The sequence below is a fragment of the Elephas maximus genome, chromosome 16 (assembly GCF_024166365.1).
Source record: "Elephas maximus indicus isolate mEleMax1 chromosome 16, mEleMax1 primary haplotype, whole genome shotgun sequence".
Lineage (NCBI taxonomy): Eukaryota > Metazoa > Chordata > Mammalia > Proboscidea > Elephantidae > Elephas > Elephas maximus.
This window is the reverse complement of record NC_064834.1, coordinates 70,310,671-70,599,028: the sequence shown is the minus strand read 5'-3', so window position 1 is coordinate 70,599,028 and position 288,358 is coordinate 70,310,671. Positions and strand designations below refer to the sequence as shown.

At 41.7% G+C, this 288,358-nt stretch overlaps 3 protein-coding genes and 1 pseudogene across 10 annotated transcripts; 2 read left to right on the top strand and 2 right to left on the bottom strand.

The window, feature by feature from the left end:
* Positions 1 to 20,828: 20,828 nt before the first annotated feature.
* Positions 20,829 to 23,833, top strand: LOC126059399 (ankyrin repeat and SOCS box protein 6-like; annotated as a pseudogene).
* An 87,117-nt stretch (positions 23,834 to 110,950) lies between these two features.
* SEC23IP (SEC23 interacting protein) lies at positions 110,951 to 157,720 on the bottom strand. Of its 5 annotated transcripts, none has more exons than XR_007513440.1 (20): positions 157,482 to 157,720; positions 151,064 to 151,596; positions 149,189 to 149,411; positions 148,191 to 148,384; positions 144,804 to 144,893; positions 143,168 to 143,288; positions 141,730 to 141,819; positions 140,653 to 140,794; positions 139,242 to 139,450; positions 138,732 to 138,850; positions 138,152 to 138,304; positions 136,825 to 136,920; positions 131,736 to 131,933; positions 130,171 to 130,326; positions 129,694 to 129,796; positions 124,194 to 124,379; positions 123,333 to 123,495; positions 122,518 to 122,619; positions 113,825 to 114,530; positions 110,951 to 113,040 (listed from the first exon to the last, which is right to left on the bottom strand). XR_007513440.1 is itself a non-coding variant. In XM_049855230.1 (19 exons), exons 1-18 carry the CDS (start codon positions 157,642 to 157,644, stop codon positions 122,538 to 122,540), a joined length of 3,021 nt encoding a protein of 1,006 aa, XP_049711187.1. In that variant the 5' UTR covers positions 157,645 to 157,720; the 3' UTR covers positions 113,086 to 114,530; positions 122,518 to 122,537. The 5 variants fall into 5 exon arrangements, 3 of the variants coding, with proteins under 3 accessions (XP_049711187.1, XP_049711188.1, XP_049711189.1); XR_007513441.1 differs by lacking the exon at positions 110,951 to 113,040 and adding an exon at positions 113,087 to 113,249; XM_049855230.1 differs by lacking the exon at positions 110,951 to 113,040 and having other exon boundaries at positions 113,086 to 114,530.
* A 10,477-nt stretch (positions 157,721 to 168,197) lies between these two features.
* MCMBP (minichromosome maintenance complex binding protein) lies at positions 168,198 to 201,364 on the top strand. Of its 2 annotated transcripts, none has more exons than XM_049854752.1 (16): positions 168,198 to 168,539; positions 182,833 to 182,918; positions 183,481 to 183,621; positions 183,740 to 183,781; positions 186,065 to 186,166; positions 188,184 to 188,328; positions 190,235 to 190,386; positions 191,851 to 191,951; positions 192,844 to 193,016; positions 193,595 to 193,718; positions 194,855 to 194,972; positions 195,517 to 195,682; positions 196,555 to 196,688; positions 197,700 to 197,864; positions 198,636 to 198,724; positions 199,097 to 201,361. In XM_049854752.1, exons 1-16 carry the CDS (start codon positions 168,482 to 168,484, stop codon positions 199,221 to 199,223), a joined length of 1,923 nt encoding a protein of 640 aa, XP_049710709.1. In that variant the 5' UTR covers positions 168,198 to 168,481; the 3' UTR covers positions 199,224 to 201,361. The 2 variants fall into 2 exon arrangements, with proteins under 2 accessions (XP_049710709.1, XP_049710710.1); XM_049854753.1 differs by lacking the exon at positions 168,198 to 168,539 and adding an exon at positions 183,090 to 183,299 and having other exon boundaries at positions 199,097 to 201,364.
* An 844-nt stretch (positions 201,365 to 202,208) lies between these two features.
* Positions 202,209 to 285,138, bottom strand: INPP5F (inositol polyphosphate-5-phosphatase F). 3 transcript variants are annotated; one of them, XM_049854749.1, is made up of 20 exons: positions 284,791 to 285,138; positions 255,722 to 255,802; positions 237,307 to 237,443; positions 229,514 to 229,642; positions 229,122 to 229,289; positions 228,949 to 229,005; positions 226,405 to 226,603; positions 224,995 to 225,174; positions 224,017 to 224,084; positions 220,613 to 220,737; positions 219,732 to 219,809; positions 218,453 to 218,573; positions 216,854 to 216,982; positions 214,736 to 214,853; positions 212,791 to 212,989; positions 207,593 to 207,664; positions 206,437 to 206,510; positions 205,845 to 205,973; positions 204,824 to 204,911; positions 202,209 to 203,667 (listed from the first exon to the last, which is right to left on the bottom strand). In XM_049854749.1, the coding sequence occupies exons 1-20, from the start codon at positions 284,885 to 284,887 to the stop codon at positions 202,512 to 202,514; spliced, it is 3,405 nt and encodes a 1,134-aa protein (XP_049710706.1). In that variant the 5' UTR covers positions 284,888 to 285,138; the 3' UTR covers positions 202,209 to 202,511. The 3 variants fall into 3 exon arrangements, with proteins under 3 accessions (XP_049710706.1, XP_049710707.1, XP_049710708.1); XM_049854750.1 differs by lacking the exon at positions 284,791 to 285,138 and adding an exon at positions 255,023 to 255,154 and having other exon boundaries at positions 255,722 to 255,803; XM_049854751.1 differs by lacking the exons at positions 212,791 to 212,989; positions 214,736 to 214,853; positions 216,854 to 216,982; ... (10 more) ...; positions 255,722 to 255,802; positions 284,791 to 285,138 and adding an exon at positions 208,975 to 209,230.
* Between the last annotated feature and the right edge of the window lie 3,220 nt (positions 285,139 to 288,358).

Below are 288,358 nucleotides of genomic sequence, written 5' to 3'. Positions count from 1 at the left end.
AAGTTTTCAAAAATGTTAAAATAAAACCACCAAATCTATTATTAAAAAAACATACACATATCCTGGCTAGACATTGCTATGCTCTGCACTCTTCAGCCCTTCCATAACTTTTTAAAATAACTAAATTTGGAACAATCTAGAAAGACAGCCTTATATCATCTCTTTTTTCTTACTCCTTTAGTATAGCCTACACACTTGGGCTGCTCTTGTCTCTCCCTGAGAGGACAATGCCCTGCAGAGTCTCAAGCACTCTGTACTTTCAAAGGGTATCTTTGGATCAAAACCCAAAGAGAAATATACTTTCCATCTTATTTAACTACAGCTTCTGGCACTCTTAGAACTGCAAAGAAAGAAAGAAGTTCCCCAATGGAAATGTAGATTTCTAAAAGATCATTCAGCTTTATTGACTTGCAGAAAGTCATAGTCTTTAGTACTAAGAGAAAACTTGTTTGTTTTTCCCAACTTTTAAAAGAAAAAAAAAACTTATTTTCTTTTTCTATAAATACTGGAAGTAATTAACAATGAAAAAGTTGGGAAAATCATCAGCTCCAAATGGTTCCCATTGCTCACTTGGTAGGATCAAAAACAGATGAAGTCACAGCTGTGTCTGGGATTCCAGAAGGTGGTGATCACATGTAGCATCACTGAGGGTCCACTATGTGCTCAATTATACACTGGGCCCTGGGACATCACATGATTAGGTCTCTGCTCCTGTTCTATAAATGCTCATGTAAATACTACACCATGGTTCACAGTGTATTGATAATACTGCATTAGAGCAGGGTTCTCAGCCTCGGCACTACTGACACTTTGGGCTGGATAATTGTTCATTGTAGAGGGGGCTGTCCTGTGCATTTTGAGATGTTCAGCAGCATCCCTGGCCACTACCCACTAGATGTCAGTAGCATCTCCCCAGTTGTGACAACCAAAAATGTCTCCAGACGTCGCCAAATGCCCCCTGTGGGGCAAAATTGCACTGCATTTGAGCTGTGATGGGGTAAATGTAAACTTCTAGAGGGTTGAGAAAAAACAAACAGTTGCCATCAAGTCGATCCTGACTCATGGTGACCCCATGGGTGTCAGAGTAGAACTGTGCTCCACAGTGTCGTCAATGGCTGATTTTTCAGAAGTAGATCTCAAGGCCTTTCTTACGAGGTGCCTCTGTGTAGCTTCAAATCGCCATCCTTTCATTAGCAGCTACACATGTTAACCGTTTGCACCACCCAGACTGAGAGCAGTTAAATCCAAGGGGAGGTGAGCAATATGCTTCCTGGGACCTTACTCGAAGGCCCACAGAGGACACAGAATGGGGGTCAGTGAAAGTTGTTTGTGACTGATTCTAAGACAGAAACATCAAAGGAAAGACAAGTATTGTACTGAAGACCCACAGGAACATAAAGGAATTTTAACAAGCTAGTAAGGGAGGCGGAGCTCTGGTGGCACAGTGATTAAGAGCTCAGCTACTAACCAAAAGATCAGCAGTTCGAATCCACTGGCCACTCCTTGGAAACCCTATGGTGCAGTTCTACCCTGTCCTATAGGATCGCTATGAGTTGGAATCGACTCAACAGCAACAGGTTTGAGTTTTTTGTTTTAAGGGAGGCTAGGGCAGGAAAAGGAGCCCTGGTAGAGTAGGGGTTAAGTGCTTGTCTGCTAACCGAAAGGTCAGCGGTTCAAACCCACCATCTGCTCTGTGGGGAAAAAAAATGTGGTAGTCTGCTTCTTTAAAGATTTACAGCCTTGGAAACCCTATGGGGCAAGTTCTATATATCACCGTGAGTCAGAACTGACTCGATGGCAACAGATTTGCTTTTAATACCCTCCTAAGGTCCCCAGGTGGCACAAGTGGTTAAGTGCTTGACTACTAGCAGAAAGATTGGTGGCTCAAACCCCCTCAGAGGCACACTGGAAGAAAGGCCTGGCAATCTGCTTCTGAAAGGTCACAGCCTTGAAAACCCTATGGAGCAATTATACTCTGTCCTATAGAGTCACCATGAATCAGAATTGACTCAAGGGCAACAAGTTTGGTTTTCTTGTTTATTTATTTATTTTCTTTTAGGACAGGAAAACTCATATCGTTAAAAGAGCATTTAAGTCCTGCTAAGTCCTGAGCTGATGCTCTGCAGTTGTATTGATTAGCATCAGCCTCGCTAACACTTGATGAGAGTCAGGAATGCAGGATTCCCTGCTAGGTGGGAGACTGGGCTAGGAAACTTAACCAAACCCAAAAATCAAATCCATTGTTATCAAGTCAATTCTGATCATGTTGACCCCATGTGTTACAGAGTAGGACTGCTCCACAGGGTTTTCATGGCTATAATTTATGGAAGCAGATCACCAGGCCTCTCTGCTGCAGTGTCACTGAGTGGGCTCAAACCTCCAACCTTTAGTTTAGTAATTGAGCACAAGCCATTTGTGCCACCCAACTGTTAAGCCTTCTTCAAGAGTCAAGTTTGTATAGCCTGACGCTCTACATCCCACCCGGGCCAAGCCCTCATGCTCCTCTTGGCTGGGAGTGGTCAAGTGCATGATATACTAACATCTCAACCTCTGTGGAGAAAGAGATGGCTTCAGAGGTGGGCATGGAGGGGGTGGAGTGGACAAGGGAGAGATAGAGGACCCTTGGGTCCAGGAGCCACCCAGTATCTAAGAGCAGCCCAGCTCTCAGAGGCAAGGATCTCAAAATAGGAGGTAGATTCTATTCTTGGGTGTTCAGTCTTTTCTTTACAACTTAAATGAAAGGAACTAAAGGAGGTGAGTCCGTGCGTTCATCTTCAGCTCACAGAGGGAATATATGAGAAGAGCAAGAAAATGCCTGCTCTCCGTCTCCCAGAATAGCCACCCAAGGCCAGACTAGAGTGGCTGAACTAATGTTCCAAGCACAAGGTTTGCATTGTATTAGAAGGGCAGTTTAATTCATTCATATGAACACACAAGAGATCTATGTCTCTGATCTCCAGGGTAATAAAATGGGGTAGTGAATGATAAGGGCATCATTTAGCCAGCTCATCGGATGAATAATCATTGCAAATGAAGCAACAACAGCAGGTAACTAAATTAATTTGTCTCACAGACATGATTCACCAACTCTCCACTGACAAAGTTGCCTTCCTGGGTCTGACTTTAACTCTTGGATCTTCCTCTTTTGGTGCTGAAATTACTTCTTAGCTTCATATTTGCAGGTAGCCAAACTGAACATTTCTCCAACAGCCAATCAAAATGTCAGAGCTCTTGTTATGGGTTGTAATGTGTCTCCCCCCAAAATATTATATTGAAGTCCTGGTCCCTGTACCTGTAGACTTGATTCTATTTGAAAATAGGGTTTTCTTTGTATGTTAATTTGTGCATACCTGAGTAGGGTGGGTTCTAAACCTAATCACTTCTGAGTTATAAAATGAGCAGAATAGATGTGGAGACACACAAAAGGGGAAGACAGATGCCAACGAATGACAAGGAATACCAAAGAACGCCAAGGAACCCCAGCAGCTACTGACAAAGAAGTGCCTCCCCCTAGAGTCATATCCTGAATTTGGACTTCTAGCCTCTTGAGCCGTGAAAGAAGCCCTGGTGGTGAAGTGGTTAAGAGCCATGGCTGTTAACCGAAAGGTTGACAGTTTGAATCTACCAACCGCTTCTTGGAAACCCTATGGGGCAGTTCTACTCTGTCCTATAGGATTGCTATGAGTCAGAATCGACTTGACGGCAACAGATGGTGATGTGCTATGAACTCTGAAAAATAAATTCCTGTCCTTTAAAGTCACCCACTTGTGGTATTTTGGTTGTTGTTGTTGTTTCCACAGTACTAGACAACTGACACAGCTCCTAAGATGTGTTAGGCTTGGAAAGACGATTAAAAAGGCAGACACAGTCCTTGCTCTTGTGCAGGAAAGCCTAGAGGGAAAGACCAATGTTAAAAGTCAAAAGCTGGCTTCCCTGAGTACATGAGACCTAAGGATAAGCAGAGGTTAGCTGAGCAAAGGCACCTTCTGATGGACTATCTGAATTCTCTTCCCTTCATTTCTGAGTTAAACTTCTAACTGGTTTAAAGTTGGGGAAGAGGACGAAGGTGAGAGGGACCAGGAATGAAAATTACTTTCATAAATTAGAGTTTAAATATTAATATACAGAACAGGTTCAGAAAACCTGAAAGATCTAACTTAGGTGGCGATCAGGACAAAAACAGAAAATAAAAAAGGACTTCTTTGAATCATTATCCCTTTTATTTCTTTAAGCTCAGAGGCTAAAGAAGGCCATAATTAGATTTTACCATGACCCAGAAAGGAAGGTCGCCACTCATCTATCAGTTTACCACACTGTGGTGGCTTACATGTTGCTGTGGTTCTGGAATTTATGCCACCAGTATTTCAAGTACAAGCAGAGTCACCCACGGTAGACGGGTTTCCGCTAAGTTTCCAGATTAAGACAGACTAAGAAGAAGGACCTGGTGGCATACTTCTGAAAAAATTAGCCAGTAAAAACCTTATGAATAACAGCAGAACATTGTCTGATACAGTGCCAGAAGAGGAGCCCCTCACATTGGAAGGCACTCAAAAGATGACTGGGGAAGAGCTGCCTCCTCAAAGTACAGTTGACCTTAACAATGTGCATGGAGGAAAGCTTTCAGGAATGTCATTTGCTGATGTGGCACAACTCAAAATGAGAAGAAACAGCTGCAAACATCCATTAATAATTGCAACATGGAATGTATGAAATATGAATCTAGGAAAATTAGAAGTCATCAAAAATGAAATGGAACGCATTGGCCATTTTTAATCAGACAATCATATGGTCTACTATGCCAGAAATGACAAATTGAAGAGGAATGGCATTACATTCATCGCCAAAAAGAACATTACAGGGTCTATCCTGAAGTACAATGCTGGTAGTAATAGGATAACTTCCATATGTCTAAAAGGAAGACCAGTTTATACTACTATTATTCAAATTTACATACCAACCACTAACCACAAAAATGAAGAAACTGAAGATTTTTACCAACTTCTGCAGTCTGAAATTGATCGAACATGAAATCAAGATTTATTGATAATTACTAGTGATTGGAATGTGAAAGCTGGAAACAAAGCAAAAGGATCAGTAGTTGGAAAATACGGCCGTGGGGATAGAAACAACACCAGAGATCGCCTGATATAATTTTGCAAGACCAATGACTTATGTGTCACAAATACCTTTTTTCGACAACATAAATGGTAACTATACACGGGGACCTGGCTAGATGGAACACACAGGAATCAAACTGACTACATCTGTGGAAAGAGACAATGAAGAAGCTGTATATCATCAATCAGAATAAAGCCAGGGGCCAACTGTGGAACACACTATCAATTGCTCACATGCAAGTTCAAGTTGAAGCTGAAGAAAATTAAAACAAGTCCATGAGAGCCAAAATACGACTCTGAGTATATCCCACCTGGATTTAGAGGCCATCTCAAGAGTAGATTTGAGGCACTAAACATTGATGACCAAAGACCAGACAAGTTGTGGAGTGACATCAAGGACATCATACATGAAGAAAGCAAATGGTCATTAAAAAGACAGGAAAGAAAGAAAAGACCAAAATGGGTGTCAGAAGAGACTCTGAAGCTTCCTCTTAAACGCAGAGTAGCTAAAGCAAATGGAAGAAATGTTGAAGGAACAGAGCTGAACAAGAAGATCTCAAAGTGCAGCTAGGGAAGACAAAGTAAAATATTACAATGAAATGTGCAAAGACCTGGAGATAGAAAACCAAAAGGGAAGAACATGCTCAGCATTTCTCAAGCTGAAAGAACTGAAGAAAAAAATACAAGCCTCAAGTTGCGATATTGAAGGATCCTGTGGGCAAAATCTCTGTCTATAGGGTTGCTATGAGTCAGAATCAACTTGACGGCACTGGGTTTGGTTTTTTGGATGGGCAAAATATTGAATGATGCAGGAAGCATCAAAAGAAGATGGAATACACACAGTCACTCTACCAAAAAGAGCTGGCAAAGTTCAACTATTTCAGGAGGTAGCATATGATCAAAAACTGATGATATTGAAGGAAAAAGTCCAAGCAGCACTGAAGGCAATGGCAAAAAATAAGGCTCCAGGAAATGACAGAATACCAATGGGGATGTTTCTACAAACAGATGCAACACTGGAAGCTCTCACTCATCTATGCCGAGAAATCTGGAAGACAAGTTCCTGGCCAACCAACTGGAAGAGATCAATATTTGTGCCCACTCCAAAGAAAGGCAATCCAATGGAATGCGGAAATTATCAAACAATATCATTGATATCACACACATGCAAAATTTTGCTGAAGATCGTTCAAAAACAATTGCAGCAGTACATCAACAGGGAACTCCCAGAAATTCAAGCTGGATTCTGAAGAGGACGTGGAACAAGGGATATCGTTGCTGATGCCAGATGGACCTTGGCTGAAAGCAAAGAATACCAGAAAGATGTTTACCTGTGTTTTATTGACTATGCAAAGGCATTCGACTGTGTGGATCATAACAAATTATGGATAACATTGCAAAGAATAGGAATTCCAGAACACTTAATTGTGTTCATGAGAAACCTGTACATAGATCAAAATGCAGTTGTTCAAACAGAATGAGAGAATACTGTGTGGTTTAAAACGAGGAAAAGCTTGCATTAGGGCTGTATCTATTCACCATATTTATTCAGTATGTATTTTGAGCAAACAATCTGAGAAGCTGGGCCGTATGGAGAATAATGGGGCATCAGGATTGGAGGAAGACTCATTAACAACTTGCAATATGCTGATGACACACCTTGCTTGCCAAAAGTGAAGAGGACTTGAAGCACTTACTTATGAAAATCAAAGACTATGGCCTTCAGTATGGCTTATACCTCAATATAAAGAACACATTCTCACAACTGGACTAATAAGCAATATCATAATAAATGGAGAAAAGATTGAAGTTGTCAAGGACTTCATTGTACCTGAATCCACAATCAACACCATGGAAGCAGCTGTCAAGAAATCGAATGATGAACTGCATTGAGCAAATCTGCTGCAAAAGACCTCTCTGAAGTGTTAAAAAGCAACGAAGTCATTTTCAGGACTAAGGTATGCCTGACCCAAGTCATGGTATTTTCAATTGCCTCCTACGCATGCAAAAGCTAAACAAAGAATAAGGAAGACAGAAAAAGAACTAATACCTCTGAATTATAGTGTTGGCGAAGAACACTGAATATACATGGACTGCTAGAAGTATGAAAAATCTATCTTAGAAGAAGTACAGCCAGAATGCTCCTTACAAGCAAGGATGGCGAGACTTCATCTCACATACTTTGGGCAGATAATCAGGAAGAACCAGTCCCTGGAGGAGGACAGCATGCTTGGTAAAGTAAAAAAAAAAAAAAAAATTTTTTTTTTTTTTAAAGTAGGGGGTCAGCAAAAAAGAGGAAGACCCTCAACGAGATGGATTGACTCAGTGGCTGCAACAATGGGTTCAAACATAGCAACGATGTGAGGATAGCGCAGAACTGTGCAGTGTTTTTTTCTGTTGTACACAAAGTCACTATGAATTGGAACCAACTCAGTGGCACCCAACAACAACAAAGTTTGTTTTTACTTGTCTTTCATATCCTACTAGACAATAACCTCCTTGAGGAGTGGAAGCAGGTCTCAGTCCACCTGATTCCCTGCAGTGCTTTGCACAGGTTAGGTATTCAGTCAACATTGTTCCATTGAAAGAGGGATCATCCAGAGGGACTCTCCAGAATAATTCCAGTTGTGTTTATTCTTGGGCCAAATTTCATAGAAAAAGTATTCAAAACGGAGACTACCCTGTTGAGGGTTTCCTAAATCATGGAGTTGAAGAACTGGAGAAGCCCTCTGAGGATAACATCTAGTTTGTACTCTTGTTTTATCTGTCCCCTACTAGGGATTCAGATGTACTCTACTCTCTCAATCCCTTATCTGGAATGGTAACTCCATCTCTTAATTCTAAGAGTTGGGTTCTCTTCTTAACAATTTTTTTAAAAAAAGAAAAGAAAAGCTTGCTTTTGCTTGGCCATGTCAGTTAGGCATTTATTTTCTTCTATAGAGAGCAGAGTTAATCATTTATAAGCCACTTTCCCTTTCCTATTTTTTATGAATGACTTTTATTAATTTATAAGTATATAATGTGTTTGTGAGAGTAATAAAGAGAAAAATCTGAAAAAGCAAAACAGAGGAACTCTTCCAAAACTTATAGAGTTTTGAAAGTTGTAACATAAGCTTCCTTCTCAGTAAGAAACACCTAGTTTTGACAAGTAAACCCAAAAAAAAAAAAAAAAAAAAAAAACCCCACTGCCGTCTATAGTTGTCCCTATAGGTCAGAGTAGAACTGCCCCAGAGGGTTTCCAAAGCTGTAAATCTTTACATAAACAGACTGCCACATCTTTTTTCCATGGAGCAGCTGGTGGGTTTAAACTGCTGAACTTTTGGCTAGCAGTCAAGCGCTTAACCACTGCACCACTAGGCCTCTTTCCTTGACAAGTAAAGGAGAAATGGACACTTGGACAACAAATTCTATTATAAGAATAAAGAACGAATGACAAAGACTTCCTCTGAACTTTACTCAGGGTTACAACTCTATTCATATCTTCTACTCACGTTCATACGTTCAAAAGAAGGGTTGGGTTGCAGAGGACAGTTGAATATATGCTGAGTCCCTTCAGCGAGAGTCTGTTATGTCAGCCCTGGGTAGTTATGCACGGTTTGTGCAGCAAGGGTACAGCATGTGACCTGAGCAGCAAAAGGCCTAGGTGACAAAACCAAGAGGGGAAACCCAGAAGAAAGCAGTGTAAGGGAGAGGAGAGTGCTGAGCTTCAGGCAGCACCTGGGGAACTCAGGCAGATGCACAGCCTCCATCCAGCACATTCCTGCTGGAGTCTACCAGCCACCATCATCGCTAGCACGCCATGTGCGCATGTGGCCCCACAAGCTCTGCTGGGACTCAGCTGTTCAAGTGCCCAGAACCCAAAAAGTCTGTTGGACGAAATACATCTGAAGCACCTGTTACCGTATTCCCTGCTTTCTCCTCAGGGCAGGGATTATCATGCTAGGACACAATCTAAAATATTCTGTCACACAGGAGAATTGCCTTCTTCCAAAATGAGCCTATGAAATAATCACTTAGCTATCTAAATCCTGGCTCCCCAACTTCATCTCCTTGTCTTCCCACCTACCCACTGGCCAGGTGGCTGCATCCCCAACAAGGTGGCCTCTGAGGCCATCCAAGCTTTGGGAAAGTGGTTGAGTTGGCCATGCTCCAAAGCCAAGAACATTTCAAGGTCAATTCAGATCCCAGAAACTGTAGGGTCCCAAACTTGTCTCCCAAAAAAATAAAGAGAGAGGGAGAAGAAAGCAAAAAAAAAAAAAAAGAAGGAAGGAAGAAAGAGGAGGAAGGAAGTGGCTTCCCTGGTTCTCCCTGACTGAACCCCAGCACGCACCCTAGACCCACAAATCTGAGAACATTAATAAGTGGCTGGTAAAGAGGATAACTGTTTTCCTGTCTCCACGGAGACTCAACTGATTTCCTGAATGCAGCTCTAGACTTCATTAATCAGTTCCATGGGTGGCAGGGAAGGTTTATTGTGCCAGAATTCTCTGAGAATGGGTCTTATGTTTGTATTTCCTCGCTGCTACTAGCAACGAGAGCTCCATGTTTCTCTTCCACTTGTTATTCACATATTCTTTCCTGTGATACTTTAAGAGCCCCATAGCATTGGGAGGGCAGGTGATGGCTCCATTCAACGATGAGGAGAGTGAGGCTCAGGGGGGTTAAGAAACTGCCCAAGGTCCCACAGACAAGTCTCCTAACACCTAGCCCAATACACATCCTGCCGCTATATATCACCTCTCTCTTTCCTAAGAGCCCGTGGCGGGTACAAATGCAAAGAAAATGTGCCTGTTTTCCAGAAAAAAAAAAATCCACATTAGGCAGCACTGAGCTTCCCTAGAAGCTCTCCAAAAAAACAGTGAGCAAGAGGCATCTACAGAAGCAATAAGTAGAGAAGGCGCTGCCAATGGTACAAATGTAGAGACTTTTCAAAAGCTCCCAGGTGATTCACCGTAAATACACCCAGTCTAGGTAAACTAATGGATTTAAAAGTCGTCTGATTTCAGTTCTCCAAGGAAACCTCCAAAGTTCAAGAGCATCAACCCTAAAGCAAAATGTTTACATACAGGTCATGTACATAGTGTGAAATACACCCATTGCTGTCAAGTCAGTTTTGACCCATGGTGACCCGCGTGTTACAGAGTAGAACTGCTCAATAGGGTTTTCTTGGCTATTATCTTTACGGAAGCAGACCGCCAGGCCTTTCTTCCATGGAGACAATGCATGGGTTCGAACTGCCAACCTTTATGTCATCAGTCAAGCACAAGCTATGTGGACCACCCAGGGACCTTTTATAGTGTTAAGTAGTGTTTCCTAGATACCTATCTCTATCATGAATCCAGCACTGTGCCAAAGGCTGAGCAGTATGCATTAAAGATATTCACCCCCACAGGTTCTGTGATGATACCCGTTAAAAGAATAAAACGCAGCCTCCACTCTTAAGAAGGTTAAAACCTAATTTGGGCGGAAATAGCAAATACTATGACAATTCTCAAATAAAAGTGTCTCAAAGGTAAAATGAAAAAAAGAGAAATAAAAATACACATTCTTGGGGGGAAACTCCAATTATCACAAAGACCAATAAATAAAATTCTCCTCTGCAATTCAGTAATTCCACTCCTGGGTTTGTGATGCTCTAAACCCCACCCCACTCCACTGCCGTTGAGTTGATTCTAGCATGTCTTAAATCAAATAAAAGGGTGTCATGGCCATAGACTAGCAACGCAAATGTAATTTCAATTAATTGGGAGGTTTAAAATGAGTAGATCACCTAGGGCACTTCTGAGGTGGGCTCAGGAGATGCAGAATGACATGTTGCCCCATGGCCACACTAACCAGGTGATGTCAGCTCCAGAAACACTGAAAACCTACTTCCCCCTGTTGATGAATGGCCTCCTCTGCAATGAGCCCTGTGTGGTGGGCCGCTTCCCTGGGGCCCCCAAAAGCCGACCACTTAAGAGAGAAAACCTTCACCAATGGTAGCTAACCCAGTAAACCCAGTGCCGTCAAGTCGATTGTAGCTATGGGGTCAAAAAACCAGCTTCACTATGTCTTCCAAGGAAAGAGCTGAGCACTAATAAAGTATGTTGGGATTAAAGCATCCATTGTATTCAGGAAAGCAGTCATTCATAACCAGCCACTTCTTGCATATATCTGGAAATCCAAGCATCTCGGGCACATTCACTTTTTTAGATTTACAGTTTTACACCTAAAAGACTCTTAATTAAAGTATTAATCACAGACTTGGAACTGACGTTCATATTTCTGCCATGTGCGCATTGGTTTTCTTCCAAATGCTTCACTGCTTGTGGTCCTTGGGGTCTCAGGAATCCTGGGCATGTTGGTTTGAGTTGGGATGTTAAGAGTGAGTGCTTCCCCCAAGGCCTTCCCCTGTGCTGGTTATATAGTTCATTCCTGAGGCTGCTCAACTTCTAAGTTGCATTCCCTTCCCCCCAGGATCACATTCCAATTCCAAAAGGCAGATTAATCGAGCTCAGACTTGCAAAATGCTTTGGCACTGGGTTTTGTTTTTTTGTTGTTGTTGGTTTTTCTACTTTGAATTCATCTTCTGTGATCTTGTATATGGAATATGGAAACCAAGGATGATAATGGCTTGTGATAATCACAACTGCCACTTGCACGCATTTAGAAACCGGAATCTGGGACCAGTTCAGGAGATTCAAGGCCTTCCTGTCTTAATATAGCAAGTCTTTGCTTGAAAATTCACAAACACACAGCATGCGCATGTGTGCCACAGGCAAGTGTACGCACACGCGCGCCCGCGCACACACACACTTACTTTAATGTCTTGGGTGCAGGCAGAAAGGTAGAATAGAAACTGGGCAGTGTGAAAATTGGCCAGTTTTCATTTCAAGTGACTCTATGCACACTCTCCCGCTAAGTTAAAAGGGACAAAACTTGGCTCAGTAGTTCATACCTGTCTAGATGCTTCTGTCTTGGAATTTAAAAGCAATTTATTCATGTTTCTTAGGCTCGTTAAGTAGCAATGCTGAAAAAAAAAAAATCTTTTAAATTTCCTAAAATCAGTACAAAAGAAAGTTGTACCCCAAGGACCATTCTTGGGGTCCCCTAAGCAAATTGATATCTAAAATTGAGGCCAAATTAGAAGAATATTTCAAAAAGACCACATACCTCAAAACAACCAAAAAGACAGAAAAGGGAGGAGAAAAGAAACAAAGTAAAAGAATGAAATTTACTCTTAGAAGTCCAATCTCCAAATATGAGGCATTTGCACTTGGTCATATTCCTGACTTTTTTGGAATATACTTAAAAATCGTGGTCTGAGTTTCTCGGTGAGAACAGATCCTTTTGAGGCCAACAGTAGGAATTCTGCCTGTGAATCCAATACCCCAACAGGGCCACATCTGCTTTTTATGTCTGAAGTATGGAAGTATTTTCATATCTACTCTGAATGCATTATCACTTGGCAACGGAGAGGAATACTTCTAGATTCAAAGACTTCCAAAGTGAAAACAACCCCGTCATACTGTCTTAAAAATCGCAATCACGTTGTTTCATCATTTCGGCTCTTTGAGTTTTATTCCCCGAGCTCCAAGGCATGGGGCAACGCCCATAGCAACAACAAATGTTCAGAAAATTAATTTGCAAAGTTTCTTTCTCTTCTATGAAAAAGATTTTTTTACCCCCCCCCCATAATAACCAGACGCTCAAACTTTTGGTTTCAAGCAAAAATAGTTTCAACGTCTTTAATCAAGTGGCATATAACCTGGCGGCCCAAAATGCAATTGTAAACCTGAAAGGGGGCCCCCAAGCGCACACTGGTAGACATTAAGTTGAGAATCATTTCTAAGCCTTCAGCATCGGGGTCTGTTTCTGCCTTCCCAGCAGATTCTTGCTCATTCATCTGCTGGTCCTTGCTTAGACCCAAGCCCATCCTTTCGTCTATGCGTATCCCAAGTGGTACTTGCCTGGGGAAAAGCAGGAGAAAAACTTTCCTGCTATCATCTTCCCTTTCTGGAACTTGGCACGCATAGAATATTGCTTCCTGAGCCTTGCAATAAGCTAAAACCCCAGAGGAACTTAACAATTAAAAGAAGGGACCAGAAGCATCCAGCTGGAACACGTACATCGTGTATAAAATCTAACTGTTCTTTTTTCATGGTCTCCATGTTGCTAACATTGCCCAACTAGAAATGGAAACTGCCACATCATTTAATCTGTGCATGATTCTTAACCTTTATGCAACCAGAACAGAATAAATTGAGAAGTTTTTATTCTTCTTTTCCCCCGAGGAAGTGAAAAATTTAAAGCCACTAAGAGATTTCAAGCTCCCATTGAATTCCTCTGGGCTAGGAGATGAATGAGATCATGAGCAAACACTCACTTATCCTTTATGGAAACAGTTGGGCAAGAAAAACCAGGTTAGCTGGTTTTCCTGGTTCTTGCAGGGTGTCAGTCTGCTTAGTGTCATCAAGCCGGGAACTTATGACTCCATAAATTCAGTCTAATTCCAAAATATCGTTTCCTCTAAGGTATAAATGGGAGGGCAGTGGTGGTTCAGTGGTAGAATTCTTCCCTTTGACACGAAAGACCCAGGTTCAATTCCCAGCCTTTGCATCCCGAGCGTAGCCACCAACTGTCTGTCAGTGGAGGCTTGTGTGTTGCTATGATGCTGGGCAGGTTTCAGCAGAGCTTCCAGACTAAGGCACACTAGGAAGAAAACCCTAGAGATCTACTTCTGAAAATCAGCCAGTGAAAACCCTATGGATCCCAACAGTCCAATCCCATTGTGCATGGGGGTCACCAAGAGTCGGGAGGTGACTCAACAGCAGCTAACAACCACAGCGAGCTAGAAACACTGGCCAAGCAGACTCACCATCACATTAGCCAAGCAACAGGTTAGCTGATCCTCTCCCCTCCCCAGCATGCCTCTTTGAAGAAACCTTAGCTATGTGCGAAGTACTGAGCTGATACCTCCCAAATTGGGCATGCCAGCACATGCCCTATATTTATAGGTGAACGGCACTAATAAAGTTAGAATCCACTCAGTAATTTACTTACCACACATACTTTACAGGGTGCTCTTATTTTCTCTTCACAACAGCCCTACAAGGTTGATGCTATTGTTCTACAAGGTTGATATTACTGTTATCCCTATTTCACAGATGAGGAAACTAAGGCACAGAGAGGTTTAATAAGATGTCTGCAGTCACAGAGTATGTAAGGGCAGACCAGAATTCAAACTCCGGCCTCTTCGGCTCCGAGGCCCTGAACTTGGCCTCTACTCTGTGCTGTGCCCCATGATTCCTGATGTGCCCACCTGTGTCCCCTGACTCTCCTTATTCCCCCTTCACTGGCCTCCTTGTCTTCACAATCTCTCAGAATTCTCACACTCCTTTTTAGCCTTCTCTGGAAGTAACTTAGGTTCTCCCCCACTTCAACCCACATTCCATGGCCCAACTCGGCTATTGTGTGTCCCAGCCTGACTCAGGCTCAAGAATGTTCCACCCTGTTTGCCCTACAGATAACAGTCCCCGCCAGCTCATCCAAGACCGTGGTCACTTCATCGTAATTTTACTTCACTGAATTTCTCATAACATCCTACAAAGGTCACACGCTTATCCCTATTTTACTCAGAATTGAAGATTAAGGGAACAAAATATTTTCCACAGGTCATACAGCTAATTAAGTAGCAATTCCAAGATTTGGCCTCAGGCCTTAGCTTTGTAAGACCTGTTCTCCCCGCTACCCCTTGGTGCACAGTAGGTCTCTAATAAGTGGTTATTGATTAGCTCACAGCAACACCATTCTCTCCAGCACGACTTTTTCCATGTGTAGTCATTTCTAGCTCAGAAAAAGAAAATGCTGAAAAAGTGATTTGCTCAGCTGTTGTAACTAGCATCCCCAAAATTTCAGTGGCTTCATACAACAAAAGCCTAGTTCTCGCTCATATAAAGTCAGCTATGGGTCCAGGTGACTCCCCAGGGCAACTGTCCATGACATGCGGCTCAGCATTGTACCTCCACATCACCCCACTTACATTCTCCCACAGTTGCCACTTCAGGGGAAGAGTGAGGTGAAGAGTTGAGCATCAGCAATTGGATGCGTCCACCCAGAAGTGACACACGTTAGTTTTGTCCACAGCCTGCTGGCCATAGCAAGCCACACAGCCATGCCCATCTTCAAGGAGGCTGAGAAATACAATCTTCCCGTTTGTCCAGAAAGGGAGGAAAACCAGATGTCAGGAGAGGAATAATATCTACCACAACCAGTAATAAAAGAGAGATTTAAGAGGCAACGTGATTTTCCCAAGATCATACAACTAAAAGTCAGGACCCAAACGTGGGTTCGTTTATCTCTGAGTCCTTAATCTCTACATAATTCCCAAGTGAGTTGGTATATCCACTATATACCAAACCAACCAAATCCATTGCCGTTGAGTCCATTCCAAAGCATAGCAACCCTATAGGACAGAGTAGAACTGCTCCATAGGGTTTCTAAGGAACACTGGTGGATTCTAACTGCCAAACTTTTGGTTAGCAACCTGAGCTCTTAACCACTATGCCACCAGGGCTCCCACCCACTATATATGCCATGATAATTCTGTATAAACAACAGGCATTTATCACTTAACGGTCTGGGGTGGTTGGCTAGAAGTTCTGCTGATCTTGACTGGCCTTTCTGTCTTGTCTGGGGAGTTGGCTGGCTGACAGCTGATCTAGGCTGGCCTTGGTTGGCGCCACTGGGACCATGAGACCTCGCTTCACATGCCTCTCACCCTCCAGTAGACTAGCCCAATCATTTTTCATGGCAACCGCAGAGGCACACAGGCCCAAAGCGACTCACAGAGTGGGAGGCACTGCAATGTTTCCTAGCAAAGGAAGTTAAGAATTCGTCCAAGTTTTTGCAAACTTTCAATGAAAGGCCAGGCAGTAAACACTTTCAGCTCCGTGGGCCGTAAGATTTCCGCTGCAACTACTCTATTCTGCTTTTTTTTATCTATTCTGCTATTGCAGCACAAAAGCAGCCATAGGCAATATGAACCAATGGGAGTGGCTGTGTTTCAATAAAACTTTATTTAGAAAAACAAGCAGTGGGCCAGATTTGCCAAGGGCCATGGTTTGCCAGCCCCTGAATTAGAGCTATCTTTGCCATCTTCCAGAGGGCTGTAGTCCCAGTTCTGGCACTATATGGTTGTATGGCCTTGACAAAGTCATATTTTTCTCACCTGTCCTTAAATTTTTCATTTAGAAAGTGAGGAGGTTGAACTAGTTCTTTAGAACTATAAAATTATTAGACTCGCATTATAATTATATTATGTAAACCAAAAGGTATGTTCTTGGGGTTGGTTATTCTCAACGTGTTAGTAGAGGGCTGTGTTTGTCCTTAGTATTATGGTTCACCTGCACAGGCTGAAATTCTAAGGTGTCATTTGAACAAAACTTGCCATGCAAAAGACACTGATCAATAGCAATGTAATCTGAGCTCCGTCAAAGCCGAACAGATTTCTCCATTCATCCAAGCAGGAAGCCAGCCAGATATGTAGAATGAAAAGCCAACTGACATTTTTAATAACAAATGGATAGCAGAGCCTGATTGATTATGAGAATAAAAAACTAAATACTAAGATATAAATACTGGGTGATATCCATGAAGGTTAAAAAGAAACGTACAATTAGCTGATCCAGAAAGATAAGCTACAGCAGAGGGACACTATAAAACAGGAAGCAGGCTTTCTCAAGGAACACAGCACTTAACTGAAGGTTATTCTGTTTATCATCATCATCCCCTTTATTGGCACCTTAATAAAATGTAATTCAGTGCCTCACGATATCACAGGGGGCTTTCTGCTTTTTTCTCTCCATTAATTTCCCCTGCCAGGTTGTTGTGAGAATTACAAATAAGAATATTTAAGTTAATAGCAGCTGCAAGGGGAAAAAAGCTCATGTGAAATACTCTGCAAAAACCACGTTGCCATCGAGTCGATTCCAACTCACAGCAACCCTATAGAACAGAGTAGAACTGCCCCATAGGGTTTCTGAGGAGCAGCTGCTGGATTTGAACTGCCAACCTTTTGGTTAGCAGCCAAGCTTTTAACCACTGTGGTGCAACTATCCCTAAAATCAGGGCAACAGGCAGAAATTGGCAAACATCTGAATTTCTGAAGTTTTGCCTCAGTGGTTCTCAACCAGAGGCAATTTTGCCTCCCAGGGAACATTTGGCAATGTTTGAAGACATTTCTGATTGTCTAGATGCTACTGGCATCTAGTGGATAGAGGCCAGGGATGCTGCTAAACATTCTACAATGCACAGAACAAGCCCCCACAACCAGAGACAGATTATCCAATAGACAAGGTAAACACAGTGCTCACCTTACCTACCAGACCATCTGTAGTGAACAGTTTCACGTGTTTTCAGCACATCAAAGATTCTGCTTCTATGTATGGCTGGCATCTGTCTCTCTCCCACCCCGACAGCACCCGCCTACAGAATCAAGGCCTCTTCAAATTTACAATCCCCAACCCAGTAAGTAAGGCAAGCATGGGCTTACTTGTGCTTACTTACTAATTTGTAGTGAAGAATTTCACCTGGGTTTCACCGCAGCTTTGATGTGGTGAAACCCGTGTGAAATTGTTCAGTACAGATGATCTGGTAATTAAATTTATATACTGGTAATCCACCCTTGCCCACAACAAAGAATTATGAGGTCTCAGGTGTCAGCAGTGTCGAGGTTGAGAAACTCTGCTGTACCTAAATGAAAAAAGCATCAGCTGAGATGGATAACAGCTTTTCAATCACCGGAAACCCCAAATCATAGCCATACATCACACAAACTTGTATTTTAGACCCCCCGAGGTGACTTTATTCTGTAGTCTAGCAACATTTCAAGCCAAGTTCATGATGTCAAAAGATCCTGCAGGGCAGAGGCTAGAGAAAGGCACATTCCAAGTGGCAGGACACACATTCCAAACCCTGAGCCAGAATGATTTAAAGAAAACATTTGCTGTCGAGTTGATTCTGACTCCTGGCAACCCCAAGTGTGCAGAGCAGAACTGCACTCCACAGGGATTTCACAGCCATGGCCTTTCAGAAGCAGACTACCAGGATTTTCTTCTGAGGTGGTGGGTTCGAGCCCCTGTGTTTAACAGTTTGCGCCACCCAAGGACTGCCAGAAATGACAAATGGCTCAAAATATTGGCTTACCTTTTTGGATTAATACATGAATTTTAAGTGTAATAACTGCTTTTATTATTACCATGTTATATAGAATTTGAGGAGCCCTGGCAGTGCAGTGGTTAAAGCCATCGACTGCTAGCCAAAAGGTCGTCGATTCAAAACCACCAGCGGCTCCGTGGGAGAAAGATGTGGCAGTCTGCTTCCGTAGAGATTTACAGCCTGTTGGGTCGCTATGAGTCGGAATCGAATGGACAGCAGTGGGTGGTGGGATATGGAATATAGTGGGGGAAACCCACAGTATCAAAAGCATTGTGAGTATTTTCTAAACCAAAGGACCACATATGTGGCAGGAAAGTCTGCCTCTCGTTTGAATTACATCTTGACAATGACATGCAACATCAGCTTTTACTGTAACTCGTCATGATGTATCTCCAACAGGATATCATTTATCAGCGGGTCAAAGAGCTGGAAAATTAATATTTGTTTAGCTAAAGGGAACACATCTGTTAGTAAAGTCATACAGATAATTTGGCACCGTTGCTTATGATATATATATAGACAAAGACCATTTGTCACTTGGATTATTTCTAGAACCTAAGGGTTTGTTTTCTATGCATCACGTGGAAATGGTGTATGTGCAGGGCACGCACACATGCGCTTCCTGTGAATTCTTTGGAATGCTTTTATACAATTTGTTTAAAAAAAAAAAGTGAAGCAAGCAGAGAATTACTTCTCTGACTTTCTTTCAGTTCCATTTCCACATTGCACTGTCCTTTCCACTTTGCCTGAGATTGGTGTCATTTCCACTTCAATTCATCCCTAAACTGCCCCAAAACCCACTGCTATCAAGTCAATTCCGACTGATAGCGACCCTATAGGACAGAGTAGAACTGTCCCATAGAGTTTCCAAGGAGTGGATTTGAACTGCCAACCTTTTGGTTAGCAGCCATAGTTCTTAACCACTATGTAGCCAGGATTTCCTAAACTGCCCCAGGCAATAGGTTTTTAGCAAAAGCACAGGAGGATATTCAGGATTAAGTTTCAGGGCCTGATAAAACATCCCCACAACTATACTCAGCCCTTTATGGACTGCAAAAGAAGAGCTCTCTGTCCCTTCTTCCAGCAACATCCCCTCCCCCAAGCAAGAGTGGGTGCCCCGGGGGTGCAGACCATAAGCTGAGAAGTAAGGTCAACCCAGGTTCAAAACCCACCTTGACCACTTTCTGGCTATGACCTTGGGCAAGTGGCATAACCTCCCTGATCCTCAGCCCCCTACAAGGTAAGTAGAGAAAAAACTCCCTACATCCGAGGACTGTCATAAGGATGAAATGAGGTTATGCTTGTAAAGCACTGAGCACAGCACCCAGCATACAGCCCTCCATAAACGTCAGGTGTCATTACTGGCTAAAAAGAGTCTGCAAACTTCCACAAGTCCATTTTGAGCACGCTTTTTGGGCCTGACCCCAGACTGGGTTTCAAAGGACTGTAGATACAAGGAAGATACATTCTCTCCCCCCAGGTTGTTTACAGTCTCGCCTAGGAAACACCTGGCACAGGTGAAACAGCAGGAGAACAAGGCAGAAATGCTGAGGTGCATGGCCCAGACTAATGATGCTGGAGATCAGAGACCACAGAGCTTAATTAGGAATTTCAGGGAAGTACACACATATCAGGACACCCTGGTGCCATAGTGGTTAAGTGCTAAGGCTGCTAAACCAAACTGACAGCAGTTCGAATCTACCAGGTGCTCCTTGGAAACTCTATGGGGCAGTCCTACTCTGTCCTATAGGGTTGCTATGAGTCAAAATCAACTCGACGGCACTGGGTTTGGTTTGGTTTGGTTTTGGACACACATCTAAAACTCTTAGCCCAGGGCCTGGCCCAGAACAAGTGTGCAAGGAATGTTGACTTATAATTCTCATCCACTGCAAAGGGTAATGGGATAAGTGTCTCCACCATCACCAGAATTAGCAGGTGCTGCCACCTGGCCCCACTGCCACTTCTACCACTTACTTAAGGGCACAGGCCCCTGCTCCTCCTTGTATCACAGGAAACTGTTCCCTCCACCATTGTCTGCTTGCCGGGAGCCTTTTTCATTACCCCCTTGCCCTCTTTGTCTCTGTTGCTTGCTCTCTTTCTCAGCTGCTAATTCATTTTGGGAGTTATTTGATTAATTGTCTCCTAAACAGACAAACCTATTCTTTTCCTTGCTGAATTTTATAATTTTACAAGCGTTGGAGACCAAACCCGTTGCCATTGAGTGAATTCCGACTCATAGCGACCCTATAGGACAGAGTAGAACTGCCCCATAGGGTTTCCAAGGAGCAGCTCCTAAAGACTACGCCAAGGGGGCTCCATATTGGAGACAGTAACCACAAATACCATAAACCATCTCCGTGAAATCTTTTAAATCCATTCAAATTCTGGACTATGCATCAACTAGCACCACCCATTGGCTTTTTCGGTGCTTTAGCCATTTATTTAAACTTTACTTGGTTTTTTTTGTTTGTTGCTTTTTAACAAGAACACGACTAAAGAAATGAAGCTGCTAGCATGCAGGTTAAGCAAAGGCTGGAGCACCAACTGTCTGAGGAGCAATGGAAGAAGGGAGGGAACCCTGATGGCGTGCCCACCATGGTCCAGACATTACTTCACAGGTTAGTAAGAATAAGCACAACCAACATGTACGCGCCCTACCATATGTGCCAGATACTGTCCAATACACTTTACAATCTAATCCAAGGCCACACAACTAGAAAACAAAACAAGAACCAAACCCCATTCCAATGTACCCTAAAGTCCATGAGTCACCCAACTGAAAAAATCCTTTCTCCTAGAAGGAGGTTGGGTCACACCATGAAGTCCTTCCATGTCTTGATGGGACCATGTTGTCTGGCCACTGGAAAGTGACATTAGTGATCACAATTTTTGTTCATTAAATTGATGTCCATTATGACGTTTCTGATCCTGAGAAACAACATTTCAGAGAATCAAATGACTCTTCAACTTTCAAATAGAAAAAAGGTGATTTGTAGAAATAGGAGAGCATCACAAGTGTTATGGCGCATGGTCTCACCCCAGGCACATGATCTTTCCCCGGGTAACTGGGAATAGCTCACAACAAACTGCATCGCGGCACACCGCTAATTAAGAATGCTTAAATGGCAGCTTGCACCTCAGGGGGGTCGCTACAGGCAAGAACCATGGCATTCCATTGCACTTGAAAACAAGTACTTTGTCATTAACCTGATGTATAATTTATGTGGGCGAAAATGTCTCCTCTCTTTCAAAATCAGAGAAATGCCAGCACAGAGCCCCGCTGGGCACTGCAGCCCTTCCGCAGAGAAATTCTCTTCCCGTAAAGGTTTAACTTCTGTTTTGACCCACAGCCCATTTGGAAACAAAGCCCCTAAGCTGGATGAGCTCACCAGACCTCCTGCCAACAGCGAGCTGATGTGCTTCTCTGGGGAGCCTGGGAAAAGGGCTATTATTTCTGCCGTCACTCAACCTGATGTATTTTAACCAGTATATGGGTCCCTGGTGGCACAGTGGTTAAGAACTCAGGCTGCTAATCAAAGATCAGCAGTTCAAATCCACCAGCTGCTCCTTGGAAACCCTGTGGGGCAGTTCTACTCCGTCCTGTATGGTCGTGAGGAGTTGGAATTGACTCAGTAGCAACAGGTTTAGTTTTATTAGCCTGACAGGCATGACCAAGGCTTTCAACCCTCTAGTCAGCCAATATGGAGAAGCAGCCAATTCCAAGAGCCCAGAAACAGGCCAAGCCTACACCCTAGCGTGTTTGACTTCCTAAGCCCCCAGGACCCTTCCTCCACCTCACAGGCTCATTGTCTTCTCACCACCTGAGCATCACTTGTGTTGCTCTTTGTCTTGGCATAACCTGGGGTACATAACGTGGCAGCTTCTCTGTACTAGCTCAAGTCACTGCAGTGACCCAAGAAGACCTCTGGCAACCCATCCATCTTGTCACCTCTGCAGAATCAGGCATCTGCTCTCCTTCCCCGGGGCTCTGCAATGTTCAGGGCTCATCCCACTGTTGCCTCCACGGAGTGCCATAATTTTTGTGCCAGATCACTTGGAAGGCTACCACTTAAAAAAAAAAAATTTGTTCTAAATGTCTAATATAGGCAAATCCTTCAATAAATTATTGTAGCCACCTAATCAAATGTTGGTGCCATTTAAAATAGTCATAAACTGAGCATGTAGTGGCTCAAATACAATACCAAGACCCCAGAACAGTGGTCCCTGGCTTTCGCTCCTTCCTGCCAGACTGACTTCAACCTGCACTTTACAGAGCTCTTGATCTAGGACCTTAGGCCCAGTTATGACACCAGCCAAGACAGCCAAATCCCTGTTCTCACTGAGCTGCTGGAGAGGAAGGTCCACTCCCCCAGTTTATCAGGGAGGCTTGAGCAACGCCCTGCTGAAGATGGCTGAGCTGGAACTGACGTGGGCAGCGATGTTCTCCTATGGAACGGGGCCATTCGCAACTTTGAAGACCCAGTCTACTATACCGCCCTGCTCATTGCCACCACGGGAAACAAACCCAACATGGTTGAGCTGCTGGTGCACCACGGGGCCCACACTAATTGGAGGGACCAGTTTTGCCAAAGCAGTCCCTCGGCCTGGCCAGCAAGAAGCCAGAGCGCCTGCCCTGCCTGCAGCACCTCCTAGACCTCGGAGCAGATGTCAAAGCCGATGACAAGCACAGAAAGACTTCTTTGCTGCATGCTTCGGCCGCCAATGACAGGGTGCCAATCCACAATACTGAGAACATCCGGCTCTTGCTGGATGGAGTGGCAGATGTCAAGGCTACCGCCCACAACACTGAGAACATCCGGCTCTTGCTGGATGGAGTGGCAGATGTCAAGGCTACCGCCAGAGACGGGGACACCGTGCTCACCTGCATCATCTTTCTGTTCAGTGAAACTGTGGGAGGGGGGACAAAGAGGAAGCCCAGGTGATCACCCCTTCTGCTTCCAAGTAACGCAGCTGCTGCTGGCTCAGGGGGCAGGCCACAGTGAGTGCCCAGGCCACGAATCCCTCACTCATATCTGCCTCAAATGCTTTAAACTGCATCTCCCTCTCCTGCACTTCCTGCTGGAGTCTAGAACCGCCTACAAGGACTTCCTCCATGGGGTGTCCTCCTGGTCGGGGTTTCACACCATCTTTGAGAGGCTCTGTTCCCATCCAGGCTGCACCGAAGATGAGAGCCACATGTACCTTCCGTGCAAAGCTAAGGCCATCCCGGATCTCATGAAGACTAACTCCCAGAAACTCCAGCTGCCTGAAAACTTTGACATCCACCCTGTGGGCAGCCTGGCAGGAAAGATCCAGGCCCTGTACTTCTCCTTGAGACAGCCAGAGAGTTACACCGCCCGCTCCCCGCCCCCCACCCTAAGCATCTGTGTCTCATTTACAACCCGCTCTACCTTCAGCCTTGGCCCGAGGATGTAAAGGTCACAGCCCTACCTCTGCCTGACAGGCTCAAGTGGTACCTTCTCAGCAAGCACAGTGGCATCCTTCGAGATGACATCTGACAGGTCCCAGGTGACCCTCTAGCTTTCAAGCCCCAGACTAAAGGGAACAGTGGTCTAGGCAGCTGAAGGCAACCTGTTGATGGATTTAAGTACCTATGACAACCTTAAGGAGCCCTGGTGGCACGGTGGTTAAAGCACTCAGCTGCTAACTCAAAGGTCAGAGGTTTGAATCCACCAGCTACTCCACGAGAGAAAGATGTGGCAGTCTGCTCCCTTAAAGATTACAGCCTTGGAAACCCTACGGGGCAGTTCTACTCTGTCCTATAGGGTCGTTATGAGTCAGAATCCACTCAATGGCGGTGGATTTATGACAACCTTAGTGGAGAGGTCTTTGATCCAGGGAATCTTCGGTCCCATCTATCAAATGGTACAGGTTGGAGATGAGACCTGGTCTTTAATGAGCACAAAGCAAGCCAGGTACAGCCCAGCATCTGTGGTCATTCCAGGAGTAAAAAGTGTGGTTGTCTTCCGGGGAGATTGCCTTCCTTCAACAGCACCCCTAAGTCTCAATCCACATTGGAAAACGGGAAGAGGGCTTAGCTTGGGGAAAAGCTTATTCCCTATTAATCAAAGGGGAAGCCAGGGCATTTCAGTAAGTAGGGGTGCACTAAGCCTAGGCACTCCTGAGCCGCAGGGAATGGCTTCTTCCTGCAGAGACATGTCTGAAGCTGGGAGGAAGCCTGGGAAGGTCATATGGGGTGAAGCCAAGCCAAGGCCCTTGCCCCCTGCCTCTTCATTCCATATCCTGCCACACATGCAAGCATTCTTGGAGAGCTGGGGAAGAAGGCACACAAAGACCACCAAAGGCTCTTCCTCCAGGTGTTGTAAGCTGAGGTTACCTGCAGCCTCACCCATCAAAGCACCAAGGCTGTGCTCTGGTGGCAGCTCTGATTATGCCAAACCCAGGGTTGGGGGCCACGCCATCTGCTAAAAAAACAATCATGTGAGGATAACCAGAGACAGCCCTTCCCCAAGTGTCTCATATTGTGATGGGCTCACCTGAGGGAGAAAGCCACCAAGACTGAAAGCTGAACCCTCCACAAAGTCATTTCAAAATCACACTGGTCATCGTGAATTGTGCAGAACTACATGCCTTTGGGTATTAAAAAAAAAAAAAAAACCCAAACCCAGTGCCGTCGAGTCAATTCTCACTCATAGTGACCCTATAGGACAGGGTGGAACTGCACCATAGAGTTTCCAAAGAGCGCCTGGTGGATTCAAACTGCCGACCCTTTGGTTAACAGCCATAGCACTTAACCACTACGCCACCAGGGTTTCCTTTGGGTATAAGCTAAGGCACCTATATGTTTATAAACTGATTTAGAAACTAAAAAAAAATAAAATAAAATAGTCATTAAAATGACATAATAATGCTTGAAAATTATAATTAGAAGATTCATATATTATATGTTGTCATTGTTAGGTGCTGTCGAGTCAGTTCCGACACATAGCGACCCTATGTACAACAGAACAAAGCAGTGCCTGGTCCTGTACCATGCCCACAGTTGTTGTTATGCTTGAGCCCATTGTTGCAGCCACTGTGTCAATCCATCTCCTTGAGGGTCTTCCTCTTTTTCGTTGACCCCGTACTTTACCAAGAATGATGTCCTTCTGCAGGGACTGATCTCTCCTGACATGTCCAAAGTATGTAAGATGTAGTCTTCCCATCCTTGCTTCTAAGGAGCATTATATAATTGCTGTTATATAACCATAATAAGGAGTGCGTGTATAAGGTTATATACATAGTATGCCTAGAACTTTAAGTGTTTTTAATCCCATGCACAAAGAAATAAAAAGACTAGACGGCGATGCACCAAAATGCTAAAAGAGATGGTGCTGGGTTTCTGTAAAGTTTCCTTATCTCATATCAATTTTATAATGAAAATAAGGCTGCCTGATGATCCTGCCTACTCCCTGACCCAGTTCATGGTTTGCCTGCATTAGCAAAACAGCTGGCTCCTTAGGGGCAACATGGTAGAGATGTACAATGTACCATGACGATTTTCTTTCCAAAGTGTTTTTAGCATAAACATCTGTTTACGCATAGCAATATTCTAGGGGGAAAAAATGAATCCAATGAAATATTTTCACTTCGGGAACATGCTGCACTTTCTGTCTAGTTTTGCTCCCACGATTGGGACGCTGGAGTCTCCTTTCAGCGGCTCCCGAACACATAAGTATAAAGCCAGCGTTCTTCCGCACCACTGCTGCAAACTCTCCCAAAGTGGGAAATCCGAACAACTCAATGCTAGAAATATGGAGCTGCCGCAAATTGCCAGGGGTGCATATTATTGTAATAACAATCTGGTGGCAGCAGAGCCAAGAAAACGGAAGCTTGTTCCTATAGTTGGGGTGTAGCAACTGCTGGACTGGAACTGATGAGGGTGTTATGGATTGAATTGTGTCCCCCAAAAATACACGTTGTAAATCCTGACCCCTATACCTGTGGTTATAATTCCATTTGGGAATGATACACGCCACATAATTGCCAACGAACCCAGGAATAGAAGCTGAAAAGAGAAAAGGACCTTCCGCCAGAGTGGACAGAGAGGGAGAAACAGCCTTCTCCTAGGGCTAGCACCCTGAATTCAGATTTCTAGCCTCCTAAACCATGAGAAAAATTTCTGTCTGTTAAAGCCACTCACTTGTATTTCTATTACAGGAGCGCTAGATAACTAAGAGATGGGGAGAGAAGAAAGGAAAGGATAAAAATCCGAAAAGACTCATGATAGTCAGAAATTTGTCTCTATTTGCCTGGAGCAACAGAGGAAGAAGGAGAGTCAGGAATAGAAGGAGGATATGGAATGTGTGGCTAATTGCCTCCATGAACAACTGCCTCGTGTGCAATGAGACCAGAAGAACTGAATGGTGCCCACCTACCATTACTGAACATTTTGATCAAAAACTCTATGGAGGAATTCTGATCAAGAGGGGGTAAATAGAGAGCAGAGTTTTAAATTCTCACAGACTCCAGACTTTCTGGAACCATGGAGGCTAGATGAACCCCTAAAACTATTGCCCTGAGATAATCTTTAAAACTTAAACCAAAAATATCCCCTGAAGTCTTCTTAAAACCAAACAATAGTTTAGCTTAGCTGATTTAATAAAAAAAAATGCCTTGAGCATTACGCTCTCTTAAGAACTATCTATATGGGATCAAATTGACAACAACATCTCAAAAGATTAGATGGGACCCTTAGGGGGGCAGTGAGTTTATGTAAATGAGAGGGGAACAACTCAGAAAAGGAAGATGAGAATGGTTGCACAACTCAAAGAATGTAATCAATGTCACTGGATTATAAATATAGGAAAAATTGAATTGGTGTATTTTTGCTGTTTTTTTTATACTCTCAACAACAAAATAAAATTTAGAAAAAGTCACGATAGGCAACTTGTAACTTGGGTATTAGTAAGAAAATATTTACATTTAAGGTAGTGGACCAATCATGTTTTAAACATCTAAACAGGAAAGAAAATTGCTTTTAAGTCTAGTTCATGTTGGACCTTACTCCATGGGCTTCTTAGGGAAACAGCATTGTGAGTTGAGGGAGGTGAGAGCTACATGTAGGAATCTGATTCCACAAGCTCATGGTAGCCTTCCTACAACAACATGTGCAAGACCAGAAACAGAGCTAAACCTTGGCTACTAAGCACAAGAGAAAGAAGCCCAGCTTCGGAATTAGAAAGACCTGGGTTCAGTTCAGACTCAGCAACTTACTAGCTATGTCTTATTGGAACAATGCTTAGCCTCTGCCAGCCTCAGAGTTCTTATGAGCAAAACGAGAATAACAATCCCTGATTTGTGGGGTTCTTAGGAGAATCAGTAATAATATGCATAAAGCACCTAGCATAGTTTCAAGTGATCAATAAGTCGTGGTTATTATTATGGTTGCTGGATCTACCATCTACTTACATCCTGAGCTTGCTTCTCTCCCTTCTAAAAAGTGACAACAATTCCTTTTGTATGCTGTTTCCTGCTCAAAATACAATATCAGAAGCAACATTTTAGCCCTTAAAGAGACTTTTGAGCTTACCATTCCTTTTTATAGATGAGAAAATTAAGGCCCGGGAGACTGATAATTCTTACTCAAGGAACTACAAACAAGTAACAGTGAGAAGAGAACACAAAGGAGGAAGATGGACTAACCAGTCCATTCCCAGAAAAACAGGATGCTTAGTTATCTAGTGCAGCTATAATAGAAATGCCACAAGTAGATGGCTTCAACAAACAGTTTATTCTCTCACAATCTAGTACATTACAAGTCCACATTCAGGGCATTAGCTCCAGGGGAAGGCTTTCTCCCTCTGTTGACTCTGGAGGAAGGTCCTTGTCATCAGTCTTCCCCTGGTCAAGCAGCTTCTCAGCACAGGGACCCTGGGCCCAAAGGACATGCTATTCTCCTGGCTCTTGTTTCTTGGTAGTATGAGGTCCCCATGTCTCTCTACTTGCTTCTCTCTTCTGTATCTCAAAAGAGATTGGCTCAATACAAAATCCAATCTTGTAGACTGAGTCCTGCCTTATTAACATAACTGCTGCTAACCCCATCTCATCAACATCATAGAGATAGGGTTTATAACACATAGGAAAATCACATCAGATGACAAAATGGTGGACAATCACACAATACTGGGAATCATGGCCTAGCCAAACTGGTACACATATTCTTGGGGGACACAATTCAATCCATGACACAAGGCAAGTGTAAAAGCAACAAGCTTGAGAGACGTGGTCCCCTTCAGGTTCCAGGGTGTGCCTAGAGGCCAGGTTGCAGGGAAGACAAGATGAATAATAGGCCAGAAAGTTAAATAGGGTCAGTTCATGTAGGGTCCCAGGGCATCATTCCTTGTGCAGAAGCTCTGTTTAGAGGCATTTCATCCTAGGCATAAACCTGGAATAGAGGCCATGTTGGCACTTCCTGGCAGTCTGTATAAAGCTAAGTGTTTATCTTTCGTACAGTATCACGTAAAGATGACTACTCAGACTTCCAAATTTGGAGAGTTTTGGGGGAATTACCTGTTGTCAAATATGAGTGATGCAGCATCCCAGAAATTCCCTTTACAGGGCTCAAGGAGCAGCCACCCTCCAGAGTCACAAAAACCAAGGTGGGCATATGTCGGCCAGTCTGAGGGAGCTGCCACACGCAGTAAGACCCCATGGACAGAGAAACCACATGGTGGTTCCAAATAAAAGCTCCAAATTGAAAGTCACAACCACTAGACTGCAGATGTGGGCTTACAATTTGGCCATCCCTCCAATGGGCAGCCCTGAGTCCAGAATAATAAGCAGCAACATAGATGCATTTGTTTAAACACAGTGATGGTTTCTCATCAGTCGCAAGCAGCACTGAGGAGCCACCCAGCACTTAACACAGAGAGGCAGCAGCGATAGATCAGGCCCGAGGTCCAAAAGAATTTGGTAACATCTGAAAACTTGTCTCAGAGCCAGCTAGCTGCCTACTCAATATCCATTTTTCCTTCTTCCTTATTTAGCAAAACTGACTTTTGGTGGTGTATGTTGCTAACAAGCTAAAAGGTTGTATTTCCCAGCCTCTCTTGAAGCTAGCTGTGATCATGTGACTGTGTTCTAACTGAATAGTGTCATGTGAGACTTCCCAGGAAGTGCCTTAAAGAGAGGTATACGCCCTTCTTTTTCCACCCTGTTCCTTAGAACTCAGATGTGAAGGCCAGGGCTCTAGCAGCTGTAATAAACATGACGGTAAGGACAATACCCTCTGATCTGGAAGAGCCTGGGTCCCCAGCAACTTCATGAAAGTACCATACCAACCCTGAACTTCCTACCTCCAGACTTTTTTATGTGAGAGAGGAATAAACTTTAATCATGCTTAATCCTATACTTCTATATCCTAATTGTTATTAGTTTTGCTTTTAAACTGTTCATTTCTTTAAGAATTTTGTTTTTGTTTCTCAGACAAAAAGGCCAGAAAGTTTATCTTCCAAGAAAACCTCCATCATGGAACCTACAATCAACCACGAGGATGAAGAAAAGGGATCTTAGGGAGCTAACCTGGGTCTGAAGAATTAAGTCCAAGAACTCCACAAAGACTCACTGCTTTGGTTTACCCTTTCCTTAACCGCAGGAAATAGAATTTTTTTAAATCTCTAACATTTGCTTTACCCATCCAGCAATGGTATGTACTAACGCACTAGTGTATTTTAGGGCATTTATATTAGCACAATAAACCACAAACAAAGGACGCAAAAGCCCCTACCTCAAATTGTTGCACAGGCCTGGAACTACATAAAATTCGTCATCGGTTTCAGAGAGTCACGTCTAAGGCTGATCCCTTTGTCTTACACAATGAGTCAGGCAAAGGGGACTCCCGAGGAATGTAGAACTCTCATTAAGGGCCAGCGAAGGCGGTGGCGGGAGGCAAAGGACCAGAAAGTATTAAACATCACCCTGTTCCAATCCCAGAAGCTTTCCGGAGTCTGTGCTCACACCACCTGGCCCCTGTTCACGGTCAGAACATGCAGGCACAAGAAGGGAGACAGCTTGGATGGGGAAAGCAAGTTATTCTCCCTGAGCTGTCTTTTAGCCTCCTCAGCCTAATCAGAGCTGAGACTTCTCCTTTCTATGGCTTCCTAAATAGTACACTTAACTTTTGTTCACCATCTAAGTGACATCCTCTTTCAGCATCTCTGGAAAGTAGAAACGTGCGCACGAGCTTTAGCATCCACTACTGTCAGATAGGATTTCAACCATCCTCAACAGACCTGTGGCAGTTGCATTATGGGGTAGAATGGGTGAATGTTAGCAGTGGACACTATAGGTGCCCACCCAGATCCCCTGGATTCCCTTTCTGGGGCCATGCACCCACGTTCCCACTTCCATGCACTTTGCTGCTGACAGTTCACAACCACAGTCTCCTCAGAGAATCACCTTGGGCTACTGGAGCCACTTCACCCATGTGGAGAGAGGAAATATCTAGGCATTTGTGTCCCTCAGAGTGGCCTGTAGCCTCTAGCTGACTGGTATGGCAACCCAGCCGCCTGGCCTCCAAAAAAAAAAAAAAAATTTTTTTTTTTTTAGAGACAAACTCTGAGGTACAATTTTCACTCCAAAGCTCCTCTCAGGGTCAGGTGGAAGCTTGGACTTCACCTGAAATCAACCCTTTGCTTGGCCCCTGTCTCTTCCCTGTTCTGCTTGCCCATCCCTTCTCCCAGGGGCAGGTCCTTCGTAAACCACTTGCCCCTGAGTACTTGTCTGAGGGTGTGCCTCTGGGAGCCATCCTAAGGCAGAGCGCTCTGAGAGAAAGGCACGCCCATAGGTTCAGACCAGAATTATCATTGAGCTTGATTCTAGGGTCTACTGAAGAAGCTGTACCCTCCTGGGCATTTTGTTAGTTGAAATTTACTTCCACAGTAAGAATTTGGGAAATAGAATCAGACACTGACTTAATTAAATGAGACCCAGAGCTTTTATCCTACAGTAAATATTGACACCTGGATTACACACACACATCTCAGCTCGGTACACTCAGGACCTTTGCTGGATAAAAGGGCAAATCCCCATGCAAACGGCAGCTGAGGTGGCTGCTGATAAGGCAAAATTTGAAAGGCTATTCTTCAAAAAAAAAAACTCCCTCAATCCTGAGTCTGAAAATCTATCATTAGGGGTTCATTCCTCTGGTTCAAAAGTATTACATTTCCAAAACTCCTCTTTTGAGATTAAAAATTAAAATAAAATAACAAGATGGAAAAACTAATCACCAGCTTTATGTGGAAAGAGGACCCAGATAAGTGAATCATTACTGAAGAAAAAGAACAAAGTAGGAGGCCTCATACTACCTGATCTCAGAACCTATATATACAGGCACAGTAGTCAAAATAGCCTGGTATCGGTACAGTTACAGACACATAGAGCAATGGAACAGAATAGAGAACCCAAATGTAAATCAATCCACTTATGGTCAATTGATCTTTGACAAAGGACCAAGGTCGTTTAAAAGGGGAAAAGACAGTCTTTTTAACAAATTATGCTGGCAAAATTGGATGTCCTTCTTTAAAAAAAAAAAAAAAAAACAGGACCCATACCATACACCATACATAAAAACTAACTCAAAATGAATCAGAGACCTAAATATAAAACCTAAAACGAGGGGCGGAGCCAAGATGGCGGACTAGGCAGACGCTACCTCGGATCCCTCTTACAACAAAGACACGGAAAAACAAGTGAATCGATCACATACATAACAATCTACGAACCCTGAACAACAAACACAGATTTAGAGACGGAGAACGAACTAATACGGGGAAGCAGCGATTGTTTCCAGAGCCTGGAGCCAGTGTACCAGTCACGTACAGCACAAGCACAGAGAGCGGCTCCACCCCCCTAAACTAACCCCGGGAGGGGGACCAGCCGGTTCCACGGGCGGCGTGGGACGCAGCCGGTAGGAGAAGTCCCCGGGAGGCAGTGACTGGTCTTGGAATGGGGAGAGCAGCGTCCGAGCCAGGGAACCGTCCCGCAGGGATTTGGACTGGACGCAGGCGGCTTCGTTAACATCTGAATAGCCTGAGCCAGAGGGAGAACTCTGATAGGGATCTGACTGCATTTTTTTTTTAGCGGATTTTCTGGAAAAACTAGTTTCCCAGTGATGGCTCGGAGACAACAATCCATATCAAACCACTTAAAGAAGCAGACCGTGACAGCTTCTCCAACCCCCCAAACAAAAGAATCAAAATCTTTCCCAAATGAAGATACAATCTTGGAATTATCAGATACAGAATATAAAAAACTAATTTACAGAATGCTTAATGATATCACAAATGAAATTAGGATAACTGCAGAAAAAGCCAAGGAACACACTGATAAAACTGTTGAAGAACTCAAAAACATTATTCAAGAACATAGTGGAAAAATTAATTAAGTTGCAAGAATCCATAGAGAGACAACATGTAGAAATCCAAAAGATTAACAATAAAATAACAGAATTAGACAACGCACTAGGAAGTCAGAGGAGCAGACTTGAGCAATTAGAATGCAGACTGGGACATCTGGAGGACCAGGGAATCGACACCAACATAGCTGAAAAAAAATCAGATAAAAGAATTTAAAAAAATGAAGAAACCCTAAGAATTATGTGGGACTCTATCAAGAAGGATAACCTGCGGGTGATTGGAGTCCCAGAACAGGGAGGGGGGACAGAAAACACAGAGAAAATAGTTGAAGAACTCCTGACACAAAACTTCCCTGACATCATGAAAGACGAAAGGATATCTATCCAAGATGCTCATCGAACCCCATTTAAGATTGATACAAAAAGAAAAACACCAAGACATATTATCATCAAACTCACCAAAACCAAAGATAAACAGAAAATTTTAAAAGCAGCCAGGGAGAAAAGAAAGGTTTCCTTCAAGGGAGAATCAGTAAGAATATATTCTGACTACTCAGCAGAAACCATGCAGGCAAGAAGGGAATGGGACGACATATACAGAACACTGAAGGAGAAAAACTGCCAACCAAGGATCATATATCCAGCAAAACTCTCTCTGAAATATGAAGGCGAAATTAAGATATTTACAGACAAACACAAGTTTAGAGAATTTGCAAAAACCAAACCAAAGCTACAAGAAATACTAAAGGATATTGTTTGGTCAGAGAATCAATAATATCAGATATCAGCACAACACAAGGTCACAAAACAGAACGTCCTGATATCAACTCAAATAGGGAAATCACAAAAACAAATTAAGATTAATTAAAAAAAAAATACACATAACAGGGAATCATGGAAGTCAACAGGTAAAAGATCACAATAATCAAAAAGAGGGACTAAATACAGGAGGCATTGAACGGCCATATGAAGAGTGATACAAGGCGATATAGAACAATACAAGTTAGGTTTTTACTTAGAAAAATAGGGGTAAATAATAAGGTAACCACAAAAAGGTATAACAACTCTATAACTCAAGATAAAAACCAAGAAAAACGTAACGACTCAACTAACATAAAGTCAAGCACTATGAAAATGAGGATCTCACAATTTACTAAGAAAAATGCCTCAGCACAAAAAAGTATGTGGAAAAATGAAATTGTCAACAACACACATAAAAAGGCATCAAAATGACAGCACTAAAAACTTATTTATCTATAATTACCCTGAACATAAATGGACTAAATGCACCAATAAAGAGACAGAGAGTCACAGACTGGATAAAGAAACACGATCCATCTATATGCTGCCTACAAGAGACACATCTTAGACTTAGAGACACAAACAAACTAAAACTCAAAGGATGGAAAAAAGTATATCAAGCAAACAATAAGCAAAAAAGAAGAGGAGTAGCAATATTAATTTCTGACAAAATAGACTTTAGACTTAAATCCACCACAAAGGATAAAGAAGGACACTATATAATGATAAAAGGGACAATTGATCAGGAAGACATAACCATATTAAATATTTATGCACCCAATGACAGGGCTGCAAGATACATAAATCAAATTTTAACAGAATTGAAAAGCGAGATAGATACCTCCACAATTATAGTAGGAGACTTCAACACACCACTTTCGGAGAAGGACAGGACATCCAGTAAGAAGCTCAACAGAGACACGGTAGATCTAATTACAACAATCAACCAACTTGACCTCATTGACTTATACAGAACTCTCCACCCAACTGCTGCAAAATATACTTTTTTTTCTAGCGCACATGGAACATTCTCTAGAATAGACCACATATTAGGTCATAAAACAAACCTTTGCAGAGTCCAAAACATCGAAATATTACAAAGCATCTTCTCAGACCACAAGGCAATAAAACTAGAGATCAATAACAGAAAAACTAGGGAAAAGAAATCAAATACTTGGAAAATGAACAACACCCTTCTGAAAAAAGACTGGGTTATAGAAGACATTAAGGAGGGAATAAGGAAATTCATAGAAAGCAACGAGAATGAAAATACTTCCTATCAAAACTTCTGGGACACAGCAAAAGCAGTGCTCAGAGGCCAATTTATATCAATAAATGCACACATACAAAAAGAAGAAAGAGCCAAAAGCAGAGAACTGTCCCTACAACTTGAACAAATAGAAACTGAGCAACAAAAGAATCCATCAGGCACCAGAAGAAAACAAATAATAAAAATTAGAGCTGAACTAAATGAATTAGAGAACAGAAAAACAATTGAAAGAATTAACAAAGCCAAAAGCTGGTTCTTTGAAAAAATTAACAAAATTGATAAACCATTGGCTAGACTGACTAAAGAAATACAGGAAAGGAAACAAATAACCCAAATAAGAAACGAGAAGGACCACATCACAACAGAACCAAATGAAATTAAAAGAATCATTTCAGATTATTATGAAAAATTGTACTCTAACAAATTTGAAAACCTAGAAGAAATGGATGAATTCCTGGAAAAACACTACCTACCTAAACTAACACATTCAGAAGTAGAACAACTAAATAGACCCATAACAAAAAAAGAGATTGAAACGGTAATCAAAAAACTCCCAACAAAAAAAAGCCCTGGCCCGGACGGCTTCACTGCAGAGTTCTACCAAACTTTCAGAGAAGAGTTAACACCACTACTACTAAAGGTATTCCAAAGCATAGAAAATGACGGAATACTACCCAACTCATTCTATGAAGCCACCATCTCCCTGATACCAAAACCAGGTAAAGACATTACAAAAAAAGAAAATTATAGACCTATATCCCTCATGAACATTGATGCAAAAATCCTCAACAAAATTCTAGCCAGTAGAATCCAACAACACATCAAAAAAATAATTCACCATGATCAAGTGGGATTTATACCAGGTATGCAAGGCTGGTTTAATATCAGAAAAACCATTAACGTAATCGATCACATAAATAAAACAAAAGACAAAAACCACATGATCTTATCAATTGATGCAGAAAAGGCATTTGACAAAGTCCAACACCCATTCATGATAAAAACTCTTACCAAAATAGGAATTGAAGGAAAATTCCTCAACATAATAAAGGGCATCTATGCAAAGCCAACAGCCAATATCACTCTAAATGGAGAGAACCTGAAAGCATTTCCCTTGAGAACGGGAACCAGACAAGGATGCCCTTTATCACCGCTCTTATTCAACATCGTGTTGGAAGTCTTAGCCAGGGCAATTAGGCTAGACAAAGAAATAAAAGGTATCCGGATTGGCAAGGAAGAAGTAAAGTTATCACTATTTGCAGATGACATGATTATATACACAGAAAACCCTAAGGAATCCTGCAGAAAACTACTGAAACTAATAGAAGAGTTTGGCAGAGTCTCAGGTTATAAAATAAACATACAAAAATCACTTGGATTCCTCTACATCAACAAAAAGAACATCGAAGAGGAAATAACCAAATCAATACCATTCACAGTAGCCCCCAAGAAGATAAGATACTTAGGAATAAATCTTACCAAGGATGTAAAAGACCTATACAAAGAAAACTACAAAGCTCTACTACAAGAAATTCAAAAGGACATACTTAAGTGGAAAAACATACCCTGCTCATGGATAGGAAGACTTAACATAGTAAAAATGTCTATTCTACCAAAAGCCATCTATACATTTAACGCACTTCCGATCCAAATTCCAATGTCATATTTTAAGGGGATAGAGAAACAAATCACCAATTTCATATGGAAGGGAAAGAAGCCCCGTCTAAGCAAAGCACTACTGAAAAAGAAGAAGAAAGTGGGAGGCCTCACCTTACCTGACTTCAGAACCTATTATACAGCCACAGTAGTCAAAACAGCCTGGTATTGGTACAACAACAGACACATAGACCAATGGAACAGAATTGAGAACCCAGACATAGATCCATCCACGTATGAGCAGCTGATATTTGACAAAGGACCAGTGTCAATTAACTGGGGAAAAGATAGCCTTTTTAACAAATGGTGCTGGCATAACTGGATATCCCTTTGCAAAAAAATGAAACAGGACCCATACCTCACACCATGCACAAAAACTAACTCCAAGTGGATCAAAGACCTAAACATAAAGACTAAAACGATAAAGATCATGGAAGAAAAAATTGGGACAACCCTAGGAGCCCTAATACAAGGTATAAACAGAATACAAAACATTACCAAAAATGATGAAGAGAAACCCGATAACTGGGAGCTCCTAAAAATCAAACACCTATGCTCATCTAAAGACTTCTCCAAAAGAGTAAAAAGACCACCTACAGACTGGGAAAGAATTTTCAGCTATGACATCTCCGACCAGCGCCTGATCTCTAAAATCTACATGATTCTGTCAAAACTCAACCACAAAAAGACAAACAACCCAATCAAGAAGTGGGCAAAGGATATGAACACACATTTCACTAAAGAAGATATTCAGGCAGCCAACAGATACATGAGAAAATGCTCTCGATCATTAGCCATTAGAGAAATGCAAATTTAAAACTACGATGAGATTCCATCTCACACCAGCAAGGCTGGCATTAATCCAAAAAACACAAAATAATAAATGTTGGAGAGGCTGCGGAGAGATTGGAACTCTTACACACTGTTGGTGGGAATGTAAAATGGTACAACCACTTTGGAAATCTATCTGGCGTTATCTTAAACAGTTAGAAATAGAACTACCATACAACCCAGAAATCCCACTCCTAGGAATATACCCTAGAGATACAAGAGCCTTCATACAAACAGATACATGCACACCCATGTTTATTGCAGCTCTGTTTACAATAGCAAAAAGTTGGAAGCAACCAAGGTGTCCATCAACGGATGAATGGGTAAATAAATTGTGGTATATTCACACAATGGAATACTACGCATCGATAAAGAACAGTGACGAATCTCTGAAACATTTCATAACATGGAGGAACCTGGAAGGCATTATGCTGAGCGAAATGAGTCAGAGGCAAAAGGACAAATATTGTATAAGACCACTATTATAAGATCTTGAGAAATAGTAAACCTGAGAAGAACACATACTTTTGTGGTTACGAGGGGGGGAGGGAGAAAGGGTGGGAGAGGGTTTTTTATTGATTAATCAGTAGATAAGAACTGCTTTAGGTGAAGGGAAAGACAACACTCAATACATGGGAGGTCAGCTCAATTGGACTGGACCAAAAGCAAAGAAGTTTCCGGGATAAAATGAATGTTTCCAAGGTCAGCGGAGCAAGTGCGGGGGTCTGGGGAACATGGTTTGCGGGGACTTCTAAGTCAATTGGCAAAATAATTCTATTATGAAATCATTCTGCATTCCACTTTGAAATGTGGCGTCTGGGGTCTTAAATGCTAACAAGCGGCCATCTAAGATGCAGCAATTGGTCTCAACCCACCTGGAGCAAAGGAAAATGAAGAACACCAAGGCCACACGACAACTAAGAGCCCAAGAGACAGAAGGGCCACATGAACCAGAGACCTACATCTTCCTGAGACCAGAAGAACTAGTTGGTGCCCGGCCACAATCGATGACTGCCCTGACAGGGAGCACAGCAGAGGACCCCTGAGGGAGCAGGAGATCAGTGGGATACAGACCCCAAATTCTCATAAAAAGACCAAACTTAATGGTCTGACTGAGACTGGAGAAATCCCGGCGGCCATGCTCCCCAGACCTTCAGTTGACACAGGACAGGAACCATTCCCGAAGACAACTCATCAGAAATGAAAGGGACTGGTCAGCGGGTGGGAGAGAGACGCTGATGAAGAGTGAGCTAATTATATCAGGTGGACACTTGAGATTGTGTTGGCAACTCCTGTCTGGAGGGGGGATGGGAGGATAGAGAGAGGGAAGCCGGCAAAATTGTCAAGAAAGGAGAGACTGAAAGGGCTGACTCAAGAGGGGGAGAGCAAGTGGGAGTAGGGAGTGAGATGTATGTAAACTTATATGTGACAGACTGATTGGATTTGTAAACGTTCACTTGAAGCTTAATAAAAGTTATTTAAAAAAAAAAAAAAACCTAAAACGATAAAGATCATGGAAGAAAAAACAGGGACAACGCTAGGGGCCCTAATACATGGCATAAATTCAATACAAACCATAGAGAACAATTCACAACACAAGAAGATAAACTAGATAAGAGGGAGCTCCTAAAAATTAAACACTTATGCTCATCAAAAGACTTCACCAAAAGAGTAAAAAGAGAACTTACAGACAGAGAAAAAAAATTTGACTACGATGTATCTGACAAAAGTCTAATCTCTAAAATCTACAGAATACTTCAAAACCTCAGTAACAAAAAGACAAATAATCCAGTTTAAAAAATGGGCCAATTATGTGGACAGACACTTCACCATAGAAGACATTCAGGCAGCTAACAGACACATGAGGAAATGCTCACGTTCAGTTTGCCATTGGGAAATGCAAATCAAAACTAAAATGAGATACCATCTCACCCTGACATTTCTGACACTAATTAAAAAAAAAAAAAAACAGAAAATAACAATGTTGGAGAAGTTGCAGGGAGATTGGAACTCTTATACACTGCTGATGGGAATGTAAAATGGTACAACCACTGTGAAAAATGATACGGCGTCTCCTTAAAAAACTAGAAATATCATACAATCCAGCAATCCCACTCCTCGGAATATATACTTGAGAAATAAGAGCCATCACACAAATAGACACATGCACACCCACGTTCGTGGCAGCATTATTCACAATAGCAAAAAATGAAAACAACCTAAGTCCCCATCAACAGATGAATGGATAAACGAACTATGGTACATACACACAATGGAATACTACACAATGATAAAGAACAACGATGAATCAGCAAAACATCTCAGAATGTGGATGAATCTGGGTACAAGGGAGGGGATGATGGGAAGGGGAAATCACTAACTAGACAATAGACAAGTGTTAACTTTAGTGAAAAGAAAGACAACACACAATACAGGGGAAGTCAGCATAACTTGAACAAGGAAAAGCCAGAGAAATTTCCTAGACACATCCAAACACCTTGAGGGACTGAATTACTGAGGCTGGGGGCTGGGAACCATGGTTTCAGGGGACATCTAGGTCAACACAGTTCATAAAGTAAACATTCTACATCCTATTTTGGTGAGTAGTGTCTGGGGTCTTAAAAGCTTTCTAGTGGTCATCTAAAATAAATTTATCAATCCAATCACATTTGGAGCAAAGAAGAATGAAGAAAACCAAAGACACAAGGAAATATCAGTCCAAAGGACTAACAGACCACATGAACCACAGCCTCCACCAGCCTGAGCCCAGAAGAAATAGATGGTACCCAGCTATCACCACTGACCAATCTGACAGGGATCACAATAGAGGGTCCCAGACAGAGCAGGAGAAAAATGTAGAACAAAATTCAAATTCACAAAAAAAGACCAGACTTAATGGTCTGCCAGAGACTGAAGGAACCCCCAAGACTATGGTCCCTGGACACCCTGCTAACTTAAAACTGAAGCTACTCGCAAAGTCCAACTTTCAGCCAAAGATTAGACAGGCCTATAAAACAAACAAGAACACGTGTGAGGAATGTGCTTCTTAGTTCCAACAAGTATACGAGACCAATGGGCAAAGGCGAGAAGCCAAGAAGGGACAGGAAACCTGGACAAATGGACACGGGAAGCCTGGGGTGTAAAGGGAAAGGGGGAGAGTGTTGACACGTTGTGGGGATTGCAGCCAATGTCACCAAACAATTTGTGTATAAATTTTTGAATAAGAAACTAATTTTCACTGTAAACTTTCACCTAAAACAGAATAAAAAAAAAATTTTAATTAAAATAAAAAACTAGCTGTGTGCAAAACAAAAAACCAAATTCACAAAAGATGAGACTTATTGGTCTGACAGAGACCAGAGGAACCTCTGAGACTATGGCCCTAAGACACCCTTCTGACCTAGAACTGAAGCCATTCCCAGAGACCACCTCCTAGCCAAATAGACAAGCCCACAAAATAAACAATAACACCCAAGAGGAACGTGATCCTTAGAACAATCAATTATGCAAGATCTACCCAAAAGCAAAGACAAGAAGGCAGAAAAGGGTAGAAAATCAGGACGAAAGGAAAAGAGGAACCCAGGACAGAAATGTGGAAAGTCCTGACACATTGTGGGGAATGAAACTAACGTCGAAACACTTTTTAAACAAACTATCAAATGGGAATCTAATTTGCTCTATAAGCTTTCACCTAATGCATAATAAAAAATTTTTTTAAAAACACCCTAGCTGTTATCAGATACGAACATCTTAGCAGAAATTGTTTCTATCAAGAGGCTGACATGAATATTTTGTACCTATAAAACCAAAAAACCAAACCAGTGGCCATCAAGTCGATTCCGACTCATAGCGACCCTACAGGACAGGGTAGAACCGCCCCGTAGAGGTTCCAAGGAGCACCTAGTGGATTCGAACTGCCAATCTTTTCGTTAGCTGCCGTAGCACTTAACCACTACCCACCAGGGTTTCCTTTGTAGCTGTGGGGTAAAGAAATGTTTTAGAAGGGGAATGATCCTGAGAAACAGGGCAGTGAAAGTCAGGACAGGGAATGGGGAGGGGAGCAAAAGTGGAGGGATTCATAAACAGGATCTGAGATGCCAAGGGCGACACGCCCTCTTTATGCTTTTAAGTCATAGAGTCATAGGGTTTTAAAACTAGAAGAAAGCCTATATATCATCTAGTACAATCATTTTCTAATTTATGCTGGCCAATTTATGCTGATGGGGTGAAACTTTATTGGAAGCTAATAGGTAAAGCAAATGGAAAAGGAGTTGCTCCAGCAACGTGCAGAGAGAGGCTTCCCTTCACACCCCCTCCCTGGGCAGCCCCTTGGGGTAACCACAGAACCCCGACACTTCTCTCCATCTGGACACTGCTGCCGAACAACTTGTGTGGGCCTAAAATGGTGCCTATTAATTTTAACCACTTAGTAAAATAATAACAGTTAACATGCATTGGAGTCCCTAGGTGGTATGAATGGTTAAGCCCTCAACTACTAGCTTAAAAGTTGGCAGTTTGAACCCACTCAGAGGCGTTTTGGAAGACAGGCCTGGCAATCTACTTCTGAAAGGTCACATCCTTTAACACCCTATGGAGGGGTTCTGCTCTGCACACATGGGGTCGCTGTAAGTCAGAATCAACTTAACAGCAACCAACAACAGCAAACCACGCACTGAGCGATGATAAGTGCTCAACATCATGCTAAGCAAGCACCTTACAAGGATTCTCTCATTTAAGCCCCATGATAGTCCTATGGGGTTAGACCATTACTATTCAGTTAAGAGGCACACAGGTTAAATTTGGAGTCAGGATTTGAACCCAGGTCATCTGCCTCCACACCAGCCATTGTGCTTCTAATGCATTCTCCCTGTTTTGCAGATGAGAAGCTCAGGTTGAGCACAAGAAAATGCATCTGCCTCCAAACCAGCTGAGACAGGGAAGAGATCAGGCTGGCTGAATTAAATAAAGCCTACATTTCAAGGCCCCATGTGCTCGACCAGCTATAATTAGTGTCTGAATCTAAACCTAAGTGCAAACCACCTAAGTGCAACTTTTGCTGCTGGCACCCGAAAACTAATAATTGACAAGCTAGGTGCTTAGACAAGATAAGGGGCTCCATTTCAAGGCCCTGTGTGCTTGACCAGCTATAAATTACTGATAATCCTCCTGTGTTGTTTTTCAAGGCCTCACCACGTGCAGAGCATACACAGTAAAGATCAACGTGACCTATGAACGACCTTCCACATGAGACAAATATGAACAAGGACCCCTTGCCGGGGCTCGAATCAAGATCCAGAGGCATCACGCATGCACAGCATCCCAGAATAAGTCCTGTTCGACATCCCGGCAGCCTTTGTGACAGACCCCATCTTGGTTCCAGCAACCTCTGCGAGGAAATCCATCTTGAATTCTAACTGCACACATATTTGATTTTCATAATCCCTCCCTTTCTCCTGGAAATCTCCACCCATCTAATGAATAAAGATAATGCCTTTTTCCCACCTAAAAATTTTTATAAGCCCTAGGAAATCCTTTGTTCAGTGAGAGACTGGAGGCTAGTGTAGGTGGACACCCCTCTCCCTCTCTCCCTCGCGAGCCTTTTACTCTCTGTTTAATAAACCTTTGTTCTTGTGGAATCTCTGAGCCTCTCCTGGTCATTCTTGGTTGGAAGAAGGTAAGAACCTAAGCAGGGCTTAGTCTCGAACTGGGAAGCCCTGTCCTGTAACACAGCCATTGTGCTCCTAATGCATTCTCCCTGTTCTACAGATGGGAAACTCAGGTTGAGCAGAGGAAAGTACACTGTGTAAAATCAGATGGTTAATGGTTGCAGGGCAGGACCTGAATGGAGGGGGCTGTCTCCCCGCCCAGGGCCCTACAGCAATTCCTTTGCCCAAGGGATCAAGTCGGAGGCCTTCAGGAAGGAGCACCAGCTCTTAAGCATGGTTCACCTGGCTTTCAGGTCCAGACCCCTGCCAGCCCCTCTAGTCTCACCAGTGCATATCCTCTGCTCCAATCATGTTCCAGTTCTACCACGTCCCCAACAAATGACACGTTCAGATCTTGCTCCTCTCCTCAAGTTGCCCCAGAGAAGGGACTCCCTTCCCTTGACCATCCAACTCACTTCTATTCAGCATTCAAGGTTTTGTTAGGGAATCTCCTCTGCTATGATCCCATGAAGCTTTTTCTGACCCCTCCCTAGATATGCCCACACGCACCCCTGCCCACCTTCTTCATCCTTCCCTTTACTCCCCTAACTCTGTGCATACATGGCCCTCCACATCAAAGCCTACTTATTGCTGCACATTTCTGACTCGCCCTCAGAATACGAGCTTCGGGTAGAGCTGGATATTTAGCAGCTATTAGACCTTTAGCATTCACCCCCAAGAGGCACATACCAGCTGTGGAACCAGGCAACTCAAGTGTGTGGACCATGTTGTCTGATGTCCATGGAGAGTCCTTGGGTGGACACTGCCCTCTCTTTCTGCCACTCATTTTTGTGTGTTGCTGGCTGTCCAGCTTCTTACTTTTTAGTATAGAGCCAAGGATCCCTTACCATCGCACGGGACCTGGGGTCCGGCTTTTTGATGGAATCACAACAACTTTTCTACCAGACTATAAGCGCCATGAAGCCAAAGACTATATCTCTCTTATTTGCCACATCTTGGCTTGGTGGCTGACACAGCCCAACTATGGGCTTGATATATGTTTGTTGAATGAATGAGTGAATGACCTTTCTCTTCTGATCCCTTCACTCTACAGCAGGTATTTTTCTGATAGACCTAGACCTCACTTGCTCTCCCTCTTCCTGGCCCTGGAAGGCAGTCTCTCTGACAACATTCAAATATTTCATGGTTCAACTCTGAATGTTTGGGAACGTTGATATTCCTCGCCCTTATGTACTGTTCCTGAAATAATTTTCTGCACCATTCACTATTGAACTTAACCTCTTCTAGTTTGCTGCTGATTCTCCATGTATCAGAAGGTAGAACTTTGCTGTTGAAGAAGCTGGATCCAACAACACAATGCCCCTGCGTTTTTGACATGTCAGACTTTTATTGCAGCCGCTGAATAGGTTAGCAGCAACCATAGGTCTCCAGGATTTGGGAACTCAAGCTTTTTTTCATATTACATTTGTAGGTGTAACCTGTAAAGGCGTTGGATTTTCTTCCTCAAAGGGATGTTTGCAGAGGATGCTCTTCTTGGTAAGTGAGCAACTTTGCAAAATTATTGGGTAAGCCCAGAGCTTGTTCGCAATGATAGCTTTATGAGATTGTCAGGAAAAGATTGTGATTTGGGGCTCATGGGAGCAATGCCTGCAGCAAGCTCTCAAGGCCACGTCCTGATGTGGGAGAGGGTGAAACTAATTACCCAAAATTTACATACGTTAGCATTCCCTCTACCCGGATAGAGTTCCCATTCCAGTGTTTTTCTAGATTATTCTTGTTAAAAAATGATTCTGTATTTTCTATAACTGTGATCTTCCAGAGGAGATGGAAACAAATGAAAGGGGGAGAAGAGGAAAGACAGGGAGAAGTAAAGCGGGGGGGGGGCTAGACTATTGGGCATGTACCAGTTGCCATCAAGTCAAGTCGACTCGTGGCAACATGTGTTTCAGAGGAGAACATACTTCACAGCATTTTTCAGTGGCTGATTTTTCAGACGTAGATTGCCAAGCCTTTCCTCTGAGGCTCCTCTGACAGGACTCCATCCTTCAACCTTTTGGTTAGCGGCTGAGTGCATTAACTGTGCGCACCACCCAGGGACTCTGACTCTTGGGCAAGAGTTGGAGAATTTAGCTTTCATGAATAAAAATGAGGAATTGATTTCCCTGGTACCTGGGTGACAGGAAACATCACTTTTTCATTTATACTCCTAGCCATTGAGTGTTTATTGTGTACAAGGTGAAAATGAAATTTTGATTAAAAAGTTGCAAGTCCCCACTTCCCAGGAGCTTACAAGATAGTTAGAAAGACTGCAAATAACAAATGACAGACCCAGAAGATTTATTTTCTAAGAGCTCATTTATATATGTGGTTTTCTCTTAAAGTTCAATCTGCTTGCTTCAGATCTTGGTTACTTTTTGTTCAGAGCTGGGTTTAGTAGAATGCAGGAAATAATAAAGTCCATCACATTATTTGTAGTAAATATAAGACTGTTTGAAGTGGGCCAATCCAGTGAAGTCGGGCTTCCTTTCTCCTCTAAGCCAATGAGTAGTCTTCACACAGTCCTCAATCTGCAATAATTGTTACCTTCATGAAGCTCTTTTTACATGCCATGCACTGTGTTAAGTGCTTACATGGTTTATATCATTTAATCCCCATGACAGCTTTTGGTAGTAAGTACCATTTGTAGACACATTTTACAGATGGGGAAACTGAGGGCCAGGCAGGTTAAGCAAAATGATATAGCTAAGAAGAGGCTGAGTTAGAGTTTAAACCTCAAACCAGCAGAGTCTGCTTTCAGAGATGATACACTCAAACACCTTGCAGACTGTTGTTTCAGGTAAATAAGTGGATTTCGTCCACGGTCTTATTATTTGTCTGCTGAATTATCTCATTCTACAAGCTCATGAGTGAATAACGGCATTCATTCTGAAATGTTAGAAAACATGGCAAGAAAGGGAAGCTACCTCCTTATTTAAAGGAAAGGGGCCTGTTATGAGTTAGTTAAGCTGGAGGTACTGCTAACAATAAATAAAATATAACCCTTCTTAGGAATCTGCAGGGCTGGTGGGGAAAGCCACTTAGGACCATGCAAGTGATGATAAAAGAACTGATGAGTCAAAGCAATTTCAAAGCAGAACTCTGCTGGGCCAGATGGAGCAAATGGACACAAATTCCCCAGATGGCCCAGAGGTACATTGGGCATGACTCTGGGCTTAGCCACATGCCTACTTGTTAGGGGCACTCAGAAAGAGGCAGAATGTCTGACAGGGCTCTCACTTGTCTAGCTGGAGTTTGTCCTCCTAGAGGGCAGAGAAAGCAACACATTGAACTGTTTCCACATCTCAGTTCTGAGGAGAAATTGAACGAGGCTGGTACAAGCCTGTTGTTGGGGGTGCATGTTAAAGCCTCTAAACCAAAAACCAAATCCATTGCCATGAAGTTGGTTCCAAGTAGAACTGCCCCATAGGGTTTCCAAGGAGTGCCTGGTGGATTCGAATTGCCAACCTTTTGGTTAGCAGCCAAGCTCTTAACCACTACACAACCAGGGCTCCCTAAAGGCTCTAGGAGCAATTAAACATCCCACTCTCACCCCTTTGTCAATTCTGTACTCATTGAACAACACCTTTGTCACAACTTGGCTTTCCAAAAGTAGCAATGACCACAAGTTACCCCCTAATACCTACTTTCCTCTTCTTTCTTAATAATAACAACTAGCTGGACATAAAAGAAGGGCCACCTAAAATAAAGACTACATTTCCCAGGAGCCCTTGCATCCAGGAGTGACCGCTTCACTTAATTTTGGCCAATGGGATGTGAGAAGTGATATGTGCAGCGTCTGGGTGAGCTCCTAGATGGAATGGGACCTGCCCTTCTTTTCTCCTTTCTCCCCTTCCCATTGGCTGGAACATAAACAGGGTAGTGAGCATTCCTGGACCACATGGGTAAAGCCACACCCTAGGAATGAAGAGAAAATAAATAAAAGGAACCCTGGCCCTTGAGGACTTCTCTAGGCTTGGACTTTCACACTAGAGAAACTTCTACCTCATTTGAGCTACTACGAAATTTAGATCTCTCTCTGTCTTTCAGCTGAAGGGGAGCTTCCTGAGAGGGAATGGATAATGTTCCTTGTGCTGTTCTCTGCTATAATAGTAAGAAAGTAGTGTCTCTAGAATGGGCCCTGGTGGCACAGTGGGTTAAAGCGCTAGGCTGCTAACAGAAAGGTCAGTAGTTCGAACCTACCAGCTGCTTCATGGGAGAAAGATGTGACAGTCTGCTTCCATAAAGATTATAGCCTTGGACACAGCCTCCACCAGACTGCGTCCAGCACAACTAGATGGTGCCCAGCTGCCATTTTATCTCTCCTAAAGAAAAAAAAAAAAAATTTTTTTTCTTTAAGACTATAAAAAACCATTCCACAACATTTGGTTTGCAAAGCAACTCTTCCCTGCACCTGTTTCTGTTCCCCTTCAGTCCCATAAGATGCCATCACTCTCCCTTGGGGCCAATGCAACAAGGATGACAGTTTACATTTATATTGCCCGCTCTGCCAGAAAGGGTTGTGAAGAGCTAAACTGCACATATGATCACAGCCACCCCAGGCAGGGAACTTTAAGAAACTCAGAAAACAAGGGCACCGAATGATCACATCTCTAGGGAACGTTCGGGTGGCTGAAGAAGTTAAACTGAGGACAAGCATAGAAGGTGTATGTCATTTGAGAAGTTAGAATATTTGTCCATTCTTGTTCTCTCTTCCTCTGCCTCTCCTCCCCTCTAAAGGAGCCAAGTTAGGGACTGCCAGAAGAACAGTAAAATCAGTCTTAGAGAAGAACTACAAACAGAATGCTCCTGAGAAGCAAGGACGGTAAGACTTCGTCTTGCTTACTTTGGACACGTCATCAGGAATCACTAGAAAAAGACATTATGGTTGGACATTATGGATGGAGGGTCAGTGAAAATGGGAGAAACCTTCAGTGAGATAGATCGATACAGCAGCCAAAACAGTGGACTCAAACATATCAACAATCATGAAGATGGCACAGGACTGGGCAATGTTTCCTTCTGTTATATGTAAGGTCGCCATGAGTCAGAGCTAACTCAACAGCAACTAACAACGACAACAGGGACTGTGTGAAAAAAGTGCTAAGAACTTTCAGGTGCAAGACCTCCTACCTGCGATTTGGTCCATGTAGAGGAGACAGGTGTGTGGGAGAATGCAGCGCTAGGCTTAGTGGTAGAAAATGGTTCTGCTTCAGTTCTGCTGGGTGACCTTTGGGCCTCAGCTTCTTCATTTATGAAATGGTGGTAATAATTCTACCAGCTCTGTTGACCTCATATGATTTATCTAAGACACCAGTGAGACAAGGTTTATATTGGGTTTTATAAATTGCACAGAACCATATGAGCTGCTATAGCCCTAGAACTCATCCCTCTAATAGCCATGGCCCTAACCCATTAAAAATCAAACCTGTTGCCAGCAAGTTGATTCCAACTCATAGCAACCCTATAGGACAGAGTAGAGCTGCCCCACGGGTTTCTAAGGAGTGGCTGATGAATTCGAACTGCCGACATTTTGGTTAGCAGCCAAGCTCTTAACCACTGTGCCATCAGGGCTCTACGGGTCTAATAATCCCCAAGAAATAAATCTAAGAAGGGGGGCAAGGAGGTAGGGGTTAGGCCAAGAAAATTTGGCAGGCTCCTTTATGTTATTAGAATCCAAATTTCTTATGAGAGATGGTTCCTATGAGAACATTCCCCCAGTTCTGAGCTATGTGGTTTAGGGGGAATTGATCTCCTTTAGGTACACAGCTAAAGTTCCTGGGTGGCACAAACAGTTAATACACTCAGCTGCAAGCTGAAAGGTTAGAGTTCACCCAGAAGCACCTTGGAAAGAAGGCCTGGTGATCTACTTCTGAAACACCAGCCACCGAAAACACCACTGGGCACAGCTCTACTCTGACGCACATGAAAACCAAAAAAACCACACCCAATGCCTTCAAGTCGATTCCAAGTCATACATAAATCAGAACCGACTAGATGACAACTGGCTGATGAGACAGCTAGATCACCCGAAAGGGCTAAAGGGAGACACAGTTGCCATGTCTCCAGGCAATCACTGCCCCTTGAGCAAACTACGTACTCTCTGCAGAAAGACCTCATCAGACAGAACCTCCCTCATTAGACGGAACCTTTCCAAGCCAGAGCCAGAGCTTCCAACGGGTTCAAAGTTAGTAAGTTCCCTGAGAATTTGCATTTCTAACAAGCTCCCGGTGAGTTATACATAAGACTCACTTGAGAATCTTGTTAAAATGTAGGTTCTGACTCAGTATGTCTTTGTTGGAAACACAAATTTTCAGCTGAGAACTTGTTAGAAATGCAGATTCTCAACTGAGGTTTAAATCAGAATGACCCAGTTGAAAGTTCTGGCCAGAACAAAGTCAGAATGTCTTCCTCCACTCACAAGCGATAGGCTGCATCAGATCTGTTTCCACAGCCCCTGCTCCCAGTTCTGGAAAAACCAGACTCAAAACGGTACAACCACCTTGGAAATCTATTTGGCGCTTCCTTAAAAAGCTAGAAATAGAACTACCGTATGATCCAGCAATCCCACTCCTCGGAATATATCCTAGAGAAATAAGAGCCTTTATATGAACAGATATATGCACACCCATGTTTATTGCAGCACTGTTTACAATAGCAAAAAGATGGAAGCAACCAAGGTGTCCATCAATGGATGAATGGATAAATAAATTATGGTATATTCACACAATGGAATACTACGCATCGACAAAGAACAGTGAGGAATCTGTGAAACATTTCATAACATGGAGGAACCTGGAAGGCATTATGCTGAGTGAAATTAGTCAGTTGCAAAAGGACAAATATTGTATAAGACCACTATTATAAGAACTTGAGAAATAGTTTAAACCGAGAAGAAAATATTCTTTTGTGGTTATGAGAAGGGAGAGGGTGGGAAGGTGGGAAAGGGGTATTCACTAATTAGTTGGTAGATAAGAACTACTTCAGGTGAAGGGAAAGATGACACACAATACAGGGGAGGTCAGCACAACTGGATTAAACGTTCTGCATCCCACTTTGAAGAGTGGCATCTGGGGTCTTAAACACTAGCAAGCAGCCATCTAAGATGCATCGATTGGTCTCAACCCACCTGGATCAAAGGAGAATGAAGAACACCAAGGACACAAGGTAATTACGAGCCCAAGAGACAGAAAGGGCCACATGAACCAGAGACTACATCATCCTGAGACCAGAAGAACTGGATGGTGCCCGGCTACAACCAATGACTGCCCTGACAGGGAACACAACAGAGAACCCCTGAGGGAGGAGGAGAGCAATGGGATGCAGACCCCTAATTCTCATAAAAAGACCAGACTTAATGGTCTGACTGAGACTAGAAGGACCCTGGTGGTCATGGCCCCCAGACCTTCTGCTGGCCCAGGACATGAACCATTCCCAAAGCCAACTCTTCAGACATGGATTGGACTGGACAATGGGTTGGAGAGGGATGCTGGTGAGGAGTGAGCTTCTTGGATCAGGTGGACACTTGGGACTATGTTGGCATCTCCTGGCTAGAGGGGAGATAAGAGGGTGGAGGGGGTTAGAAGCTGGCGAAATGGACACAAAAAGAGAGAGTAGAGGGTGAGAGCGGGCTGTCTCATTAGGGGGAGAGTAACTGGGAGTATGTTTTAGCAAGGTGTATATAAGTTTTTATGTGAGAGAGTGACTTGATTTGTAAACTTTCACTTGAAGCACAATAAAAATGTTTTTTAAAGTAAATAAATAAAGTAACAAAAAAAAAAAAAAAAAACAGACTCAAGAAAGCCTAAGACCCCTCCTCACTACACCACAGGCCCCTGGAGCCACAAGTTGGAGAAGACAGAAGAGTTTAAATCAGCTATAGATTAAAGTTCTCGCCTGGAGAGGACTAAGTTGAGAGCAACTAAAAAGTTAAGGGATTTGCCCAAGATTTTATTAAGGGTCAGGAAAGAAGAAATTGAAAAAGAATGGCTAAAGGCACTGACTGAAAGAAATGGGAGCTTTTTCTTGTTTAGCTCCACACTGAGTTGTACAGATTGAAGACTTTTTTTTTTCTTAACAACAAAAGCATGATAGCAGTGGAAAACAAGAAAGGTCATCAAAAGACTATCAAAAAACTTTTTTTTAACTCCCAGGAAGGCAGAAAGTAGATGGAGTTAGATTAGTAGAAAACCCAGAACTGAGAACATCCCTCGCCGAGAGAGCGCTGAGCTGAGTGAAGCCCAACCCAGAGAGCTAAGCAGCAGAAAGAGCGGAGCCCTGGAGTTGGCGCAGAGAGAGCGGGGTCCTGGAGTTGTTGGCGCAGAGAGAGCGGGACCCCGGAGTTGGCCCAGAGGCCATGCTCAGGGAGACAATAAAAAAGAAATACACTCAGAATCACCGTGACAGCGAGGTAATCAGTGGCTGCCTGGAGTTGAGGGAGGGTAGGGAGTGACTGCAAATGGCACAAGGGAACTTTTGGGGTGATGGAAATTCTATTTTGTCCCGACTCCAAAGGCTCAGCTTCACTCAGATAGTCAGAGCCCCCGGAGTTAACAAAGCTGCTAACGAGGAATGGTATTTCCCCCAGGAAAACTCAGGATGTAAATAGACTTTTTCACAAGAATAGAATATATCGAGGTGTTTGCTTCCAGAATAAACCATATTGCCCAGCAGCTCCAGCAGCCCTCCTGCTATCTCTCAGTCCCTCCCAAAAAAAAAACAAACCCATTGCCATCCATTAGATTCTGACTCATAGCTATCTCTCATAGAACCCAAAATGGGTTCCTACCAGACATAAGACTCTGATCTCTCAAACTAGCAACAGGACGCAAATCAAGGATCTAAGCAGTAAGTCAGCTTAATACTATTTATGAAAAATTAAGATGCAACGTTTTATAAATGCTAAACCACTATTTTGCCTGAATTTATGACTTCGTTTAACAGCTCACTTTTCTCCCCCCCTTAAGCTCAGGTTCTCATTTACACCTGGTTTATTAAGAAGAATAGACAAGGAAATTTCCATAACAGTGATCTTCTGACACGCTGAAGACACTGTTAATCAATGAGCTGACAACATAATGGATTGCTCATTAGATCCTTCAAGAAGAGTAAGTCCCAGCCAAGTGAGGGGTTCTACCTGCACTGGAAATCAGGGAAACCACAGAGAGATACAAAGAAAGCCCAGAGGCTGCAGCAGGTTCTTACAAAAGAGCTGTCTGGGCGACGTACTCGGCATTTGGCAGATTATTGCCGGGTCTGTGAGCGTGACAAATTTCACTTAGGATTCTTTTATACAAAGAATAATGAATTAGGTGTTTTGATTTATACAGCCTAAAAAACATCTATTCAACTCATATACGTGTTCTAAAGAAGAGGTATCAGTAAATTATTACTGAGTAAACAAACCACCCCAAAACTCAGTGGCTTAAAACAGCAATCATTTATTACATCTCACGCATCTGGGGATGGGGAGAGGGCTAATGTGGGCTGGGCTCAGCGGAGACAGCTCTGCTCTACATGGCTCTCACCCTCCTTGGGCCGGTGGGCTAGCCCAGGCATGTTCTTCTCATGGCGACGGCCAAGGCTTAAGAGGATAAGTGGGGACCCACAAGGTCACTTGGCCTAGGCTAGCACATTCACTTTCACCTCATTCGATAGGCCAAAGCAAAGCACACAGCAAAACCCAAAGTCAAGGGACAGGGAAACATGGCCTGCCTTTATGGAAGAAACCCAAAGTCATGGCAGAGGACATGGATACAGGGAGGGATAAGACTTGGAATCACTCTACCACAAGAGAAATGCATTTTTCCCCTAGAGCGTATAAACTGAAATTGCCCCCCTCCCCATTGGACAGTGTCTTGGGTTTTGTTTTGTTTTTCAATAATGAAATAATTATTTAAAAGTGACAGTCGTGCTCTAAACTTCCTTTCCACTCTCACGTCCATGAATACTCTGGCCTGCACAAACCCTCCCCTAACACCCAACCAGCCAACTTACCAATTTGTAAATATAACGTATAATTCTGTACCTACTTGCCTTTGCTTAGAGAAGTGATTTTCAAAGTGTGGTCCCTGGACCAGCAGCATCAGCACCACCTGGGAACTTGCTAGAAATACACATCCTAGTAGGTCTGTACCCAAAACTCACCTGATCAGAAACTCTGGAGGTGGCAGTAATTCCTCCGGAGCAGCCTGAGTTTTAAGAAGCCCTCCAAGCAGAGCTTCCAACCAGTTCATTTCAGTTCAAATTCCTGCTGAGAATTTGCATTTCTAACAAGTCCCCTGCTGAGAATTTGCATTTCTAACAAGTTCCCATTCTTTGAAATGTTATCCATAATTTGTTAAGATCCACACAGTCAAATGCCTTTGCATAGTCAATAAAACACAGGTAAACATCTTTCTGGTATTCTCTGCTTTTCAGTCAGGATCCATCAGACATTAAGAGTGATATTCCTGGTTCCACGTCCTCTTCTGAATCCAGCTTGAATTTCTGGCAGTTCTCTATGTACTGCTGCAGCCACTTTTGAATGATCTTCAGCAAAATTTTGCTTGCTTGTGATATTAATGATAAACCAAAACCAAAACCAAACCCACTGCCGTCGAGTCGATTCCGACTCATAGCAACTCTATAGGACAGGGTAGAACTGCCCTGTAGAGTTTCCAAGGAGCGCCTGGTGGATTTGAACTGCCGGCCTTTTGGTTATCAGCCGTAGCACTTAACCATTACACCACGAGGGTTTCCGATATTAATGACAGTGTTCAATAATTTCTGCATTCTGTTGGATCACCTTTCTTGGGAAAAGGCATAACAGTTGGTTGGCCAGGTAGCTATCTTTCAAATATCTTGGCATGGACAAGTGAGCGCTTCCAGCGCTGCATCCATTTGTTGAAACATCTCAGTTGGTACTCTATCAATTACCGGAGCTTTGCTTTTCGCCAAAGCCTTCAGGACAGCTTGGACTTCTTCCTTCAGTATCATTAGTTCCTGATCATATGCTACCTCTGGAAATGGTTGAACACCAATTAATTCTTTTTGGTACAGTGACTCTGTATATTCCTTCCCTCTTCTTTTGATGCTTCTTGTGAAGTTTAATGTTTTCACCATAGAATCCTTCAATTATTGTAGCTCAAGGCTTGAATTTTTTCTTCAGTTCTTTCAACTTGAGAAATGCCCAGCATGTTCTTCCCTTTTGGTTTTCTATCTCCAGGTCTTTGCACATGTCATTACAATACTTTGTGTTTTCGAGCTGCCCTTTGAAATCTTCTGTTCAGCTCTTTTACTTCATCATCTCTTCCTTTTGCCTTAGCTACTCAACCTTCAGGAGGAAGTTTCAAAGTCTCTTCTGACATCCATTTTGGTCTTTTCTTTCCTGTCTTTTTAATGATCTCTTGCTTTCTTCCTGTATGATATTCTCGATGTCATTCCACAACTCATCTAGTCTTTAGTCCTTAGTGTTCAACACGTCAAATCTATTCTTGAGATGGTCTCTAAATTCAAGTAGTATATACTCAAGGTTGTACTTAGCTCTCGTGGACTTGTTCTAATTTTCTTCTGCTTCAGCTTGAACTTGCATATGAGCAATTGATGGTCTGTTCCTCAGTCGGCCACTGGCCTTGTTCTGACTGATGATATTGAGCTTTTCCATCATCTCTTCCCATAGATGTAGTCGATTTGATCTCTGTGTATTCCTTCCTGCAAGATCCACATGTGTAGTCGCTGTTTATATTGGTGAAAAAAGGTATTTGCAATGAAGAAGTCCTTGGTCTTGTAAAATTCTATCATGCAATCTCCAGCATCATTTCTATCACCAAGGCTGTATTTTCCAACTACTGATCCTTCTTTGTTTCCAGCTTTCACATTCCAATCACCAGTAATTATCAATGCATGCTTGTTGCATGTTTGATCAATTTCAGACTGCAGAAGTTGGCAAGAATCTTCAATATCTTTGTCTTTGGCCTAGTGGTTGGTGTGTAAATTTCAGTAATAGTCGTATTAACTGGTCTTCCTTATAGGTGTATGGATATTATCCTATCACTGACAGCGTTGTACTTCAGCATAAATCTTGAAATATTCTTTTTGATGATAAATGCAACACCATTCCTCTTCAAGTTATCATTCCCAGCATAGTAGACTATATGACTGTCAGATTCAAAATGGCCAATACCAGTCCATTTCAGTTCATTAAAGCCTAGGATATCCATATTTATGTGTTCCATTTCATTTTGGACAATTTCCAACTTTCCTAGATTCATACTTCATACACTCCATGTTCCAATTATTAATGGATGTTTGCAGCTGTTTCTTCTCATTTTGAGTCATGCCACATCAGCAAATGAAGGTCCCGAAAGCTTGACTTCATTCACGTCATTAAGGTCAACTCTATTTTGAGGAGGTAGCTAGCTCTTCCCCAGTCGTCTTTTGAGTGCCTTCCAACCTGAGGGGCTCATCTTCTGGTACTATATTAGTCAATGTTCTGCTGCTATTCATAAGGTTTTCACTGGCTAATTCTTTTCTGAAGTAGACCACTGGGTCCTTCTTTCTACTCATGAGGAACCTGTGTATAGATCAAGAGGCAGCCGTTTGAACAGAACAAGGGGATACTACATGGTTTAAGTCAGGAAATATGTGTGTCAGGGATGTAGCCTTTTGCCATACCTATTCAATCTGTATGCTAAGCAATAATCCAAGAAGCTGGACTATATGAAGACAAATGTGGTATCAGGACTAGAGGAAGACTCAACAACCTGTATTATGTTGATGACAAAACTTTGCTTGCTGAAAGTGAAGAGGACTTGAAGCACTTACTAATGAAGATCAAAGACCACAGCCTTCAGTATGGATTATACCTCAACATAAAGAAAACAAAAATCCTCATTACAGGACCAATAAGTAACATCACGATAAATGGAGGAAAGATTGAAGTTGTCAAGCATTTCATTTTACTTAGATCCACAATCAGCACCCATGGAAGCAGCAGTCAAGAAATCAAATGATGCACTGCACTGGGCAAATCTGCTGCAAAAGACCTCTTCTAAAGTATTAAAAAGCAAAGATGTCACCTTAAAGACTAAGGTGCACCTGTCTCAAGCCATAGTATTTTCAATCGCCTCATATGCATACGAAAGCTGGATGATGAATAAGGAAGGCTGAAGAAGAATTGATGCCTTTGAATTATGGTGTTGGCAAAGAATATTGAATATGCCATGGAGTGCAAAAAAAAACAAAGAAATCTGTCTTGGAAGAAGTACAACGAGAATGCTCCTTAGGAGGGAGGATGGTGAGACTACGTCTTACATACTTTGAACATGTTATCTGGAGGGATCAGTCCCTGGAGGAGAGTATGCTTGGTAAAGTAGGGGGTCAGTGAAAAAGCGGAAGATGGTCAACAAGGTGGATTGACACAGTGGCTTCAACAATGCACTCAAGCATAACAACAATTGTGAGAATGGCACAGGACCAGGCAATATTTCATTCTGTCGTGCACAGGGTCGCTATGAGTCGGCACCAACCTGATGGCACCTAACAGCAACAAGTTTCCATAAAGTTATGCATAAGACTCACCTGAGGATTTTGTTAAAATGTAGATTCTGATTCAGTACATCTGGGGTGGAAATGCAAATTCTCAGCAGGGGTTTGAACCAGAACTAACTTGTTTGAAGTCCTGCCTCCAAGTGATTCTGATCCACAATTAAGTTTAAAAAACTACTGACTTAGAGTGTCCCTCCCCCACCTCCTGCCCTGAGGAAGACACCTGACTGTGCGTCTCTTGTTAAATTAAGCGGAGTGCCAGTACCCACAGTGGGATGCTCTCTGCCACCGCCACCCCAGCCAAAACTCTTTCTCCACTCCCAAAATCTCAGAGTATTTATCTATGAATATTTTGTGAATTATTACCTACTTTTTCATATTACTATATCTTTACTCCCTAGCCAAACTGTAAATACTGCTCAGGAGGCCACTTACCGTGGGATTTCAAGTCAGAGGGACCTAGGTTCCAGTCCCAGCTGTGCCTCTTATTAAGTGTGCAACCTTGGACTGGTGACTTAACCTCCCTGAGTCTCAATTTCCTCATATAGACACGGGATTAATAATATCCACCTTCGAAAATACTTCTTATCCCCCAATTTAAAAGGGGAAACTGAGGCTCAGAGAGGCCAGGAGTTCCCCTGAGGTCACAGAGTTAGAAGGTAGCTGGGCTGGGGTTTGAACCGAGATCGTCTGACTGCGAAGGTTCATACATAACTTTCACACTAAGCCCCAGAGTGCCAGCTCTGGAGTGAGAACATGCAGGCACCAAGCAGGCTGAGCTTAGCATCCTTGGAACTTTGAGGAAAGGGGAGGAGAGAAGGGACCAGGCCAGAATGCTGGGGTCAGTATTCCCTCTCACAGTGTTGATGCAAAAATGGGAATAAGCTAATGTATGTAAAGTGCGTGGCACAGTGCCTGGCCCACGGTCGGCCTGGCCTTGACACTGCTGGGGCAGCTCCTGGGCTCCCTCTCTCTCACCACATCCCTCATAGCCCAGTGCTGCCGAACATATGAAAGGCTCGTTAAATATTTGCTATTTTAAATGTAAACCTGATTTCACTGCTCTGGGCTCCCTCTCTCTCCTGAGGAGTTCAAACTTTTCATACGCCACGCATTATTAATTTTCACTACCCTCTTTGGTTATGTATAAAAGAAAAATATCACATCAGGGGAAAAACACACTACTGTCGCAGTTACAAGAGTAGAGCCCTGAAGGAGAGCGGCCTGGGGACATTAGGGTCAGCACGCCCACATAAATCCCTACGTGCCTGTCTGAGGAAAGTGAAGCAGGCGCACTTACTAGATCCAGGTCTTTGCAGACATTCACAAATAATGGCCCTGCGCCTCCTCCCAGCTGGGTTTGTAGGATGCAGCCAGCGAGCCTATGCCTCCAACTCAGGGAGGGTAGAGTTGTGGACTTGCACCTGTTTTGTTGGTACCATACAAGGACACAGTGATGCCCAACATGGACACGAACTAAAGGTTAAGTTGCTGTCATTAGCTGCTTTCAAATCGGCCCCGACTCACAGCGACCCATACACAAACATCCCCAGGATCAGTAGCAGATCATGCCGTTGTGATCCATAGGGCTTTCATTAGCTGATTTTCAGGACATTGCCAGGCCCTTCTTCCTAGTCTCTTAGTCTGGAAGCTCTGCTGAAACTGCTTCAGCATCAAAGCAACATGCAAGCCTCCAGTGACACACAGGTGGTGGCTGTGCAGGAGGTGCACTGAACGGGACTCAAACCCGCAACTTCTGCCAGGAAGGCGAAGGCTACATTATTCCAGCTAAAGTAATCCCCATCCAGGAGAGGTGGACTTGAGCTTTCTGAGCTGACTCCCAGGTAACTGGGGCGTTAGTCATTGTCATTCGGTACCTTTGGCTAATTTGACTTTTTTGTAAATACCTCAGAGATTCAGGCTGAATAGATGGTAACTCACCTAAGAAAACAGGGAGAATAAAAATGCCCTTAATTACAAAGGAATCTGAATTTGTTGCACCTAAGAATTTAGAGATGTAAACTCCTGTTAAAACCATTATAGAGAACAGATTTGTGAAAAATTTAGCCATAATTACTTTCATTTCATTCTAAAGAAATGCTAATTATGAGGGTAGTTTTGTAAAGGAATCATTATATGTCGGGGAGAAGGTTTAATCACAACTCATTTAGAGACAAAGGATTGATTTGCTTGCATATAATGCAGGTGTCAGAACTGAGTTTCTAGGGGACAACATAATTCTACTTGTTAAAAATTACATGACAGCACGAGGCCTTGTGGAAATATTTACACTTTTCTGAAGAATGTCCAGACATTTGAAAAAGAAAGTACCAGAAAAGGAGCTGGTAACCTGTTCTTCATTTCAAAGGATGTAGGTTGGCAGTAAGGAGCTTTGGTGGCACAAACAGTTAAGTGCTTGGCTGTTAACAGAGAGCTTGGCAGTTCAAACCTACCCAGCAGCTCCAAAAGGAGCAAGACCTGGCGATCTGCTCCCATAAAGATTACCAACTGCGATCAAGTTAATTCCAACTCAGTAGCAACCCTGTAGGATTTCCAAAGCTATGAATCTTACGGAAGCAGACTACCACATCTTTCTCCTGGATCCGCTGGTGTTTCTAACTGCTGACCATTCGGTTAGCAGTAGAACACTTTAACCATTGTGCTTCCAGGGCCCCTCCACATAAAGATTGTTGTTGTTGTTAGGTGCCGTCGAGTTGGTTCCGACTCATAGCAACACTATGCACGACTGAACGAAACACTGCCCTGTCCTGCGCCATCCTTACAATCATTGTTATGCTTGAGCTCATTGTTGCAGCCACTGTCAATCCACCTCATTGAGGGTCTTCCTCTTTTCCACTGACCCTGTACTCTGCCAAGCATGATGTCCTTCTCCAGGGACTCATCCCTCCTGACAACATGTCCAAAGTATGTAAGATGCAGTCTCGCCATCCTTGCTTCTAAGGAACATTCTGGTTGTACTTCTTCTAAGACAGATTTGTTCGTTCTTTTGGCAGTGCATGGTGTATTCAATGTTCTTCGCCAACACCACAATTCAAAGGCATCAATATTTCTTCAGTCTTCCTTATTCATTGTCCAGCTTTCACATGCATATGATGTGATTGAAAATGCCATGGCTTGGGTCAGGCGCACCTTAGTCTTCAGGGTGACATCTTTGCTCTTCAACACTTTAAAGAGGTCCTTTGGCAGCAGATTTGCCCAATGCAATGAGTCTTTTGATTTCTTGACTGCTGCTTCCGTGGCAGTTGATTGTGGATCCAAGCAAAATGAAATCCTTGGCAACTTCAAACTTTTCTCCGTTTATCATGATGTTGCTCATTGGTCCAGTTGTGAGGATTTTTGTTTTCTTTATGTTGAGGTGTAATCCATACTGAAGGCTGTGGTCTTTGATCCTCATTAGTAAGTGCTTCAAGTCCTCTTCACTTTCAGCAAGCAAGGTTGTGTCATCTGCATAACACAGGTTGTTAATGAGCCTTCCTCCAATCCTGATGCCCCGTTCTTCTTCATATGGTCCAGCTTCTCGGATTATTTGTTCAGCAGAGATATGGTGAAAGAATACAACCCTGACACACACCTTTCCTGACTTTAAACCAATCAGTATCCCCTTGTTCTGTCCGAACAACTGCCTCTTGGTCTATGTAAAGGTTCCTCATGAGCACAATTAAGTGTTCTGGAATTCCCATTCTTCGCAGTGTTATCCATAGTTTGTTATGACCCACACAGTCGAATGCCTTTGCATAGTCAATAAAACACAGGTAAACATCCTTCTGGTATTCTCTGCTTTCAGTCAGGATCCATCTGACATCAGCAATGATATTCCTGGCTCCACGTCCTCTTCTGAAAATGGCCTGAATTTCTGGCAGTTCCCTGTCAATATACTGCTGCAGCCGTTTTTGAATGATCTTCAGCAAAATTTTGCTTGCGTGTGATATTAATGATATTGTTCTATAATTTCCACATTCGGTTGGATCACCTTTCTTGGGAATAGGCATAAATATGGATCTCTTCAGTCAGTTGGCCAGGGAGCTGTCTTCCATATTTCTTGGTATGGACGGGTGAGTACCTCCAGCGCTGCATCTGTTTGTTGAAACATCTCAGTTGATATTACATCAATTCCTGGAGCCTTGTTTTTCACCAATGCCTTCAGAGCAGCTTGGACTTCTTCCTTCAGTACCATCGGTTCCTGATCATATGCCACCTCTTGAAATTGTTGAATATCGACTAATTCTTTTTGGTATAATGACTCTGTGTATTCCTTCCATCTTCTTTTGATGCTTCCTGCATCATTTAATATTTTCCCAATGGAATCCTTCACTATCGCAACTCGAGGCTTGAATTTTTTCTTCAGTTCTTTCAGCTTGAGAAACGCCAAGCATGTTCTTCCCTTTTGGTTTTCCATCTCCAGCTCTTTGCACATGTCATTATAATACTTTATTTTGTCTTCTCGAGAGGCCCTTTGAAATCTTCTGTTCAGTTCTTTTACTTCATGAATTCTTCCTTTTGCTTTAGCTGCTCGACATTCGAGAGCAAGTTTCAGAGTCTCCTCTGACACCCATCTTGGTCTTTTCTTTCTTTCCTGTCTTTTCAGTGACCTCTTGCTTTCTTCATGGATGATGTCCTTGATGTCATTCCACAACTTGTCTGGTCTTCGGTCACTAGTGTTCAATGCATCAAATCTATTCTTGAGATGGTCTCTAAATTCAGGTGGGATATACTCAAGGTCATATTTTGGCTCTCGTGGACTTGCTCTGATTTTCTTCAGTTTCAGCTTGAACTTGCATATGAGCAATTGATGGTCTGTTCCACAGTCAGCCCCTGGCCTTGTTCTGACTGATGATATTGAGCTTTTCTATCATGTCTTTCCACAGATGTAGTTGATTTGATTCCTGTGTGTTCCATCTGGTGAGGTCAATGTGTATAGTCACCGTTTATGTTGGTGAAAGAAGGTATTTGCAATGAAGAAGTCGTTGGTCTTGCAAAATTCTATCATTCAATCTCCGGCATTGTTTCTATCACCAAGGCCATATTTTCCAACTACTGATCCTTCTTCTTTGTTTCCAACTTTTGCATTAAAATCACCAGTAATTATCAATGCATCTTGATTGCATGTTCAATCAATTTCAGACTGTAGCAGCTGATAAAAATCTTCTATTTCTTCATCTTTGGTCCTAGTAGTTGGTGCATAAATTTGAATAGTAGTCGTATTAACTGGTCTTCCTTGCAGGCGTATGGATATTATCCTATCACTGACAGCATTGTACTTCAGGATAGATCTTGAAAAGTTCTTTTTGATGATGAATGCAACACCATTCCTCTTCAAATTGTCATTCCCAGCATAGTAGACTATATGATTGTCCGATTCAAAATGGCCAATACCAGTCCATTCAGCTCACTAATGCCTAGGATATCGATGTTTATGCGTTCCATTTCATTTTTGATGATTTCCAATTTTCCTAGATTCATACTTCGTACATTCTAGGTTCCGATTATTAATGGATGTTTGCAGCTGTTTCTTCTCATTTTGAGTCGTGCCACATCAGCAAATGAAGGTCCCGAAAGCTTTACTCCATCCACGTCATTAGGGTCAACTCTACTTTGAGGAGGCAGCTCTTCCCCCAGTCATCTTTTCAGTGCCTTCCAACCTGGGGGGCTCATCTTCCAGCACTGTATCAGACAATGTTCCACTGCTATTCATAAGGTTTTCACTGGCTAATGCTTTTCAGAAGTAGACTGCCGGGTCCTTCTTCCTAGTCTGTCTTAGTCTGGAAGCTCAGCTGAAACCTGTCCTCCATGGGTGACCCTGCTGGTATCTGAATACCAGTGGCATAGCTTCCAGCATCACAGCAACACACAAGCCCCCACAGTACAGCAAACTAACAGACACGTGGGGGCCACATAAAGAATACCGCCAAGAAAATCCTATGTGGTGGTTCCACTCTGTCACATGGAGTTATTATGAGTCAGAATCGACTCAATAGCACCCAACAAGTCGGAAGTGACATGGATGAACTTTACCTGAGCCCTGTGCTCCTGGAACGCAGCCTCAGCTGAGAAATCTGTCCCATCCTTTTGTGTTCTGAGAAAGGACTAACTGCAAAGATCACTCTGCTCTGGAATATTCTGAGGTAAGACCCACTTCCACCCTTCCTCTATGACTCCCTTATTTTACAAAACCCTAAGTTTTATTTCTCTTCTTTAAGACATTCGTTATTATTGAATGTTCTCCCTCTTACAATTAACCAGTTAACCAGTTGCCATCAAGTTGATTCCAACTCATGGTGATCCCGTGTTTGTCAGATCAGAACTGTGTTCCATAGAATTTTCAATAGCTAATTTTTCAGGAGTATGTCACCAATCTTTTCTTCCAAGGCAACTCTTGGTCGATGTGAACCTCCAACCTTTCAGTTAACAGCCGAGTGTGTTAACCATTTGTATCACCCAGTTGCCAATGTTGTTAGCTGCCACTGAGTCGAATCTGACTCATGGCGCCCCCATGTGCAAAGAGTAGAACTGCACCGTAGGGCTTTCAAGGCTGTGACCTCTCAGAAGCAGATAGCCAGTCCTCTCTTTTGAGGTGCCTCTTGGTGAGTTTGAACTGCCAACCTTTTGCTTAGTAATCTAGTGCTTAACCTTTCGCACCACCCAGGGACTCCCCTATTGCACCAGCCTAAGTAAAAACATCTTAATTGTCTTGGGAACCTGCCACCACCTCCCTAAGATCAAAAAAAAAAAAAATGTCTCCCATCTAAAAATGCAATTAAGTAAGTTGTTAAGTCCAAATCTACCTGGCACTGAGTATAAAGCTAGAAACTCTGATTCAATGAGGCATTGCAATGCCGTATCTACACCTAACATCAACATATTTGGGGTCACTTTCTAACCAGAAGAGCCCTAGTGGCACAGCGGTTAAGAGCTCGGCTGCTAACAAAAATGTCAGCAGTTCAAACCCAGCAGCCACTCCTTGGAAACCCTATGGGACAGTTCTACTCTGTCCTACAGGGTTGCTATGAGTCAGAATCGACTCTACAACAAGGAGTTTTTTGTAGCCAGATGATTGGGTTAAGCACATCTGTGGGCACTGCCGTTTAGAAAGCTGCACTCAGTTTTTGTATCGCTGGTACGCTGCCTGGTCTTGTTAGATTAACTGAGGACTGAAGTCACTTCAGTGAGAGCCCACCACCTGCTGGCGACTTCACCCCTGCCCCTCTGACTGCCCCTGCCAGGACCTGCTGGTATCTGCCAAGGGAAAGACAGAGCACCTGGACAACCAAGGAGATGACCTTATCCAGGCTGTTCCAGCAAAGAGGAGCAGATCACCAAAAGGAAGGGGGCTGGGGTTTCTTAGAGAAAGGGAGGCAAGGGAGTAGTCCATGATTCTACTGGCAGTCATGAGGAAGGGTAGCAGTGGCTCTCGTATGGTAGTTCTCGACTATTCAAGAACTGAGTGGTTCTTTGCAGTTAGCCCTTTTTTGGAACACAAAGGGGTGGGGAATTTCTCAATCAGCACTGCTTTTCAGGAGCACAGGGCTCAGGTCAAACTCAACATTGCCACTAATGGCCAAGCCCCACCAACTCACCAAAAACTAACCCCCGAGTCTGATAAGGGCCTTGCAGGCCTCCACGTGCCAAAACAAAAATGTTTGCTTTTAAAACAATAACTGCGGAACCTTCATACACCAATTCTTCACTGCCTTGAGCAATTAGACTTTGGCTAACTGGCCACACCAAAAATGGATTTTCAGGAGGTGGAGCCAAGACGGCGGACTAGGCAGACGCTACCTCGGATCCCTCTTACAACAAAGACACGGAAAAACAAGTGAATCGATCACATACATAACAATCTACGAACCCTGAACAACAAACACAGATTTAGAGACGGAGAACGAACTAATACGGGGAAACAGCGATTGTTTCCAGAGCCTGGAGCCAGCGTACCAGTCAGGTACGGCACAAGCACAGAGAGCTGCTCCACCCCCCTGAACTAACCCCGGGAGGGGGACCAGCCGGTTCCACGGGCGGCGTGGGACGCAGCCAGTAGGAGAAGTCCCCGGGAGAGAGTGACTGGTCTTGGAGCAGAAAGAGCAGCGTCCGAGCCGGGGAACCGTCCCGCAGGGATTTGGACTGGACGCAGGTACGGCATAAACACGGAGAGTTGCTCCACCCCCCTGAACTAACCCCGGGAAGGGGACTAGCCGGGTCGCGCAGGCGGAATGGGACGGAGCCGGTAGGAGAAGTCCCCGGGAGGCAGCGACTGATTTTGGAGTCAAGAGTGCACCGTCCCAGTAGGGGAACCTTGACGCTGGGCGTGGGGCTGGAAGCGGAGGATCTGACCGTGACTCCAGCTGGCCAGACCCCCCGGGGGCAATCTCCACACAGACAGCACACATAGGCGACGCACCCCGCGGGAATCTCAGATATAATAGCCATTCCAAGCAAGACAAGCAACTCTGGCTATATTCTGAGGTGCTACTCTCCTATCTCTCTGTTCCCTCCCCCACCCTCCCCAGGCGGCTTCATTAACATCTGAATAGCCTGAGCCAGAGGGAGAACTCTGATAGGGATCTGACTGCATTTTTTTTTTAGCGGATTTTCTGGAAAAACTAGTTTCCCAGTGATGGCTCGGAGACAACAATCCATATCAAACCACTTAAAGAAACAGACCATGACAGCTTCTCCAACCCCCCCAAACAAAAGAATCAAAATCTTTCCCAAATGAAGATACAATCTTGGAATTATCAGATACAGAATATAAAAAACTAATTTACAGAATGCTTAACGATATCACAAAAGAAATTAGGATAACTGCAGAAAAAGCCAAGGAACACACTGATAAAACTGTTGAAGAACTCAAAAAGATTATTCAAGAACATACTGGAAAAATTAATAAGTTGCAAGAATCCATAGAGAGACAACATGTAGAAATCCAAAAGATTAACAATAAAATAACAGAATTAGACAATGCACTAGGAAGTCAGAGGAGCAGACTCGAGCAATTAGAATGTAGACTGGGACATCTGGAGGACCAGGGAATCGACACCAACATAGCTGAAAAAAAATCAGATAAAAGAATTTAAAAAAATGAAGAAACCCTAAGAATTATGTGGGACTCTATCAAGAAGGATAACCTGCGGGTGATTGGAGTCCCAGAACAGGGAGGGGGGACAGAAAACACAGAGAAAATAGTTGAAGAACTCCTGACACAAAACTTCCCTGACATCATGAAAGACGAAAGGATATCTATCCAAGATGCTCATCGAACCCCATTTAAGATTGATCCAAAAAGAAAAACACCAAGACATATTATCATCAAACTCACCAAAACCAAAGATAAACAGAAAATTTTAAAAGCAGCCAGGGAGAAAAGAAAGGTTTCCTTCAAGGGAGAATCAGTAAGAATATGTTCTGACTACTCAGCAGAAACCATGCAGGCAAGAAGGGAATGGGACGACATACGCAGAACACTGAAGGAGAAAAACTGCCAGCCAAGGATCATATATCCAGCAAAACTCTCTCTGAAATATGAAGGCGAAATTAAGATATTTACAGACAAACACAAGTTTAGAGAATTTGCAAAAACCAAACCAAAGCTACAAGAAATACTAAAGGATATTGTTTGGTCAGAGAACCAATAATATCAGATATCAGCACAACACAAGGTCACAAAACAGAACGTCCTGATATCAACTCAAATAGGGAAATCACAAAAACAAACAAATTAAGATTAATTAAAAAAAAAAATACACATAACAGGGAATCATGGAAGTCAATAGGTAAAAGATCACAATAATCAAAAAGAGGGACTAAATACAGGAGGCATTGAACTGCCATATGGAGAGTGATACAAGGCGATATAGAACAATACAAGTTAGGTTTTTACTTAGAAAAATAGGGGTAAATAATAAGGTAACCACAAAAAGGTATAACAACTCTATAACACGAGATAAAAACCAAGAAAAACGTAACGACTCAACTAACATAAAGTCAAGCACTATGAAAATGAGGATCTCACAATTTACTAAGAAAAACGCCTCAGCACAAAAAAGTATGTGGAAAAATGAAATTGTCAACAACACACATAAAAAGGCATCAAAATGACAGCCCTAAAAACTTATTTATCTATAATTACCCTAAACGTAAATGGACTAAATGCACCAATAAAGAGACAGAGAGTCACAGACTGGATAAAGAAACACGATCCATCTATATGCTGCCTACAAGAGACACACCTTAGACTTAGAGACACAAACAAACTAAAACTCAAAGGATGGAAAAAAGTATATCAAGCAAACAATAAGCAAAAAAGAAGAGGAGTAGCAATATTAATTTCTGTCAAAATAGACTTTAGACTTAAATCCAACACAAAGGATAAAGAAGGACACTATATAATGATAAAAGGGACAATTGATCAGGAAGACATAACCATATTAAACATTTATGCACCCAATGACAGGGCTGCAAGATACATAAATCAAATTTTAACAGAATTGAAAAGCGAGATAGATACCTCCACAATTATAGTAGGAGACTTCAACACACCACTTTCGGAGAAGGACGGGACATCCAGTAAGAAGCTCAACAGAGACACGGAAGATCTAATTACAACAATCAACCAACTTGACCTCATTGACTTATACAGAACTCTCCACCCAACTGCTGCAAAATATACTTTTTTTTCTAGCGCACATGGAACATCCTCTAGAATAGACCACATATTGGGTCATAAAACAAACCTTTGCAGAGTCCAAAACATCGAAATATTACAAAGCATCTTCTCAGACCACAAGGCAATAAAACTAGAGATCAATAACAGAAAAACTAGGGAAAAGAAATCAAATACTTGGAAAATGAACAATACCCTCCTGAAAAAAGACTGGGTTATAGAAGACATTAAGGAGGGAATAAGGAAATTCATAGAAAGCAACGAGAATGAAAATACTTCCTATCAAAACCTCTGGGACACAGCAAAAGCAGAGCTCAGAGGCCAATTTATATCAATAAATGCACACATACAAAAAGAAGAAAGAGCCAAAATCAGAGAACTGTCCCTACAACTTGAACAAATAGAAAGTGAGCAACAAAAGAATCCATCAGGCACCGGAAGAAAACAAATAATAAAAATTAGAGCTGAACTAAATGAATTAGAGAACAGAAAAACAATTGAAAGAATTAACAAAGCCAAAAGCTGGTTCTTTGAAAAAATTAACAAAATTGATAAACCATTGGCTAGACTGACTAAAGAAATACACGAAAGGAAACAAATAACCCGAATAAGAAACGAGAAGGACCACATCACAACAGAACCAAATGAAATTAAAAGAATCATTTCAGATTATTATGAAAAATTGTACTCTAACAAATTTGAAAACCTAGAAGAAATGGATGAATTCCTGGAAAAACACTACCTACCTAAACTAACACATTCAGAAGTAGAACAACTAAATAGACCCATAACAAAAAAAGAGATTGAAACGGTAATCAAAAAACTCCCAACAAAAAAAAGCCCTGGCCCGGACGGCTTCACTGCAGAGTTCTACCAAATTTTCAGAGAAGAGTTAACACCACTACTACTAAAGGTATTCCAAACCATAGAAAATGACGGAATACTACCCAACTCATTCTATGAAGCCACCATCTCCCTGATACCAAAACCAGGTAAAGACATTACAAAAAAAGAAAATTATAGACCTATATCCCTCATGAACATTGATGCAAAAATCCTCAACAAAATTCTAGCCAATAGAATCCAACAACACATCAAAAAAATAATTCACCATGATCAAGTGGGATTTATACCAGGTATGCAAGGCTGGTTTAATATCAGAAAAACCATTAATGTAATCCATCACATAAATAAAACAAAAGACAAAAACCACATGATCTTATCAATTGATGCAGAAAAGGCATTTGACAAAGTCCAACACCCATTCATGATAAAAACTCTTACCAAAATAGGAATTGAAGGAAAATTCCTCAACATAATAAAGGGCATCTATGCAAAGCCAACAGCCAATATCACTCTAAATGGAGAGAACCTGAAAGCATTTCCCTTGAGAACGGGAACCAGACAAGGATGCCCTTTATCACCGCTCTTATTCAACATCGTGTTGGAAGTCTTAGCCAGGGCAATTAGGCTAGACAAAGAAATAAAAGGTATCCGGATTGGCAAGGAAGAAGTAAAGTTATCACTATTTGCAGATGACATGATTATATACACAGAAAACCCTAAGGAATCCTGCAGAAAACTACTGAAACTAATAGAAGAGTTTGGCAGAGTCTCAGGTTATAAAATAAACATACAAAAATCACTTGGATTCCTCTACATCAACAAAAAGAACACCGAAGAGGAAATAACCAAATCAATACCATTTACAGTAGCCCCCAAGAAGATAAGATACTTAGGAATAAATCTTACCAAGGATGTAAAAGACCTATACAAAGAAAACTACAAAGCTCTACTACAAGAAATTCAAAAGGACATACTTAAGTGGAAAAACATACCCTGCTCATGGATAGGAAGACTTAACATAGTAAAAATGTCTATTCTACCAAAAGCCATCTATACATTTAACGCACTTCCGATCCAAATTCCAATGTCATATTTTAAGGGGATAGAGAAACAAATCACCAATTTCATATGGAAGGGAAAGAAGCCCCGGATAAGCAAAGCACTACTGAAAAAGAAGAAGAAAGTGGGAGGCCTCACCTTACCTGACTCAGAACCTATTATACAGCCACAGTAGTCAAAACAGCCTGGTATTGGTACAACAACAGACACATAGACCAATGGAACAGAATTGAGAACCCAGACATAGATCCATCCACGTATGAGCAGCTGATATTTGACAAAGGACCAGTGTCAATTAACTGGGGAAAAGATAGCCTTTTTAACAAATGGTGCTGGCATAACTGGATATCCCTTTGCAAAAAAATGAAACAGGACCCATACCTCACACCATGCACAAAAACTAACTCCAAGTGGATCAAAGACCTAAACATAAAGACTAAAATGATAAAGATCATGGAAGAAAAAATTGGGACAACCCTAGGAGCCCTAATACAAGGTATAAACAGAATACAAAACATTACCAAAAATGATGAAGAGAAACCCGATAACTGGGAGCTCCTAAAAATCAAACACCTATGCTCATCTAAAGACTTCTCCAAAAGAGTAAAAAGACCACCTACAGACTGGGAAAGAATTTTCAGCTATGACATCTCCGACCAGCGCCTGATCTCTAAAATCTACATGATTCTGTCAAAACTCAACCACAAAAAGACAAACAACCCAATCAAGAAGTGGGCAAAGGATATGAACACACATTTCACTAAAGAAGATATTCAGGCAGCCAACAGATACATGAGAAAATGCTCTCGATCATTAGCCATTAGAGAAATGCAAATTAAAACTACGATGAGATTCCATCTCACACCAGCAAGGCTGGCATTAATCCAAAAAACACAAAATAATAAATGATGGAGAGGCTGTGGAGAGATTGGAACTCTCATACACTGCTGGTGGGAATGTAAAATGGTACAACCACTTTGGAAATCTATCTGGCGTTATCTTAAACAGTTAGAAATAGAACTACCATACAACCCAGAAATCCCACTCCTAGGAATATACCCTAGAGATACAAGAGCCTTCATACAAACAGATATATGCACACCCATGTTTATTGCAGCTCTGTTTACAATAGCAAAAAGTTGGAAACAACCAAGGTGTCCATCAACGGATGAATGGGTAAATAAATTGTGGTATATTCACACAATGGAATACTACGCATCGATAAAGAACAGTGACGAATCTTTGAAACATTTCATAACATGGAGGAACCTGGAAGGCATTATGCTGAGCGAAATTAGTCAGAGGCAAAAGGACAAATATTGTATAAGACCACTATTGTAAGATCTTGAGAAATAGTAAACCTGAGAAGAACACATACTTTTGTGGTTACGAGGGGGGGAGGGAGGGAGGGTGGGAGAGGGTTTTTTATTGATTAATCAGTAGATAAGAACTGCTTTAGGTGAAGGGAAAGACAACACTCAATACATGGAAGGTCAGCTCAATTGGACTGGACCAAAAGCAAAGAAGTTTCCGGGATAAAATGAATGCTTCAAAGGTCAGCGGAGCAAGTGCGGGGGTCTGGGGAACATGGTTTGCGGGAACTTCTAAGTCAATTGGCAGAATAATTCTATTATGAAATCATTCTGCATCCCACTTTGAAATGTGGCGTCTGGGGTCTTAAATGCTGACAAGCGGCCATCTTAGATGCAGCAGTTGGTCTCAACCCACCTGGAGCAAGGGAAAATGAAGAACACCAAGGCCACACGACAACTAAGAGCCCAAGAGACAGAAGGGGCCACATGAACCAGAGACCTGCATCATCCTGAGACCAGAAGAACTAGTTGGTGCCCGGCCACAACCGATGACTGCCCTGACAGGGAGCACAGCAGAGGACCCCTGAGGGAGCGGGAGATCAGTGGGATGCAGACCCCAAATTCTCATGGAGAGACCAAACTTGATGGTCTGACTGAGACGGGAGGAATCCCGGCGGCCATGCTCCCCAGACCTTCAGTTGACACAGGACAGGAACCATCCCCGAAGACAACTCATCAGAAATGAAAGGGACTGGTCAGCGGGTGGGAGAGAGACGCTGATGAAGAGTGAGCTAATTATATCGGGTGGACACTTGAGATTGTGTTGGTGACTCTTGTCTGGAGGGGGGATGGGAGGATAGAGAGAGAGGGAAGCCGGCAAAATTGTCAAGAAAGGAGAGACTGAAAGGGCTGACTCAAGAGGGGGAGAGCAAGTGGGAGTAGGGAGTGAGATGTATGTAAACTTATATGTGACAGACTGTTTGGATTTGTAAACGTTCACTTGAAGCTTAATAAAAGTTATTAAAAAAAAAATGGATTTTCAGGGAACTGGCTTTCAGCACATTGGTTTTCAGAGAATGGGCGCTCTTCCACATGACTTTCCCTAAGGTGGGACAAACGCAGGCCTTCTTGTCTGTTGTCTCCTGAAGCAAGTGCAGGGGCCCCAAGGGCTCTGGCCTACCTTACAGCTCCATATCCCCGGCCCCAGAGCCAAGGAGCCCTCCATAAATGCTGGGTAAACTAAAGCACTCTTTGGCCTGAAGCTACCATGTATTCATCAAGCAAAATAGTTTCCAGCTCTGAAAATCTCAAATCCATGAGCTGAATTCAGACTTTACATCTGGAGAGGAGACAACAGCCAGGGGCTTGTTTCTGTTCCTAGGTTTTGTACTCCCCTCACCAGCTCCTGACACACTGAGTGTTAGAGCTAAGGAAAACGTTGCCTTGTTGTTGTTGTTGTTGTTGTTGTTAGGTGCCATTGAGTCGACTCCAGCTTATAGTGACCCCATGTGACAGAGTAGAACTGCCCCATAAGGTTTTCTAGGCTGTGATCTTTACAGGCAGATTACCAGGTCCTTCTCCCACAGAGCCACTGGGTGGGTTCAAACCGCCAACCTTTCAGTTAGCAGACGAGGGCTTAGCCAACGTGCCACCAGGGCTCCTTAGGAAAATGTTAACCCTGCTGATAAGTACTTCTGTGAGCCACCTCCATGGTCAGGTGGGCCAGCCCTCAGTTCAGGCATAAGTCCTGGTCAGACTCCCGTCTTGGACCTGTCTCTCAAGGGTGTCTTAGTTGATATCACATAAAAAGTCATCAGAGGACAGAACATCGAGCTCACTGCCAGCCTATACTTAGCAAATCTCCCTTAGTTGCCAGAAATAATATTGATGAAGGACCGCCTGGAGAACACGCCATCCATTCTTTCCTTTCATGGTCAATGCAATCTTCTGAGTCAGCCAGATCCTTAGAACAATTGAACCACATTGGTTGCTTCTCATATAAAGGCTTTTGCTAACTTGTACTTTTTCACTGTACCATTGACCTACATTGAAAGATACTATGAGAAAAAACACCAGGAAATTCATCATTATATATTCTATGTGAAGGTTTTAAGGATATTATTTGCTGCATCAGATGGGGCCCCCTATTGAAGACCCACAGGAGAAATTTCTCAGATCTCGGTGACAAAAAGAGCTATGTATCTCTGAACCACTGGTTTGTTTTTAATCTTTCACCTACCATGAATCTTGCTTATCCCCGTGCTTTGGAAGCTAAGAAGCTCACAGCCATATATCTGGGATAATTCCACGGCACATTAAGACCTTACCTTAACCAGGGCTTCATCAGATTTTTCATACTCTTATTTTCCTTCTACTTCAATTTTTTTACCCATTTTTTTATCTTGTTAAACTGAATTTACTATTATATGGAGCCCTGGTAGTGCAGTAGTTAAGAGCTCGGCTGCTAACCAAAAGGTCAGCAGTTCAAATACACCAGCTGCTTCTCAGAAATTCCATGGGGCAGTTCTATTCAGTCCTATAGGGCTGCTAATCCTTTCTGGAACAAGGTAGAGAATCTATATTTAAAAATTAAGATATTAATAGTTTGATACCATGTTACACAAAAACAGCCACATGAGGTACATTTGGGCAGCCTAACTTAAAATACAGACTGTGTAGCATTCTTAAGGTTCAGTTCTAAGGTTCTTAGGGTCACACCCGAGACTACTGAGGCTGGACCCCAGCGAGAAGTCCATGTGGCAGTCTGTTGAGAGGGCTACTCCGTGATGCCGTAGGGTTTTCATGCTGTGACCTTTCACAGGCAGATCACCGTGCCTTCCTTCCAAGGTGCCTCTGGGTGGGTTCAAACTTCCAACCCTTCAGGTAGTTGTTGTTGTGTGCCACTGAGTCAATTCCAACTCATAGCAACCCTGTAGGACAGAGTAGAACTGCCCCATAGGGTTTCCTAGGCTGTCATCTTTACAGGACCAGATCACCAGGTGTTTTCTCCCATGGAACAGTTCCAAACCAAAAAAAAAACTAAACCCACTGCTATCTAGTCAATTCCGACCCAAAGCAACCCCATAGGGTTTCCAAGGCTGTAAATCTTCACAGAAGCACACTGCCACATCTTTCTCCTAGGGAGCAGCTGGTAGTTTAGAATTGCTGACCTTCTGTTAGCAGTCCAATGCTTAATCATTTGTGCCTTTTAAAAAAAAAAACCCATTGCCGTTGAGTCAATTCTGACTCATAGCGACCCTATAGGACAGGGTAGAACTGCCCCATAGGGTTTCCAAGGAGCACCTGGTAGAGTCGAACTGTCAACCTTTTGGTTAGCAGCCGTAGCACTTAACCACTACACCACCAGGGTTTCCATTTGCGCCCTCAGAGACTCTTAATTACAACCCAGAGAAGCCTAACGCAAGAGTTTCAGCTTCCAGCACCATGATCTCCAAAGGCCCCTGCAGAGGTGGCTGAGTTTCTCCAGGGGCTTTGTAGTCCCCCAAGAGGATGTCAGCAATGGCCCGGATGTCAGCAATGCCCTGGACGTCAGCAGTGGCCCAATGTCAGCAATGGCCCAGACATCACCAATGGTCCCGACGTCAGCAATGGCCCGGACGTCAGCAATGGCCCGGACGTCAGCAATGGCCCGGACGTCAGCAATGGCCCGGACGTCAGCAATGGCCCGGATGTCAGCAATGGCCAGGATTAGAGTGATGTGTCAAATTCAGTGCACCTTCAGAGGCCTCCTTATGATTCAGAGCAGCAAAACCAATTTCACTATGGGAGAGGCTAACAGTACAGCGAAGGAGCCAGCAGCCCCTTGGTGACCACCCAGGCTCCCAAGCAGAAAGGTGAGTGCATCCCCAACCACCTCCAATTAGAAACTCCCCTGGGAGTCTCTCTGCTTGGCCCAGTTTGGGTAACACGATTATCCTTGGACTAATCACTATGGGAAGGAGAGGTGGGGCATCAGGTTCATCTGGTGCCCACTGCAGCGGCCAGTGAGATGGGGTACTATGAATGGGGGGCCCCCAACACATTGTTGGAATAGAGGAAAGAGCTATATCCCAAAGAAAGAGGAGGGCTTTATTACCAGAGGAAGGGGGCAAAGGGTGCTGGGCCAGCAGGGACAGCAGCCATCATGTTAATATACATTGTCATTGCCTTTGGTTAGATCCTTATAACCCGTTGCCGTCGAGTCGATTCCGACTCATAGCAACCCTATAGGACAGAGTAGAACTGCCCCATAGAGTTTCCAAGGAGCACCTGGTAGATTTGATCTGCTGACCCTTTGGTGAGCACAGGGTTTCCCAGATCCTTATAGGCAGTGTTATAGATTAAATTGTGTCCCACCAAAATATATGTTGGAATCCTGACCCCTATACCAGTGGCTGTCATCTCAATTAGGGATAGGGTTTTCTCCGCTGCGTTAATGAGGCCATATCAGTGTAGGGTGTATCCTAATCTTAATTACTACCGAGTGATATAAAAAGCAGCAAGGACGCAGAGACAAGCAAGCACAAACTGGGTAAAGATAGGTGCCATTTGGAGATCACCAAGGAACCAAGTAACACTGGGACTAGAGAAGCTGACACAAGAATTTTCCCCCAGAGACAAAACAGAGAAAGCCTTCCTCTAGAGCCCATGCCTTGAATTTGGACTTCTAGCCTCCTAGACTATGAGAAAATAAACGTCTGTTTGTTAAAGCCACCCCCTTGTGGTGTGTCTCTTATAGCAGCACTAGATGACTAAGGCAGGTGGAAAGAAAGGAGTGTGGTTTTGCTTGGCAGAAAATGTTTTGTCTTTCTTCCAAAGACTACACGTTCCTTCATCCAAAGTCAGGAATTGACAAGCCACTACAATTTGAGTAGTTTTATCCCTTACATAAGGGCTGGAATTATGTGATTGGCTTTGGCAGTCAGGGAGCAGGTGGATTCATCCGGTGACACAGCTCTGCTGTAAGAAATGTTTTATTAATCACACCAAGCTATATGAAAAATTAGAAGTAAAGTCTTGGTGAAGCATACATTCTATTTCAGTTACCTATCAGACTTTATCCTTTTATTTCAGCAATAAAATCCAAATCATGCATCAAATATAATAAAGATTTATTCCAATGAACTGAAATTAGTTGTCATTTTAATACATTTTTAAACAACTTTTAATTGATAACATGCTTATATTAAGTGGTCAGTTCAAACATGGAAAAGAGTTACTTCTAAAGAATAATCTTCAAGAGGACATTCTGTCAGATGGCCCTGTGCTTAAAGATTCTACTTCAAAGCAAGCCCCACTGCAGTTAGAATTCCAACGAACCACACAGACAGAATCCTTTAACGGCCTGTGCGGAGAAGAACCTTCTCCACAACCATATTCACTGTTAACGTGCAGACCTTGCAAGAGAAAAGTAAAGGTAAGGTAAGGGAGTTAGCCACAGGAATATGCATTCAAATCGGTCCACCAACAAATAATCTACTGAGCCCTTATTCATGATAGCTAAGACACCATGTGTCAGGTGCTGCTTTATATACACCGCGTATGTTCGCCATTTAACCTTCTCAACATCCCCGTAGGGTAGGTACTTTGGTATCCCCCTTTTTACAGACAAGTAAACTGAGAAATGGGAGTCCTCTGGGAGATAGAAATATTTAATGCCTTTGGCTGCTAACTGAAAGACTGATGGTTTGAGTCCACCCTTGGAAGAAAGGCCTGGCAATCTGTTCCCAACAAATCAACTATTGGAAACCCTATGGATTTGAATGAAACAAAACTATCCCCCTGGACCATCTTTTAGCAAAATAATGAGAGGCACACAAAATGAGGATATTACCCGTGAATACAGTACTCTATAGTTAAAAAAAAAAAAACTATATAAGGCCAAATGGTTAACAGTTGCTCTAAAGCAAAGATGAGAAGACAAAGGGGCAGGAAAACTAGAGTGCAGGAAACAGAACAAACAGAAAGCAATAAAAGAGAATGTTGACTCATTGTGAAAAAAGTAATTAATGTCACTGAACAAAGTGTATACAAATTTGCACATGGGAACCTAACTTACTGTTTAAACTTTCACCAAAAACACAATTAAATACGATTTTTTAAGAAACCCTATGGAGCACAGTTCTACTCTGACACATATGAGGTTGCCATGGGTTGGAATTGACGGCAACGGATAACTGAGGAATAGAGAGGTTACAAGACTTGCCCAGATCACCCAGCTAAGGAAGTGGCAGAGGACCAAGACTCTAACTAACCTAGGCCACCGGGTTCCTAGTCCATGATCGTAACTGCCCGGCGCACAAAGACCTGACTCCTTGCCCTCAAAGGTCTTGCAATATCTTTGATGAGATAAAACCTTTCCACTTGAAATGACAGTCAAAAGTGTTTGATAGACTATGGTGAATTGAGTAGTATAGAAATCAATTCTATCCATCAGTGATGTGTCGGACTACTGGAGTGGTTAGGGAAGGTCGCAAAGGAGGTGGGCGGGAGTCAAGCCTGGAAAGACAGCCAGGATTGGGTTAGGGTGAACAGAATTTGTACACTCACAATCCACAGGGAGTTACAGTTAGTCTTTTCTTCACCATACAACAGAGTCGCCTATTCCATTGGGTGTCATTTGGGCCAGAACCCACAGGTCACCAGGAAACAAATTACAAAGCCATCCAGGTGAATAGCTCCAAACCCTTGTAACCAGGGTGACCAACTCATCCTTGTTTGTATGGACTTTCCTGAGTTTAGCACTGAAGTCCTGCATCCCAGGGACCCTGTCAGTTCCGGGAAAAGCAGGATGGGTTGGCCACCCTAACTGTAAAATTCTAATGAAGAAAGAAAGCTTTCAGAAAGAAAAGTTTAAAACAAAGCATATGCCATGACCATTTTTTGTTAGATATGGTAACCTTTGAAAAGACTAGAAACTGTGAACCTGAGCTTCTCTAAGCACTGCTGCTTAGATGCTGTGGGACCTTGGGACCGTCACCTGATCACTCTGGGCTCTAGTTTCCCTAGCTGTAAAATTATAGGTGAGCTTTATGGTCAATTTCAGTCCTAATAACCAACCTACCATTTTTGTGTTAACACCAGAGAGCTCCCCCTAGACTATAAAACACACACACGTATATATACCCCTATACAAACATCCGTTCTTCATTGATCGAATCAATTTTTACTCATAGCAACCCTACAGGACAGAGTAGAAAAGCCCCACAGCGTTTCCAAGGCTGTAATCTTTATGGAAGCACGTCTTTCTGCCACATCTTTCTCCCGAGGAGCGGCTGGTGGGTTCGAACCACTGACCTATCGGTTAGCAGCTGAGCACTTAACCACTGCATCACCAGGGCTCCTTATGCAACCATACACATATACATAACCACAAAGCTTTCTTACTTATGGGAAAATCGCATACTATACATTATTCATCACTTGAGACAAAAATTAACTTGAGGTATACTTTAAGATAAATTTAGTATTTGGGGATTTTTCTTTTTACCATGATTGTTTTAGATTGTCAGTAAGTTTCCTGGTTCTACAATAGCCAGTTTTAATTGATTTCACAAGCAATGGGGAAAATGCCCTCAGAAAAAATTAAATGATAAAAATCACAAGGTAATTTTCATGAATCACAGCCCTCATCTCCTGCCCATGCACCTTGGGAAGGCTATATGAGCTAGGTCGGGAGAGCAGCGACAAGCCACAGGCTCTCTGACTCCAAATAACAAAGCCCTCTGTTACTTCTGGAGCCCTGGTGGCGTAATGGTTAAGCGTTCAGCTGCTAACCAAAAGATCATTGGTTCCAATCCACCAGCCACTCCTTGGAAACTCTATGGGGCAGTTCTACTCTGTCCTACAGGGTCGCTATGACTTGAAATCAACTCGATGGCAGTGAGTTTGGCTTGGTTGGTTTCTGTTACTTGCGTTACCATGTTGCCATCTGAAGACAAGGATAGAATTTGTGTAATGGATTCCTTGGTAAAGAACAATTCGAGTCAACAAAAATCTATCGAGCATGCATGCCAAAGGGGGCTGAACTTTGGTAAATGTAACTGAAGTATTAACAACTCAACTTGAATAGGTATGACAAAATGGCTGTGAACTCTCCATTTTCCATGGCGATGTTGGGGAAGGGAACAGACAGGGCTCAGATAACTGGCCAAATAGTCTACCGTGTGTTATGGATTCAATTGTGTCCTCCAAAAATATGTGTTGTAAATCCTAATCCTAACTGACTCTATGGCAATGGGTTTTTGTTTTTTTTTAATGCCTGTGGGTATAATCCCATTTGGAAATGATTGTCTTTGTCATGTTAATGAGGCAGGATTAGTGTAGGGTGTATCTTGTATCAATCTCTTTGAGATATAAAAGAGATTAAACAAGCAGGCAGGGCAGAACAGAGATGGGGGAAGAGAGATGCCAAGGCAACATGAAGATCGCCCTGGAGCAGAAATTCAGAACAGACAAGGACCCTCCTCTAGAGTCTACAGAAAGAGAAAGCATTCCCCTAGAGCTGGCACCCTGGATTCAGACTTTTAGTCTCCTAAACTGTGAGAAAATTGATCTGTTTGTCAAAACCACCCTTTTGTGGTATTCATTATATAGCAGCACTAGATAACTAAGACACCATGTGACCTATTCACCCTTCCTCTGTGCCCTACTATGACCAGACTCTTGCTCTGTGCTTTCCTCAAGGGCCAACTTTGTTAATGATGTCTTTGTTTCCTAAAATAGATCATATTCTCTGGAGGATGGATTCAGACTATGAACACAGATGCCCTCTTGACCCAATTCAGCTTTGTACTTGGCTCTTGGGTTCAACCTACTTATATAGAAGGCAGGTGGCAAATAAAAGTACAATTACATTGTCCTACCCACTGAGTCTGGGACGCATGACAGGTAAGGGGTTCATATTTAAGGTCACATGAGAGACAATGTCAATGAGAGACAGCAGAATTGGATCCTAGGCTTCTGGTAAACAGAGTAATATTTTGACTTTTTATATCAGCAAGAGGGCTACTTTTTTTTTCCTTACTTGATAAGAATTTATTCTGCAGAGAGATTGGAATTTAACCTTTAACATGCCATCTCTGATTGCCAGCAAAGAGTAACTTCCTGCCATTTTCTATCTCCAAGTTCAGTGTTAACCTTCCAAGTCCGGGGTTTGGTCTATTTTACCAAAACCAAAAACCCAGTGCCATCGAGTCGATTCTGACTCATAGCGACCCCATAGGACAGAGCAGAACTGCCCAATAGAGTTTCCAAGGAGCACCTGGTGGTTTTGAACTGCTGACCCTTTCGTTAGCAGCCGTAGCACTTAACCACTACGCCACCAGTGTTTCCTTGGTCTATTTTAAGGCACCCCTAAATACTGAGGTACCCCTGGACTTTGATGTCACAGATCATCCTAGAAGCAACCTTATAGAAAAACTTAATTGAAGGCTCAATCCCAGAATAGAAATTCTCTTTACTGAAGTTAGAATTTCAGTGTGATTTGAGAAGCCCCAAAGTATGTACCCTGTTCCTGGTCATTCTTTCATTATGGTTTTATTTCTGAGGCACCTGAGGCTTTTTAATCTCCTGTTATAATTATCTTCCCAAACCCCAGTCATTTAAATTCTTCTTATACCATTTTTGCCATATGTAGTATTCCAGTAATAAATCACCCCAAAACTTAGTGGCTTAAAACAGCAGTCATATTTTGCTCACAAATGTGCCATTAGGGCAGGCCTTAGCAGGTATCTTAGTTATCTAGTGTTGCTATAACAGAAATTCCACAAGTGGGTGGCTTTAACAAACAGAAATTTATTTTTTCACACTTTAGGAAGCTAGAAGTTCAAATTCAGGGCACCAGCTCTAGAGGAAGGCTTTGTCTCTTTGTGGGTTCTGGGGAAAGGTCCTTGTCTCTTTTCAGCTTCTGTTTCTTTGTTCCTTGGAAATCTCATGTGGTGTGGAATCTATCTTCCCCCATCTGTGATTGCTTTCTCTGTTGCTTGCTCAATTTGCTCTTTTATCTCTCAGAAGAGACTGACTTAAGACACACACTACACTAACACCGCTCATTAACATAACAAAGAAAAGCCATTCCCAAATGGGATTATAACCACCGCCAAACCAAAAGACCAAACCCATTGCCAGCAAGTGATTCAGACTCATAGCTACCCTATGGGACAGAGTAGACCCGCCCCACAGGGTTTCCAAGCAGCACCTGGTGGATTCGAACTGCCAACCTTTTGGTTAGCAGCCGAACTCAACCACTACACCACCATGGTTTCTATAACCACTATAGGGGTTAGAATTTACAACACATATTTTGGGGGGCATGATTCAATCCATATCAGCAAGGACAGCTCATTTCTGCTCCCCATGGTGTCCGCTGAGGCTGCTTGACCTTGGGCACCCAGGAAAGATGGCAGGCTCACAGGGCTGGCAAGTTGGTGCTGGCTGTTGGCTAGGAGATCAATCTACCTATGAGCCAGGGGCCTTAGTTTCTCTCCACGTTGGACTCTTCATGGGCTACTTGATCTTCAGGATGGTGACTGGATTCCAAGAGCAAGTTTCCTAAGTGAACAAGGCAGATGTACATGGCATTTATTCTCAGGAATCACACAGCATCACTTCCACCAAACTCTCTTGGTTGAGGCAGACTCAAAGACCCATCCAGTTTCAAGGGAGGAGGTCAGAGACTCCAGATTTTGATGAGGGAGTGGCAAGCTTCTAGAAGAGCATATGAGATAGGATATGTCATTGAGGCCGTCATTGGATGATATAATCTGGCCACAATTTACATCCCTCCCACATGAAAAATATACTGAGCCCCTCACGCAAGACCCCCCACCCCAAATATCATCCCATTATAGCATCAGGCTCAGGCTCAAGGTCCAGGATCTCACTATCTAAGGCAGATCCAGGTGATGGTAAGGCTTCTCAGATGCAGCTCCTTATGTACCATCCACTGAGTACAATTCTCAGTCTGAAGACCTACGAGCTGAAGAGCCAAGCTACCTACCCCCAAAGTGTGAGGAGCTACAGCCAAATTTCCTAGCAAGGCCCATGGTCAAAGTTCAAATGGAGGCCCACGTTCTTCATACCTAATTCAGTTATAAATCAAGCTATCAAACTGCTCAGTGGAAGGTGTTCCATCCTCCTACCTTGACAAGTACACCTTCAAAATGACAAAATCTAAAATATGTGTAACGTTTGGTTTTTAATGTAACTGAAAGTTGGCAAAATAAGATAACTGAATTTATTATTGTACATGTCTAGGTATTCTATTGATAGACTAGTGATGTTTGGATAAATAATGAACATGTACATCATTCAAAAATTATATACATTTCATATATTTTATTTTTACTTCATTTCAGTAAAATTATAATTGCATTTTTACAATTCAGACTTTCATATAAGTTGCTTATTGGTAACAATGACCTAAAGGATTAAATAATCAAAATTAAATTATATTTAGTGTAAAAATTGAGATAAATTTTTATTAAAAATGTGAAGTAAAAGAAAACAGATTTTTAAAATTAAAATTATTTTTATGCTCTCAAAATAGGTTATTTTACTTCTAAAATAATGCAAAGTTTATATATAATACGTTTTAATTAATGAATATAAAATTTTTAAATCGAGTACTTAAAGCTGCAATATATTTTTAATATTTGAAAACGTACCTCCACCTCACTGCCATCAAGTCGATTACGACTCGTAGCAGCCCTAGAGGACGGAGAATAACTGCCTCACGCGGTTTCCTAGGCTATAGTCTTTATAGAAGCAGAACGCCACATCTTTCTCCTTCAGAGCGGCTTCTGGGTTTGAACCACTGACCTTTCAGTTAGTAACAAAGTGTTTACACTGACGCCTCTGAAAGTGTGATGAAATTATATTAAATATATTTCATAGCAGTAAAACTATTCCTAATTTGAGTATCCAATTTTTCCTCTAGTTGCATATGTAAATTGGTATCACACTTCAAGTATGCCATATCAAGACCTATGTGTATATAAATGTATGAATATCCATTATTTTAATATTGCAAGATATTCCTCATCTACCATGTGTAACTGTTACCAGAAAAAGGTTTTTGCCTCTCACTGGTCAAGAATGAGCAGGTAAGGCGTGCAGAATTTTCCACACTAGCAAAGCCTTATTAAAGAGGCTTGCAAGCCGAGAAGAGGAGGGCCTAAGCAATGCATACCCTTGTCTCACAGAACAAAAGACCCGCCTAAGTTTTTAAAAGTTCTTGGGCGGGAAAAGATGTATGTGTATTCACAGACATAGGTAGGGTTATGTTAACTATGGTGCGTGTGCAGCAGCTTTCCAAGATGCCTCCTGTCCCGGGGGCTTCTGGGATTCGTAGAAGGACTTATTATGGGGTGCCATGCCTGCGCAGTCTCCCGGCTGCTGCTGCAGCCCCTCATTGCCCCTGGTGGAAGGTCACACAGTGGTCACAGGTGTATGTTCTGTACACGTCCCCGGGGCTAGTTTTCTCCAGCTGCTTCTGAAAGACAACTTAAAAAAAGTTTGCAGGCTATTTTCCTGATACCCTGCCCCATTGTTCTGGGAAATGGCTTTATTTCTGCACCCTGGCCCATTTCCTGTTACTTTGTTTGCAGATTTGGGGGGGGCCCTCTGTTCCCTGTCTTATAACTGCTGCAAATAATGTGCTAATTTATGAGTATCTCTGGAACCAAGAATTGAACACAAAACAAGAAAATGAACGCTTGGTGCTACTGGGAAATAATAGCTCTTTATGCAAGAATCTTTTGCAAGTTAATTAAAGATAAATTAATTAAATTGTCTTTTCTTTGCCTCAGTGCTCTGCTACTCAAATCACTCTTAAACACTCAAACACAGACCTAAGGCCACAACCCTCAACGTTCTCTGCATTCAGATCCTGTTGCCTTTTGTTTCAAGGACTTGGGTAACAGGTAGGGAGATGCGTTCCCCTGGGACCTAAATGGTGGTAGTCATAAAAGCAGGTGTTTATGGTTGTGGATTATACTGTGCCAGTGTTGAGGACAAGGAGCCCTGGTGGAACGATGGTTAAAGGACCTCAGCTGCTAACCAAATGTTTGGCAGTTGGAACCGAACAGCCATGCCTCAGGAGAAAAATGTGGCAGTCTGCTTCCTATGGAAATCCTCTGGGACAGTTGTTCTACTCTATCCTGTAATGTCACTATGAGTCAGAATCGACTCAATGGTAATGGGTTGTTTTGGGGTTTTTGTTGTTGTTGTCAAGCACCAATTCCTGTGCTGTAGAGCCACCCATTTGTTCTTTGGTAAATGTGTGTGTGTGCGCGTGCGCATGCGTGTGTGCATGTGTGCGTGCGTGTTAAGTTTTCTCTAGGGAAAGAAAGAACAGGAGAGAGAAAAAAGCTCAACAATATCTCAGGTATCTTCTAACTCTAAAAATTCTGTGATTCCATTTGGAGGAATCAGTAAAATAAGTGCCTCTCAACCCTTGTGGGACTTAAATATTTCTAAAAACAGACTCACCTTATGCCTCTCATATTAAAAAGTACAGATTTTTTAAAAGCAATATATTTCACAGTAATTATTTGCTTCACAACCAGACTCACCAAGTATTTCTTTCAAATTACAAACTCCTTCATGGCATCATAGATGCAATTTTATGCATCCACATTTATCTTTACAAAACTTTTCAGAAACAAAAAATAATAGCTCATATTTATTCGGTGCTTCATGAGGTGCTAGGCATTGTTTTAAATCTTGACATGTTTTAACTTATTAATCTTCAAATGAACCTCATAAGCTAAATGCTATTTTTCTGCATTTTATAGATGAGAAAAGTAAGGCTCAGAGATGTTAAATAACTTGTCTGGGTTCAAACAACAATAAAGTGGTGGAGTCAAGACTCAAACACAGGCTGTCTGACCCTGGAGTCTACACTATTACATAAAATGAGACACCCTGCAAGAAAGGAACCTTGGGTACAGAAGAGGGGGAAAAGGATCAACAGCTAAGTTCAAAAGTTGGTTTAGCATTCTCTTAAGTCTCCTTAAGATGTTAAATCATTAGGATTATCCATGTTGAACTTCGATGCAATTTTTGAAGTTAAAAAATAGAATCATCCTGACAGACCTAAGCAGATTCCATTTAGGAGATATCATTTACTTAATACTTTCATTTAAATCATCTACTTTATTTCAAAAAGGATTATGTAATATCTTTGAATTCACTGATTTGGTGGGCTAGTTATATTTTTTTCAACTAACTTTCCAATAAATATATAACTATTTAAATTTAAAAAGCCATCCCTATATCCCCTAAATGATTTTTTATTACACTACTAGTAAAATATACCACAGTTGGGACACAATGAAATAGAACACCTATAGCTTCTAGAACTATGATGAAGTTAACAGACATTGACGGCCGGGTCTCTTTTGGAAGCCAGTAAGAATCTTGTATTTATAAGAAAGTCTTTACCAATAGAGACAAATGCAAGAAAAAGTTCAATCTAACCATCTGTGACTTTTAAACCCCAATCAATTATGGGTGATGTAGGGATAATTCATGAAGAACTTTAAAGAAATAAATATAGTCCCAAGGAATACATTAAATACAAATGTAAATACATACATTAAAAGCTTTTATGACCCTGGTGGCACAATGGTTAAGAGCTCAGCTGCTAACCAAAAGGTCAGCAGTTTGAATCCACCAGCAGCTCCTTGGAAATCCTATGGGGCAGTTCTACTCTGTCCTATAAAGGTCACTGTGAGTAGGAATCAACTCCATGACAACAGCGTTTTTGGCTTTTTAATGTACTAAAGGAACCCTGGCGGCACAGTGGTTAAGAGCTCAGCTGCTAACCAAAAGGCTGGCAGTTCAAATTCCCCAGCTGTTCCTTGGAAACCCCATAAGGTGGCTCTACCCTTTCCTACAGGGTCACTATCAGTCAGGATCAACTTGAGGGCAATTGGTTTGTTTTGTTTTGTTTGGGGAGGACTTAATGTACTAAAAAAAGCCCTGGTGGAGCAGTGGTTAAGAGCTCAGCTAACAGTTCAAATCTACTGGCCGCTCCTTGGAAACCCTATGGAGCAGTTCTACTCTGTCCTATAGGGTCGCTATGAGGTGGAATTGATTTGACAGCAACAGATTTGGTTTGGTTTTAATGTACTAAAATGTTTTGTTCCTACTTTAAGTGTAATACAGCACATCATCGAGATTTAGACCTTGTTAAACTCTACTTCCCCCACCCCTAATCATCAGCCAGGTGAATTGACTTGGGAAGAGAATCTTTCCAAAGTTCAGTAGAGGTGGGGTTTTAAGGGTCCCACTGGTTTGACACTTGGAGCTTCCAAATTCCTATGAAAAGAAATTCCCATGAACCAAATTGCTTTCATCACAGCATGTCACTGCAGTGAAAAGAACATAAAGGCGTGAAGGCAACTTTTACAGCCAAATCCCATTTTTTTCTTATTTTTCTTATTTTCTTATTTCTCTTGTAGAGTCAGGCTCGTAGCAGTTAATCCCTTGAAAGAAAAGGTGATGAGCCAGAAAATGGATGAATTGTCCATCGGTGCTGATAGCCAATGAGGCCACGATACATTTACTATTCACCTTCTGGGTGGTTTTAGAATATACTGAGGAAGCAGGAGAAAGATATTTATTTTTTTGTAGGGGAGGTGGGGTAACATCTGATACTTTTGTAATTGTCATCTTTCATTTCACATGGAAAAAGGAGGAGCATTAGAGTCTAATAACCAAAGAATGACTCTGTAACCTTTTAGCTTTGTAATTTATGCCACCATCTTATTCTGTTCACGAGATGAATGGCATCACAGCACTCCTAGATTAATTTAGGCTTGAAGTCATGTTAGGAAGGTAAATGTAACCACTGGTATTTCCGTAATAAATTCATTGTCATTCAGTCTTCCTTTACAAGACCACAGAATTCTTTCCTCAAACCAAAATCCCACTAGTTTAAGTTAAAAATATTTCCAGACGAACAGTCAGTCACCTTTGTGTTTTAAAGTCAGTCAGTCAGGGCTATTGAGGGTAAGTTAAAAGGAGTTTATTATAAGGAACTCATCTGCCTGGCCCATAAATCCATCATACAAGCAAAATAAGGACTTTGGGATTTCAGAGATAGACAGCCTACGATAAGATGATGTAACTTGATGGGCATTTGGAATTTTGCCCTGACCTAAGGTGCTGTAGATGCCAACTGCAGCCCCTAGGTTTGATTTTTCCACCTACGCTGGGTTTTTAAATTTTGAGTAAATTGCCTGCATTTAAAAATAGAAGATTCCACATAAAAACATGGGTTTCCAACTACACTTTAAAAACACAAATTCTGGCAACATGGGCCCACCTTCTACCACATCAGCAATAGGTGGAGCTGCCCCCATGAGAGCACCATTTAACCCACTCCACTAATTACACCACCTTCCCAGCCCTACAAGTATTTGAATTTGACCTCCCTGCTTGAGATCCAGAGGCCCTGGGTGGTACCAACAGTCAGTGGCCTCGCTAGGGGGGTGTGGATTGCACCAAGTGACACTGTCAGAGGGGGTGACACCAAAATGACTGTCTACAAAACTTTTGTGCAGAGTTTCAGCATAAATTTATTATTTTTTTTTGATAAAAACATTCCCGTAGTTAGTTATAACAACAAAAACATTTTTCGTAAGCCCAGCTTACACATATCAATATATCTACAAGGCTAAAATCCTACGCTAATTTACCTTTTGAACCTCCTAATGCACTCCGGTCAAGAGCTGTCATTACTACCCAGTTACAACGATGCTTTGAATCCTGTGGTTTTGTCTGCACGCACTACAAGCATGTGCTGTTGTTTTCGTTGCAGTTGGTGTTTTTTATAGTCACTGATTTTGTCAAATTTTCTGATGTTTTGGCTAAAAATTGTGGTAGTATTTGAGAACCTATAGCAATAATTTTTTGATAATGAGGTAGTAATTAAAGGGAAAGAAGGAGTGCTCTATGGCAATTACAATTTATGAGTAATATTAGTACAAAAAAACATTACTAAGGATTTTGTATGGTCTCATACTGGAGGAGGTCCATGGGGGAGGTGACACTATGAGTTAGCACGCTGGGTGACAACAACCGTAGTAACTCCACTGCAGTTAACTTGCTCAGCAGCTAAGCTAAAGATTGGTGGTTTTAGTCCACCCAGAGATGCCTCGGAAAAAAGGCCTGGTGACTTACTTCCAAAAAATCAGCCACCGACAACCCTATGGAGCAGAGTTCTACTCTAACACATACGGGGTCACCATGAGTCAGAATCGACTAGACGACAACTGGTAGTGGTGGTGGTCGTGGTAGTGGCTGAGGATCCAGGGTTTAATAGAGAGAGAGAGATAGAATATGAATGAGTGAGAAGAATGGATGAGAGAATACAAGCCCAGCTGGCAACAGTTAGTTAAGCCTCTGGGAAGTCACACATTTTTCTGTCAGTGGCCAAGGTAGTCAATACTTGCCACCATCCATCTTAGGAGGTGAGTAATACTTGCAACCCATGTGTTGCTGGAAGAAATTAGACTGTCTGACTCCCCTGTGCTTCCAGACGCCACCAAAGTATTTCAGACAAGTTAGAAGCCAACTCAGAAGCTATCTTTCCAGAGTTTCTGGGTTGCTGCACAAGCTTGGAACATGTATGAATGTGTAACTACAAATGCCGAGACCAGAGGCCTATCACATCTTTAATTTCTTTAAATCGACTTAAACTCAGGTCATCCCTGCCACACAAACCCTGGTCATCACACCACACACACAGCTGATCGGGGGGAAATCGTTCAGCATGGTACCAGCACACAAGGAGGGCAGGAAGGACCCGTCATCCTACTGTGGCCCCTCTTACAGACACCACTGTGAGAAGCCCTCTCTCCAGACAGGAAAATGGATTTCTGCTCTCCTCTGGTGTCCTGGTAACCATCCCACACCTGCTCGGGGGCCAGTATGGTGGGAGTGCAGTCAGCAACTGGGGCTCAAAAGGGCACTGCCTGGGTATGGAACCAACAACCTCTGTTTAGCATTATAAGTTCATTAATTGAAGCACAGGGAACAAAAAGAAGATACTGGAAATCTATGACCAAACGGCTGTGGGAAAGAAGAGCTAAGTGGAAAAAGCAATTCACAGGAGATACATGAGTGTGTATAAAATATATGAAGGATGCCCATCAAATGTCAACACTGGCCCTCCAAGAGGCAGGGGCGAGGAGCCCAGGGAAGGAGAGACATTAGAGTACACTCAGCTTCACTAGAGTTTTCTAGTGCAAGCATATATTGCTTTCCTAATTATAAATGTGTTTTTAATAAAATATTTATAAAATATTATGAAATATAACATATCCTATATACAGAAATGTATGCATAGAAAAAAAGTTTATCTCTGGGTGGTAGGATTATGGATAATTCTTTTCTTCTTTATAATTTTCTGTATTCTCTAAGTTTTCTACTTTGATAATCTAGGGAAAAAATACATCATTAACAGTATATTTTAAGCTGAATTTTGTATCTTGAGTCCTCTCTCAGCCTGATGTTATCACTTCTAATAGTTGTCATTGAAGCCAAAGGCTCCTATTAGCCTCCCGCTCTCTGATTTTCAATATCTTATGCCCTCCCTATGTTTTATTTGACTGTGTGGATCATAATAAATTATGGATAATATTGCAAAGAATGGGAATTCCAGCACACTTAATTGTGCTCATGAGGAACCTGTACATAGAACAAGAGGCAGTCATTCAAAAAGAACAAGGGATACTGCGTGGTTTAAAATCAGGAAAGATGTATATCGGGGTTGTATCCTTTCACCGTAGTTACTCAATCTGTATGCTGAGAAAACAATCTGAGATACTGGACTATATGAAGAAGAATACAGCATCGGGATTGGAGGAAGACTCATTAACAACCCGTGATACGCAGATGACACAAACTTGCTTGCTGAAAGCAAAGAGGTCTTGAAGCACTTACCGAGGAAGATCAAAGACTACATACTTCAGTATAGATTGCAACTCAGCGTAAACAAAAATCCTCACAACTGGACCAATGAGCAACATCATGATACACGGAGAAAAGATTGAAGTTGTCAAGAATTTCGTTTTAATTGGATCCACAATCAACACCCATGGAAGCAGCAGTCAAGAAATTAAACAATGCATTGCATTGGTCAAATCTGCTGCAAAGATCTCTTTAAAGTGTTAAAAAGCAAAGATGTCACCTTGAGGACTAAGGTGTGCCTGACTCAAGCCACAGCATTTTCAATCGCCTCATATGCATGCGAAAGCTGGACAACGAATAAGGAAGACCAAAGAAAAACTGATGCCTTTGAATTATGGTGTTGGCAAAGAATATTGCATATACGATGGACTGCCAGAAGAGCGAACAAATCTGTATTGGAAAAAGTACAGTCAGAATGCACCTTAGAAGCAAGGATGGCAAGATTTCATCTCACATACTTTGGACATGTTATCAGGAGGGACCACTCCCTGGAGAAGGACATTGTGCTTGACAAAGTACAGCGTTAGCGAAAAAGAGGAAGACCCTGGATGAGATGGATTGGCACAGTGGCTACAATCATGGGCTCAAACATAGCAACTATTGTGAGGCTGGCGCAGGACCAGGCAGTGTTTCATTCTGTTGTATATAGGGTCACTATGAGTCAGAACTGACTCAATGGCACCTAACAACAACAACATACTCACATTTGTTGACATGGTCATTAATCGACAACATATCAAATGGAACCCCAGCATTAAGCCTCGCTCAGAAGTAACACTGTAGAAGCAGCTGGTTCCTAAATTGTATGTTTATCAAGTTCCTTCAGTGTTTTAAGAGTTCACACCTACCACATTCAGAAGACCTGCAAGTCAAAAACACATGTCCTGAAGATGGCTGCAGCCCATTGAGAAAAATGCAAATCCCCAACACAAGTGCTGTTCCGTGGGCTGGGGCTGTTGGAGCTCCAAAAGGCTTTGTCTAGAGTAGATTCTGGGTGAAGTATGTATGGCAAGTATGCTAAGCTCAAGCTAATATAGCTGAACGATGACTACCCTTACTCAGGAAACCTATTAATGGGACTTACCCTATACCCTAGAAACCTCTGATGAATGTTGCTAATATGAAAGGTGGCCTATGGATGCTTGGAATAATTCTTCAAAATCCTTCAAACCCAGGGAAATCCACACATCTTAAATCCCAACGGTTACCAAACAACCAAAACAAATACCCATACTGTTGTAGTTTCTGTACAAGGTTGTGCAACTTTGTGGAATTCATCTCATCACCGTAAGGATACATGAGACAAAGGGTACAAACACACATGCACACACACACAGGCTCCAAGAAAAGCAATGTAACAGGATGACCTTGTGAGATATGAGTCCGCGCACTTTGGCCCCGACTCCCTCTCTGCCCAAGGTCTCTCTAGATCATGAAAAGTGAACCATGTTCATGTCCCAGGGGACTGTGACCAGGTCAAGTCCAAAGAACAGAGTCAAGAAATTATTTGCTTCTAAGCTCAAAAGGCACAATCCGAGCAAAAGAGAAAATCCGAAAAGAGGAGCCATCTGGAGAAGCGGTTCCCCACCTTCCAATCCCATCCTCCACCTCCTGCTCCCTGACACCCCAGCTAGATAACAAAGCAGGGGGGGGGGGTGGAGCAGGGGAGCTGGAGCAGTCTGCCTTAGGGCCTGGCTCCGAAAAAGGAAGGTGTTGAGACTCACATGGATTAGACACCTCAGAGACCTGAGCTCGCCTGTCCCACCTGGAACCCAGGGCGAGGGCAGCCTCAAACTTGTTCCTGTGCCACAAAGGCCAGGAAATAAGAGCACAGAGGGGGCAGCAAGGGTTGTTTGGAACTGAGTAGATGTTCACAGGCAGTCACAAGCCTCCAAAGACTCAGCTAGGCAAGCAAAAGGAATCAAAGCTCCCCATCCATGCCCATGCTGCCTCTGCACTTGGCGTGTGGGAGGAGGGTGTGGAAGAGTCTGGCATGAAGTGGGCTGGAGGATCACGGACACCGTAGAAGGTACCAGCAAGGACCAGGGACACGCCCAGGGACTCTCAGAATGAGTGGCACCTGGAGCAAGAGGCCAAGTAGGCCCAAGAAGGATGGAGATCCAGGGGTGCGCAGCCATTTCCTCAGGTACGCTTGTCAGCCCATGTCTCCTCCCCAGGAAGGGAGCAGCCCAGCTCTCCCCTGCTCCTTCAGGCCCCTTCCCCGGCAGAACTCACCTGGTGCTGCTGCCAGCCGAGGCCTGACTCCTGCCTAGCCCCAAGTCCCTGCCTAACCCGTGTGCTCTCTGTTAATTAGCCCATTTCCCAGCGGCCTCGGAGCCAGCCCAAGTGTTCCTCCTGCGGATTCTTCCCTCTTTATTACCTTTCCAGACAGCCCAGAGAATCACGGGTGGTCCAGTGGAGAAGCAGCCTGAAGAGGATCAAATACTTTCAAACACCCAGCCAACAACACAACTTGTACTCATGGCAACCCCACGTGTGTCTGAGTAGGGTTTTCAATGACTGATTTTTCAGAAGCAGATTGACAGGCCCTTCTTCTGAGGCCCATCTGGGTGGACTTGAACCTCCAGCCTTTCAATGAGCAGCTGTGTATGCTAGCCATTTGCAACACCCAGGGACTCCAAACAACAATAATAGGCAATATTTATTAAGTATTTACTACATAAACCCATTGCTGTCAAGTCGATTCTGACTCAGCGATCCTATAGGACAGAGTAGAACTGCCCCATAGGCTTTCCAAGGGACGGTTGGTTGATTTGAACTGCTGACTTTTTTGTTGTCAGCCAAGCTCTTAATCACTGCACCACCAGGGCTTCATTGATTACATGCCGGATAATATTCTGTTTATAACTTAGATATATATGTGTATGCCTGACACATACTACACATTAACTGTGGATTAATGACAGTATTATAAGGAATTTTCACTTAATCTTTCCAAAGAACACTGTGAAGTAGGTACTTTTCTATGTTCATTTTACACATGAGTAGATTGGGTCACAGGGAGGTTAAACCAATTGCCGTAGGTCACGTATTTCCTAAGTGGTAGAACAGAGATTTGAACCTAGGAAGCCTGGTTTCAAATTCTGCTCAGCCTCACAGCTGGAAATGGAGGTAGAGTTCAAACCCTGTGTCTGTCTTGACCTTGATGATCTGCAAAGTCCTGAATTCATCTACTTAGAGACAGCTCAGTCAGCCTTTGCTAGGGTGGGGGCTGAGTACACCCAGATCTCTGCGCCCCCTCCCCCAGGCCCTCTGGAATATATGTCTGCCTTATTCTCAAGCCTGCAGGGAGCAACACTGTTCGGGAGAGACAGACAGGTAAGCCAAGCAGGTAGGATCCCATGAATAATAATACCCATCATGCCCTAGAGTAGATCCTAGTTTCGGAGCACACCTATGGTAATTTGCTTTGCGAATGGATGTAAATTCTTCCTCCTCTAAACCTTCAGAGCATTTATTAGACTCTCTTATGCGATTTCTCAAGAGTCCCTGGATGGTGAAAATAGTTACTCAAGTACTGGCCAAAAGTTTGGTGATTCAAACCCACTCAGAGGTGCTTCGGGACACAGGCGTGGTGATCTGCTTCCGAAAGGTCACAGGCTTGAAAGCCCTATGACCCAGTGCCATCGAGTCGATTCCAACTCATAGCGACCCTATAGGACAGCGTAGGAATGCCCCATAGAGCTTCCAAGGAGCGCCTGGTGGATTCGAACTGCTAACCCTTTGGTTAGCAGTCATAGCACTTAACCACTATGCCACCAGAAGCCCTATAGGGTAGTTCTACTCTGCACACATGGGGTCGCCATGAGTCGGAATCAACTCAACTGGAACTAACAACAAGATGGAGTTTCTCATATTCTGACTTACACTGTGGTTATTTGGCAACTAATGTTCTCATCCCTTCTCACGTTAAGTTCCTTCAGAATTGCAAGGTTACAAGAAGGATTTGACTGCTGTGTAAGAGACACCTCCAAATAACAACGGTTTAGACAGAACGGGCGTTTGTTTCTCTCTCACAGAACTCTGCAGTTGCAAAGTGTAGGGCTGGCCAGCGCTCTGCTCCACAGTGTTATGCAGGGACCTAGGCACCTTCCGTCTGTGGCTTTCCCATCCCCAGAGGATTGCCTTCATCATTCTATAATAGTTCAAAACCTTGTCTGCATTCCAGCCAGTAAGAACAGGGAAAGGCAGCAAGGGGAAAGCAAACCTTGCTTCTTAAAGGCAGAACCAAGTTGAAAGTTCTTTTACTGTGAGAAAAAGGGAAAACAGAGAGTGTAAGAATATTAGCCACCTCAAGTGATCATGTCTTGTTAGGTGCCACTGAGTTGTTTTCGACTCATAGCAACTCCATGTACAACAGAACGAAACACTGCCCAGTCCTGCTCCATCCTCATTATCATTGCTATGTTTGAGCCCATTGTTGTAGCCACTGTGTCAATTTATCTCATCCTCGTTTTGGCTGACCCTCTACTTTACCAAGCATGATGTCCTTCTCCAGGGACTGGTCCCTCCTGATAACATGTCTTAGTAAAAATATTTAAAATGATGTCACGTGTGTGTGTGCAGACAACATTTCTTCATTCAACAAAAATTATAAAATGAAAGCATGGGTCAGGCACTGGGCTAATTGTTAGTAATCCAATGCAAGGTGTTTACAAACAATGGGTGAAAAAATGAATGAGCCTTTTTTCTGGAACAGTAATCTGGAGGTAAGGCCATGAAAATTTCATGAAGGCAAATAATTTAAAACATGGACACAAGTAATTTCTTCCCATGGAAGGTCGTAGATAAAATAGTCATATTTAAGCTGAATTTTCTGTAGCTTGCTAAAAAATATGGAAAATCGGTTATAAAGAAAGTAAACAAAAAGCCCTGATTTATTGGACTGTACTTTTACTGCCACTAGCAAAATATATTATGGAGTCCCAGCCCTGAATTTTTACTTTAATGACTTTTTCAGTGTTTTACTTTGAAACACATTTTTACTTTTGCCCTATACAAAACAAAACAAAACAAACTGTCACTTGCTGCATTTAGATAAATATACAAGGCTAAAATTAAATTCTTTCTGAGTCTTCTGTAAAATAAGCGTTCAAGGGATTTAGTCTGGGAGAGGAGCCAAAAGGCCAAGTCCAATTTATTATTATTTCTAAATTATATATAAACCACCACATAAAACCTTTAATAACAATGTCAGTTGAGCTGCCACTGGAATGCATCTTGTTTTCAGCTATAGACATGGCCATCTCAGCTTGTCTCACTCCCCAAACACCTTTAAGACTTATTTCCACCATCTTCTCAGATCAGGCTGTCCACCCCTCCACACACACAGGATCCCCACCATAAAAAAGTCCAGCAAATGATATGCACTTAGCATTTGAACTAAAATGCCAATAGTAACATGAATCGGAATACCAAAGCAGGCAGATTTTAAACTCAAATGTTAAGAGATGGATAAAAGGTTTACACTGAATTAAAATGAAACTGTACTTAATTAGAATAAAAATTTTCAGAACCCGCGCATTAGATTTCAAAGAGGCATAGGCGATTCCTAGGAATTTGTGTGTTCTTCCTTTGTATCGCTAGCCTGTGGCATTTCTCTCTGTGTATGTTACTCCTGAGAAACCTGACTTAATAGTCCTTGGCACACAGACAGACTGGGTTTATACTGTGTACTGTTTCTGGAAGAAGAGCTAGCGTGCCCACCCTGACAGTGTTCTCTGCATTCACTTAACGAAAAGCAGTAATCCCTAGGCACCAGGTAACACTGTCTCTGTCTTTGGAAGGCAGAATGTTGTCCCTCAGAAAGAATTTTGCTATTCTCATTTTATGTGACTGAACTGAATACATATTTATTTAGCTAGTGTGGGTAAGGTACTTGGCAGTGTGTCTGGCACATAGTAAATAGTTGCTATAGTGAAACCTGTGAGAGCCAGAGCTCGATGGGACTGCCTTGTTTTCCAGGGTCTTGCAAGTTTTCCACCTTTGACAGCGTGCCATCTTACCACTTTTCTATCATTCATTTTAGTGGAAAATATTTGAATTTTCCTTCTCTGACAGGTGTCTGCCTTACAGTTTCTGGCTTTCATAGGTTTTGCTGTATTTGCTTACGACTTGCTATAATTAAAGTAAGGAGCCCTGGTGGCACAGTAGCTAAGCGCTTGGCTGCTAACCAAAAGGCCGATGGTTCAAACCCACCAGCCACTCCATGGTTAAACGATGTGGCACCCTCTTCCATAAAGATTACAACCTTTGGACACCCTATGGGGCAGTTCTACTTTGTCCTATAGGGTCACTATGAGTCGGAATTGACAGCAACAGGTATATAATTAAGGTACGATTCAAATTCCTCTGAGAAACACTGAGACTCATTCTTTCATTAAAGATATGTATGGATCATTAACTATATATATTCATTCATTCCACATACATTTATGGAATAACTACCTTGTGCCAGACACCATGCTAAGTTTTCAAGCACAAACGTGGCCCCTATCTTCATGGATGTCACAGACTAGTGGGAAAGGCAGACAACCAAATACTTGCCCAAATGAATGCAGAACTAATTATGAAATGCGATAAATGTTATAGCTCCTGTAAAGCTGCGTGCATGTGGTTGATTTCCTAGCAGTGTCACAGTCAAGAAACCTGATCCAACAAACAAAATTAATTTCAGTGTAGCTCAGATCTCTGTAAGGTCATGAAAAACAAGGGAAGACTGAGAAAATGCCACAGACCAGAGGGAACTAGGGAGAGATGACAATTAATGCAATGTGGTACCCCAGCTGGGATCCTGGAACAGAAATAGGATTTAATAATGGAAGAATGGTGAAATCCAAATAAAGTCTGAAGTTTGGTTAATGGCAATTACCAATGTCAGTTTCTTAGTTTTGACAAATGTATCACGGTAATGTAAAATGTTAACAGTGGGGTACCCAGGGTGAGGGGTATATGTACCATACACTTTGAAAGGAAGTCACTATACACAGCCCCTGCCTAAGAAACAGAGTTAGGCTAACTGCTTCTTAAACAGATTTGTTATATGGCCTCGCGGTATATGTACTATCTTAGTAACTTTTCTGTCAGTCTAAAATTATTCCAAAATGAAGTTTATTTTCAAAAATCACATCTTTTACATCAATGTCTAAGAAAAAAATGGCATCTAAATACAGTCTATAGTAACACTTACAAAAGCTTCTATTTGTGATTTACCTCTTGTATTAGTCGATGGCACTGGGTATTAGTTATCTGTGCTGCATAACAAATTAACCCAAAATTTAGCAGCTTGAAACAACGAACATTTATTTCTTACAGTTTCCAAGGGTCAGGAATCTGGTAGTGGCTTAGCTGGACCATTCTGTCTCAGGGGCTCTGAAAAGCTTGCAGTCAAGCTGCAGACAGGCTACAATCATCTCAAGGCTCAACTGGGACTGAAGAATCCAATTTCAAGCTCTCTCATGTAGTTGTACTAAGCTTTGGTTTCTTGCTGGCTGGAGGCTTCAGTTCTTCACCACATGGGCCTCTCCACAGGACTACTCGTAAACATGGCACTGGCTTTTCCCAAAGCGAGTGATCCAACGGAGCAAGAATACATATCAAAGAGAGAAGCCACAGTCTATTTATAGGCCTAATCTCAGAAATGACATACCATCACTTCTACCACATTATATGCACTGGAGGCAAGATACCAAGTCCACACACAAAGGGAGAGGAACTAAGCTCCACCTCTTGAAGAGAGCATTACCCAAGAACTTATACACATTTTTAAAAACTGCCACACTTCTACTCCCTTCAAATACCCCCACCAAAATGACATAAAAGGGACCCCAAAAGATATCGTAAATCCACAAGGACAAGGAAAATAGAGGAGACAATAGCAACAAAAATTCAGAACTGGGAATCAGAAAATCAAATCAAATAGCAGATCCAAGGAAGAGGAATCATGAGTCAACAGTGGGGAAAGCCACAAGGCCATATAACAAATATGTTTAAGAAGCAGTTAGCATAACTCCCCGTTGTCTAGGTAGAGGCTGTGCATAATGACTTCCTTTCAAAGTGTATGGTATGAAAGGGGTGGGGAGGATAGTAGCTTTATAGTGAGAAACCTGAGAAACACTACCTCAGCCAGGAAATAAGGCAAACATCAATGGTGGTAATGCTGATATTATGTATACTTGATATGTGATAAAATGCACTCTACCTCTGTAGTCTTGCTCCCAGTAACCCCAGTCTTATGAGAAAAACATCAGGAAAATTCCAATAGTGGGGCATCCTATAGAATACCTTAACAGTATCCCTCAAAAGAGTCAATGTCATCAAAAACAAGGAAAGTCTGAGAAACTGCCACAGCCAAGAGGAGCCTAAAGAGATACCACAACTAAATGCAATGTGCTGTCCTTGGTGGGGCCCTGGAATAGAATAAGGACATTAGGTAAAAACTAAGGGGACCAACTATGGACTTTAGTTAATAATAAAGCATAAATACTGGCTCATTAATTATAACAAATGTACCAGGCTAACGTAAGATATAGATAACTGGGGAAACTGGGCATGGGGCATATGAGAACACTCTGGACTGTCTTCTCAAGTTCTTCTGTAAACCTAAAATTTCTAAAAAAAAAAAAGTCTATTAGAAAAAATAAATTAAAAAGTAGTTAGATCCCCTAGATGTTCTTTCCAGCTTGGTGCCCTCTAGTAACTGCCTCTCCTACCCTGGCAGAAAATAGGTTTATTCACTGGAGTGAGTAAAACAGAACAACGTACCAACTACAGTTGAGGGACAAAGTAAGATACTGAAAATAAGAAGATTAAATAACAGCTTGCATACTAATATTGAAATACACAGTCCTCCTCCCTGACTTGGAACCCAGGGTTAAAACCAGGCTTCCACACTCCAAGAAGGAGATTTAAAAATTCTTCTTTGGCAAGCCTAAGAGAAAAGACATAAAGATACGGATTTAGGAGTTGTTGTTGGGTGCCATCAAGTTGGTTCTGACTCATAACGACCCTGTGTGTAACAGAACAAAATGTTGGCCGGTCCTGCACCATGCTCACAATAATAGGTATGTTTGAGCCCGTTGTTGCAGCCACTGTGTCAGTCATTTCATTGACAGTCTTCCTCTTATCAAGCATGATGTCATTCTCCAGGGACTGGTCCCTCCTGATAATGTCTGAAGTGCACGAGACAAACTCTTGCCATCCTCACTTCTAAGGGGCATTCTGGCTGACTTAGGAGAAGAGAGAGGAATTCCCCAGTGAAATAGCCCAGCTGATGGTATGGCTCACACTCAGTAAGCTCCTGTGCACAAGGGTTTTCAGCACTTACACCTTAAAAAATAAGTACCAGATGTTTTAGAAAAACCCTTAACACAAAAGAGACCAAAAAACAAAAAATATTTAGAAGACACAGACACTGCAAAGAAAAAAAAAAAGGTACTAACTTATATTTAATATCCTCAGGGCAATAAGAAAATATATTCCCTCTATGAAGTAGGAATAGAATGCTATAAAAATGAACATTAAGAGATTTTTAAAAGGCTCTTGAAATTTAATTTTTAACAGCTGAAATGAAAAATTTATAAGAAGACAAAAGAATGAAAAATATTAGAGGAATAATAATAAGTCCAGGAGGTCCAACACCCAAATAATAGGGGTGCCAAAAGAAGCGTGAAGAAAAACAAGAGGAAAAAAAAACTTACTTATAATTCAAGAACAATTTCCATAATTTAAAGAATGAATCTGCATATTGAAAGGGCAAATTGGTAGTGAATAAAAATAACCTATACTTAGACTCATAATCATGAAATTTTGAAACGTGGCCTAATCATAGTAATTCCATTCCCTTTGCCAGAGACTAGTTTAGAATTAGGCATGCCACATAATTCTAGCCAATGAAACATGAAAGGCCATATACTTTGGCTTTCTGGGAAAGGTTTCTTAATAACCCAATGCAGGAAGAAAATTTCCCTTTTTCTGCTTCTGGATGTTTGAAACTGCCTCAGCCGTCTTTGAAATACAAAAGCAGGCACCTAAGAGGACAAACCAACACTAAAAATGGCAGAGCAGAAAGATCATGAGTCATTGGGAGGGACCACTGGAGTAATCAGTTGTGGATATTTCCTGCCTCATAACTTCTTATATTTTGTGCATTAATAAATATCCTTAATGTTTAAGGCACATCTGGTTGTATTTTTTATTTTTCTCAACATATAGTATTTGAATTGATATCCCAGGCATAAAAAGGAATTACCATATTTTACACAAATAATGTCCACCTTCCATGTTTGTTTGCCAACCGCACCCTCCCCAGCAAGGTATTTTCATAAGTGTGCTATGCTAATTTTTTTACAGCAACATGTAAAATAAAATTGACACAGTGGCACTTACGAAAATACCTCACGGGGGTGGGGAGGGTGCGGTTGGCAAACAAACTTGGAAGGTGCACGTTATTTGTATAAAAATATGGTAGCTCTCCCTTCAGGATGAGAGAGTCTTTCGAAGCCCAGCCCCACCCTCAGGAAAAGATCAAATGGCTTAATTATAAACACGTGTCATGTTTGTATTCCTTAATACTCAGCTAGGAGTCTCTGGGTGGTGCAAATGTTTAACACAATCAGCTGCTAACCAAAAGATTGGGATTTCGAGTCCACCCAGAGGCACCTAGGAAGAAAGGCCTGTTGATCTATTTCTGGAAAATGGGCCATTAAAAACCCTGTGGAGCAGAGTTCTACTCTGACACCAATGGGGTTGTCCTGAGTCAAAGCTGTCTCAACAGCAACTGGTAGGTTGTGAGATTTCAAGCCACCCAAGTTCTGGGTTCAGTCAAGTAAGCCCAGCTTTGCTATTGCACTGGGAAGCCCTCCCAGCTACCACCTGGTCCGCCCAGGGCAATGCAAGGAGGAGAGAAAGGTCCCGGTAAAACTCATTTCTAGCCCATCCTGTCCTCAGCTTCCTCCTCGCCCAGCCCCAGACTACCACTTCCACCCACACTGACCCAACACGCCCTTTTCTCCCTGGAGTTTAGGGTCGGTTGCAGAGTAAGCCTCTGAATTCCATCAACTTCTCTTTCTTCAGGCATCTCCAGGTTGGGATGAGAAGAAGTTACTGGCCTTGGTGACCAGAAGATAAATTCTTAATAGCCTGAAACAGAGATTTGCTTTTCTCAAAAGAAACTCCAATTGTTTATTGCCTATAAATCAACTCAATGTAGATTTTGGAAACCCTGGCGGCATAGTGGTTAAGAGCTACAGCTGCTAGCCAGAGGTAGGCAGTTCAAATCCACCAGCCGCTCCTTGGAAACCCTAAGGGGCAGTCCTACTCCGTCCTACAGAGTCGCTGTGAGTCAGTATTGGTTCGATGGCAACGGGTTTGGTTTTTGGTGGTTTCCCAGGGTCAGGCTGGTGGGAAAAATATAAGCCCTTTCTACCTTTATTTTCAATCAGTGGTATATTCACATGGCTCAAAAATAAAAAAATACATTAAAAGTTATATGTGAAAATTTCCCTCCCACCCCTCCCCATATGATATTTGTTTCTTATGCATCTTTATAGAGTTTGTTATACATATACAAGGAAGTATATGAATGTATTATACATGCACACACATTTTTATTTGCTTCCTTTTTTCATGAAGGATATCATACTATACAATCTATTCGGCACTTTGCTTTTGTTATCTCACTAAAAATGTCTGAGAGCTCTTTCTCTACAAAGAGATTGACCTTTTTTTATAGCTGTACAGAATTCCCGGTGGGAAGTACTGTAATTGATCCAACCATCTCCCATCAGCAGACACTAAGGTGGTTGAGAACCATATGCTATTACAAACAATGCTGCATTGAAAAATATACAGAGTTTAAACCATGGAGCGATATGAGGAGAAACATAAAAAAAAATAGAGGCGGTATTGCATGATGCTGGTGTTCCCCAGCAATTTCTTTCGCCTGCCACTATTTCTTCCTGCTGCATTTTTATTTTCCTGGAAGCCAAATGGCGATCGCATTATTGCAGTTTGCACATGGTTCAGGATCATTTTAGCAGTTGGAATTACACAATAAAATAGAGAAATAAGCGTCTGTGGAAGCCCTGAAAGTTAACAACAACAGCAGCAAAAAACCAGCACCTTCAGCAGCCCTGAGCGCTGAGGCAGCAGCTGGCACAGGGCGGGCGGGGGGCGGGGGGGAATCCTGCAAGTGCCACACACTGCGGTAGAACCCTACAATCCGATACAGACACCTCATTTCTATCACAGCAGCCTAAGGATGAAGTAGAGAAAATATATTTTCCTTAGTGTTTTAGTATTACAGGGAATATATTTCCTAGTTTTTTAGTATAGTTGTATAAGCTGTGATTAGTCTTTGAAACATATTTACTTGCTCTAAAATCTATCTCATGATTGTTCCTTTAAAGGAAAATGAGGTAATCAATTTTTTTATTGTTGATTCCTCTCCCAGGAGGAAAACACACAAGACCGAGATAGCTGAACAAAGCTTAGGTCTACCTCAAAGAGAAGTCAACATTTCTGGAAATCTCTAAACCCTGACAGAGATCAGGATGGCGTGAAGAGACTGGCAAGGCTCCACAATGACAGGAAGAGACTTACAATGCTTCAATGATAGATTACTTTATCATCACATCCACTTCAAAGAAAAGTTAACATTCCTGGAAATCTCTAAACCCTGACCTTCCCCCTATAAAACTCTCCAGTTAGCCCTTTAGGGTTAGACAGAATCTGGGAGAAATTTAACCCCCTCTGTCTCTTGGACACCGGTGTTCCATAAAGTCCCTGTCTCAGTATTGGTTTTATGGCAGACGGCTCGAACCTGCGATTTGTGGTAACAAGGACACATGGAGGGTGCTCGGCAGGCCATTCTTTCCAGAGCTACAATAGAGCTGAATGCATATAGCAATCTGTCCCCAGTGCTCCAGAGCTTTCCAAAACCCACTAGCAGCCCCTTGGTTGATGCCAGTCTTTGGGTGTAAGCAGCTGTAAGCAGAGTCTGTTCTGATCCCATCATCTCCCCCCATGATCCATGTCTCCACAATCAGTGAAGGGGTTGTAAAGAAAACATTTCATCATGAGGATGAGAGTGGTAAGAATTTGTTGGTATTGAGCCCCACTGAGCTAGGCATTAAGCTAGGCTTCTGGCTTCATCTCATTTAATCCTTATTAAAGCTCCACAAAGACAACATTATCTACATTTTACAGATGAGAAAATTGATGGTCAGGAAGTCCAAGCCAAACCATGACTCGATGCAGAGCTATTCCTGTCAACTGGAATTCTGTCCAATTTCCCCAGCAGCTAGCTCCATCTTTCCCTCCTGCCCAGACCCCAGACCTCTGGCCAGGTCAGGGCCTGGGGCTCCGCTTTCTTGAGAGGGGATTCCAGGGAGTTTCCTGAGGATAAGCCAGAGAAAAAAATCCCTTGCCTCGCTGGACAAGCACATTTCCCTGTGAGAATTGCTCTTATTTTACTCTGAGTATCATCCATGTCCTTAGCTCTTCACAGGACACACAGAGATCCATGGCCCAGAATGCCAGAAAACCACACTCAATTGCTCTCTCCCTCTCTCTTTCTCTCTCCCTCTCTCTAGCTGTCCTTTCTAGTCCCTCTCCTTGCTCCCACACTCCACACATACATCTTTTGTATATAATATTTCTTTTATGTACAGCAAATTCCTCCCACACATGAGTTTCTCAAATAATAGAATAGCAAACATTTGCAAAGCACTCCTTCATGCCTTGTTTCCTTTGATGCTCATTGAAACTCTGGTAAGTAGGCATGGTATCTGTTTGGATGGGCCACCTACACAATAAAACAATAATGAGATCTAGAATTTATTGAGTGCTGACTGCGTACTAGGCAATGTGCTAAGCACTTCAGATAATCTTATTTAATCCCCAAAACAACCTTCTATTATCCCCCATTTTACAAATGAGAACACTCATTTTTTAGAACTTGCCTGTTTGTTCAAGTCTTGGTTCCACCACTTATTCACCATGCAATCTTGGGCTAAACTCATTGCCATTGAGTCGATTCCGACTCATAGAGACGCTACAAGACAAAATAAAACTACCCTATAGAGTTTCCAAGGGGTGGCTGGTGGCTTCAAAGTGCAGACCTTTTGGTTAGCAGCCGTAACCCATAACCACTGCACCACTGAAGCAGGCAGCCATGAAAGGGTTATTATGGGTATCCCATATAATAGTTGTTTTTCAGAAAAGTCTACTCTTGCTACATTTTTATTACAACCTTTACAGCACTTCACCACGATCGGTTGATTTCCAAGGTTTCTGCTCTTCTCCTAGCAGGAGGCCAAGGAGCAGGCCCACTAACTCCAAATCTACCCGATATAGGACCTTCCTGGGGTGGCAGTAGCGAGACAGCAGCCATTTTTTTAGGGTTGTATGCAACGTCAGCCATTTTTTTAGGGTTGTGTGCAATATTTTTAGAGCCATGTGCAAAAACTCATTCACGAAAATTATGCGGACTGTGCCCATCTCACAAGATTGAAGATCCTCCCTCTCTGCTCATGCATATGTATGTCACTCCCTATAAAAGAAGCAAATCTGCCTTGGCTGAGCTGAGCTGGCAGCCTTAGTTCACAAGACCCTGCCTATCTTCCAGTTTGCAAACTGTGAACAAACCTTTCTGTTCTTCCGAACCTGCGTCTGGCTGACTTCAATTTACTAGTCTGCTTGACAAGAACCTATTAGTTGACGATTTCACCATCAGGGCTCCAATCTTGGGCTCGCCACCTCAAATATAAAAATAGGGATTATAATGGCTACTTCTTAGGGTTGTTAGGAGATTTTATATGGGTTAATGGATTGTAAAGTGATCGTCCTATAGAAAACACTCAAGCTTATAAAATTAAAGGCTCTGCATTTTACACCAGATACTGTCCTTATCAGGCACGTGCAAGCATTTGCTCCCTCAGATATGAGCGGAGAATACTGTAGGAAGCACTGAAGCAGGAATGTTGGACTGGTAGGTACCAGCAACCAGCAGAGACAAAAAATCAAGATTTTTTTTAAAAGAAAAAACCGCTAGTGAAGAAAGAGCTGCCCCAGGCCCCTGGTGGCATGAGGCAGAAAAGGCAAGGTAAGGATGTTGTGGAAGACGCGTCGGCATATGAAGGTTGGGATCATCTCTTACAGATGATAACATGTTCCTCTCTCTTCCGGGTCCACTAGAAACAGGATCTTGATTGATACGCGAGACTTTGTCCAAACTTTGGGGGAACATAGAAAACCCAAAATAACTAAAAACTTGAATTGCCTTCTCTCATTTTGAAATTTTTGCTTTCTCTACTCTAACCACAATTCCACCACTTAATTATTATGTGATCTCGGACATGCAACTTTTCTGATCTCAGTTTCCTCATCTATAAAATGGGCCTGTGCCATCCCTGTGCCACAAATCTCAAAGTGACTATATGAAGCTGTTATTCAGTTTTGATTTCAGGGCGGACACGAATAGGCTTGGACTCAAGACACCAGGACTTTAGTCCTGGTTCTGTCATTATTTACAGCCATGGCCAAACCCCTTCCCCTCTCTAATCCTCAGAATGCTCAGGACTGACTAGGAGGATTCCTGAGCCCCCACTCAAGCCAGGGTTCGAGCAGTGCCTATCATTGTTCCACCAGGCAAGTCTGTTTATAAACCAGTGACTACCCTATTACTTCAAACATGCCAGCAATCGTGAAGATGGTGCAGGACTGAGCAACATTTCATTCTGCTACATGGAAGGTCACCATGAGTCAGAGCCGACTCCGTAGCAACTAATTAAGAACAAACCTATTATTTCACATAGCACTGTGCCCTACAACACAGCCTCTGTTGTTGACATGCTGACTTTTTATGAAGACAGTGCTGCAAACCTGCCATTGACGGAGATGCATTTGGGTTGTTTTTCTAGCTACAGAAATGAAGATTTGCTCTGGCCTATCCCCGGGTTCTTATGGTCTGATAAGGTACCTTGTAAAGTTTCCAGTCACACAGTATGGTTTTCACTCTGCACTCTCCCTCCGTCGTCGTCTGCTCCTTCCTGAAATGACCATCTGATTGCGTTGAAACACAATGAACGTTGAAGTCACCCCCAGCTTTCTATAACTCCCTGATGGTAAATAGCCCGGTGTATATAAGTCTTCGTCAGCTTTATCTTTTCAGACTCTATTTCTGAAAGTGGAATTACTAGATTAAAAAGGTACAGATCCTTTTACGGCTCTTGACACATATTGCACCAAATAGTATTCTGAAAAGGAAGTATGAATTGATATTCCTACTAGCAACGTATAAGCTTGCGTGGCTCATCTTTGTTTTTAACCTTCCAATATGAGCGGTAAGAAAAAAAAGACACTGCTTTTTAAATTTTAATACAATTATATGAAGATGAATATTTTTCTTCAAGATTACCATATATTCTCCTTTTTAATGAATTTTCTGTGCATGTTCTTTTCATAATTTTAAGTTCACAAAATTTCATAGTTAAGAAAACCCATGAAGTAATTACTTCCACAACAAAAGGGGTGGTAGACTTAATTTTAGACATAAAAAGGAGAAGTGACCACTATTAAGATGGTTGGGATTTACGCTATGCAAATCTAAACAACATCTATAAGATAAAAAGTTCTTTAAATACTCATTGCCCTTTGGGGCCTGGCAAATAGGAATTTCATTCCAGTTTACTGCACACGATCATTCTTGCAATTCAGGAAAGCTTTCCAGAACTGTAAGATACGCCAAGGAGTAGAATGTTGACGTTCTTCCCTCAGCCCAAAGAAAGCAGCAGCAGATATGGCTATGAAATCCAGCCAGCTGACTGGATGTAATTCTTAGCCTCATCAGTAACACACGCTTGACTACAGAGATGCTCAAGGATTCAGAAACCTTAATCCTAGCATGTTTCTTCTGGTGGAGACTTAGATTTTTCTAAAGACTCAAAATCACCAATTCAAAACTCATTATATTTGACAACAGTTGGAGATGACAGACTATCATTTTCAGTTAACAAAATATTGGCATTATATACAGAATAAAACTCCACAGGGCCCAGGCAATAAAAAAAATGATGAGAGAGATAAAACCATCCAAACCCTAACGCCCTTCCAGGTTTTGAGGTTGGCAATATTGATTTGGAAAAGGAGGGAGAGGGGGAAGGTAGGGTCATCTAAGGCTTGATTCTGAAATTTGTTGGAAAATGAAAAGTGGCATCAGAAAATGAATTTTGAGAGAAGTTGGATGAAAGATGATGTTTTGAACTGAAAGAAATGAGACAATTATTGTTGTTGTTAGGTGCTATTGAGTCAGTTCCGGCCCATAGAGACCCTATGTACAACAGAACAAAACACTGCTGGGCCTGCGCCATCCTCACAGTCGTTGCTATGTGTGAGCCCATTATTGCTATATGGTTGCTATGAGTCAGAATCGGCTCGACGCCAACGGGAGTGAGACATGGCACCAAGGAAAAAACAACAGTGATATTTCAGATCTAAGACTCTGAAAAGAGTTGCCTCCCCCAATGACGGAAATAACAACATCTCCCCCTCTCACACACACACTCGCTGTGATGGCTAAGGTTGTGTGTCAACTTGGCTAGGCCATGATTCTCAGTGGTTTGGCAGTTATGATATAGTCTGATGGTCATATGATGATGTAACTACTTCTATGATGAGATCAGTTACAATGTGATCACCTCCGTGATGGGATCTGCTATGTGTTGAAAGGGAGATTCCTTCGTCATGTGGCCTACATGGAACTTAAGTGGATTTTCTGGCAAGTCTCATGGGCTTTTGCTCGATCTGGATCCTGCAGCTGGCTCCTGTTCATCAGACCTCCGGTTCTTGGGACTTGAGCTAGCAGGTTACCTGCTATCTTGCCTGCCAGTCTTGGATTCATCGATCTTCAGAGCCTGTGAGCAAGAGCCACAACCTGCCGATTTTGAATTCACCAGCCTCTGCGGCTCTGTGAATCCGGAAAGGCCTCTATCCTGACCCACGGACTAGGGATGTTCCGGCCTCTACAGTCTCATGAGCCATTTCCTTGATATAAATCTCTATATATATTTATACACTTTACTGGTTTTGCTTCTCTAGAGAACCCAGCCTAAGACACTCATAAACACAGAATAAAACAAGCTGGAAGGAAACTCCACAGAGTAGCCAAAACATGATACATAGGACGTTCTAATGAGAATGCCAGAAAAGGAACACTTCAAAAACAAATGAAGGATTTCTGGATGGTATCCAGAAAAATACCTCTAGTAAAAGCTATCATGGGTCTTATTTAAAGAAATTAAAATAAGAGTTTTGACATGAGGTAATTTAGGGGAAATTTTAAATCTTTCCAGCAAAGAAAATAGCTTTTACATGTTTTGTTTCATTTTTTAATTCAGATGAATAAAACACTAAACCCAAAACCCTTAAAGGACATTTCCTCAGATGATGTCACATTTCAGCAAACGCCATCTCCCGTTTGTCACCTTGCTGAAATCTGCTCTCAGGTAGTGGTGCCTCCAGAGCCTGGAAAGCCAGAGAATGCAGAAGTCATTTACACACTTTCCTTTAGCTCATGGATATTCACTTGGGCCAAGATGAAGTTGTGACAAACTTTAAAAGAATTCTAACATTCTCATTCTGTTTGGGGAAGGGGTGCTAGCATGGCAGAAGCTGCAGGGGCCAGGGGAGAAGAGGAAAGGGAATTTTAATGAGCGTTTCTGCAAACTCTGCGTCTGACTCCCCTTTAATGCCCTTTTGAGGGCAAAGAATGGAATCCCCTTTCTCATTTCTGCCTGTTGAACTTTGCTTGCTGAAAAACACACCTGAGACCAAACTAGGGTACAATCGATTAGCCCATTACCAAAAAAAAAAAAAACAACCTGTTACCGTTCAATCGATTCTGACTCATAGTGACCCTATAGGACAGAGCAGAACTGCCCCATAGAGTTTCTAAAGAGGGGCTGGTGGATTCAAACTGCCAACCTTTTGCTTACAGCCGAGCTCTTAACCACTGCACCACCAGGGCTCCAATTAGCCCATTAGAGATACCAAATTAACAGTACTGGTTCAGAGAAAGGAGCTCTCATTGAGGGTTTTGGTGGTGCGGAGCTTCCCAAAGAACGTGGGAATTGTTAGGCCTGGAAGGAAGGGCAGCACTGTGATACAGTGGCCGAATGGGACACGTCACTGGGACAACATGGCAAAGAAAACTCCAATAGCTGGAGGAAAAGCCAACTGGGAGAGTGACTACCGTGGCTTGGCTTCTCCAGAAGGCACAGATGCCCGGCCAGGGGAGAGGCTGGGCAGGAAGCCAGGGAGGACGTGACATTCTGATGGAAGGAAACCACATCTCCTCCTCCAGAGTCCAGAAGAGCAGGCAAGGCTTTGCAGGCAAGTCACCTGAGGGGCAGAGGTCTTGGGATGGCTGCAGAGGCCGAACAGTGTCCCCGCTGCTGGGTTTCCGGTAAACCAGAATAATGGAAATGAGAACGCAGAGGTCACTCCAGGAGAACAGTAAAACCTGGCAGTGCCCACCAAGAGCCTCAGGGCCTGGTACGCAGACTAGGGACACAGTTTACACTCTGAGGACAAACAGGCCAGCATGGAATTATTCCTCTTTTTCTATTCAAACGGTAGTTATGCAAACATCTGGGTCTTGTTTTGACCAATGTTTGGGAATCTTCATTAACACGACGTTTTTGCCAACACATTTAAAAAAAAAAAGGAACTACTTCAGGGAAAAATAACAAAGCAAATTATTCAGCTCTCCTACAATTTATCCTTTCCTTTCAAAGATGTCCCTTGAAAACGTTTTTGCTTGTGCAAAAAAAAAATGAGCTGTGTGACTGCCTAAGCGTTTCAACAAAAAAGACAGGAAGTCAATTTCCAAGTATTTGAAAAGTTATCTTTCTATAATACACGTTTCCCTTTATTTTCTTATTGTGATAGGATACCCATAATACAAAATTTACCATTTTAATGAGTACAATTCTGGGACATTTGGTACATTCACAATGGTATGTAACCATCACCACTAATTACAGAATTTTTCATCACCCCAAAAAGAGACCTGTACCCACTATGGAGTCATTCTCTATTCCCCTCAGTCCCTGGCAACCAGTAATCTGCTGTCTCTATGGATTTGTCTATTCTGGATATTTCATATAAAGGAATCATACCATATGTGACCTTGTGTAAAATGGCAAGAATACCTACCTTCCGTAACAATTACATCAAAGAGCTAGAGACTTGCACCATGCCTGAAACACAGCAGACACCCAAAACCCCCAAATTCCCCTCCTTAGCTCTATTCCAGGCAGGAGCATTCAGAGGGCTACAGCTGCCCTGTTCACCCATTTCTCTAGGACCCGGGAGTGCTCTTCAAAACAGCCTTGCTTCAGAGGTTTGAGGTTTGAGGCATAGGTTTAAGGCACAGAAAAGTGATACATCCCCGCCAGCAGAACGTTCTTTGCCTTGTTCCAAACCCTGTTCCTTTCAACGTGAATGAATGCTACCAGGTGGCCACAGAAAGAAAAAACACCACTAGAAATGTTTTCTTCAAAAAAATTTTAATGAAAATCATACTCAAAACATCCATATAGCTCCTTTTGCATTTCACGCATAACCACTTCTTTCAGTTGCCTGCCTGTGTGGTGCTCTTTCCCGCCTCTCGTCCTTCCCCACGCTTTTCCCCCTTCTCATGGGGCTACACACACTCCTGGTCACTTCCTCAGGGAGACCCTCCCTGACACCACCACTGGCGCTGGGACAAGACCAGAATGATACCATTCTCCACCCTTTTGAGTATGTGTGAAAATTTCCATGGCAAGTCTTTTAAAAGTCATTCTTTAATACGAGAAATGGAAGAAAAAATGGCAGGTCATCCCCAAGTCCATCAGTTCCACGGCCCCCAAGCCTGACCTGCAGCTCGCTCGCTCGCTCGCTCACTCGCCAATGGGCAGATTCGTCCACTGTCTCCTGAATGTGTTCTTGGCAATCGCTGGTCTATCACACACATTGTCATACAATCTAACACACATTGTGATCGTTTAATGTTTACTGTGTATACTGCCCAAACTCATCCCACCTGATCTGAGATCATAAGTCAAAGCAAATGACTAGTAAACTAGTATTAACATCATGCAGTCATTTTGAGTGTTCCGTGTGCTGACACGTTTAAGAAGATCTGCAACATAGTTGCCGTTTTAAAGCAGGAAAATAAAATATCAGGGAAGGCAGAGCTGAAGAATGAAGAAATGTTCTCTCGATCCCTACCCCGTGATGAGCTTACAGTAGAGCATCAGGGCCTTCAGAAGACAGCCACAGGTACTTTCTCAAGCCCGGTGACTTGCACAAAACCAATAAAACCAAACCTGTTGCCGTTGAGTTGATTCCAACTCATACCAACCCTATGGGACAGAGCAGAACTGCCCCATAGAGTTTCCAAGGAGTGCCTGGTGGATTCAAACTGCCGGCCTTTTGGTCAGCAGCCTCAGCACTTAACCACTAAGCCACCAGGGTTTCCAACTTGCACAAAGGCAGGCAAATAGCAGGAGCACCCCTCACCCCTATCCCCAGTTGGTTCCTCAGCTCCAATGACCTGCACAATCCCCAGGCTTCCACACCCCACACCCAGGCGAAAATCTAGGCCCAGCAATCTTCAGTCTTCTACACGCAGACCTCAGCCTCCCTCTCTGGTAACTCTCAACTGCGAGAAACCTGGCCACAGTGACCCCGCAGTAAACGCCTGGGTGTACCCAGAGTCTGAGTGCTCACGACCAGAGAGCAATAACAGTAATGAGCTAACACCCTGAGTGCCTACTATGTGCCCCAGTACTTCACTCAGCCTTTCATTTAATCCTCACAACAACCCTATGATGTTTAGGAATTTCATGATTGAGGAAACTTGACCAAAACCCAGGACAAATACAAAAAAACACTTTGCTCAGAGGTTAAGAGTGGGCAGAGGGACTTGCTATGGACTCCCAGGTAAGAGGCAAAGGTTGCCACAGATAGAGGCACATGGGCACCAGAGCTCTTTCTTATGATACCAAGTTTCTGGTAAACTCAATCTGTAGGTGAAACACCAGAACTAGACTGCTAACTGGTGGAGAATATAATGAAAAGAACAAGAAAGTATGTCAGCAGACAGCTCATCTGCCTTGCAGGGAGACGGCAAGGGCAGGAAAACAATGTCAGCACCTCGGCTCTTACAGGAACTGTATCCTATCAACCCGCCTTAGAGGACTCAGCCCTGAGGAACAGTTGCATGGTAAACCAGGTGCCATTTTATTGAGCTCCAACGAGAACTATAGCCTGGAGAAAAAACAAACACAGGGGGCAATACCTCCCTGGGAAACCAAGTTCCTACCAGAAAGCTGCTTGGTAAACCCAGGCACAGCACTGTGGCAGACAGACGCCTCAAGTCTCAAACATCTAAAACAATGGTAATATAAGCACCAAGGCCAAGTCACCTCGATTTTCTGGGACAGTCCTGATCTCCAGCCCTCAAGTTACAGTAAGACCTTATGAGTTACTATTCCAAATATATGATCACCCCTGCCAGAACAGTGGTAGCTACCTGCTAACTTCTTCATTTTCAAGGCTCTATACAGATCACACAGCCCTGGTGGTGCAGTGGTTAAGAGCTCAGCTGTCAACCAAAAGGTTGGCAGTTTGAATCCACCAGCCATTCCTTGGAAATCCTACGGGGCAGTTCTACTCTGTCCTATAGGGTAGCTATGAGTCAGAATCAACCTGATAACAAAGGGTTTTTTGTTTTGTTTTGTTTAATACAGATCACACCTTTTCAATAACATATTTCCTCAAATATCAACATTATCTGTGTAGTTTCCTTTCATGAGAATCATACTTAGGTTTTGAGAAAACACCCTTCTTATCTGGACTAACTTCAATCCCATAGATGAATTCAAGACACACAGGTCCCTCAGGCTTGAAAAGTCCTTTCTTCCTGCTGGAGTCCTGGTGGCGCAGTGGTTAAGCTTTCCGCTGCTAACCAAAATGTCAGCAGTTCGAATCTACCAACCGCTCCTTGGGAACCCTAGCGGGCAGTTCTACTCTGTTGCCTCGTCAGGAGAAAGTGAGGGTGTTGATCCAGGTTAGAGGCCGGGGGCAGGAGGTTCCTGGAGGGGGTGAGTCGCTCCCGGTGAGAGAGGGGGGCCAAGTTTACTCAGTGATTATACACGTATCAATTTCACATACTGGAATTTGGTGAAAGGTTTCACTTCAAAAAAGGGTTCTTTTTAAAAATTTGCAAACTATTGATTTGGATGGCACTCCAAGATCTCTTCCAAGTATAAAAATACAGTTTTCATTTTTCAAATTCATTCATCCAACAAATATTTGGAAAGTGCCTTAGTCTGGGCCAGACTGTTACAAGACTGTGTGGTACGCATGGTAGTTACCATGGTTAACAACATGCTGACAAATACAGTCTGCCTGCAGGGGGCCTGATGTTTATTTTTTAAAGAAACAGAATCGTGATATAAATGTCCACAGGCAAAGTCACCAGAAAAGTCTATTTTATGTCTCTGCAAGTATTGTAATAACATCACAAGATTCCTGAAACTCAGCCGGTACACGTTTCTTCTATGGAAACTGGTTCAAGTGTTCCTTCTCCTCTGCCCACCACTCAGAAGAACTAGGCTGAATAATACAAACAAAACCAGTTATGAGTAGAAAAATCAAACTGGATTTTATTAAAATATACATAAATAATCCTCATTTTTCTTTATTTCTTCAGTACTGGGAAGGCAATTGAAAATTTTGAGAGAAGCAGCAGGACTCATGGAGTGAAATGAAGGCCACGCAAGGGTCCAGGCAGTTGGCAATGGCATTTAGTGTTGTGTCCTCAGCTGTAGGATGAGGTGGTTGGAATATATGTTGTCTGGGGTCAGTTGCAGCTCTAAAATTCTACTGTTCTAATTCCACTACTATGAGCAAGTGCTAGAGTTACATGTTAACGCTATACTGGGTACTCACAATGAAAAGGGAATGGACACTGGCCTCATAGGAATACTTTAAGGAAGACAAGAGAAATACAGAGGTTTGCTGCTTAAAAAACGCATCAATGCTACTGCTTTATTTACGCTAATTAGAATATATACACGAAAAATGTGTATCATATGTTGCTTTCAAAAAATTCCATGTCCCATGAGAACTATGTAAACAATGTAAAATGGTTCTACTACATAACAAAAGAAGAAAATCAGCATTCCCGTTTAGGATTAGGAAAATATTTTGAGAATTCGGATTTATAGTAAAACAAAATGAAATATCATTACAGAACAGTCTTTTCATGAAGGAGCTTTATATCTAGAAGCAATACATTTCATACTTTCACTTTGGTATAAGTAAAATTAATACAAAGCAAAAAAAAAAAAAAAACCCAAAGTTATCCACTTTGGTTCTCACATTAGTCTGAACTTACACAATGTGGCGGCTGCATAGCTACTCGGAGGATGCTCTCCCAGTGGAGAGAGACGCGCTGCAGAGCCCTTCCTGGGATTGCTGTGGGGTAAGAGAGCACTTCACGTCCTTCCACAACTATGCTCTCAGCGACAGCCTGAAAGACGTTATGAAAACCTCTGACGCAGCGTGGGATGTAAGAGATCTTGGTTACTTCTTCTTAACAAAGACAAATGATCCTCATGAAAACAGCTCAGCACTACAATTCACATTTAAGGTAGGACACCAGTTGTTTGTTTTTAAAAAATCATTATTACTATAGTCTCTACTGGAATAAAAAGAGCAGATTGCATTAATTAAAAAAATGCATGTTGAATGGCCCACTGACAAGTGTTCAATAGAAATAACCGTCTGCATGCTACACACATTTCTTCATTAATCCACATGACTTTGACAACTGTACAACTAAAACGATCTGAGAAATTTTTAATTGCATCATGTTTATAATTACATTTTCTCATCTACACTGTTCAAATGTGGTACTGATGTTTTTCGCTGTCTTTGTTCTGTGTTATTTTCTTCCAAATGAAGCCCTACGCCTGAGAATCTATACTGAGAAGCTGTCAATGAAGCACTTTTCCATCATCCATCACAGAAGCAAACTGGGCACGTCCTCTGGGGATTTTCTCAGCAATGTAATTTATACTGGGGCTTTCTGTGAAGACAAACTTTAAAAAAGAAAAAGAAAAAAAGAACCCTCAGTGAACTTCACAAGCTTACAGTAACAGTATAACAGTGCACTGCTGTTCCTTTCTGAAAAGAACATATAGGCACAGGCTCAACTCTACTGAGCAAACACTGTCAACTGCCCCCAGCGTAAGCTGACACACCCTGTGAGCACAAGCCCCCAGACAAGCACTCAGGGGACCAGAGTGCACCAAGGCGCTCTCAGTGACATTAACTAGCCTGATAATCTTCATCATAAAGAGCTTGGAAAGTAAAAGACAAAAACTTAAAGTTAATTATCTGTCAGGCTAATGCTAGGCTTTTTAAAGAACAGCTCTAAAAGGACTAAAAGGACATACAAAAGGACTGCTCGGCAAAATACATACTGACCTATGCTTGAATGAACCATGTAGAGTAGGACTGTTGGTATTTTAAATTAACTATTTTATACTACTAGAAACTTAAGTTTGTGCCTAAATTTTATAGACTCAAAACTGACAGGGTCAGGTATAAGGAGATATAAAATAATTACAGAGAATAAACTATGCGTGAATGAAAGGGGCTTATACTGAGTTTTTCAAATTATGTGAAATCAAAACCTTATGATTACCGTTGTTTGGGCTTTGTATCACTTCGTTTGGGGAGGGCGGGGGTCAGAGGAATGTTACAAAATCATCTCAAAATTCATTTGGAGTAATAGCCAAAACTACAGTATACTGAGAACTTGTATTGCCAGACATTAAAACCTATAAAGTCGCAATTATTTTAATAACCATACTTCACTGAATCTAAGACACCGTCAATTTTAAGATGCACCAGTGCTCTAAGTACCATGACCAGAAAAGATGCTCAGGATAAGAAGTTTAAAAGGAGGCAGAGACCCTCACAAAAAGCAGACACTGAAGGGCTACACCCTCCCTGTGGGGCAGAAGGTAACCCTCCATGCAAAAGGGACAGCAAAGAAGACACATGCTGCTTTCTTGACAATGGAAAGAGGAAAAAATAATCCCTGAAAATCTGAACTGGTAGTGGTCTAAATTCATACTACCAGTGTAGTCCAAGAAAATCCCAAGCAGAGAAGTCAACTTAAGCTGATCTGGGTTGGCAGCACCCCCCCGTGACTGGAAGAAGAAAATACAAAGAAAGCACTCACATTCCATCCAGGTAACAGCAAACTATAAGCAGTCAACAATTTTATGATGCATCCCACATTTAAAGATGCCAAAATGTGAAAAATATGACTTGAAACCAATGAAATATCATATACAGCTATGTAAGTCAAGAGAAGAAATGAGAAAGCCTGGAAAGCAAACACACGGCATTATCGACGACCACCAAAAAAAAACCATTGCCACCGAGTCAATTTCGACTCATAGCGACCCTACCGGACAGAATAGAGCTGCTCCACAAGGTTTCTAAGGCTACAGTCTTTAAGGAAGCAGACGGCCACATCTTCCTCCCACAGAGAGGCTGGGGGATTTAAACCGCCAATCTTTCCGTTAGCAGCTGAGCACTTAGCCACTGCACCATCAGGACTCCTTATATCAATGAACAAAAACAAAAAAACCCAAACCCCTCGCCACTGAGTCAACTTCAACTCATAGCGACCCTATAGGACAGAGTAGAACTGCCCCATAGGGTTTCCAAGGAGTGGCCAGTAGATTCGAACTGTTGATCTTTTGGTTAGCAGCTGTAGCACTTAACCACTATGCCACCAGGGCTCCATATCAATGACCAAGGGTAGACAATTCAATATATGGCCCAGGAAAAAAGGATAACTATTTAAGAAAAAAAAAAAAATCCATTCTTTATACAATAATCTTATCTCTAAAGTCAATTGGGAAAATAAAATGTAAGGACCAATGAAAATTGAAAAGTATCTAAATAAGAATCTTAAAAAACTGATTACTATTTTTTAAATGTCCCCCCACCTCAAAAAATCCTAAGCATAAGCAAAAATAAAAGGCAAATGTCAAACTAGAGAAAAATATCTCCAATGACATAAGGTTAATACCCTTAAATATCATAGCTATAAATCAAGAAGAAAACAAAAATACCCTACAGTTCTAAAAAGTGCACAAAGGTCAGGAGCAGACAACTGACAAAAGAAATATAAATGGTCAATTAAATACACCAAAAATACTCAACTTCACTAGCAATGGAAATGCAGATAAATGCACTGATATAGCTCATTTCTGGCTACCAAATTGCCAAAATTTGTTAAATAATACCCAGTGTTGGCAAGGATGCAGAAAAGCAGACACTCACAAATATTGATGAGCATTTCTGGAATGTGTTTTATCAATCAGTGTGGATCAAAAGTCTTTCAGAATATGCGATATTCTTGGATCCACCGATGCTACTTCTAAAAATTTATCCCAAGCAAATAATCAGAGCTGTGTGAAATGTACCACTACATGTCAGAATTCTCTCTAATAGTGAAAAACTGGAAAATCACCTAAAAACTCAACAATGGGGGATAAATTATTTTAACAAATCATAATAGAACCATAAAATGGCTAACAACACAACTACTAAATAGCATACATCACTGAAGTGTTGTTTACACTAGTAAAACACTAGAATAACTGAAACGCCCATCAGCAGGGTACCAGTTAGACAAACACATGGCGTCGCAGTCAGTGGAATACTACACGATGGTTAAAAAGGAGGCAGTTCTCATGTTCTGACAGATATCCTTCTCTGTGCCTGAAATTACCTTCTTCCCCGAGAATCCACTTGGCTCACTTGCTCAAATGTCACTTTATCAGTGAGGGCAATACACCATACACACGATGGCCATCTCACACACAAGAGCAACGTGCCCCCGCCCCAGGTGCACCCCCTCTGCCTTACCCTGCTGCTCTCTTTCTCCTCTGTGCATTTATTACCACCTGGCAGAACTGGTCAACTGTTTATGTGCTGTCAGTCTTCCCACAGGGGAAGTAAGATCCTGGAGGGTAGAGACTTCATTTGGTCCACTGCTGAGGACTTCAGTGCCCAGAATACTACTTGGCACTAGGTAGAGCATTCAAGAAATGATGGATAGACGGATTGACAGATGGACAGACAGATGGGTGAGAAGATGGATAGGTGGATGGTTGGATGGATGGGTGCGTGGGTGCATGGGAAGGTGGATGCATGGATATAGAGCAATCTCCAAGATACAAAAGGACAGTGCATCTATTGTGTTATCCTTTTAAAAAGGAAAAACTGACACGTGTATGCATACATTAGACATGTCTGGAAGGATACACAAGACTTGGAAGGCTGTCTGCATCTGAGCACAGAAACTGGGGGAAGAAGACAGGTGGGACATCCTTCACTTCCGTCACTTTTAAAAGCTGAACCAAGTGTCTGTATAACCCATTCTGAACAACAAATAAAAACCGTAAATATACACATGCGCACACACCACACACGTTACAGGCTGATAGGGGAAAATTACACAATGTACTCAAGTAGAAAAGAACTGGGCTACAAAACAACAAATACTATGAAACACAGAGAGACTCAGATAAAAGTTTGGAAAGCTATAGCCACCGTAACGTTTCTGAGCGGTAAAATTATAGGTGATTACTGCTGCAGCCTATTCTTTTCTGTATTTTCTAAGGTTTCTGTATGAGGCCTTGCCAATTTTTTTTTTTTAACTGCTTTTTAAGTACACAGAGAGAGAAGTGCCTAAGGGGCGCAAATGGTGAAGCCAAAAGGTGGGGGTGGGGGTGAACCCAGCCGGAGGCGCCTCGGAAGACAGGCCTCGCAATCTGTTTCTGAAAGGTCACGGCCTATGGAGCAGTCCTGCTCTGTGCACACAGGGTCACCATGAGTTGGAATCAACTCCACAGCAACTAACATCAACAACAGATTGTGAGGTCACTAGTCAAGAACGGAGAGAGCATCTAGTTAGCAAGGACTCTACTGACCCCAGGAAAGGACACCCACACTGGGTCCTGTCACACGGTTACACCGCGTGGCCTCGGCCATCTGACCCCGTGAAAGGACACCCACACTGGGTCCTGTCACACGGTTACACCGCGTGGCCTCGGCCATCTGACCCCGTGAAAGGACACCCACACTGGGTCCTGTCACACGGTTACACCGCGTGGCCTCGGCCATCTGACCCCGTGAAAGGACACCCACACTGGGTCCTGTCACACGGTTACACCGCGTGGCCTCGGCCATCTGACCCCGTGAAAGGACACCCACACTGGATCCTGTCACACGGTTACACCGCGTGGCCTCGGCCATCTGACCCCGTGAAAGGACACCCACACTGGGTCCTGTCACACGGTTACACCGCGTGGCCTCGGCCATCTGACCCCGTGAAAGGACACCCACACTGGGTCCTGTCACACAGTTACACCGCGTGGCCTCGGCCATCTCCACAGCAGACGCTCGTTCTCTGACCCAAACCTCCTTTCCTTACTCTACCGGCACATCCAGCTCCTCGACTCTCCATCCTCAGCCCACCACTGAGCGTCTCACTTTCCCCACCACCTCTCTTAACTCTTGTCTTTCTCTTCCTGTCTTGCTTGCCCGGCAAAACCCTAACCCTGGTTCAACCCAAACGTCTGCTTGCTCCGAACCTCACCCAAGCAGTGGAACATGGCCAGAAAAAACCCATGCCTTGTGCTAACTGTACTCACTCCAAATTTATGAGCAAAACTATGAAATGGGGCATTCAAGTCTGCAATACAATCCCACTGCACTTTGCTAGAAATTCCCTCTTCCCACACTCTGAAGTGAGTGTCATTCTGCTTCTCTCTCCATGAACCCTCCACCGGTGACCTTGCTTTCAACTAATGACTGTTCTACACACTTCAGAGAGGAAGTCAAAGTAACCAGAGAGCCCCCTCAGCCCCCCACCAATTTCCCCCACCTTCCCGTGTCTGCCTTCTCACACCACCTTCCTCCCAGTACTATGAAAGATGAATTCCTGCTCCTTTTCTAAGGCTAAACTCTCCACCTTGCCTGGTCACATCCCCCATTGCCTTTTCAAGTATTTCTTTTACAATTATCCCCTTTCTCTTTGCATTATCAATTTTCTCCCTCAATACTGGTTCATTCTCACTGTCAAATAAACACACCTTAACATCATAAACTGTTCCCCTCTAGTTACTGTCTTATTTGTCACCCTTCACAGTGAAGCCCTTTTCTCTCCGATTCCTTACCTCTCCCTCTCCTCAGCCCACTTTTACCCTACCACGACATTCAAACAGCCTTGGTCAAAGTCAGCAGTGATGGCCTACATCTTCCTGAAGCCACCAGCCAAAGCTTGGTCCTCCTCTTACCTGACCTCTCGGTCACATGTGACGTGGCTGACTACTCCTTCCTTTTGAAGCAACCTTCTCTCGGCCTCTGTGAGACCACAAGTCCCTGGATTCTTTCAGTTCACTGGCTTCCCCTTCTCCACATGCCCTCCTCTCTTCTCCACCTGTATCATCTTTTCTAGATGATCCACCCACTTTGTGGCTTCAAATACCAAGTACATGCTGATGAATCTAAAGTCGCTGTTTCTCGCTCTGAGCTTTCTCCTGAGGTTCAGACCAACATCAACAGCTGACTTCACAAAACAGATCTGATTCCCCAACTCATCTGCTCCCTCCACAAACCTTTCCAGGAAAAGGCACCACCATCCAGCCTGTCGATGAGTCATCCTTAATGCTTCTCAGTAAGTCCTCAACAAAACAGATCTGAATTCAACCATCTCTCACCACCCCTGCTACTACAACCCTAGCCAAAGTCACCCCTAGTCTATTCTCCCTGCTTCCATCCTTGCCCCTCTAATAATCTACCTCCACCCTGTACCCAGAGCAATCTCTCTAAAGGGTAAATCAAACCATGTCACTGTTCTTCTTAAAAGCCTCCAATGTCACATGCAGAATAAAACACAAATGTTGTACCAGATCCTTCACAGACAGGCCCACCTACCTCTCTAACTCATCCTCCCCCATCCCCCATTCTCGCCTTCATTTACTCCCCTCCAGCTATACTGGTCTGCTGTCTGTCCCTAAAACATGGCATATCTGTTCCCCTCTCAAGATCTTTGCTTGCAGCCACTCTTGTTTCCACTTGGAACGTTCTTCTCCCAAACCCTCATATGTCCATCACGTTCTTGTCATTCAAATTTCAACTCAAACGTCATCAACTCAACGAGGCCTTCCCCACAGGCAACCCAAGGCACTCGCTACCATATCTTCCTGTTTTATCTTCTCCAAAGAACTTAGCAACATTTGAAATGTGCTTATGTCTTATGAGTACAGGTTTACCACCTACCCCCTCCCAGCAGAATGTAAATTCGCTGAAGGTGAGAACGGAATCTTGTTTACCACTTATCCCCAACATGAACACTGGTGCCCGGCACATAGCAGGTATACTGAATAAATATTTGTCGACCAACTAAATGGCTATTTCATAATTAACAATCTAGACTGTGATAGTTTTTGACATTATACTTAATTTATTTTAATATTATAGTATCAGAAATGGGTGAGAACTGATAAAATGGTATTGAGAGTTTGGTAACAAAATGACTTTTTAGACCTCTTACCTACTCCATTGACTAAGACTCCCTAATAAAAAAATATATATATACAGGATAAAAAACACTGAAAATCATCTAAATGTCCATGAGCAGAAACTGACTAAATAACATGGGACACAGCCATAAAATGGATTGTGACATAGCCATTAAAGAGAATGAAAAAGACCTACACATGCTAACACGGACAGCTGTGCAGGCCGTGTCACCGACTGAAAACATCAAGTTACAGAAAAATACATTCAATGAGAGCCCGTTTGTTTCAGAATACATACATACGTGCTCGGATATACACGGAGGAATTTCTAGGGAAATTCCATCGCAAGTGGCTATCTCTCCAAAAAGGGCATGGAGGTTGAAGGGACCTTCATATATTTATCATTAGAAAACCAAAAAGTGCTAGGAATTACTTTTGATTTCAGCAATTCAGAGATCAGCATTCTGTATTTCACTCTTTTGAAGGCTTTAAAATTTCTTTGTTAAAAAGCACGTTACCTAAATTTTAAAGTGATGCATAACCTAGAGAGGAAAAACCAGTAGCAGGCATTTTTGGAGGTCAGTTACGGATACAGAGTGTGGCAGACATGGCAGGTTGGCTCACCCATCAGAGATTTAACCTCCTTCTCTCTACCTTTCCTCCACAAAGACTGGGAATGCTTAATACATCACTTTTCCAATCTGTCCTGTAGCTTAGAAGGAGGGAGACGTAGGACTTGTGACACAGGCCTAGTCAATAAGGCGGAGCAAATTTTTGAATATGTTTTTGCTTTCCTGATGAAAAGGGATAGCTGCCCCTCTTATCATGCCTGATGAAGATATGATGTCTGGAACTCCGGGAGCCATCTTGTTACTACAAGGCAGCAAGAGCCAACATGTAGGTGAAAAGATGTGAGCACTCTGGGTATCTGGTGCATCACTCAACAGGTGAACTCTTCCTGTTATGTAAGAAAATTAAACCCCTTCGTTTAAGGTACGGTGCATTAGTTCTGTTACCTAAAGCCAAAGGAACTCCTCAGTAATATTCCTGGGATTCTATTTTAAAGAGACATTAAAAATGAAAGAACTCAAATTCTACACAGAATTAGAAAGAAGAACGTAATAAATCAGAAATGTATACAGCAATCCAGTTCTCGTCCTTAATGTCTCTATTAAAAAAAAAAACCCAAAGCCAGTGCCGTCTTGTCGATTCCAACTCATAGCAACCCTATAGGACAGAGTTGAACTGCCCCATAGAGTTTCCAAGGAGCGCCTGGCAGATCTGAACTGCTGACCCTTTGGTTAGCAGCCGTAGCACTTAACCATTATGCCAGCAGGGTTTCCAAATGTCTCTATACTGAATTAATAAATAAATATACTAAGAGGAAGAGAAAATTAGTCAACATCAACTCCAAAAAAAAAAGACTTCAGAACATAAACAGTCAGAATTTACTCAACAAAAGTAAACTCACACAGTGAAACTGAGGTCCACTCAATGCTGGGGCTGTTCTGGACTAATGTTCATTGTTCGATAAATTTCTTTAAGTAATAACAGGGCAGTGTCTTCAGATTCCCTATCAAAAAGAAAAGCACATTTCCTTGAGATAATGAGCAGAAATTAATCTCTATGCACAAAGGTGGAAAATGCAGCTTTTGTGCTATTCAACTCTACCTAAGAAGGGCAGATAAAAACAGTGTAACCTCAAAGCTGTCCCTAAAACCTGGACAGATACAGATCAGCTCCAAAGCACACGTGCTGCAATTCTCCTTAGTGTCGGGGAAACGGATGAGAGGATGGCTTTTCAAAGTCCCTACCACTCACATTCTGTGAAAGGCCACTCGGACAATGTGCTACAAGAACCAAAGGCGTCTGGTCAAAAACAGATGACATACTGCCATCTTGTGGATAATAAAAGGGAAAATTACTAATTTTGAGCCTATACCTGTGTATACGTACACCTGCTGCCGTCAGGTCAATTCTGACTCACGATGCCCCTAACAGGACAGAAGAGAATTGCCCCACAGGGTTTCCAAGGAACAGCTGGTGGATTCAAACTGCCAATCTTTTGGTTAACCACTACACCACCAGGGCTCTTTGAATATATAGGAACTCATTATAATAAACGATAAATCAGTAAAAGAAAGCTATATTTGGCAGCACCTAAAGGCCCTATCAATGTTATCCAAATGACAATTTCTAATAAAAAATCTTAAATAAAAAAGTAGCTTTATATAAAGAAACTAAAATTTGACAAATTTCATTCAAACCGAAGTTGAAAATACTTACCAATAGCATAAGTGACTTTGAAGAGCAAAAAGATATTCATTAAAACTCTCTATTGGCTTTTCCTGAAGAACGTAGTCAATTCGGCGGCCTCCATTTAACATTCCAACCTTTCCTAAGTAGTCCTCATCCTTGGAAAAATCTGGACTTTCAACAATCTTTTCTGCTAGAATTTAAACCATTTCAACATCAAAGTCAATCACTTAGTCATTATCCTCTGACTTTAGCTGACTTTCTGGGCTCAATGAGAATACTGCTTGACACACGTAGCAACCTGGGGAGCTACCAGGCTCATGCCTCCTTCCTTCAAAGAGCCAGGGGAAGAGGGGCTCATTACCACAGAGAGAGGAGAAAGAGCCAACGAGCTGACAGAAGTTGGGAAGAAAAGGGGTGAGAGAGCATTGCAGAAAAAAAGGAAATAGAATCAGAATTTGAAAAAGTCAAAAACACCATGGCAAAATGACCTGACATTGCACATAAAGTCTGTAACGACAGTTAAACAACAGCATCAGGGAGATCATTGTTCAGAGTTCTCTGAAACACCTGAATACAGACCTAGTTCTCAACTTTGATATCCTACTCCGGTCTTGAATTTCAGCAAAATAAAATAAAATAAAATAAAAAACTTGCAGAGCAAAAAACTCAGTAACTATTAGGTAAAATTAGCCTAGTAAAAAAGGATGACAAGCATCTTGAAAGAACACATTTGACAGTACAGTCTATCTAAGAGACTTTCCTTTACAGGAAGAGCCTTCGCGTTTTAACAAAAATGACTAAAACAGGGAAAGCATCATTAAGTAACTTATAAGTGTTACGTTCATAAATACAATTGTTTTGGAAAAAGGCTTCAAATGTCAAACTTACCTTCAACTACTTGCTTTTCTTCTTCTTCTTTAATCTGATTGGCTACCTTCTCCAATTCTTCTTGCAACTGAGTTGAAGAGGTATGAGCACGGGCAAACTCATTTAACGTCTGCCAAGCACTTTTCAGAGAGCTAATAAAACCCTGCTTCAAATCAGATCCCATACGAGAGAGGCTTTCTTTCAACTCTAAAGAGATTAAGGTGACACACCAAATTAATCGATCACTAGCCAAAACTCTGCACACAAAAACTTAAAACAATAGTTAACACTCTTCTCAGACAGGAACATTAAGACTTTACTTAAATTTCAAATATATGGAGTTTCTCACCCAAGACCCCTCAACACGTTAAAATTGTGTTTTGCATGTCTTACTATATCATTTAAAAAAAACTATAAATTTCTTCTCTCAAAAAAAAAGGATTCAAATACCATAAAAATGTAAGCACATTCATGTGCTTTTTCTATTGTATGTATGTTAAAAAATGGGTCTACAAGATTTTAAAAATCACCGTTTTTCTAATCTTTAATAGTGAGAGAAATGGTTATAAGAATTTAAGATTCTGATATAACCACAATTTAAACTTCTAACTTAGAAATGAAGGAGCCCCTCCCCCTTGGCTTTTTCTACTTTTATCCAATAAATCACATTTGAATTCAAGGTCTTTAAGCTATCAAATTTCTCATTTTATCTTCACAAGAGTTAAACATTTAAAAAAAAAAAAAAAAAAACCATGATGGTAGCAAAAAAAATAAATAATACTTTTAAAAAAGAGGGCATGAGACAGAGCTGGTCAATATAGTGCCTTACATATGTGTACCATAAAGACCCCTGACAACAAAGACTCAAGAAACTTGGTAAAACAGACGCAGAAAGTGACTTCGGATTCCAGAGCATCAAACAGAGTTGAAGACACAGACTGAGCACCCCCTGGTGGAAGAGGCAGAGCAAGGCCAACAGGAAAACAGAGAGATGCAGATGAACTGTGGCCCACCTGCCAGCACAGGGCAGTATGATCATTTTGGGACAGCATCAAATAGCAACTCAGAGTGAGGAACCCAAAAAAGACAGCACAGCTGGTGGCAGAGATTCTGTGCAGACACCCCTGGAAAGAAATGACAAGTTGGGCAGGATGCTGCCAGGGTCAGAGCACCCTTTGGGGGGAGGCACAGGAGCAGCATAGCTTTGAAACCAGGGAAACACAAGGAAGTGCCCCTAGAATAAGCAAAACAGACTGAGTCATCAGAGCCTTAGAGAAGAAGAGCGTGTAGACAGGAGTGCACAACTGCAATGAGAACACTCCCTGCACCCATGCCCCAGTGACCGGCCAGACAAACACATCATCTCATCAGCAACACCAGTCACATCCTAACAGACACCATCCACACCTCTGCCAAATGACGAGCTGGAGATCCTAGTGCCCACACCCAACACTGCCCAGCTGTACCATCACACATCCCACACCCAAACAGTTCCTACAGGCCATCCGCACTTGCACTGAAACCCCTTGATACCCTACCACCTACTGAGATGCCAAATCGTGCATGGGCAACAGGCATACCCTATCCAACTGGATAGCACTCCCTCACACCACATATGGAGATGTCCTGCCCTAACCTCCAGAGAATGCACTATCTGTTGGCACAAACGTGGAAGGGCCCCACAGTCCCACAAGGGTTGTGGAGGGACCCTGACCACCCAACACTTGTCACCCAATATCAGGGAAAGAACCTGCTCTCCCAACTCCACTCAATCCAATCAAGGAAGACGTACAAGCCTAACCACAGAGTACTCGCACATGGGTGAGACACACAATACCCACCAGTTGAGAGAAAATCACGCCCGACCAAAAGACACCACCAAAATCACACACAATTAAAATAATACAAAGGAAGAAAGATACTCCAAAGAGAAGAAACAAAGCTCCAAATACATCAAATTTAAAAGATCAGAACAAAACGAACATACAATCGATAAAGAAATAAATAAATAAATCCACACCTTAATGCCTCAGAGACAGCTGACAACAACAGATCATATGAGAAAACAAGAGAGGATGGCTCAAACAAGTGGGCAAAACAAAGGGGCAGAAAACCTTCCTGAGAAAGAAACGGTAATGGAACTACTAATTAGGAATTCAAAAGACTTCTCTATACAGGCTCCTCTAAGAGATTAGGGAAAAAAAAAAATTTTTTTTTTTTTTTAAGAGATCAAGGAGAACACAGACAAAATTCAGGAAAACAATACAAGGACAAAATGACAAAATAATAGACAATCAGAAACCATACAAAAACAACTGCGTATCCAGAAGATCAACAACAAAATTTCAGAAATAGACAACACAATGGAAGGGCACAGAAGTAGAACTGAAGCAATGAACAAAGAACCAGTGAAACAGAGGACAAATCTCTTGACACTAATCTGTTTGAGGAATAATCGAAAAAAAGAATGAAGAAAAACGAAGAAAGCCTAAGAGCTATGTAGGACAACTATCAAGAGGAAGAATTTACACATAACTGGGATTCCAGAAAAGGAGAGAAAAAAAAAAGCACAGAGAATTTTTTAAGATTTACTGCCAGAAAACTTCCCTAATATCATGAAAGATGATAAGCTTTCCATTCAAGAAGCTCAATGAACCCCATATACGACAGACCCCAAAATAAGATCACTAAAACATATCATAATCAAACTTTACAAAACCAGAGGCGAAGAAAGAATTCTGACAGCAGCTCATGAAAAACAAAATATCACCTACAAAGGGGCACCAGTGAACTAGGCACTGATTTCTCAGCAGAAACCACGCAGGCAAGAAAGCAACAGGGTAACATATGTAAAACCCTGAAAGAAAAGAACTCCCAACCAAGAATCATGTAGCCAGCAAAACTATCTTCCAAATACTAGGTCATTCCCAAATAAACAGAAATTAAGGGAATTTGTAAAAACCAGACCAAATTTACAAAAATATTAAACAGAGTCCTCCAGACAGGGAACCAACATCATCAGACAACAACCTGAGATCAAGATGCACGACAACATCACCCAAATACCAACCCAAAGAATTCTCAAATGTAAAATAAAGCTTCAAAACTGAAAACAGGGAACCAGAGATATCCATGCGTAAACAACAACAACTTCAAAACAAAAAGGGGGAATAAATGGTGTAGTTACAGAATTTCCATACAGAGAGGAAGTCAAGACAATACCAAGATATAACAGACTGTTTTAAACTTTGGAAAAGAAAAGAAAATTTCAGAGTAACCACAAAGAAAATCCATAAATCTACTTACCAAGGTAAAGAAGAAAATCACCTATGTTCACTGCAGCATTATTCATAATAGCAAAAAGATGGAAACAACCTAAGTGCACATCGACAAATGAATGGATGAGCAAATCGTGGCACACACACACAGCAGAATGCTATGCTACAAAAAAGAACAATGAGGAGTCCTGGAAACGTAACACTGATGAATCTGGAGGACATCAAGCTGAGTGAATTAAGAGAATCAAAAAAGGACAAATACCGTATGGTCACACTTTTATAAAAAGTCAAGAATAGGTTTACACACAGAAAACAACATTCTATGACGGTTACCAGGGATGAGAGGGCAAGGGAGAGGGAATCACTTTCTAGATAGGAGACAGTTGTTATTTTTGGTGAGGGAAAGGCAATATCCAATATGGGGGAAGTCTGCGCAACATGTCCGAGGTAAAGGAAGACACTAAGAACGTAAGAATAAGGGACAATTTTGGTAAATGCTATACAGTTTTACAACAATAATAACCACCAAAAATACATGTGTGTTGTTACATAGGTAGAGATGTATGCATATATGTGTATAGGAAGGTACATGGGTGTGAAAGTATAAGTGTATCTGTAGACATATGTGTATGCATGTTTAAGTGTGCTGCATATATATTCACATGGATAATAAACCACGTAGGAGGCACAGATATGGATACTTCCTAGACATAACCAAACACCTCATGGGGTTGGATTTCTGGATCTGAAGGCTCGGGACCATAGTCTTATGGCACAACTTGGGCAACTGACATAGTTCATGGAGATAATGTTCTTCGTCCTAGTTTAGTGAGTAGTGTCTGGGGTCTTAAAAGCTTGCCATCTTGCAATGATGGGTCTCTACCCACATGGAACGGAAGAGAATGAAGGAAACCAAAGACTCAAAGAAAAAACTAGTCCACAGGGTTAGCAGCCCACATGAACCATGGCCTCATCCAACCTGAGCCCAAAACTAGATGCGCCTGGTAACCACTACTGACTGTTCTGACAATGGTCACAATGGAAAGTCCCATAGAGAAAGGGAGAAAAATGTAGAACAAAACTCAAATTCCTAAAAATAGGGCAGATTTACTGGACTGTTCGAGGCTAGAGGAACCCCAGAGACTGCCGCCCTAAATTATCCTTTGAACTTGGAATTGAAGCCATTCCCAGTGGTCACCTTTCATCCAAATAATAGACTGGCTTATAAAATAACATCATCCGTGAATACTGTGCTCCCTTAAATAATCAACAATACAAGACCAAATGGTCAACATTTATCCTTAAACAAAGATGAGAAGCTAAGGAGGGACAGGGACACCTGATTAATGGAAGCAGGACAAAAAGAATGGAAATAATGAGAATGCTGACACAAGGTGAAAAATGTAACCAATGTCACAGAACAAGGTATACAAAAATTGTTAAATGGGAACCTAATTTGCCACGTAAATTTTCACCTAAAACTCAATAAACCAAAAACCCGTTGCCATCGAGTCAATTCTAGCTCATAGTGACCCTACAAGACAGACCATAGCTGCCCCATACAGTTTCCAAGGAGCAGCTGGTGGGTTCGAATTGCCGACCTTTTTTTTTTTTTGTTGTTAACAGCCAAGCTCTTACCCACTGCACCACCTGGACTCCTAAAATTTGATAAAATATTTTAAAAAGGGAGGAGGGGAGGATCACTTTTCCTTCTCTTCTCCTCCCCACTCCCATCCCTTGTACCCAACAACCTTTTAAACCTGTGGATACATAATACAGACCGTTACTGGCATAGAAGAAATCTAAATCCCGCTTGGAATAATTAACAATACATTACATTTAGTGAATTTTTTCATAGAAAATGTTTGTCTCGTTAGCAAGGAATTAAAGGCTCACTTAGACAGTACCAAATCTATCTCCTGATGGCTTGGTTATTAGTTCAAATGCTTCTCCTCCTCCCAATTCCAAATCTTGTATCACAACCTAATTAAGCACCTTATTACCACCTTTCCCTCATCCCCAATTATCTTTACAATTAGAATGCAAATTCACCAAGGAGAAGAAACTCATTCACAACTTTCCTCTACAGCTTTTCCAAATACTTAGTTTAAAAAGTGCCACAAATAGTAAGCACTTAAATAACAGTAATTCTTTCAGAAAGGACTTAGTGTTAAAATTTTCATAATTCATTTTAGACTATGAAATGACAAGAAGGAAACAAGTTTTTATTGTATTGCTTTTACCTAAATGAAGTCTTTTTCTGCCTTTGTGATGTGGAATGAGAACTGCTTTTAAGTCCAAATCTGGGATAATCATGGGTTCTAATCTATATGCCACTGGATCAAGCTGTAAAAGGAAGAATTGAAAATTTATGAAAAGCTGTTTTGAGTTACACACCTTACTTGGGTGAGAAAATGGATAACTGACAAACCAGAGACTTCTCACACCTTATTCAAATACTAGTGATTGTAAGTAGACTTTCAAGTTTGTAAGTCAAATTACTTGCACAAGCAAAGCAATAGAATTCTTTCCTTGCAAAAAGGCTTTTATAGAAAAGTTTATTGGGAAGTATCTCACTGAAGCCTTAAGGCAAAGATCTAAGTCATACAAAATCAAGATCAGTATTAATTTCTAAGAAATAAGATTCTGAGAATCTATTAGAATAAAAAGAACAGGTTCTTTGCCTTCTTCAAAATAGAAAATAAATTCAGTTCACTCACTGGATGATAAATATTGAAGAATCCTTTGCAGGTAGGAAGCCTGTAGTTCTCATCTATCCTATCCACTCCTCGAATAGTGAGAAACATACCAATTGGCGATCCCAAGGCAAAGAAAATCTCTGGGGCAAAGTCTAATGAGTTGTAAACAACAGAAACCTAGAAAAAAACAAATAACAATAAAAGATGATCATTCCAACATCGCCTAATACAAAATTCAAAAGCTTCAAAAGTTCCTGGAACCACGCGCATATTAAAAGCACACAAATACAGACAATGCACCGCATACGCACTTTTGGGATGCTTACAATCACTGCCGTGGACAGCTAGCTGTTGCTAGCTTAAAAGGACTAAAAACTTCTCTTTAAAGCAAGATAATTTATAAATTATATCCTCTGGCTATAACTTAACTTCCTGTATAACATAATACGTACATTGTACTATTTTTGTTGTTGTGTGCCATCGAGTTGATTCCGACTCATAGCAACCCCACTGGACGGAAGAGAACTGCCCCACAGAGTTTCCTAGGCCTTGCAGGAGCAGATGGACAGGTCCTTTCTCCCACAGAGCAGATGGGTGGGTTCCAACCACAGACATTTTGGTTAGCAGCCAAGTGCTCAACCATTACACCACCAAGGCTCCTTATACAGTACATAATAAGTACTACATTTATTATAGTCGTAAGCGTGCTTAAAACTGCAAGTTCTAGAACCAAACTGCCTGGCTTTGAATCCTGACTCTACTCCTCACTTACTGTGTGACGTTGGGCAAGTTTCTTATCCTCCTGCCTCAGCCTCAGTTTCCTCATCTATAAATTGGGAATCATAATGCCAAATACTGTGGCTGAAGAATAAATACCCTAATCCACATAAAGTGCTTAACACAAGTATTACCTATATTACAACCAGCAACCTCACTTTTTAGGTCAAGTTTCCTTCCATTAAAAGTTATTTGTCCCTAATGAACCCCTGTAGCTCACATGTAGCCAGCTGCGTTTTCTGTCTTCTTTAAGTCAATTCTGTACTCACTTGTGTTGACAGATCCTTACCTACACAACTATAAATAAACTGAATGCAACACTCTAAAAGAAGTTTACTGCTTTCAAACCATCAAGGCAAAAGTACATTAAGCTATATTATTAAATGCAGCTATAATCAACTACTTGGTCAATTTTCATAAGAATTTTTCCCCCAAGGGAAGAATTGTGAGTACTAAAAAATATAATTTCAATGAATGCAGAAAATTTCTCTCACAGAAATTTAAATACACTCTGGAAGTAATTTTCTAACGATAGCTACCTTTGTTGTTAGTGGCTATGACAGACTAATGCTACAAAATTACAAGTGATCAGAAAAACTGAAATACAGAATTTTGAAAGCTAAATAATATGTTCACCACATGTTCAGTCCCTTATTATGAAAGGAGCATACAATTTTAATGATGAGAAAACCAGATTTCCCCCACCCCACTAAATAAATGTTCAGTAAATACTGAACGAATAACCTCAATCATAAGGACAGGTGACACCTACACATAGCGTGTAGCCCTAAGTCAACACGGAGGCTCACCTGTCCAGTGCCAACTCCAAAAGACTCGTAATCAACGTGCACAGAAGAAACGTAAGCACCAACTGGAAGTTTCCTCTTTGACTCGTTAGATTCTGAGGGGAGAGAAGCCATTTCTTTAGCTTTCTGAGCACTTTCCTCTTGCCCTTTTGTCGAGGTGGCCATCGCTGCTTTCTTTTCTGAAGTTGTTTTTTTCTGTTCCTATGAAACACCAAAATTCGTAATATAACCTTGAGGAAAAGTTTGGTTCTCTGTGATCACTATGAAGCACGCTATCTTGATATTAAGGAATGATTAGTTTGTTAGGCATGATAATGGCAGTGTATTAAGAGAGAAATGACCTTTTTTAGAAATGTATACTAAATATTTAGAGACAAAGAGCCACCGTGCCTATAGTTTAAGATCCTTCAGGAAAAAAGATTAAGAAGAACCTAATATGGCAAAACAGCTACGGTGAAATCTAAGTATCAGCTACCACTACATAATTACACCATCTCTCTACTTCTGTACATAATTTAAAATTTTCTCAAGGAAAAGTTCTAAAAAGTCAACTTCTCCTTTTATGATCTCTACCTCAGACACTTTAGAATACTATGTAACTGTAAAATCCATATGCTTCCTATAAAGATTTGTTAGAGATTTCTTCATTCAACATGTCTATACCCCTTGTGTCTAGATGGAGCCGCTGACAAGTTTTCATCAAAAGCTTTTTATGTGTGGGGTACATTCATACAACAGAATACTGCTCAGAGATTAAAAAAAAAATAAAAAGGAATGAGCTACAAATGAAGCAACAATTGGATGAATCTCAGAAACATTATTTTGAGTAAAAGAAGCCAGATATGTTGATGGCATCTATACGAATCTCCAGAACAGGCAAAACTATTCTATAGTGATAGAAATCAGAACAGTAGTTGTATGGGGGGAGTAGTTGGCTAGAAAAAGGTCAAGGGAAATAGCTGAGAGACAGAAGTGTTCTATTCTTATCTTAGTACAATAAAAAAAAAAAAAACCAAACCCACTGCCATCGAGCCGATTCCGAATCACAGCAGCCCTACAGGACAGAATAGAACTGCCCCCATAGAGTTTCCAGGGAGCGCCTGGTGGATATGAACCGCCGCCCTCTTGGTTAGCAGCTGTAGCACTTAACCACTATCCCACCACGGTTTCCATACAGTGTATACAACTATCAAATTTATTACACTGAACACTCATGATCTATGCATTTCCATAAATGAGTAAATAAACAAAAGCTCTAGGGCAGTTTACATAAAATGTATGTCTCTGTAACAATGAGGTAAAATCTGTTCGCACTGGTCTATGATCACACCCTCAATACAGTAGCAACAGTAACACCAGAGGAGTGTGAACAGCACATATTTCAATGGTCCCCCTTCGCTGGGCTGTGAATGGCCACGTGCAAGTCTCTGCTGAAAAAACCACAGACAGCCTAAACAAAACAGCTGCCCAAATCTAGCTAATCTATTACCTGATTTCAAATACTAGGAAATCAGGAAAGAATTTCAATTGCTTAATTCAAAAGGCAATACAGAAAAAGAAAACTCCCTGCTAGCCAGCTTTTAACTGCTCCCACCATTAAGGCTTTTAAGGCTTGGTTATCTCTGCCCTTTGGAAGGAACACAAGATCAAACCTAAAATCCAAAGAACACTTTCTATGTTCTTCAGTTTAAATTTGCTTTCTCATTCAAAAGTGCTTCCTGTTACATTCACAGAACTGAGCGTTCTAAATTGCTAAAGGAGCTGTCTAAAGAGATCACAAACTCTCCTACTGGCCACAGCTGTTTTGTTTCCCCTAGTCACACGCAATAATTTAAAACTAAGTCAACTAGCACACATACGTTCTTGACTATCAATAATTCCTAACAATGAAAACTATTTCCCTTTCAAATGAAAATCACTAAGATGGTTTACAAAGAAAAAAAAAGCAAGGCCACTAATATTTGATCTCCTTGTTATAACTGGCTAATTTTAGATCGATTACTCCAGTTACAGTATGCCAACAGGACACGCCACATGATCTTACTATTGACCTGGAAGCACCTTGTTGTCGGTGGAAAACGTATAGCGGTCAATGGCTGCGCGGCTGAGAACGAGTCATGCTTCATCCACAGACAGTTACTTCTGAATTCAAAAACTAAGATCACTCTGTAGATTTTTACTCCTTTCAAAACATTCTTACAATACCATAACTTACATGTTCAAGCAACTGCAGTCTATAAACTGGGCTCCTTCCAGAAATTTTTCAAGAACTATAGAATACTTTCTGCTTTTTTTCCCTTTTATTACAGAATTAAATCAAGGACATATATAGAGACTGAAAACATCCTGTATTTTGCTTTCTGGGAGTTTTTGCAGGCTTGTGCTTCAATGATGCACACACGGGACTAACGTTCTCACACACGGAGTGTCATCCTGATGTAAAGCATCAACACTCACACACTGGTTGGGGTCTAGTCTTGGTCTGACCACTGTGCCCCTGAGACTGCTACCTCGGACTGACCTCACAGAGCTGCCAAGAGGCTCACCTGTTAGGACGAGTCATTATACAGTAAAAACGAGACTGAAGACATCTCTATCTGCTTAACTGCCAAAGTTAATAACCTCCTCCTTAACTCCTAATCTTCCCGTCATCAAATACTATTCGTTGTAAGTCTAAAATGTCTCTTGAGTTGCACCCTTGCTTTCCATTTCCTGTATGATACCCTGGGCTGCTCTAAGAGATTCCTAATAGCCTCCAGCTTCACTCCCTTCAACTGTGTCTCCACACTCCCGCCAGAGTGGACACTCTGGAATGTGAGTCCACTCATAATGTTGCCCTCACTGCCTCCCCGCCCTTCAGCAGTGATACAAACTGACAACAGAATTTTCTCAACTTCATCAGAATTTATCAAACAGGCTGGCCTTCTATGGTGTCTGGTTAAAAGCATCATAACTTTCAGTGACTGGCCATAAGAACATGCTGAGAACCACTACCCCCTTACAAGAAAAAATCCAAACGTGCACACCTGCCATTCAGGCCTTCAGAACCCCCCACCCACCCTATTCCCAGCTCACCTAATGTTACTTCCACAAGAAAACACACGCCTATTCCTGTAAGGCCATTCCCCCAACCCTACACTCCTTCAACCTCGAGTCCCCACCCCTCAGGGAAGTCTCTTCTCACTGGCACCAGCTCCCTTCTCCTCGGGTCAGAACTGCAGCCTTCCTCTGTCCCACAGCTCAGAAAGCCCGTTACAGGACTGACGTGTCGTCATCTGTGGTCAAATCTCCCCCCTAATTAGATCGTATACCCTTGTTCATCTCCAAATCCCAAGAACTGAGGACAGAGCCTGATTCAAAAAAGCTACCCAATAAACATGCTGAATGACTCAGAATTCCTTAAGCTAAACAAAAAGACGACTCATTAACAACCTGCGATATGCAGATAGCACAACCTTGATTGCTGAAAGTGAAGAGGACTTGAAGCACTTACTAATGAAGATCAAAGACCACAGCCTTTAGTTTGGATTGCACCTCAACATAAAGAAAACAAACATCCTCACAACTGGACTAGTGAGCCACATCATGATAAACGGAGAAAAGACTGAAGTCAAGGATTTCATCTTACTTGGATCCACAGTCAACACCCATGGAAGCAGCACTCAAGACATCAAAAGACGCACTGCATTGGGCAAATCGGCTGCAAAAGACCTCTTTAAAGTGTGGAAAAGCAAAATGTCAGTTTGAGGACAAGGTGCGGCCTGACTCAAGCCATGGTATTTTCAATCACCTCATATGCATGTGAAAGCTGGACAATGAATAAGGAAAACGGAAGGAGAATTGACACCTTGGAATTGTGGTGCTGGTGAAGAATACGGAATATACCATAGACTGCCAAAAGGACAAACAGATCTGTCTTGGAAGAAGCACAACCAGAATGCTCCTTAGAAGCAAGGATGGCGAGTATGTCTCACATACTTCGGACATGTTTTCAAGGAGGGATCAGTCCTGGAGAGGGACATGATGCTTGGTAAAGAAGAGGGTCAGCAAAGAAGACCCTCAATGAGATGGATTGGCACAATGGCTGCAACAATGGGCTCAAGCATAGCAACAATTGTGAGGCTGGCACAGACCAGGCTGTGTTTCATTCTGTTGTGCACAGGGTCCCTACGAGTCAGAAACCGACTCAAAAGCACAGAACAACAACAAACATAAAAAATCGGTCTTAGGCTTTATTTACAAATTACAAATAACAAAGTGGCATGTATTAAGTTCCAAATAAACAGCACAAATAAAAGAGCCACAGAAGTTCAAAACATGGGTCACCAAAGACTGGGTTAGTAACAATAAAGTAGCTACCCTAAAAGACTTCTCTAATTTTTCTAATTAAGCAATTAGAAAACGTCTGTGAAATTAATTTGAACAAGAAATTAAAATAAAATAAAACTGGGTTTTTTCCCAGTTGTACTTCTTTTTAATTTTTTTTGGTGGTGGTGGTGTTGCTACTCGTTTTGTTTTGTATTGTTTAGGATTTTTGCTTTTTGGTTATTATTTAATGAGGTATCATGTATGTGTGTGTTGCTGTGAGTCGGAATCAACTCGACGGCAGTGGGTTTGTTTTTTTTTTTTGTTTCAGATGGTGGAAGGGCTAAGGCAGGTGACAGAAGGTGAGTTAACACTGATTTGGTGCTGAGCTTCACCTGCCCTATTTCATTCTTTCACCTATTTATGAGGGCAGCACTGTCAACTCCTTTTAGAAATGAAGAAAATCAAAGATGAAAGAAATTAAGCAAATTGCTCAAGAATATACAGCTAGTAAGTGGCTGAACTGGGCATTGTGGAGACCAAAGCGTGCCACTTTGCCCAGAACTTTGCTGGGTTTTGCACCAGGAAACCCCCAAATACCAGTTTTAAAATTGAAAAGTCTTGGATTCTGGGAACTCTCTCAGTCCCACAGAAAACAGGACAGTCAGTCACCCTAACTGGGACTTGAACCAGCCCTGACTGACTCCAAAGTGTGTGCTTCCAATACTGTATGCTAGCAAGCCAGCCTGCCTGACCACTACGGGATTAAGGCAGAGAAGAACTTTACCAGTATGGCTGCTTTATGTTTTACAAAGTTAGCTATCTTCTTTCTGGGTCCAAGGGGTATCTCCATCTCCTTCAGGTCATCAATTGTACACATAAGCTTTAAAGGGAAACAAACAAGCATATTAATTAATAAAAGGAGTGATAGAGAAAATGAAGTGGAATAAGAAAATTATAAGAAACCGAATCATCTAAAGCAATCTAAGATCTAGTCAATTTATAAGGTGTTTGTTGTTTTTAAGTCATGCATTAGTTTGGGCTGTGGAGTCTTAGATCTCTGTATCTAAATCATTCTATCTTTTAATTTTTAGCAGAAAATACATGTGTGTCGTACAAAATTCAAACTATAATCGAGCATGCAATGAAGTCTCTCTCCTCCCCTCCTGTCCCAACCAGTCACTTCTCCTGTCCACAGCAACTGCTGACAACATGGTCTCCTTCCAGAAACACCTTATGGTTCCACGGTGTTTGACGTGTATTTGTACGTTGCTACTAAGCACACAGTACTGAGCTTTGCTCTCTTCGCATAGCACACCTTAGAGATCATCTCACACCAGTCTAACACCACCTCATTCATTCAACAATGTGGGCACAAGACGTCTGATTCAGCTAGTGCCTCCTGGTGGACACTGAAGTGCTTCCCAGGTTTTGCTATTACAAACAACGCTACAGTGAGTGTCCTTGTGTACATCCTCATGTGACTATTTCTACAGGAAATACCCTGCCAGTGGAATCACTGGGTCAAAAGATACAGTCCTTTTCGTATTTTAAAAAGGTATTGCCAAACTGCCCTCCATAGAGGATGGACCAACTTACACTCCCACCAACAATCTATAACAGTGCTTACTTCTACTCAGCCCAGCCACATGGTATATTATCAGATTTTTTAATTCTTGCCAAACTGATAGGTTAAAACAATTTCACTGAACTTTTCTCTTTTTACGAGTTTTCACATTATTTCCTTTTCTGTGAACTATCTGTTCATATTCTTTGCCTGTTTTCCCACTGGGTGGATGGTCTTTTGTAAATGACGTGTAGAAGCTTTGAATATTAAGCCCTTTGTCTATAATGTGTGTTCTAAGTATTCTTCTACCATCACTCTTTTAACATTGTTTACGGTGTCTTCTGCTGTGCAGTTTCTGTCTTTTACGCCTTCTGGGTTTGTATCATCCTTAGAAATGCAGCCCCAGGTTATTAATCTTTTTAACATTTAAACCTTTGACTTATTTAGAATGTATTTTGATGTCAGAGTGTCTAAGTCAGTCTTCATTTTTAATCATATGCACAGGAAAAACAATTTTAACAAAAATGAATGAAACTGCTGTCAATACCAGAGACTCCATATCAATCTTTTCCTTTTCAAAAGTGCTAACGTATTCAGAGAGGCTAAGTGCCTCCAGTGTTTCTTGCAAACTTAGGACTTCTTCATTTTCAACATCAAGGTCACAAGACTCATCCAAAGTCAGCTTTGGCTCTTCGGTCATCTTAAAAATAAACAGGCAACATTACAAAGCTCAGAAAAACTCCCACAAAATGTCTTTCCTAATCCACAGAAAGTTCTTAAACAATATTGCTCTACACGCAAACCATCATCTTAAGTACTCTGCCATCCAAAGTTTAAATATTCTAAAAAGTATTTAAATTTGATAAATCACTCATACACCCATTTCCTACAATAATTTACTCTTTTCTTTTTTTAAATTATAAACTTGCTCTCGCATTTAAATTTATAAACCATAAGGAAGGAAAGTTAAGTGAGAGGCTCAAACAACTAGTTATATGATGCCATTACGCTTCTAAACCTTAATGTATTTTAACATATAAAGACATTTCTGGAAACAGTTCAGATTCTGGAGAACTGTTCAGCTCTGACTATAAATCCCAATGTTAATTAAGTCACGTGCAGCATACCTGCTTTTCCAGAAAATGTGACTGCTTCACAACTCCATTAGCAACAGCAAGAGGCGCAGAAGACTTTGAAAAACTCAAGTCTTTTTGATTAGACAGTATGTCAAACAGTATTAAAGAGCCTAAGAAAAGGAAGCATTTTGCTTAATGATGTACTAAATGCTTTGATAACACTAATAAATAATAACACTAAATAAATTTTCCTACTTTTTTTTCAAAGTCCATAGGCAGAAGTATACAAAACTTAGATGCTAATCAAAATTTGATCATCAGTACTTCATAATCAAATAAAGATTTGATAATCACGAGGCAGAATAAATTGAAGTATAAAAGCATTCCCAGGTGGTATTAGAAGTGAAGAGTAAAGGCCGAATCTGAACTCAAAGCATCAACTTCTACCCTTTACAAAATTCACCATCTACAACCCTAAATCTTACCCTAACATCACCTGAACTGAGAGCAGTGATGCTCAACAAAAATGATGTTTAAAATGTGCACATCTGACAGTTTTACCTAAGCTATGCCCAGCCACGGAGACGCCGCCTGTGAAGTCTGGGTTCCGGCTCCTGAAGAGTGCGTACAGACGGTTTATCTCCATTCCCACTTTTTCCACGATCCTCTGACAGTAGGTGGGGCTATTGTAAAACAAAATATCTAGCAAGGTTTCATTGGTAAAGTGACGAAACCGACCAATACTTGGTAAAGTGATTTTCTTAATATTCCTGTTTACAAAGGGGAAAAAAAAAGAGTATTTTCAGTCAGTATCGACCTTAAACCCATGGATTTTAAAAAAGCTGCTTAGACTTTGATTCCCAAAAACACACTGAGTCGAAAAACCCCACAGACTAATTATGAATTGAGTCTGTAGACAAAATTATTATAAACAAATCAAGATAAAGCAAAAATGATACTGAGGCCTATAACTGTGCTATGAATTTGGGATTCTCAGGAAAAGTTCTATTATACAAAATGAGGCATTATGCAAGTATTTTACTTTTATAGAGGAAAGCCTACTCGTCCATTTTTCTCCCAACTGGAGATCAGGATACCTGACAAAAACGGTGGGTGAGAAGAACAGAGAACACAGCAAGGAGTAAGAGAGGAGCTACGTGTGATGAAACACTTCCTGATTTGAGCATGGCTACAGAGAAGTTCATAAACATCCATGCAGAAAGAAAACACCTCATGGTAGGGCCCAACCTGGAGACAATGCTGTTTGTAGGATCAGTTGTATTAAACCACGTGCCCTAAAACATGACAACATTCCCTAAAATCCAGACATTATTAGTCCTGTGTCCCTGCATAAATATTACCTAAACCCGCGGTTCTCAAAGGAGAGCATTTTCAGTTCTCCCCGTGCCTGGCAAGTGCGGCTGGCATTTAGTGGGCACAGACTAAGGATGCTGAGTGGTCTGCAATGCACAGAGTAGTTACACAAGAAGGAACTGCCCTGCCGAGAGCACTTCTCTGAGAAAAACAAGATTCTAAACCATCCCTCGACCAGGCGATTCTGTTCCCCAGGTGACACGTGGCAACATCTGGAGACGCTTTTGGTTGTTACCCGGTGGAGGAATGAGGGGTGCGCTACTGGTATCTAGTGGGTCTAGGGGGCCAGAGATGCTGCTAAACACCCTACAACACACAGGACCACCTCCTCTCTACACCACTATAAATTGGAACTGCACTTAAAACTGGCTGAAGTTTCTTAGGTTTTCTTTACAATAGAAACAAGTTATAGATACACACACATATACACATTAAAAATTAGCACATAAACTTAACAGCCAGTATTTAGTCATGAGTCAGAGCAAGTATTTAATTAAATAAAGAAACGTCAAGTCAGAATGAACTATTGCTAATTACGTATTTAAATTCTAAATCTAAACTTGACTGATGTGAAAATAAGTTATAGAAATCTACAAACCTGTCAACACCTGTGGCATCCCCGCCCAAGGAACTATGCCAATGAACTGGGAGGAACTCCACTCTGCTTACTTTCTGATCATCTAAAGATTTCTTAAAATGTGTCTGCAGCAATTTGAGAGAAACCACCCTGAAATCATCCACTTAAAAAGAAAAAAAAATTCTGGTAAGACAAATTAAATTGATTAAATCATCCACTTCAAAAACCAAAACACAAAATCAAATAAGATTAATTAAATTGTCCTCACTTTATAGCTAGTTAGCAATTACCTCAAATATGCCCAAACTTTTTTAATTTTCAAGAAAAAAATGGGGCTGACAAATTTTGTTAGAAAAGATAACAAACCTTTAGGAAGCTTTTTTAACTCTTCGTTATTTTAGAGGAAGGCATAAACAACTGTAAAACATTAGTTTAACTAACACTACTGGTGAGCGCTACGGCCCTGTCATTACAGCTCTGGAGTCAAACCACCTGCCTGCAGCTCCTGCTCCGAGTCTTACTGACTGGGACGCCCAAGAGGTGCTGGAACCCCTCTGGGCATCAATTCCTCACCTAAACATGGGGGTAACAGGGATGATCATAACAGTACCTACACCCCAAGGGTTTACTTTGATGGATCACTGTATAAGACAGGCAAGGTACCTGGCATATACCAAGTATCCAGTAAGCATGAACTATTATTACATAAACATAAAAAGTGAAGTAAACCAGGCAGAGTCATATTTTCATTAAACGTCTCACAGCTAACTCACTGTAAGTAAGCTCAGTGCACAGGCGCTCCTAGTCACTGGAAGTGCTCAGGCAGAGGCTGTCCGTCAGAAAGACTTGACTAAATTATTTCCAAGATCCCTTCTAATTCTTCAGAGTCTAGGATTTTTTGAGTTAGGTATGTCACAAGAGCAAATGAAGTACAAATTAATTTTTCCCACTGATCATTTAAATCTGCATCTTACAACCTAGCCTGCATTGCAGCAAGTAGCATACAGTTGAGAACCACCCTAAGAAATAAACATTTAAAAGCTCTTCTATTCATTCTCAAATCATTCCACAAAATAAAATATGACAGCTAACACTTACCACACTCAATAATGCTTCTGAAGCGCAGGTCACACACGGGTCCAATGCCATGCACCATGAACACTAAGTGGTCAACCTGAGGCATTTCCCCTGAATAAACAAATCAATCACTGATGAATGTTGGAAACCTGTTGGGGTTTCCTTAACTGAAAAGCAATATTCTGGATATCCCTTTTGTTATCCACACACTCGACAAAAAAATTCATGATCCTTCCTAACTAATTAAATAAGTATCATCACTCTCTACCACATCAGAAGAATAACGCTCAAAGAACATCTGGGCAAGTAACAGCGATGTGGACCAGTAGGTGGAGGAAGCAGGTGGGCTCTCAGCCTACGGTGACCAGAAGTTCCACACCTGTGGACACTCCATAAGCTCGTGATTTCTTCAGAGCTTCCCAGGGCACTAAGGCCCACGTGGAGAAGCAACTCATCGATATGAAACCTGACAATCTTCTCCCCAGATCCTTCCCCTGGCTTTGGGGGATTCACACATACCAAATGAGCATCACCAAGTTAAATCTACTGTTTTTTCTACTGTGGTTATTTCTTCCAGATTTTACAATATGAGCACCTATTTACCTATCAAAAGCCCTGGTGGCACAGTGATTAAAGTGCTTAGCTGCTAACCAAAAGGTCAGCAGTTCGAACCCATCAGTCACTCCACATGAGAAAGACGTTCCAGCCTGCTTCCGTAAAAATTCACTGCCTTGGAAACCCCATGGGGCAGGTCACTATATGTTGGAATCAACTCGACAGCAGTGGGTTTGGTTTATTTTATAATTTTATTAGGCAATAAAACAAACATGAATATTTATGATTGTCAAAACGTAATCCACACTTTAAATGGCACAACAGAGAAACCAAAACATGTTCACTACAGCAGGGGTTGGCAAACTATGGCTCATGATTCAAATCCAGCCCAATGACTGCTTTGGTAAATAAAGCTGAACTGGGACACAGCTATGGCCATTTACTTACATAATGTTTACTGCTGCTTTCACACTACAACGGCAGAGGTGGATAGATAGCTGGAACAGAGTCCATACAGCCCACAAGGGCCTAAAGTACTTACTGTCTGGCCCTTTAGAAAAGAAGCCTGCAGACCCCAGCGCTAGAGCAGTACAAACTAGCTGAGGCGTAAAACCTCAGCCCAAAAGTAGTCCCACAGGTCTAGTTTTAACGAACAAAGTGCTTCTTCAAAGCAACACATATTTTAGAATCTATATTATGTGGTTTGTATATCTTCAACCAAATTCTAAATTAATAAACAGATGTAAAAGTAATAAAATTTAAAAGAAAATGGACGAAACTGCTTAATTTCTGCACGTTGTGCCAAGTAATTCTAATAACTGTGTTTCTTTTCATCATGCTAAAGAACGGTGCTAAAACAACAGAAAGCTCAAAGGCATCTTGGTCCTAAACAAGCTATACACACCGTCAGGAATTTCGTCAAGGCTATCGTCAACCCCACGTTTGACAACCCTGGGCCTTGTCTGTCCATCTTGTGTGGTCCCCCATTCATCCGGCACTGAGGAAGGCTGGAACTGGACAATAACCTTCAGGATACAACAGGAGAATTACAACGACTCATTACCAAATTCTTCTTCAATGCAGGCTAAACTGTTTATTCCAATTCATAATAAACTACTTAACAGCGTAAGTACTTTATAAATCAAGTCAGTACTGTTCTCCCAAAACTAAAACTAATTTTTTAAGAGTTCTACCACGGTTTATTAACTATTAAAATCAAGAAAACAATACCAATATTTCCAATGCTTATGCCAGAAAATAACTAAATCAGAAACAGTATAGCTTGATTTTAAAATCTAACATAAAAATCTAGGTTTACACATAACAAATTAAGGAAAACTTACCTGCAAAGGAGGAGTCTCAGTAATATAAAAACATGTAATGCAAAATCCCATGGATAGTAAGATTACTAATGAACTTAGAAATTCAACTTCCATGAAAACTGATTTACCCACCATTTTTTTGGGAAGAAATCTATTCTGTTAAATCAACTATACTAAATTTAGCCCTGTGCTATACAGAAATTTTTCTCGCAAAAAAAAATATATATATATACTCATATATATATGATTGTATACATGATGGTATACAAAATTTTACATTTGTATAAAAGACAAAAAAATGGTTACCATCAAGAAGAGAAAATGGGGTGGAGAATGTTGGGGGAGGAGGCTTTTCTATTTCATTTACTATCTTTCTATACTATTCAAACTTCACTTAACTTTTTATTTTAGTACCAATAAAGGTGACGGTAAGTAGATCAGGGTTATTCTTGTTTTCTCTTTACACTTTCCTGTAACACAAAAACCAACCATGTTCTCAGAAACTACTGTGTGCCAAGCACTACTAGATGCTTTCACATAAATCACTTCATCTAAAACTTGACCCTGGGAGATAAACATTATCGCAGACAAGCAACCTGGTGCTCAGAGAGAGTGAGGATGGTAAATAAAAAAATCAGAATATCAGTAATCAATATTTTTAAAAACCAAAAGAAAAGTTCGTGAAGACGATACAAATAAAAAGAGGAAGGATGCACTGTTTTCTTCAAAAGTTAAAACAAGCCATCGTCAAGGGCAGGGGTGGGCAAATTACGGCCCACCGGCCAAAGCCAGACCTTCACCTGTTTTTATAAAGTTTTATTGGAAACAGTCGTGCTCACTCGTTTGCATACTGTGTATGGCTGCTTTTGCTTTCAAACCACCACAGAGACCAGATGGCCTACAAAGCCCTAAGTATTTACTGTGACCCTTTACAGAAAAAGCTTGCTGATCCCTGATCAAACAGAAAAATGTGTCCGGCAACTTCATGCATACTAAGCCTCCACTAATATGTTGCCATAAACGGAAACTTCATGAGAAAAAATTTAAATTGCCTTTGTCTTTTCGTGATGACTGTGAACCACAGTAAACTATTTTAAAAGCAACGCTCTCGTACCTATATCCTCACTGCAGCAGTGACTAAAAATGAACATTTGTCGGATGCATCCAGCAGAGTAACTACTAAAGTTAACACTCTAACATCAGAAGCAGAGCCACTACCTTTGGATTGTGCATGACAATGGTCTCTCCACTGGGAAATTCCAATCTGCGGTGCCACTGATTCGTGGTTACAGCTTTCTTATATTCAGCCTACAAAGACAGAAACGACACACATCCCACATGACAAGGCTGTGCCACACTGAGAAGGAAAAATAACAACAGCAAATAAAATAATAGTAACAGCAGCTCTCGTTTACTGACTGGTTACCATTTTATGCATATTGCCTCATTTAATGAATTACTCTGAATTATTCCTAAATAGTATTACTCCCATTTTATAGAGGAGAAAACCAAGCAAGGTTCAGACCGTTTAAGTACAGAGTACCACAAGATTACACAAGTACTGAGTAGCAATGGCAGAAATGACATTCACTCCCACCCAGGACTTCCTGACTCCAAAGGCTTGACTGCTCAACCATTTTCTTCCTCTTCCTCTAGATATACTACTTTCGTTTTGCATTAGGCAAAAATCTAAGGATCTCCTGGGGAGGGGTTCACCACAGAGTGCTGAACACTCTGTCAACACTGGCATACCTACTGTCCAAGTAATTTGTGTGTGTGTATGGTAACAGTGATTATTTGACAACCATGTCACCAAAAGAAGTGTTTCTTTTTGTCTCCTGGGCAATCATTCAGGAACGATTCCTCTTCATCGGCCTCTGTCCATTTGACCCTCCTCCTGATTTGGATTTTTTTATTTTTAAACATATTTATATTTAAAAACAAGACCACGTGATACCCAGGTATCATTACTGAATATTTGGATCCAAGATTCTATAGCAGAATCCTGATCAAAAGGGGGAAAATGTGGGAAAGAATTTCAGATTTTCATGGAATCCAGACTTCTGGAGCTATCGAGGCTGGAAAATCTTTACATGTTAAACCATCTGGTTCTCACTTCCTAACCAGCTCAGCCTCTCCCATGCTCTGCTCTGGGTTTCATGAAAAAGGCTGAACAGGAGTTAAGGCCTCTCTAGGTTAAGAACAGCCATGTCCTCTTGAGATGGTCAGTATATGGACAGCTATCCCACCCCCAAAGCCTATGTTGCCCATCTATGATCAAATACCTTGAAGTTACAGCATATACTTTTAGATACTGCTTAGCCTCGAAAGTATATAGTTCATCTTCAAGATAAGACTAAACATTCGGCCTTGGGACATTATAGCTTCAGCACACTCCTACCAAAGGCACCAAAAATTACAGTATTCGATCATCCACTCATCCATTCAGGTCTAATATTAAGCTTTAAAAAAAAAAAAAAAAGCCAAAGCTATTGCCATCGAGTTGATTCCCACTCACAGTGGCCCTATAAGACAGAGTAGAACTGCCCTATGGGATTTCCAAGGAGCAGCTGGTGGATTCAAACTGCCAACCTTTTGGTTAGCAGCCTGAGCTCTTAACCACTGTGCCACCAGGGCTCCAAAATTAAGCTACAGATTATTCCTTTATTCTTTTTTACTTTAAATAACTAATCTTTTCAAAGACTGGTGCCTCCTAACATTTTGTATTTGTAAGAACAAAACTAATTATGCCTTCTTTTGACTGGGTTCTGTGTGTGCTCTAAATTAGTGCTTCTCAAACTGTGGGTCCTGACCATGACATATTGTGAAATAAATGTTTTAAATGAAACAGAAACTACCAACATAAATAACACACTGTCAGGTGAGGGCTGTCCCACGGACCTGTCTGCAGTGGTGTGTTAGAGCAGGCTCCTACCGGCTCACAAGAGCCCATCACACATCTCTTCCCAACTCCATGTTCTGTGACGTCACGTTGGTAGCTTAAAATTGGTCATGGTGGGAATACTTACACCACAGAAATACACAAATGCTATAGGTCAGGGACTTTTTTTTTCCTAGATAGCTGGTTTACCAGAACACCGCCGTCTCTGACAAATATCAAGTATGTGTACACTAAATCTCAACGTAACTATAGGGTGAAATTAAAAACAATGAAGTCCCTGTTTTCAACAGCCTCTTTTTCAATTAACTCAGTCTCAACTAACCTGTCTTTACTTCAGACCAACACTCATCTTTCAGTATTGGTTTGGTTACAGAATAATATTTTATAGTTACTACTATAAAGCTTATATTCCAGAGCAGGAACAATTGATAACTCCTAAAAAATTGCATTTATAGAATTTTTTTTAAAAGGCGAAATACCTCACAAAAAGGTCTGCTGTTATAATTGCTGAAAAAATATGTTAAAACAATATAAAAAAAAAAAGCAGTTTGATTTAAAAAACTGATTGAATTTATTTCTAATAATTATTCTTTAAAGAAAAAAAAAACTAGTAATTAATGATACTTGAACTGTTAGTTCCTAAACAGAACACAAGGCCTAGGCCTTGCTTGAGGCTACTGAAAATGTGTATCTAGAGATGATTAACGTTTCAAAGGCCCCTTTTAATGCTAACGTAAGTGCTGTTTTAATGTTTAATGTTAGTGTTGGTTACACAAGTTTTAATAACTACATTAAGTAACAGTTAGCTAAAATGCTATATCTTATTTTCCATGTATACGGCTGAAGTGATTTAACTTATTTCAAATAATTAATACACAGCTACTAAATACAGTAAAACCTATGACAGCCAGAACTCAATGGGATTGTCTTGTGTTTCCAGGTCTCACAAGACTTGCCAATTTTCTAAGGCTCTTTTTGGTGGATAATATTCGAGATTTCCTTCACTGACAGGCTTCTGCCTTACACAGGTTCCGGCCGTCACAGGTTTTACTGTATAATTATCACAAGAAATTAAAACAGTTATATAAAACACCAGTCTTAAGATGGCTATTAAGTCTCATGACATTAGCACCTATTCTGTTTTATACTTATTTTTCGAACCACAGAGGCTAATTTCAGGCCTTTTACTGAATTATTAATTTGAAAAAGGGCCATATGCTTGGCATTTGTTGCCAACAAATGCCAGCAGCATAAGTTCTTTTGAAGTTTTGATACAAGAACCTTATTAGGTCTGTGTTGCACTCCAGCAAAATACAGTCTATCTTTAAACACTGAGGCCTCAAGACAGAAAAGTCCCTGCTACACTCATGAGTGACCAAATCCCAAAACCCACTGCCATCGAGTCAATTCTGACTCATAGCAACCCCACAGGACACAGAAGAACCTCTGTATAGGGTTTCCAAGGAACTGCTGGTGGATTGGAACCGCCGACCTTTTGGTTAGCAGCCAAGCTCTTCGACAGTGCACCCCAGGGCCCCTCATGAATGACAGCACCACTTAAAAAATCATCTTCTTTGTGAGGAGCAAGACAGTCCCTCTTATAAAAAAGTCAACTCCATAATGAGTGGTGTTACATGAGGCTCCTGTGTACACTGGGCTTAGGATCTTTTAAACAAACGCACAAAGGAGTAAAGCACACGTACCTCTAGTTTCTCACTAAACTCCTCGGTGTAGGGAATAAATCTGCTATCCGTGTCCCCCTTGTAGAACCAAGTGCAGCGCCTCACTTCGGCCGGCTCCTCTTCCCAGTATACGGGCTTCCTCACCCGATCATAGAGGTAAACATCGTAACGCCCTCCATCTGTCCCTAGAACCACACTCTCGGGGTCTGGCTGGACTAGAGCACAAAGTCTCCATCTTAGCCCAACAGTCACAAAGCACATTCAGAAATAATAAATGACTACGGTGACCAGCCCATCCTTAAAGACAAAGAACTAAGCTCATTTTAGTCTTAAAATATAAATTTCAAATTAATCTGCTCAAAACTGTGACTCTTAAGTAGAAAAGAAATAGCCAGGGCCAAAATTTAAAAACATGATTATAAAATAATTCAATTAACTGGTAGATTTTTTTTTTCCACTCAATAGAGTAATATCTACCTATAGCAGTACTCCATGAAATATGTTTCTAAGGGATATTAATAGGTAATTTGTTTTGAAGTCCAGTGATCACTGACAAGAAGCGTATTTCTGTACTGCAAGACTTCTCCGAGCCTTAACATGCCCTGTGGAGGTAGTAAGCAGCACTACCAAAACTCATCTGAACATGGGACAATTTCTTCACACAGCCTCTCCAGAAACAAGAGTTCCACAGAAAATGCTCTTATAAATGGCCCATAACTACAAATAAGGGAAATAGAAAAACTGAAAACAAAACAAAACCTGGGATATGAGTTACTCTATTTTCTGATTTAAAACACATTTAAATAAAGAAAGAAATTACTAAACCATTTCTTCCAATAGCTTGCTCAGATATATCAGGACTTACATTAATATAATAGCACCACTTTAAGGTACAGAATCTGCTGGGGTCTACAAGGATTAACCAATCTGACATTCACAAAAACTAGGCCATGGATAAACTGTCTTCGTCTCTTCTCGTCCTAAAATCAGACACAAGACAATGCACCATCAGTATTTACCTGAATTATAGATTTCCTCAAGATTCAAAGAGTCATACACGCTGAAAGGCATCCACAATTGTCTGTATTCTACTTCCTTGCAGTAAAACCAGTGGGGTTGAACAGGTTCATACTGGTTTTGAAGTAGAAAAGGAGGTGGTGCTTGGACCGAGGGGCCTGCAGGTCTAGCCAGTAGCTGCTGCTGCGATGGTGGGGGCAAGGCTGATTGCACCGAAGGAGGACTCTGGGCGGGGACAAAAAGTGAAGACCGTCATGATCGTCCAAATGAACAACTTTGTGTATGCTTCTGACCCAAACTGACAAAAGTAATAATTACCCCAGATACATCTCTGAACAACTATTTAATTTAATGGGCCCCTGGTCGCTCAGTGGTTAAGAGCTCAGCTACTAACTAAAAGCTGGCAGTTCAAATCCACCAACCACTCCTTGGAATCCCTATGGGGCAGTTCTACTCTGTCCTATAGGGTCACTATGAGTCAGAATCAAATCAATGGCAATGAGTTTTTTTGTTATTTAGTTTAATAACTAGGCCCCAAAACAATTAAAATTAAAAAAAAAAAAACTCAAAAGCAGTGGCAAAGAGAACAGGACTTCCTCACGCTGATGGCAGTGTAAACTAACAACTTGATAGATACCCATCTAGCAATATATTGCCCACGATTTATTTAACCTTTAAAATGTATACACACCTAAACCCAGTCATTCCATCTCTAAGAATTTATCCTAAGGAATAATTATTATAATAAGCAAAAATTTACCTACAAGGATGTACATCAAAGGGTTATTTATACTAGAAAAACACTGGGTTGGGTTCTTAACTCTTCCTTTTAACCTTTTCCCTTCTTCAACTCAGTTGATTCCTGTTTTGAATTCAGCTGAGTTATCAGTTCAGAAAAAAGCATATGGGCACTTCCAAAAACATGCCCAACGCAAACACTGTCCCATCGCCCCCGAGACAGAGTCTGGCTGTCTAGGTTCAAGCCCCATAGATATAAATAAGAGAAAGTACTGAAGTAATCAATTTTAGCCTGTGTAATTGAGTGTTTTGATTAAATTGTGCGATTATAAGATGAGAAACTGGCAGTCTGTTAAGACAGTGATTATTTCTACTCTCACGTGCACCTAGACAACATTTATTATCATTATCCGGAAGTATTGGCAGGTAGCTTACTCATTAAAATCAATTACTACTTCAATAAATAAACCAAGCTCATTGCCGTCAAGTCAATTCTGACTCACAGCAACTCTACAGGACACAGTAGAACAGCCCCATAGGGTTTCTAAGGCTGTAATCTTTACCAAAGCAGACTGCCACAGGCTGGTAGATTTGAACTGCCAACATTTTGGTTAGCAGCTGAGTGCTTAACCACTGCCCCACCAGGGCTCCTTTTACTTCAATAAATAGGTGATATAAATTAAGATAAAATGTGAACCATCTTTATCAATTGTAACAAATATACCACATCAATGTGAGATGTTAGTAATAGGGAAACTGTTGGGGTAGGGCTAATACAGGAATTCTCTGTACTTTGGCTCAATTTTTCTGTAACCCTAAAACAGCTCTAAAAATTAAAGTCTATTTACTTAAAAAAAAAAAAAGAGAGAGAGAGAGAAACTGAACCACCCAATGAGTTCTGTTGCTATTAGGGGCCGTCAAGTCGGTTCGGACTCACAGTCACCCTAAGTACAATACAACAAAACAATGAGCTACCTTTAAGAAAATGGCTACTTCAAGGCATGCAGCTTGCACAGAATATCCTCTGAAAATAATGTCACCACACAAATTATAAAATACAGGGCATTTTTAAAAACAGGCTACAGTGAGAGAGAAAAACTAAGAGTGAATGATTAGCATATAAAAACCTGTCTCCATACCGGTGGCAAAGATCCAGGAGGAATCTGGTACGTCTGAACAGGGGGTCCAGCGGGTGGCGGGGGGGTGGGATGGCCAGGTGTCTGGCACTGCTGCAGCTGTGGTGGTGTAAGATAAGGATTAGCCCTGCTGCTGACAGGAGTATGGCGATATGGATTGTATCCTTGCTGGGGTGCTCCTGGGGGTGGGCTCCCAAAATGTGAAGGAGGGAGACCACTCTGCTGAGAAGGCGGGTAAGCATTTACTCCCATCTGCGGCGCAGGTGGAGCACCATACTGAGCCTTCGAAACGGACGGTGAAAATACATTCGACACATCTTGGGATCCAGTTGTAAAAGGGAGAGCAGTTGTGGGTTTAGAGAACGGTGACTGTCCAACCGGTGCTGCTGCAGTTGTTAATGGTGGCTGCCCAATATTTCCAAAAGGGTCACCGCTGCTTGATACCTGAGAGAAGTAACTAAATGTCTGTGGGGTAGACGTATGAGCAGAAGTCTGACCAAGGAAGCTGTCCTCCTCACCGACATCCGTGGAATCCTCTAGAAAAGGAGAGCAAATGGTTCAAAGTATACTCCCTGCATCATTCTGTGGATATGAGTTCACAAGGCGGATCTAGCAATTTTACCTCCTAGTTTTACCAACTTGTATTTCTGTACTACAGAAAAAACAAATGACAGTTAAAAAGAAAAACTACAAAATATGGATAATAAAAAAACAAAAGGAGGGAAAATTACAATTCACTCATAAGCCCACCTCCCAGACTATTAACATTTTGCACTAACCCTCTCATACTTTTTTAATTAGTATTTCTATATAACCATAAAAAAAAGATGAGGCTTATTACAATAGAAACAAAATCTACCCCTACTATATTTATAAATTATTTTTGAATGCTTTTTTTTTTTCCTGGTAAGAAATAATACAAATGTTATTCCACTACCTGAATAGACATAAATTTCTTTCTAGAGTACGGACAAGAAACTGGAGTACGGATGTTAACTCTACAGACAAGAAGGGGTGTTGTCAGGGCTCTCACCTACAAAGCACTTATTGTGCAAGTGAATACGTGGTATTTGCATTCCCAAGGCAAAGTGGGTCAACCACTAATTGCCAACCCTAAAATCACACAATACCACAGGTGGACATTAGTCGTTACAGAATGTCAAATACCTAGAAATGTCACCTGGGGGTTCTCTTCATTTCTCTTTCCCCGACTTAATCGTCACCATGGGTATCATCAATACTGAAGTATTTATTGTCTGTTCCAATCCCAAGTTATAAAACATGTATTTTTCCTTCTTGGCAGCCTGAAAAGTCCACCTCACTTTTAGGAGCGCTTAGTTTGTTTTAACTTTCACCCTCCTCCTCCTCCTCATCTTGTCCTTCTCATGACTCATTCCCTCTTATCTGCTGGTGGCATGCGGTCCACCAGCAGGCTGGACTCAAGCCCAGCACACAGGTACTCTATGGTTCCTGCCCTTGAAGACCAGCCAGGGGATGTCTGCTTTCAAGCTCCCAGCTCCTGCTTGACTCTGCTGAAGGAGGCCACTAGGAAGGAAGATTCTGGCTTGTGCTGCTAGGTTGCTCCCATTATATCTCACACACATCAAGTGAACTAAGATCCGCCACTATTCAAAATGTTCCTCTCTGTTGTTCCTTTGGAACGGAAATATCTCTTCCTGCACAAGCTTGTATCAGTCAGTCTTCCACTTCCAGTGCATACCCTCTCTGTTCAGTCACTAGAACCTCGTTTGGGCTCATCTGTGGTTCTTAGTTCGTCCCCCAACCATTACAAGCGTAGGAAAAAAACCTCTGTGACATCTTTCATCCTATACAGAAAGATCAACCTGATCCAAGACACTTTTTTTTCTGACTGGCATCAATTACAAATGAAATACTGGTCTCAACATACCATTAGCCTCACATCAGGGGCACTTTCTAATTATACACCAACACATACCACATCTAACCACAACTTTAATCAGCACCTGTATGCTCTGAGACACTCCCAACTCTATCCCCGACCTAAACTGTTCTCATGTGCTCCAAATCCTACTTTCCACCTACTTCCTCAGCATTCCTGACAGACTCAGCCACATATGCCTCAAACTTAGCAAGCCTAAAACTGAATTTAGCATCCTAACTGCCCCCACCCCATCTGCTCCTTTTACCACATCTCCCTACCTCAATGGACGTTTGCCGATATGCACCCAGACACTCAAAGCAGGAATCTCCAGTCTCTCAGATCTCCTCCCTCACTCTCACACCCTTCATTTAGTCACTCAGATACTCATTCAGGAAACACTTATATGTGCCAAGCATGGCGCTAGGTACTGAGGCTTAGACGGAGCAAGGCAGAAGGGGCTGCTGTGCTTAGAGAGCTGACAGTCTGGCCTCTACTGACTCATTAAGCCCCAACAATTTTATAGTCTAAAATCTCTCACACCTGCTCCCTGTTCCTCAGACCCAATGAGGCTGACTTGGGGCCAAGTGCTGTCTGCTCCTGCCTGACTCCACAACAGCCTCCAGACTCCAGACCAATCTTGCCACAATCAGCCTTACTCCAGTTGACCTTATTCTCGTGCAACCCATTCTCCAGTCTCTCTGAAACAAACCGTGAGTATCACTGCGTTGTTTCAAATCCTTCGAAGGCTCCTCCACACGTACAAGATGAACTACAGACTCCTCAGTATTACCATACTACCAGTGAGGCCTTAGTGATTCAGTCCCCATCTGCCACATGAGCTTCCCCTTGCAAGAGCCACGCCCCTAAACAAACTCCAGTCACATGGATGTACTTGGAGAGGGAGAGGAAAAGGAAAGAGGAGGGGGAACGTATCTGTGTGTCACCCATCCCTGTCCATACCATCCACCACCAACTCCCAAATCCGCAGACTTTTACAAACACTGTCTCCTAGGCTCCCTAATTTCTATGCATCCTTCAGCACTCAGCTCAAGCATCAGTTCCTCAGCAGGTTCTGAAGGCCTAAGGAAGTCCTCACCCCGCTGGCCAGCCTGAGACCACAGCTTTCACAGCAGTCTTTCAACTCCCGTGTAGCTGCTATCAACTGCCCCGTGACTGCCGACACAGCGGGGTATGTCTGTACACCCGTACACCGCGCGGCCCCTGAGGGCAGGGCTGTCTGCTCTGCTTTGTCTCCCTAGCATCTATCACAGGGCCCAGCAGATGGAAGCTGCTCGATCCATGTGTGCTGAACGAAGGAAATTGCTTCCTATGCGTCTCTTTCAATGATAGGATTAACTGTTGCTTCCAGTGAGACAGGGTCTTCTTTTGTCTCTGGAAGTTTCCTGAATGGCTTTCTAACTATGAAACCCCTTTTTTTAGAGATGGAAAAATACCTGTTGCAGAATTTTCATTCTAAAATCTTGTAATTTCCTCACAAAAATACAAGCTCTGTTTCTAAGAAACAAGAGTTTTAAAGCCAGTTATGGCAGTTATCCACATAGCTGACAATGAAAATGTTTAGCATTAGTAGAAAGCAACACACACGAATATGATATAGCAAGGAAAAGGGGTATGAAACAAGACAACGTTTGTGAAGCAGAAGGATGATGTGAAACCCCAGGTATGATCTTCCTTCTTCCTGCAACCTCCCATGGCATTCTGCTCCAGCCAGACTGGTCCTTCGCCGGAAAGGCAGTGCCTGAAGGCAGACACGATGCCAAAGCACAACATACGTATTTCTGACTCCTGTCTTTCCATTTGTTCAACAAATATCTATTGACTAACTGGTCCACGGTTAGCACGCCAGGTACTATTCTAGGCACTGGGGAAGGAAGAGTGAATAAAACGAAGTCCCTGCTCTCATGAAGCTTACATTCTAGTGGGATAAAACAAACAAATCAATGCAAATGTCAGGTGACAATAGGCACCAAGAAGAAACAACACAAGAGAAGTGGACCTTTCATGTATGAAGGGGAACCCTGATGCCCCAGTCTGCTTCTCCTCACTTCTCTAGGAAACTTTCCCTAGTCCTTCAAGCAAAAATAAATTATTTACTGGTACATTCAGCATTTACTGAGGATCTATGTGCTGGGCACTAAACAAAATACTAGAAATAAAAAGGTAATTAAGTCAAAGCTGCAAGCTTTAAGAAGTCCACAGTTGAAATGGGAAGGTAGACAAGTTTATCTTACAAACACTATGTAACACTATGAGCCAGGTAAGACATTGCTTTACAGAAATAATTTCTCATTACAGCCCTGTGAGTCTGCACATATATGGAAACTGAAAGCACAGAGAGGTAAAATAACATGCCTGGGGTCACATAGCAAGTTACTGGCAAGGCCAGGACTAGAATCCAGAAATTCTGTGCTCCTACACACTATGCACTGGTTATGCCAAATAATCGTTAAAAAAAGCCATCACCTTAAACTCATTGCTCTCGAGTCCATCCTGACTCATAGTGACCCTCTAGGACAGGGTATGCATGCGAAAGCTGGACAATGAATAAGAAGACTGAAGAACTGATGCCTTTGAATTATGATGTTGACGAGGAATACTGAACATACCACGGACTGTCAGAAGAACAAACAAGCCTGTCTTGGAAGAAATACATCCAGAGTGCTCCCCGGAAGTGAGGATGGGGAGACTTCATCTCACGTACTTTGGACATGTTACCAGGAGGGACCAGTCCTTGGAGAAGGACATCATGTTTGGTAAAACAGAAGGTCAGCAAAAGAGAGGAAGACCCTCAATGAAATGGACACAGTGGCTGCAACAATGGGCTCAAACATAACAATGATTATGAGGATGGCACAGGACCGAGCAGTGTTTCATTGTTGTACACAGAGTTGCTGTGAGTCAGAACCAACTTGATGGCACCTAGCAACAACTGGACAGAGCACAACTGTCCCAAAGGGTTTCCAAGGCTGTAAATCTTTACAAAAGCAGACTGCAACCTCTTTCTCCTACGGAGTGGCTGGTGGGTTCGAACCACCAACCTTTCAGTTAACAGTTGAGCGCTTAACCACTGTACCACCAAAGCTCCTTGCAATCTCTATAGACGATAATAAAGATATGAACAAAGAGGAACAGGAACACATAGGAGTGAGGGCCTAAGCGAACAACAAAAAGTTTCTTAGCAGAATATATTGTCTTGGAAGATGAAGAATGCATTCTGTATTTCTACTTTGCAGATATTACATGTCTGTGCCTCTCTTCTAGGAGCCCCGATGGCACGGTAATTAAGCGTTCAAATGTTAAACCAAAAAGGTGGGAGTTAAAATCCACCAGCTGCTCTGTGGGAGAAAGATATTGCAGTCTACTTCTTGAAACCTCGTGGGACAGTTCTACTCTGCCCTGTAGGGTCACTATGAGTTGGAATTGACAGCAATGGGTTTGGTTTTGGGTTTGGTCTGTCTCTCTTCTAGATCGTGGGCTCCCGGGGGAGGGGCACTGTTTATCTGCATCCCCTGGCAGCATCTCGCACACTGTAGGTATTTGCAGTGCGATGGATGGCTTTTATATGGTCTTCCTCACCACGGTCTCATAACTTTCACCAAAAGACTGGGTGGGACTATGAAAATTAGTGCTTGCGGCCCACCAACGGGATTGGACAGCTTGCTAATAATGTAAATAAGATGCATGGCATCCTTGTGGGGGTGGGACCATGCAAATAAGGTGTATGGAATCCTAACTAGGGTATTGGTCCGTTTTGCCATCCCACTAGGCTTAAAAGAGAGCCTTTCCCAGAGCAGAGAGGGTACCTTACTACCACGAAGAGGCCGGAGCAGAGCGCGCCCTTTGAACCTAGGATCCCTGCACTGAGATGTTCTCAGACCCAGGAGACAGAGACAGAGAGCTGTAGCACCGAATGGCAAGACTGTGAGAACCAGCAGCACAGAAACAGTGGCAGCAGGAGCAGCAGAACCAGGAGACTGGCAGGAGGTTTGCGGGCTCATCCCACTGAGCAAGGGAGCTGACTGCCTCAGGGCAGGAGGCTTCGTGGCAGAGTAGGGTGCTTCCGGGCACTTATCAACAGAGCTAAAAGAGCTTTGTAAGACTTGCCTGAGCACAGCAGAGGCCAAGGGGCCGAGAGGGGCATGCCTGTGGGTACGGCTGAGCAGAGGCTGTCCTGATAGAATTGTACCCTGAGCATTCCTGAACCTAAATTGCAACCTGTTAACCAAAACCCCTTGATTTCGACTTATTGCGACCCGGTAAGACAGAGTAGAACTGTCCCATAGGGTTTCTAAGTAGAGGCTGGTGGATTTGAACTACCAAGCTCTTGACCACTGCGCCATGCCATTTTTACCGTATTCAAAAAAGATCTGTGGAATGCGAACTCTGGACAAGTCGGAAACGAGAGAGGGTTCCTTCCTCGTCACTCCACGCCCTCCTTCCTTCCCCTCCACCACACACACACACTCGTCCCAGGGGATCCTCCCCTCCCTTTACTACCTCCTGGCAAGAGCAAGGAAGCCGGGGAAGCTGCAGCTTGGGTGACTGGGATGAAGGGCACGTTGAAGCTGAACTCCGTAGCTGAGGAGGAGAAGAGTAAGTTGGTGCCCGACGAGGAGGTGGAGGAGCCACCACCGCCACCGTTAGGTTTCCTTTCTGCCATGGTTGCGGCCCACCGTCCGTTACACGTCGCCGTGTAGCCGGTGCCCACCGCCAACCGGAAACCAGTCACACTCGGGGCCGACTCACTTCCGCACTTGCGCACGGGCGCCGGAAATCCCGGCGGCTGGTCAGCGGCCCTCCTCCTTCACCTAGCGGGCGCCGCCAGAGATCAACATGGCGGCGTGGCCTTCACGCCCGAATCTTGCACGTGACACGCTGCACGACTGCCGAAGCAGGGTGGAGCTGTAGGGCCAGGGCCGGGGCCAGGGCCGGGGCCAGTGCAGGAGCGTGGGAGAGTGAGCCTTGCCCGTACTGAATCAGTGCACGAACTGGAAGTCACGGATTGCCAGGGACGCGCTGGGCTTCCTGTACTAACGGGAGTGTTCAACTGGCAAAGGTTTTGAAGAAAGGGCGGAATGCCGCGGGTGGCAGATTGCTGCCAGCCCTCTGATGGCAGAGGAAGAGGGAGGATTGTTGGCAATTCGCAACAAACTACGAGCCAAACTCACCCACTCTTGCACCCACATGTACCTCGCCCAGGAATAGAAACTGTAAAGCTTTAGAAGTTTTTAAGCCGTAAAACCAAACCCACTGCCGTGGAGTCGATTCCAACTCAGCGACCCTGTAGGACAGAGTAAAACTGCCCCATAGAGTTTCCAAGGAGCGCCTGTCGGATTCAAACTGCCGACCTTTTAGTTAGCAGCCATAGCCCTTAACCACTACACCAGCACGGTTTCCTTTTAAGCCATAGGGAGAGAAAAATTGTTTAAAAGAGAAACCAGGTGGTTGAAATTTAGGGGGAGGGTGTGACTTTTTAAATAGCTTTGTGTATAAATTTTTTTGTATATAAATCTACACAGTAGTTTGGATAATTCAATCCAAAGTGGATTGTGAATAACTTGGATCTAATTGTTATCTTTCATATATTTAGAGATTAACCCATTGCCGTTGAGTCGGCTGCGACTCACAGCGACCCTATAGGACAGAGTAGATAGAACTATTAATAACAGATAAGCAGTCTTTCAGCTTCTTGGAATATGGGGGGAAGAAGCTCAAAAGAGACCCCCAAGAGAAACCTTGAAATAATGAGACTTTCCTGGCTCTGGCCCCAACCCCCCCCCCAAGCTGTTTGCATCTATATAGAACCTAACTTTATTCATTAATTCTGTAACTAGCATGCTTTTTTGGGGGGTGGGGAGCAATGTGCTAAACACACAGGATACAATGATGTGTAAGAGCGAGACACTTCCTTCCTGGAGCTTACAGTCTAGTTGGGAAGACAGACAACTAAGCATGTATAAACAAATGTGTGGTGAGTGTTATACTGTAGAATTTCCCAAAGTGTGTTACATGAAATACATCATGAGGGGAGGGAGGTATAACCCTTCCATAGGGTGAAGTAGCAAATATTCTGAACAATCAGACCATCAACAAAGAACCTACCTAGTCTGGGATGACATGAAAGCCTTTCCTGAAGAGGAAAAATTGAAATTGAGACCTCAAAGATAAAGAGTTGAAGTTAACTGGAAAAACTTAGCGGGGTGGGGTTATAGGAAGAGGTAAGAGACCATTTCAGATAAAGGAACAGTATGCAGGGTTGTTCTGAGACACCATATTTGGATTTCAAGAGAAACAGAGGTATAGTAACGGCTGGAGACAAATAAGCTTTTGAGAAAAAGTTGGGAGATATGGATGAAAAGTAGACAAGGGCCGGATGGTGCAGGGTCTTATAGGTTAAGAGCAATAGGGAACCAATAAAGGATTTAAGGGAGGGTAGAGAAATAATCGCAGGAGGAAGGTATGGCAGTCTGCATCTGCAAAGATTACAGCCTTGGAAACCTTATGGGGCAGGCAGTTCTACTCTATTGTATAGGGTCTCTATGAGTCAGAATCAACTCGATGGCAATGGGTTTGGGTTTCTTTTTTAAAGAGGAAATAATATTTGTTCTGTAGAAAGTTCATGCTGACTTCAGTGTGATAAAATGGTTAAGAAAAGAGCAAGCCTATACGTAGGAAGAGCAGTTGGCCAGCTGTTGCAGTGGACCAAGTGAGCAATGATGATAGTTCAAATTGGAGTGCTTGCAGTAGGAATAAAAAAACAGGAGTAACTTCTGGGGAAAGATGTCAGATTGAACAGATGAATCTTCATTGCTTCCTCTTGACACCATGCTGAAAGCACAAATATGGATTTCTTTTTTAAAAGCATAAACCCATAAGGATGAGGAGAATGGGAGAGGATTAGATAGCAACAAGATTTTGGAAGCCACAAAAAAGATAGACACGTTGTAGATAATTTAGCAAACCAGAAGTGGGGTAAGTCCAAAGGCAACTTGATCTGCACCATACCGAAAAAAAAAAAAACAAAACATTGCTGTTGAGTCAATTTCCACTCATAGCCATCTACACCATAGGCTTATGACCTGATGGCATCAGGCCCTTCTAGAAGTAGCAATGAATCTGCAGAGAGATTTTCAATACTTAGGAGAATTGGTTGAAAGTCTGTTTAAGAAGGAATCGGGTCCTCTCCTCAACTCTGTGTAACTGGACTACTGACTATCCACCTCCTTGGAATAATACTAGGCTTTTTTTTTCTTCCTTCTGGAGAGGGTAAAACAGATGTAAGATTAACTAAGTATGTACTTACTGAATAATGGAACAATTTCTTCCCCAATCCTCAGCCTGATTTCCCCATTTGGCTCCAAGAACACTAGCAGCTAGGTCTTCAAACTCTGGGCAGGAGATTGGAAGACACTTCCCTGTAGAATGGGAACAAAAGACCTAGAGATATTGAAATCAGGTTTTCCCAATAAGAATGGCTCAGCCAAATGACTCCATAATTAAGTTCATAATAAACAAGCCCTGCTTATACGCTCTGAGTTCCCGTCATTTTAGTCTTCATAGACTTCAAATATGAGCAACCAAGGATTACCACATAGCTGAGAAAGGCCTTTAAGATGAAAGACCAAAGCAAGACAAAAGGAACAGGAAATGGCAAGTTAGAAGAGATAGAACCCACGCAGGAAGAACAAAAATTAATTTTTTTTAAAAAAACTATCGATAGTATCCTCAGAGGAATAAAAATTTACAACCAAGAAACATGATCAGTGTGCTATTAAACCAAAAAAAAAAAAATTCAGGGAACAATAATATTCAGGGAACAAAAAAGAAAGAGTTAAGTATCAGTAGAAGAGTTAGGAGACAAATATAGGGAAATTTTCCAAAAAGATGGAAAACCAAACCAAACCCGTTGCCATTGAGTCAATTCCAACTCATCGTGACCCTATAGGACAGAGCAGAACTGCCTCATAGAGTCTCTGAGGAGCACTGGTGGATTTGAACTGCCGACCTTTTGGTGAGCAGCTGTAGCTCTTAACCACTACGCCACCAGAGTTTCCGAAAGATAAAAACTAGAAGAGAGAAAAATAATAGAAAAACTAGAGTACCAGGCAAAGAAATACAATATCTGGATAATAAGAGTCCTCCTAAGAATAAAGAACAGAAAAAATGTAAGGAAAAACAAAAAACAATTTTTTAATTCCCAGAAATGAAGGACATGAGTTATCGGATTGAGAGGTGTGAGTACCCAGCACAATGGCTATAGACAGGCCTTTGTGGCAGGGGCTGAAGCTTGCCAACAACCACACGAATGAGCTTGGAATCAGACCCCGTTTGCCCCAATAGAGTCTTCAGAAGAGATCACAGTCCTTGCAGATAGTTTGAACGCATTCTTATGCAAGACCTTGAGCCAGAGGTACACAGATAAGCTGTGCCTAGATTCCCAACCCACAGAAACCTTGAGATAATAAATGTTTGTGATTTTGGGGTAGTTCATTAAGCAGCAATAACTGAAACATACTTACTATAAACCTGTTGCTGTTGAGTCAGTTCCAACTCACAGCAACTCTCTAGGACAGAGTAGAACTGTCCCCATAGGGTGTCCGAGGCTGTGGTCTTCACAGAAGCAGATAGCCACAACTCTCTCCCACAGAGCCTCTAATGGGTTCACACCACCAGGCTTTTGGTTAGCAGCCGAGCACTTAACCACCATGCCACCAGGGTTCCTTACAGTTACTATAGTTCTGGCCCGTATTTATTGACCACAGTTGTATATGTGTAAACTACCATATTGCATAACGTTCAGAGATACCATAGAATTTTACAAGACATAGAAAAAAAATAAATAACCACCTAGTGTTCTGAATATTTCTAATTTGTGTACTGAAAGTAAGAAAATAATATTAAATCAATGAACTAAGAGCACATCTTATATTGTCCTTATTATGGCAACACCAGTCTCATTCTAGAATACATGTCTATCTCCAAAGAGCTCTATAATTACTGTAATTTTCTAATATGAGAATAGTTGGGAAGAATTGCTCTATCTCTGCCAGAGTGATGTTTTTATAATGTAAATCAAATCACATCATTCTCCTGCTCAAAATTCTTCAATGGTTTTCCATCGCACTTATAAAAGCTAAAGCTCTTCGCGTAACTCTTAAGACCTTCATGGTCTGGCCCCTACCTACCTCTCCTGCTTCATGTATATCATTCTACCCCTAACTCATCAACATGCCAGGTTTTCGTAATCTTCACACCTGGAGTACTTTTCCTCAAATGTCCAAATGCCCATGGTCTCCACTCCTGGCACATTATCTTCCATCTTCCAGTCGGCTCCTATGGCTTCATGGGGAGTTCCTTATGATCAGTTGACTTACAGATGGTTCTGCGTGATATGCAGACACCACTGGAAGGTGGACAGCGGCCACACTACAGTTCCTTTCTGGGACCTCCCTGAAGGACAGGGCGAAGGGAGATCCTCCCAATGGGCAGAACGTCAAGCAGTGCACCTGGTTGTTCACTTTGCTTGGAAGAAGAAATGGCTAGATGTGCAATTGTATACTGATTCATGGGTTGTGGCCAATGGTTTGGCTGGATGGTCAGAGACTTGGAAGGAACATGTTTGGAAAATTGGTGACAAGGATGTATGGGGAAGAAGTATGTGGATGGACCTCTCTGAATGGGACAAAGAAGATATTTGTGTCTCATGTGAATGCTTACCAAAGGGTGACCTCAGCAGAGAAGAATTTTAACAATCAAGTGGATAGGATGACATGTTCTGTGGAAACCAGTCATCCTATTCCCAAGCCACTCCCATCATTGCCCAATGGGCTCATGAACTAAGTGGCTGTGGTGGCAGGGATGGAGGTTATGAATGGACTCAGCAACATGGATTTCCACTCACCAAGGCTGACTTGGCTACAGGTGAATGCCCAACCTTTTAGCAGCAGAGACCAACACTGAGTCCCCAATATGGCACTACTCCTCAAGGTGATCAGCCAGCAACCTAGTGGTAGGTTGATTACCTTGGATTGCTTCCATCAGGGAAAGGGCAACGTTCTGTTCTTACTAGAATACACACTTACTCTGGATATTGATTTGCCTTCCCTGAGTGTAATGTTTCTGCCAAAACTATCATCCATGAACTTACAGGATGCGTTATCCACCATCATGGTATCCTATACAGCATCACCTCGGATCAAGGTGCTCACTTCACAGCAACTGAAGTGAGGCAATGGGCCCATGCTCATGGAATTCACTGATCTTACCATGTTTCCCCAACATCCTGAAGTAGCTGGCTTGATAGAATGATGGGATGGCCTTCTCAAGATACAATTACAGTGCCAGCTAGGTGGCAATACCTTGTAGGGTTGGGGCAATGTTTTCCAGGAGGCTGTATATGCTCTAAACCAGCCTCCAATATATGGTGCCCTTTCTCCAATAGCCAGGATTCATGGGTCCAGGAATCAAGGGGTGGAAATGGGAGTGGCACCACTCACTATTACCCCTAGGGGCCCACTTGTAAAACTTTTGCTTCCTGTCCCTATGATCCTATGCTCTGCAGGACTAGAGGTCTTAGTTCCAAAGGGAGGACTGCTCCCACCAGGAGACATAACACTGATTCCATTGAACTGGAAGCTAAGAATACCACCCAGCTACTTTGGGTTCCTTATGCCTCTGGATCAACAGGCAAAGAAGGGAGATACATATTGGCTGATGTGATGGAGCCCAATTACCAAGAAGAAATCAAATTAATAATACATAATGGAGGTAAAGAAGAATACGTCTGGAATTCAGGAGATCCTTTAGGGCTTCTCTTAGTACTACCAAGCCCTGCGATTAAAGTCAATGGAAAACTACAGTAACCCAATTCTAACATCACTACTAATGGCCCAAACCCTTCAGAAATGAAGGTTTGGGTCACTCCACCAGACAAAGAACCACACCCAGCTTAGGTGCTTGCTAAGGGTAAAGGGAATACGGAATGGGAATGGGTGGTGGAAGAAGGTAGTTCTAAATAGCAGCTATGACCACGTGATCAGTTGCAGAACCAAGGACTGTGATTGTTATGAGCATTTCTGCCTTGTATGTGTGCATCAAATATGTTTATTTTCTTCACTTATAAAATGCAGGATGCAAACACGGCTAGTGAGTTTTTGGTTATACTGTGTTAGTTGTATCATGTTAGGTGTAAGTATGACACTATAATTGTCTTTATTTAGAGATTGTACAGGTGCCAAGTTGTGTACAGGTGCCAAGCTGGCAAGGGGTGGACTGTGATGATTAAGGTTGTATGTCAACTTGGCTGGGCCATGATTCTCAATGGTTTGGCAGTTATGATGTAGTTTGGCAGCTATGTAATGATGTAATCACCTCCATGAGAACTGATATAATGTGATCACCTCCATGATGAGATCTGCTGTGAACAGCCAATCAGTTTAAAGGGAGTTTCCTTGGGGGTGTGCCTTGCATCCAATATATATGGGCTTTCTGCAATGCTTGTGGGCTTTTGCTTGCTCTGAATCCTCCATCTGGCTTCTGGTTCTTGGAACTTGAGCTAGCAGCTTACCTGCCGATCTTGTGCTCATCAGCCCCTGCAGTTACGTGAATCAGGAGAAGCCTCTGGCCTGACCCACGAACTTGGGACTTTCCAGTCTCTATAACCACGTGAGCCATTTTCTTGATACAAATCTCTCTATATATACATACATATGTATATTATATATGTATAACAAAACCAAACCTGTAGCCATTGAGTCAATTCCAACTCATAGCAACCCTATAGGACAGAGTAGAACTGCCCCATAGCGTTTCCAACGAGCAGCTGGTGGATTTGAACTGCCGATCTTTTGGTTAGTGGCCGAACGCCTAACCACAGTGCCACCAGGGCCTATACGTATATATATATATATATGAACCCTAGTGGCCCACTGGTTAAGAGTTTGGCTGCTAACCAAAAGGTCAGCTAACCAAACTCTATGAGGCAGTTCTACCCTGTCCTATAGGAATGCTATGAGTCACAGCTGACTCGACGGCAGCTAGTTAGATAGACAGATAGATGATAGATTGATAGATAGATATGCTTCACTGATATCTTAATTATCTAGTGTTGCTATAATAGAAATATCACAAGTGGATGGCTTTAAAAAGAGAAATTTATTCTCTCACAGTCTATGAGGGTAGAGGTCCAAATTCAGGGTTACAGCTCCTGGGGAAGAATTTCTCTCTCTGTTGGCTCCGGGGGAAAATCCTTGTCATTAACCTTCCCCAGTTGAGGAGCTTCTCTGTGGAGGGACCCCAGGTCCAAAGAACACTCTTGTCTCTTGTTTCTTGGTAGTATGTGGTCCCCAGTCTCTCTGCTTGCTTCTCACTTTTATATCTCAAAAGAGGTTGGCTTAAGACACAATCTAATCTCATAGATAGAGTCCTGCCTCATTAACATAACTGCTGCTATTCCCACCTCATTAACATCGTAGTGGTAGGATTTACAACACATAGTGAAATCACATCAGATGATAAAACGGTGGACAATCACACAATACTGGGAATCATGGCCTAGTCATGTTGACACACATTTTGGGGGGACACAATTCAATCCATAACAAATGGTTTTGCTGCTCTGGAGAACCCAGCCTAAGACAGATGGTATCTCCTTTTTTTACCCCAGTACCTCCAATGCCCTCAGTAATTACTTATGGATGAAAACCGAATGAGCTCATTGCCAGGAGAGAGTAGAACTGCCCCACAGGGTTTCCAGGGAGCAGTTGGTGGATTCAAACTGCTGACGTTTTGAACGCTTAACCATAGCGCCACCAGGGCTCTTACTTACAGATAAAAATCAAAAACCAAATCCATTGCTGTCAATTCTGACTCATAGCGACCCAACAGGACAGAGTAGAACTGCCCCACAGGGTTTTTAAGGAGCACCTGGTGTATTCGAACTGCCAACATTTTGGTTAACCACTGTTCCACTTAACCACTGCCACCAGGGTTTCCTACTTATAGATGGCATGGCCTAATATCCTCGCAACATCCCTAGGTGGCTCAAATGGCTAAGCATTCAACTACTAGCCAAAAGGTTGATGATTCAAACCCACCCAGCGGCGTCTCAGAAGGCAGGCCTGGCGATCTGCTTGTAAGATGTCACAGCCTTGAACACCCTATGGAGCTCAGTTCTACTCTGCACACATGGGGTTGCCATGAGTCGCCATCAACCCAACAGCAACTAACAACAACACAGTGTCCTTTTTAAAAATAATAAACCCTTCAGGTGAGATGAAAGTGTTGTTGCCGGTGGTGGGATTTAAAAAAAAAAAATCTTGACATAGAGATGTATTCTGTAGACCTTCCTGTAGCCTTTTACATTTTTCCAAATCCTTATTATTAGTATCAAAATGTCTCATCACAAAAAATCTAGAGGGTGAACTTATTCGCATTACAAAATAATTACATTTTGGAAGGATCACAAAACCAGTTGCCATCTAGTCAACCCCAACTTGTGACAACCCCATTTGTGTCAGAGTAGAACTGTGCTCCACAGGGTTTGCAACGGCTGGTTTTTTCACAAGTAGGTAGCCAGGCCTTTCTTCCCAGGCACCTCTGGGTAAACTGTTACCTCCATCCTTTGTGGTTAGCAGTGGAGCATGTTAACCATGTATACCACCCAGGGAGAGATTCCTCAGAAAGATCACAGTGTCCTTTTAAATCAAATCTGAGCAGTTGTTTTATTGCAAGTCATTAAATCCTCCACAGATGGAAAAACCAAAAGCTGAAGTGTTTCTAGCCACTGCTTAATTGGTATCAAGCAGCATTTTAAACAAAGCAAATCTAAAATTATAATAATTCAAAAGCAGGCAGTTTCATGTCAGACATTTTTGCATATTACAGCCACAACTTGGCAGCCCTTTTTGCTAATGAATGAATGAATGATAGCGCCCTGGTTAGGTCTCCATGGATCTGAAACTCAATTTTTTCTGTTCACTCAAACTCCCAAGAGCCAGATGCACAATCCAGTGTGCCAGTTAATTAGTTCATAATGAGAAATACAGACTGCTAAGAAGGAATTGAAATCTGGGTTCAGTTCCTGTCCTTCAGCTCCCCACTTTCTAGGCTCCTTTCAAATCATCTGCCTTCTGTTAACACACCCTTTCTTCAGTGGAGTAGAAGGATCCGATAAGACTGGAGTTCTCTTAGGTACATTTTAGGCCCCAGGGAAACACGTTTCACCATCGAAATTGGATATTCTCCTATTTCCTCACCAGAATTTAGGACCGTTAGGTTGCTATAGGAAACTCTGGTAGTGGTTAAGTGCTACAGATGCTCACCAAAAGGTTGGCAGTTCAAATCCACCAGGAGCTCCTTGGAAACTCTATAGGGCAGCTGTATTCTGTACTCTAGGGTCGCTGTGAGTCAGAATTGACTCCACGGCAATGGGTTTGGTTTTTAGGTTGCTACAGATCTAATTATTTATCTGTGCTGTCGCCTACCATCTTCATTCTCTGAGGGTATCTAGATACACATTTTCTGGAGGTACCTTGCCGCAGCTCCCTGGCAGTTTCTAGATTCTAGACCGACCCAGACTAGGGTGTTCTCGCCGTCAGGGGCGAAGGGCGGGGCCGGCGGTGAGCCCCTCAATTAGGAACCCGCTCCTCCACAGTGCCTGAGACGATAGCAAATGGAATTTGGGGTGTTTAAAAGGCCCCCTGAACTAAATGTTTACCTCCCTCAGCGGGCTAAGACCTTATCCAGCTGGGAGAAAATCACGGCATAGGGCTTCCGGCAAGAGGCCAGAAAAAAAGAGTTGCCACAGCAAAAAAAAAAGCACCAAGAGGAGGAAGGCGGGCACCAAAGGCTGCCTCACCCACCCTATTGCCCAGGGCCGTCTCTGAGTTCTCTCTGAGTTTGTGCTTTGGGCTGTTGCGGCCTCGAGCGGCGCAAGGACTCTCACTAGTAGTTAGTGAACAGGCCTGCAAGAGTTTCCCGGTTCACGCTTGCACAGGACGACAAACAGCAGCAACCCGCCCTCGGCGCGCGACCCCTAGGCGCGGCGCTGTCAGCCTGCCCGGGGTGGCGCCGCCCGGCCGTCTGCCCGTCTCCAAGATGGCGGCCGCGCGCCCCGCCCCCGGCGAGCCCGCTGCCCCTCCTCCCCGCCGCGGGGCCGCGCCGCGCGCTCCCGCCGCCCCTCCCCGCGCGAGCTCCACCCAGGTCGCAGGCAGCGCGGTCGGCGGCGCCTATTTCCCGCCATTGTGCGAAGTGGAGGCTGGGGGCTCGTGCGCCGCGCCTGCCCACAGCCAGCAGCTCCGCGCCCGCGGCCGCCGCCGCCGCAGCTCCCGAAGGCGCGGGTGGGTCGGGCGGCCGTGCGGCGCGGCTCGCCCTGCGTGGGAGGGCGCGGCGAGGAGCGGCCGAACCCCTGAGAGGAGGAGGCGGAGAAGGGGCGCCGGCCGCCCGGACGCGCTCGCCCCGCGGATCGCCGCCGCCGGTCGCGGCGGCCACTCGGCGAGATGCCTTGCGGGGAGGACTGGCTCAGCCACCCGCTCGGGATTGTGCAGGGCTTCTTCGGTGAGTGGCGGCGCCGGGGGCGGGCCGCGGAGTTTGCAAGCTCCGGGCCCGGGCCGGCCGCGCGGGGCCACCTCGAGGGCTCGCGCGGCCCGAGGCGAGGCGGCCACCGGGCCTGCGCCGGCCGGGGTGCCGGGCTCGGAGCTGGGACGCCCCGGTCCGCCCGCGCCGCCCCTGGCGGGGTCCCCGGGCCGCGGGCGCAGGTGCCTCCCACCTGCCCGACTCGCGATTCGCGGGCGGCCGAGGGGAAGTCGGGAGGGCTCGGTCCCCGGGGCCGCGGGCTGTGAGTGCCGGCCTCGCGTCCCCGCTGCGGGACCCCGGGCCGAGGGGAGGGCTCGGAGGGGTCCTCGAACGTCGGCGAGGGCCCGCAGATGTGGTCGAGGGGAGACGCTGTGCCCATTGGAAGCCGACAGGAAATTTCAAAACTTCCGGTGTGCTGGGGAGTGCGTGCCGCGCGGGGCAGAAGTTGGCTCCAACTCCTGTCCACACACCTCTTCTGCTGCGGATCGGATGGAACGTTAGGGCTTCACTTTCCTCTGAGAAGGACTTTAAAACCTATCTGGTGTGGTTCTCCTCTTGTGCCATAGATCGCAAGAAATGTTGAACGATTCCGCAGTTTCTCGAAAGAGCTTAGAACGCTGCAAGAAAACTTGTTAAATTTTAGCTGCAGTTGTTAACGCAGGTTTCTGCTAAGGCTAAACGAAGAAGTTAGGTTTGTTTGTCATTGAACTGGGCATTTGACACACCCCTTGCGTAATGTCTTCTTGCACTTCGAAGTGGTGGCGTCGGCCCCAGCCAGAAATCACGGTGTTAGGAAAACACATGACTTGCCTGGAGGTAAGAGGGTTGTAGAATATTACTGAGAAAGGCTGGAAGAAGTTAATAAGCCCCAGCACTCAAAGCCGAGGGCATAAAGTGTTTGTGCTTCTTTCATCCTTGCTCAGCAACTCTGTTCATTTTATCTATAATTCTAACTAGCTTAGTTATTTCGTTTCCCAGGCTGAAACTAGAGGCAGCAAATTAGAAGAGGGCTTGGGTAGGTGTTATACCTATTGCAGCCAGCGAACACTGACAACTTGATAAATTAAAAACGATGTGTGTGTAACATATATATGTGTGTATATATAGTGAAACCTGTGAGAGCTGGAACTCATATATATAAAAAAATTTTTTTTATATATATAAACCCCCCAAAAATGCCATATATATGTGTGTGTGTGTGTATACATATATACGTATATATGTATATATAGTGAAACCTGTGAGAGCCATGTTTTTCTCAGTGTGGCAAGTTTTCCACCTTTGACAGGGTGCAGTCTTACCACTTCCCTATCGCTCTCTGTTAGTGGGAAATATTTGAAGTTTTCTTCTCTGACAGGTTTCCATCTTACACAGGTTTTATATATATATATATATATACACACACACACACACCAGACCCAACAGTGCCATTTATGTTCACACATAAACCAAACCAAACCTGCTGCCGACAACTCGATTCTGACTCATAGTGACCCTATCCGGCAGAGTAGAACTGCCCCATAGAGTTTCCAAGGAGTGCCTGGTGGATTTGAACTGCTGACCTTTTGCTTAGCTGCTGTAGCACTTAACCACTACGCCACCAGGGTTTCCATATGCACACATATATATGTAAATATATATTCATATACCAAAAACCAAACCAAACCCAGTGCCAGCGAGTTGATTTGGACTCATAACAACCCTACAGGACAGAGTAGAACTGCCCCATAGAGTTTCCAAGAAGCGCCTGGCGGATTTGAACTGCCAGCCCTTTGGTTGGCAGCCATAGCACTTAACCACTACGCCACCAGGGTTTCCATGTATTTATACAGAGAACAAAAATAGGCAAAAGCCATTAACAATATAGCAGTGAAGGGTGATTTGAGGAATGGGCATATACCCCTTCCCGAGATCCTGTTAATTGATTTCATTATAACGGGTAGTGGAACCAGTAGTTGATGTTCAAAATAATGGCCCCAAAATATCAAATGACAATTAAATTATGATGTTGATTTAAGAGGGTGCAGACACATAGAAATGTTTTTGTTGTTATAAATACATGTGTTACGTAGGTGCTTTTTAGAAAAAAATTCTTTATAAGTGAAGTTTTTGTACTTAAAGAATTAAGTTTCCAGTTACCAATATGGAGAAAACTCATTCATGAGAAATACACCATACCCTAGTGTTGCTGGATAAATTAAATGATCTTATATTTGATACGGATTTGAATGTTTTTGAGTCAGCTTTTGCTTCCTGAGTCTATCCTCCTGAGAAGCATATTTCGTCATAGTACGGGTAAGGTGTAATTTGTATATAAAATACTGGCTTTACAGTGTTTTATAAATTTTGTGGGTTGTTGTGGAGGCCTGGACCTTATTTCCCAGAGTATCTTATTCCCATATAGGTTGTGTCTTAGAAGAAACCGATACTGCTTCGTAGTCATGTTTTTGCAAAAGCTGCTGTGAAGTATAGACATTTTTGCTGTATTTCGTTATCGCTGTGACTATATCAAATACTTTTCTAACAACACCATTATAGGTATGTTACGTGGACCAGTTTAACTTGTAGACTCTTTTTGGCTTAGTAGGAGAAATTGTTTTAAATCTGTTTCTCCAGATCAGAAGGTAATGCATGTCTGGTGCCACCCTCCCTCCGAAAAATAGGCAGTTTGGTAACATAATGAAGAATATGGAAGCCCTATTTAATCTTTCCTCCTCGGAGATAACAACTGTTTGATTTATAGTTGTCCATTTTCTTTTCGTTGCATATATTTAGACTTAATTTTTTTAAATCTGCAAAACAGAATCTTGCTGTAGCATATTATTCTAAACTGTGTTTTCCTTGATATATCTTGAACATCTTTCCAACTGAGTCTGAGGGAATTCTTTTCCCATTCTTACTGTCCCTGTCATATACTGTCACATGAACATATTAACCTTGTCATATATTTTATGTTAAACACCCACTGCCATCGAATCGATGTTAGACATCTCAGTAACGTAGAGCTGTGCTGTCCAATACCATATGCAGTAGCCTCTTGTGACTACTTAAATTAATTAAAATTAAACAAAGCTAAAAGTTTAGTTAGTTCCTCAGTCTCACTAACCACATTTTGAGTGACTACCATGTAAATAGAGGCTACTGTATTAGACAGCACAGACATGGATCATTTCCGTCGTGTCAGAAAGATCTCGTTTACAGCAGTAATCTAGAATATAGTCTCTTTTTTAGTAGGTGATACTAGCTTTTTTGATAACCACCTACTTATTGAGTCTTCCCTCTCTCTGGATCTGAGTTCTCTTACTGTGTCTTAACAGCTTGAATTCTTAAGTATTTCTTGAATTTGCCCAGAGATCTTCATTTCCAGTGATACCATCATAATTCAGACCACTGTAATCTCCTTCCTGGATGACTGAAACAGCCTCCTAACCGCTTCCAGTCTTGACTCTGTCAGTTGCATTCCCTATACCGGAACCAAACTCTTATGTGACTTCGCATTGCTTGTAAGATCTGATCCAGACCTATTAAAGTGGTTTATGATACCCTTCTTGGCTCCGTCCCTGCCTAGCTCTCATACGTCATCACCATATCCCCATCACCCTTTCCATCTTAGCCATGTTGAACTTTCTTTCAGTTCCTTGATTTTGAACCTTGCCTCTAGGCCGTCTGCATCTGCTGTTCCTTTGCCCCATCCCCCTTCCCAACCCACCCTCACTTTCCTGGCTAAATCTTATTCTTCCTTTGGGAGTCTGGGCCAGTTTACGTCCCCCCCGCTGCATGTTATTTTAGCATCCTACGTGTCCCTGAAAAGTAGCATGTAGAGCAAGCACACTGTTGAAATTACTCGCTTCTTGGGTTCCTTTGCTAGATGGTGTGCTCTAGGAATAATACAGGGCTTGTATCTGCTGTATTCACTGTTAATCCTCATTAGGAACCCTGGTGGTGCAGTAGTTAAGCACTTGGCTCCTAACTGAAAGGCTGGCGATTTGAATCTACCCAGAAGCTCCACAGGAGAAAGACCTGGTGATCTGCTTCCACAGAGATTACAGTCAGGAAAACCCGATGGCCAGTTCTGCTCTGTCACGTGGGGTCGCTGTGAGTCAGAGTCGACCCAGCAGCAGCCAACAACAGCAGCATATCTTCATTGTCTAGCATGTGACTTATTCATTGAAAGTGCTCAGTAAACATTTATTGAATAGTGGATAGGTTAATTAGAACCAAAACTAAAAAAAACCACACTCAACAACCGTCAGGTCGGTTCTGACTCATAGTGACCCTATAGGACAGGATGGAACTGCCCCATGGGGTTTCCAAGGCTGTAAATCTTTACAGAAACAGACTGCCACATCCTGCCACACTGTTCTTCCATGGAATGGCTGGTGGGTTTGAACCACTAACCTGTCAGTTTGTAGTGGAGCGCTTTAACCACTGTGCCACCAGGGCTCCCGCTGGTTAATCAGAAGTGGTTTAAATTGGGGTGGTTACTGTGACCACATGGAGTCTCTCAGTGGTAAAAACAGTCAACACACTCAAAGGTGGGAGAAATCCAAGGAACTGTGCTTAGTTTTTCTCCCTAAGACTAAATTCATCTCAGTGACTCTTTCTTCGTTCCGACGTTCTCAAATACTCTTGTTCTCGGTTCCAGCACACATTAGCTAGCATCTTTATTTTAATCGCAAATTCCGGGGATAGAGAATCTAATTGGCTCAGCACAGAGTCAGGAGTCCACTCATGGATCAGTCAGCTATGGCCCAGGCACAGGGTTATATGGGTCAGTCATTCCTGTTGAGGCCCACACCTCAACACTGGGGGAGTTCTCAGAGAAGAGGAGTGGATTGGGCAGTTGTGGCACAAGGCGTGTGTGTGTGTGTGTGTGTGTGTGTATGTGTACTTTCTTTTTCTTCTTCATTTGTTCTCACTTCGAACCCATGTTAGCTAGGTTTCTCATTTCTGAATGTTCACCTTTACCACTCCTATTCAGCAATGTACTAGAAGTCCTAAACGGTGCCATAATGCAAGAAAAAGAAATAAAAGACATACGGGTTGAAAGAATGACACTGCTTCTTCGCAGGTGACATGATTGTTTACCGAGAAATTTCCAAAGATTATAGAGAAAAAACAAACAACTGATTGAACTAATGAGTGAGTTTGATAAGATCACAGGATATAAGATGATCACACAGAATTCAGTCGTATTTCTGTAAACTAGCAATGAACAATTAGACATGAAAATTTAAAAACAATACCATTTAAAGTAACTCTTCTCAAAATAAATACTTACATAAATCTAACAAAACACGTATAGGATTTATATACAGAAAACCACAAAAACACTGATGAAAGAAATCAGAGAAGACCTAAATAAGTAGAGGATATACCATAGATTGGAAGATTCAGTATAATAATGATGCCAACTATAGATTTAGCATAATGCCAATCAGAATTCAAACAGGATGTTTTATAGGTATAGAAATAGGATTCTAAAATTTATATTGAAAAGCAAAGTAACTGGAAGAGGTAAATTTTGAAAAAATAATGTTGGTGACTCATTACCCTATTTTAAGACTTAAGTATGAAGTTAAATTTAAGACACTGTGGTGTTTGTGAAGGGTATGGTGTAATGGATCACTTTTATATGGCCAGTCTTGCTGTGGTGGTCTTATAACTCCTGCCTAATGATTGGGTGGGGCTGTGTAAATTAGGTGCTTGTGGCCAATGGAGGGGATTGGACAGCTTGCTAATAATGCAAATAAGGTGCCTGACACCCTTGTGGAGGTGGGACCATGCAAATAAGGTGTATGGAACCCTAATGAGGGGATTGGTCAGTTTTGCCACCCCAGGAGCGGAAAGGGGGGACCTCATTACCACCAAGACAGAAGAGTCGGGAGCAGAGCACATCCTTTGGACCTGGTGTCCCTGTGCTGAGAACCCGCTAGACCCAGGAGACAGCTGAACACTGGAGAAATAGCAGCACGCGTAACAGAGAATAGGCAGCAGCAGAACCAGGAGACAGCGCAGTGGGCTTCTTGGCCCATGGAGTGAGAGAGCTGAGCTCCAGGAGGCTTGCTGGTGAAGTGGGCTGCCTCAGGCACTTGTCAGTGGAGCTAAAGAGGTTTGTAACACTTGCCTGAGCACGGCAGAGGCCGGGCAAGCCCATGAGGGCCGAGAGGCTGAGGGCCAGGGAGAGTCCTGCCTGTGGGCACTGCTGAGAAGGTGTCCTGACAGACAAACTGTATCCTTAGTCATTCTTGATCCTGACTTGTAACTTGGCACTTCCCTAATAACCGTAATTGTGAGTATTGCCTGTGAGTTCTATGTGGCCATTGCAACAAATTATCGAACCCAGCAGAGAAGTAGAGAGTGTCATGGGAAAGACGGCTGGTGTCAGAATTGGTAAAGAGGTTGGAGAGAAGGTTATGTCTGACCTTTGCCTCACAGGACTCAGCCTTGGGCTGTTGCTGGTGATTCTCCCCCCTGTGAAGGCGATGACGTCTGACGCCATCACGCCATTTTTACCCAGCATAAGACATGAGATCAGTGGAACAGAATAGAGAGTTCAGAAATAGCTCCACGTGTAGGTTTCCTGTGTTCTTATCCATGGGGTGTCACACAGAGGGCACTCTTCCCGCAGCAGTGAAAATATAGTAACCTGTGCGTTGTTTCTGCCCCAGGACGCTCATCAGAGACAGAACCTGAGGTTTTTCTTAGGGGCTCCGCCCTATGGGCGGCAAGTAACAAGGCCCAGAAAGCAGGTGTTAGGCATAAACCATATTGTGTGCACAGTGTAGTTATGATGAACCACCCTGAGCAGTTAACTCTTGACTGGGAACTCTTCTGAGCCACCTCCCCTGAGCCAAGTCACAAGCTTGCTATGTTAATTCTTTTCTGCACCCAACTTGGATGAATCTCAAAGACTTTATGCTGAGTAAAAGACCAGTCTCAACACGTTAAAAAAAAAAAAACCCATTGTCGTGTAGTCAGTTCAGACTAATAGCAACCCTATAGGACAGAGTAGAACTGCCCTATAGGGTTCCCAAGTTTGTCATTTTTACAGAAGCGCACTGCCACATCGTTGTCCCACGGAGTGGCTCGTGGGTTCCAGCTGCTGACCTTTGGGTTAGCAGCTGAGTACTTAACTCCTGTGCCATCAGACCTTCTTCCTCAAAAGGTTACACACCTAGAATTCATTTCTGTGGCATTCTCAAAAAGACAACAGTGATGGTGAACAAATCAGTGATTGCCTGGGTTAAGGGTAAAGGTTAGGGTATGGCTACAAAGCGGGGGGCGCCAACGCGTCTCTTGGAGGCAGTGGAACTGTTACATATTGTTATATATTCTGGTTTTGGTGGTGGTGGTCACACTAACCTGTCCAATACATGTATGTTGAAATTCATGATTGTACGCTCAAAAAGATCAAGTTCATAGCATGTTAATTAAAAAAAAAAATTAGTAAACCTCATTGAGTCAGGTAGCTGATAGGTGGAAGTGCTCCTTTTACCCCCGTAATTGTATTGTTGAGATGGCTTCCTAATTGATATTCTGGTCTCTAATCTTCTGCCATTCCAGTCTCCTACCCAGCTTTTTTGGTTTTTTTGACCCTGCTAATTTCCTTCTCAAAAACATTCCCAGACTCCTTATTTTCTACGAGATAAAGCCTAACCTCTTTAGCCTCATCAGCATATAAAGCTGTAGACAGGCTGTCCCTAAGTCGCTTTCCTCCCTCCTAGGCTCCTCTCTGCACATTGTCTGGTTTACTCACTGCAGTTGGGTCTCAGCATTGCATGCTCTCTTTCGCGCAGCTTGTATTTAAGCCGTTTCCCTAACCAGGAATGTTCTCTTCTGTTTTCTCCGTTCATCTAGCTCTTGTCTAGTCTTCAAAACCCTGCTTCCTTCTTCATTATACCCACTTCGGAGTATTTCACCACAGTTCCTTAGGGGGTTCTTTACTTCTGCCTTCTGACTGATAATTGGTGGTGTAGTGGTTAAGTGCTATGGCTGCTAACGAAAAGATCGGCAGTTCGAATCCACCAGGCGCTCCTTGGAAACTCTGCGGGGCAGTTCCACTCTGTCTCATAGGGTCGCTGTGAGTTGGAATCAACTCGATGGCAGCAAATTTAACATAGTGCCCTATGACAGCTGGTTGTGCCGAAAGAGCAAGTTGCTAACTTTGTAATGCTGCCGAACTTTTAGGGACAACGGTGACTACTACTAATTCACGTTCCATTTGTACCAGTTTACATTTCAAGACACTTAGGCTAATGCTAGGTACAGAGTAGGTGTTCAACCTTTGTATTTGTTTTCAAGGAGACCAGAGAGTAGAGCTACATTTGTATAATCTTTCTTGTTTCAGTGACCATGACTTAAGTTGTTTATATTACCTTCGTTAATGTATGATACACATAAAATAAGATGTCCCCATTTTAGATTTTCAGTTTGATGAGTTTTGACAGAGGTTGAACTGTCACCATAGTCAAGATACGAACATTTCCATCTCCCCAAAACTCTTATTCTCCTTTGTAACTGGTCCCTTTGTCACCCCAGCCTTAGCAGCCATTGATCTGCTTTCTGTCACTATAGATGGTGCACTTGTTAAGAACTTGGCTGCTAATGGAAAGGTCGGTGGTTCGAACTCACCAGCCTCTCTGCGGGAGAAAGCTTTGGCAGTCTGCTTTATTAAAGATGACAGTCTTGGAAACCTTGTGGGGCAGCTCTACTCTGTCCTGTAGGGTTGCTATGAGTCAGAATCCGTGGCAATGAGTGGGCAGTGAGTGATTCTAGAAATTTATATAAATGGAAGCACATAACATGGACTCTTTTGTGCAGTGATTTCTATTTAGAGTAATCATGTATGACAAGGATTTTCTTGGATCTCTATCCTCCTAATAACATCTTTTACAGAAGAGCTTTCGTATGTGTCAAGGCTTACATAAACAGAGAGATATATTATGTTCATGGATAGAAGACGTGATATTGTTAAGATAAGATGCCAGTTTTTTTCCGAATTAATGTATAGTTTCAATAGAAATCGACCAACTGGCCCTAAAAATTGTATACAAATGTGAAAACCAAAAACCTGTCGCCGTCGAGTTGATTCCGACTCATAGTTACCCTACAGAACAGAGTAGAATTGCTCCATAAGGCTTCCAAGGAATGGCTGGTGGATTTGAACTCTGCTGACCTTTTGGTTAGCAGTCAAGCTCTTCATCACTGCACCACCAGGGCTCATACAAATGTGAAGGATCTAAAATAATCAAGACAAAGTTGTAGAACAATGTTGGAGTACTTAAACTATCTGATTTCAAGTTACTATCAAGCTACAGTAGTTAAGGCATTGTGGTACTGACATAAAAATAGACCAATAGACCAGTATAACATAACAGAGAATCTAGAAATAGACTAACATAGTCAATTGATTTTTTTTAATAAAAGTGCCAAAGCAGCTCAGTAGCAGAAGGGAAAGTCCTTTTCATTAAATAGTGCTGAAACAATAACTGTTTGAAAAAACATAAGCCTTGACCCCAGTGTAACACTATAAACAGGAATGTTAATTCGGTATGGATTAAAGACCTAAATGTGAAAACTACAACTATTAAAAACACAGGAGAATATCTTCATGACCTTGGGGTCAGTAACCATAAAGGAAAAAAAAATTGATAAATTGGATTCCACCAAAATAAAAATCTTCTCATCAAAAGACCATTAAGAAGATCAAAAGGCTAGCTACAGATTGGGAGAAAATGTTTGCAGTACCTGTATCTGACAAACGACTTTTATCTAGAGTTTATACAAATCAATGATACTAAGACAAACAGTCCAATTTGAGGGGGAATGGTATTTGACCAGCCTTTTTTTTTTTTTTTTTAATCTGGTTGAACTTCTCCGTCCTGGTTGGGAGGTGAGAAGATCAGGGAATCAATCTAACACTTCATTCTTTTTCAAGAAGATGTTGTTAGTTTCTGTTGAGTCAATTCTAACACATGGTGACCACATCTGCGCAGAGTAGAACTCCATAGGGTTTTCAAGGCTGCAACCTTTCAGAAACAGATCTCCAGGCCTGTCTTCCAAGGTACTTCTGGGTGGGTTAAAATCACCAATCTTTTGGCTAGTAGTCAAGCACTTAACTGTTTGCACCACCCAGGGACTCCTCCATCCAGTTTTTTTTTTTTTTTTGTCATTGTTAGGTGCCATCACGTCGGTTCCAACTCATAGTGATCCTGTGTACAATAGAGTGAAACACTGCCTGGTCCTGTACCATCTTTATAATTGTTGCTGTGTTTGAGCCCATTGTGTCAATCCATCTCCTTGAGGGTCTTCCTCTTTTTCACCGACGCTGTACTTTGCCAAACATGGTATCCTTCTCCAGGGACTGGTCCCTCCTGATAACATGTCCAAAGTATGTGAGACGAAGTTTCGCCGTCCTTGCTTCTAAGGATCATTGTGGCTGTACTTCTTCAAGACAGATTTGTTTGTTCTCCTGGCAGTCTGTGGTATATTTAAAGTTCTTCGCCAACACCATAATTCAAAGGCATCAGTTCTTCTTTTGGTCTTCCTGATTCATTGTCCAGCTTTCACATGCATGTAAGGCAATTGTGAATACCATGGCTTGAGTCAGACTCACCTTCGTCCTCAGGTTAACAGCTTTGCTTTTTAACACTTTAAAAAGGTCTTTTGCAGCAGATTTGCACAATACGTCATTTGATTTCTTGACTGCAGCTTCCTTGGGTGCTGATCGTGGATCCAAGTAAAGTGAAATCCCTGATAACTTCAGTCTTTTCTCCAATTATCATGATGTTGCTTATTGGTCCAGTTGTGAGGATTTTTGTTTTCTTTATGTTGAGCTGCAATCTATGCCGAAGGCTGTGGTCTTTGATCTTTATCAGTAAGTGCTCCAAGTCCTCTTCGCTTTCAGCAAGCAGGGTTGTGTCATCTGCATATCGCAGGTTGTTAATGAGTCTTCCTCCAATCCTGATGCCGCATTCTTCTTCGTATAGTCCATCTTCTCAGATTATTTCCTCAGCATACAGATTGAATAAGTGTGGTGAAAGGATACAACCCTGACACACACCTTTCCTGATTTTAAGCCATGCAGTATCTCCTTGGGAAACCCTAGTGGCATAGTGGTTAAGTACTGCGGCTGCTAAGTACTACGGCTGCTAACGAAAAGGTCGGCAGTTCAAATCCTCCAGGTGCTCCTTGGAAACTATAGGGCAGTTCTACTCTGTCCTATAGGGTCGCTATGAGTCAGAATCGACTCGACGGCAGTGGGTTTTTTGGTTTAATATCTCCTTGTTCTCTTCAAATGACTGACTGCCTCTTGGTCTATGTACAGGTTCCTCATGAGCACAATGAAGTGCTGGAATTCCCATTCTTCTCAGTGTTATCCGTAATTTGTTATGACCTACACAGCCTTTGAATAGTCAATAAAATACAGGTAAACATTTTTCTGGTACTCTGTGCTTTCAGCCAAGACCCACCTGACATCCCAGGTCCTTGCTAGACCCTGAAAATGCAAAGGTGAATTGTGAATAGAGAGCAGCTCCATAGCCTAGCTCTGAAACCTCCCTGTGGTATGTGTGGCCTTGTCTACCTTTTATTCATTGGCTGTGTTCTCTTCCAGGCACTCAGAGCTCTATGTACCTGCGTTTCTGGTGGTGCCCACTCTTGCCCTGGTTTGCCATTATTGTCCCTTGGCCCAGAGTGCCCTCCAGCTAGTGTATGCTGCCCTCTTAAAGCTCCATGTTTCAGTTCTGCCTGATTCAAGGCTCACTCAGCTGCTACCTCTTTCAGAAGCCCTCTGTGATTCTTTGATCCAAGTTAATTTCTTTTCTTTTGTTTAATGAATTTAACTCTTTCCAAGCACTTAGAATCTTATGCCCTGAGCTGTGATTCTGTCCATAGCTTATTTTAGCTTCTCAGTTCCCTCAGGCAGGGACCATGTAACCTCGTAAGACCAGGCAGTGCTGGGCCTATCGTAGGTTTAACGGGTTGTGAAAAAGTTCCTGTACTCTTGATTCTTCTGGTGGGGGGGTGGGGGTGGTAGTTGAGGATCATTATTGCAGTCCGTTAATTGTCCAGCAGTACCAGATATCTGTCAGCTGGCCTTTAATTAAGAAAGCTGCATTCGTGTATGTATATGTGAGTTACCTCTTCCCAATCACTCTTTGATGTAGCTTCATCATGTGTATGTGACATGTTCATGTTTATTACACACACGCAGTCAGAGAAGTAGTGTTGATGTAGCAGTCATGGCTGCTTGTAAGTCTTTCCTTTAAAACATCCATTTGATTAGAACCACAAAGAAAAAACAGTTGCCGTTGAGTTGATTCCAACTCATGGCCACCTCAGGTGTGTCAGAGCAGAACTGTGGCACATAGGGTTTTCAGTGGCTGACTTTTTCGAAGTAGATCACTAGGCCTTTCTTCCAAGGTGCCTCTGGGAGGACTTGAACCTCCAACCTGTGGGTCAGCAGCCACGTGTGTTAACCATTTCGCATAAATAAGTGTTCCTAATTCTGTGGAGAATGTTCTCTCTGGTCTTGGCCAATTCCCATCATTTTTTCAAAACCTTGGTTTTCTTTAAGATGATAATAAAAACAACTGTTTCATCATTTTATAATCATAGAGAAAAATGGTACAGGCAAGAATCATCAATGGTTACTATATCTAGTGAAGCAAGTTTCATGAAAATTATTGGTCTTAAAGCATCTCACCGCAGATTGCTTGTTGGTTGTAAAGGGTTGACTGGGTGGTCAACAGTAACGTTGCCAGTGATGTCTCTCTGGATACCCTGAGAAGGGCCCATCGTTTATGCAGTAGTCTGACTGGCAGTGCATAACCTGGATTTAAAGATAAGGAAGCCTCAGACAAACTCAAAAGAAAGGAGCGTTCTGTTTTCCTTAAAGGGCCTGTATTCTTTTTAAATATCAGTGTCATAAAAGATAAAGATTGAGGAACTGTTTCATATTAAAGGAGATTGAAGACACCTGACAGCTAGATGCAGTCCTTGATTGTAGACTGGGTTCTGAACTGAAGTCCTAAAAGTATTGGATCAAATGACAGATTGGAGTATAGACAGTAGATTAGATAAAAAGTGTTGTGTAAATTCTGAATTTCCTGAGGTTGATGACAGTACTGTGTTATGTAAAATAATCTCCTTATTCTTCAGAAACACACAAGTGTGTCACTTAATCTGAGACGGGTCAGAAGTATATAAATGGGAGAGAGCAGATGATAAAGCACATGAGGAAAATGGAATGATGGGTGAATCCAGGCAAGGGTACTGGTATGCTTTGTACTATTCATGCAGCTTTTCTGGAAGTTGAAATTATTCCAAAAAAAGAATACCCCCTGCTCTGCATTGCAGGGTAGTCGTAAAAATTAAAAAAAAAAAAAAATTATGTATATATATATATATATGTATGGAAACTCTGGTGGCATAGTGATTAAGAGCTGTGGCTGCTAACCAAAAGGCTGGCAGTTCAAATCCACCAGGCACTCCTTGGAAACCCTGCAGGGCAGTTCTACTCTGTCCTATAGGGTCTCTATGAGTTGGAATGGACTTGATGGCAATGGGTATGGGTTGTGTGTGTGTCTATATATATATATATATATATAACGATGTTTTGAAAGAGCAGAGCATTTACAACCGGTGTTCTGTATGCTCCTCTTTCTGAGTTGCCTCAGATCTCATTCCCTGGGTGTTCTCTACGTTCTTAGCTTCTTGACAGCCTGCAGGAGGCCAGTCTCCTCTTGATTTGTGATACCCAGCCCCTAATAGGGCAGCGGAACCCTGGTGACATAGTGGTTAAGTGCTACGGCTGCTAACCAAAAGGTTGGCAGTTCGAATCCACCAGGTGCTCCTTGGAAACTCTATGGGCAGTTCTCCTCTGTCTTCTAGGGTCACTATGAGTTAGAATCAACCCAATGGCAACCAGTAATAGGGCAGCGGAAACCCTGGTAGCTTAGTGGTTAAGAGCTATGGCTGCTAACCAAAAGGTTTGTGGTTTGAATCCGCCAGGCACTCCTTGTAAACTCTGTGGGGGCAGCTCTACTCTGTCCTGTTGGGTCGCTATGAGTCCGAATCAACTGGACGGCGATGGGTTTTTTTTTTTAACTAGGACAACTTCTCGTCCTGTGCTGTGCGTCAGACACGCTGAAATGCCTTTACCGTTAGCAAGCTTCAGTTTTAACTAGCTAAACTACTGTGTGACTCACCTAAATGTAGCCTGTTATTATATATTGTATCTTTAGTTTTGAAAAGTACGTTTCTCTTTCAGCCCAAAATGGAGTTAATCCTGACTGGGAGAAGAAAGTAATTGAATATTTTAAGGAAAAGCTGAAGGAAAATAATGCTCCTAAATGGGTAAGCGTGTTGCTATTTTGGGGGGAGAGGATTGTGCAGACTTCCAGCCTCTCTTGGTAGACTAGTAACCCACGTGTAATTTTAAAATACATACGTTAATGTACGTATGAAAAGGTTTTGGTCTAGTTTGCAAGTTGAAACAACGGAATGTTTCTGTATTGGTGCCTCTAGGTGGCAGTAACTGACAGTGTTACTTCCCGAGGAAAAAATCCGTTGTGTGAGCTTCTGTCACCTCTGTTTGATTACCTTCATTTACAAGAATTAGCATCAATTTGTTTTAAGGGAAGAGCTCAACGTTGCAAAGGCCTTCCTGCTGCGTGAACAGTGTTCTGAAGGAAAGCGTGCTTTTACAGTACAGTCAAATGTTCCTTCTACAAACCTGTAAGAACTTGGAAATACTTTTGACCACTGATTATGTTATGTGGGCCATTGAGATTATTGTAGCTCCCTGAGGGGGCTTCTTTTTTTTTTAATGGCAGTTTGACTCCTTACACAGTCTATATGTATATGCTTAATGTTTTCCAGACAGGGTATTTTGAGGACTTGTTTGTTTTCCTTTAAGGTACCATCGCTGAATGAAGTTCCCCTTCATTATTTGAAACCCAACAGTTTTGTGAAATTTCGTTGCATGATTCAGGATATGTTTGACCCTGAGTTTTATATGGGAGTTTATGAGACGGTTAACCGAAATACGAAAGCACGTGTATGTATTGCTTTATTTAATGAAACGTTCTGCTTTTAATTTGTTGTATTAATTTTGTCCTTGTGTTTTGATTCTCATATACTGATGTAATACTGCTATCCTGTGTTTTGGGCCATAGGTTCTTCATTTTGGAAAATACAGAGATGTAGCAGAGTGTGGGGTATGTATCCTTAAAGCTGTATAAAACATTTTTAATAGTTTCTCCCACGCAGAGAATTTATTACTTCCTTTTGGTTGATCTTAAATTTATTTGTCTTGTATGTAAACAAGTTTTAAGAAATCATGTGAAGTGTTTTATTTACCTTTTATTTAAGAGCTTTTCTGATGTGATTTTTTTCTCTTCTAATATCTTCGACGATAGAATATTGTAAGTAAAAGATTAATTCTTTTCTTTTCCCTGTACCTATATAAACAAACAAACAAAAAACAAACCTGTTGCTCTTGAGTTGGTTTCTGCTCAGTGACTCTACAGGATAAGAGTAGAAACCCATAGAGTTTCCAAGGAATAGAAACCCATAAGATTTCCAGGAGTGGCTAGTAGATTCGAACTGCCGACCTTTTGGTTAGCAACCAAGCTCTTAACCACTGCACCACCAGGGCTCCAATATCTATATACTTTGTTTAAAAAATTGCAGGTTATGATGCATTCTTTTAAAAACAAAAGCAGAAGATTAACTTAGGGCTTAGCACTTGCCTAATTGAATTTAATTAAATCCTGCCCTCTTTTCCTGGGAGAAAAACAGTATTTTTAATGAACTTTCTTTAATGAAGGGAAGTAATAGAAACTCTTACTATCAGTAATGGGAGAGGGAAGAAGGCAGAACACTGGATGTAATTATAGCTGTGAAAGGGGTGGTCTTGTGGTAGAAACTTACTAGAAAAACAGTCAGAGAGGAACCACAGTACATCTGGGTTTTTTGTTTTGTTTTGTTTTTCCCATCGCTTTTCTGGTAATAGAGAACAACATGGCGATTTTAATTTCAATCTGATACCTGTTCAACCTGCTGGGAGCTATAGCTGGGAAAAGTTTAAATCTATTTCTATGTTTATAGCAAAAAGGATTATCAGCATGTTAAAATGAATGTGTTTAAAAATGCCTGCTGTATTTTGCTCATTTTATGTTTTTCATGTGGTTCTGGTGAATCACAAACCATGATTGTCAACAGTTGGAAGGAAAAACAGTATCACAGGTCGGGGCTGCCCAGGTGCTCAGACAGGGCCTCCGCGCAAAGACTCCTGGATGGAATCATCTCCATCTGCGCCTAATTCTCTGCTTTGCAGATCCGGAATCTTAGCTTTATCAGGTTATCTGGGGCATTTTACGTTCTGGGACAGTGACTCTTGCTTACTCAAACCTGAATGAAGAGACCGATTTATAAACCCCAGGACCAGTTTATCAATTCCCAGAAGTTGTACCTGATTGCATGAAGTATTGTAGGTCAGTGGGCAGGCCCGGACAGAAGAACAGCCCTTCAGAAGGTTGCCTCAGAGATTATGTTAAAGAAAAATGCAACTACTGGCAATTATTTGGAGTATTGGGCTCATGTGAAAGAAAAGATTTGTTGTATCTTAAATGTGATGACTTTCAGGTCTCCCTAAATCATTTTTTCCAAAGAATTGAGTCTTTAGAGTAAATGCCGTGCCAAGTTCAATGGATCAGCCTTATAAATGCTTAGTGCATCCTTTGTTTAAGGAGCCCTGACTCATGTGAGGCTAATATATTAATGCATAGTTGTTCCAGGTACCCGATAATGCAGTCTCACTAGAACTCAGTAATCTCCTCATCTGGAAATGGGAGGGGGAGGCTGTCTATCTGTGACGCTACCAAAGGCTAAGAGAGAGTTTATGTATGTTGCTAAAAACCATAAGCAAGAACCCCCCTACCAGGAACAGGGGACTTTGGGCTTGGAGAGAAAGAAGGAAACAAAACCAGCTTGTGGACATCTCAGCCTGGAACTTGATGTCTTTTGAGTCCTTTCTGCTCTTGGGATTTTCTAAGTATGCCTGAAATAGAGAATGTGCCTTTTCTAAGGACAAATATCTGACTTTGTGTTTTATCTCAGAGCCACCTAGTTATGAGTATTTCATTAAATTCTATTTTATAAGCTGATTCTGATAGTTTTCTGTGAGCCAGACATTGGGATTGCCAGGTGCTTTCTCTTTGGAAAAAATTAAATAGAGTATGCTGTTTATTAAAAAGGATTTAAGTTCGTAACATAGGGTGCTACTTATTATGGATTGGAAGGAGGGTACTGTTTTGATTTATTGCATTTGAAATGATATGTTTTATTTTTTAAAAAATTGGCAGTTCTTATTAATTTAACTCAATGTGAAATGTTTACTGTGGTTTTATAAATAATGTGAAAATGTAGTTGCTACGTTTTTTTTCTTTTAATTGTTTTTACTAATAATTTTTAAAAAATACTTTCTGTATACATCACAGCCTCAACACGAAGTTGATTTAAACTCTCCACAAACTACCACTTTGGAAAGACAGACTTTCTATTGTGTTCCAGTGCCTGGGGAATCTACGTGGGTAAAAGAAATATCCTTTATCTGAACCTTTTAATGTGTTAAATGATTCCTGATTTTTTTTTTTTTTAATTGAAAAGACCACAGTTCAGATTTCGAGTTTCTGAGAATGTTGTCTTTTTACCCCAGTGAAGTTAGCGGGGAAAGAAAAATGTAGTCTTCGTTTAGAAAACTTGGCTTTATTTTAATGTCTTATTTGTCCTAAATAGGAAAACCTGGAAACAACCTAAGTCTCCATCACTGAGAATTATGTCACATCCCTAGAGTGAAGTACAGTTAAAAAGATTGAGGTAGATTAAAGGTACTTTTTTTTTTATATAATTTTTATTGTGCTTTAAGTGAAAGGTTACAAATCTGTCACATAAAAACATTATATACACCTTGCTACATATTCCCAGTTACTCTCCCCCTAATGAGACAGCCCGCTCTCTCCTTCCACTCTCTCTTTTCGTGTCCATTTCGCCATCTTCTAACCCCCTCTACCCTCTCATCTACCCTCCGGGCAGGAGATGCCAACATAGTCTCAAGTGTCCACCTGATCCAAGAAGCTCACTCCTCACCAGCATCCCTCTCCAACCCATTGTCCAGTCCAATCCATGGCTGAAGAGTTGGCTTCGGGAATGGTTCCTATCCTGGGGCAGCAGAAGGTCTGGGGGCCATGACCACCAGGGTCCTTCTAGTCTCAGTCAGACCATTAAGTCTGGTCTTTTTATGAGAATTTGGGGTCTGCATCCCACTGCTCTCCTGCTCCCTCAGGGGTCTCTTGTGTTCCGTGTCAGGGCAGTCATCAGTTGTAGCCGGGCACCATCTAGTTCTTCTGGTCTCAGGATAATGTAGTCTCTGGTTCATGTGGCCCTTTCTGTCTCTTGGGCTCGTAATTACCTTGTGTCCTTGGTTAGATTAAAGGTACTTTTAAAGGTACTTGAAAAAGTACCTTTAATCTACTGACTACTGAGATAATTAAGTTTAAAAAAAAAGTCTCAAATTAGAATTTATTCTAATTCTCTTGAGGGAAAACATGTTGCTTCCTTTGAGAAGAGTTTGTGTGAGACATCTGTCTTCCCTTTATTTTTTACTTAGTCTTTTTGGTTAGTAGTTTTTTAAGCATAGTTCACGTATGCTGAAATGTACAGGTTATAAAGGCGAAGTTCATTGATCTGCATAAATGCATATGCGCACAGTCAAGGTAAAGAACATTTCTCCCACCCCAGGGAGATCCCCCCACCCCATCTAGTACATTTTATTGTGTGCTACCGGGCTGGTACTACATGGTGGAGAGTTTAGATTTTTGTCTTCAAGACTTGCATTTTGTTCTGGCAGGCAGATAATTTACCAGCGGGTGGATCACTTTAATCTTGTCAAGGCTTGGTTTGGGGTTCTGTTAAGGTGGGAATAGAGTAGCCCTTACTGCATAGAGTGTGGTCCTCACTCGTCAGGTGTGCTACTTCTGGGTCTCATCTACATGCATGGGGTGTAGATGAGCAAATCCAGTCCTAGTGCTGTATGGCCTCCAGAGTCTCCATTTAGTTCTCAGCTGTTCCAGCCAAAGACCCAAACCTAAGACCCTGCACAGATTTCTGGATTTCCTTCTGTTCACATTTCCTTCCTCTTCAGTACTGTTTGCAAATTCCAGTTCCTTTAATAGCCCTGAACTATGTGCTTTGTGTGCTCCACCCTGCGAGGACAGGGCCCCTCCTTCTCTTCGCTGCAGTTTCAGAAATACCCCAAGAGCTGTGGAGAGTGTGGAGTCTGCCTGGAGTGTTTCTCCTCATGCAAGGAGCCCAGCTGATGTTCCCTGTGTCCTGTGCTTCGTATGTTTGGTTCAGCTTTGCTCTTTTTTGTAGCAGAATGGGGGTACAAGGCTGGTACCAGTTCTTATCCTGACCGACCCCAGAAGTCCAGCCTCTTGTGAAAAACACATTTCATTCTAACCAGATTGCCACACTGAGTAATCTTTTAGTAGTCTTAGCAGTTGCATGATTTAGGATGTTCTTCAGTTCATGTAGTCTTTTCTTAACCTTTCATTTCACGCCTATGTTAATGCAAGCCAAACTCGGGTCAGTCCCTCCACATCCTACACTCCCAGTCGTCACAAGAGGAGCTACGAAGATGACGAAGACATGGACCTGCAGCCCAATAAACAGAAAGAGCAGCATGCAGGCGCCAGAGAAGCAGGTAGTGTGTGCCAGCAGGCTTCCTGTAGGCTCATGCTCTCTTGCAGTAGATTTGGTTCCACAGTTAATCGTTTTATAAATATAGCTCTAGACGTAAGAGCCAGCAGTGATGCGAAACCTTGCTTTCAAGCTTATCAGCATTACAGAAAGTTTGAGAGTTTTTGCAGTAGCGTTTGGTCAGGCTCTACTTGGCAACTGAGCCATTACTCATCACTTAGTGAGAAGTGGCTGCTCTGCTGTAAGTTTTTACATTCTCAGGGGGTTGTCTGAAAAAGGTCCCTTTACCCTCTTACTTATTTTTATCCCAATCTTAAGTAATATGACTGCATACTGGCTGTTGCTGGGTGTCGTCAAATTGGTTCTGACTCACAGCGACCCGACGCACAACAGAATAAAACACTGTCCAGTCCTGCGCCATCCTCACAGTCGTTGCTGTTTGAGCCCGTTGTTGCAGCCAGTGTGTCCACCCACCTTGTTGAGGGTCTTCCTCTTTTTCACTGACCCTCTACTTGGCTAAGCATGGTGTCCTTCTCCAGGCACTGGTCCCTCTTACCGTATAAACTCGCATTATTGTATGTCTTTAAGGCTAAGGCATATTTTGATGTTTTTAAAATTGGGATGTTTTACATGAATATATACAAATGTAATCATATTCTTTTTCTCTCCCCACTTGCAAATGTTTATTAAACTCTTAATTTTGAGGTAAGTGTAGATTCACGTGCAATTTTAAGAATAATACAGAGTGACCCCATATACCTTCCACCTGCTTCTCATAAAGGTGACATCTTGCATAATTAGAGTTTAGTACCATAAGCAGGAGATAAACATCAATGCAATTCACTGACTGACCCAGGTTTCACATTTTTACATGCACTCGTGTGTGTGTGTATTTACTGTGCACCTCCATCACGTGTAAATTGGTGTGACCACCACCACAGTCAGGATACAGAAGAGTTTATCACTGCAAAACCCATTGCTGTCAAGTCGATTCCAACTCATAGCCACCGTATAGGACAGAGCAGAACTGCCGCATAGCATTTCCAAGGAGCGGCTGATGGATTTGAACTGCCGACCTTTGGGTTCACAGCCAAGCTCTTGTAGCCCACTGTGCCACCGGAGTTCTCATCACCACAGGGATCCATCATGTTGCTCTTTTATACCCGTCCTCCCCGAAACCACTGATGTGTTTCCATCTCTATAATTTTGTCATTTCAAGACTGTTACATAAATGGAATCTTACAGGATGTAATTCTGGGGATTAGCCTTTTTCAGTTAGCATAATTCCCTTGAGATTCATCCAAGCTGTTGCATGTACCAATAGTTTGTTCCTTTTTATTGCCAAGTGGAATTCCATGGTATGACAGGCTGTATTTCGATTCTGATGAGTTATCAGCCCTCAACTGTAACTGCTTCAGGTTTAGGGGCTCTCTGTTCATCATCTACGTATCTCTAACAACTAATCTGATTCCCGGTACATGGTGGGTATTAATAAATACTTGTTAAATGCATGTGTTGCTATGTAGTTTTACTCTGCTAAGCAGTAGGAAAAAGTAGGTCCTGTCAAAGTGGTTTTGTTGACCGCAGAGCGTGTTATTCCTTAGGTCAAAGATGTCAGTGTCACCTATTGAATATTAACTTTTAAAAGTAATTAACACAGAATTTGAGGGAATATGTTGCCATTTATAATAGGGAAAAAATCATTAAAATTTGGAGATCTTCATATTTATTTTCTTAGGAGTCAGAAGAGGGCTTTGTTGGTATTTGTTATTTCCTTAAAGACTGTAACAACTTGAGCCCTGTAAGTGCAGAAGCATCACTTAGCACCAACCTTGACAGACCCTTTAGGAGGTTGGTTTGTCCAGGAGTCCTTGGCAGTGACTAAGCACGGCGATACCCTCTGATTTTAGGGAGCGTCGGCAGTCTTCAGTGGTGTGGAGAGCCCAAACGTTTAGAAACCGAAGCTTCTACTGGACAGCAGCTCAGCTTCCTGAACCTGTCCTCTCCTTTTGATCTGAATTTCCCCCTGCCGGGAGAGAAAGGCCCTGCGTGCCTTGTGAAGGTAATAAACCTTTCACAGACTTACACATTGACATAGGTGTGTTGTGTGTATCAGAAAATAAAAAGGAGAACTCTTAGCATTGGCATTAGTTTCCTACGACAGCTGCTGTAACATTGCTACAAATTTATTGGCTTAAAACAACACACATTTATCGTCTTACAGTTCTGTAAGGTTAGAAGTCAGACACGGGTCTCATTGTGGTAAAATCAAAGTGTCGGCAGGACTGGCAGGAGAGAATCTATTTCCTTGATTTTCCGACATGTAGAGGCCACCTGCATTGTTGGGCTCCCCATCCTCCATCTCAAAGCCACCAACATGGCATCTCTCTGACCATTTTTTATAGTCACATCTCCTTCTGACCACAGCCAGAAAAAAATGCTCCAATTTTAAGGACTGTGTGATTAGAGCAGGCCCACCCAGATAATCCAGAATAATCTTCCCATCTCAGTGTCCGTAACTTGATCACATACAGAGACTCTTTTGCCGCGTAAAGCAGCATTCACAGATTTCCAGGATTAAGACCTGGAGATCTTGGTGGGAGTAGGGGAGGGTGCGTTATTCTGTCTACCCCAATGTTCCTAAAGAACCTAAGTGGGGCTGGAGCTGAAACAACTTTTTAATTTCTATGTACTCCCTTCCCATATCATTTATGAGTTGGAATGAACTCGATGGCAACGGGTCTGGGTTTTTTTGGTTTAATATCTACCTCATTTTTACCATTCTTCTTTCTCTTAAAACCCATTTCTCACTTATATATAAAATAAAAGAAAAAGCCTATTCACAGTTTGTTCTCCTATCTTGCTTATTCTGTGTTTGTTTATTTTTATCCTGATAGGTGAACAAGTGATACTGAGTTTTAGAATTGACAGTTGAGAATTTCCCTTCTTAGGTGTTACGGTTTTGACTTAAATGTCACTTCAGTTCTCTGGCACAGGGCTGGCATTACCACTTTTCTCCTGCTGGCATGCTTCTATCAGTTGTTACAAAAGTCTATGATGACAGACAACTTTGACAGTTTGTTTTTTAATTGTGAAAACTCTCATTCTAAGACGGTGTTAATTCTCCTAATGTTACATAGCCTGTGGATAAGCCCAGAGTTCGCGGTCCTGGTTTTTTCCTCCTTTGGCCACACTTAATAGGTTTTGAGATAATGCCTGCTTCTAGTTCTCGCTGAATGTCATTCTTGGGAAAAGCCTTTTCTTTAAGGTAGTGTTGTGTATTGAAGACAGACATTGGCCCGGGAATCAGGAGTCCTCTGTTTTCGTTTTTGTCGCTCACTAGCAGAATGACTTTGGTCAAATACTGTATCTCTCTTGGTCTCAACTTATGAAAGAGTTGCTTTAGATGTGTGTAAGGTCCATTTCCTGATTTAAAATTCTAAGATATTACTTTAGCCTCAAGATTGCTATCTTAATTTTGTGTCATTTAGTCCTAACCACTTGATTTCACGTGGTCTCTTGTCAGGTCTATGAGGATTGGGATTGTTTCAAAGTAAATGATGTTCTTGAGTTATATGGCATACTGTCTGTGGATCCTGTGCTAAGTATACTGAATAATGATGAAAGGTGAGTCTGTTTTAGTTACTTCATTAGAGAAGCAGCTTAGGGTTGAGGTTAAGAGCATAGACTCTGAGCCAGTAGCCTGGGTTGGAATCCCAGTTTGGCCACTTATGTGACCTTGGGTTTAACCTTACTGTGGTTTGGTTTCCCCATTGTGAAGAAATGAGGATAGTTGTAAGGGTTGAATGATTCGTGTGTGCAAAGCATAGAACATTGTCCGACACATGGTAAGTGCTATGTAAAAGGTTGTCGTCGTCCTCATTCTCAAACAAAGAGAGTAGTATCGATTTGTTACTCTATGGAGTCAGTCCGTAAAGTCTGAAGATTAAAAATGTCTTAATTATTTGTTTCAGTCATCTCACAATAAGTCTGTCACCTGCTAATTTAGCAAATCTGAAAATTTCACATTTTCATTGCTTGTTCACTCACTACTCAAGGGGAGGTATCATATAAGAATAAAATTTAGGAAAAACAGTTAAGCAAGGTGAACGGATCCTCTGCACACTGAATAATAGCAGATGGCTTTTGAGTAAAAAACTGCAGGTTTTGAGATGTGCTTTGAAGTATTTGATGTCCCAGCTGATAGCTCAAGAAAGAATGTTTGTTTTGAAGTAACCTGATGAGTGACATACGATACCCCATTTCTTGCAAGGATAACACACTGAGTAAAAAATCTCATTGTTCTTAAAGAATGGGATACAGGAATTAGTATATCATAACACGACCTGAGTAGGCTGAAATCTGTGATGTAATATTTTAGAATGAGGTGTCATTTTCAGTTAAGGAGGGTGGAAATGTCCTTGGCTTAGATTCTAATTTTATTTTGAGAGATGCGTATTGTTTTTGCATCTGTACAGCTGATGTATGCATAAAATGAAGCTTTGCCGTCCCTCCACAGGGATGCCTCCTCACTCCTGGACCCAATGGAATGCACAGACTCCGCAGAAGAGCAGAGAGTCCACAGCCCTCCTGCCTCCTTAGTGCCAAGGATTCATGTGATTTTAGCCCAGAAGTTGCAGCACATCAATCCGTTGTTGCCTGCTTGCCTCAACAAAGAGGAGAGCAAACCCTGTAAGTGTCAAAGCCCAGTGGGCCACACAGTGTTGTCCTCAGTGTGTGGACAGAGCTTTCTGTGACGTGCGCTCCTACTGGAATTGAAAGGCAGATCCTTAGTCATCAGACTCAGTTTCTCCAGTATCTCCGTTTCTTTGCGCCACTTTTTCTCTTAGAGTGTTTCTCTTCATTGAAATGTAGTAAAATGAAAGTATGAAAACTGTCTTATGTTTAAGATTGGCATCATCGACTAATATTTTACCGTAGTTTACACAAATAATGCACACCTTATGTGTTTGTTTGCCAGCTGTACGCCCCCCCCACCCAGGTATTTTTCTAAGTGCAGTATGCTAATTTTTAACAACAAAAAAAAAAAAACAGTATGGTGGCACTTCTGAAAACACCTTGCAGGGAGGGGAGGGTGCAGTTGACAGGCAAATGTAGAGGGCGTGCGTTATTTGAGTAGAAATACATAAGTCTGCCTTGAGTCTTCTGCTAAATTATAATGTTATGTTCCATATAGTTATTCTTTTAACTAAAGACATGTGAGTTGAACTGGTGTGTGCGTTCTGACTCTGGCTCTCTTCCTTCTCCAGTTGTCTCAGGCTTCATGTCCGAATTGTCTCCAGTCAGAGCAGAGCTGCTTGGGTTCCTCACTCATGCACTCTTGGGAGATAGTTTGGCTGCCGAATACCTTATATTACATCTTATCTCTACAGTGTAAGTGCTTTATTCCTGATGGGAATTACGGAGGTTTGGTGCTTCATAGAACTTTGAGAAGAAAAGGAAGGTTTCTGAAGTCATTTCTGTGTCAGTTTATCAGGCTTCATCATCAGATGGTTTTCTTTTGTTCAGTGTTAACAAGCATTATACCTGATGACGTGCAGATTCTTTTTTTCATCTTTTCTCTGCATTTTGATTATGCCCCCTTAAAAAAATTTAGAGCCCAAATCAGATAGGGACCTGGGTGATGAATAAAATAAGCTACTTTATCCTGTCTGCATTCTATTTATACGTCCGAAGGCTCTTCTCACAACAGCGGAGGCACATCGTGTGCACACTGAACTTGAACGCTGGCTTTTTAGCACCACACCCTGTGACTCCAATGTATATCTGTGTGTTCAAAAGTAACATGTGCTTCTTTGATAAGTTCCAAGAGCATATAACAAAGATGATAGAAATCACGTGTAGTCTCACCACTTAGACATCATCTCAGCTTCCACGCTGATAACATGTTCATGTCACCTTTTTTGTTTATATGTATATACACCTACATGTATCTCGGTTATACTCTAAACACAGATGTTAGATTTTCCTAGTTTTTCTTTATTAATATGTATATTTATATGTATATACACCTACATAGATCTCGGTTATACTCTAAACACAGATGTTAGATTTTCCTAGTTTTTCTTTATTAATAACACTGTGGTAAACATCTTTGTACTATGAATCATATTCTCCCTAGGATGGAACCTGAGACAGTAGCACGTCATGGTTGTGACTACAGTCTTTGGAACCAGAGTACCTGGTTTGGATCCTAGCTCTACCACTTCCTGGTTACGTGAACTTGGGCACATTGCTTAAAATTTCTGTGCCTTAGAATTCTCATCTGTAAAATAGAGATAAGAGCACCTTCCTCAGGGTGCTTGGGGATTAAGTAAGGAAGCATTTAAGAACTCAGAACAGTCCCCGGCACATCGCCGGCATTTTTGTCTGAGTGTTGGCTCTTCTTCTTATTGCCGTCATTCTGACAAATAACTGGTCAGGGTATTGCTGGCTTTATTTTGTAATGATAGTATTTAATGATATTTGCTTCTGGGGGGAAATACTTGAGTATCTTATTTTATTTTTAGATACACAAGAAGAGACGTTCTTCCACTGGGAAAATTCACCCTTAACTTGAGTGGCTGCCCACGGAGTAGTACGTTCACGGAGCATCTGTATCGGATTATCCAGCATCTTGTTCCTGCAGTAAGATCTATGTACAAATACATAGAGATATTATAAACCTAAGCATGTTTTAAAAATCCATTTATTTTGTCTTTTATTTTATCCAAATATTTAACTTTTGAGATTTTCATAGATAACATTTAAGGGGAAACGTAGCCTGCAGGGCTACATGATTTACAATGTACCCTCCCCTTTTTCTCTGACTTTTCTTCTATCGCCTCAGCACACATTTCTGTAAGTCTGGCAACACAGTTGTAGTTGACTCACTGAAAATTACACTGTCTATTAGTGCCAGTCTGTGAAATTTGGAAAAATAAAAATTACTCTTCAAGAATATTTGAACAAGCCATTTGAGAATAAAGCAACTCATAGAGTCAGTGAAATTCTTGTTTGGGATATAGATACTGCTTTTGCTCCTAAGAGTCCAATAAACCATGAGACTCTGCTCTCTTGGAAACTTATAAAATCGGTCTTTCCATATAAAGCACAGTGTTTAATCACAAATATAAATTGTCTTGAAACAGGGAAAGTTAGTTTCTCGCTCATTATGATTTTCTCTTTGCAGTCTTTTCGGCTACAGATGACCATAGAGAACATGAATCATTTGAAATTCATTCCCCACAAAGACTATACGGCCAACCGCTTGGTCAGCGGGCTCCTGCAGCTGCCCAGCAATACTTCTCTTGTAATTGACGAGACTCTTCTGGAGCAAGGGCAGCTGGACACACCAGGTACGTGCACAGAGGTTTCCCTTCCATTGCCAACCTCCTGTTAAAGCCAGAGCCAATAATGACTTTAAAAGGATGTCTGTGGACAAAGATAAATTCACATCCCACTGATATTTAAGGCTTGGCATATGGCTTTGATTAAAGTGTATATTGTAAACTAAATTGTGTATACCGAGCATGTTTTTTAATAATATTAAGAAAATAGTGTAAGAATGGAATAAGGAAGCAGCAGGTAGCCTTTTGAAGGAGATGTTGTCTTTAGTCATCTATTATCTCAAAAGAGAAGTGGAGAAAAGGTCTAATAAAACATTTTGTACCTCCCATTGTAAAGTTTTAAAAATTTTTCAGAGAATTTATAAAGAAAATATTAGGTAGATCAGATGGTTTAAATTAACCTCAAATGTAGAACATGTTATGCAATCCTGAGAAAAACTGCTTTACCTGTGCTTCAGTGGGAAGAACTGAGAAGATACTTTGCTGATCATAATAAGCTCAGTAGGTGAAAATAACGTACACTGGGTACCTTTAAGACAGATGTGAATGAATATAAAAATAGCCCTGTCATAGTATTTAAGCCATGTGAACTGAACCACCTAGAAAGTAATCATATTTATTGGGAATTTATTTTATGCCTGGTTGTGTGCTAGATAGTAGATTTTGTGGGGTCCTGGCCTCAACAATTTCTAGCTTGACTGATATTTTCTGTGAAGCCTGTTGCCCAATGAAAGCTTAGCTTAGCTTAGTGATTTGGAGGCAACTGGATAGTGCCTTTATTAAAGCAGTACAAATCTCATGTCTCAGATTCATTGTCAGCAAAACCAATTTGTTTAGGTGATTAAAATCAAATGACTAAGAAATGATTCTCGTTTTTCTAGGCGTTCATAACGTGACTGCTCTGAGCAACCTGATAACTTGGCAGAAGGTGGATTATGACTTTAGTTACCACCAGATGGAATTCCCCTGCAATATCAATGTTTTTATCACTTCAGAGGGGAGATCTCTCCTCCCGGTAGGATGAGTCATTTTAAAATGGAGGGGGTTACGTTGGAAAGATACCTACATTTTCGTTTCCTTTCTTGGTACTGTTGAGTGTTAATAAGTTACCTCTGTTTGAAAATTGTGGCCCTTGTGTATTGATAAGGGAATCAATTAGTTTCTGCCTTGGGATAAAAATCTTGTATCTACCAAGAACCACGTTATCAGCAAATCAGTCGTAAGACAAGCCAAATTGTGGTCAGCAGAAACTCCCGTATCTAGAGATACAATGTAGAAGCTGTCCGTAAATTGGAAACCCTGGTGGCGTAGTGGGTAAGTGCTACGGCCTCTAACCAAGAGGTTGGCAGTTCGAATCTGCCAGGCACTCCTCGGAAACTCTATCGGGCAATTCTACCCTGTCCTATAGGGTCGGTATGAGTCGGAATCGACTTGATGGGAGTGGGTTTGGTTTTGGTGTTTGGTCCATAAGTTGTCTGATTAATAGCATTTTCTGCCATTCTTAATTTATATAATAGTTTCATTTTAAACATCCCTCATCCTTTGGTAATTATTTGGATGCTTTATTGTGCAGTCCTCCAGTAATCATCAGTGGCTTTGTCTAGTCTGATAGTCTTTAATTCTGAGGATGATGAGACATACTCCCAGTTGTTTAAAAGATGTTTATTTTGTCTGTATAGTAGTGTCTACCTTGATTTATGATAAACAAAGCCTGTGATTAAGAATGAAATGGCCCAGTGCTAAGTTTTTCTGCAGGAAAGTGTGATTTGCTGTATGTGGTTTCTAGAAAAGTACTTCAATAAGAAGTACTTGATTAAGGAAACATTTTAAGTGACCGAAAAGCAGCTAACATTTCTCTCTTTATTGCTAGTTAGAGCTCCCGTAATCAATATTAAAAGCTGATCCCTCCCAAGTAATAAATGGTATTTCTAATTCCCCCACGGTATTGACAGAGATGATACATCTTCCTGAAATTTTAGATTAATTTAGAAACTTGAAAAATACTGTGTACTGTTTCTCTTTCCAGGCAGACTGCCAGATCCACTTACAGCCACAGCTAATCCCCCCAAACGTGGAGGAGCACATGAATAGCCTTCTCTCCGCGGTGCTGCCTTCTGTGCTGAATAAATTCCGGATTTATCTGACTCTCTTGAGATTCCTAGATTACAGCATATCTGATGAAATAACCAAGGTATGTTTGGGTTGAAATAAAGAATTTCCTTGTGTTGAAACAATTTGCATTTACTTTAATTACTGATAAAACAATATTGCTATTTTCTGTATGCCATGTCTTTTTGTTCTGTTTCTCCATGATTACCTTCTTTCGTTTGAAACAGATGTTTTCTAGTGTACCATTTTAATTGCCTTGTTTATTCTGTAATATTCTTTCAGGTGTTTTTTTTTTAGTGTTTGCTCTGTGGATTGCAATTAATATCTAAATATGTAACAATCTAGTTAGGATTAAGGCCAATTTAATTACAATAGTATACAAAAACTTTGTTCCTATATAGTTGCATTACCTCACCTTTATACAGTTTATACTCATCAACCCAGATTTGTAATGATTGCTTAATGCAGTTGTCTTTTAAATGAGAAAAAAAAGTTATAAAAAAGGGATTGGTGCTGTCTTTTATATTCACTTATAGTCACCTGTATTAGTGCTCTTTATTTCGTGATGTGGATGAAAGTTACCGTCTAACATCCTTTACATCTCAACTGAAGAACTCTAGTATTTCTTTATGGCAGGCTGACTAGTGACAAATTCTCCTTTTCAGTTTTTGCTTCTCTGGTAATGTCTTAATTTCGCCTTCATTTTTCAAGCATAGTTTTGCTGGATATAATAAAATCTTGGTTTCTAGTATTCAGTCAAGGGGCGTCAACGTGTGACTTCCTTTCCTTACAAAAAGGCAAATGTCTTTTCCTCCTAAGAGGTAGTTTTAAAATCCCCTTCCTCTTGCCGCAGGCGGTAGAAGATGACTTTGTGGAAATGCGCAAGAACGATCCCCAGAGCATCACTGCTGATGACCTCCACCAGCTGCTCGTTGTCGCCCGGTGAGTGCTGTGTACAAAATGGGATTTTTCAGTAAGCTCTGCATGATTTTCCTAATTGATGTAGCAGTTAACTGAGGCAGACTTCTAACATTGGAAATGAACTTTTTCCTTTTAAAAAACACCTTAGGAAAGGGCTTATTGCAGGGGATTGTGTTTGGCTGGTGATCACTACAGTGGAACAGGTGTGCTGCTTCTCCAAGCCTTAAAGGGTGAGCGGCCGTCTCGATCCAGCTCTTAACAGGTTCCATCTACTAACTTGGCTCCTGACTCCTCTGTATCTACGGAAGCTCGTCTGCTAACGTGAGCTGTGTCTTTCAACAGTGTTCCTAGGTCCGGCCTTAACCTCGTCTCCATCTCCCTATTTCACACCAGGTTTCTGTCTCTCAGCGCCGGTCAGACGACGCTGTCACGAGAACGATGGCTAAGAGCGAAGCAGCTAGAGGCTTTAAGAAGAACCAGGCTTCAACAGCAGAAATGTGTGAATGGAAATGAACTTTAAAGATGATACCTATGAAAACTAACGTGCAAATTATGGCCACCATTATTGTAAAATTCAAATATCATTTATACCACAGTGTTTTGTAGATAATTTGTATTAAAAACCAATGACTTCCTGAAATCAAGCCTGGTAACATCTGAAGTTTATATACTGTTCAGTAAGAGCTTTTACCTTACTGATTTTATGGAGCTTTTGAAGTTTGTTTTATAATTATATAAATTAGTAATGTACAAAAATGTATTTGATATTAAAGTTTACTATTGATAATGTTGCAGATTACAGCATTTTCTTAGCTTCAGCTTAAGTTATAGGTGACTCTTAAAATGCTAATGTTAGCTAGCTTCATTTGAAGGAAATTGATGTGATTTCAAAAAGTCAGAGGAATTATTCACTTCAAACTTGTCTTTCCAATTAACAGTGGTCCTGAGTGTTCAGTGGTCAAAGTTTGGGACGTGGGGTGTAGTTGATTCACATGATTACAGTCAAAGTTATGAGAAATTCTCCAGTATTATTTCCCAAATGTTTGACCACATAAGTTTTTTCCATGTAGCAGCTGTTTAATAGTAAGCAAAAGTAGTCTTTTACACTCCAGTGGTTCCCAGACTTTAGAATTTCATGGACCAGTAATATTTCCAAGATTTTTTTGGACAAGATGGCCAATTTGTTTTGCCAAGTAATCTGAAATAAGGAAGTCACTGTGTATTATCAACTTTTTTTCATAAGAGGATAATCTCAGAATAAAAGGTAGTCCTTTAGATGAAATAAATGTAGCTTTTTGGGGGGAAAAAAACCATTGTCCTTATTTCCTCATTTCACCCAATGTATTTGGGAACCACTCACTCAAGGGAGTGCTGCCAACTTTAAAAAAAAAAAAAAAAGGCCCTCTTTAGAAAAAAGGGTTTTCAATTATTGATGTCATTTAGTTGCTTTGGTGATTGTATGAATTTTGAACTTTTTACCTTAGTTCCAGATGTGTTAGATCAAGTGACATTATCTGCTAGTTCAGTAATGGCCTGAGACAAGGTAGGTTTTCCCCAGACCAATTAACAGTTTTAATATAAGTTTGCAAAAGAACAAAAGTATCATTGCCCATAGCTAGAAAGCAAGTTAATGATACTCTAGAGTATAATTGTGGTAACAAGAAATCTTTGGAAAGGTTAGAACATTACTTTTTCTAAGCTATCAATTGTATATAAGATAAATTTTTAATCAGTAGTTCGAGTTGAAAACATCAGAAGTCAATTACATGATTCCTTAAATTTTTCCCTGTAAGGCCTAAACTGACACTGCTAACCAAGGAAACAGGGTCAGCCTTGAAAATCAAGGAATTTGTTATGCCTCATGAACTGAAATGAAAATTACTAATTGTCTAACAATGTTAACTTTTCCTAAACTCAAATCTATTTTTATAAACAAATGTAAATAATCTGTTTATATTTAGAATTCTAACTGGTTTTCATTTTTATAACGGGTAGACTAGACCTTAAACTTTCAGAAATAAAATGAAGGCTGAACTGGATTTGTGAGAAAATTCCTTTTCTACAACGGGCCTAGAGCAGATTAGTTACCAGTGTGTTTGTTGTGCCAATGTGAACTGTAACTTACCAAAGAGAAGAGAAGAATGTGCTTGGTCTTGCAGAAGAGTTCCCTTGGAAGGAGAACTGGTTCCTCTTTCAAATAAATAATAAAACTTCCCAAATTACGAGTACCTGGGGCTGTTTCTCGTGAATTACAATACTCGGCATACAGATCCCACGGGATGCTATTTGTCCTCTTGATGGAAACCCATTCCCAGATGCTGTGCGAGGTACCGGGATGTGGCCTCCTATTACTTGGATGGGAGCTAAGTGTTCAGATAATTTTAGTTTTTAAAAAACCTCTTTGGAACTAATTTCTGTAGAACTTTAAATGCATTATTTTATCACATGATCTTGGCTTATGTTTTCTCTGATGTTGTGAACACTTAAATACATTCCAGACCCAGAGGAACAGGTGAGAGGAGAATAAAACATGCAGTTTCAAATGCCTGCATTCTAAATCTGATACTGTGATCTATTTCATCATTTATAAAGTCATAAAAACACTTCAAAGGAATAAAAAATATGGAATGGTTGGGATTAAGTGTTCCGTCATAGTAAATTCCTTCATCTAAGACCAAACCCTTTAAAATGTTACTCAAGTAATTCTCATACATACTGTCACTTTAAATTACAATGGTACTTTATTTTAAAGTCACAAGATTTGACACTTCAAAAAAAAAGGTACCACTAATAAATTACAAAGTGGAAATGCTTATCAGAGTTACAACAGACGTAATGTTTAGCTGAGAATCACTTCAAACAGAGTAAGCTCTGAAGATACCAGACACACCAACCCTTATTTGGAATACGATGTGCTGCCGCCTTACTGTAGGGGCTCACAGGAGAGGCACGGGTTCTACGTGGTCAGGATTCTGGTCATAAAACCAGTTTGAGCACAGCTGTGCTTCAGACTAAATACTCTATAGTTGTAATAGTCTACCCAGGATATTGAGGAATGTCCCTGGAAAATTAAAATTTGACAATTTCTTTCTATAATTACCAGGAGCCAATATAGTCTTCCAGAAAACAGCAGGACTAAATTTAATACGATGCTGGTATAAACTCTGGTTTACGTCTGACAAGTCTTACTGCTTTTGTACTGTGGGGTGTGCAGGTTGCAGAATACATTTGTTCACACAAGCACATGTTTCTCGACAGTACTGTCAGTAACCCTCAACTCTTCACAGGAAATGGTTAAGCCATCAGAACCAGTAGTTTTTTTGGATTCAGATGTTTTCTATACTAGTAACATTTTAGTCACTAAAAACAAAATGTGTTACCTACCTTGCAGAGGTACTAAATAAACCGACAACAGAACAAAAATTATGAAAAACACTAATCCCCTAAATGTGTCCATGCCCATCCTTTGTGTCTATGTCATACGTCCCACCCCCCCACCCCCCACCCCCGGTCCAAAAAGGTTCAAGTCACATCCCAAAGTGACCTGTTTCTGAATTCCTTTCAAAGGGACAGACTGCTTTGTAGTGTGTAAGCTACTCAGATTTACATACTCTCGGACAATGCACTTGTCATCTCAGCTGTCCAATGTGGAAATCTGCTCAGGTTCAGACTCCTTTTGAAACTTTTCCGAGTAAACAGAATTTGTGATCCCTAGATTTCAAAGACAGTACAAATAGCAACAGGCTAATACATGAAACCACCTTCTTTTGGATTAAATGAAAGCCACAGGATTCTTTATGGCTAAAAACTAAATCTGAATTATTCGTGTCTGGCATTGTGTAAACATGTTTTTAAGTTCATTTTGCTGGACTTCATTAACCACTTCAGGTTCTGCAGGACTCTTCTGAACTTTCGCCACTGCCAAGTTTATCCCATGCGTTAATCCAGCTTGGGTAATACTAGCAACCTGGACCATGGAACTCCTGATCTTTGCAAAGGGGGACACTGCTCTGCTGCTACTGCCTTCTGAAGGAGAAGGAGTTACGTGAAGCCCTGTCTCAAGTTCAAGCACTGTGGGTCCAGAGCCTGGGGTCTTCTGAGATACGACTGAATGCACTGATTCAACTGACAAAAACTGCGGGCCTTTTGCAGAAAATGACACGTCTAACTGAGATGGTCGAGAAGGTGTCTGCCCCATTGCTTCTAGTTGGGTTTCTTCATTAGAAACTTGACTGGTCACTTGATTTCCTTCCTCAGTAGCCTGCTGACAAACAGACTTGGTGTCCGATGGCTGGGTCATTTTATTTTGTGCATCTTGTACAAATCTGTGGCAATAAATATCCACAGGCTTGGCAAAGCCAGTCAATGCGTTTATACGGTCAGCAGAAGGACTTTTCTTCAAAGGAGACTCATGGCCTTTCACAAGTCCACTTCCATGAGTGCCAGTAATCTCTGAAGGAACATGAATACTAATATCAGTGCTGCTTACAGACTGGGATCGACTGCCTAACCGAGGTGCTGAAGCAATAATACCACAACTGGGGAGAACGTAGTCCGCTGGCCCCACGTTCTCTAAGGAATCAGCCAGCTGCCTGTCTTCATCAGACTTGGAATTTGTTAGGAATTCATCGGAGTGATATGAGTCATTATCAGAAGACATCTCCCCATCGGACTCTGCCTGGTCTTTACTATCCATCATGCCTGTATTTTCCATGGTTTCAAGGCTACTGTCTGATTTCCAAGGATTTACTTTTAAGTTTGGTTTTAGAAAGTTAACTTTCATTTCAGGTTTTCTGAAGTTTCCTAGCTTTCGTAGACTGCCGATATTTACGTTGGATTTTGTCTGTTTTACTTTCTGATTTAGAGATGAAAATTTGCTCATTAAAAAATTCCTTCCTTGGGCCAAAGAGCCTTGGTTTTGAGATCTGATACCAATGATGTCTTCATGAGGTTTACTGCTCTTCCTGTAAATTAAAAGTAAAAAAGTTCATCCCCCAAGGAATCTATCAGTGCCAATTACTAATGGAAGTGAAAACTCTGCTTAAAACTGCTTCCAATTTTTTGAAAACAGTGCACTGCTAATTGATAAACTTGGGTAACTCAGTTGAATCTACAACAGTGTTGTCCAATAGAAATATGTGAACTATACATGTAATTTTAAAATTTCTAGTAGCCACATTAAAAACAAACAAAATCAAACCTCCTGCCGTTGATTCTGACTCATAAAAACAAACGGGTGGGATTAATTTTAGTAACATTTGATGTAACCCAATATACCCAAAATATTATCGTTTCAACACTAATATTAAAAAATGATTACTGAGATATTTTGTATTTTTTTTCTTTTTCTCAAGTCTTTGATTACAGCATACCTGAATTTAGACGAGCCACATTTTAAGGGCTCCAGAGCCACATGTGGCTAGTGGCTGCTGCTCTCGGTAGCTCAGGTCTAGCACCTCCAGAATCTGTAACTGGCACAAAGGTACCCCTGACCAGATGGAAATCTATGGCATCGTAACTAAAGCTGTGCAGACGCATTCTAGGGGTGGGGGGGTGTGGGTGTGTGTACGCACATGCACGTCTGTATCGGGGGGGATATGAATTCCACGTCCTAATACTGTTCCCCGTAGGTTAACTGAATTTACATTAAAAGATGTGAGATACTTAAATAACTAATCTTAACGTCTTCTACTCCTTTGGTGTTCCTCTCATCGTATCTGTGAGAAAAAAAATCTCAGTGTGTCTCATTATAAGTAGTTCTAGAACGAATCAACTTTGTATTAATGTAAGTTTCTTGTGGAGAAACCTGTCCACTACAAGCTGAATTGCAAAAGAGAACAGTTTAATGTTTAAGCTGTCTGATGAGGAATGAGCTGAATATTTCAATGCTGAAAGTGGTATGGAGACATGCCTGAAAGCCATGTGGTTTTGGCCAAGCTTTCTTCCTCCACAGTTTTCTCTGGTAGAGCCCAGTAGATGAGAAGAGAAAGGCTAGCCTTCCAAAGGCCCCCAACACATTACCATAATGTGACCTTCCCCCTTCACAAATATTTTTAAAGAAGTAACACTTTGGGTAATAATATCTTTATTCTTGGGAGAGATTCAAAGTAGTATACTCACCTTTCAAGTTTTTTTTCGATTACAGGTACCTCCAATCCCATGGCTTGCTTGGTGATCTGCAGCATCTCTGCAATGCACTGAAGGGTATCTGAAACCCAAACGTAACTGATGGCCACTTTCTCCAAAACATACTCCAAGAAATTAACACAAGAGTAGAGAACAAGAGAACCAAATCAACTGGAATTAAAACTTTGTTCTACTTCTATGTTTTGATCAAAGATTCTATAGAAGAATCCTGATCAAAAGGGAGAAAATGTGAACAGAATTTCAAGTTCTCATGGAATCCAGACTTTCTGGAGTCATGGAGGTTGGATGAGTCCCCAAAATTTTTGCCCTGAGATAATCATTAAACAAAAAATATCCCCTGAAGTCATCTTAAAAGATCAAACAACAGTTTAGGTTAATTAGTAAAAAATGTCTGCCTTGAGCATTGTGTACTATTGAGATCAATATGGGATCGAATCGACAACAGCAACTCAAAAGATCAGACAGGAATCTTGGGGTGTTGTGAGTTTATGTTAATATAAGGGGGGAACAACTTGGAAAAGGAGGGTGAGAATGGCCGCACAACTTAAAGAATATAACCGATGCCACCGAATGGTATATGTAGAAATTGTTGAACTGGTATTACTTTCTGCTGAGTATATTCAACAACAAAAGATAAATTATTAAAATGTCAACAACTTTGTTCTACTTCTTGTTTGTTACAAGTTTTGTGCTGGGTGCCAAGGCAATAGCAGTGCATCAGATAGGTAAGGTCCCTGACTACTGCCCGAGAGAGAACATGTGGTGGGAAACGCCCTGATGCCCAAACAACTCCTTACAGAGTCAAACACACTGAGAATTTCCATTATAGATTTCCTTGCCCCAAACTACAAATAATCCCCCTATGTTGCTGGGAACAGAGTTGCTGCTTTGAAGACTGAAACCACAAATACTATTCCCCTGAATCAGTCCTTCAGTCAGCAATGGTGTGTAACATCCCCAATCCCACCTGTGCTTAGAGTAGACTCTTCATTACCTTTTCCATCCTCTTCTGGATTGCGCATCACAGCTCTCAGTGTGTGGAAATAGCCACTCGTTTCTTTGTATTTGTAGTGCAACCGCATGCAGGAGAACTTTGGCTTACCAAAAAGAGTGGGTTCTGGACCTAAAGACCCAAATGAATATGTGTAAAGTTACATCTTTCATATAATATTCACTTTCTCTTCTATTATCTTCAAAGGACCAACATACGTTCATCAATTAGGTATTTGGCACCTTTTTCTTCATGACTTAAACCAGAGCACACAAAACATAAGCTTATCATAACCATTTGTGTTAATGAGGATACAAATAAAATTTCTTCTTCAATCTCAAATATTTAAACTTTCTTGATCCTGGGGTTAATCTTCACAAAGTGAATAATAAAAGGATTCCAGTTACTATTATTAAACTAAATCCATCACTAATTTCTAAAAAACAGAACTGAAGCCTTAAGACATAGACTGTAGTTATCTCTCTCTCTAGCGCTAACAAGATATTGTACCATTTGCTTAAATAACGTGACCACTTCTTAAAAAAGAAGGAGCATTTTTTTTTTTCTATGACTTGGATAGTATACTAAAATTTACCTATTTCTATTTTTTCCAGGTCTCTGAGACTTAGTCGTTGATACTGGCTTACTTTATCAACTTCATCATCATAACTAGATAAAAAGGGAGTAAAAAGAGGATTAAAATCAAAAGCATATTTGGCTCGTCAGCTGAGGTATAATAACAACAAATTACTACACAGTTAAAATAACAAAGTCTTCCACAGCATAACACATTCTGGAGTAGTAAAAGAGTTAAGCATGTAAGAAATACTTTAAAGGCTAGATGAAAGAAGGATATCATATATAGTTCAATAACTAGAAGAAAATCAGCTTATAGATCTTACAGTAAAAGAAACCAATTACAAGGCAAAAATAATTTGTTTCATAAAAATTTTTATGGAGTGAAAATCAACAAACCTAAGAGGAAGGCAACACATACACATGCATAGAATGCAAGTATGTATCTGTGACTACTTCGGCAGGTAAATATGATATCCAAAATCAAGAATGAAAAATCCACTGATCGATGACAGCAGCCACCTGGGCCAACGACTAAAGAAATGAGAGCTCACAGTAGACAAAAAAAAGTGAATATTCGCTTAGAAAAAAACAGTAACACCGGAATCTGGTAAGGCTTCGAGGCACAAGTGCTTGCATTTTGTTGGTGGCATTGTTAACTGGCAGTCTTTCTAGAGCTCAATCTGACAATGAGTCATGAAAGTCACGTAATCCATCATACCCTTGTAACGAAAGACATGCACACGTACATGTCTGCAAAGACAGCTGCGTCATTCACAATAGCAAAAAAACTGGAAATAACTCAATGCCTAACAATGGGAGAATGTTTAGCTATAGTAATAAAACAATAAAATATACGGCCGTTAATAATAAAGATATATAGGATATATCAAAAAGCTAAAAGACACATACCAAATAATACTAAATGCTAAAAAGAACACAACACTGTTTGAACCCAGAGATTATATAACTCTAAAATCACATTTTCAAACTAATAAGGATCTTAAAGAATAATTTAACAGTTACATCAGGTAAAAGAGTTCAATGAAGTTTTCATAAAATGGCAAAACTAGACTCTTAGGCTTTTTTTTTAATGCTATATGTTCTAAAAAGGAAACTTATTCAAGTTTTTAAAAAGGAACAAATTAAAAGCTTTAAATGAATAAGCCACTTACTAAGCCACGTAGTAGGCAGAGTTAGAAAGCAGTAACAGCACATCCACGTCTCTGTGAGTAGCATCAATGAGGCTAAACAAACATGACACAGGAATGAAATATTTTCATCTGCATTTCTGCCAAGCGTATTTCTACAGCAGAGCCACTTACAACAAAAGATTGGCCAGAAAAAATATATAAAGAAAATCAAATAATCATTAAGTGCTCATTAGGTTAAATGCAGTATCATCTACCCATCTGAAAACTTAAAAAATTAATAAAATATGAACAGGACTTAAAAAGTGGGGAGAAGAGGGAAAGAACTGGATTGGAAAGGGGGTAGCCAAGGAGGAGGGGGGCCTGAGGGTAAACAGGATGATGCGGTGGGGGGAGATGGGAGGAAGGAAAAGATATGGCTGAGAAGGGAGGAATCAACTAGAAAATTCTCTCACATTATCTAAAACTTCAAAATAACACTGTGTACTTAGGATATTTTTACACGCCTGTACAATGCATCTTTTGAAAGAATTTTGCATAGATAATATGTGCATACGTGGAACAAGCCCAAGCTGCTTTTGCATTTTTCTCACTACAGATTTATTTACTTGGCTTTCGAGGAAGAGCTAAACATTTCCATATTCTAAGTTCATTTTGCCATATTTGTATCCATTCTGAAAATCAAGCATCAGAAAAGGGTTAGAAATCAGGTTAAGAGCTGAGAACCACTAAACCAAAACTACAGCAAAATGAACATCCTTTTAAGATTACTAATAAGAAAATGGCCAAAGTAGAAAACCCACAAATAATCCACAGATAACACAGGCAGAATTTGAACTCAAATGAAACTTTTAATCAATTACTAATCTAACATCAATTAACAGCCTTTTTACCAAAATGTGGAAAATACACTGGCCTCAAAATTCCACTGCAAGAGTGGACATTTCTGCCTCAGGATGTCATACGCATTTGCCAGGTCTTATCAAAACACTAGTGGAAAACAGCAGGGAAAAAAATCACTTGTGGATGGAATGTAAACCCATAGTCAATCTGCGTGAAAATGAGGTCACTGTTTAACTGGAGGAATTTACCAAGACCTTAAACAGCAGTTTCCTACATTAGCAGCAGTTTGGGACAGCAGAACACTTCCCAACACAACCTAAACCTGAAATAACAAGTTCACCTTACATTTTCTGCCACTAGACCAAAAAATACAACGAATGGGGGCACTTAGACGCCAGAATCTGGTAACACACAGGTCACTTATAGGATCCAAATTCTGAGCACTAAGTTCATCAATCAGCGGGAAAAAGAACGCCATAAATGCACTGATCCTGGCAGCTTCCCTGATAGTAACTGAAAATCCCACCGTAAAAGGGAATTTCGTTTTGTATGTTGATACTTACGTGCACACTGAAAACTGCTGCTTGAGCCAGGCCATAAAAATTACATCACGACACATCGTTTGGCACGAAAAAATTAAACTCTAATTACAGTGTTACTTTCACAAAATTGAGCTTCCTATTTTGGCATGAATATGTACATCAGTCAAACATGATCCTCAGTCAAAAACATTAAGTCCCTAACGAAAAGGACACGTTAACACAGGTCGCAAAAGATCAGCACCCCCCATTTTTACTGACGTCTCAGCTGCAGTAAATACTGATGTCCCCCTCCCCAACTACCCCTCCCCGTTTAAAAAAAAAGTTTTTTAATAAGAACAAGAAAAGAAACAGAAGACACCCCTTTAAGTCCTCCCACCCCCCACGCCTGCAGCTCGGAGAAGCTGCTCTACTCGTTTTTGTTTTCCCGCCAGTGGGGCAAGCCTTCCTTCCACACTATGAAGACGAAAACGGCCAGCACCACATGAAGCCCCACCACTGCGACGATGGTCGCGTAAAAGGCGCTGTCTTCGGGGGACATTAACATGAGACTTTGGAAAAGGAGTAATTTACAGGAAAAATATAGCCCCACAGGAACTTTGACCATAAGTCCTGCAAAAAGGAGGAAAATCTTGAAAGTCATAGCCAGCACGCCATCGGACTTGGGCTCGGCGGGGCGCGGGGCCGCAGGCGGATGCCTGTGGGAGCGCGGCATCTCGTCAGGCTGTCAGTCGGTCCGTCCGTCGATGCGTCGAAGCTCACTCTGGAAGCCACCCGCACCCTGCCTCACGCCTGCAGCGAATGCGGCGAATGCGGCAACTGCGACGCGGCAGCGCCAAGTCACGCCCAGGGGATGCGGCTGGCTTCCGGCCGCCCACTTCCGGCCGCGGCTAGCGCACAGTGCGCATGCGTGGCCCCCACTGCGCATCGCTCATACTGCGGAAGATGCTGACCCCAGACCCTGCGGGGCTCAGCGCCCGGGGGTCCGCACCCTGCTCCCGCGAGAGCTCGAGGGGCCGCGGGCAGGTGGCTGGGGGCGACGCGGCCGGGTCTGTGCCCTGCACGGAGACGGGGCAGTGAGCGCAGCTGGTGCCCGCCTACTGCTCACCTACAGAGTAGAAAAGGCTTGGTGGCGATTCTGAAGGGCACCCTACAGTACTTCTGATTTCCTTTCAAGTTTAGGATTTCCTCTTTCCGCTCCGTAGCGCACCGCCAGGAGTGATCGGATGTGATTAAAGTCAGCGATTTTCCTGTGGTGACGGGGCTGGAGGTGGGGGCGAGGGAGGGATGAGGAAGGGAAAGGACATGAAAGGGCCCGAGAGGGGCTGTCTAAGGGGGCACAATGAGCTGTGCCCCGCGTCGGGAAAGAAAAACAAGTGGGACCCCGTATCATGACGGAGGGAAGAAGCCAAGGGAGCTGCGAGGAACCCGCGGCTCCGCTAGTGTCGGTGCTGGACAGTTCCCGCTGGAGCGCTAGCAGGTGAACCCCGGCTTCCAGGGCGTCTAGGGCGCTGCTGGATTCTGGCTGCGGACCTCTGAACCGCTGCACCACCAGGTTCCAGTCTTCTGGGCGTCGGCAGGAATATCTGTAAAATGCCTGCCGTAACTTTTTTTTTTTTTTTTTTGAACAGGTATTCTAAACAGGGCCAGGACTGCCGTGAGGTAAGCAAGGGCACTGGCCTCTGGTGCAAATTTAAGGGGGCACCAAAAACCTCTCACCAACAGAAATAAATGTTAATGCCATGTTCTTAAAAATCAGAATAGCAAAAAAAAAAAAAATCCATGATGAACAAAATATCAAAAATTTAAATAAAGACAGGATTTGACCCTGCACTTGTGCAACCCTGCCTCACTCACCTCACCCTAATCCCAGCCAGTTAAAATAGAAATTATTTATAAAAACACAGCCCAACTCAAGAACAAAGCACAACTCAATTTTAAAAACAGGCAAAGAATCTGAATGGACATTTTTCCAAAGAAGATATACAACTGGCTGACAAGCATAGGAAAAGACACTCAACATCATTTGTTATTACCAAAAAATTAAAAAAACCCAAACTCACTGTCGTCAAGTCGATTTCAACTCATAGCGATTCTACAGGACAGAGTAGAACTGCCCCACAGAGTTTCCAAGGAGCTGCTGGTGGATTCAAACTGCTGACCTTTTGGTTAGCAGCTGTAGCTCTTAAGCACTATGCCACCAAGGCTCAAAATCACAAAGACATATACCAGTTTACATCTAGGATGGCTATAATGCAAAAAAAAAAAAAAAAACAACAAGTGTTAGAGAGATTTGGTGATACTGGAACCCTCACACATTGCTGGTGGAAATGTAAAATAGTGCAGCCACTGTGGAAAACTGTGTGGCAGTTTCTCAAAAGGTTAAACCAGGGCTTACAAACTGGTTTGAACTGCTTCAGTCATAGCCGACGAAGCAAAATCGGAACAGACCCAAATTTACCCAAATTCTAAAAATTTGGGTGAAGCAGACCAACAATTCACACAAAAAATTGCAAACAAGTGTTCACAGCAGCATTATTCACAGTAGCCAAAAAGTGGAAAAAACCAAAATGTCCATCACTGAATGAATGAAAAGCAAAACGTGGCCTTATCCATATGATGGAACATCACCCAGCCATACAATGCATGAAGTACTGATGCATGCTGCAACATCCGTGGAGCCTGAAAACATTATACTGAGAAGCCAGTCACAAAAGACCATACATGATTCTATTTATACGAAATTCCATAGAGACGGAGAATATAACGTCATATGGGAATGTGCTCACGAGGAACCTGTACATGGATCTAGAGGCGGTCATTTGAATAGAACAAGGGGATACACTGCAATCTAAAATTGGAAAGGTGTGCAGCAGGATTGTATCCTTTCACCTTATTCAATCTGTATACCAAACAAATAATCCTTGAAGTTAGACTATGGGAAGAACGCGGCATCAGGACTGAAGACACATTAATAATCTGCGATACATAGATGACACAACCTTGCTTGGTAAGAGTGAAGAAGACTTGATGCACTTACTGAAGAAGATCAAAGACCAACAAAGATACGGTGAAACCTAGGTGAAATTGTGCACTACAGACTAAAGTAAATACAAGTAAGCCTGTGCGTACCTTCTTTACTGGTTAATCCAACCCTGCCTTTTATTCACTTTTATATAAAAACTACCTTACATTTAATTGTTCTTTCAACCTTATTTTGTGGCCCTTTTATTAAAACCACAGTGTATAAAAACAAGAAAAGATCTAAGTAGACTGTTTTATTTTCAAAGCTTGGTCTAGAATTTTCTGAAGTGTTTCTGATTCACTATATTAAATTTTATAATCTTAGATTTCAGCATAAAAGCAAGCAATCTGATAAATTTAGATTCTGCTGCTCATTGATTTTTTTGAGGAACCACCTGAAACTGAATAATTTTTATTTAAAAAAATGTTACTCATTAGTGGCCTGTTCTGTTCTATTAAAGGCTAGGATCACTTGATGACCAATACAAGCACCCAGCGTTGCTATGTATCTTGCTGTACTCAGTTATGAATATTAATACACTACACCTAGATTCTTGGGGGGGGGGGTGCCCCAACAACAGGCCACATATGCCATTCTAAATTTTTTTCATTCAATATTGCATCAAAATATTATTTATCTTGAGTGCGGGGTTTTTCAGCACCCCCTTAATGATCTGCACATTCACCTGACCTTAGTAGCAGCCCAGTATCTGAAAAATGCCATGCACCGTGCAGCCATGACCACAGCTTTACGAGCAGCTGCCAATGTTAATTATGACAAGAGACATGGTAAGGTTAAGCAAGTACCCAGCTCACCTCGGATCACAGTCAATGAGGGCCCAGCCCCCGTGGAACTTTTCATCATCAGGCAGCAGTAACTTCATGTAACTCTGTAAGAGCTGGCTAATTAGTTCCTGGTGGCTTCTCTGACTTTCCTTATGCAAAGCTTCATGCTCTTTCTCCTTGGTAAATATGGAGTAAAGATCTTCTGTGACAGGAATGCCTTGCATCAAATCTAAGGTGGAAATGTTAGTTATCTATCATTAGCTCAGTTTGCTAACATATTTATATAAAATGAAAAAGAACTAAGACCTAAAACTGTAAAACTCTTAGAAGAAAATATAGGTGTAAATCTTCGTGACCTTGGATTAGGCATAATTTATTAGATTTAACACCAAAAGCTCAAGCAACAAAAGAAAAATAGATAAATTGGACATCACGCTCCTGGTGGGGCATGTGGTCAAACCATAGGGAATGATCATAATCCCACTCCTATGAAGTTATTCGGGCCAAGGAGGCTAGACGAGGTTTCTGGGAAAGAAGATTTGCCAAGCCCTGGGTCACTATGAGTCGGAATCAACTCAATGGCAAGAGGTTTGGGGTTTTTTTTTGGTTTTTGGTCCTACAAGGGAGCCGTGGTGGCGCAGTGGTTAAGAGTTCAGCTGCTAACCAAAGGGGTGGCAATTCAAATCCACCAGCCGCTCCTTATAAACCCTATGGGGCAATTCTTCTTTGTCCTATAGGGTTGCTATGAATCAGAGTCAACTTGACGGCAATGGGTTAGGTTTTTGGGTGGGTTTAGTTCTACACGGGAAAGCAATAAACCCAGATTGTTATTAGCTGGTACTTTCAAACTTGAAGACAGCTAGCTTTAGGATTAGGAATGATGCAGACACTAATGATAGTTAAATTGAGAGACAGAACATTAATCATACCATTGAGTCACTAGATCAACCAATGAAAACAAAATATCTTGTTTTTCCTTGAATAAACTGCTAAAATCCAATTTTCAGGTCGCAGTAGGCACTCCATCTGTGAGGCAAGCTGCTTCTTTACACCAAACCAAAACCGAACCTGTTGTCGTCACGTCAATTCTGACTCCTAGAGACCCTGTTAAGACAGAGTAGAACTGCCCCGTAGAATTTCCAAGGCTGTAATCTTTCCAGAAGCAGAATCCCCAGGTAATTCTTATGTATAACTTCCTGGGAGCTTGTTAGAAATGCAAACTCCCAGCAGTGGTTCAAACAGGAATGAACAGGTTTGAAGACCTGCTTTTCTTTACATCAGACCTGTCAAATCCCTAACTGGTTTGTGGCTAGGCCCTACCATTTCATGTGTGCTACATAATCAGTTAAAAAGTAGGATTTAAAAAAGATTCTCAGGGACCATGGGTCAGGTATGTTACATCTGGCTCTAACCCAGAACATTATGCATTTATACCTTAATCCTCTAAGATAACACTTTCATGAAAATTAAGTTAAAAACAAGCCAAGGCATTAATTCTACTGGGTAACCTACCTGCCATTTCCTCTTCTAAAAATTGTGAGAGTTGGTTAGGATAATCTCTAAACCTGGATATTAAACCACACTTAGAGACAAGGGTGGTGCCTTCATCCACAGTCAGAACACATGATAAATAGCATCAGGGGGGATTATCTCGTTACATCTCTCAGCTTTAAATACAGAAAAACACGTGGAATATAGGGCTTTCAGCTGCTGAGGTCTTAGGGTACCTTATTCCACTCTGTTGTCTTTTACAGACAAGTCTATATGGAAATAGGTGGCTTCTTTTGTTGTTCCAGCCCCAAAGATTGTCAAACTCTAATCTTGTAAACATTTGAATTTGATTTATTAAGATGTTCACTATACAAACACAAGTATGTTACAAAACATGAGTTGTGTTAATAAAGTTGGCTTCTGTAAAATGTCAGTCACAGAAAGAATAACAAATTTCAAGGAAAGGAAAGCATCTGTTTCTTACCTATGACGGCTTGCCTGTAAGCATCCTTGAATCGATTCAGGTAATACCTATTTGCCGAGTTAACTCCATCTTTCATTACTCCGGCCAACTTCCTCTCTCCTGTCCTTGTAAAGTCACCCTGTCAAAGAAAAGGTCATTCTGACAATCAGTCCAAGACTAGAATTCTATAGGTTACCATAAACTTTCAAAATTTCCAAATGGTGTAGTTAATTGAATATGCTATTTGTGGCATCAAGTCTCCACAGCTAAACGATCTGCTAGGTTAAAGTCATTCCTGGTAACCTGTAGAATTTCTAGTTTACCTGTGAAGACCTATTATACAAGAAACAACCAAACAACGAAAAGATTTTCAAGCCTCGAAGTGGCGTAATACACAAAATTCTCATGCAAGAAAGCCTGGACAGTTCCCTAGAGTTTATGACAATGGGATTTAACCTACACATGTGCGCGCGCACGCGCGCATGCGAGTAGAGCCAGCGAGCAAGGGCGTGCAGAGCTTTCCATACCTCGCTGCACATTACAATTACCCACAGAATGATCCAATGAAGATATACATTGTTTTGTTTCCTTTACTTTCCACAACAAAGATGTCAGATCAAGTCTGTAGGGAGGCAGTGACTTAAACTTCAGGCAAGGAAGGTACTGTCTCTTCTGTCCCCATCCCAACACCACTCTTTCTATCCAATGCAATCTTTGAAAGAGGCCTCGTCCTACAACTGACAATTTAAGAACATGCTGCCAATTAATTGGGTAATTCCTAGGAAATATTAGTACAGGTAGGTGGTCCCCAACTTATGACGCATTTGAGTCATGAGAAACCACACTTAAAACTTTTTTTTTTTTGTATATCTTATCGTTAGCAATATGTATTACATACGATGTTAAAATGTATCTGTAAATTTATATGTAATGTTTCCAACCTCCAAATAAATATTGGATTTATAAAGACACTGATAATAAAAGGCAATAATAATAAAAACTAAAAAAAACGAGGCATTTGATTTACGACAGAGTCGTCAGAATGAGACTTCGTTGTAAGTTGGGGGCTGTCTGTATAGCAAGAAGCATCTACTGTAGGAGAGGGCACTGGTGGTTCAGTGCACTTCCATATGGGAGACACAGATGCCAGTTCCAGCCAGTAACACCTCAAGCGCAGCCACCACCTGCCAGCGGAGGCTTGCCTGTTGCTATGATGCTGAACAGGTTTCAGCAGAGCTTCTAGACTAAGACTAGCGAAAAAGGCCTGGCAATCTACTTCCAAAAATCAACCACTGAAAACTCCATCGATCACAATGGTCCAATCCAAAACTGATCAGGAGGATGGTACAGAACCGCCAAGCATTTCATTCCATTGTGCATGGAGTTGCCATGACTCGGGGCCAACTTGCTGGCAGCTAACAAGAACGATCTATTACAGAAGAGAGGAGCATGAATGCTGACTCCAAAGAACTTTAAAATAAAAGTATAAAAAGTGAAGGCTAAACGTTTGTAAAGTGGAAACCTGTCAGAGAAGAACTCGAATGTTTTCCACTAATAGAGAGCAACAGAAAAGTGGTAAAACTGCACCCTGTCAAAGGCTGAAAACTGGCGAGACGTGGAAAAGGCAGCTCTGTTGAGTTCCAGCTCTTACAGGTTTCACTGTATTTCCCTTGAGACTAGAACTTTCACAAGGACTTCTAAAGTTCACCTCCCTTAGTTAATAAAAAAATTTTGGATATTTATTCCTTAACCAAAAGATAGACTATTAGCTGTGGAAGAAATATCTCCAAATGAATTTACCTTGAAGGAAAATTAACATAAATCTAATTTGAACTAACTCAACCACTTCCATAAAACCAAAAACCAAACTCGTTGCTGCCAAGTCGATTCCGACTCCTCAGGTCCACACAGACTCACCTCTCCCTGTGATCTCATGGGTGGCCTGCTGGAGCCACTTTACCTGGGCCCTGCAAGAATATGAACGTGTGACCCTGCCTTAGCCAACACTCCACAAAGGAGACAACTACAAGGACGTGCCACCTGGAGTCCAAATACCATTCTCAAAAACCAAGTTGGTTTGAAACCACAATCTGGTCTGCGTCCCACAGACGACCCACAGATGCCTGCTGGTACATTTACCTTGAGAGCAGCTGTCCCAGCGTACTGTCTGCTAATGGAGTCACCGTTGTTGGCCCACATTAGCTGGTAAATCCGACTGCATTTCACTGGCAGCGGCTGTTCCGGGGGCAGCACACCGAGCTTTTTCAGCTAAAATGAACATATGGGTAGATTAACTGCATAGGAGCCAGGAAACCATAGCATAAAATTCGTGCTGCAGAAAAGGAAGTGTGATCATATACAATTTAGGACTCTTAAAAAAAAGCACTAATGCTTCCAGACTTTTTAAAAATAAAGTTCTGCCTGGAAGACAGCTTTATAAATTACTACAGCTGAATAAAATATTTACATTGTGTTGGTGTAATTTTTAGTGCATAGGTTCACACTATTATATTTTGTCTTTGTTTTAAACTTGCCTATGAAGTGAAACTAAGTATCAAAAACAGCACAGAGAAGCAACAGTAACACTAACAGTAGCAGAGCAGTAAGTGTCCCGCAAACATTCACTCTGGGCCAGGTCCAGGGGTCTGAGTGTTTTCACAAAACTACCACTGATTTCTCGTTAACAGTTCTGTGCAATCGATACTCTTATTATCCCCATTTTAAAGATGAGGACACTGACGTTTGGAGAGGTTAAGCTCCTGGCATGGGGTCAACACCTAGTATGTGGTGGGGTCAACACCTAGTATGTGGTAGTGTCAGGGTTTGAGCCCAGGGAGCTGACTCGAAAGCCCAGATACTCAAATGCTATATTAAGCTGCCTGTCAGGAAAAAACAGAAACCATGCTGAGTATGTCTACTTTGGGAATATAATACAGAGAATCCGCAACCCAGGTGTTGGAGGGCGGAACGACCTGAGAGGAGACACTGAGCTGGCAGTGAAGACATCTGCAGGAAGCAGCTGCCACCCCTAGGGCTGAGGCATAAAGGGAGAGTCTGGTTCTGTGGTACCAAGGAACCAACAAGCCCAGGGACAGCAGTGCTGACAGGTACGGCACAGGTGAAGGAGCTTGTCCCTTTTCCTCCTCTTGCCTGGTGGTCTCCCTTTGGCAAGCCCTCCTGGCAGAGTATGACAAGGAGTTGGCTGGCCAAGTAGATACGTGATACACCGAGTCTGGGCCCAGCATCCAGAATGGAATACAAAAGGGTGAGTTTAGGATGGAGTCCCTGGATGGTGCAAACGGTTAAGCACTTGACTACTAGCCAAAAGGGTGGTGGTTCGAACCCACCCAGAGGCACCTTGGAAGACAGGCCTGGCGATCTGCATCTGCAAGGCCCCTATACACATGGGGTTGCCATGAGTCGGAATCAACTTGATGGCAACTAACAAGGTCCTTGGAAGTTACTACAAAAAGGTAGGTTTTGGAACTGAAGGAAAAAAGGCAAATGACCACACAATGCCACCCAATCCATTTCAATCCTGACATTCCTGAAATAAGTACTTAAGAGAATGCCACTTTATTCAGCTTATTTCTAGTGGAGTTTGAGCTTTCTAAGTTTGAAAGCAGCAAGAATGCTGGTATGCTGTATGTTCTACTAGACAAAGATTTCAGCTATTCTTTTACATATGAAAAAACCATTCACAGATGAATGCTGACCCGCCAGAGGACTCCAAATTACCTGCTGCTCCAGGACCACCCGTGCGATGGCAGCTTGGACCACGTTGGTGCGATCCAGGCAGTCCATGCAATTCACACGGAAAATCCCTTCTTGTTTACAGATCACCCCAGCTTGATCCACCCTTTTCGAAAACAGTACAGGGGCATTTTACAATGTGAAATACTTTAGTAAGCTTTCAAAAATCACAATTCTTTAAAGCAACAACAGTAGCATTAGCTTTCAATGGTTTAGAATATTACTATGATATGCCAGGCATTACCAAGTCCTTGATAGACATTGTTGCTAATTCGCAAAATCATTTGGCAAGAAATGTATTATCCCCATGGGGCAGGCAGGGGGAGAAATGAGGCACAGGAAAAGGTTTGTGACACAAATCACACACCTACCAAGAGGCAGAGCTGAGATAAACTCTGGTTCAAAAAACCCAAACCCACTGCTGTTGAGTCGATTCCGGCTCATATCAACCCTACAGGACAGAGTAGAACTGTCCCATAGGGTTTTCAAGAATGTAAATCTTTATGGAAGCAGACCGCCACATCTTTCTCCCACAGAGCGGCTGGTGGGTTTGAACTGCCAACTTTCTGGTTAGCAGCTGAGTGCTTTAACTACTGCATGACCAGGGCTCCTCAAACTCACTTTTATGCTTTTCTCTATACTTAAAAATCAGGAAGCACATCAAACATCATCTTGTTCCTCCCTTTTGATAAATGATACCAGGCAGAAATGCACCTAAGGTATCTAAAACAGACTCACTTACTTTTACCACCCAGGGAGGAGTCGTGCATTGGCCCTGGCCCATCTAGTGTCTCTGGCCACCCATGCGGTCTTAAAGCCTAATCTAAGGTTCTCTCCTGTCATTTAAGCCAAATTTTCTTCCTACACATCCCCCTTGTTGTCTGAGAACCGTTTTCCTTCTCTGACAATTTGATACCCCTGAAAACTGGAAGCAACTCGCCAGGAAGCCTCACTTCCCATTTTAGGGATAGTGAGAAAGAGAAAATGAGGACTATGGAGCTTAGAACAGACTTACTTACGTCCTCAACAGTCACAGAGCATTTCACTCCATTGTGCCCAACCATCTGACACCCTCTCCCTGCTCAAGGCTGGCACTGCCTGATGAAGAACAATACTCTTGAAAGGAGAAGAGGAATTGGAAAGCAAAACAAAAATCCTTTCTCAACATGCTGCTATTATTTTAATGCTCAGTGGTAGCTAGAAAAAGCACACATGATTTCACAGACCAAGAGTCTGTCAAACTGACTTCTCATGAAATACCTACCAACACCACTTCATGTCAAGAATAATGTCATAAATGGCATCTGTTAGTGTGTGAACATTCTCAAACTTCATTCCTCGGCTAAAATACATGCCAAAAGAAAGGAAAAAACTTTAATAATTGAAAATTTTAAAAAATTTACGTAAGATATATTTAAAGTAGCTTGTAAAAATTAAAGAGAACTGCTGCTAAAAGTATATGAGGTGAGCACTACTATATGTCATATAGATTATACAAATGCTTATAATAATTTGCACTGTGAAATAAAGCATACTTAAAAATACATTGAAACATATCATCACAGGTGTCAGAAGCTTCTTTTCCCATCAAATTCCCCAATATGTAGGCAAATTAACCCAAGTAAGAGCCAGGATCATGACAAAAGAGCTTCGCTTTCAGAATGCACACAAGTTAAAAGTGACATGGGGATGATTCCCCAGTTGTTTTTTCCAGAGCAAACTCTGGTGAAGCTGACCCATAGGGAAAGTCGTACTACTAACAAAATATGAAGACATGACAGCAAGATGTTTTTGAGTAAGAGAACTCTATTATTTCCTCCGAGTTAAGACCCAAGCAGGGAGAAAACGCTCCAGAAGTTCTTCAACTGATGGGAAAAAAGGGAAAATGGGACTCTCCATCTCCCAGTCATTTTAGACCAGGAAGACTATAAGTATTTCGAGGACAATTAACTCATGTTTTTGGGCAAAATAAAACCCATACGAAAATGAAAACTAAATAAACGAATGATATTCTTTACCTTCCTAAAAACGAGGAGAGGAAGGAATTTCTCTTTTTAGGAAAAAGAAGACAACCTAAGGTCCTTGTGGCAGCAGCTACCATAAGCATTGGGACTGATCTAAACTCCTCTCAGGAAGCCACCTTACCAGTGCTCATGGAAGTCAAATGAAACGTAAGTGAGGTGTGAGTTGTTAAAGAGTAACACCTGCTTCAGGTAAGCATCTCCGATAATTTTCTCTCTTCCTGCCTGGTCTACCAAGTTAATTATAACCTGTGAGAGTGAGAAAATAAAGAAAAAAATTAAGTTTAATCAGATGTTAGGATCATAATGTGATTTTTAAATGATGTATTTAGAATTATGTTTTAGAAATATTTTATAGCTTTACTTAGACAATCTATTCAAGCCTCAAATTTTTTCCAATAAAATTGAATTTTCATTTGTTATGTTCAGGTTTATGAGAAGTGCTAACACCCATGGCATTAATAGCTTTTCTACACATTAACCAAAACCAAACCCGTTGCCCTCGAATCAATTCTGACTCACAGTGATCTTACAGGACAGAGTAGAACTGCCCCCATAGGGTTTCGAAGAAGCAGCTGGTGGATTTGAACTGCCGACTTTTTGGTTAGCAGCCAATCTCTTAAACGCTGTGTCACCAGGACTCCAAAACTATGGTACCAGTATAGGAAATGACTCAAATGGAACAGAACAAACTACCCCGGGTAACTGCTATCCTGACTTCTGGCCACAGAAATTAGTTTTGCTTGCTTTATGGTTATACAAACTGAATAACCAGTTATGGACTCGACGGCTGGCTTCTTTTGCCAGTTGTAAATTGTTCATTCACATTGTTGTAAAGTCACTGTGTGATATACCACTCTTTATTTACCATTCTACAGCTGATGAACAATCAGGTAGTTCCGGTTTACTTCTATGAGCAGTGCTGCTATAAACATGCTTGTATATGCCTTATGGTGAATATACACATGCATTTCTGTTAAGTATATATGTAGGAGCGGAATTCCTGGGTCATAAATGGTAGTTGCATAATTTATACTCCTGGGAGGAGTGTATTAGTGTTTCAGTTGCTCCACATCCTTGCCAACCCTTGGTATTGCCCATCTTTTTAATTTTAGCTATTCTGGTACACGAACAGTGGTTTTAATTCAGCATTTCCCTGATGATTAATGAAGTGGAACACCTTTCCATGTGTTTATTATTAGCCTTTTGGATACCCTTTCTTAGGAAGAGTCTGCTCAAGTCTTTTGGCCATTTTTTTTTCTTTTGGGGTATCTATCTTTTTCTTATGGGTTTACAGGAGTTCTTTTTTATATACTCAAGATATGAGTCCTTTGTCATATGTACTGAAAATATCTTCTCTCACTTTGTGAACTGCCTTTTCATTAGGTGCCTCTCAATAAATACAAGTTCTTTATTTTAATAAGTCAAATGTATCAATTTTTCTATTATGCTTAGTGCTATTTAAGTTGTGTTTAAGACCAAAGGTCACAGAGATGTAGTTTTCCTCTAAAAGTTTTATTGCTTTACCTTTCACGCTTAGATCCATAATCCAACTGGAGTTGACTTTTGTATACGGTACATAGGATAGATATCAAAAGTAAAATTACTAGGTCAAACGATATATTTTATTTTAATTGTTGTTAGTTGCATTCGAGTTGACTCTGATTCATGGCAACACACGCTTTCTGGGGTGCCACTGGGTGGGTTCAAACCACCAACCTTCAGCTAGTAGTCACGGACTTAACCACTTCAGCTACCCACAAAATGGCTGTATCCACTTATGCTCCCTCTAGCAAAAATATCACTTTGATGATTAAGGTTCACCTGACCTAAGCCATGGTCTTTTTAATTGCCTCACAGGCACGTGTAAACCGGACAATGAAAATGGAAGACAGAAGAATTGATGCATTAGAATTGTGTTGGCAAAGAAGAACGAAAAAATCAGTCTAAGAAATAACAACCAGAATGTTCCTCAAGAAGCGAGGATGGCGAGACTTCAGCTTGCTTACTTTCAATGTGTTATCAGGAAAAACCGCCTGCTAGAAAAGAGCATTATGGTTGGTAAAGTAGAGGGTCAATGAAAATGAAGGAAACCCTCAATTAAATGGATTGAGACAATAGTCACAGCAATGGACTCAAACATACCAACAATCATGCAGATGGTACAGGATGGACAACATTTCATTCTATTATATAAAGGTCATCATGACGTGGCGGCAAATAACAGCAACTAACGGCAGCAATGTGTGAGGGTTCTCCTTTCCCCAAATACCTACCTTGATCTCTTATTATCAAGCTTTTTTTTTTTTTCAATCTGAACGTTTGTTTTTTATTTCCCTGCTGGGGCTTTGTTTGGGATTACGCTGAATTTATATACTAATTAAAAAATTAAAATCTATTCAATAATAAGTCTTCCTTTCCAGGAAATGTGGTATTTTCTATGTATTCAGGTTTTCTTTTCTGTTCTTCAGTTATTCTCTTTTTTCCCCATATATATATATATATACACACACATTATATATATAACATATATATATACATATACAATATGTAATACATAAATCTTTGTGTATGTTTGTTAGATTTCAGGTTATTTTTTCATATTTTATTCTTGTTGCTGTTAGGAAAAAAGCATCCCATGGCATTACACGTTTAGACTGGTCACTGATAATGACAGAAGCATTACTGATTGTTACACATTAATCTTATATCTGAAATCTGGTTATGTTATTGAACTGGTATTTTATCTAATAGTTTTTAATTGGTTTTGGCTTAGATGATCTTATTCCTATATGTGAGTATATGAATACATATGAAAGGTGGGCAGAGAAAAAAAGATTTTGAGAGGAACTCCCAACACCCTGCTAACTCAGAACTGAAGCTACTCCCAAAGTCCACCTTTCAGCCAAAGATTAGACAGTCCTATAAAACAAACAATAACACATGTGAGGAACACGCTTCTTAGTTCAATCAAATATACAGGACCAAATGGGCAACAGCTGCCTAAAAGCAAAGAGAAGGCAGGAAGGGACAGGCAACCTGGATGAATGGACATGGGGAACCCAGCGTGTAAATGGAAAGGGGGAGAGTGCTGACACCTTGCAGGACTGTAATCAACATCACAAAACTTGTGTATACATTTTTGAATGAGAAACTAATTTGCGCTGTAAATTTTCACCTAAAACACAATTAAAAAAAAAAATCTTAAATGATACAAACCAAATTGTTATCTCCAGAAGGTGACAGTCTGGGTGGTATTGAGAGATGACCTTCATTTCTTACTCCAGAGGTTTCATGGACTGTAATAATGGAAGCAGTCTAATCTCTGTATGTTATGCAAATACAGTCTACTGTAGCTAACTCGATTATTTTTAAATAATATTCTTAGCTTATATGTATTTTTAACTTCATGATAAATGCTGCTTTGTTTAATTATCAATAGCACGTTGTTATTTTCATGAAATTTAAAGAGATACACAATCATTTCTAAACATGAAGGAACATTCACTACTACAGATCAAAGCCCACCTGTTTTTTGTAAATTTTCAGTTGTTCCTCGAAATGGGCACAGAAATAGGCAACAGTTTCCTTTTCACCTACAAAGAAGTGACACAAAGTCTATTTTTCCTTCCCATGTTTAAGACAGGAGTTAGTGTCTACTCCATTTTTACCCTGGCTTTTAAATAATTTATTGGTAGTTGAAATGCACTGACTGTCTAAAAGCAGTATTTTAAAATGAAATGCTATGCCAAAGATCTCTAACCTTCTTCTTAAATAGACTAAATTGAACATATCTGAAAGTGCACACTGTGAAGTTATGACATTATTTATAATCCATCCTGATTTCATATCTGAAGATTTCATACGGCTTACAATAAAAGAATAAAAGCCCCTCTAAAACAAGGATTTTAAAAAACCAAAGTTACTGAATTCTCAAAGAATACAAATTAAGTTTTAAAAGAAAAATATTTTATAAACAATTTTAAAAATCAGCCTCATTCAGTAATCTAATTAGATTTAAATGACTTAACTATTATAGTCCTACAGTTAAAACACTGGAAGAAACGAAATCTTATTTTAAAAAAAACAAAAAAGCTTCATGGAGAGACATTTAAGTAAAGGCATTTAATCTATTTTTGGTAGATGCCATCTTGCTAAAGCATTTCCTCCTTCTATAAATAATGGCTACATTTACCCTTACCAAAATTAAGCATTCAATAAGGTATTCTTCAAAGCAATAGCAATTAAAAATCTGTGAAATAAGCTTTGTCTAGCTCTATTATTGGGAAATTTTTGTTTATTGTTAAATAAATAATTTAAATAGTCAACAGCTATTATTATCTCTTATCTCTGTAATTAATATCACTTTCTATTAAATTTGACATTATGAATTACGGTTTTGAGTAAAGTTATCTGTCAAAGCAAAGCTATCAATACCTAATTAAAAAAAAATAGAACATTCTCTCCGAAATCCTCATTTGAAAACCACATAACTGACATGCTTACTTTTGTCCAGTCGAGGTCTTGGATTATATCGATACCCAACCTGGCTCCAGAACACGGGCACAGAGCCTCGTGTCTGAATAAATGACAGGGTGTGGTTATGAACGTGAATTAACTGCTCAGTCTCCACGTAATTGGCAACGTTTCCATTTTGATCAACACCTCTTCGTTTATAGCGCATTCCTGCAAGAAGAATAAAATACAAAGCAGCGGCATTTGAAGAAGTGTACTTAGTCTGCCTAGATTATTTTCTTAACCAGACACGGGCATTTCAGGATTGCCTTGGGATCCAATGGGCAACCGCCAGCCAGAACAGTACCAGCTGACCCAAATCATAATTATACACAGCTTTGTTTTTAACAAGCTGAAGCTGAGGCAGTTCCTAAGACCTGAAAGAGGAGGGTTTTCTCACAGGTACTTGCACTTAAGGATTTATCCCTGGGCTACGAGCTGTCACGTGGGACATTAGTCTTCAGAAGCACACCCCAAAACCCACTTTCTCCTCTTCTCTCTATATACCGCCTTTTCTTTCTCCTTTTGCTAGCTCTTCCCTATTCACTCCTCTGCAAAAATTAGCCCCCGATTATGTATGTCACAGTATTTAGAACCACTCAGCATTACAGCCTTCAGTACGGATTACACCTCAACATAAGGAAAACAAAAATCCTCACAACTGGATCAATAAGCAACATCACGATAAATGGAGAAAAGATTGAAGTTGTCAACAATTTCATTTTATTTGGGTCCACAGTCAACATCCATGGAAGGAGCAGTCAAAAAATCAAACGATCTATTGCAATGGGCAAATCTGTTGCAAAAGACCTCTTTAAAGTGTTAAAAAGCAAAGAGTCACTTTGAGGACTAAGGTGTGCCTGATCCAAGCCATGATATTTTCAATTGCCTCATAAGCATGTGAAAGCTGGACAATGAACAAGGAAGACAGAAGAAAAATTAGTGCCTTTGAATTACGGTGTTGGCAAAGAATGGTGAATATACCACAGACTGCCAGAAGAACAAACAAATCTGTCTTGGAAGTACAGCCAGAAAGCTCCTTAGAAGGGAGGATGGCCAGACTTTGTCTCATGTACTCTGGACATGTTATCAGGAGGGACCAGTCCCTGGAGAAGGACACCATGTTTGGTAAAACAGAGGGTCAGTGAAAAAGAGGACGACCCTCAGTGAGATGGACTGACACAACGGCTGCACCAGTGAGCTCAGGCACAGCAACACTGTGTGGATGGTGCAGGACCAGCAGCGCTTCATTCTTTTGTAGACAGGGTTGCTATGACTCGGAACTGACACGACTGCACCTAACAGCAGCAGCACTCTGGAGCCAGCTGTGCTTCCAAACCCAGCATTGCCATTAGCCTTTCGACACATCTGCCAACTTTCCATTTGAGCCCCACAGCTCACCTGCTCTGTGCCTACTTCGGCGTGAAATGAGAGCCACTAGAAATCGCGGGTAAACGTCATCTACACAGGTGGACTCCTGAGGGGGGGTCTCTGGGCTGCTTTTCTCATCGTCAGATGCTTCGTTATAATTAACCGCAAGTTCTTCAATCTGCACAAAACCTTGGATGATGGGGATGATCCAAAAGTTCACATCCGGTACCTGGAAACAATATGAACATCACGCTGTCTCTATTCTGTGCAGAACCGCTACTTTCTTAAAACCAAAGAGTAGTTAGCAAATATTTGTCAGTTTATAAAAAGCAGAAACCTTCTATTCTTTACCCATATTTTCTGTTTAAAAGAGAAACTAAGGAGGGATGGAAAGAGGGAAGAAGGCAGGGAGAAAAATAAAGAAAATGAAGGAGGGAAGAAGGGAGGGATGGAAGGAAAGAAGAAGGGAAGAATGGAAGGAAGGAGGGAAGGCCCTTTCCTTTTCTTTATGGTGGTGAATTTGAAAAGAGCTAACTGAGAGGAACACAGCACAGGAGCCAGACAGCCTGGGTACAAATCCAAGCTTCCCCACTTACAAACTCACTGAGGTGAACACTGCACTTTATTGTTCCTCAACTTCCTCCTCTGTGAAACAGGCATAACTACTACCTCACAGGGTGCTGTGGAGGTTAAGTGAATAGTGTATGTCAAGTGTTTAGCATATTCCATGCCAAATAGTAGTTACAGCATAGTATTTAACAAATGTAGTTGTTATGATTACTGTTGTTGACTCAAAGAAATAAATTTAAAAAATGGATTTTTAACTCCAATTATATTAAGCCTTTAATAAAATACAACCAATTCTGATCACTTTACTATGACATAGGTCTACTCTACTTTCTAGTTTAGAAAAAAAACTTGCTTCTCTAAGCCAAAATCCAAGTATCAAATGGGGGGGGGGTGCGAGGGAGGGGGAAGGAATGCCTTTCCTTAAATATCTTACTTTAAAAAGTAATTCAACATAATTAAAACCAAAAAACCAAACCCATCGCTGACTCATAGCAACACTATCGGACAGACTCATAGTGATCCTATAGGACAGAGCAGAACTGCCCCATAGGGTTTCCACGGCTATAATCTTTTCGGGAGCAGACTGCCACATCTTCCTTCCACAGAGTGGCTGGCAGGTTCAAACCACTGACGTTCCAGTTAGCAGCCGAGCGCTTTAACCACTGCATCACCAGGGCTCCAATCCAACATAATTAGGGGAGTATTAATTAGAGATTTCCTCTTCTGTGTCTTTCAGACTAAAAAGATTCAGATTTCTCAACTGACTATATATAGAGACAGGATAAGGATGAAAGGGACTCTAGAGAGTTATTCTCAGTTCCACTTTCTCTCCTTCCACCTCCATAGCTGTATCTAGACTTAATCACAGAATCAACTTCAAATCCATTTCCTCGTCAATCATCATATGCTCCAGGCCCTATCTCACGGTTTCATGGAGCCTGCAGATAGGATCTCAGGAAGGTGGATAGAACTGAAAATAGTGAATGAGCTGAAGGCACTACCTGCATTCATTACTCTTATCACCAATCCCGTTATCTGTATATTTGTTCTAGCAACAAAAGCAAAACTGGACAGGAATGGAGAAATAAATGCTGCCAAGTACCACCCTTATCAGTTTGGAATAGTAATGTAAAACATGTTCTAATAATAACTCTGTAAAAAACGTATTTGAACTCCACATTGTGAATGCCAGTGGACAGGACAAATCTAATCATTATAAACACCCTTATCATTTTTCTCTTCTGTCACTGGGTTTTGATGTCATAGCTTGATCCGCATCATAAACAGAGGTAAGAACAACTTCATGCCTCATTCTTGATACATTGGTTAGACAGCACTAGATGAAGTCAAAATCATTTCTACTAACCACGTTAGCATAAATGAATGAGGTGTATGGGGAGAAACAGAAAGAAGTTAAAAGGTTTGAAATTTCTGAAGTTTAAAAAAAAAAAAAGGATAATGTATGACCCTATTCAGCTATCAATCTGCTTTGTTTATTGCATAGAACTGCAACAGGCACACAGCAAGCTTTTAGATATTTGATGATTAAATGAATGTATGAACCAATCTTCCTGGGGCAGAGAGAAGAAAAAACGTAATCGTTAAACCAGAAGGAGCCTCACATGATAATCTCGTCATATTCCCTGTCTTCCCGGAATCAATCATTGGCAGTTCTGGAGTGGCCTTAGAGACCTGTCTACTTCAATTCTCTAATTTTAAAGATTAGGAATCAAAGGCTTCACACTCCATGGGTAGAAACAAAATATCCCCTTTACAGAACTCTGTGGACAGTAGCTCCGCAGCCTTAAATGATCAGTATCCTATGGGAACCTGCTAAAAAGAGAGCCTCTGGCTATGTAGTGGGACTGTGAACTGCCTTAAAATAATGGCCTAAACGACCCCATTTTAGAGGGGAAAATATTATAGTGAGATTTTTATTTTAACACAAGTTAAAGCACTTACTTAACAACTATCGCTTAGGATATTTTAGAAACAGCTACTCACACCAATCTCAGTAAGATCTTGTATCATGTATTTATTCCAAAAAAATCTGTCATCCACCTGGAAAAACAAGAGAATAAACAGTTCAGAAACACATGCTATTGCAGTTCTCCCACACAAGCCAAAGAGGTCCATACATTGTCCGGAGGGCAAACCCTACTGAGCGTCAGCAGTACCTTCTGCCAGAGGGGGCAACCATCCCTCTCCCCAGCGCTCTGCCTCTGCACCGAATTGGTCAGGTCATAGGTCAAACTGTAGTAAAAGGACTCCGAGTCTACAAACATCTTCAGCAACTCCTCGAGTAATTTCCTCTCCAGCTTCTCCTTTTCTTTACTTTCCCTAACCTAGGAGAAATGACATCTACTATCATCATGGGAACTAAGTGTAAAGTATTACGCGGATAACACACAGCTTCCTAAGACAGAGCTGAAAATAATCCCAAGGACTTGCAGAGACAATGTTTTAATGCGACAAAGTGTTTTGAAAATAAACTTACTGGCAGGAAAATTACTCCTCGATTTAAAACCAATCAAAAGTGCACTCAAAGTCGTATCAATTAAACTCTTACTTTCTTTTTATTAGGCGCGGACACATTGGATTTAATATGCGTAAAGGTCTTCAGTAGAAACTTCGAGTCATCGGGAGATGGTACAATCTTCTCTGGTTTATTAATTCCAAAATGATGCTTCTTACAGAGCTGAATAATTAGAGAAAGATGGTTCATTAGCATTAATATCCGTTTGTTGAATGTTCAGCATGAGGGCAGAAGCGAACGCTACTGCTCGTGCATTTCAGTTCAAAGTAAGCCTCAAGAGTTAGTAAAATGACCAAGAAGACAACTGATGTTAGGAAACGCAGCTGTGGTTTCAACGATTAGAAAGCTATAGTAGAAGAGAAGACACGAAGAACACAGGGCAGGGTATACTTAGGGTTTAATGTTCAGAGGTGGAAAATTCAGGTTAGGATTCATGCCTAATATAGCTGAAAAATAAAATGTTCTGAGGTTATTAATGTTTTAAAAACTGGTGTCTAGGATTACAAATACTGCAAAATATACATTTGCTATGCTTCGGGGTTATTATTTCACAGCTATCTGTGATAATGAGAAAATTATCTGTGATAAGAATTTATTAATGCAAGTTGACTAAGTTTTGGTTGAGAAGATGTCTTAAGAGTGCTCTATCGGGAATCTTAAAAGATGAACATTTCAGTCACTCCCTCTCCTCCTGTTCCCAATGAAATAAGCGTACTAATACACTCTTTGGGTCCAGAGACTTGTTAAATTTTAAAAGGCAGTAATTAGGGGCTGCAGGAAACGTACCATCCAACTGACTGGGTTGAAGAAGAGGACGGGAACATGAACGTGGCTTTGGTAAGACAAAAAGGGCACAGAAGTGCTAAAGAAGGCTACTCGGTTAAGTCAAGGGTTGGTTTTACATACAATTTCATGTGGCTCAGAACACAAAGCAAGTATTCAGAAAGGCACCCAAGGATTCTATTAACCATATGCAGACCAATTCCATTTTTTCAACACATTAGCTGTGTCGCTCCACTAAGTGGTGGACTCCTATTAACGAGAGTTAGCAGTCACTAAATGTTTCCTATTGTTGGTGTCTTACAGAATAATCATTAGCAGATGATGGACAGGATGGGGTAAAACTTAATGAGAACAAAATTTAAACTCTCATTATAAATGTAAAAACAAAACACAACAAAGACCATCCCTGCTTAATCAAATGTGGAAGTGGGGGCTAATAATTGGACCAAGTTTTCAGATGCTATGGGACCTCCAACTGATTTTATGCCTTTTTCAAAATTATGAACACTCTGTTCACATGGGTCTCACAACATGATGACAACTTTACACTACTCCTGCCCTAATGTTAAAGACAAGGGAACTAAAGATGAGGTAGAAAAGGCTGACGGTCCTGCCAAAACCGAGCTAACTTAATTTCCCTTCAAACAGTGAAACTAACAAGATCTTAACATTGATAGGGAAAGAGAGAAGAACTAAGTATGTAAACACAGCTCCAGCGATTCTTCCCTTTCTCAGCTGAATCACTGTCCGCAGCACACAAATGTCAGTGGTAGCCCACGATTTACACACGGGCCAGGTAAGTAGTCCTGGGAAAACCATGACTCCCCTCTATCAACCTATCACACCCCTCACCGCCACCTTCCTTGGGGAATATCCCTGGGACAGCAGAGAAGCAGAGAAGCTGCTGCCGCCGCTTGTAGCACTGAGCAATTGTTGGTTAGCAATTTTTAGACAGAATGTTAGTAATTATCTAGTCATATTAATAACGCTTCCTTTTAAAAAATCTGAAGGCATGCCCAAACCTGGTTACAGATTGCTGCAATTTTAATACTCAAAACAGGATATTATGCATTTGTCTGACATAATTATTCCTCAAAAGCCTTCAAATCAGCAAAATTTCCCCCCATGCACGAATCAAAAACTATTCTAAAGCAAATCCGTAGCAGCATCCCTATTCTGCACCCACCCTTTCCTCACTCAGAAAACGGGGGTTGAGTAGCTTTTTCTGTTCAAGGCTAATTTCCTGCTGTCTCTCCTACAGGATCCGGGCCTTGACTCACCATTCACTCCTCTCCTCTGTTCTGCCCTCTCTTTCTGATAGCTCCTTTCCTGCCACCTATAAACATGTTTAGTATGCCAGGACTTTTTTTTTTTTTTAAACCTATTCCTCAACTCTGGAATCCCCACCATGAGTCAGCAGGGTTCAAACAGTGTCACATTTAGCACAGTCACTAGACCTGTGAGGATAGTCTGACTGGGGTAGGTCAGAATGAAGGCCCCAGTTCAGTGTTTGGGCAGTCTGAAACAAGTATCCTCCTCAACTTTGAAAAGGATAAAGCTTTTCTCACTTCTATAGAATGTCCTCTCCCTGCTGTCTCTTCCTCTGATCCCTAGGGCACCCATCACTCTGGGCTCTTCCCCACCTCTGACTATTCCTTCTCAGTCTCCTTTTTTGGTGTCTCTTTCTGTCCCTAAGATGTTGGTGTTTCCCAGTGTTCTATCCTTAGTTCTCTTCTCACTCTTCATGCTGTGTCTAAAAAATTTCATCTTCTTTCATCATCTCAGCTACCACTATATTTGTTGACTCATTCTATTACCCTGAGTTCACGACTCATATATCCAACATCTCCCCGTAACTGACACACCAGTCAACATCTGTCTCCCAAACCTTGTACCTTCTCTGGCACGCCCTTGTCGGGTGACAGCTGACCCACTGGATCACTGAAGCAAGGCCTTGGCATCATCTTCCGCTGTCCTCCTTAAAGTTTTTCCTCTCGACCCACCACTTCATGGCCAGTGCTACTGTGTTAATTTACATCTTTATCTTTTGCCCAGACCAGTGTTTCTCAACACAAGGTCTCCCAGCATGGTAGAGAGGAGAATTCTTCTTTAGGAAGGATTACCCCACATAGTGCAGACAACCTGACAGCTTCCTTTCTCATGAGCCAGGGAGCTGCACAGTAGCACCAAGCTTTAAGTATAGAGCACGGCCCCAGGTCCCCATCTCCCATTTGGCCTTTTCCTCTCCTTTATTTACACTGAGGGGACAAATTTCCAGCTGTCACGCCTGCTTTTAGATCCAGAAGCCAGGTAGCCGGTGCCTTCAGTTCTTTGCACTGCACATTTCTGCTCCACAGGGATGCTGCTTCTCTCTGAGCCCGGTAATGTTTTCCTATTTTTATTCTTCACCTGTCCTTATACTGTGGTTAGAACAGAATTGGGATAGGCCCGTTATCCCTTAACTTCCTTATCCACAACCCAAAATCCCCAAACTCTGAAACCTGAAAGTTGTTAAAGTTTGTTGCAAACTCATTAAATGATTGATATGAGGTTATGGACAGTCATTGTTGACCTCCCTTAGTATAAATACTCATGGGCCTTTGAGAAATATTAATGTGTGAGATTGTAGGGATGATGCTTCAGACTCACTGAGGTGCATAAAATACATGGAACAACCTTTTGAAAATCCCCCAAAACTCTGAATTCCAAACGAAATATGGCTCTGAAGGTTTCAGATGAGGCAGTGCAGTTCTGCATAGCAAAGCACAAACTCAGAGGTTAAGCAGAAGTCTTTCTCTGTCTCCTAAAACTAATTTTTCTAAATAGAAACTAAAATTACCTTAGATTTATATATTTTCAAAGAATATTTTAGAAGCTTCTACATAGTTACCTTTAGAAAAGGTAAGATAGGCTAGTATCTTTCTGAAAGGGTTAAAGTCAGTCCTGCCAAAAAATAGGAATAGAGAAAATTACTTCTCGGGATCCTTTCCAGTCCTGTGATGTTTTGTTTAAATAGAGCCCTTGGGATTACAAGGTATAGGGTTGACAGTGGGATCACATTCCCTTTTCCAGAGGCCCAGCCAGTTCTGTGTAGTATGTGCTTAGAACCTTATCACAGCTTGATGCACGTGATCTCAGAAGGAAAACGACCACCACAGGCTCCGTGAAATGCTCTCCTATTTATTCTATTGCTCATATAACTTACGTTTCGCAACCAAAGTTAAGGACATGTTGCTGCTACTGTTTAAGAAAAGCAAAATAAACTGTTTTATTTTAAAAGTTGGTATCCAGCTATATCCATCTGGAACTAAAATTTTAAACAGATGTCTAATGGGAAACTAAATACGGAAAATGATGCAGTTATCTATTAAGGCAATGAGATAACACAAACAAGATATGCAGACATGGAATATATGCCTATAAAACTTTAAAGGATGTTTTTTCAAAAGAAAGAACATCTATGTTCTCCTTTATTAGAACCCCATGATTCTTCATACCCCGTACAGGTCATTTTAAAGGGCTGGCACAATGCTTTGGAAGAGTCTAGCAGTTCCTCAAAAGATCAAACGAAGTTACCGTATGATCCAACATTTGACTCCTAGGTATAAACTCAAGAGAAATGAAAACACAGGTCTACGCCAAAAATCTATACATGAATGTTCATGGCAGCATTATTCATAACAGCCTCAAAGGAGAAATAACCTAATATCCACTAGCCAATGAAAGGATAAATAAAATGTGACATATCCATATAACGGACTACTATTCGGCCATAAAAAGGAATGCAGTACTGATATACGATACGACATGTGGAACCCTGAAAGTATTACATGGAGGAAGCCAGTCATAAACAATCACATACCGTATCACTTCATTTATCTGAGATGTCCAGACAGATAAAATCAGAGATTAAAAGCAGATCAGTGGTTGCCTGGGGCTGAGGGGAAGGAAGGAAATGGGAGTAACTACTAATGGATATGGGGTTTCTTTCTGAGATGATGAAAATGTTCTAAAATTAGTTGTGCTGATGGTTGCACAGTTCTGAGAATATACTGTAACTACTGAATTGTACACTTTAAACGGGTGAATTCTATGGTATGTGAACTATATCTCAATAAAGTTGTTATTTTAAAATTGGCACATACTTGAGGTAAAAAGGCAACTGAGGCAAGAAACCAGAAATTTCTATTAATACCAGACTCTGAAATAAATTGCTTCTGCTCCACTTACAGAAGACAAGCTAGGCTCTAGCAGATCTGAAACAGTGACCACGCTGAAGAGCCTGAGGGTCCTGCTGGGAAGAATAAAGTACTGTGCTATTCAAAAGCGCTACAGAGGACTCCAAAGACAAAAGAATCAGTTTTGTTTTACATGCATGAAATATGTATGTTCACAAAAAAACAACAGAATAAAAGTAGGAAAAAATATGTAAAAATGAAAAAGAAAAAAAAAAAAACAACTATCCTGAAAAATTTGAAAATAATTTTGCTCTTCCAAAGAACTTTGGGCAAATGGAAACAACCATTAAAACTAGTCAGAATACTGACAACGATTATATCTAAGTAGTGGGATTTTTTAATCCTCCTTCACTATTTACTGCATAATCAGAAAAATGGAAGTTAAAAATGATTAGGCTCCTGAAAGCTCCTTTTAAATGGGGCTGTACGGGAACTGAAACGAGGGTAGCAGAGAATTAAATTAACATGTTAGAAAGTAAGTAAGTGATTCCTGATTTTCAACTTAGCCATTCTTCGCCCTTCCACCTCAGATTTACTGCATAAAGCCCCTTTACCATAAAATGGGATTTAAAGGATGAGAAAAAGGCTTAAATGCAAATTTAAAAAATTATATTCTCTTGAGAGAAAGGAGAACCAAACTATTTCCTAAAACAGGATTTGGAAATGCCTTCTTTATAGTGACTTTTATCCCTAATTAGCAAGCGTTAACATATTTCAACTCTTAACATGCAACATAACCTTCAGCGGCCCTGGTAAGTGCTGTAGCTTACACAGTCCAACAGTACTGTAAAAATATTCAACTATGTCATGGGGGGAGGGCTCATTTTCATATTTATTTGAAGATTTTTTTACTCAAAGAGTACCGAGAGAGAAAAGTCTGAAGCATAAAGAAAACCTCAAAGTTTTCACTTTTGTGTTTAAAAATTTCATATTTTTTTTTCCATGTAAACAATAAATGGAAACACTAGCCCCAGCGATCTCAGCCACTAGACTCAGAAAGGTTACAAACTGGTGGCCAAGAAGGGTATTCGAAAACCTCCCTGAAAAGTGTAGTAAGAGGGGTTCCAATCTTCTCTGGATGAGGAGCGACTGAAGTTTCCCCAGGGCTGGGAGTGCCAAATGATCAAGGTAATGACTGCAGGTGCACGAGGTGCTGGGTAAGCAGTTCCCCTTCTCTAAATCTAACTGCCAGGGCCCCCAGCTGTATGCTCAGCCAGAGTACCAGCCAGGGGGTGATCACCCTCAAGGGAGAGGTCCTACGTAGCCAGGCAGGCTGATCTTTCAACTTCTCAGCAATACCATCCAAAAGACATTGGTCACAAATTTATCACCTTAGTAAACTAATGCAATTTTTGCTTGTCTGGCTGCTCTTCATTAAAATAAAATGCAAACAAACAATGTAAACATCTGCTTTTAATAGGTCTAACTGCCGTCTAAGTTATCGGCCTCTACATCGGCAACAGGGAATTGTGTTCTAGCAGTAACACCCATGAGAGCAACATAAGAAGTACTCTAATCTCTTAACAAATAGTTAAAATCAAGGTCCTCTTAATTTTGTTCTAATGTTAGTTTCTTAAAATTGGATTGTAGAATTTCTAATGAAATCTGAAGCATAAAAATACTTACATTTTTACTTATTTTTTAAACAATTTAACCCTGTCCCTAAACTTCCTCCCTAAGAACTCAGCATGGAAAACCATGTGGTGCTGTGTTACCTACTGTTCAGGGAGGCAGCTGAGCCGAGTGATACAGAACCAGACTACTGGAGTCCAGGTCCGAACCCTACCACGTGCCAACCATGTGGCTTACCCCTGGCCAAGCATCGTTTCCTTATTTGTACAGCATGGATCAGAACAGTTCCCGTAGTAACGGTAGTCTCAAGGATTAAATATGATAACCCAGGTAACTCACAAGGTCTGCTGGGCACATAGTGAGCAAAACAGGCTAGGGCTATAGCAGAGTGCTGACAGACCCTACATGCCAAATCCCACACCGACATCAGACATGATACAACTGCTCTTGTGGGCTTCTTCTACCAGGAGCAGCACCGAGGGGTGGAAAGACACGAGCCCTAGCAACCTTATTACTTTGGCCTTAAGTTGCTTTACTTGGGGGTTTGGTTTCCTCCCTGGGAAATGAAGACTGCACTAAATCAGTGGTTTTCTTTCTTTTAAAAACCTTTTTTTTTTTAAATGATAGAAGTAACAATGCCTAGGAAAATTTCAAGAAATACAGACAAAAGAGGATAGAGTAAAAGTTAAATCCCCCTAAATCACTACAGTTTGTGCAGAACCTAGGGGATCCCCTGGAAGAGAGGGGGTTCCCAGGAGAGGCCAAATGGGCAGAGCCCCAAGGATCCCCTCATCACCACCTCAACCAAAACAGCTCTGCTTCTATGTGTTTTATATACCAGATTTCAAGACAAGGGTTCTACTAAAAATAAGAAGTTTGAAAACCACAGGATTAAATTATTTTAAAGATATTATCCAGCTCTAGAAAGCCCCAGGGTGGTGAAAACATTTAACGTGCTCAGCTGCAAACCAAAAGGTTGGAGGTTCAAGTCTGCCCAGAGGTGCCTTGGAAGAAAGGCCTGGCAAACAACTTCTGAAAAAACAGCCATTGAAAATCCTATGGCGCACAGTTCTACTCTGACACACACAAAGTCACTGTGAGTTGGAGCTGACCCAATGGTAACTGCTAATCCAGCTTTAAAATTGCATGATTCTGGCCTACTAAATCAAATCCTCATCTTTGCTATTACATTTATATCAAATTTCTATAAAATTCCCTATGATTTCACCTTACCTCTAACTCAAGATCCTGAGGCTCCATTTCAGAAAGGGACAGCACAGCAATTTTGGTAATCTTACAGACCTCATGGTCTCCTGGAAGCTTGCCCACCACTGCTTTCTGCCGAATTAGAATAAGCCACCATGGAAGATCTGAAAGAGAAAAGACGTATCAATAGCTGCTATGAAGAGCACTACTTTCCTGGCAAGATGATGATAAATAAATCTAACAAGAACAACAACAAAAATGCATACATTTAAAAGATACAACTTGTTAAAGTAAAACAGGAAGAAAGATGTAAAATGGCCCTTCTTCTTGTTGTTAGGTGCCAATGAGTTGATTCCGACTCATAGTGACCCTATGTACTACAGAATGAAACACTGCCCAGTCCTGCGCCATCCTCACAATCATTGTTATGTTTGAACCCACCGTTGCAGTCACCGTGTCAATTCATCTTGTTGAGGGTCTTCCTCTTTTTCACTGACCCTCTACCAAGGATGATGCCCTTCTTCTCCAGGGACTGGTCCCTCCTGATAACATGTCCAAAGTATGTGAGACGATGTCTTGCCATCCTCACCTCCAAGGAGCACTCTGGTTGTATTTCTTCCAAGACAGACTTGTTTGTTCTTCTGTCATTCCATGATATATTCAATATTCTTCACCAACACCGTAATTTAAAGGCATCAACTCCTCTTTGGTCTTCCTTATTCATTGTCCAGCTTTCGCATGCATACGAGGAGACTGAAAATATCATGGCTTGGGTCAGGTGCACCTTAGTCCTCAAAGCAACATCTTTGCTTTTTAACACTGCATCTCTTCCAGTTGGGTGGCCAGGCAGCTATCTTCCAAATTTCTTGGCATAGATGAGCGAGCGCTCCTGAACTGCATCTGTTTGTTGAAACATCTCAATTGGTATTTTGTCAATTTCTGAAAGAACTATCGGCTCTTGATCATATGCTACTTCCTGAAATGGCTGAACGCTGACCAGTTCTTTTTTATACAGTGACACTATGTATTCCTTCTTTCTGCTTCTGCTGCTTCCTTTGTCATTCAATGTTTTGCCCACAGAATCCTTCAAAATTGCAATTCGAGGCTTGAATTTTTTCTTATATTCTTTCAGCTTTCAGCACGTAAAAAAGATGCTTAATTGTGTGTGTTGACCCTTAAGCATGTAAAAAAGATGCTTAATGGTAGTGTGTTGGGTGCCGTCTAGTTGATTTCCTACTCACAGCAACCCTATAGGAGAGAGTGGAACTGCCCCATAGGGTTTTCTAGGCTGCAGGAGTAGATCGACAGGTCTCTTCTCCTGCAGGGTGCCTGGTGGGTTCAAACCGCCAACCTTTTGGTTAGCAGGTGAGTGCTTAACCACTGCGCCACCAGGGCTCCTTTCACTCATAATTACCCATTGCCATCAAGTTGATTTCAACTCATAGCAATCCTACAGGACAGAGTAGAAATGCCCCATAGGATTTCATCGGCTGTAATCTTCACGGAAGCAGACCACCACATCTTTCTCCCAAGGAGCTGCTGGTGGGTTTGAACCGCCCACTTTTTGGTTAGCAGCTGAGTGCTTAACCACTGTGCCACCAGAGCTCCTTTTTACTCATAACTAGGGAAATGTAAATGAAAACAACATTGTGATACCATTTCTCACTTAACAGGTCAAGGGTAATTAAGAAGTATGACAACACACCTGTTAGAGAGGCTGTGGGGAAAACAGGCACCCTGGTACAGTTTTAGTAGGAATACAAACTGGCACAACTTGCTGGAGGGAAAATTCATAATACTTAACAATATAACAGATGCACTTACTTTTTGACCCAGCAATCCCATTCCTAGGAATTTACCCTGAAGATACACTACAAGGGTATATACTCAAGTCTATTCATTGTAGCAGTTTGTAACTGTGAAATACTGGAAACAACATACATACTCACACATGGGAGAGTGGTTCAATCAACTATGGCACATTCATGCAATGGAGTACTCTGCAGCTAAGAAAACAATGAAGAGTTCCATGAACTGATAAGGGGCGGCTCCGGAACATATTATGAAGTGAAGACATCAAAGTGCAAAAGTAACTACAGAAGAAGAAGATATATATGTACCAGCTCATCTGGGGGAAGGAACATGAAGGATGAATCAGAAATTACTGAAATTGGTTAGCAACAGGTTAGTTGGAGAAGGAAGAAGACCAGGCAAGGCAACATTTAGAACTCATATGGTTGGCCTCCTCATTATTATTGGTTTCACCAAGGTTTTTTTCTATTTTTTGAGATTTTCTAAGTAATATGATTTCTTTTCTTTACAATATATATATCTGTTCTTTCACTTTTTGTATTATATCTAAGGTCTACGTTTTTCCTTCTTCCTTGTCTTGGAAGAAGTACAACCAGAATGCTCCTTAGAAGCAAGGATGGCGAGACTGCATCTTACATACTGTGGACATGTTGTCAGGAGGGATTAATCACTGGAGAAGGACATCATGCTTGGTGAAGAACAGGGTCAGTGGAAAAGAGGAAGACCCTTACCGAGACGGACTGACACACTGGCTGCAACAATGGGCTCAAGCATAACAATGATTGTAAGCATGGTGCAGGACTGGGCAGTATTTCGTTCTATTGTACACAGGGTCTGTAAGTCAGAACTGACTTGACAGCACCTAACATCAATAACAATGCTTTCTCCATGAGGTGGAAACGAAGATGTAGCAAATGAAAAGTACCAAACAGAATAAGAGTTCAATGTTAATCTCCTCTCCGAGTGTTGTCAGTCTCACATATTGATCGAAAAATAAAACTAACCTAAGAGTAAAATGGATTAGGAAATTGATATCTACTAGCTGTAATCTAAGTAATCTAACCTTAATTTCTTTCTTCTTTGGACAATGGTATGCTGATAACTGGGTTGTAATTTTTTTCCCTTCCCAACATAGCTTTAAATTTCCTTGGTAAAGAAAACTTACCAAGCATAAAATCATAAAAGAAAACATTGATTAAATTTGATTATGCTGCTAGGATCAAAAACTTCAGCACAGCAAAACAAAATCAAAAGGAAAACTAGAAAAAAAATATTTGCAGCCAAAGGATTATCTCCCTACTTTATAGAGAGTACCTAAATATTGGAAAGAAAAAGACAAATAATCCAAGAGATAAATGAGCCAAAGATATGAACACACAATTCAGAGAAAAGGAAACACAAGTGGCTGTAAGATATGAAAAGATGTGCAACCTTATTTATAACAAGTGAAAAACACATTAAACTACACTGAGACATCATCGCTCATACTGGTGAAATACAAAAATGTATTTCCTATCACACCGGAAAAACACAAAAAATGCTATTATGTAATTTATATGGCTGTGGGTAAACCAGATATTGCTTTGAGGATGTAAATTTATACAATCTCTATGGGGACAATTTGGGAATATCTATCAAAATGACAAATGTTTCTATTCTTTGACAGAACAATTCTGGTTCTGGTAATTTATCCTAAAGATATGATGACAAATGAGGGAAGCTACACAGGTACAAGGTTATTTACAGCAGCATTATTTATCATAAAGTAAGACTGGAACAAAAAACAACAACAAAGACTGGAAGTGACCTAAAATTCTACTAATATAAAACATGCTACATAAATTATGATACTTCCATACAGTGGAATATTATGCAGGTAATAGTGTGTCTGTCAGTGTGCCGTACTGTGGGGGCTTGTGTGTTGCTGTGATGCTGGAAGCTTTGCCACCAGTATTTCAAATACCAGCAGGGTCACCCCTGTGGACACGTTTCAGCTGAGCTTCCAGACTAAAACAGACTAGGAAGAAGGACCTGGCAGTCTACTTCTGAAAAAATTTAGCCACTGAAAACCTTATGAATAGCAGCAGAACACTGTCTGGTATAGTGCCAGAAAATGAGCCCCTCAGGTTGAAAGGCACTCAACTGACGACGGGGTAAAAGCTGCCTCCTCAAAGTAGGTCGACCCTAATGATGTGGGTGGAGTTGAGCTTTCGGGACTGTTATCTGCTGATGTGGCAGAACGCGAAACCGTAAGAAACAGGTGCAAACATCCATCAGTAATCGGAACACGGAATGTATAAATTATGACTCTAGGAAATTGGAAGTTGTCAAAATTGAAATGCAATACATAAAGATTGACATCCTAGGCATTAGAAATGACACTGGAGATCATGACAAAATTTTGCAAGACCAATAACTTCTACATTGCAAATATCTTTTTTGAACGACATAAACGGCAACTATACACATGGACTTTGCCAGACAGAATACAAGGAATCAAACCAACTACATCTGTGGAAAGAGACAATGGAAAGTCTCAACATCAGTGAGAACAAGGCCAGGGGCCAACTGTGGAACAGACCATCAACTGCTCATATACAAGTAGAAGTTGAAGAAAATTAGAACAAGTCCACGAAGGTCAAAGTATGGCCTTGAGTATATCCCACTTGAATTTAGAGGCCATCTCAAGAACAGATTTGATGCAATGAACACTAATGTCCAAAGACCAGAAGAGCAGTGGAATGACATAAAGGACATCATACATGAAGAAAGCAAGAAGTCATTAAAAAGACAGGAAAGAAAGAAAAGAACAAAATGGATGTCAGAAGAAACTTACTCTTGAATGCAGAGTAGCTAAAGCAAAAAGAAGAAATGATGAAATAAAAGAGCTAAACAGAAGATTTCAAAGGGCAACTTGAGTAGACAAAGTATTACAAAGAAATGTGCAAAGACCTGGAGATAGAAAACCAAAAGGGAAGAACATGCACAGCATTTCTCAATCTGATAGAACTGAAGTAAAAATTAGATGGAAGAATACACAGAGTCGCTGTACCAAAAAGAATTGGTCCATGTTCAACCTTTTCAGGAGGTAGCATATGATCAAGAGGCTATGGTACTGAAGTAGGTGGCCCAAGAAGGCATTGGCAAAAAACAAGGCTCTAGGAATTGACGGAATACCAATTAAGACGTTTCAACAAACGGACGCAGCGTGCTGGAAGTACTCACTCATCTATGTCAAAAATTTGGATAACAGCTACCTGGCCAAGGGACTGGACGAGAACCATATTTGTACTCGTTCCAAAGAAAGGTGATCCAACAGAACGCAGAAATTATCAAAAAATATTGTTACACACAAGTAAAATTTTGCTGAAGATCATTCGAAAGTGCCTGAAGCAAGGAAATCGACAGGGAACTGCCAGAAATTCAAGCCAAGATTCGGAAGAGGTCATGGAACAAGGGATATCACTGCTGATGTCAGAAGGATCATGGCTGAAAGCAGAGAACACCAGAAAGATGTTTACCTGTGTTTTATTGACTATGCAAAGGCATTCATCTGTGTGTATCATAACAAATTATGGACAACACTGAGAAGGATGGAAATTTCAGAACACTTAATGGTACTCATGAGAAACCTGTACTTAGACCAAGAGGCAGCCATTCTACCAGAACAAGGTGATACTGCATAGTTTAAAGTCAGGAAATGTAGGCAACAGGGTTGTATCCTTTCACCACACTTAATCTGTATGAACAAATAATCCAAGAAGCTGCACCGTAGGAAGAAGAACGGGGCACCAGGATTGGAGGAAGACTCATTAAACCTATGATATACAGATGACACAACCCTGCTTGCTGAAAGTAAAGAGGACTTGAAGTACTTACTGATGAAGATCAAAAACTATAGCCTTCAGTATGGATTACACCTCAACAAAAAGAAAACAAAAATCCTCGCAACTGGACCAATAAGCAACATCAAGATAAATGAAGAAAAGATTGAAGTTGTCAAGGATTTCATTTTACTTGGATCCACAATCAACACCCATGGGAACAGGAGTCAAGAAATCAAAAGATGCATTGCATCGGGTAAATCTGCTGCAAAAGATCTCTTTAAAGCGTTAAAAAGTAAAGATGACACTTTAGGGACTAAGGTGTGCCTGACCCAAGCCATGGTGTTTTTAATCGCCTAATATGCATGCAAAAGCTGGACAATGAATAAGGAACACTGAAGAACAATTGATGCCTTTCAATTATGGCACTGGAGAAGAATATTGAATATACCATGGATCGAAAGAAGGACAAACAAGTCTGTCTTGGAAGAAGCATAGCCAGAATGCTCCTTAGATGGATAGCCAAGACTTCGTCTCACATACTTTGGACATGTTATCAGGAGGGACCAGTCCCCTCAACAAGATGGCTTCAACAATGGGCTCAAGCATAACAAAGATTGCAAGGATGGCACAGGACTGGGCACTGTTTCATTCTGTTGTACACAGAGTCGCTATGAGTCGGAACCAATTCAATGACACCTAACAACAACATAAAAAGGAATGAAGTTCTGACACATTCTACAACATGAACCTTGAAAACATTACGCTGAGTAAAAGAAGCCAGTTATAAAGGACCATATATTGTATGATTCCATTAATGTGAAATGTTCAGAATAGGCAAATTCATCGAGAAAAGTAGATTTCATCCTTGCAAGGAACAGGGGGAGGGAGAAACAGACACAGAACTTCTTTTGACATGATGAGAATGGAATTAGATAGTGGTGAGGGTTGCATAACCCTGTGAATATACTAAAAACCACTGAATTGCACCCTTTAAAAGAGTGAATTTTACGGTATGTGAATTACACCTCACTTTTTTTTAAAAAAGCTCTTTCTGAAGAACAAAAGAAGAACTTGTAAGAGTCCTACCTACTACAGCAGAGAATAAAAAACTAACAAGTGCATTTTCTGCCAAAGACAGAGGTTTTAGGCTAGGGAAGTCTATTAATTCTTGAAACATATGACTAGTACCCATACCCACTGCCACTGAGTCAATTCTGACTCATAGTGACCCTACTGGACAGAGTAGAACTGCCCCAGAGTTTCCAAGGAGCACCTGGTGGATTTGAACTGCCAACTTTTTTTGATTAGCAGCTTCAGCTCTTAACCACTACGCCACCAGGGTTTCCGTATGACTAGTAGGGCAAGCTAAAACATTGATGAAAAGATGTAGCTGTTTACAGTAGTATTTAACAGAATTAAAATTATTGCAATAGAAAGAAAAGTAAAATTATGAACCGAACCCTGAGGGACTTCAAGGCAAAATCATTCCCTCTAAAAATGAAACAAAACAAAACCTCACTGGAAATAATGGGAATCTCTCTTCCTGTGATTATTTTGCCTTAGGTGAGACAAAACAACAATACACAAAGAGTCTAGGAAGTCAAGTAGGTAGGTGCATGCAGAGTTACAGGATTAAATGATTCAAATATACTTGTTATAGTCTGAATTTTAAGACAAGAAAAATGTAAAAGTACAACCTCACTATTGTTTAACAGTCCCAATATCCATTCAAATATAATTCTGTACATAAAAATTTTTAAAGTGTCAAAGCAAGCTACTGTTAGTTTATATTACCTACCAAGAAAAGAAACTTGGCTAAATTGAAGTTGTCACATTGAGATCTAAATATACAGCATAACAAAGAGTTACCAGATAATTTCATCTAGCCAGGTCAAATGGCATAAAGATACCTTTTCAACTTAATAAATATATTACAATGGAGGAAAATTAAAGTCATTTTTGTAACCCTGGCTCCTCCAGGGGAAAAAAGACAAGGAAATTTGACTTCCCCAGCAAGATAAGAAAACTGATAAGGAAGTTATTATCTTGAAAAGCATGACCAGTAGGGCAAGCTAAAACAACAGTCCTGGAAAATATTCAATTACTAGCAATGTACAATAAGTAATTCACTTAAAAGGAGTAAATAATTGTGGGGTAAAGAGTTTCATTCAATTTGGGAAAAAAATGTTCTCTCCCTACTCATCAACATCCCCTCCATATTTCTATCTACATGGCTATCTATCTTACCAGCATATAGAAATGATATGCATTTGACCCAACAACACAGGTTGAGCAATCCTTTTTATTAATCTAATCATATGCCAACCAAAACCAAACCCAGTGCTGTCGAGTCGATTCCAACTCATAGCGACTCTATAGGACAGAGTAGAGCAGCCCCACAGAGTTTCCAAGGAGCGTCTGGCGGATTCCAACTGCTGACCCTTTGGTTAGCAGCTGTAGCACTTAACCACTATGCCAATCTAATCATATAGGGAAAATATAAATACGTTCCACTTGTTAAAATAAATACATAAATCTTACGGATACAATTGAAGCTCCCTTTGACCACTGTCCTCAAACCCATGAAAATACTTTACATCTAATCCAAACCCCCGCTTTCTGAGTTCTCTCATATAAGGAGTCCAATGAGATGGACAGAATTTGGTATTCTTGGTACTCATCCATTTAATTTTACTTGAGAGCTTAAAAATGACTTTTTTTTTCCTTAGCATATGTCATGGATTGAATTATGTTCCCCCACAAATGTGTGTATTAACTTGGTGAGGTGATGATTCTCAGTATTCTGCGGTTGTCTTCCATTTTGTGATTGTAATTTTACGTTAAAGAGGAGTAGGGTGGAATTACCAAGCCACCTACCTGATCCAATGTAAAGGGAGTTTCCCTGAGGTGTGGCCTGCACCACCTTTTATCTCTCAAGAGAAAAAAGGAAAGGGAAGCTAGCAGAGAGTGGGGAACCCATACCACCAAAAAAGCAGTGCCAGAAGCAGAACGTGTCCTTTGGACCTGAGGTTCCTATGCTGAGATGCTCCCAGACCAAGGGTAGACTGATGACGAGGACCTTCCTCCAGAGTCAACAGACCAAGCCTTCCCCTGGAGCCGGCACCCTGAATTCGGACTTCTAGCCTACTGGACTGTGAAAGAATAAACTTCTTTGTTAAAGCCATCCACTTGTGCTATCTGTTATAGCAGCACTAGATGACTAAGACAGCATACAACCCTAACTTGTTTTGTAACCTCTATTTTCACTGCTCAGTCTCAGATACCTGCTAGCTAAGAGTACATTACATGGGACTTCTACCGCTCTCAGGGACTGAGGAGCCGATACTTAATTTGCTCATCTTCCAAACACAGTAGCTACACGATGTTTTCTGACTGGTCATTCTGCCGCCTACTAAAGTGTCCTAAATCTGTGTCTATAGAAAAGTGATGACGACTCACAGAGCCTCTAGGGTGAGACACACTTTAAACAGGCTCTATTTCAAAAGTACCAAATTGTGCAGTTAGAGAATATTCAGCTTAGCCTGGAAAGTTTAGGACTAAGTTTAAATTCCTAATAAAGATCCACCATAAAATGAAATAATCTACTATACTTGGTAAAAATGTAATCCCTTTTGCATCTATAAAAGCCTTAGAAAACTATAAAAGTCTTACTTATAAAGTACTGTTGGGTAAAAGTACATTTTCCAGATAACTAGAGCTTACCTTCCTAAGCTGCTAAAATGTCTTCTTATGTTTATCGAAAGCTTTAATATATTAAATACTCTCATATCTATTAAACCCCCCAAAAAAACCCAGCATACTAAATATAATCAGGATTTTTATTCATGATGCAGGTTTATCATCATGGAGATAAATCACTGCTTTGAGAGGTGGCATAAGGATGCCCGTAAGGTTGGAAGTGACTGGCTCCTACATGAAGGGACCCAAGACTGTTAAAAAACCAGATAACCAAGTCAGTTAAACAAACAATCTTCATTCTCTCCTCTGGATGGCTGATACTGGCCAAATCTAAGTAAGTGAGAGAAATTACTGTATTTAGCAAGACTATCCTTCCTTAAACATATTACTAGATCCAGTAATAATTTTTTAATTATTTCCAAATGTTCAGTAAGATAAAAAAAATTCAAAAGAATGTAACAGAGGGAATAAATACAGGAAGCACCTTTACAGGTGAACTACACATAACAGTCATTCTTACCTTAACAATCCTCCTCTCTTTCCAAGGCTAAAAACCAAAGCTTCTAATATCACTGCCATAGGAATCACTGAGGAAAACAACTGATGTTTAACAACAAATGGGTTTATGAGCAGAAAAAAGAATGATGCGGGAACAGTGAAAGAGGCAAGCTGGCCTGACTCTAAATGTCTCTGCCTAAAAAATGTAAAAATCTTTCAGAGATATACTCAGAAATTGGAAGTATGTTTGTTTAACTACCCTCTAGGAGAACTCAAAACCATGGGGCACATTCACATGACTACTTCAAGCCCAGGACAACGCTCCTACCAGGGCACTTGAGCCAACTATTTACCAAGGGGTCTGGAGCTCAGGTTAAGGAGGAGGGAAGCAGGAAATTTGGAAGCATGAAATGATGGAACAGACTGAGGGGAGCAGAGAAAGGATGGTATGACCCACTTAGCTAGCACCTGGCTACCCGAGGAGAGAGTAAAAGGAAGATGAGGGAAGCAAAAAACAGAGATGAGAAGATGCCAAAGAGAATCTTCTCAGGCCACTGAGCTGCCTGCTTCCAGGATCCAAAACTATTAACAAAATAGGACAAACAACTACAATTAAAGAATCTTTTCAGGGCTAACTAGGAACCTAATCACTAAAGAAAATCTTACCTGGAAAATAAATCATCCTGAGATCCTCATGAATTACAAAATGAATATATAATGACTGTTTCTGAATTACATTTTAGATAATTTATACTGTGGTAGAAATGTCCCGTTACAAATAATACTGTTGCTTTGAAGGAAGTAGTCTAAAGAAACTGTGGGACATGAAAAACCACCTAGAAGTTACCAAAGGGTAGACGCGTTTAAGCTTTCAAGACCAGAAGTAACAATAATCTATACCAAAGAGCTATCTTCTGTTTTAAAATTTTCAACAGCTTTCTTGAGATATAGCTTACATACCATAAGATTCACTCATTATAAATGTAAAACTCAATGATTTTGATTAATTTCTAGAGTGGTACAACCCTCATCACAGTCCTTGCCTGTTCTTAATGACCTGAGTTGTCAGTCACTAGAGCAAACTGTGCACCTCACAATGTACCTGTACACAGGTAATTAAACTTGTATTTAAATAGAAGCAAGATGTAGAAGGCTCGCCCCAGAACCATCCAGAGCTCGGCCGGGCCCTGCCACGCTTCTGTTTCTCTCCAGTGCCCTTGAGGAGTGGAGTTTTCCAATGGTTCTTTAGGAAAAGTATTAAAGCAATGCTATTGACACTCAACTCATTCATCACTAAAATATAAAAATTATTTTATGCCATTATTGTTATACTAAGAAAAAGTTTCCACAGACAGCAAAAGACCAAAATCACCGTTTTTAAATCATATGCATGATGCATTTTACCACTTTAATGACTGAGACATCTTCACCACATCAGAAGTGGAAAAAGATCAGCTGGTAAGTACTATTTGAATGAACGAGATCTACTTGAGAGAATTTTGTCTATGGACTGTTCAGTACTATCAGTGGTAATTCATTTAATTACTAAAGTGTCTCTTTTGCCAAATCAAGACTCCGGACAATTTTCAAACTATTTCTGAATATATCCCTGAGATAGAGGGTAGACCTTTGCTAATGAATGTCTTCGCTTTTTATATGCAGATACTTCTTACGATAACTGAGCTTATCCTCTTCTCCATCTTCAAAACAGATTTACACTTACAGAACTTTTGTGATTCACTTAAAATTCTCAGCATAAAGCAATCTTTTCATGGGTATCTGTGTACAGACAGGGCTATATCCTGGAAGTTAGGCATGCAGAAAATAGAAGAAACACACCAATCATGTGGGGAACTCCCCCCATGCCCTACCCCTCATCTCTCTCCCAAAATTACACACGAACACACATGCGCACATACACACTGGCCCTGTCTAGATGATCTCCACTCATTTTTCAGGCCTAAACTCATATATCACTTACTCAGGGATGCCTTCCAGGACTCCGCACCGCGCCCCAATCCCATCAGGCCCCTCTGATACACTCCACAGCACCCCATACTTTTCTTCAGAAGCCTAAGCCTGTAATGATAAAACATCCACCTCTCGCATTCACTTCTGTGCTTCTGGAGCCTGAAGTTTTGTTCCCCCTGGAGCCCCCGGCGCTGAGTATGGAGCCTGGCACCCAGCAGGCACTCAATAAATATTCATTAAATTAACAAGTATCTGTTGAGCATTTCTGAATAGCCCCTGCTGTGAGCCAGCACCTTGCCAGACACAGGGCACAGCAGTGAGCAAAACACACACAGCCCCCGTCTTCTTCGAGCTTATCTTCCAGAGCGGAGACAGACAAGAAGAATAAAAAATCAATGTTAATTACAACTGTGAAAAGCATACGACTATCATTCTGCACCTCCTCCTGGACACCAGAGTCAATCAAAAACATCGATGTCTATGGAGCTGTGCTTTTCTTTAATCTATTTGTCAGCAGCCCAGTGATGCAACGGTTAAAGTACTCAGCTGCTAACCAAAGGGTCAGTGGTTCAAAACCACCAGCTGATCCTCTGGAGAAAAGACCTGGTGATCTGCTTCCGGAAAGATTGTCTTGGAAACCCTATGGGGCAGTTCTACTCTGTCCTGTAGGGTCACTATAAGCTGGAATCAGCTCAACGGCATACAACAACAAATCTATTTGTCAAATTATATGTCCTCCCTACTTCTTGTTTCTCAAACTAACTAAATCCCTATTGACCAAACCAAAGCCAGACACACTGCAGTTTCTGTGGACAGACTGCATTCCACTACCTTTTATAACACCTGCCTTAAAGTCCATCTGCTGGCTAATGTCTGGGGAAGAAACCTTATGACCCACAGAAAGGCAAACAGTTCTAAAGAAAGATTTGCTAAGTACTAAAGTCAACAGAAGAATTTGTTGGCAGGGCACGCTGAAAGGAAGGGTGATTATCAGCACAAGATACCACAACCAAAAAATACTTAAAAATTCTCTCATACATTTGGTAAGTGGGTGTGGAGATTATGAAATATAACCTTCACTAATGCCACTAATATTTCACTCCCACCGTGTAGTCTTTTAGTGACATGTTAGTATGACAGTTTCAGCAAATATTAACATTACTGAAAAAGCCCAAGTTTAAAACTTGTTCAAAATTGATTATCTAACATTTTAAATGATTCTCTGGTAGAATATCTGACCCCTCAAAAAAAAACTGTTAAAACTAAGAGGAAAATAACAGTCGTAACAGTAATGCTTACTACCACCAAGAACTGTGCTAAGCACTTCATATGAACTTTGGTAAATTTTCACAAAAACTGTATTAAGGAGGTATGATCATCTTCCTGTTATAAACAGGAAGCTGAGGCTCAGATGAAGTAATCTGATGCAAAACAATGCTTAAGGAAACAACGCCTGGCCTCTCAGGAACTGTTCATCCCTGGAGTGGGTACCTAGTCAATGATATTTGGGGAATGGTCTATCTCACCCTGAAATAAAGGCCAAGAAGCAGGAAACAGATGGAAATATTGCTGTTGTGTGCCATCGTGTTGATTCCAATACACAGCAACCCTATAGGACAGGGTAGAACTGTCCCATAGGGTTTCCGAAGAGCGGTTGGTGGATCTAACTGCCAACCTTTTGGTACGCAGCCTGAGCTCTTAACCACTTGGCCACCAGGGCTCCAATACTGGACTAGTGCAACTTCTCTTTGACGTGTTTTGCAATAACCACGTTAGGCTCCTCAGTCCCATGAGCCTGCTACATTCCACGAGCTCAGAGTTCAGTGACAGGAACAGTGGCACAGTTCACCCACGCCGCTTTTAAACTGTCAGTTTAGCATCTGCTGAAATAAGATTTATGTTCCCATCTCATTTGCCAAGTACAAAAATTAGTACATTAATATGTGCAGGGTTAAGTAGGAGGGAATGGGAGTGAGAAGAGAAAGATTTTAAGTACAGCATTTTCCAAGAAGACGCTCCTACGGGAAAGTGGACCTGGACTTCTCATGTATACCAGGAGCCCAGCTCCCATCCCAGCCAATCTGAGGGTACGGCCACTTACTTGGGGCAAGAGGGCACAAGCAGGGAATGCAGTGAGGCATCCCGGAGGACAGGGAACAAAGAAAAAGACAGGAAGGTAATTTGGATGCTTAAAGGGCACGGAGCTAGGGGTGGAGTGATCCAGAGAGGTTGGGTCTGCAGCTAGTTCCCTTCCAGGGGAGGAAAGGAAGAGGGGTAAGGGGCCCAGAAAAGATTTACCTGTGATTCCTCCCCACCCCATTTTTTAACAATCAAACCTTAGAAGTGATATAACAAGGGGAGAAAAAGGTACAGGAGTTAAGACACTGAAAAACTGAGAGATTTTCCCTGTCCTCCTTTCCTTTTTCATATTTTCTTTCCCCAGCCCACTCTATCTCCTACCTCTCCTCCTTCTGTTGTTGGTATTTGCTGTCGAGTCGATTCTGACTCACAGCGGCCCCATGTATTACAGAGTAGAGCTGTTCCATAGCGTTTTCTTGGCTGTAATCCTAATGAAAGCAGATCACCAGCCCTTTTCTTTCGTGTACTTCTGGAGGGGTTCGAACCACCAACTTTTAGGTTAGCAGTTGAACGCAAAATGTGTGTGCCACTTACAGAGCTTCTCCCCCTTCTAATATGTCCTATATAATGGGTACCCCCACTGCCTACCAACCACCTGTTGTTGCTCCAAAGAGAGGCAAACAATGCGAGGAGGAAAAGTACCTGTGAGCAGGAGCTGACCACAGGAGATGACCATACCTCCACCACTACACGAATGTCCATACAGTCAATGCATCAAAAATTCACCACCTATTAACTTATATGTGTACACACTGCTTGTAGGAGACAACCTCAGGGTTGCCTGCCAAGTCCAAGCCCTCTGGCTCTGACTGCCCCTCCCACCTGGCGGAGTAGGCCTCTGGAGGATGTTTGAACTTGTGACCAGGGAAGGCTCACAGCCCAGCGCTGGGCCAATAAGAGTCTCTTTCTAGGAATCTGAACTAGGTTAGTCTCCAGTGGTTACAGGGAACAGATATTTGTCAATTTAAGGATATCATCAAATATTTAGTCCTACATACACAGAAACAGAGAAAAACAGAAAAAGAGAGGAATAGCAATGAAGGGGACACACAGGGAGTAGTAGTCAGAGGTCCCTGGCCTCTAGAAAGTAATATCAGATCATATGCAATGTCCCTGGAGCCATGGTGGCACAGCAGTTAAGAGTTCAGCTGCTAATCAAAAAGTCAGCAGTTCAAATCCACCAGCCACTCCCTGGAAACCCTATGTGGCAGTTCTATTCTGTCCTCTAGGGTCACTGTGAGTCAGAATCAACTCAGTGACAACAGATACAGGGTATACAACATCTCACTTCTTGGTTTTGGCACCTTGGGTTCCTTATAAAACTTTTTTTTTTTTTTTGCTTAAGCTAATAGGTTTGTATTTGGAGTCAAGAGAGCCCTAGATAAAATAGTAATTTATAATTTAAGAAGTACTTTCAGGTATATCATCTCATTTGACAGTTATTTTTACTCTTGTTTTTACTATTTCTTAAGAAATAAAGACTCAGAGACATTGTGGTCAACTTTTATCTGGTGGTCCCAGGAACCAGCCTCCTGGGATTCATGCCCTTGTGAAGTCCGCTCCCACATTGGCTCTGGGCTAGGCCATGAGACTTCCTTTGGCCAATGAGATATTAGCAAGCTAAGTGATGGAAGCTGAGCTTGATAAGGACTTAAGCATTGGGGCTTGTCCTTGGCACCCAGCCGCTACCACCACCACCACTGTGAAAAAACATTCAGGCTATCCAAGAAAGAGGACTAAAGGTAAGGCCCTGTGAGATGAGACACGTGAAAAGAGAGGCCATGTGACGGAAAACCTAGGCACCCTAGCACGACTCCTAGCTGAATGCTGCCAAACGAGTGACCCCAGCCAATATTACTCAGAGAAGAGGAGCCACTTGGTCGACTCACAAAATGATGAGATATACAGGGGAGTTGTTTTAAGCCATTAACTTTTGGGGTGGTTTAAAACATAGCAGTAAATAAATAAAACAGATATTGAGTAACTTCCCCTATATCTCAAAGCTAATACACAGAGCTAGAACCCAGGTCTTCCGACTGATTTCAGTGATCACTTCACTGCTCCAAGATGTGAACAAAGTGAGGGAAAATAATTCGAAGTTTCATAAACATTATTTTAATAATAGAAAACATATTTTAGCTCAGAACAGCTAGCTATGACATTATCCTCTCAACATGTAAACAAATTAAAGTATATGTGGAAAATGTAACTAATGTTATTGATCAGTTTGTGTGGAAACTGTCAGATGGGAACCTAACTTGCTGTGCAAACGTTCACCGAAAACACAATAAAATCTTATTTTAATTTTTAAAAAAGGCCATAGGACTGTACAATACAAAGAGTGAATCCCAATGTAAACAATGAACTTTAGTTAATAATCATGTATTGATATTGGCTCACCAGTTGTAATAAATACACCACAGGAATGCAAGACATTAATGCCAGAGGAAAGGGTAGGGAGTGGGGAGAGGAGAAGGGGTTTATGGGTATCCTCTGTATTTTCTGCACAATTTGTCCATAAAACTAAAACTTCTCTAAAAAACAGTGTTATTAAAAATAAAAAAGTAAATGACGTTAAAAAAAAATTGACTAAAGACACTGAGCAATGGTTAAAATATATATAAATATGTATGTATGTATCTAAATATGGACGGATAGCTCATTAAAGCCCATTGCCCTCAAGTTGATTCCAACCCACGGTGTCCCTATAGGACACAGTAGAATTGTCCCATAGGGTTTCCAAAGAATGCCTGGTGGATTTGAACTGCTGACCTCTTGGTTAGCAGCTGTAGCTCTTAACCACTACGCCACCAGGGTTCCCATGGATGGGTAGGAATAATTATTAATTATTAATAAAATAATTTGCATGGTTAAACAATGTCTAAAATGCCACTTGGGGACCTTCTTCCCATTCTAAAAAAATACCAAAGGCAGAATGTATAATAATGTTCTTAGCAGTATTATTTGCAATAGCAAAAAACTAGGAACAATTCAACTACTTAATGATAGGAAAAAGGATAAATTACGATGTATTCATACAACAGACTATTATAAAATAGCAAAAATAGTCAGTTTCATACATCATCATGTATAAACTTCAAAAATATAACCCTGAGTGAGAAAAAAAATTTTTAAACCCACAGTTTATACACTGTTGTTGCTATTAGGTGCTGTCAAGTTTGTTCCGACTCATAGCGAACCTATGTTTACATAAAGTCTCCAAAATACAAACCTTAACAACACGTTGTGCAGGGATACAATAAGTTACAAAAGCTATAGTGAAAATCAACGGAATAATAAGCACAAAATCCAAAATAGTAGGCTCTCTTGAAAGGAAGGAAGCAGGATTCACCTGGAGATAGGCACTTAGAGGGCTCCAAAGACACTGGTCGTATTCCGTTTCTTCATCTGGGTGGTAGACATATGTGCTTGTTTTAAAATAACTTATATAGCACATCTGTGATACTCAGCTTTTTGTAGCTATACTTCATAATAAAAATTAGTTTTCAAAACCAACCAAAGAATCTAGTGAAGCAAAATGAGACTGTCTCCAGCAATATGTGCTTTACAATACACAAAAACCAACCTGGCTCCCAAATGCTCAATAATTTTATTTTCAAAGAATAAAAAGGGCACGCTCCAAAGGTAGATATTCTCCCAATTACACAGCAATAATGACAAAGCCTCCTATAGTTAATAACTCATATTAAAATTAATACCAAGGGAAATAAGATATTTAATTATAGCGCTTAGAAATATTTAATTCAGTCCTTTTTCGTTAGCGTTTGGGTACTTACCTATTGAACACTTATTATATTTCCCAATAACAAAACTGCCTCTGAGCCCAGGAGCAGGTGCCTGTTCTTCCATCTAGGACCTCAATAAATGACCTAGACCTTCCATCGATTTGACTGCCCTGGAAAAGGTTCCTGGAAAGGACCACACCACATATTAAGAGACCCAGGCTCTTCCTGGCCACAGCTGACTGTATCAGAGATGGACACCTGACCCAAAGCTGGCCAATCCATGTCTGCCACCTGGCTACCTCTCCATCCTTATTCTTGCTATTCTTCCCCTTGACATCACACTTGGTATCTTTCTTTCACAGCACCTACCACGGTTACCAAATAATTATACAGTTATTTTAGTGATTGTTCAGCCACATCTGTCTCCCCTAAGCTGTAAGCTCCATGAAGATGGGAATGGGCTTGTTTTTGCTCACTATGTGCTCTACCAGCACAATTCCTGACACACAGTAGGCACTTAATAAGCATTTTCTTAAACAAAAGAAAGGATTGCAATAATATGTCTCCTTTTCTCTAAAGCTTTATTTTTATTTCATTTAACTTAGGCGGAAATACACTCATTTTAGGCAGACCTCAAGTTAAGGCAAAGTAACCAAAGATGTAACAGAATCTACATTTATCCTCAAAGAGGAAAATTTTATAGAGTGCCACGTGAAATCTAACGAGTTTAAGGTATTTATAGAAACATACCTGAATGAAGCTGAATTTTCCCAATAACACCTTCTACCAACCCCAAACAAATGGGATTCCAGGCAAGAAGTAGGTCAGTAGCTAAAATAAAAAAAGAAGCGGTCATGAGAAAATATTCACCAGAAAATACATTCAAACAATTATCTTTAACAGTATATTTTAAAAATGAACAAGGTCCCAATAAAGCAGTTATCAACATCCAGAACTGAATATGTTGCCACACAGCAACTTGGGAAAAAGCATGAAATCCAAGGCCTGAATGAGGCTCCTGATACAAGGACAGTTATGGGGAGAGAACCAAACTTCTGGAACTTCCCAGAGGGGAGGCAGTATGGCAGAGCACTATGGCAGAGGGGAGAAGCTGGCTCATTGCAAGAGGGTGTAGGGGATGAGTTGTCCACATACAGGCACAGCTGGTCCAAGAATCAAAAATAAGGCCTGAAAAAAACGCCATACAGATGCCCACTTACTAAGTCACACTCAGGAAAACGTCTTCCTTAAAGATGTTTACACCAAACAGACATCCAGAAAGCCACTGTTCTTTTCTGTCACTTCTGGAGCAAAAATAATAAAAACAGCTTCTACTTACTGAGTGCCTTTCATCTGCCAGAAGGTCCCTAGGTAGTGAAAATGGTTTGCTCTAGGCTACTAACTGAAAGGTTGGCAGTTCAAATCCACCCAGTGGCACCACAGAAAAAAGGCCTGGTTTGGTGATCTGCTTCTGTTAAGATTATAGCCAAGAAAATCCTGTGGAGCACAGCTCTACTCTGAAGAACATCAGGTCACCATGAGTTGGAGTCAACTGGATGATTATGGCTTCATGTTTTTTTGGTTACTACGTGCCAAGCACCTTAACCAGGGTTCCTCAGCTGAACCCTGAACACAGACAATGATCTAGGTGGCTGTTTTCTCAATTCTCTTAAGAATGGCGCATAACTAGTACAATTCTAGATGGAGAGGAGAGAAACTAGTTCAATACTACAGATATGACTGAGGACATTAGGTCTGGATTCTCTTGTGGAATCCAGGTTGCAAAAGGATGTTACAGATATTATCATTTCTAATCCTGACAGCTCTGTGCATTAATATTATGAGTTCCATTTTACAGACGAGAAAATGAAGGCTTAGACAAGTAACATGGTCAAAGTCATACGTGGGATAAGAGGCAGAGCTGCATCCAAAGCCAGGTCTGCATGACTCCATGACCTGTGCTCTTGACTGCCATGCCTCTTTCAGAAGCTGTAAATGGAACTAATCAGTAAGACAACATTTAAATTTTTATATAATATGTACTCTCATTGCAAAAATAACACTACATAAAATTGGAAGATATGGAAAAAATGTTATCACCTCCAGCCCCACCACTCAGAGATAACTTATTATTTTGCCACATTTCAAGTTATAAGGGTGTGTGCGTGTATATCAAATTGCAACAGTATGAATACAGCATTACATACTAATTTTTTCTTATGCATTTCATGGGTATTTTCCCAGGTCTTTAAAATATTCTTGAAAAACATAACATCATGGCAGCATAATTTACCACTTAAGGAAGTACTTCCCCGCTCTTAAGCATTTAAGTGATTTCTAATTTTTCCCTATTATAAAAAACACTGTGGTAAATGATTACTATTATGCAAATATTTTATTTGCATCCATAAGTAATAGCTTCAGGACAGATTCCTAGGAATAAAATTACTAGGTCAAAATATTTTAAAAATTAAAGCTTTCAAATATAAATATACCAAGCTAGATTTCTTCCAAAAACATACGAAAATGCTTGTTTTAAAGTTCTTTTACCAGCATTTAGATTCTTTTTTAATTTTCTAATTTGATGGCATCCATTCCTTAGTGTTTATTTTTTTCACTGCTGGTAAGATTAAACATTTAATTATAAAATTGACTTTATGTTTCTTCCTCTCTGATCTTCTTGTTCATGTCCTCTAACAATTTTTCTTTATATTCCTTATTGATTTCCACAGTTTTCCCTTTATACAAATCTATCATTTTTCATTATCTTTATGCTTTAAACATTGTTCCTTACCCAATATCATTAGGTATTTACTAATTTTCTTATCTCTTTGTTAATTGTAAAAAATTTAAATATAACTCCACTGAAGTTCATGTTGATGTAGAGAATAAAGATGCCCTGATTTCTTTAAATAGTGAGCCAAGATCCCTGTATCACGCAGGCCAAGTCTCGACACCTGCAAACACAGAAGTCCCTGCTAAGAAAAGCAGCTCCGGATACCCAGAACCCCGCCACCCTGTCCTCAGACAAACAGATGACAAGAGTCTGTCCCTTGGGTGCCAAATGAGCTTGAGGAGTTTGGAGGAGGAAGAAAAAGTTAGAACTAAAGCAGTCAGGGACAATTATATGGAAGCAGGTAAACTCTGGGCACAAGGAAAGCAGTAAGAACAATAAAGGAAAGAAGGCACAAGGTTTGTTCTGGGGGATGTACCATCAATGGGGAAACACTAAGTACCTGCCAGGAATCAGGCAGTGTATTAGACTAAGAAGATATAACAATAAAGGACCAAAGAGTTTAGATAACAGAAGACCAGGTGGTACAGTGGTGGTGTGAACTGATAAGAAGACTGGAAAAGGAAATTGAGGCCAATTAAGGCGAGGTCTGAATGCAAGGCTAATAAGTCCACACTTTCTGGAGACCCTGGCAGGCAGACAATGGTATAAGCAAAGTAAGATTATGGCCAAGGATTACAAGGACAGCACTGGAAGGACATGGAAGATGCGAGTAGGAAACCAGTGAGAAGGTTACTGCAAGAATGTTGGCTTGAAATGACACGGAACTAAGTGGGGAGTGGGGTTGGCAGTAGGTAAAGAATGCACAAAGATCAGCCAGAAATTGGAACCCTCATCCACTGCTAGTGGGAATGTAAAATGGTTCAACCATTGTGGAAAACAGTTTGGCAGTTCCTCACAAAATAAAACTTAGAGTTACCATATGACTCAGCAATTCCACTTAGGTATATACCCAAAAGACTTGAAAGCAGGGACTCAAACAGATTCTTGCACACCAATGTTCACTGCAGCATTATTCACAATAGCCAAAAGATGAAAACAGCCCAATTGTCCATCATCAGGAATGGATACACAAAATGTGGTATATACATACAGTGGAATATTATTCAGCCATAAAGAGAAATGAAGTTCTGATACATTCTACAACATGGATGAACCTTGAGAATATTATGTTGAGTTTTGAAATAAGTATGAAATAAGTCATATGCAAAAGCACAAATATTATATGATCCAATTTATATGAAATATCTACAATAGGCAAATGTATAGAGACAAATGTTTATTAGTCGCTGCCAGGGGTTGGGGGAAGGAGAGAATGGAGAGTTATTGCTTAAGGGGTACTACGTTTTTGTTTAGGGTGATGGAAAATACTTGGAAGTGGATGGTGGTGATGACTGCACAACATGGTGAATGTAATTAATGTCATGGAATTGTACACTTAAAAACGGTGACAATGGCAATTTTTTTGTTACATGTATTTTATCACGACGATTTTTTTTTTAAGTCATTTGGCCAAAAAAAAAAAAAATGCAGAGACTAACATGAACCACCTCAAAGGAAGATCTACAAAGGACAGGAGGAGAATAAACTGAAGATGACACTGAGACATCTATTCTCTCTGGAGGAGGGAAGTGGATGAGCACACGGAAGAGGACAGAAAGGGGGAGTGAGGCAGAAGGACGGGTACACAGCAGCCAGGAGACAGGCGGGTGGGAACCTCCTAACTCAATACCCTTTTTGCACCTTTTGCATTTTGAACCATGTGAATGTATCACCCATCTAAGAAAAATTTAGCTTAAAAAGCCCAGAAAAATATTTTCAATAAAAAGTTTTAAAAAACTATAAAGATGACTAAGCTTTAAAGTCTAATGATTAAAAATAATAATCGCCGGTAATTTTAGCAGTTGAGAGAGAGAACCAGTTAAACTCATCAGGACTGAATTCAAGATGGTATGTTTGTTGTTGTCAGGTACCATTAACTTGGTTCTGACTCACAGTGACCCCATCTACAAAAGAATGAAATACTGTCGGGTCCTGCCTCAGCCTCCCAACTGTGCTATGTTTGAGCCCATTATCGCAGCCACTGTGTCAACTCATTTCATTGAGGGTCTTCCTCATTTTCACTGGCCCTCTACTTTACCAGTGAGACTATCAAGGGGAAATGGCTAGATGTAAGCGAGATACTGAAGGAGGAAAAGCAGGTGATGATTAAATCAAAAATACAGGCATAAAAGTTAACCCTGGAAAAGAAAGACAGTATTTTTTCTAAGTCTAGAACAAAAGATGAAAGGCTCAATACAGAAATGGAGAAGAGAAGCCAATGAGCATATCGGATAGCCTTGACTCAGTAAAAACAGGAGTCAAAGACATCTCTGAAGTCTACAGGGGAAGGACAGAGAACAGGAGGACACTGGAGGCTCGGCAGTGGCGAGGGGAATCCAGGAAGTATCTTTGTAAACATGCTGTGTCCTTAAAAAGTCTGTGTATTTTACCCTACTTTGGTGAGTAGTGTCTGGGGTCTTAAAGCTTGTGAGCAGCCATCTAAGATACTCCACTGGTCTCGCCCTGCCTGGAGCAAGGGAGAATGAAGAAAACCAGACACAAAGGAAAGATTAGTCCAAAGGACTAATGGACCACAACCGCCACAGCCCCCACCAGACTGAATCCAGCACAACTAGATGGTGCCTGGTTACCACCACCGACTGCTCTGACAAGGATCACAATAGAGGGTCCCAGACAGAGCTGGAGAAAAATGTAGAACAAAATTCCCACCAAAAGAGGCCAGACTTACTGGTCTGATAGAGGCTGGAGGACACTGAGAGTATGGCCTCCAGACACCATTTTAGCTCAGTAATGAGGCCACCAAGGTTCGCCATTCAGCCAAAGATTAGACAGGCCCATAAAACAAAATAAGACTAAATGGGTACACTAGCCCGGGGGAACGAAGAGAAGGTAGGGAGAGGAAAGCCGGTAATGGGGAACCCAAGGTCGAGAAGGGGATAGTGTTTACACATCGTGGGGTTAGCAATCAACGTCACAAAATGTGTATTAATTGTTTAATGAGAAGCTAATTTGCTCTGTAAACCTTCATCTAAAGCACAAAAAAAATAAAAATAAAAAGGTTTATAGCCTTGGAAATGCTATGGGGCAGTTCTGTTCTGTCCAACAGGGTTGCTATGAGTCAGGATCGACTCAATAGCAGTGGGTTTTGGTTTTAATTGTCCCATTGTTGGTTTATTTGCTTTTCTACCACCACCAACAGTTGCCGTTGAGTCGATTCCTACTTAAGGGGAAAAAAAGAAAGTCCGTATATTTTTTTTTAACTGTGTTTTCAAGAAAAAAAAAAGTATCAATCCATTAATCAAAAAACCAGTTGCCATCCAGTCAGTTCCAACTTCTGGAGCGCTCACGTGTGTCACGGTAGAGCTGTGCTCCACGGGGCTTTCCATACCTGATATTTTGGAAGTAGACTGCCACCAGGACTTTCTTCTGACATACCTCTGGGTGGACCTGAACCACCAACCTTTCAGTTAGCACCCGAGGGTAAACCATGAGCACCACTCAAAATCCATTAGCGGGTCATGAAATCAATTTTGTATAATAAGACCAGCATTAACAACAACGAAACAGAACAGAAAATAGAAAATTGCACATTGTAAGGGTAAATCATTTCATGAAATTTTTGTTTCTAGTACATACACATATGTATCTGTTCACTAGATCATAATGTAAAAAATATTTCTTACTATGAACGGCAGAAACATTTGAGAATTATTTAACTTTTGCTTGAGGGTTCATTATGTCAACCTTGTGAATTATTTTATTCAATTTCTCTATTATACTTACTAGTTTCTTTCTTTTTTTTGACTGCTTGGCCTATTTTTGCATGATGTTTATTTTAAAAAACCTCCTCGCTAGAATGAGGAAACTCACATAAGGGAAAGATTAGTCCATAGCATTAAGGGACCACAACCACCACAGCCTTCACCAGACTGAGTCCAGCACAACTAGATGGTGGCCAGTTACCACCACTGACTTCTCTGACAGGAATAACAATAGAAGGCCCCAGACAGAGCTGGAGAAAAATGTAGAACAAAATTCTAACTCACTAAAAAAGACCAGATTTACTAGTCTGACAGAGACTGGAGAAACACCGAGAGTATGGCCCCCAAACACCTTTTAGCTCAGTACTGAAGTCACTCCTCAGGTTCACCCTTCAGCCAAAGATTAAACCGGCCCATAAAACAAAATGAGACTAAATGAGCACACCAGCCAGCAGTAAGGGCAAGAAGGCAGGAGTCGACAGGAAAGCTGGTAATGGGAAACCTAAGGTTGAGAAGGGGAGGGTGCTGACATGTTGCGGGGTTGGCAACCAACATCACAAAACAATATGTGAGTTAATTGTTTAATAAGAAGCTATTTTGCTCTATAAACCTTCATCTAAAGTAAAAAAAAAAAAATTGTAACAAATGTACACCACAAGAATGCAAGATGTCAATAATAGGAGAAACTGTGTGCACAGGGGAGAAGGATATATGTGAACGCTGTACTTCCTGCACAATGTTTCTGTAAACCTGTAACCGCTCTAAAAATTAATATATTTTAAAAAGAAAAGAAAATCTACTTGTGGGATGAAGTTCCTAGGCTTGAAGACAAAGGACTACAGATTCGGGGAACATCTATGTCAGCTGGCACAATACAGTTCATAAAGACAATATTCTGCATCCTACTTTTGCGAGTAGCGCCTGGGGTCTTAAAAGCTCGCGAGTGGCCATCTAAGATATAACTATTGGTCTCTTCCCTCTGGAGGCAAAGAAAAGTGAAGAATACCAAAAACTCAAGGTGGCAATCAGTCCAAAGGACTAATGGACCACATGAACCACAGCCTACACGATCCTGTGACCAGAAGAACAAGATGGTGCCCGGCTACGACGACTGACTGCTCTGACTGGGACCACAACAAAGAACCACAGAACGGAAGAAAAATGTAGAACAAAAAATCAAATTCATAAAAAAGACCAGAGAGAAGACTGGAGGAAATCCCGGAGATTATGGCCCTAAGACACCATTCTGACCTGGAACGGAAGCCACTCCCAGAGACAAAAGACATGCCCATAAAATAAACACTCAAGAGGAACGTTTTCCTTAGAACAATTATACAAGATCAAAATGGCATATTTGCCCAAAAGCATAGGTGAGAAAGCATGAAGGGGTAGAAAATCAGGGTAAGAGGAAAAGGAAACCCAGGCAGAAAATGGGGAGAGTGCAGACACATTGTAGGTAATGAAACCAAGTTGGTGTACAAACTATGGAACAGAAACCTCATTTCCTCTATAAACTCTCACCTAATGCACAACAAAAATTAAAAATAAACCTCACGCTTTATGTATTTTTTTTCCATTTCTCCTCCTTAATTTTTCCTTCATTTATTTATTTATTTTTACGGTTATGTTGTCAGGCATATATACACTCAGGATGATTCTCTCTCTCTGGGGAACTGTTTTGTTTATTGTGAATGCAATAAATGCCTTTATTACAAGTAATGCTCCTTCCTTAAAGTCCAGTTTATGTAACATCAATATTGTGAAAGAAACACAGTAGGCATTAAAAAGAGATAAATGTGAACACTGCTAATCTGATCAGGTTACTTCTACTCCTCACAGCCTTGGGAACAAAGTCCAAATTCTTTGGACAGGCTTATAAATGTACACAGGCTGGCCCTGTCCACCCTTTTCCTGATTCCCCATCCCCCAGCCCCAGCACCTAGTCTTCAGTCATCCAGAACCACACACAGTGCTTGGCCTGGAATGCTGCTCCCACTCACTTCAGCCTATTCTTCATTCCAGACTCAAAACAAGCCACTAGACTTCCCTGCCACATTCCCCGCTCCACCCACCCAGAACTGTCCAGCTCCCTTCTGTGCCCCCTTTGAATCCCGCACATATTCCTATTATGGCACCTTATTTTTGTTTAGTGCACCTAATTGCTGATTTGCCTATCTCCCTGACTGACCAGGAACTTTGTCAAGAAGGCTCTTGTTTATGTCCCCATTGCCCAGTACACAGCAGGCTCCGAAATGCTGAACAGAGGGATGAATGAATGACACAGAAAGGAGAGGCAAATTGAGGTCAGACAACAATTTGCACTGAATCGAGTTAGAAGGGTTGGTTCACACAACTATTTAAAGCAGCAAACCTGGTCTGTTTCAGATAAAGACATGAGGCTGGCCAAGGTAAAGTGACTACCCAACATTACACAGCCTGTTAAAATCAGAACACAATTTCCCACTCTTTTCAACACACTTTCTAAAACTGTAAGTTTCCCCTCTAGATGTTCTCTGGTATAATACTGTACTCTCATTTCATATTTTGTATGGGGCTTTCAGCTTACCACCATGGTTCCAGCTGCCCAAGTGAGAACCTGGGAGTGACATCCTCACTGAGTCCTAATGCTTCTATCTCCTCAACATCTGGTGAATCTTCACTTCTTTTCACCCCCTAATGCTGCTTTCCTTGTCCAGCGGCAAGACCTTCACCACCTGGGTCATTAAAAGAGCTGCCTTTTCCCACCATCTAGCAGGCTCTCCAATATTTACTGATTGCATTGAGAACTCTAGCAAATTGGTTCTGTTGGCTCTAAGGTTTAAGGAAGGGAGCTGTAAGAATGTGGCTGAAGAACCAAGCAAGGGGCAAATCAGGAGGACACCAGAAAGTAAATTCCAAAGCCCTTTCCCCCAGGCATGATCCCTGGTGGCACAGTGGTTAAGTGCTCGGCTGCTAACCAAAAGGTCAGAGGTTCGAGCCTAGCAGCCGCTCTGAGAGAGAAAGATGTGCTGTGGCAATATGCTTCCGTGAAGTCTATAGCCTCGGAAATCCTATGGGGCAATTCTGCTCTGTCCTATAAAGTCCCATTGAGTCAGAATCAACTTGACAGCAATGAGTTTTTGTTTTTTTTTTTGGATTGTGGTACTATAGAATTCTCCCAATAGTCCTAGGAGGGGTCTCCATGAGTCAGAATCAACTGGAGGAGGAACAAGATGACAACAATAATCACATGTAACGCTTATATAGCTACTACTTCCCATGTGCCAGAAACTGTTCTCTCTGCTTGTCACCTCCTAACCTATTTAATCCTTTTAGTACTCCCATGTCATTTACCAGGAGTCCTGGTGGTACAGTGGTTAAGGCACTTGGCTGCTAATCGAAAAGTCAGTGGCTCAAGATGTGACAGTCTGCTTCCGTAAAGATTTACAGTCTTGGAAACCTACAGGGCAGTTCTACTCTGCCCTACAGGATCACTATGAGTTGGAATTGACTGGTGACTGGACAGAAATGGGTTTGGCTTTCTGATTTCCTCTAGACAGGCAGATAAGCATTCGGGATTAAACATTAGGACAAATGTGTAGAGGACAGACATGAAAGGGCAAACCCAAGGCCAGAGATCAAGGTGACTGATAAGAGTGTGGACTGGGTGGCCTGGGGCTGATTCTGGAGTCTGAAGCCAGAGTCCAGGGACACCAGTCCAATGTGGAAACTGCCTATGCTTTGGCATCTGGAGCCCCAGGTAAAGAATCCAAGCTCCGCTGCAGGACTTTGTCTCTGAATCCCTCTCAGCTTCGGTTTCCCCACTTATAAACAGAAATTCCATCCAACTTATAGATAGGATTTTTATGAGGATTAAATGAGAGAATTACGTGGAAGTGCCTAGCTCAATATCTGGCATGTAGTAAATGTTCTATAACTTTAGCTGAAGTTGGGGGAACATATACCAAACCAAAACCCACTGCCATCAAGCCGATTCCAACTCATAGCGACCCTATAGAACAGAACAGAACTGCCCCATAGGGTTTCCAAGGAGCGCCTGGTGGATTCAAACTGCTGGCCTTTTGGTTAGCAGCCCATCTCTTAATCAGTACGCCACCAAGGTTTCCAAAGTCCAGATTCCTACCTCTCCATAACCCCACCATAGATTTTTTTATTTTAAGAATCTACATAGTTTTTTTTAAAAAAGGAACATATTTTAAAAAAAGAACTTCAATAAGACTTTTACTTAGTAAACCTTAAACGTAAAAGACTTATTGGTAGGGCCATAATTCCTGAAAGCCTTCTAAGAGCCAAACCCATTGCCATCGAGTTGATTATGACTCACGGCAACTCTACAGGACAGAGAAGAGCTGCCCCATAGGGTTTCCAAGGAGCAATCGGTGGATTCTAACTGCGACCTTTTGGTTAGCAGCCACTTAACCACTGCACCAGAAGTACTTTATGACAATATCTTAGATCTGCCCTCAGAACTATGTTCTGTTTCCTAAGAACATGAAACCAAAGTCTGCAGCTCTGATGCAGCTCAGAACCGGGCATCCAGTTTCAGTCCCAGCAACTGAATTCTGGGCCAAATGGCCAATCAGGCATGACGACTGCCAGCTTCCTCCTCTCCTCCAGTTCCCTACATGGAGAGAACCTAGAGGAGGGAGAGTGTAAAAGGAGGTAAAAACATGCTTGGGAAAATGACAGAGATACTAGTAAGCTTCAGTCGTGTACCTGAAAATAAGTACTACTGGGTCCCTGCTAACTCAGAAACGAAGCCACTCCTGAAGTCCACCTTTCAGCCAAAGATTAAACAGGCCTATAAAACAAACAACACACTTCTTAGTTCAATCAAATGTACAAGACCAAATGGGCAATATCTGCCCAAAAGCAAAGACAAAAAGGCAGGAAGAGACAGGAAAACCGGACAACTGGACATGGAGAACCCAGGGTAGAAAAGGTAAGAGGGAGAGTGCTGACACACTGCAGGGACTGCAACCAATGTCATAAAACAGTCTGTATATAAATTTTTGAATGAGAAAGTTACCTGGACTGTAAAACTTTCACCTAAAACACAATAAAATTAAAAAAGAAAAGAAGTACTGGGCCCTAAGTTTTGAGAAACCATAGGAGAATACAAATAGAATGCATAACTTTTAATCAGCAACAGAGGCATCTGACAAAAATGCAAGACAGCCAATGTTAGGTAGGACTAGACGGTAGGAAAAAAGCATGATAAATAGAAAGCATGAATAAAAGGTAGAAATAATTCCTAATATAGCAACAGTTATTATAAACTGCTATGGATTGAATTTCGTATCCCAAAAATATGTGTTGTAAATTCTAACTTTTATGCCTGTGGTTGTAGTTCCATTTGGGAATGGGTTGTCTTTGTTATGTTGTCTTTATTATGTTAACTTCTGTTAGTAGAGGATGTATCTTGTGTCAGTCTCTTTTGGCATATAAAAGAGATAAAATGCAAGCTAGCAAGCAGACACAGGGGAAGGGAGATGCCAAACCACATGAAGATTGCTCAGAAGCAGGAGCTCTGAAGAGACAAGGACCTTCCTTCGGAGTCGACAGAGGGAGAAAGCCTTTGCCTAGAGCCACACCCTGAATTTGGATTCTAGCCTCCTAAGCTGTGAGAAAATAAATTTCTGTTTGTTAAAGCCACCCACCATTTGTGGTACTGCTGTTACAGCAATACTAGATGACTAAGCCAGAATTTGGTACCGGAAGAGTGGGGTGCTATTCTGACAAGATATCTAAAATGTGGAAGTGATTTCTGAATTAGGTAATGGGTAGAGGCTGGAAGAGTTTTAGGATGCCTAATACTAAAAGCCTAAATGGCCTTGAAGAAACTATTGGTAGATTTATGGATGTCAAAAGCAATTCTGGTGAGGTCTCAGAACAAAGTGAGGAGAGCTACAGAGAAAGTCTCTATCATCTTAGAGAATACATATGGCGCCAGCAACAGAACATTGCTAGAAATGTGGACATTAAGTGTGCTTCTAAACCAAAACCAAATCCACTGCCATCAAGTTGATTCCGACTCATAGAGACCCTACAGGACAGAGAAAAACTGCCTCCTAGGGTTTCCACGGAGCGGCTGGTGGATTCAGCCTGCCGACCTTTTTGTTAGCAGCCGAGCTCTAACAGAAAATGGTGAGCATGTGATTAGACAGTGGAGGAAGGGTGGTGCTTTTCATGCAGTGGCAAAGACCTTATCTGGATTATGTTCAAATGTTTGGTGGAAGGTAGAACTTATAAGGGATGAGCTCGGATATCTGGCTGATGAGATTTCTAAGCAAGATGTTAAAGGGGCTGCACAGTTTCTCCTTGTTGCTTATAATAAAATACAAGAGGAAAGAGATGGACTTAAAAATAACAGGGCAAAATAAAAACACAACTTAAAGATTTAGAAAATTCTGTTGTACAAACTAAGGACATGTGTCCTAGAATATTCATCAAGGTTGGGGCTACACAATCTTCTGTTAAAGAGATTAAGCCTGTGACTGATGGATCTAACCAATTACCATAGCAGAAAACCCATCAGCTTAGACTGAGGGGGCCAGAGAAAGAACAAAAGGAGACAACGCTGTCCGCCTCTTGGAATTCTACAGGCAGGAAACAGGCCAAAGGAACTGCATCCGTTGTCCTCCAAGAAAAGGACCACCCCTGGAGCAGCTCAGAGATCAGAAGAACTGTTGGAAGGAGCATAGGAAGAAGGGCCTTCTTGGTTTCAAAGGGTGGGGCCATAGTCTCCTAGATCTTGAAGGGTGGGGCCACAGCCTCCTAGGTTTCAAAGACTCAGATCTTCACCAACTCAGTTCCAAAGTATGAGGCTGCCATTAAGGTATGCCAGGGGGAGGAGGCCACCACCCAAAGCTGAGGGGCTGGGCTGCCATACCCAAGGGGCAGGAGGAAGAGGCCTGCCAGGACTGAGGGGGTGGGGCTGCCACTCAGATGGACTAGGAGAGTGAGGCTGCTCAAAGACAAGGGAGCAGAGTTGCCATTCCAGTGGGCCTGGAAGGCACAGCTGAAGCCCAGGGATGAGGGGTCTCCACCCAGAATCCAGACAGCATGGCCAACACCCGGAGTCTGGAGGGCAGGGCCATTGCCCAGATGGTCTCAGAGAACAGAGGATTATTTTTAAGCCTTGAGAGCCAACATAAACTGTTCTGCTGGGTTTTGGACTCGCTTAGTGCCTGTTATCACTTCTTTCCCTCCAATTTCTCCCCATTTGCAATGGAAATGTCTGCCTTGTGCCTGTCCCACCACTGTACTTTGGAAACAGGTAATGCGTAATCTAGATTTCACAGGTTGGCAGATAAAAAGGAATTTTGCCCCAGGATGGAATACACCTAAAGTCTCACCCATGTTGATTTAGAAGATTCAGAAGATGAGGTTTTGGACTGGGAGTTAATTTATGACTTTAAGGATGATGTGCTAGGGTGAGTGTATTCTGCATGTGGTAAGGGCATGAATTTTGGGTACCCAAAGGGTGGAATATTATGGATTGAACTGTGTCCCCTAAAAAATATGTGCTGTAAACGCTAACCTTTATGCATGTGGTTACAATCCCATTTGGCAACGGACTGTCTTTGTTGTGCTAAAGAGGTGGGATTAGTGTAGGGTGTCAAACCAAAAAACCAAACCCTGTGCTGTCGAGTTGATTCCGACTCATAGTGACCCTACAGGACAGAGTAGGAATTGCCCCTTAAAGTTTCCAAGGAGCGCCTGGAGGGATCTGAGCTGCCAACCTTTAGGTTAACAGCCATAGCGCTTAACCACTACGCCACCAGGGTTTCCATGTAGGGTGTATCTTGAGTCAACCTCTTCTGAGATACAAAACAGAAAATGCAAGCTAGTAAGGAGGATGGGGGCATGCCAAGCCACATGAAGGTTGCCCTGTAGCAGTTCAGAAGAGATAAGGACTTTCCTCCGGAGTTGACAGAAAGAGAAAGCCCTAGAGCCCCCCAGAGCTAGCACCCTGAATTCGGACTTCTGGCCTCCCAAACTGTAAGAAAATAAATTTCTGCTTGTTAAAGCCACCCACTTGTGGTATTTCTGTTATAACAGCAGTAGTAACTAAGATATAAATGTAAACAGTTTCAACTAACCAAGTAAAAGCAAACTAATAAGTCTTAAGGACTTATTAAGTCTTATATCGGTTTTCTTAACTGACTATTTTGTTTACTGTTTACTACTGTATACCTGTGGCCTAGTACAGTGCTTGACACATAGCAGATGCTCATTCAATGGTTACTGAATCAAATGAGTAAATGAATAAAAGTAAACAAAGAATGAATTGGAGAATGGATTTCTCCTACCAGCTGCTTTTTTTCATTGACTTGTAACCAGGTTAACTTCTGGTGTTTTGTTTTTTTTTTTTAAAGAAGCTCCCAAATATCAGTCTGTGCCACACTGGCGCTTTTAATAATAAAAGCATTTACCTTTCAGTGAACATAATAAATGATGACTGTGATTTCTCACAATGGAAGATTTACCTAAAAATTCCAGACAACTTCAAATTATCTCAAAATTTCTAGCAGGTACAATGGCTTCTCATACCAATAGAGACACAGAGACAGATGACAACAGGGAAGAGCCTGAGGGGCAATGTAACTGGCACAAGAGAGCCTCAGTGTCTGTCTTGATTAACTGCTGTGTCTTCGCTGCCTGGTATTGTGCCTGGCACACAACAGACACTTCAAAGTACGTGTATGTATTTTTTTTAATGTTACTCTTCACTAAGGGAAATAAAACAAGCCAACACTAGCAGAGTTTGTCAGTACAGGGACATGTGTAGGCAATTTTGGTTTCGGAATACGCAGCAGCTACATTTAATAGTGGATACCCTCAGTAAACAAAACCCAGTATCCTACATTAAATGGCTACTCTGGAGGCAAAAGGCAGTGGATTTGGCAAAGAACATGGCCAACGGTGCTTATACCATCCTTCCACAGAGAAAAAAACCAGCTGCCATCAAGTCGATTCCCACTCATGGTGACCCCGTATCTGTATAAGACTGGAACTATGCTCCATAGGGTTTTCGATGGCTGATTTTTCGGAAGCAGACAGCCAGGTCTTTCTTCCTAGGTACCTCTAGGTGGACTCCTTTCAGTTAACAGCCAAACCCACAAACTGTCTGCACCACCCAGAGACTCCTTCCATCAAGAACTATGTAACTTACCCGCTCCAAAAAAAAATTGTTTTCTAATCATACAAATTCAAAAGATAAACATTTTAAATTCTAAGATAAGCTTGAAAGTTTCAGATCAAAGTTACCTTACTAGGAGTAGAGCTCCTTATAAATTACAAAAAGTATAGCATTTTAGAAATAGTGCCAAATTTCAATCAATGAAATAATTAAAAGTAAAATACCCCCAAAGACATAAGCTTTTTTTTTTAAATCATAAACTCAATTGTTTGACCTATTAGGTCAACATTTCCACTCTTATCTCAGATCCATTTGGCAGGCAAGGCTTCTATTTTCATATGCCCGCTTCCTCCTGGTACACAGAAAACAGGTGATTAAGTACTGATGCCTGCACAGAGCATGAGTCATTCATTCCAAGAGCCGAGAGTGAAGGCGCCCCCTCAGCCCAGGAACAAGCCTGTGGTTTCCACAGCAGCGAAGTTCACAGGCAGTTTCACTCGTAACATTAAAGAAAAAAAAAAAAAGGTGCCAGGGTATGCATAACTAATCAGACCCAAGTTTCATTTCCTGTTTAAGACAAAGGGTATTATTGCTCTGAAAAGACAATCACCAAGACCAGTATCAAACAGATGAAGAAAAGGGTTCTAAAATGAGGAACTGAAAGTTCCAATTGTTAGCTCATCCATGCTTTAGTTCTCAGAATTTAATTAGGCCAGGAAAACAGGTTAAGGAATAATTTGATTTGGGTGCCATCTTTTAAGTGTAAAGTTTGATACATTTCTCTGAACTCTCTAATGGTAGTTATTCTCCAGCATTCAGCAAGCTAAAAAGCTAATCCAATTTTAGAAATCCTAGCAGCTGGTCATTTACCAGTGTGAAATCTAACTCAGTGGCTTTCAATCCTGGCTGTTTATGATCATTATCTGAGAGCTTTACAAAACACTGATGCCTGGGCCCTACCCCTGAGAGATTCATACTCAATTAGTAGGTCCTGCTATAGGTACTGGATCCCTGGTGGCACAGTGGTTAAGCGCTACAGCTGCTAACCAAAAGGTCAGTAGTTCAAATCTACCAGCCACTCCTTGGAAACCCTATGGGGCAGTTCTACTTCGTCCTATGGGGTCACTAGGAGTCCGACTCGACAGCATTGGGTTTCTGGTAGTGTTTAAAATCTCTCCCAGGTGACTCTAATGTGCAGCCAGGCTGACAATCACTTGTGTAAGTGATTATAGGTCACTGGATGGAAACTGGATTAGTATTTTTATCTTACCAATCTGATTCAAAGATGGTGCCTATGGTATGTGCAACTGTAACTATTTCATGCCATAAATATCATAAACTGCATTAAAAAACAGAAAACCAAGCCCGTAGCCATCAAGTCTATTCCAACTCATAGCGACCTTATAGGACGGAATAGAACTGCCCCACAGGGTTTTGAAGGAGTGGCTGGTGGATCTGAACTGCGGCTTTTTGGTCAGAAGCCAAGCTCTTAACCACTGAGCCACCAGGGCTCCTAAACTGCATAAAGACCTCATTGTATAGGGAGACGGCCTGAAAGGAGACATCTTGGGCTAAGCTAGCAGAAGGAAATACATTTCAAAAAATAATACCAAGAAAACTTACAAGATGAAAAATACCATATATCTATTATTTATCACCTAATAAAGAGACCTAAGAATTTCTAAACACTTTCTATTAAGATAAGGATCTAGTTACAGTGTAGCGAAGAGGGTCACAAGGTTTGTGTGTGTTTGTGTGTTTTAGGTGAAAGTTTACATCGAAACTGAGTTTCTCATTGGGGCACAAGGTTTTGATCATCATCATGAAGATATTAGAAACATTTTTTTAACTCTGCAATATCCAAATGCAAAATGTTATGACTCTCTATCTGGAACATAAAGTCCTAATTATCACATCTCAAGAAAGATCCAGGGCAGAGGATGTGAAAGTTCAGACAGCACTAGGACTTTCTGCTGAGAGGACCTGTTGGAGATATATAAAGTCATGAAAGGTGTGGACATCACAGCACATTTGAAATGGCAATACAGGAGACGCACAAATGCTTGGAAACAATGAAAGTACATCTTAAATGAAAGCTTTCCAAACTCATTCCCTTGAGAGATGAAAATACAGTTCGAACAAGGATCAGATAAATCCTTGGATAATAAATTCAATATACATCACCCAGGGAATCATCTTGAGATAATCCCTCACCTTATGCAATCCCCAAAACTGTCCTTTGATATCAATTTCGGAACCAGGATTCTGAGAACTGTATCAAAGCACAGACGAGTTCACAACTAGTGTTTCTCTCTCCTCCTGCTAGAACCCTAACAGAGACGCGTGACATTAGCGCTTCAATTGTTAGACGTAACTTTTCTCCCATCTCATGTTGAAATACTTTCCTCAATTTTCCTGAAAACTTTGTTCAAAGTTAACTTTCTCTCACCAGTCTCAGACTGTACAGTCATTCTGCCACCGTAAATCCTCATCAACAAAAGCTTTGCCTTCAAACAAACGCACTATCAAATTTAGGACTGACCATTTTCCTTGGCCTTAAGTGAAGAACTGCTTTAGGATCAAACAAGGGTCACAGGATAGTGTCTTGGGAGGGTGGGGGGTAGGGGTCTGTACTATTTCTTAGTTTGGCCCATTAGGCACTATTCATTCTCGCAAATGTTTTTTGTGCACTCAGAATGAAGGCATTGTACATACTGCCATTTCTCATAAGACAAAAGGAAGTCCATCAAAGTCCAATAGTGCATTTGGTCAGTATCTTCCTGGGCTTTCCATTCCTACAGATACAATCTCAAGACTATTTACAGCTCGAAGGAACTTTACAGAATCAAATGAAAGAGCACTTTTCTTCCATTTTCTTCATTATTAGGAAGGAAAAAGGATTTCACCACCTTGGAAAAAGAGACTGAGGCCTTGAACCAGCTCAAATCTCCCACAGAATTCTATCTACACCTTGATCACAGTCTGTCACTCTAGACTCATGTGTATGTCTCTCCCCCATTGAGCTGCACCCCCACCCTAGGGTAGGGGCAGTGTCTTACCCGTCTTTTAACTTGGACACAATGCCTAGCAGGCAGGTCTTCAATAAATGTTTGTTGAATGAAAAATGAAGGACTTCACAGAATTTCAAATGTAATGTAATCTGGACAATAAATATAATACGAAACCAGTCAGATTTGCGCAAAGGGGGTATTTGAAAGGTGCAAAGGAGAATAAATGCCAGTCACTAGAGAAGAAGCCTGGAAATCTAGAAACACAGCTGTAAACTGTTATTCTACTAAACCGTTCAGTCTGACCACCACAGTTATCCCCTGCGGATGGGTGGGGGAAGTTATCTTAGGTTGGAAAAAAGGAAAAGAATGGTAGTATCTGGCATAAAAGCAATGTATAATTACACAATGAAACATCAGTAATATTACATATACGTGCAAACTACTGAAAACACAAGCATACAGCATGATTAAAATTTCCTGACATTTCAGTTAGAAATTATGGCTGTCTCAAATTGTATGTACTGACAACTGCAGAAATTATGAAATTTTGAGTTCAGTGTAACTTAAAAGAAAGTGAAAAGCTATTTCAGAGAATGAAATCCATAGAGAAAATTAATGCACTCTTAAATATCCTACCATCAATTTAAATTTGAAAGAGCCTGAAATTAAAATGAAGTAACTTAAAAGAACACCAAGGAACACTGACCTACATCAACCTGTATTTCACTCAACCAGCCTTACCAAAGAAAGCAAACATGAGTGGATTTGTTTTTTTGAATGGAGGCAGTTCTCTTAAGGGTCTCACAGCAACCACAAAATGAGTCATCCTAACAGAGCATGCATTTAATTAAGATACTAACAGTGATAGTACTGTAATTCTAACTGTTCAGTGTTTATCCTGACTTTAAAAATACTATGTATACATCAGTACTTAAGGCATTATCAAGTTATTGATAATAAAAAATTTTATTATTTCCCTGTTTTGTTAAATATACTGATTCAAATGTTATTCTCAGCTTAATTATGGACAGTTGACACGTAATTATTACGACTTAGTATAGCTAACCAGTAATTATTTGTTAGAGGCTCTGTGACATTTCTGTTACTTCTTAGCCTTGCCTTTGTTTGCAAGGATAGACTTTAAAATGTTATATTTTAAGACATATTTGAACAGGAATAGAACAGTTTACAAAAATGTCACAGAGACACAGAAAACAGCTTGTAAACCCAAATCAAACCCACTGCTGTTGAGTTGATCTCGACTCAGAGAGACCTTATGGGACAGAGTAGAACTGCCCTACTGCTGTAATCTTTATGGGAACAGCCTGCCACATCGTTCTCCCAAGGAGGGACGGGTGGGTTCAAACCATCAACCTGTCCATTAGCAGCCAAGTGGTTAACCACTGTGCCACTTGGGCTCCTACAGCTTTTAAAGAACTAACATATTGAAATCCTCATAAAACCACGCCAAAACAAGGTTCTCAGACTGAGACGGATCAACAGCATGGCCAAACTAGTTTGATTTTCCAATAGTCTAGTATCCACAGATACACCAGGCAATTCCATGATGAATCATAAGGGCCAAATCAGCAACAATCAAACTTTTTTGCATAAGGGCCAGTTCAGGAAAAGCAAAAATGACTATAGGTCCCATTTATTTTCACTCAAAAAGAGAACAGATTTATTGAATCCACAGGCTTAAAAATTAGATGATCCTTATTACTGAATAAAATGACCAGAAGAAATCAGCATAGCTTTTTTAAGTGGGAAGAATTGCTGTGTTCTGGTCTTTCGTTCTTATAGTCCCCATTTATCATCCCAACTACCCTTTGAGGTAGGAACCATGAGGACCCTGGCCCCCCAAACACTGTTGCTCTGCGTTGCCGTGGAGTCTACCCGACTCATGGCAATCTCGTGTACGACAGAACAAAATGTTGCCCAGTCCTGCACCATCCTCATGACCGTTGGTATGTCTGAGTCCACTGTTGCCTCGCATCCTAGACGGCTCATCTTCTAGCACGAGACAGACAATATTGTGTTGTGATCCACTGGGTCTTCACTGGCTAATTCTGAGAAGCAGATCACCAGGCCTTTCTTCCTAGTCTGTCGCACTCTGGGAGCTCCATTAAAATCTGCCCACCATGGGGGAGCCTACTGTACCTGCACAGGCATACAAACAGCAATGCTAAAACCTAGTTAGATGGAGGGAGCTGCTCAAGGTGTACCGAAGAGACCAGGGGCTAGACTTCATTCAGTTCATTCAATACAACTTCTATTGAAGGCCTGCTGTGGGCAAGCTGCTAGGGGTACCGGGATGAATCTGCATCTCTTCCTGCTCAGGCTCCTTTAGGCAGAGCAGGTGGGACACGAGGGAGCCACATAAGCTGGGCATCCTGGAGCAGCACCAGTATGGCCAGATTCCCACAAGACCAAGCTGTCAGGGACCATGGTTTCTGGCACGCTATGTAAGAAGCCCAGTGCTGTCGGATCGATTCCGACTCATAGCAACCCTATAGGACAAAGCAGAACTGCCTCATAAGAGTTTCCAAGGAGCGCCTGGCAGATTCAAACTGCCGACCTTTCGGTTAGCAGCCATAGCACTTAATCACCAGGGCTTCCTGGTGGCGCAGTGGTTAAGTGCTACGGCTGCTAATCAAAGGGTTGGCAGTTCGAATCTGCCAGGCGCTCCTTGGAAACTCTATGGGGCAGTTCTACTCTGTCCTATAGGGTCGCTATGAGTCGGAATCGACTCGACAGCACTGGGTTTGGTTTTTTTTTTTTTTTTTAATGTAAGAAGGGCTTGATTTGGCCTCTAATCTGAGGCAGCCTTTCACAAATTCTGGCCTCTACTGGTCACGGCTAGCCAGAACACAAGTGTCTGGGAACCAGAGATTCTACAAAGGTTCCTCCCCTTTTGGAGGTGGTTGCACCAAAGACTTTTTTCCTCTTTGTTTTGCATGCTCTGAAAGTAAGCCCATGAAACTGGATCTAGGACTCTTGAAAAGCTAGACTAGGAAAGGCTTCAGGTTGTTCATTACTGGCTGAAATAGTTCTCATTCGGTTACATAACAATGTTTCTGCTCAAAGATCTACCCTATATCTATTCCCTTCCCAAATTGCAGATATTCTAGAAGTTTAAGAGAAACCTGATAAACTGGCCATAGCTTGGGGCGGGGGGGGGGGGGGAACAACCAGACAATCTATTATATAACAACCTTCCCTTTAACTACATAATTTCACAAGAAACGAGTCAAGGCAGGTGGAAGGCCAAAGAACAAACCAGTAGTTCCATTATCAGCCTGTAATTCTATACAGATCTTTCCTCGATGTGCTTGCTTTGACATTAAGAAGCTATATTCTCTATATAGCCTACACTGTAATGATTATGATAAGGATACATTTCAGATATTACCTATAAAAACATAATTTCTATAACTTTGTAGTCAAGAGATAAAGATTTACAAAACATTTTTGTCAACATTGAAGAAAATTTTGGTTTGCAGTCTGTTACAGATTGAATTGTGTCCCTTCAAAATATGTGATGTAAATCCTGACCTCTATGCCTGTGGTTATAACCCCATTTGGGAACAGATTGTCTTTGTTATGTTAAAGGCAGGATTAATGTACAGTGTATCTTGAGTCAATCTCTTTTGAGATACAAAAGATTAAAAGGAAAGCTGGCAAGCAGAGATGGGGGAAGATTGATGCCCACCCATACAAAGATCTCCGAGGAACCAGGGAAAAGCTGAAGAGAAAAGGACCTTCCCCCAGAGCCAACAGAGAGAGAATGCCTTCCCCTACAGCCAGTGCCTGAATTTGGACTTTCAGCCTCCTAAACTGTGAGGAAATAAATTTCTGTTAGTTAAAGCCATCCACCTGTGTTATTTCTGTTATAGCAGCATTAGTTAAGGCAGCAGAAGCCTGGTTTTTTCTTACTCTGTAAACTTGGTCAAATTACTTCTCTGTGCCTCAGTTTCCACATCTGTAAGATGAGGATAATAACAGAACCCTTCCCCTGAGGTGATTGTGAGGATGAAATGAAATAATGCATGAACAGTGTCTGATTCAGAAAAGTGCTCAACAAATAAACTCTCATAGTGACCCAATAGGAGAGAGCAGAACTGCCTCCATAGGATTCCTAAGGAGTAGCTGGTGGATTCGAACTGCAGACCTTTTCATAAGCAACCAAGCTCTTAACCACTGTGCCACCAGGGTTCCCAACAAATAAAAGCTGTTATGATTAGCTATTAATCACTCAGCTGCAGATACAGACAACAAAACACACAGAAAAATGTTCTCCAATCCGTAAAACACGATTCTAAATATCGTCCGTCACCTTAGAAAGGCGGTCTTTTTTTGAAACCAAAGGGGACAGGGACTTTGGAAAGACAATTCTTTTGCTACCTTGCATGCATAAAAATTAACATACATACATAAACACACAGACCTGTTCAAACTAACTGCTGGCCTGTTAGGTAAAAAGAAGTTCAGGGTATAAAATTGGTAAGCCGTTTAAAAGAAAACTGAAGGCTAAAGGCACTAGGAGAAAAACTGGTTACTCAACATCAAAAATGGTTAGAATGATTTTACCATATATTTAGTAATTAACTTTTAAACTAAGATGCCTATTACGTTTTGTCATGGTAATTCCTGAATTTTTAACAAATAGGAATCAAAACAAAAAAAGGTGAAGTACAAAATTTTTCTTTTTTTAGCAAATACCAGATGACACAAATCTCCAAATGAACTGAATATAGCTTCATAAAATATGATTCCTCCAAAGAGATAAATATTCCATATGGGTTTCAATTCCATAACTATAATTTCTCATTCAAAAATGAGTTTTAACTTTACATGATATACTATGAAAATAATTTTATTATTTAAAAAAAAATTCTAACAACAAGAAAACTTTGTTTCTGTGAATTCTGATAGCTAGTATCCCCTCCAGAAAAGAAAAATTCACCAGTATTCACCATTCAGAGTACTGCCTTTCTATATATAGTTTATATCCTCATGAATGTTACGTGTATGGCAGATGCTTTGAGATCTTTCCATGGTCATTCAGTGTCAGAATAGAATGAGGTAACACACAGCAATAAATTATATAACACTGTCGTATCAGACAAAGCCATAAGGACTCCTCAAAGCAATTTTAAGACGGAAGAGATAAGACCGTATCACCCTTCCCCAAAACTGGACTGTATTATATCCCTTTTTATGTCTTTAAGTTACGATTCTTATTCTCATAGTAAGCTCCACTCTCAGGAGACTCTTGAATGTTTACACTGTGTTTTATCAATTTCCCTGGTGGAAAATAAAATAAACCCACCTAAATATTTTGCTTTGGTGGTCACCAGCTTACGACCTAAGCCGCCACGAAAGAGCAGTGCTATGTATGAATACTAACTACCCACTACGCTTAAAAAGAAAAAAAAGGAAATACCAGAAAAGATAACAATACTCAGCTGTTTTTCAAGAAGAAAAAACTGAAAAGAAAATTTAAACAATGGTAAAGAAGAAAATAAGAAGGAATATTATCATCAAGATAAAAAACAAAAATAATAATCCTAAATCAGACAGAAAAATAACACAAGTGGAAGTGCGCTCTTTCTCATATTTTCTCACCCAAGTGCACAGACATTTCTCTGCCCCAACTAAAAGGCATTCAAAACAGGGCCTAAAATAAGTAATCATAAAAAAACTCATTGCCATCGAGTCAATTCTGACTCACAGCAACCCTACAGGACAGAGTAGAACTGCCCACAGAGTTTCCAAGGAGCACCTGGTAGATTCTAATTGCTGACCTTTTGGTTAGCAGCCATAGCTCTTAACCACCGTGCCACCAGAGTTTCCAGTAATCATAACACATCTTTTTTTTTTTTTTAATAATTTTTATTGTGCTTTAAGTGAAAGTTTGCAAATCAAGTCAATCTCTCACATATAAACTTATATACACCTTACTACATACTCCCATTTACTCTCCCCCTAATAAGCCAGCCCGCTCCCTCCTTCTGGTCTCTCCTTTCTTGACCATTTTGCCAGTTTCTAACCCCCTTTTCTACCCTCCCATCTCCCCTCCAGACAGGAGATGCCAACACAGTCTCAAGTGTCCACCTGGGACAAGTAGCTCACTCCTCATCAACACCTGTCTCCAACCCATTGCCCAGTCCAACCCATGTCTGAAGAGTTGGCTTCAGGAATGGTTTCTGTCCTGGGCCAACAGAAGGTTTGGGACCCTGACTGCTGGGGAACTTCTAGCCTCAGTCAGACCATTAAGTCTGGTCTTTTTATGAGAATTTGGTGTCTGCATCCCACTGTTCTCCTACTCCCTCAGGGGTTCTCTGTTGTGTTCCCTGTCAGGGCAGTCATCAGTTGTGGCCGGGCACCATCTAGTTCTTCTGGTCTCAGGATGATGTAGTCTCTAGTTCATGTAGCCCTTTCTGTCTCCTGGTGTTCTTCATTCTCCTTTGATCCAGGTGGGTTGAGACTCACTGATGCATCTTAGATAGCCACTTGCTAGCGTTTAAGACCCCAGACGCCACACTTCAAAGTGGGATGCAGAATGTTTTCTTAATAGATTTTATTCTGCCAACTGACTTAGATGTCCCCTGAAGCCACAGTCCCCAAACCCCTGCCCCTGCTTTGCTGACCTTTGAAGCATTCAATTAATTCAGCAAACTTCTTTGCTTTTGGTTTAGTCCAGTTGTGCTGACCTCCCCTGTATTGAGTATTGTCCTTCCCTTCACCTAAAGTAGGTCTTACCTACTATCTAATCAGTAAATAACCCTCTCTCACCCTCCCTCCCTCCCCCCTCTCGTAACCACAAAAGAATGTGTTCTCAGTTTAAACTATTTCTCAAGATCTTATAATAGTGGTCTTATACAATATTTGTACTTTTGCAACCGACTAATTTCACTCAGCATAATGCCTTCCAGGTTCCTCCATGTTATAAAATGTTTCACATTCATCACTGTTTTTTATCGATGCATAGTATTCCATTGTGTGAATATACCGTAATCTATTTATCCATTCATCCCTTGATGGACACCTTGGTTGCTTCCATCTTTTTGCTATTGTAAACAGTGCTGCAATAAGCATGGGTGGGCATATATCTGTTCGCGTAAAGGCTCTTATTTCTCTAGGAACACATCTGATTTTTTTAAGGCAATAATACTACTGAGAGAAAACTTGGACTTAATGGATGAACCCCTGAAACTATTGCCCTGAGACAGTCTTTAAACCTTAAGCCAAATACATCCCCTGAAGTCATCTTAAAAACCAAACAATAGTTTAGCTTAGTTAGTAAGAAAGGCCTGCCTTGAGTATTAAGCTCTTTTAAGAACTATTTATATGGGATCAAACTGACAACAGCAACTCTCGAAAGATTAGATAAGAACATCAGGGGGCAGTAAGCTTATGAAGGAGGGAGAACTTGAAAAGGAGGGTGGGAATGGTTCCACAACTGGAAGAATGTAATCAATGTCACTAAATTGTACGCGGGCACGGAAACTGTTGAATCGGCGTATGTTTTGCTGTGTATATAAATAAATAAAATTTAGGAAACAAACTTTGACTTAAATTTAATTCAGCTCAACTCAACCAAAAAATGCTTTCTACATCCTAAGTCCTCTAAAGCCCAGAGCTACCAAGATGAGTGTAGTCCTTGACCTTGGGGAAGGAAGTAAGTTATTATATAATCCAGCAAAGACTATTATTGAAGTGTAAACTACACGTACAAAGTGCCTGGAAACACAATAAAGATGGCCCATAATTTGGCCCCAGGGATAAGGACTGGGGTGAACATAGGACGAAGGTAGTAGCATCACAGCTGGGTCTTACGGAATGAACTAGGCAAGAAATGGGGCGGGCAGTACCAACATTCCAGGCTAAGGAAACAGGCATTTAACTTTACATTATCACCAATACTGATTCTTCTGATGTGTCCAGGAAAAAGAAAAATCCTGCCTCAAGGTTGTTCAATAGCCACAAATACAAAAGCCGCAATGCCCAAGAGCTTTTTTTGGTCTTATAATACTGACCTATGGGGAAAAAGAAGGTCTTGGTCAGCAATCTATTCAGCTGAATAACCAATAGGAAACAATGAAAGATTTTAAATGCTGTCACTACAAACAATAAAAAAAGTGGCCATAAAAGCAGAGGTGAAAAAAAATCCAGTAACATGAAGAGAATTTTAAATGATTCCATATACAAGAATAGATCTAAAAACCATTTATTCAATTAAAACACCATTATTAAGTAGCCATTATTTAGAAAGGATCTTGAGTATTGACAAGATAAACTATGTGGTGCGGTCAAGTGCATGAGATTCTTTATTCACTAGCTATATACTTAAACACCTAAAGATCAAGACTGGCCACTACTTCTGGCCTCTTCCCTCATCTGTCTAGATTTTGGTCTGCTTCAGACTGTGCTCCGGTGTAGTCTAAGAAGTGAGTTAAGCTTGAGGGAATTAGTTGCAAAGGCAAGAGCCATTTTATTCAGGAAAAAAAAAAAATTAATTTGCCTTATAATATGGAATTTGGATAATAAATAATAATTCAAACCACCGGGCTTAATACAAAGTCTAGGCCAGGTTACCCTGTAAATATCCCTTAAAGGTTTGAACCTGTGGCACTGCTCATCCATGTGGGTATAAGTATTCCACTGAAAAGCAAGTTATTAGCCAGAATCCTGAAAAAAGTTGACGTACTTCACTTGAGAGGAGTAGCTCATCCCCAAGCAGCCATTAGGATCAGAGGGCATCCTCCGTACAAAACACGAACACAGACCAAACAGAACGACAAGTCATTTCTTGAAAACCCCTCCTATTCAGATGACTCCAGGGACCTTGCCTTGTGCCACGTAATTTCACCAGCTTGGTTCATCTCTGTCTATGTTAGGGGCTAAGAGAAAGGAGAGAGGTGGCGCTAGAAATGGAGACACCCAAGTCCACCCTATTTATGTACGCCTCAATTCACCACCCGAACACACAAGTAACCACATAGGGATTTCCTGAGTGTTTTTCTATGAAATATATTAATTCTTGGCTCCGAGACCTACATTGAACAGTTGGGTATTGTTTTAAAAAAATATTTTCACTATGTACAAGCAGACAAAAAAACCCAACTTTTTTTTTTTTTTTAGAGTTAAAGAAACTAAGGGACAGAAAAGTTTGTATCTGTCAGATGAGCTGGAGATGATCTCATGTTCCATCCAGGTCTAAAGGTCTAGGCTCTGAGAATCCACAGAGTTGGTTCTTTGACAGCCTGGGAAATTCTGCAATAGCTTTTATTCAAGCTGCTTTTGAAGACTTACCCAAACGTTTTTGGGGAGGTGTGGAGAGGGAAACAGACAAAGGGTCAAATCAGGAAAAACAGAGGTGAGGAGAGAATGACTGGAGACAGGCCAAAATTAGCCGATCTACAACAGCTTCTGTCCCAAGATCATCGAGAACCTTATCTGGGCGCACTTGTTTCTCCTCTGTTCTGAATCCAAAGGTAGAGGCAATTTCGACTCACAGTGACCCTACAGGACAAAGCAGAACTGCCCCACAGGGTTTCCAAGGCTGTAATCTTTAGGGAAGTAGACTACCACATCTTTGCTCCCACAGGGCCGCTGGTGGATTCGAACCCTTGACATTTCTGTTAGCAGCTGACTGCTTAACCACTGTGCCACCAGGGCTCCTTCCATTCTGAATAGAGAAAATAAAATGCAATAGCAAGAAAATACAGCCAGAGCCTAGAAAAAATAAATTGTTCACTGCTCAAGCAAATCAACTAGCAGGTCCCCACCCCCACCTCCCCCCAGGGGGGAAAGAAAAACAGCAGTGAGGCCTGCCAGAAAGCCTTCTGGTGGCTGTCAAACTGTCGGAAATCAGTGTCCCAACTCCACTCTCTCTGTGACCTCAGACAAGTTACTCATAACCTCTCACATCCCTCTCCTCACCTGAAAAACAGGATGCTACCACCTTTTTTTTTTTTTTTTTTACCACCTGCTTTGCAAGGTTGTTGTGAGGATTGGGAACAATATCTTAGGGGATCTGGTCCTTGAAAACCCTCCCATAAATGGTAACTGCTATGACATGAGAAGCTCATTTGGACCTTTTACACTTTGATTCCCAACATGGGAATAATTTTTTTTGTCTAGATTACATACAAGAATTACAAGTAAAGTTGAGATGCTCTAGCTACGTCTTTATTAAAGAACTACATTCTCACACTTTTCCTAAAGTGAAAAGATCTGAGGTGATGAGGGAAACGACTGGCCGCCTAAAAAGGGGGGAAGTTCCCTCAAAGAGGACGGACTGTCTGCTCTCTGAGGGCAGGGGCTGGTCTGTTTCATTCCCAGTGTAAAGGAACTTTCCTAGAGCAAACTAACTGTGGCAGACTTGGGAATCTCATATTACAGTCGTTTAACAAGCTTACAAGATACCCAAACATCAACCCACCGTACACTGTGTACTGCACAAAATCGAGTCACACAAAAATACTAAAGTTATATCGCAATACAGCTTAATCGCGTCCTATGAGGTAACCATAGTGAACTCACACTTTAAATAAGGGACCAGAAACACACAGAAGTCGACAGGAGCGAGTCTCCGGCCGAATGTTCTAAATTGGGATTAGAACCCAGAACCTGGGGGCACGACTCTGCCTGCAAGATGACTACTCGGCCTCTCGGGAAGCGAAGCGGCTCTAACACCAAGGCAGCTCACTCGAACTTTCCGGTGGAAGGGGCTGCTCAGCCGGCGGCCGGCGCAGCTGCGAAGGCCCGCGGCCCTCGGAGTCCTCGGACCCCGACTCCTGGCGGCCCGCTCGCGGCTGCGCTCCCAGGAAGCCGGGAAGGGGGGCGCGCCCGGAGGACGAGGGTCGCCCGCCCTTTCTTCCCCTCGGAGGGCGGGAGTGGACGAGGGCGCGCCGCCGGGGGAAAGGCCACCTCCCCCGTCAGGAAGCAAGACCCCTCGCGCCCTCGGCGCCCGCTCGGCCTCCCCGCGAGGCCCGCCGCGCCCCCCGCTCTCCGCCGGCCCCGGCGCCCCCGCTCACCCGGCCGGAGCTGGAGGCCGCCGTCCCGGCGGCTGCACCACAGCGCGCGCTCGCCCTGCTGCAGGATGTAGTGGTCCTTGGCTTGGAAGAGCTCCATGCCGGCCCCGGGCACCGCGGGCGGCGGCGGCGGCGGCGGCGGCTCGGGCGCGTCCGCGTCTCCGCGGCCTCCCAGCCCCGGCGGCTGCGGCCCGCGGGGGGCGCGAGGGGCGTCCTCGTCGGCCAGGGCCGCCGGAGCCGACGCCTCGGGAGCGGCCGGGAGGGACGGCGCCGAAGAGCAGCGGCCGAGAGAGCAGCCGCCCGCCGGCCCCGGGGAGGAGGACGCGCCCCGGCGGCGACCGCGGCGGAGGCTTCCCCGCCGGCCCCTCCCCTTCCCGGCTCCGCCCCCCGCCCGGCTCCGCCCCCCGCCCCTCCCCTCCCCGAGCTCCTGGCCTTCCTCCTCTTTTCCTCTTTCTTGTCCTTCGCTGGCTCCTTCTCCTCCTTCTCAGGCTTCCCCCGGGTTTGTCCTCCGGGTCCGACCCCCCGGCTCTTCCTCCTCCCTCTTTTGCTCCCACCGACCCTTCCTCTTCCCCCGTCCTCCTCCCTCTAGGCTCTTTCTCCTCCCCAGGCTCCTCCCCTGCCCAGCCCGCCTTCCTGCCCGGGCGGCTGCAGGCAGCACCTAGCCATGCCTGACCAAGGCCGGCCGCCGCCTTTGGGGCAGAGACCCACTTATGGGGCCCCCCCCCCGCCTTTGCCGTAGGGTTATTTATTCCTTTCCTCAGCCCTAAGAAAGGCCAGGCCACCCTGTCCCTTTCTGCGAGTCGTCAGGTGCCCTTCAGGCCTGAGGTGCCTGTAGAGGCACCAGGAGAACCGGGAAATGGGCCCCAAAGGGCTGATTGCTGGGATCCATCCCCAGCCAGGCTCTCTGCAGAGCAGGGGCATCTTCTGTGTGGGTTTGACAACAGCTGGCATACAATAAGTGCACGTCAAGGAGGAGATGAAACAATAGAAAATACACAAGTGTAGCCACAAAAAAAAAGTTGCTGTCAACTCATACTAACCCTATAGGGTTTCTAAGGAGAGCCTGGTGGGTTTGAACTGCCAACCTTTTGGTTAGCAGCCATAGCTCTTAACCACTATGCCACCAGGGTTTCCACTATTAGCAGCAGAGGGCACTAGACAGGCAAGGGAGTGAATACAGAAGCAATTGTGTCCTGGGTTAGGCAGCATGGGTCTGAGGAAAAAAAAAAAGCAGTTAATGAAGTGGAAGGGTTATGTGGTTAGTTGCTGTCCAGTTCATTTCGACTCATGGTGACCCCATGTGTGCAGAATAGAACTGCTCCATAGGGTTTTCAAGGTTGTGACCTTTTGGAAGCAGATCTCCAGGCCTGTCTTCAAAGGCACCGGCTGGGTAGATTCAAAACACCAGTCTTTTAGCTAGTAGTAAAGCACTTCACAAGATGGCTGGAGAACCTCTTGTGGGAAGAGGAATCCCTCCCCAGCATCCTTGAACTAAGTCTCCTCTGAAAGGCCAGGCGGTATTTTGAATAGAATGGTGCTTGGGAGCCAAGCCTACCAGGTCCAAACTCACCTCCGGGTGTCTCTAGCTGTGTGATCTTGGGAAAGTCTCTTGGTCTCAGGTGGTGGTTGAACTAAATGACCTTTATAATTACACAGCCGGTTCTATAAATCAGTCTCTCTGTTCCTATCTCCTGCGTTATCTAATGCCTTAGAAAGAAAAAAGACGAGAAGTAGGAGACAAAAAAAGGGAGACAATTTTTTTTGTCATTTATTATTCTTTTATTGCTATTCTTTCACAAATATATTGTTTTTGTTCCTTTAAAGAGAATTTTTTTAACTAATTATTTATTGTGCTTTAAGTGAAAGTTTACAAATCAAGTCAGTCTCTCGTACAAAAAGTTATACATACCTTGCTGTGGACTCCTAGCTGCTCTCCCCCTAATGAGATAGCACGTTGGGAGGCAATATTTTTAACCTTCTGCTTAGATGAAAGAGAGAGGCGCCAAAAGCAGGAAGGAGTTCCACATTGCTAATTATCCCAGAGATGGACCTTGGTGGCACAGTGGTTCAACCTTTGGCTGCTAACCAAAAAGGTCAGCGGGTTAGCCCCTCCTTGGGAGGAAGATGTGGCAGCCTGCTTCCCTAAAGATTTACAGCCTTGGAAACTCTATGGGGCAGCTCTACTCTGTCCTACAGGGTGGCTATAAGTCGAAATCAACTCGCTGGCAACGGGTTTGTTTTTGTTATTGTTTTGGGGAGAGGGAGGTTTGTTCCAGCCCACACTGGTTGCTCCTTTCAACTTCCATAGCAGAAAAGTCCCAAGATGAAAAAATATCCCGGAGTCTTTTCTAAACACCATGCCTTCTGGGCTACCTTACTCCACAGAAGGTTCAAGAGGACTGATTACTATATCAAATTTGTGTAGTATGATTTGGACAAAGAAGATCATGGAGACAAGATGATAAAGAAGTTTCAGTGAAAACATCAGTTGCCGATTTATTGTCGAATTAAGCCATATGTTGACTTTCCTTAGCAAAACTGAGTAGATAATGAGAAAGTTTATGAAGACAGTATGTTCTGCAAATTACTTCGTTATTTTTTAATGAATCATACCGCCTGGTGTGAAGAAAATAATGCTCTTGTAACTGTTTTAAAACAACTTATTACTTGACTGAAAATTTTCCAGACGTTTCCAATCAGTGGCTCTCAGCCCTGGCTACCTATTAGAAAAAGCGGGGTGTTTTTCCAACATACCAAAGCTTGGACCTCAGACCAGCTAAATCAAAATCTCTGAGATGGGGCATCAGCATTTTTTTCTAAATTCCCCAGCTGACTCTAAAGTGCAGCCAGGATTGAGAACAACAAAATTAATTAAAAAAAAAATTTATCCTAATCAATAAAATTCATTAGAAAAATGTGATTGACAACTACTAAGCAGAAAAAAGCAGTCGTTAACAAATACCACTGTATGGGATTGGTTATCTATAAATCCAGAGTTAACAAGCAGAGTAGTTAGAAAAGAGGAAACCAGGAGGAAAGGTGTGTTATCTACCTGACCCAAAGGCACACTGTTCCTCCCTCATGCTCCAAATAACATGCTCAGGTTTGGGGCAGGCAGAGCTCTGGCCTGGCTGAGCAGAATGAATGAATACCCCTGCAGACATCAAGCCTCCCACCTGCCACAGCTGCCTTGCCAGACACCTGCCCTGGACTTCCTGAACTTTGGACCCTGCTTGCCTGCCTGAAGCTCCAGACCCTGCAGCTCCTCCGCTCCCTGGCTGGCCTCCCCATCCTGGGCCTGTGGCTGCCTGCCAGCCTTTTTACCATCCTCCAGAGTCCTAATTCAAGGCACTCCTGCCCTAATGTCACTTAGATTCTAATGGCAAGTTCATATGATGTTGTCTTATTTTTAAAACATGGATGACCGCTATACATATTATCTCTCTTCTTTTACATGTATGGCATATTTACAATAATTTAAGTGCCTTTGCTCAGGAGGCAGCTTCTAGCCAGTTCTGTGTTATCTCCATCAAGTCACTTAATTGGTTTAGTCTCAGTTTCTTTATTTGTT

Coding starts and splice junctions, on each gene's coding strand:
- SEC23IP (XM_049855230.1), bottom strand. CDS start 157,644: ATGGCAGAAAGGAAACCTAACGGTGGCGGTGGTGGCTCCTCCACCTCC. Junction 138,305..138,731: donor CACATTTTCTGGAAAAGCAG/GTATGCTGCACG, acceptor TTTATTTTTAAG/ATGACCGAAGAGCCAAAGCT. Junction 131,934..136,824: donor AACATAAAGCAGCCATACTG/GTAAAGTTCTTC, acceptor GGTGTTTCATAG/GAACAGAAAAAAACAACTTC.
- MCMBP (XM_049854752.1), top strand. CDS start 168,482: ATGCCTTGCGGGGAGGACTGGCTCAGCCACCCGCTCGGGATTGTGCAG. Junction 194,973..195,516: donor TCCAGCATCTTGTTCCTGCA/GTAAGATCTATG, acceptor TTCTCTTTGCAG/TCTTTTCGGCTACAGATGAC. Junction 195,683..196,554: donor AGGGCAGCTGGACACACCAG/GTACGTGCACAG, acceptor TCGTTTTTCTAG/GCGTTCATAACGTGACTGCT.
- INPP5F (XM_049854749.1), bottom strand. CDS start 284,887: ATGGAGCTCTTCCAAGCCAAGGACCACTACATCCTGCAGCAGGGCGAG. Junction 224,085..224,994: donor AAGACCTCGACTGGACAAAA/GTAAGCATGTCA, acceptor ACTTCTTTGTAG/GTGAAAAGGAAACTGTTGCC. Junction 214,854..216,853: donor CTGGGACAGCTGCTCTCAAG/GTAAATGTACCA, acceptor TTTCTTTGACAG/GGTGACTTTACAAGGACAGG.